Consider the following 288,358-nt stretch of genomic DNA (forward strand, 5'->3'; position numbering starts at 1 on the left):
AATTCGTAATTAACTCGTTCTTTCGAATAAGTTATATTACCACTACTAACAAGGAGGCTGCGTCGCTAGCCTCGGCTGTAATAGCAGCAGATAAACGACAACCGCAGTTACTCCGATTTTTGCTTTCCTCAACGGGTGTACTCCTAATTAGTGTGACCTTCAGCTTGGTGGGACATCACTGATTAGGACACTTTACTTACTACATAAGGTAGTGTGCAACTCGTCGCCTTTCACAGTTGTCTTCACCATATACGTATACGGAGACTGGCCAGTGACAGCAATGAGCAGCAACTTGGTAATGGTTCTGTTTGGAGCGTGCTTGCTCGTGCTACACGCACCTTACGCTGCTGCTCAAGAGATAGGTATTCCCGGATTCTCTTCTGGGCCATTGGGTGGTGACGATGGTGGTCAAGAGAGAGGCATCCCCGAATCCCTTCCAGAGACAGTGGATGGCGACGATGGTGCTCTGGAGATAGGTATTCCCGACGATGGTGACTTGGGAGGCGACCTGCCTACTGGAATCGGGCCAGTCGTCGAAACGAGCAGCGAGAGCAGCAATTCTACAGAACAGCCGACAACCGAGACCGAGGCCGAGACGGAGGCCTCTACCACCGAACAAGGTACGTCGACTCAGTTACAGCTGTATGTTGGATAGCACTGGCAAACAAGGCGGACGTAGGGCAAGAAGGCGCATACACCAATGGCTGAATTTTTACTGCCCATTCTGACAAATTCTGACATCTTCCTTTCCTGTGGTGGTTAGCGGAGGGGGTTTGGCATTGATTTGCTTACACCGGTGGAAAATTTGTTATATGTGTATGCAAGTTACGGGAATGATTGTGTAGAATGCTTGTTCATAGTGATGCTGGTTTCTTCTGTCGTGGATGAATATCTGAATGAAGCGGCAGTGAGAAATGCCGAAACTTACCCTGGTATTATTGAATGGCAATGAATGGTGTGCCAAGTTAAATAGTTCAAGCCGACGGACTGATCAACATCAACTGTATTTTATGATTTCATCCGATGAACCGAGAACGAGAGGCACTAGTCAAGACTCGGAAGACCCATAAGTAGGAACACCGGGGCTCTGCTATGTTTTCTCTGCTAACTCTAAAAATCACTAAAGAAAAATTCGGGAATGGTTCCGCCAAGGAGTCCGCAATTCATTTCCGTCGTTCTTGCACGCAACGTGCGTGTTGGTTCAAATATATGAGTTCCATATACCTGTATACTTTGTCCAATTTGCAGATTCAAATGCCGTGATCATGACTGTTTTTAACTTCTGTGATACTTACGTTACTGAACATAGGGGCTCTTGTATGAAAGGATTACATGCCGATTAATACAATATTTTCTAAAGTGCAGAAGAAGTAATAGTAAAAACTAGAGTGGTCAAAGTTATCATGGATCTGGGGATGCACTGACTGGCCTCTATTTTCACTACTGTCACTACCATTCCACTGATGGTTCTCACTTCAAAAACACAATGAAACTTTGACCACCCATAAATAAAAACATTGATCTTAAGTTTTTTAAGTGTTTTATTACGCCTTAAATAAGAACAAACCTAGTATGGTATATAAATCAAACAGTGTGCTCCATTTTCAAAATTATGAATATAACTATAGGTATTGGGTTGGAGTATCACATTCATAGCTTCAATTTTAGTTGAGTGTAATTCCTTCGCTTTCATCCCTCTTACACGTAAATCCTTATCTCAAAACATCCGTTGCAATTAGAGTTAAGTTTACCTGTTCTTCATTTATCGAGTCATTATCTGACACTTGTGGCAAAACAAACATCATTGCTTGTTTCTGAATATATTTGACATTACTTGCTGCATCTGTATCACACCCTGAACCACAATAAATTGTAATTTGAGCAATATAAGACTGACATGTATTTTTCTTACTTGTGGGCACATTAACAGTTACAGATCAGCCTTCATCTGAATACTGATGGTTAATGTTCGTATTCCTTAGTCCCATACTGCCATTGGCGGCAATACTGTTTAACAAATCGTATATACGTAGAAATAATGCGCATAACCACAGACGTCGTAATATGCAGGCAGATATATAAAACTGAACAAAAAGCAAATCCGTAGTCTACTTCTAGAATTAACCCAGTAACATACATGATATAGATAAAAACACCGATAGCTTTGCAGTTAAATGATATCGGTGTATTCTACACAGCCAGATTTTAACACCTTTTTTCCTATACAGTTGTAAGTATCAATAGGTTCGCCAACTATTGCGCAAGAAAATCGGGTGTACATGGTGCCATCTAGCGTATAGTGATGGGACTTCACCAACAAACACTATACGGTGAACACGCAACTGACAGCCAGCAGATTGTAATACTTTTGGTGTATGAGTGGTCGAAGCAACCACGGCGATCAAAGTATAGACAGTTTACGGGATTGTAATACCGCATTACAACTGCTTTGCACAGAACATTCGTGATACCTTTTGTATACTGCTTATTGTCAGACTGCACATATGACCTCGGCGCAGATCACGTTTACTCATACTTGGTGCAACACTCAACAACTTCTGTCTACACAAATGCAAATGAAATCGTCCACGCTGCGGAACAGTGTCAACTGAAATGAACGTCTATCTGGAATTTGTGCTTCTCAAACTCTGAATAAAACGCTGAGATCTTGCTTTATTGGTAAGATGTCAAGCTAGAGACTCTGACGTCCATCTTTTTATACCTAAGTGTATACTGCCATCTTATGTCCCCTTACAGAAAAGACAGCAGTTTCGAAAAATTTCTTCTGTAACGGGATTCGATCCGACTACCTCCAGGTCTAGCGCTTCCGTACTAAAGCGACCTCGGTTACGGAGGTGGCAATCAATACTAAACAGCCGCAGAGCACAAGAATACTTTCTAGTGTATGTCGTGAACACCAAAAGTGCAACACCAGAATATTCACAATAAAATCTGTAAGGGAATGTATGAGGAAGTATTAGATTCTTTAGACATCCACAAATATAGTAAACCAAATTATTGTGACTATGAAGAAATGCATTTACACATGCACGACGGCAGTCATATCTCAAGCATCACGAACAGAAATAAAAACCGCAGAGTCCAGTAACGTTACGAGAATGTCTTTTGTTTACTTTCGAAAACTTGTAATCATGCATTATTTTAAATGTTCATTTTAAAACATCTTCAGTCTTAAATTACGCTTCCCTTGAGTTTAGCTTATTAATGTTAGTTCTCATTATCTTTTGAGCTAGGGATTTTTTGTCATGTCGTCATTGCACAATATCCTGCAGCACGGCTTCCCCTATACAGAACAGATTGCTGTGGTAAGTTCTTTGTATATCGGCTCAAGTATTAGCAATGGAGCTTAGCCACTAAAAAGAGTGATGAGAGCCAACAGGGCTTTTAAGCTGTGAACTGAGGCTAATGATTAAAATTTGTGTTCAGCTATCATATTGGTTCACTACCAGAAATGTTTTTCGAAGTCGAAGGCATTGCAAAGAACTAGGAAAGTCTACAATGAATCAGAGACTGTGCATAGTTTCCGACGGTGAAGGAAGCAAGAAAAGAAATGCCCACACACTTTTCAAGGAGTCGTCACAGCATTTCTCTGTACGCTTGAGCGAAACCTGTTGAATATGAATCCTTCGTATTTCGGTTCATGAATTGAGAGTTTGGTACACTGTTGAAGGTGGTCTTTCTGGGACATTAGGTACTACAGCCTCAAAAACGAGACTCTATATACCGCGTCTGCACCTCATAAGAAAAGTGCTACTAGAACTCTAAAAAACTACTTGTTGCGTTTGTTTCTTCTAAAACGAGGTCAGTCCAACATGTCACATACATTATCGGCTATAATTGGAAACAGTTTCTCACTAAGACAGTAACAATCACAGATTGCAGTGTTGCAACATGCCAACGAAAATAGCTTGTTTATACCCTTATTTCCACTAAGTACTGCACTCTAAAAATTACAAATATTGTAAAAGAAATTTAAAGTTTTTGACCTCATTTTCAGAATCCCGTGTTGGCAAAGGCAACTCGAGGCACATTGCAAACTCAAGGACTGCATCTCACGCCAAAGCCAGGACAGCTGCTAAAGCCAGGACAATAGCCAAAGCCAGGACAGCTGCCAAAGCCAGAACAGCTGCCAAGAAGGCAGGCAGAGCAGTGCACAAGGCGTGATCACAGCTTCAACCTGGATTCTGCGTCTCCATGTTATCAACTAATAAATGATTAACTTGTGTTGTGTATCCTGATTTGGGAAGCTTATTTCTCCAAGTGATTTTGAAGTAAAAATCTTGTTCAACGGAAGAAACAGTGTCGCTACATTTCTTATAAATTTGTACCCCAGAAAGAGATATCAACCAAGATACATAGCCACAGATTGTAAATGAGTTAGCCCACTCGAGCATTGAACGAGAACATTAACACTTCGATTTCATTAACGAAGGAAGACGAAGAGAGGTTGAGTCACTTTTTAGTTTTATTCGTATTACCAGTTTCGACTTTTGTTACAGGTCACTTTCAAATCCAGTACCTAATTATTGCGAGACCAATTTCGTCAGCAGTGCGCAGATTCAAAGTATGTCTACCTTCTTTCGTTATATTAAAAGCGTTCTCAGTGTCCTCAGACGTCATTTCTTCAACTTTGGCTTTCTTTTATCACGAGAATAAGCGCCATTATGTTCTCTAGTAGGCATGCGACACGCTACGAAAGTGTACAGAATGTACTAGGAGGAAACGTCAATATTCAGAAATATGAGGGGATCGATCATTCGAAGCCAAAAGGCTAGTAAACATGGGCTCTAAGATCTAGGAGTATTTGTTCTTTTTCATTACCATGCAACTCACTTCTTTTGCAGAACGAGTGCCCACAGCACTTAATTTACGCGCTTTAGAGAACATGTTTACTAGACTTTATTTCTTGTTTTGTGGCCGAGCGGCTCTAGGCGTTTCATTCCGGAACCGCGCGACTGCTAAGGTCGCGGGTTCGAATCCTGCTTCGGGCATGGATGTGTGTGATGTCCTTAGGTTAGTTTGGTTTAAGTAGTTCTAATTTTTGGGGACTGATGACCTCAGATGTTAAGTCCCATAGTGCTCAGAGCCATTTGAAAGATTTCGTGTTTTGTTCCACATTACCTCCACCCGAAGTATGGAAATCAAAGAGCTTGAGCAGAAGAGATTTGTTTCAAAGTACTGACAATGAGGAAATGCTCGAGGCTCTCACCGTATGCATTTTAGAACCCATGTTTACTGGACGTTTTTGCTCTTCGTGTCCTAGACTGTGATCACTCAATATGTGTTACTCTTCCCGCTCCTTACATACGCTACCAGACCTGGTAACAACACCAAAAACGAACAACAAGAAAGCAATCTGGAGGCCGTCCTACGTCTCACAGAGAATTGCAATTGCGATCATTTACATACTCTCTGATTGTGTGCACATTAGGAAGCCACATTGACATTCTGTAGCCTTTCTCGTCAAGCAGTGTATCACATCCAACATCGTCCCTAATATGTTTTAGCTAGTCAAGTCTTGATGTGCCATTTGCAATTTCCGCATCGAATGCACTTTCTAGCGCCAGGTTTACTACTCCATATACCGCAAAAGATCACATTAAGAGCCCCCGCTTCTTCTTGAGACTCTTCTACAGACGTGGCTCTGAGCACTATGGGACTTAACTTCTGAGGTCATCAGTCCCCTAGAACTTTATCGCAAACCATAATAATTATACAATATTAACCCACTTTATTATCTGATTAGTGGGTCATAATAATTATACAACTGGTAATTATGTTGCAGCTAATTACAGTTTTCACGTGAGCTACAATTAGTCTTAAATACAATGGACATTTAATATCTAGTACCTAGGACTTATATCTATTTCTTATAACTAGTTTCTATCACCTGCAGCGTCACATGTGTGCCAGTGAGATATAAACCTACTTTGATAGCCTTGCTCATCGAGCTAAACCCGAATAGCGTGCCCCGGGCACTGGGCAGTCCACAATGTTGATTCGCTGCAGTTCCCTACCATAATTTTCCTAAACTAAGTCCTGCAAACTAACTTATCCTACGGCATATCCGGTGCATGTCCTTATCGGTAGCATTGACCCCTACTCCCCCTAATCCTGCACGTGGCGGATTCCAATTATGATGGAAAGTCGGCCAGTCCACGCACAGGCGGTATGGGAATAGGGCTCTGGACGCAATCAATGTTTGGTGTCTCAGTTATTTAGTTCATGTCCCCCAAGTATTCTGTTAAAACTTTCCGTGATACCTCGTTGGCCAATGTATTTAGCAGTTGGAAAGTGTCCTCACGTCTAAGCAGTTGATATGTGTCTTGATTTGGAAGTCTGTCTCGAAATGTAGTCGCAACATGATTGATGACGAGGTACTCGTGAACCACATGCTCGGGAGTACCCTCTGATACGCCACAGTCACTCGCGGGTGTAGTCCTCTTCCAAAATCGACATAAGTATGTCGGATAGGGTCCATGGCCAGTGAGAAAATGGATCAGTCCTCGTGTTGGCTCAAAGTATTTCATGTCCAAACGCTCCGTCAAATCTGGTATGAACTAGAAAGATATACGTCCAGCTTCTTCTACCTCCCAAGACCCCTGCCAAAGTTCCTCCCCTCTTTTCCGTATTTCCCTTTTGTCCTCCACACTCACACCCATGATGTCTACAATTTCCTCATAATTCCCCTTGTTTGCCCAGTAACAAGCCGCTTGTTCCCTTATTTTGATGTACAGAGGGCAGAGCCCCATTATGACTAATAGGGCCCCCCTGGTGATGTTCTGTAGGCCCCCACAGATCTCAATATCATACTTCTGTGCACCCTTCTCACTGTCATGGCGGGCACAACCCTCGTGGGGTCCCGTAGACCTTAGAACTACTTAAAGCTAACTAACCTAAGGACACCACACACATCCATGCCCGAGGCAGGATTCGAACCTGCGACCGTAGCGGTCGCGCGGTTCCAGACTGTAGCGCCTAGAACCGCTCGGCCACCCCAGCCGGCTCTACAGACGTGTTTTGCCATCTATTCCTTTCCACAGTACATCTGCACACATAATTCTTAGCATCCTTTGCTACACCACACTTCAGATGCTCACAGTTTCTCTTCTTCCGGATTTAAAAAGCAGTGCATGTGTTGACTATTTTATGGAGCTGCCACCGCGATGCGATGCTCTCACACCGCAAACTGTCCAGCTAGAGCGGCCGCCCTTTCGCCTCACTCACTCAACCATCACTCGGGGTGTCTCTTCTCTGATGTACGAGACGCTCGTTAAGTATTCAGGCTAGTATATATGACTAACGAGCTTGCAAAATTCTGCTACACACCCAATCTCCGTACTCCGCTCGCTTGACTGAGGCGTAAACAGCGTCACTTGACCGTACTGCAACCGAAATGCTTTCGACGCTCTTTCTGAAGATGGCTGCCTAGTGCGCTCGCACACCCGCCCGAACTCGCTGAATTACTTGCAGCACTGCAGCACTGTCTGTACTTTACATTGTCTTTTCAGACTCAATACGTTAGACAATTATGCAGTGGGCAGCTAAACGAAAAACTATAATGAAACTGAAATTAATTAAAATACTATCTGCGTGGTACAAATATTCTGGTAGTTGTTCTGAAACGGCCTGAGGGAAACGTGTTAGCAAACTCCAAGCCAGTGTGTACAATTATTACGTCCAGTAAAGGTATAGTATAGCAGGGATATAAAAAATCCCTCTTTTACCAACACACTAGTAAAAGACAAATGTATTCGTGATGTTTTTGAAGGTACTTCCCCCCCCCCCCTGTCTGCCCAAAAAGTTTCGAGCCTGGATTAGTAAAAAATACATGGTGTTTCAGGAGGAATCGTAAATATTTTAGAAGGTGACAGCATACGCGAATTGCGATAAAAATGTCATATAACATCTGTCCAATTTTCATTGCGTACAAAAATACAGCTGAATTCAATGCTTTTTCCTTGCGTGTGTTGGTACAACGGTTGCTATGTGTTTTTACGGGCGTATTTCTCGAATGTCAGTAGTAGACTGTTAATGTTCACGCTGTGAAGTTGTGCTTTACTTTAAGTTGAAGTTTGCAGTCCACAGTATCGTAGCGTGTAAACATGCCGCAGGTATTCACATATGCTGAATGTGTTGATATGCTATCTGTGTATGGGTTTTGTAATGGAAACGCTGTTGCTGCTTGTTGAGAGTACGGCATACGATTTCCTAACCGCAGACTAACAGATTCAAGAGATTTTACTCGTGTATTCGATATACTGCATGACACTGGTACAGTCCCAGCATTCATATTGCATCTGGACGTGTAAATGAACAGATTGTGGATGAAGAAGAAGACATTATTCGGTCTGTAGAACGTAGCCCTTCAACAAGCACACGTAGAATTTTTTGCAAGTGTCGGTGTTCCACATACAAGAGTATGGTGGACATTACTGATGCTCTGGTTGCAACCGTATGATTCACAGCTCATTTAATACCTTCGAGCAGGAGATAGATGATTGGAATTTTGTCAATTGATACTTGAAAATCGCTCGGTAATCCCATTTTTACTCTTCACTGATGAAGTCATTTTCACTTTTGACGGCATCAATAACACTCGTTTTTCACATCAGTGGTCTGAAGAAAACCGACAAGCCATTGTGGAGACAGATTTTCAAGAAAGCTTCTCTGCAAGTGTGTGCTGTGGTTTGACACGCAATCAGTTGATTGGGCCTGTTGTGTTACCGCATCGTCTTACAGCGTCCCCTTACCTACACTTACTTGAAAATGAGCATTACTGGAATGGATTCCTTTGGCTACAAGAATGCGTATGTTCATCCAGCATGATGGGACTTCTACACACTGTAGTCGTCAGGTGACACAACATCTAAGCCTAACATTCGCCGCCGGCCGGAGTGGCCGAGCGTTTCTAGGCGCTACAGTCTGGAACTGCGCGTCCGCTACGGTCGCAGGTTCGAATCCTGCCTCGGGCATGGATGTGTGTGATGTCCTTAGGTTAGTTAGGTTTAAGTAGTTCTAAGTTCTAGGGGACTTATGACCTCAGATGTTAAGTCCCATAGTGCTCAGAGCCATTTGAACCATTTTTGAACCTAACATTCGGCGGAAGATTGATCGGTGGATATGTGCGAGCTGTTCTGTGACTCGCGTTGGTGCCGTTGCTAGGTTGGTATCCTTTAGTTGGCGTAGTTACGGTTGTCGTCTTCTTCTTGTGTTCATTGGCGCCACTCCGTTTGCAAGCGTTGTCTGCCCGCTAGTGGCAGCAGCAGCGGTTATCGATATCTAGTAACGGTGATACTGTCTTTGGGGCGACGTTGTGGTTTTTCTGTGTCATGTGAGTCGGCAGTTCGGTTGGGGACGGACGAGCAACCAGGTCCGCGCAGCGCAAACACGCCGGGACCACTGGCGGCACGCATATACTGTCGGATGGAAGGGCTGTAGTCGCGAGGTGAACAACCTGGTTGTCAACTGGATCCAGGAAGTTTAAGTTGAGTGGATCTTAATTCAAGTAGTGAATCCTCCACCATTGTGAGATCTCGCAATTTGCTTGTGTGTTGCGGCTCGCAGTGTCGCCGAGATGAAGAGCAGCAAGTGGAGCGTTTGGGAAAGGAGAACCTAATTAGCCTTCCTCCACTTCTTATTATCAATTGTTGCATGCTATATGTTATTATTTATGATGTTCAAACAGTGATATTTTTCCTGCTTAGTGGCCGCTTACACCCCAGTTTCCTGCCCTGGAGTTTAGTATATATTACGACAGTGTACTTCTCCCATTGCCGCTGCTGTCCGGTAAGGCGTGTAGTTCGACAGCTTCCTTGATTTGTGCGCCGGGTGGTGTTTTTTTTTTTTTCCTACTCTGGTACTAGTGATTCCTTTCTGCTTCTGGATACTCTAAACAGTGGAGTCTGAAGACATAGTGCTGACCACCGGTTCGGGCTTGGATGTGTTATTCCATCGTTGCATTGGTCGTCGCACGTTAGGTACATTCAGCAAATGATTATTGGTCTTAGTTTAAACTTCGACTTGTCTGCGTTACCACCTCGTGAAGTGAATGCAACTCTTGGCTGCCTGTCTCATCGCTTGCAAAGTTTCGAGGGACTTCCCAGGTCGATCCTTGGAGCAACGTCAGCCCCCCCTCCCCCCCCCCCCCCCACCCTCTTGGTTTGGTCATAGTTGATGATTTGTTTTTTCAAAACTAAAAATATTTTAATAACTGTTATTGCAAGTTGAAGAAGTAACTGGTTCTTAAAAGATTGCTATTCAGGCCTTCAGCCGTGAAACAGTTTTTAAATCAATATTATTGGGGCCTTAACCCGAGAAATAGTTGACTTTGTTGTCATTAAGGCCTTCAGCCCTGAGTGTCCCTTGTCTTAAAATTTTGATTAGACAATTGTATTCTAACAATGAGATTTTGATGATTGTTCTTAAAAAAATATTTTAATAACTGTAATTTCAAACTGAAGAAGTTAACCGGTTCTTAAAAGATTGCTATTCAGGCCTTAAGCTGTGAAACAGTTTTAAATTATCACTATTTGGGCCTTCAGCTGAGAAATAGTTGAATCTGTTGTCATTAAGGCCGTCAGCCGTGGAACACTTATTAATTTATTGTCACCTTTTATATGGTGTTGTTTCAAATAAAGTGTACCTGATTGAAAAAATTAAACTAATTATGGCCCGTCCACAATCGCAACCCAATCCTACCTTCCTTGGTACCAGGTCTAAATGGGCGCGTTACGTGGCCAACAAGGTCAGTGGACCTTACTCCTTTGGATTTTTGCCTGTGAGGATGGTTGAAATGCGAATCGGATTTGATCGTTCGGATTGAGAGTAGTGCAGACCTCATAAAAGAACGTAAAGACGACCTCGGAAGAGCTACACGTGGTCTTGTCAAGAGAAGTCAGAAGTGTATTGAAGTTGGCGGTGGAATTTTTGTAAATCAACTGTGAAAGTCTTCCTTTGCCTTTGCTTTAAGTTTGTTCAGGTTACATACTAGCAGCTGTAGCTCTGTACTTAATACAAATTGGACACATGTAATCTGGCTGTTTTATAGCAATTCGTCTGTACTACCACCTTCTACATAGTCTCTTCCCCCCACCCTTCCCCTCCACCCCACCTCACCCACTTGAGTACAACATGGAGAACGTTCATAGAACCAAGTGAAAATGTCTAATTTGAGGGGAGGGGTCCGGCACCATCGGGTTAGGGAGAGATAGGTAAGGAAGTAGGCTGTGCCCTTCCAAAGGAACCATCCCAGCTTTTTTCCGAAGTGATTTGGGGAAATCACGAAAAATCTAAATCAGGATGGCCGGATGAGGGTTTGAAACAACGTCCTCGCTTGGTGAAAATGCCTGAAAAGGCCTTGTTTGGGATGCTGTCGAATTCGAGCCTCGTATTGTCTTGAATATCGATTCTGTCAACAAAGCGTTGACCCTTCATGTGAGTTTCTGGACTTTTCCATTTTGTGGTACATTCGTACTGATAGCACTAGGTCTCGCCATCCGAGATATTTTTTCCAGAAATGAATTGCTTATATTTTTTTGCACTTCAATCATGTCGTGGCAGGCGTCCACGCACCGTTGCTTTTGTTTAGGAGTCAATGTGCGCAGGACAAACTTGACACACATTTTTCTCTTCCTTAAAATAAACTGAACTACGTCTCCAACACTTTATTTAGAGAGTAATTGCGATCTGTAACACGCCAACACTGACTCACTACGTTCGTACCTCCACTACTTACCTCTGTCAGCTCAAAATATGCTGGTCGAATGAGCATTTGTTGTCTACAGCTGTCAGCGTAGTTATTGCGCTGGTGTCGCTTATGCGCCAGGAATAAAATCAGTCTCGTAAGTTTTTGAACTGGTAGCGTATGGCCTCCACCAGCAGCAGCTGCTGCGATCTCACATTCACTGTGAATAAACACCTTCTTTGGGTTCTGCAACACATTACCTTTCTTGGTCCACGTACCATTTTTCCATATAGCTATATGCCTTTCGCAGTTCCATTTCATTATAGTCGTAGTATAAATAGCAAATACACTGCGATGACGGAAGTCATGGGATAGTGATTTGCAGATATACGCATGGCGGTAGCATCGGATACACAAGATATAAAGGGGCACTATAACAGGTAAGGCGACGAAGTACTACCAACATACTATGCACAGGCATGAAATTGAAAAACTATCCGAACTTTGTCAGACTGTTTTCAGTCATGTGTAATGCTGATTAGTGTGTTAAACACAGCACATAAATATAAGATATAAATAAAAGAAGCTCACTTTTTTACACCACCAAGGGACCGTATACCGCAGGAAGTGCGACACATTTCCGTTTATTATGTCTACTCGAGGTAAACAGGTTTTAAGGTTTGGGTAGACAGATAGACGGTCAAGAAGGTGAGACTAGTAGGGTTCCATTTTTACCGATTTAGGTGACGAAATCCTAACAACTAAAATAGTTACGACCATTACTGAAGATGAGAACCACATAAATAATTCCCCCTACTCGTTATTCGAAATGTTCTAATTGCAGTCGATACATCAGCATATTAATCGTACCTAAGCTTTCGATCCAAATCACGTTTACATGAATGCAAATAAAATCCATTTGCCTATACACGTGGTAATTCAGATACCAGTATTAATGCCACCGTGTTTTAGAAGTGAGAGCATTCCCATTGCTAGCCAGCTTAAGAAACACTTCGGCTAATGAACGTTTTCTGGCTGTGGCGAGTCTAATGCAGAATTCGAAACATTGTAGAATACGTTTGGCAGCTATGTAGCCGTTTATTTCCTGGAGTGGTGCAGAATTATCCTACTAAATTTACTCGCTAGTAACAGTATTTCGTTATTTCGATAAACATCCCGAATTATTGTCACATGAGCGGTGACAATAAGGTAGAAAATTCATGTTTTTGAGTCCACAAAGCTCTACGCAACAGAAACTGCATATCATTTTGCCAGTTTATTTGCGAAATTGCCGGCTTATTCATGTCTGGGGTAGTAATAGAGGGCTGTTTGCCCGAGTTGTCTGCTGGCGTAGTGAAATGAGTTTGCTACTGCAAGGGAAGTCTGGTTTGTTTTCGGTTCTAATCTCGATGGAGGTAGGTAGACGATCAGTAAAGCAATTTTAAGAAATTCTCGCGCCCCACTACGTTTTATTGCTACCTTTATTCTGTACCGGCGGCCTGTGGATGTACATATGAAACACTTGTAAATTTTATACTTGTTACTGCCTACTTTTTCCGCTTCTGTCAATAATTGAATTGACTTGAGTGTGGCACTGAATGATATTTAACTGAATTCCGTTATGAATCTTCACGTATTGCTAAATTGGCACACTTTCACGGTAGGCCAGCAACGGTAATCCAGCATGACTGGTCTCAACGTTGACACAGACAGTTTCGCGGCCGAATGCACATAATATTTTGCTAATTCGTAACGATATAGGGTACTTTGTCTTACTAAAACAGTTATTTTATTTCGATAAGCTGAATTTCATTTTTATTAGTACAGCTCATAGTAATTAGCGTTTCTTCTTTCATTTATATCTTATATTTACGTGTTGTGTTTAACACACTAATCAGAATTAATATAGTCTTACACATGATTGAAAACAGTCTGACAAAGTTCAGATAGTTTGACAATTTCACGCCTGTGCATAGTATGTTGGTAGCACTTCGTCGCCTTGCCTGTTATGCTGTGTAGCAGACTTTAAAACTGTGCGGATCAGCATAACGAAAAGGCGAGGGGTCTCGCTCGTTTTGTCCACTACTGTACATAGATACTCCGTACGGTGCGTGGCCGGGGGTACTCTGTGCCACTACTTGTCTTTTCCTTTTCTGTTCCACTCGCAAATAGAGAGAGGGAGAAACGACTGTCTGTGTGCCTCCGTATGAGCCCTAATTTATCGTACCTTATCTTCGTGGACCTTAGGCGTAATGTATCTTAGAGGCAGTAGAATCATTACGCTGTCAGCTTCAAATGCCAGTTCTCTAACTTTTCTCAATAATGCTTCTCGAAAGGAACATCGCCTTCCCTTCAGGGATTCCTATTCGAATTCCCGAAGCATCTCAGTTAGCACTTACGTGTTGTTCGAACCTACTGGTGACAAATCTTACCTGTGCAAGCTCTTTGGGGCTCCACAGTGTTGTAGGCTGCGTTTACATGAAATGGACTGTGTCCGCTGGATGTTCGTCTATTTGGAGAGCATTTACAGCCATGTTCCCAAATAATGATGGACGCTTTCGACATTCCATTTCGTAAATCAATAGGGAGTTAAGTATTTCGAGATCCACAGTGTGAAGACTGTGCCGAGGATACCACAGTCTGGCATTACTTCTCACCACGGACAACGCAGTGACCGAGGGCCTTCACTTAACGACCGAGAGCAGTAATGTATGCGTAGAGTTGTCAGTGTTAATAGACAAGCAACACTGCTTGAAAAACTGCAGAAATTAATATGGGATGTTCGACCAATACGTCCGTTTCGAAAGTGCGGCGAAGTTTGGCGTATTGGGTTTCGCCAGCATACAACCAACGCGCGTGCCTTTGCTAACAACACATCGCCTGCAGCGCCTCTTCTCGGCTCATGACCATATCAGTTAGACCCTAGACAACTGCAAAACCATAGCTAGGTCAGTTGAGTCACGATTTCAGGTGATAAGAGCCGATGGTAGGAACTGAGGGTGGAAAAAGGAGATCCTACAAATTCTGAGGAGGAATCCCATGAATTTAGTAACCTCTGTATAATTAAAGTTTTGCTGCTTGAGCAAGTGTAGACGAAAAACGATTTACCACATGGGTACCCGGTTTTATAGGAATGATATTCACGGTGAGTACTGCAGGATTTGCATTGTAAGTAGTGTTAATGTCATGACATCCTGTTAGGCGCCGGTAACGGTACTGAGACGCTGTGTGCATTACAATTGCAGTCAACATGGGTATGAACAAGGTGAGTTGGGCTTTATTCGTAAAGCTCTTTTATCAAAACAACAATAACAGTACTGTTGCCCTCCGGGAGTATCGTCTCTTTAAAGCAATACGGGAAGGTCCTCTTTCCGCACCAGTGTTGAAGAACATGATTCGAAAGTTCTCTTCCACAAGTCCTTAGAAATGTTTCAACAAAGTTTCATTGTCCTACGATCACTCGTTTTTCATGGGGTCAGCCCATCATCTAGCGAAAGATTGATTATAACGACCCTCTATTCTACGATAATGCAGTGCTTGTATTGTTCAGAAGCACGATTCAGTATTCATTCGGACATGTATCCATCTCCGAAGGGACATTGCATCGCTCTCAGTGGATGCATAATGAATTTTACTTTTGATAATAATGATGCCAATCAATATTTGTAATGGCTGGGTTACTGGGACTATAGTACGTTGTCCTGATGTAACCATCGTAGGAGGCCTTGACTCTCTCAATAGTTGAGAAATTATTGCTTATCGGATCTTTCAGATTAGTGAGGCGTACAACAGAGACATGGGGAGATCGCTTTTCACGTCTACAATGCCGTTGATCGTGAGGACCAGGAATCATCGCAAAATAAATGAGTCAGTGTGGCTCAAAACTGCTTTTAATTGTAGCAAGTTTAAACTTGTTGGTGATGTGATGCATTATTACAGAAATTGATTAAAATATCATTACAACTACGTTTCCTTATTCCTCGCCTATTTTAAATAAACAAAAACTACACATTGATCTTGCCGAAAATCAAGAAAATTTTGGAGTTGTAGCTCTCAGGGACACTCTGGGATGCTCTCTGTGTGAGGCATCGCTGGGCCTGTCTGCGTCCACATGTGACTCATCTGCGCATTGCGCTATGTTACGAAGAAATCCACCTGGGAGAGCGCGACGGCAAATTGCGATATAAACTGTTGAATGAGTTTCTGTTGCCGTGGCTGAGAATCCTGGAAGCATTGTGCAGTTTTACGCAGTGCACAGGCTGTGTCACGAAAGCAGAACGTTCCGTAGTCCACCGTTCGAAAAGATCTGCGAACAATAATTGTGAATGGTATTCTACACCGTTTCTGGCTGTCGTGGATGTAGATGGTCGCCATACTGAGCAAGGTTTGTAACCTGGAACGTAAACGTACGTAATTAAAATAAAACGTTAACCTCTCATGTGGAAAATAACATGTGTTCCTTTTAGTGATTTATTCGTTCTTCTAATCAACACGGGTGCTGCAGTATCGTATTTATCCACCGATACGAGGCAGCGACTTTCAATTAAAAATGTTGTCCCCTGTGCGGGAATTACACAATGTGCGCTCTTAAGTACAGGCTGTGACGCAGTGAGGACGACATATGGAAGATTCCATTGGCCGTGAAGCGAGAAATCTACGTTCGAGACCCGGTCAGTTACAAATTTTCATTTTCATCATTCCATTATACAACTAATGATTCCCACATTCGCAACTGCGAATACATTTGATGTACTCTGTAATGTGGACTCAGGATGCTAGTCTTTTCTTCCAGTTTCAAATTCCCCGCTATCTTCGTGCCTACTGATGGAGATGCGGTCATGTCTTGTTTCCCAAGTGCTGTTACTGCAGATCTCGTACATCCTGAGTAAATGTGACCTTTTGATCTTTTTATATGTGAATCCCAGACAGAGTGATGAATTACGATTTTAAGATATATTTATACTATTAATTACTTACAGAGCGTTTCAAGGCACTGACATTAGCGGACAGCGGAATACTACTCTGACCATACGTCCATCAATATTAGTGCTTTATGCTGAAGATGAAACAGCGATGTTTCAAAAGGATTAAAATAAAATAATAACAACATGGAAATGGAGAGAGAGAAAAAAAATGGCGGTCCTCGTTACATTTCTTACAAGGTTAATCACAGACAAGAGCTGCAACGCTCCTACAATTTTTCGAAAATATTTCTTTTCTCTGAGGCTGTTTATGACTTTGATTATCGACCGCGGTTGGGCGATTTCGATTTTAATTCATTTAAATATGGACATGGAGATAAACAACAGATCCTAACAGACATTTGTACGACTAATAGTCTTGTCCAGTGTACACGGATGCTCCAGAATTAACAGCTATCACTCCTACAGGAAACCATACTATGCAATCATTATGATCTGATAATATTTTGTGCAAACATATCTTGTGCACGTCAACAGTTTGAATAATTAAAGACAACGTTGTTCAAAAATGAGTTATAATCGCAAGTTTTGGTTAACACATGCAGTTTGATGGAAAATGATCGTTAATTTAAATACGCTTCTGATTGTAGTACCTACATGAAGAACCTATTAACCTAACCTAGAGTAAAATTAAATGTTGTAAAGTTTTGAAATGCTTGCCTCATTTTGTATTCTGCATATCATTTCAAATCATTTTTACTGCACATCCCGTTTTATAACAGTGGAATTTCGTACAAAAATTTTGCTTTTAAACCTGTCTAGTACAGTGCCAATTTCCGTTGTTCGTAATCAAGCTGTTCTACCAGACAGGTTACATTTTCTCATTAAAAGAAGGTGAGTCGCTAGACTCGGCTGCAATAGCAGTAGATAAACGACAATTGCAGCTAGGCAGATGTGTGCTTTCCACAAACACGAAACTGCTAATTATTCTCAGTTTTAGCTTGATGACTACCTCTCTAAACAGGAACATTTACTTCCTATACAACCGAGTGGCCATTCCTTCGTCTTCACTATCACAGTTGTCTTCCAGAGATACGTATACTGAGTCTGACTCTTGACAGCAATGAACAGCATCCTGGTAACGTTTATGATTGGCGCATGTCTGGTAGTCTTACAGGCACGGTAATCTGTCACTCAGGAGGAAGATATCACTGTGCTTTCCTCACCACGAGTGTCGTACGAAGATCACGGCTTGATTCAGACGGTACCAACTGGAGGAGGACCAGCAATCGAAACTACTTTCGAGGGTAATGGTTAGAGGCTAGATTATATGCATTTGCGTGTTGCATATGCATTTACATATTTGGATGCCTTTCACCGGTTATTGCATATTTTAACTAAATTAATGAAGATGCGTATTTTCGCTCTATTTTGACAATATTTTAGGAATTTAGATGATTTAGATGAAGTAATTTAGGTGCCCGCGCCCCCGGTAAATCCCCTCCGCTGTCGTACCGAACCCGTCGGCAACAATTAAATTAAACTACGCAAGCTTGTAGCCGCACGTCCACTGTTTCAGTTTAGCCTTCTATTTACTAGTACACAGTTGAACGAGTTTACGACATGCAGTGTGCTACGTGTTGTGCGCCTTTCCGCCCGAAAAAGGAAACGTTGTTTCGTGCATAGCTGACCATCCTGGAACATTTAATATGACTGAATTGTTTTATATTGTCGAGTTTGCGAGAAAAACGTTTCGAGCAAAAAAGTTTCAAATAGACCAGCATGTCAAGACAAGTCTTTATAATGCAGGACTACAGAAGAAAAGACCACGACAACAACTTCTGACAACAGCAAGTTGCAATAGCAAGGATTTGTCCAAAGGCAACGAAAAAAGTAGGTTTAACATGGATTTATGTGCAGCTATCATTGCAAGCAATATTCTTCTTCACAAACTTACAAACCTTACCCTCAAAGGCTTCCCTCACAAATATTGCTTGAATCAAAATATACCAGATGAATCAACATTGCGTAAAAATTACACACCGACAATTTACGTAAATGTTCTGGAAGAAGTACGCAATGAACTCATGGACAGCATTACCTGGGACGAAACTACAGACACTTGTGGCCGTTACATTGCAAATTTAATTGTTAGTGCTTTAAAAGAAGAGCCTTATTCTTCTTATTTAGCGGCTTGCAAAGAACTTGAAAAAGTAAATCAGTCTGCGATCGCCAGATGTTTGAATGAGGATATTGGAAAAATATTTCCAGAATCTTTTGTAGATGAAAATGTTTTTGTTTATTTCAGATGCTGCTCCCTATATGATCAAAAAACAGCCGAAAGCCCGCTCGTGTACCCTTGATGAATGCACGACACAAAACTTTACGCCTCGCTTGGGCCCGTCAACACCGACATTAGACTCTTGATGACTGAAAACATGTTGTCCGGTCGGACGAGTCTCGTTTCAGATTGTATCGAGCGAATGAACGCGTACGGGTATGGTGACAACCTGTTGAATTCATGGACGCTGCATGTCAGCAGGGGACTGTTCAAGCTATTGGAGACTCTTTACTGGTGTGGGGCGTGTGCAGTTGGTGTGGTATGGGACCCCTGATACATCTAGATACGACTCTGATCGATGACACGTACGTAAGCATCCTCTCATGTCCATTGTGCATTCCGACAGACTTGGGCAATTCCAGTAGGACAATGTGACACCCCACACGTCCAGAACTGTTACAGAGTGGCTCCAGGAACACTCTTCTAAGTTCATTACTGAGCATATCTGGGATGCCTTGTAACGTGCTGTTCAGAAGTGATCTCCGTCCCCTCGTACTCTTTCGGATTTATGAACAGCCCTGCACGATACATGGTGTCACTTCCCTCCACCACTACCTCAGGCGTTAGTCGAGTCCATGCCACATCGTGTTACGGCACTTCTGTGTGTGCACGGGGGCCCTACACGATATTAGGCAGGTTACGTTTCTTTAGCTCTTCAGTGAGGGTAAAGAGGATTTCACTTTATTCAGAATACAAGAACCCTAGGCGAAGAGGGCTGTTGGAGAAAGAATGTTCTTAAGCGATATAAGAAGGAAGAGTTGGAGACGACGACCCCGAACCGAGCATTAGGAAATGGGGAAGGAAAGTGATGAAGGATTACTGCGAAAAGGTTCCCTGACGTGGAAAGGAGTGTAATTTATCTGTCAAATACGAAAGTTCTATTTTCCTGGAAGTCGATAAAGGGTGCATTCAACAAATTTAGATGGCTGAAAGAAGTACGCAATCCTTTATTTAAATATCGTAAGCAAAAGTGTGAACGTGGTTACATTGAGCCATCTTCCAGACCATTTCGCTAGACCAGTTGCTTCCAATGCAGTGCAGTGGCTCACCCTCTGCGCCCCCTGGCGCGCCTGACGGACTTCCGGCCTTTGGCTGCTCTGCCGTGGGCCGCTGTCGGAGAGCTCTCCCTGTGTCTGGAGCCAGCATGTCGAGTTTCGCCTGTTCGGGAGCCTGGAACAAGTTGACGGACAAGTAAATTTACTATAGGACGTAAGCATTTCCCTCTGCAGTAACTTCCTGATCACTAAGATTATATCGTGAAACACAGGGAAGTCCCGTAGCGCAGATATATGACATACAAGGCATATTCATATGGAGTGAAGTTTTCACTCTGAAGCGGGCTGTGCGATATTTTGAACCTTTCTGAGAAATTAATGTTGTATGCTGCACCGGGACATGAAGGTGGGAAGTTTGCCATTTTTGGGTGAGTGCTGTACCAGTGAGCTCTAACTCGAGAACGACTCAAGACCCACCCACGCAGCTTTACATCCGCAGTATCTGTCTCCTACATTCCAAACTTCACAGAAGTTCATCTGCATACCTTGCGGCACCAGCACTCCTGACACAAAGGATGCTGTGCAGAAATGTCTTCGCCACAGACTAGCTGACTGTTTCTAGAATGAAACTTTTACTCTGGGACTAAATGGGCACTGTTTTGAACGACTTAACAACCTTCGTACTTCTGTAGAGCGAATTCGTTCTGGAAACAATCCCGTAGACTGTGATTAAGTCGTTTCTAAGCAACACCCCTTTTTCCAGGAGTGCTTGCCCGACGAGGTATGGAGGAGAACTTCTGTAAAATTTGGTGTGTAAGAGACACTTACTGCTGAAATAAGGCTGCGAGTACGGACTCCGACACAGTCGTGCGTGGGTGCTTAGAAGGTAAGAATATTACCCGTGAAAGGCAATGTTCCCGATCCGAGTCCCGGAAAGGCGCACAATTTAAGTCTGTCAGGATGTTTTATATATAAATCTGAATTCGGTATGATCAAAGTTCACATCTCCAGTCATACATCCTGATTCAGGTTCCATATCACTTGCAGTTATTCTGATATTGTTTATACAGCAAGGCCTCATTCAATCATTCCGTCGAAAAATGTCAGGTAATGTTACATCTCTAATAGCCTTCACTTTGACACGTTTCCAAACGATGATGACTAAACGTCAAAATTGTTTTGCTGCAAACCCGCCTCATCCGTCCTTCGGCGTACCTAAAAAAGCCAAGGCCCTTTCGACCCCTTCAATGCCGACCGACTGCCGTGTCATCGTCTGCCAGTGTCATCATTCGGATGCGGTACAGATTGGTATAAGATCAGCACACACCTATGCAAACCACAGTCAACTTCCCAGACTTTCTAGCCGCTCTCACTTAAACAGCTCCTCAATTGGCATCACACAGATGAGTGCACCCTCTTCCATTTTTCCCACCAAAGAAAAATCCCTGACAGCCACTATCTGTCCTGGGGATATTCCCTGATGTTTTAACCCATGTCCCATCATCCTGCCCCTTCTTCTTGTCAGTGATCTTCATATACTCCTTCCTTCGCCGATTCTGCGAAAAAACAGGTATTTTCTGTCAGTCCGAGATTCACTACCATACAATGTTGCAATGCAAGTGCTCATTCTCAGAAATTTCCTTCTCAAATTAAGATCTACCTTTGATACTTGACACTTCTCTTTGCTAGTCTGCATTTTAGATTCTCCTTGCTCCGTCCGTTCATGGGATATTTTGCTTCTATGGTAGCAGAATCCTTAATTTCGTCTACTTCGAGATTACCAATTTTGATATTAAGTTTCTCGCTATTCTCATTTGTGCTACTTCTCATTACCATCGTCTTTCTTCGGTTTACTTTCAGTCCATACTCTGTACTCATTAGACGGTTCATTCCATTCAATATATCTTATAATTTTTCTTTACCTTCGCCGACGCTAGGAAAGCAATCAGCGAATCTTATCATTGAAATCCTTTCACCCTGAATTTCAATCCCACCTTGAATCTTTCTTTTATTTCCGTCATTGGTTCTTTGATGTATAGATTCAACAGTAGGGGTGAAAGACTGTCCCTCTCTTATCCTTTGTTTAATCTGAACATTTCTTTCTTGATTTTGGAGTCTTATTTTTCTCTCTTACTTCTTGTACGCATTGTATATTATCGTCTTCTCCAGTATTTTACATGTATCTTTGTCAGAATTTAGAGCATCTTGCACTGTTTAACATTGTCGAAGGCTTTTTTTCCATGTCTACGAATCCTAAGAACGTGTCTTTATTTTTCTCCAGTCTGCTTCCATTATCGAACTTACCGTCACAACAGCTTCTCTGGTGTCTTCACCTTTCCTAAGGCCAAATCATTTGGTATATCTTCAGTTTTACAGCCTTCTGTATATTCTCCTTGTCAGCAGCTTGGATGCATGAGCTGTTAAGCTGATTATGCGGTAGTTCTCGCATTTACCTGCCATTGCTATCTTCGGAATTGTGTGGATAATATTTTTACGGAAGTCCGACGGTACGTCGCCAGTTCCATAGTTTCTATACACCAACATGAATAATCGTTTGGTTGTCAAATGGCTCGGATCACTATGGGACTTAACATCTGAGGTTATCAGTCCCCTAGAACTTAGAACTACTTAAACCTAAATAACCTAAGGACATCACACACAACCTTGCCCGAGGCAGGATTCGAACCTGCGACCTTAGCGGTCTCGCGGTTCCAGAATGAAGCGGTTTGGTTGTCACTTACCCCCATGATTTTAGAAATGTCATCTGTTATCTATCCATTCTGCCTTTTTTGAGTGTGTCTTCAAAAGCTCTATTAAATTCTGATTTCTTGCCCTCATGCAGGTTTTATTTGCACGCTTTCCACCTATCTGCTCTCTCCTCTGCATTTAACAGTTGAACTCTCATTTCTCTTTTAACGGTGCCGTTCTTGATTTTAAGTTCACATGAGGTTTTTTGACTTTTTTGCGTGCTAAGTCAGTCCTTCCGATGATCATTTCTTTTACTGTTTCTTCAGATCTTTCCTGCAGCCATTTCGCCTTCGCCTCCCTGTGCTTCCTTTTTATTTCATTCCTTAACGATTTATACTGCTGTATGGTCTTTTCCTATCCCTGTATTGTCTTCCATCTTTCGTCCATCCATTGAGTATTTCTTCTGTTACCCAAAGTTTCTTCTCAGTCACCTACCTAGTACCTATGTTTGTTTCTCCAATTCCCGTGATTGGTCTGATTAGGAATGTTCACTTCTCTTCAACCGAACTGTCGAGCTTGGAACTCCTTCCCGCAGTATCTACATCGTTACCGAGCTTCAATTGCGTCTCATACTTGCCCAATACTTCAGTAACCAATTTTCTTCCACACCTATTTTACTGTACGATTCTCTTAAAGTTCAGTCTGCTCATCATCATTACTAAATTGTGATCAGAGTCTACATCTGCTCCTGGGTGCATCTTAAAATCCAGTATCCAATTTCTGAATCTATGTCTGACCAAGCTAGCTAGCAAATCGTAGGACTTATTATGGGGAGTCTGACGAACGAAGAATTTGGTCGATAACTAATTCTGTGTGATGTTCTGTTTTCCTGATCGTGATGCATGGCGAAAATTGGTATTCGCTATTTTTGATAATGGGATCTAAACCTACTTTTACAACTGTCTTCATCAAGCCGCATTGTGGAGTGTGGCGGGGCGTACTTTTTGCACCACCGTCACTTCCCTGCATTACTGTTCCAGTCACGAGTGGTTCGTGACGAGAACGATTGTTGGAAAGCCTCTGTATGAGCTCGAATCTCTCTGATCTTACTTCAGTCATCATTCGCGAGGTGTACGTAGGAAGACGCATTATGTTGGCTGACTCTTTCAGTAATCTACTGTCTTTTAATAATAAACCATCCGATCATGCAGAACGCCTCCTCTGCAGCGTCTACCACCGGCGTTTGCCAAGTATCTCCTTAACGCTTCCGCACTTACAAAATAAGCCTGTAATGAAGCACGCCGCTCTTCTTTGGATCTTGTCTATTTCCTGCATCAATCCTATCTAGCACTGATTCCAGATTGGCGAGCAATATTCAAGTACTGGTCGACTAGGATTGTGGGCGGGCTATGTCTAATGGGGATTCTTGCAAGAATCTGTCAGGCGCCTACCTTATCTGCGACTAGTTTTATGTAATCGTTTCGCTGTAAGTCATTCTTTACGCATGCTCCCAGAATTTAATGGATATGGTAGCTGCCAGCTACAATTTTGCAATCGTTTAGTCATACATTTCTCTCTACTTAAGCGCGCTACGTTGTTATATGTCAGTCGTGAAACCTTTGGAGTAATGTTGGCCGGGAAGCCACATACGGGGAACTTCGGCCACCGAGTGTCTTATTTCAGTCGACGCCACATTGGTCAACTTGTGGACCGCTAATAATAATGGCGTGTGTCGAGGGCCTCCCTTCGGGTAGACCGCTCGCCTGGTGCAAGTCTTTAGATTTGAAGCCACTTCGGCGACTTGCGCGTCGATGGGGATGAAATAATGATGAGTAGGACAACACATTTGCAAAGCTGATACTAGAGCAATATTGTCTGGGTTTGCGTTACGGAGAAAGTGTCACGATATGTACGTAATGTTGTTACGCCTCATGTATCACACAAAGGTAAGAGTTAAAATACGTATTACTCTGGATCAGAGACTACAAGTCAACAGACTGTATATGTTGATAGATGAAGGAAATTGTTATCTGTTGTTTCATGCATTGCGAAGCACTAAGTTGTAATTACGATGTTCATCCTTTTTACTTTCGTAAAAATGCGTAAAAAGTTATAACGCGATATTCGTGAAAAATAAGTACAGTTCACTACCGTTTCCTTATAACAGATAAAGTTTCTGAATCTAGTAATTCTGAAAGTATCTTAAATTAGTTGCATGTAATTATGCTGTATTACAGAAAATTTCTTGACCAGACGTAGATATACCATTCACAAAAATGAAGTTTTGCTTCTGTTACGTTGGACCAATTTAGATAATTTCTTGCGCGTGGAGTTGGAGTTTGCCGTGGTAAATGTAGGAACTGGCTCGTCGAAGTACTGTGGAGTTTCCACTAAAGAAGAAAACACTACTTCCGAGAAAGCCTAAAAACAGCACATGTCTACACATTTTGTACAGAAACCAAACCAAAGCCTTATGTCACTTGGACGTTGAGAATTTTTTAATAATTTTGCAGATAAAGTTATGTTACGTATGTTTTATTTAAATGGATAAAGGAAAATACCCTCCAATCATAAAATATTTTGTAGTGGATGCTTCATTCCCTCGGAATTCGTCCAAAGTTGACAACGGAATACAAGGTCCCAAAGAGCTTGCTGCACCATTTTCAACAGTTACGATATGGGAAGCTCGAATCAAGAGTGGTCATACTTCTTTCGAAGGTGATCCATGTGAAAGAACATCCCAAACCAGCAACCACAGACGAAAGCGGACCATGTGTTCATCTACATCAGTAATCTGGAAGCCACTTGACTGTGGCTGTCGAAGGGCACTTCTGGTACCACTAACTGACCCTCCTTTCCCAGTTCCATTCACAAATGGTTCGTGGGAACAAAAAATTTCTGTATTGTAATGTCTCGAATTTTCCTCTTTGTAGTCATTTAGAGAGAAGTATGTGGGTGGAAGTAATACGCCGATCTCTGTAGCCGAACGGTTCTAGGCGCTTCAGTCCGGAACCGCGCTGCTGCTACGGTCGCAGGTTCGAATCCTGCCTCCGACATGGACGTGTGTGATGTCCTTAGGTTAGTTAGGTTTAAGTATTTCTAAGTCTAGGGATGACCTCAGAGGTCCCATAGTGCTTTAGAGTCATGGCCATGGAAGTAATATGCTGTCCGAATCTTTTTGGACAGTACTCTCTAAATTTCAACGCTAAACCGCTCCGTGATGTAAAACGCCCTCTTTTCGTATCTCCTAAAGGAGTTTGTTGAGCACATCTGTAACGCTCTCGCCTGGACTAGACGATCCCCTGCCAAAACGCGCCGGGCTTCGTTGGATCTTCTCTATTTCAACCATCAGTCCTGCCTGGTTGACAAACAATACACAAGAATCGGAGGAACTAGCGCCTGGTAAATCATTACTTTCGTGGATGAGCTACATTTCCTTAAGATTTTCCCAATGAATCTCTGTCTCTCATCTGCCTTTCCTAATAGTTGTTTTATGTGGTCATTCAACTTAAGGCCGATCTGGGGAGATACTCCTAGATAGTTTACAATACTTACAATAGTTACTGTTTCCTGCAATTTGTCATCAATAGTATAGCTATACGGTAGTCGATTTCTATTCCTGTGTATGCGCAATATGTTACATTTATTTAAGTTTAGGGCCAGCTGCCAGTCCCCGACCCGCTAATCAATTCTCAGTGGGTCCTTTTTTTTTTTTGTGGTTTTAGGGCGCACAACTTCAATGGTCATTAGCGCCCTACAGTGGGTCCTTCTGCAAATCTTTACTGTCTTCTGGCGTTGCTGCCTTCTTACAGATAAGCGCATCGTCTGTGAATAGCCTTAGCTTCCGAAGCATTCTTCTAGATCATTTAAATACACGGTAAATAGTAACAGTCTCATTACACTTCCTGGTAGTGCTCCCGAAATTACATCTGTCGATCTTGGGGCGTTAAGAGTGACATGTTGAGTCAGGAAGTCTTGAATCCAGTCGTAAATCACGTCCAATAGTCGGTAAGGTCGTATATTCTTCACTAATCGACAGTGCAGGATGATAAATGCCTTCCTGAAGTCGAGGACAATGCATCAACCTGGTAGCGACGATTACAGCGCTGCGGATCTCATGGAAGAACAGAGCGAACTGTTTCGCATGACCTTTGTTTGCGGAATCCATGTTGGTATTTACAGAGGAGATTCTCGTCTTCCAAAAAACGTCATAATACGTGAGCACAGAACACGTTCCATAATTATACAACAGATTAACGTCAACGAAACAGGTCCATAACTATGTTCATCTGTCCTACGACTCTTCTTAGAAATGGGAATGGCCTGCGGTTTTTTGCAGTGTCTAGGTACCCTTTCTTGCTCCAACGACGTACGATAAACTGCTGGCAGCAGAGGAGCAACTTCTTTCGTATCATCTCAGTGAAATCTTCCGGGTATCTCATTTAGTCCTGATGTCTTTTCACTACAGAGCGATCGTAGTCGTTTTTCTATGATCAGTTATCGCCAATCTGCCATTTCGAAGTTTTTACGATGGTTGAAATGAGTGATCGAATTACTACTTTCCGCGGTCAAACCATTTCGGAAGACGTAATTCCGTCTTTCTGTCATTTCCCTTTTCGTTGGCATTATGGTCACCAAGTGACTGAATGGATTATTTCGAACCGATTACTGATTTTTCGTAAGAGAAAAACCTCTGAGGGTGTTTAGTAAGATCCTTTGACAAAATTTTGCTTTCAGACTCATGGAACGCTTCTCTCATCACTCTCCAAAAATGGTTCAAATGGCTCTGAGCACTATGGGACTTAACTTCTGAGACTAAAACTTGAACCTAACTAACCTAAGGACATCACACACATCCGTGCCCGAGGCAGGATTCGAACCTGCGACCGCAGCGGTCGTGCGGTTCCAGACTGTAGCGCCTAGAACCGCTCGGCCACTTCGGCCGGCTTCGCTCTCCTTACGTTCACTTGCACTTCGTTCAGTTTTTGTTTCTAAATAGGTATTGACTTCTCTTAAATCTGCGATGAAGCTGTCTTTGTTTACGTAGCAGTTTCTGACACGGCTATTAAGCCACAGTGAGTTTTTCTTATCCCTTAAGATCTTGCGCGGGAAATACTTGTCTAAAGGTTGAAACTTGATTTTTAATTTTTTCCATTTGTGCTCCACATATTCACCCTCAATGCTGAATATTTCACGTTAATCACTCAGATACTCTTCAATTTCTCACCTTTCACACTTGCTATGCAAAAATAGTTTCTTGCCTGTCTTAACACTTCTTGAAATACCCGTTATCATAGTATGCTACACACAGCCGAAAGATCGCTCATACTATCTTCTTCGTTAACTGATTCGAGGAGGACAGATGTGTGTTTTGCTAGGAGGCCACAGACGCTACCTTCATAAGTAAGTTATCTGCTGGGAAACGAACATCATATTCAGAATAATGCACATTAATCCCTGACACAAGTTTTGATAGCATGACTCTCCCAATCTATACCTGGCAAGTTGAAGCCACCCCCATTACAACAGCGGGATCAGAGAACTTACTGACGAGATTCTGCAAGTTTTTTATGAAGCACCCTCCCGCTACAGCTCCTGGCGCAGGTGACTTATAAAAGCATCCGATTGCCAATTTTTGACTGACTTTTGATTCTTACCTTCGCCCACATTATTTCACATTCTGATCCGTGCTATCCTCGCTAGGCATTATCCAGTTCTCTAGTACATAAATAAGACACCACCATTGACGACTAACCTATTCTTGCGACCAATTTTCTACGCAGAATATAAGATACCGTCGTTATTCACTACCAGTTTCAGCTTTGCTGTTCACTTTCAACCAACTGTCTATTCCTAATACTATCTGAGCATTATAATTATCAGTAAGCGATACTAATAATTAGTATTCTCGGACCTTACATACGTAGTTGATATTATACAGATAGGAACAAAAAGAGTCCTACATTAAATAAATAAAACGTACTGCAAGATGAATGACGCATTTCTTATGTTGAACGGAAGCAAATGCAGAAACGAATTTCTGTGTTATACAGGATGCCCCAAAAGTCACGACGGGTTATAACTGTGATTAACTATATCTATTGTTAGTTACCGCTGATATTTCACATACTTGAAGACCAAAGATGAGGGGCTGTTTACACTTATGTGTGGAATGTAATCTCAGGGAACAAAGGAGGAAAAAATATATGCGTCAATTAGTAACTATGGATGAAATATGAGGACACCAGTTAACGACAAAACTGGTTGAAATTCTTGTAGCGTGATCCAAAGTAACGCGGAGTCCGCTACAAACGCTAACGTTTTCTGAGGCCATGGGTGAAACAGTGACCAGCAAACAGACTAAATGAAAAAAATGGATTGCAAAGGAGAAAAAATAATTTGTCATCATGACATTAGGAGGTCCTTTCATTATCTGAAAACTGTGGGAACTAAATTGCGAATTGTTGGAACAATCATTTTTTGTTTACTTGACTTAGCATCCTCCGACATCCTGCATTTAGTTATACGTAGAAAGAAAGGACCGACCCAGCGTATACAGAAATCAAAACAGCCCTCAGTGCAATTAAAACCAAAGGATGTAACATTAAGACTGCAATGGGAATTCCTATGTTAAATACAGCGGAGCGAGTTGATGCTTGGAAAGAGTACATTGAAGTCCTATATGAAGGAGAGGACACATCTGATGACATGATAGAGGAAGAAGCAGCAGTCGATAGGGAAAAGACAGGGAATGCAGTATTAGAATCAGGATTTAACAGAGCTTTGGAAGACTTAAAATCAAATAAGACAGAAGCAATAGGTAACATCCAATCGGAATATCTAAAATTAGTAAGAGACGTGGCAACAGAACGACTATTCACGTTTGTACGTAGAATGCGCGAGACTGACGATATACCATCTGACTTTCGTAAAAATATCATCATTTCGAAAACTGCAAGAAGCGAGAAGTGCGAGAATTATAGCGCAGTCAACATCCCAAGCATCCATCTTGCTGACAAGACTAATATAAGTGTCACGAAACCGGCAATGATCCAAGTAGTAAGAAGTAAATACAGCTGAAGCGTTTTATTACTACCCAACATAACTACTCAGCTATGATTGCCGTACCTACAAGTTACTCAAGGTGCTCAAGAGCTCAATACAGCTGAAGGAGTTTATCAACACCAAAGTATATACAGAAGAATGGAAAATAAAATTGAGAATCTGTTAGATGACCATCATTTGGGCTTTAGAAAAGATAAAGACACCAGACAGGCAGTTCTGACGTTGCGGTCGGTAATGGAAGCAAGATTGGAGAAAAATCAAGACACGTTTATAGGATTTGTCGAGCCGGAAATAGCGATCAACACTGTAATATAGTACAACATGTTCGAAAATCGAAGAAAATAGGCAAAGACGTGTGAAACACAATTCATACAAGGAACAAGCGAAAATAATAAAAATGGAAGATGAAGTACGAAGTGTTCGGATTAAAAGCGGTATAAGACAGAAATGTACTCTTTTACCCCTACCATTCAATCTCTACACCGAAGAAACAATAACGGAAATGAAAGATATGTTCAGGACTGGAATTAATATTCGAGACGAAAGAATATCAGTGATAAGATTTTCTGACGACATAGCTATCCTCGGTGAGGGTGAGGATCTGTCGAATGGAATGAACAGCCTAATGAGCACAGAAAATGGACTGACAGTAAATCGAAGAAACATTTGGTTGATCACAAAGTAGAGGAATTCTGCCACCTAGGCAACAAAATAACCCATGACAGAAGGCGGACATAAAAAGCAGACTAGCACTGCAAAAAGGGCCTTCTTGGCTATGAAACGTAGGCCTTAATTTGAGGAAGAAATTTCTAAGAAAAAAATGGCTCTGAGCACTATGCGACTTAACTTCTGAGGTCATCGGTCGCCTACAACTTAGAACTAATTGAAGCTAACTAACCTAAGGACATCACACACATCCATGCCCGAGGCAGGATTCGAACCTGCCACCGTAGCGGTCGCTCGGTTCCAGACTGTATCGCCTAGAACCGCACGGCCACTCCGGCCGGCAAATTTCTAAGAAAATACGTCTGGCGTACAGCATTGTATGGAAGTAATACATGGACTGTGGGAAAACCGAAACTGAAGGAAATCGAAGCATTCGAGAATTGGTGATACAGAAGAATGTTGAAAATTAAGTGAACTAATAAGATAAGGAATGAGGTTCTCCGCGGAATCGGCGAGGACACGAATATGTGGTAAACACGGTAAAGAAGAAGAGACACGAAAATAGAGTGTTTGTTACGAATAATTTCCATGGCAGGGAATAAATTCCATGGCACGGGAGGCAGCTGTGAAGGATATAAATGTCGAACGTACTCAACGAAAAAACGTTGGACGACTTATTGTCTGAAAATGACTGTCCATTATTGTCCCATTCACTGCCAGACAGAGAAGGTTTATCGTTATCCACGGTCAGATTACTTAATGAGAAGAGAACTGCTATTGTGAAAACATACTTGACGCTGTCGCTGCTTCCGCAGTATCTGCGCCGCTGGTGGTTTCGCTTGTTGGCCATCCTGGAAGAACACCGCCTCCGTTCATTGACCCGCCTATTGGCATCCATGGCCTCATGCCGCCACCTACAGGTCTCAACGGTCCAAAGCCGCCTCCAAATATATGCAAGCCCGACAGAAGACCGCCAAAATCTATTGGCCTTCCTGGAATGCTGCCCTCCAGTGGTGATGTCTGATCTTGGTCACCAGTCATAGTCGTTGTCTCTGTTTCAGCGTCCTGTCTGTCTTGAGCAGTAGCATTAGTTGAGCATAAAATCAGCAGACAGGCACCTGCGATCAGAGTTGAAAAGTATGCCATCTCGGCAGTATTTGGTTGAGACCGATGCTACTGGAACCTATAGAACTAAAGCCAGTGGAACACCAGTTCCTTTTGTAGTAAGGAAAACATTGCAATCAGCAACGTTATCACGAGGACAACTTCGGCGGTGACACAGAAATTCCTAAGCTAAGTGGTAAGCAAGCTTTTTCCTCTATCTCGTATTGTCACCGCTGACGGGAATTGTTCTTTCTTACAAAGCAACCACCTGATGTGAGTCACAGTGAACTCTGTGTTCAAGGTTAGAAGCAGTTTTTCGCGGAAGTCATCGTCACAGATAAATATAACCATTACACTATTCAGAAGTCATTTTGTGATAAGGACAGTTGTGTGATACTTTCAGAATGCAATTGCCGTCAACCAAAATATAAGAAGCATTTCGTCATCGTTGTTTATTACTTGCTTCCAAGTACGCATCATTTCCGTATTTTTTGCCAAGTTTTTATCTTACGAACATTGTTTTGTATGGCTATACAGTCTGATGAGGCAACATACCGTCCACCAATTGGCAGAAGATGTTCGTGGCAGTGTTTACTAATTGGTTATTAAATTAAATTAAATTCCATTTCGTCTTTCCAGTGCGACGTTTCTCCGCAAAGCGTATAATCAACGAAAGAACAACTCAGCACCAAACATGACGAACTTTTGCAAGTTTTTATCAGATAGATGGGCTAATATTGCTCATATTCATTCCGTGCCTAAGTTGGTCCATGTAACGTAATATTTTGTTACAGTGAATAGGCTATCTAGGCAGGCTTCATTGGAATCAATTAGTGTAATGAGAGACTGAAAAAAATGAAATTAGAAATATATATTAATACCTTCAGCCGCTGACAAGCGCTGATAAATATCAACGGGGACAGGTGAAAATGTATGCCTCGACCGGGAGTCGAACCCGGGATCTCCTGCTTACGTGGCAGACGATCTATCCATCTTTTTCTTTTTATTCGGTAGTGTTCGTTGCATTTGATCTGGGCGGACATCACAAGACATCCGCTGAAGTTGATCGTTGATTCCTTTACTCAGTTTTTTTTATTACAGAGGGCGAGCAACCCTCTGACCGAACACGCTGAGCTACCGTGCCGGCTATCCATCTGAGCCACCGAGTGCACATACGATAGCGCGATGCAGGGACTATCTCGCGCACGCCTCCCGCGAGACCCAAATTCTGATCTTATATGTCCACACACTACATTCGTAATGTCCCTACCCAACACACTCATTACTCGTGGAAGACATTCTTACCAAGTTCCGTAAGAGTTCGGGTAATAGGTGTGCATCCGCACAGAAGAGGAAGGTCATGGCCGGTATTGCCAGAACTATATACTTATATGGATATGGTGTCTGTTCTTCCGGACATGTCCGTATAAGACAAAAAAGAGGTTTGTTTACTTGTTAACACACACATAATTTTGTGAATGCAGAGATTGTGCAATCTCCATTCAAACTAGAATGAACAGTGAAAACGTAACTGCGAATTGTTCGTCTAGGTGAATGGGCACTTGTGAAGCCCATAACAGTTTCCACGATTATGCCTTATACAAAGGCATCTCTGGAGATCCTAATACGAAATCGGGAAATGAATCAAAACGGTTCTTCCAAACCCATAAGAATTACACTGTTATCTGAACAAATGAAGTACTAGTATGGAAAGATGACTTTAAAAAGCATTCAAAGCTACTCCTGCCGTGCCGCCGTCTGACTGCTACGGAACATAGGAGATTGAAGATGCACTATCTGACCGAAAGCATCCGGATATCTATCAGTCGACGGTTGGAACTGGGCTGGGGACACTTTAAACGAGGTGTCTGAATGTCTGTGGACGAATGGCAGTCCATTCTTCCTCCAGAGCCAAAACTGGAGAAGGCAGCACTGTTGGACGATGGGGTCTGGAGCAAAGTGGACGTTCTGACTCATCCTAAAGGCGTTCTGTAGGGCTCAGGTCGGGACTCTGAACTGGCCGGTACATTTCCTTCTCGTAGTCAAAACAAATGGCATGCTTGGAACAAGAGTACCATAAGGCTGTTTAGCCAACAGTCCTGTAGTCTCAGCAATACTCCATGTCAACGAAGCCAAAATATTGCCCCATACAACAGCAAGTGTCAACCAGGTACTACCTCCAAACACTGCTTGAACATCACAGGTAAAGTTCAGATGGAGTCCACGAAAAACATTTGGACCTCCAATAGATTGCTGTTTATTAAACCGCCCAGCCAATTCAATATCAATCGCCTTCAGGTACACAGGTACACTGCGCCGCCAGCGACGACGGTAACCACGTCGCAGAGGCATTGCTGTGGCACGTTAACAACATATTGACTCACAGCTGCTCACTTATGAAAGAGTGAATTGTCATTCTGACACAGTCATCGACTTCGAATTGTTCCTCTACTGTACGCAGTATACATTGTTGTAAAATGTGTTCATATCTTTCTGAATTTAGCATCGTCTTCAGAGCACAGTAAAGGAATAACACCCTCACCACGGAAGACACCCCAATATCGTAACACCGCCCCCTCAACATTTGACTGTTGGCACTACACATGACGGAAAGTAACTGTCTCCAGGCATTCGCCAAACCCAGACTCTTCCATCAGAATGTCAAAGGGTAAAGCGTGATTCATCGCCACAAATCACTCGCCTCAAAGTTATGCACTGTCCAGTGCCGTCGCTCTTTACTCCCCCTAGCTAATACTGACTACAGACACGTGTGGCTTGTGAGGAACTCTCGACCATGATACGCCATTCTTTTTAACACACTACGCACGGTCGTTGTGCTAGCTGGTCTACTGGTACCACGTTATAACTCCCGAATGATTCCTTCCTCTGATTTCACGCTATTTTTTACAATCACTCATCGCAGTGCTTGACGGTCCCTGTCTGTCAGTACAGTATTTTTTATATTTATTTTTATTATTTTTTTAGCTGTGGTTGTTCCTTCGCGTTTCCACTTCATACCCACATCACCAACAACCAACTTGTGCAGCTTTAGAAGGGTTGAGGTGACCTTGATGGACTTGTTACTTCACTGACATCCAATGATTAGTCTACGCTCGAAGTCACTGAACTTGCCTGAACGATGCTTTCTGCTGTTAATGCTTCTCTACCGACAACAACGGTCCCCTTTTATACTGTCAGGTCCACCTCTCGTCTTATCTAATGGCCAGATTCGCATTACATAGAGGTTCGAGAATGCTTTTCATCATATAGTGAATTAAATAAGTGGTACAATAAGTTACCGAAAGTACTCAGAGCGAAGAAAGCGCAGTGCCCCGCCATTGAATGTTCTGTGGCGACAGATTCTTTCCTAGCTCACATTCATCAAGAACTTGTCTGTCAGCGAACAGAACCACGTGACTGGAAAAGAGTGAACCGTCTAGCATCTGAATCCTGCAAAGTTCCGAAACATAACTTAAGTTCGGAACTTTAGAGACTCTGAAGAGTAACAGCTTCTCTCGAACAGTGAACCCAGATTCAGGAAACACTCCTCTCATGAAACGCTTCTCCCTTTTCTCTCTCTCTCTTTATCCGGCAAACAACAAACACAGGTGAACAGAAGAGTGCCAAAAAAGCTTTTGGTACTGAACGTGCTGTCAAAGAATACAGAACACGTGATTGTCATGACTATCTGCTCCAACTGATAACAAAGAATTTTAGACTAGTTAGCGAACGCTCAAGAGAAGCGAAGGTAATACGGTTGCCAACGACTCATAATTGCCGGCCGGGGTGGCCGAGAGGTTCTAGGCGCTACAGTCTGGAACTGCGCGACCGCTACGGTCGCAGGTTCGAATCCTGCTTCGGGTATGGATCTGTGTGATGTCGTTAGGTTAGTTAGATTTAAGCAGTTATAGGTTCTAGGGGAATGATGACCTCAGAAGTTAAGTCCCATTATGTGATCGAAAGTATCCGGACACCACCAAAAACATACGTTTCTCATATTAGGTGCATTGTGCTGCCTCATACTGCCAGGTACTCCATATCAGCGACCTCAGTAGTCATTAGACATCGTAAGAGAGCAGAATGCGGCGCTCCGCGGAACTCACGGAGTTCAAACGTGGTTAGGTGATTGCGTGTCACTTGTGTCATACGTCTGTACGCGAGATTGCCACACTCCTAAACATCCCTAGGTCCACTGTTTCCGATGTGATCCGGAAGTGGAAACGTGAAGGGACACGTACAGCACAAAAGCGTACAGGCCGACCTCGTCTCTTGACTGACAGAAACCGCGGACAGTTGAAGAGGGTCCTAGTGTGGAACAGGCAGATATCTATCCAGACCGTCACACAGGAATTACAAACTGCATCAGGATCCACTGCAAGTACTACGACAGTTAGGCGGGAGGAAAGAAAACTTGGATTTCAAGGTCGAGCGGCTGCTCATAAGCCACACATAACGCCGGTAAATGCCAAACGACGCTTCGCTTAGTATAAGGAGCGTAAAAAGTGGACGATTGAACAGTGGAAAAACGTTGTATGGAGTGAAGAATTACAGTGTACACATTGTGGCGATCCGATGGCAGGGTGTGGGTATGGCAAATACCCGATGAACGTCATCTGCCATCGTGTTTAGTGCCAACAGTAAAATTCGGAGGTGGTGTGTTATGGTGTGGTCGTATTTTTTATGGAGAAGGCTTACATCCCTCGTTGTTTAGCGTGCCATTATCACAGCACAGGCCCACATTTTGTTTTAAGCACCTTCTTGCTTCTCACTCTTGAAGAGCAATTCAGGGTCGGCGATTGCATCTTTCAACACGATGGAGCACCTGTTCATAATGCACGGCCTGTGGCGGAGTGGTTACACCACAATAATATCACTGTAATGGACTGGCCTGCACAGAGTCCTGACCTGAATCCTACAGAACACCTTTGGGATGTTTTGGAACGCCGACTTCGTTCCAGGCCTCACCTACCGACATCGATATCTCTCCTCAGTGCCGCACTCCGTGGAGAATGGGCTGCCATTCCCCTAGAAACCTTCCAGCACATGATTGAACGTATCCCTGTGAGAGTGGAAGCTGTCATCAAGGCTAACGGTGGGCCAACACCGTATTGACTTCCAGCATTACCGATGGAGGGCGGCACGAACTTTAAGTCATTTGTAGCCTGGTGTTCGGATACTTTTGAGCACATAGTGTAGGTAAATAATTTATCAGAGAAGGTAATCAGTTGTTTGAGATTATATCTTGATGACTCACTTGTATACAAGAAAGGAGCGTCACTGAGTGATTGTTAGCAAATGCATAACGAGTTGGATAATATGTAAATGATGATAAATGTAAGACAGTGCCCATGAACAATGGAAACAACCTGATTAAGAGATTACTGGATAATTTCTGCAGTCGTTTAAATAGCCAGAGGCAATACAACAACGAAATAGGAGGAGCAAGCGAAATGAATATGAAAGTCTAATGGAAGACTTAAATTCATTGGAAATATTATGTGAAAGCGGTCTGTTAATAAAAGGACCAGAACAATCTCCCTGTCGCCTTCTTTGTAATGTCAGTCGGTGTACGTAACTGCAAGCACAAAGTGGCAACACGTTTTCTGACATTGCGACTGTACATGGAGGAGTGAGCCGCTTTGAATAGAATATGATTATAGGGACGCAAAAGTTCTAGCGTTTCGTCCCTGGCACTGTTTGGATCATCTCGATTCATAGAAGAAAGCTTTGAAAGGCTACAGAAGGTCGTTGGCTCAGAAGAACGAATGGATGACATCAATGAAACTGGTGGAAACAACCCATTGGAGTCTGTAACAGTGGAAGAAAGTTTTATAAATGTACGGTACCTGATCAGGCACTCTGAGTGATATGTGTTGACATGGTGAGTTCCTTGCGAACGGTTTCTACCTTTATGACAATTCAGAATTTCTCTACGAATTTCACTTACGAAATCTTCTCTGGGTGCCAGTCAAGTAACAACATCATCTTAAAGCAATGCTTCGAGAAATTCTTTCGTCGTTATTTTTGACTAAGTCGCCGAATCTAAGGACGACGAATACAAATCTTGTGGAAACGTTGCTTCAAGGTGACGCTATTACTAGGCTTATAACCGGAGAAAATGAAGTGCCAGCAGCTATTTACTCTTATCTCGGTGACAGTAAAATTAATGGAGACAGTATAATAGAATGTTTTTTATTTTGTAATCAGAGCTGGAAGTTGTCGTTAACTGACACCAAAAGATGGCGCCGAAGAAAACATTTTAGACGTTAACTTACTACCCTCACTATGACAGTAATTTGGAATTGTATCTTCCTTCAAAAGCTGGATAATATCAAACAAATAGAATACGGTCCTTAGATTAATGTTAGTCTAAGATTCTTCCGAAAGAGTAGCCGTGTACATTGATCTAAACAGAAATGCTCTGGGTGAATGGGTTACGGTTCAGACCTACATGCAGGGCCGGATAATAATGTTACTGTGGATCAACTTTATGTGCAGATGGGTAGAGGTAACAAAACACAAGCTATTATTTGGACTGGTCATGCAAAAGGATTTATAAACACAGCAATCCTGGTAAAAATGCAGTACTAGGGCTGTCGATAAACAGCGATATATCGATATCTCTCTCATTAAGTGTCGATATACAACGGCGACATTATGCATCCACATATATAGATATCAGTACGGCGTATCGAGTGCTGATAATTTTGTTTTATATTATATCTGTTTTTCAGAAAATATTTGAAGTTGTTGTTTTGAAATTATAGGACTAGTTTTACTTTCACTGTGTGAAGAAGTCTTACCACTTTTTTACCTTTTATCATACCCAATCTTTCTCTTGGACTGTGTGAAGCAAGTATGTGTGGCACTAAAGAAGAACTTCGATTGCAGTGAGGGTGGCGGTGTGAATGGAATAACAGGATATCCGATTTTAGGAAACAGCATAACAGTTGCGTTGAAAAGAAAAACAAGTTTTTAACACAACTAGTGTGCTATTTCTTCACATCGACATTCTTCAAATACAGTTGCTGAAAATGATGAAGAGAAATCTAATTGACAAGATTGGTCGTTGCGGTGGATGCAGATGTATGAGTGAAAATGTTGACGCAAGCAGCGCTGGGCGCTACCAACAGAAACTGTAGCGTTTAACTTCGCCACGCAGTTTTGGCACTACAACTGCTAGGTCGCTGGGGTTTGCAGAAATGAAAAAACAGGGAGGTCGACATGAAGTGTTCAGGACAAATCGATATGTAACGAAACCGAAAGATGGACCCATCGGACACCGTTTAGTGTACCGCTTGCATGCAATTGAAACGTGGTTAACGCCAAGCGTGAATGTCCATCGTTTTCCTTTCAATCCATGCTCTGACGGGGATAGGCAGGCTGCTAGCTTGTTGATTTACAGAACATCTAGTAATAAATTAATACTTAAATACACAGGCCTAAAACCGGAAGTGTATTTACAATGTGGATCCGATACTTTTATAGGCAGGTACGTCGATACTTTTTCTGCCGACGTAACGATATGTGGACACTTTACTCGATACATCGAGAGCCCGTGATATTTTTTTTAAATGTCGATGTATGGTATTCCTGATATTTTTAAAAATGTCAACAGTCCTATTCAGCACAGCTGTAGTCTGTTAAATGCTCCAACGTGAACAACAGTGAACATCTTTGGTATCAACTAGATATTCGGTTACATGCGACATAAATGTATCCATAAGTACAGCAGTTCTTGAAGGCTGAAGAAGAATGGAAAAAAATTAATCTTCACTATCAGAAATCTGTGAAAAGACTACTCTGACGATTTAACCCAGTAACTGCAGCAAAAAGACGTCCCACTCGTTTACCTTATGCCGACGACGCCTTTGGAACGATAAGTAAGATGTAGTGGAGAAACAACATGGGTTTTCCAAACAGTTATCTACATGCTGTTGTATATACTATCTTACCATTCAATTTTTCTCATTTGGCGTGAACCTTAAAATTTTTGTCATCTCTACTGTACAAATTACATTTAACATTTTAAAAGAGTAAGAAATATAGTAAAAATCTCTTATAATTCATATTTGTCGGAGTTTATATAGTATTTTACAATCATATAGACTGAAATATTTATAATTTTTCAGGGGATTATAGGAATGATCTTTTGCGATAACCATGTCCTCTCTTCCTAGTGTACTGCTACTGGGACAAGTCGTACGTTTTTGTCGTTATTACTTTAAGGTCTTCAGCTCGAAGACTGGCTTGATGCAGCTCCCCACGCTGCTCTATCCTGTACAAGCCTCTTAATCTCCTGTAACTGCTGGAACTTCAATACATTTTAAACTGCTTATTGTAATAATACCCAGATCTCCCTCTACGATGTCGATCCCTACCCTCCTCCATTACTTGATTCAGTCCAAAACTAAAGTGATGATTCGGTGATATCTCAGAATGTGTCCCAACAATTATCCCTTCTCTTAGTCAAGTTATGCCGCACATTTCTTTTCCCCTAATTGTATTCAGCATTTCCTCTTTAACTATGCGACCTATATGTAGCTAACTAGCTAACTCTACCCATGTAAAGTTTAGCATTATTCTGTAGCACCATAACTCTTCTTTCGTCCACGCTTCATTTCCGTAGAAGGGTAAGCCCCAGACAAAATGCCTTCATAAAAGATCTCCCAACACTTAAATTTATATCCGATGTTAACAAAATTTCTCTTCTTTAGGGATACTTTCTTGCTGTTTCCAGTCTACATTTTATATTCTCTCTTCTCCGGCCATCATCAGTTATTTTACAGCCTAAACAGCAAAACTCATCTACTACTTATAACGTCTCATTTCCTAGTTCAATTCCCTCAGCATACCCTGACTTAATTCCCATTACCCTTGTTTCACTATTGTTAATTTTCGTCTTACATCATCCTTTCAAGATACTATCCATTTCCTTCAACTACTCTTCCAAGTCCTTCGTCGTCGGAAAAATCCGAACTTTTTATTTATTCTCCCCGAATTTGAACTTCTTTTTCAATTTTTCCTTGGTTTCCTTTACCGCTTGCTCAGTGTACAAATTAACATCGTGGATAGGCTACAACCCTCTCTCCCTCCTTTCTGAACCACTGCTTACCTTTTACGTCCATCGATGCTTATAACTGCCGTCTGGTTTCTGTAAAAACTGTATACAACTTTCCGCTCCCTGTATTTTACTCCTGCTACCTTCATATTTCCAAATAGTGGATTCCAGTCATCAACGTCAAAAGCTTTCTCCAATCAACCTAGGTTTCCCTTTCTTTAACCTTTCTTCTAAGATAAGTCGTAGGATCAGTACTGCCTACATATGCCTACAATTCTCCGGATTCCAAACTGATCTTCCCCGACGTCGGCTTCTGCCAGTTTTCACATCCTTCTGTAAATAATTCTTGTCAGCCTTTTGTAATTATGCTTTTTTAAACTAGTGTTACGTGACATGATGATTCAATACAGGAGAAGGTCTGTGCATTTGTACTATAGTCTTCTTGTGAACACGTATTTACCAAGATCGCTATGTTAACACAATTACTGGATTACTAGTTATGGCAATATGATTGCCACCTTCAGATCCGTAAAATTAGGCAGATGCAGTTACATCATAACGTGCTTAAACCACTCTGTCATTTGTCTACACACCATGTATAAGAATGTAGAGGCAATACAATGATATGGCAGGTGTGCTATCATAATGTATAGGGTGTACATAAAGTCCGGAACACTTTTAATTATTCATTGCACAAGACACAAACATTGAACAGATATCATACATATGTCATTCTGAAGAGAAATCCTGAAAGTTTTTTTCACGTATACCACCACAGAGTAATTCGGTAATTTGCCGATAGTCAGCGCTATCGCAAACATGGCAAGTTCAGGTGCAGAGGGTGCTTTCTGTGTGTTGGAGTTAGACAAAAACAAGTGTGCTACAGTTGTTCAACGGATGTTTGGAACCAAGTACGGTAAGAAGCCACCAACAAGGAAGGCCACTTACCACTGGCACAACAAATTCGTTACGACGGGTTGCTTGTGCCTGGCAAAGAGAAGCGGACGACCCAGTGTGAGTGGAGTGAATGTGGAGCGCGTACGAGAGGCATTCATAGGGAGTCCAAAGAAATCGGTGTGTCGCCCGTATCGAATGTTTGTACAAAAAACTTAAAGCGTTTTTCTTCAAAATGCAATATGTGACATCTGTACAATGTTTATCTCTTGTGCAATACAGAATTTAAAGTGTTCAAAAAATGTTTCAAATGGCTCTGAGCACTATGGAACTCAACTGCTGTGGTCATAAGCCCCTTAGAACTACTTAAACCTAACTAACCTAAGGACATCACACACATCCATGCCCGAGGCAGGATTCGAATCTGCGACCGTAGTGGTCGTGCGGTTCCAGACTGTAGCGCCTTTAACCGCTCGGCCACTCCGGCCGGCTTAAAGTGTTCCCGGACTTTATGTACACCCCGTAGGTACAAACTGAAGTAGGAATGAAACCAACAAGTTAGAGGGATACAACGTCTGGCCTTTTCATGGTGTAATACCATGTGGGCTACGGCAGAATAACTGCATGTAACTGACTTGTTCAAGACATTCGTGCTTCAAGCTATATGTACGTTACGGCATGTAATTGTAATACCGTGACTTTCCTAGTCCTGGTGTGATAAAGTAGATGTAATTACCACTTTCTGGTGGATGGGAACGTGGCAATACATACTGCCGAAACTAGTAATCCAGTAACTGTGTTAACGTAGATCATGGAAAGTAAATTAATTCTGTCAAGAAGACTACAGCACAAGCCTATTAAACTGATAGTTCAGTAATATACACACATGTCAGCACCCGCTTTCTTTGGAACTGGGCTTACTACATTCTTCTTGAAATCTGAGGGAACTTCCTCTGTCTCGTTCATCTAGAACACATTGATGGTTCTCCGAAGGATATCAGTAGATCTGACTGAATGTCTTCTACAGGGATCTTGGTTCGACTTATCATTCCATTACTTTGAAAAATTCTTCTCGTAGTATATCTCCAGCCATCTTCATTTAGGTCCTGTTTCCTTTCTGTAATACTCCCTTTGGCTCACTTCTCTCCTATATTCACTCTTATACATACACTGAGTCACGAAAGTCGGCAAGATATAAAAGACTAGTGCACTGGCGGAGCTGTCATTTGCACTCAGATAATTCGTGTCAAAATGTTTCCGATTTGATTACGGCCACACGACGGGAATCAACAGACTTTGAACACGGAATGGTCTACATCTACATCTACATTTATACTCCGCAAGCCACCCAACGGTGTGTGGCGGAGGGCATTCTACGTGCCACTGTCATTACCTCCCTTTCGCGGGAAGAACGACTGTCGGAAAGCCTCCGTGCGCGCTCGAATCACGCTAATTTTACATTCGTGATCTCTTCGGGAGGTATAATTAGGGGGAAACAATATATTCGATACCTCATCCAGAAACATACCCTCTCGAAACCTGGACAGCAAGCTACACCGCGATGCAGAGCGCCTCTCTTGAAGAGTCTGCCACTTGAGTTTGCTAAACATCTCCGTAACGCTATCACCCTTACGAAATAACCCTGTGACGAAACGCGCCGCTCTTCTATGGATCTTCTCTATTTCCTCCGTCACCCGATCTGATACGGATCCCACACTGATGAGCAATACTCAAGTATAGGTAGAACGCGTGTTTTGTAAGCCACCTCCTTTGTTGATGGACTACATTTTCTAAGGACTCTCCCAATGAATCTCAACCTGGTACCCGCCTTACCAAAAATTAATTTTATGTGATCATTTCACTTCAAATCGTTCCGCACGCATACTCCCTGATACTTTACAGAAGTAGCTGCTATCAGTGTTTGTTCCGCTGTCATATAATCATACAATAAAGGATCCTTCTTTCTATGTATTCGCAATACATTACATTACATTTGTCTATGTTAAGGGTCAGTTGCCACTCCATGCACCAAGTGCCTATCCGCTGCAGATCTTCCTGCATTTCGCTTCAGATCTTCCTGCATTTCCCTGCAATTTTCTAATGCTGCAACTTCTCTGTATACTACAGCATCATCCGCGAAAAGCCGCATCGAACTTCCGACACTATCTACTTGGTCATTCATATATATTGTGAAAAGCAATGGTCCCACAACACTCACCTGTGGCACGCCAGAAGTTACTTTGACGTCTGTAGACGTCTCTCCATTGAGTACAACATACTGTGTTCTGTTTGCTAAAAACTCTTCAATCCAGCCACACAGCTAGTCTGATATTCCGTAGGCTCTTACTTACTGTATCGAACGCCTTCCGGAAGTCAAGGAAAATGGCATCTACCTGTAAGCCTGTATCTAATATTTTCTGGGTCTCATGAACAAATAAAGCGAGTTGGGTCTCACACGATCGCTGTTTCCGGAATCCATGTTGATTCCTACATAGTGGATTCTGGGTTTTCAGAAATGACATGATACGCGAGCAAAAAACATGTTATAAAATTCTACGACAGATCGATGTCAGAGGTATAGGTCTATAGTTTTGCGCATCTGCTCGACGACCCTTCTTGAAAACTGGAACTAACTACCTGTGCTCTTTTCCAATCATTTGGAACCTTCCGTTCCTCTAGAGACTTGTGGTACACGGCTGTTAGGAGGGGGGCAAGTTCTTTCGCGTACTCTGTGTAGAATCGAATTGGTATCCCGTCAGGTCCAGTGGACTTTCCTCTGTTGAGTGATTTCAGTTGCTTTTCTATTCCTTGGACACTTATTTTGATGTCAGCGATTTTTTCGTTCGTGCGAGGATTTAGAGAAGGAACTGCAGTGCCGTCTTCCTCTGTGAAACACCTTTGGAAAAAGGTGTTTAATATTTCAGCTTCACGCGTGTCATCCTCCGTTTCAATGCCATTATCATCCCAGAGTGTCTGGGTATGCTGTTTCGATCCACTAACTGATTTAATGTAAGACCAGAACTTCCTAGGTTTATCTGTCAAGTCGGTACATAGAATTTTACTTTCGAATTCACTGAACGTTTCGCGCATAGCCCTCCTTACGCTAACTTTGATCATTTAGCTTCTGTTTGTCTGAGAGGTTTTGGCTGCGTTTAAATTTGCAGTGAAGCTCTCTTTGCTTTAGCAGTAATTTCCTAACTTTGGTGTTGAACCACGATGGGTTTTTCCCGTCCCTCACAGTTTTACTCGGCACGTACCTGTCTAAAACTCATTTTACGATTACCTTGAACTTTTTCCATAAACACTCAATATTGTCGGTGTCGGAAAAAAAATTTCCGTTTTGATCTGTTAGGTAGTCTGAAAACTGCCTTCTATTACTCTTGCTAAACAGATAAACCTTCCTTCCTTTTTTTATATTCCTATTTACTTCCATATTCAGGGATGTTGCAACGGCCTTATGATCACTGATTCCCTGTTCCGTGCTTACAGAGTCGGAAAGTTCGGGCCTGTTTGTTATCAGCAGGTAGTTGAAGCTAGAGGCACAGGACATTCCAATTCGGAAATCGTTAGTGAATTCAATATTCCGTGATCCACAGTGCCAAGAGTGTGCCGAGAATAACAAATTTCAGGTTTTACATCTCACCATGGACAACACAGAGTTCGACAACCTTCACTTAACGACAGAGGCCAACTGCGTTTCAATAGAGTTGTCAGTGCTAACAGACAAACAACACTGCGTGAAATAACCGCAGAAATCAATCTAGAATACGTACGAACGTATTCCTTAGGCAGGGCGGCGAAATGTGGCGTTAATGAGCTATGACAGCAGACGACCGACGCTAGTGCTTTTGTTAACAGCACAACATCGTCTGCAGCGCCTCTCCTGGCATCGTGACCACGTCGGTTGGAACGTAGACGACTGGTCTGGTTAGACGAGTCCCGATTTCAGTTGGTAACAGCTGGTGGGAGGATTCGAGTGTAGTGCATACTCCTCGAAGCCATGCACCCAGTTTGTCACCAAGGCACTATGGAAACTAGAGGTAGCTCCATAATGGTGTGGGCTGTGTGTACGTGGAATAGACTAGGTCCTCGGTTATTTTCGGCTTCTTTCAAACCATTTGGAGCACTTCATGGACTTCATTTTTCCAAACAAGGACGATATTTTAATGGTGGACAATGCGCCGTATCATCGGGCCACACTTGTTCGTGGTTGTTCTGAAGAACATTCTGGACAATTCGAGCGAATGATTTGGTCACCCAGGTCGCCCGGCGTGAAACCCATCGAGCAGTTGTTGGACACAATGGAGAGGTCAGTTCGTAGAAAACCCTGCACCGGCAACACTTTCGCAATTACGGACGGCTATAGAGGAAGCGTGGCTCATTATTTCTGCAGGCGACTTCCAACGACTTGTTGTGTCCACGACACTTTGAATTACTGTACTACGCCGGGAAGAAGGAGGTCCGGCATGATATTAGAAGGTATACCTTGACTTACGCCAGCTCAGACTGGGCAATCTGCAAAATGCTGAATAAGTCGCCGACGAAAAAATTATTGACTGGATGCAAGCTGACTTCATTATTCAAATATTAAGCGTTTCGGACATTGTCATCATCAGATGTAGGAAACAAGTTAAGTTCCATAGCTATATATAACAAAAAATGAGTTACGCAGCCGAGATAATCGGACACACAAAAAATTTATACGCCATTAGAAGACACATAACCTGAAACATCATGCTGCACATAAATACAAAAGTTGCATGTTATAGTAGTAACAATCACAGGTGGACTGATTGAAGATGGATGGTTGCCATATTAAGATACAAAGTTTCAACACCAGATGGCGTTTATGAGGCCTAGTATAGTACTAAAGTACAAGCTACATATATTTCATAAAAAGCAATAAAAAGAAAACGATACATTCAATCGAATATAAATGGCAGCAAAAGCGATCAAGCGTACAGACAAAAAGAGTAATACAGAGTAACTAGAAAAGTGCAATTCTTAACATACTACAGGTACCGTTGCGGCGGCATTGACTAACAGGCAGAAAATAATGACAGTATTTAGCTCCATAATAACGTAATTATTACATATGGACACTATGGGCATTGCAGCGCTGTGTCAGTGCAAATCGGTAATGACATGCACACATGCAAAAGATACAGAAAAGTTGAGGATTTAGAATGGAAAACAGGAGCATCATAAAGGGAAAAATTTTATTTCGTGAAAGTAATATACATGTATTACCTAGATATTTAGACATTATAGTAAAATGAAAGCAGTAAGCGCTGCAGCGCTGCCCGGTAGACTTAACCAATGTATATCATAAAAAGATGTGTACAACGTGAGTGGCGCTAAAAGTCAGAAACGAGTCCCGATACAATCAAGCGAGTTATATGGTATGGTAGCCCTCCAACCCACATCCATGAAAAAGGTTCCCGTTTTTACCTGAAAGGCGTGCTTTTGAAGAAATTAGTGCTAGGAAGTTTCGTCGTCTAGAAATTTCTAGAAAATTCCAGAAAGTCCGAGAGTATTCGAGAACATTCCAGAATGTTCGAGAATATTCGAGAGCATTTCACAACATTCCAGAATGTTCCACCATGATCCGGGATGTTCTAGAATGTACGGAAATAGTTCAGAACATTCGGGAAGATTCTAGAATGTTCGGAAACATTCCGGAACATCCCGGATCATTGTGAACATTACAGGACACTCTCGAATGTTATGGAATGTTCTGGAACATTGTAGACCATTCGAAGCCTTTTTGGTATGTTCTGGAATTCGCCACTGATTGGACTACCCATTGGTAGGGATATATAAAGTAAGACCCGTCGTAAGTTCGAACGTTACTTTCTTATCAGCGACGAAAGGAGGTGCCGGAAAAGTAGTGCAGTGAGTGAATAAAAACAAACAGTGATACAGAGACAGAATATAAATCGGATATAAATTGTGAAAGTGTGTAAAATGTGCTTAGTGTATTTGTTAATTAAAAATTGATTTGATTCATATTTTAGACAATCACCAAACGTAAAAGAGGAGGAGATCTTGCCAGTTCTGAAGCAAAACGGCGAAAATTAAAAGAACAGCGAAACAGATGAGCGCGAAAGATGCTTAAGTTCGCAACGAATGACAACGAACACAGTGAGAAGCAGAACAACCGAAGAACAACGAAATGAATGGATTGAAGAATCAAGAATAGCGACACAATCTTGTAATAAAAGACTGCGAACTCAAGCCAGCCATGAAAATATCACCCTACAAGAAGCGCGGACGAGGTCCATTAACATACAGCCTAACGAATGAAGCATTCCACTACGATACAACGAAAGAATGTGACAAACACAAACACTTCGTAATCGGAAAAATGGCTAACATCTGTCAATTTTGAAACGCAAAAAATACAGTAGAGAGACACCAGGATTCTCTTCCATTATGGAAAAATTCGATTACCACCGCTGGAAGCACCCTGCAGGAATGTTTACATTACATGACCGGGGAAGCTCCAGAATCAAAACTCTTTAATTGAAATATAAAAGCATACAAAGCTTCCAAATGATTTCTTTCGGTGTCACTTCGCTCAATACTAATACAGATGAAATCGATCATGTTTTTTCCATCCGAGGTCAAATGTATCAACATGGGATCACTACGTAGCACTACCTAACGAAGACCATAAATTTCTGCAAATATATGTCATCGAAAATTAAAAAAAAAATTATTAACGATGCACAAATATCAGTGTATTGAAACGAGAGGTAGTCCAAGATTTACAGAGAATCTTCCACAAATCAACTGATTCACATAATCAAAAGAGCATTAGACCGAATGATTTCTCATAAATATAACGTTATAATCCGAGTCGACAAAGACAACCTGGACAACACGAACGTCGATTTAATGCACCTCAGATAGACGAGGTCTTCATCGTAACTGTGGACAATGAAAACATAAGCCATTATATAACTGTACAACGAAGAAGAGAAGGAGTACAACGCATTGCAAAGAAACGCCGATAATATGACGCCCTCCAATACCCATTAGTATTTCTGCACGGAGAGGACGGATATCATCTTAATGTAAAACAAATCCAACCTGAAACAGGCGCAGAAACAAACAGAAAAGTCATTTCCAAGGAGTTCTATGCTTACCGCTTAATGGTCAGAGACAGTGAAACATACACTCACATTCTCAACCCTCACCGTTTATTCCAACAATTCCTGGTAGATATGTATGCAAAAACGAAAGCGGAACGGATGCTTTACATAAGATTGAATCAGAAGAAACTACGCACTGAAGGATACATCCACCTTCGAGTCACACTATAAATAACGGAAATTCTGACGACATTGGAACAATGATAATCTTACCCTCATCATATGTAAGAAGTCCAAGCCACATGCACGAACAGATGCCATGACCAACATACGAAAATATGGACGAAATTACCTCTTCATAACATTCACATTCAACATGTTTAGAAATCAAAGAGCAAGATACGGACAATCCCCCATGCACTGATACGAGATAATAGCTCAAGTTTTTCGACAAAAGCAAATGAGATTTATTGAAGTCATCACAAAAGACACATGTTTGAAACCATTACACTCTGGAGTACACAATCGAATGGCAAAAACGAGGACTGCCTGACTCACATAATCTCATATGTCTACACGGCAGAATTCATTCCACAGATATCGACAAAATCATCCAAGCTGAATTTCCCAATCCACAAGATGATCCGCAACTGTATTACACAGTAATGAAAAACATGAGTCACAGAAAATGACGAGCATTAAACCCCAACTCCTCACTTATAAGTGATGGAAAATGTACAAGGAATACCCAAAACCATAACTGGACGACACACAAACCGGAGATGATTACCATCTCAAATACAGAATACGATCACCCCAAAACGGTGGTTTCAGAGCAAATACGGATACGAGAATTCGGCGAAATGGCAATAGTTAAGAAATAAATACTGCAATTCAGTAAAATCCGTCTCTGTAAGTATGTAACAGAGGCAGTATTTCAAATAGCCAAAGACAGCGAACAACAAAACAGACGGGATCCTCATATGCCAAATGGGAAGATACAACAACAGTAACGATGCAGCGTGCCCGATTTTCTGTTTTCCCCATACGCGCAACGTAACCAACTATACAACATCTAGCAATACGTTTGGCGAGTGGCCAGACAGATTACATCACAAAACACACCGCCAGAAAATCGCAAGCGGACCACTTCAGAACATAACATTGTGCCAAGCGGATCCATTCGCGAAAACATTACTATATGTCGACGTCCCTACCTATTACACAACAACAAAAACGTTTCAACGACGAAAACAAGGAATTCCAGTAGAAGATCATCCAGGAATCATGAAAACGGCACATTATGTCGAATATACACCGTACATCCGAACTACGCCGAATGTTTCTATCTCTGGTTGTTGCTACACGAAATACGGAGCCAACAAGTTTCAAAGATCTGAAGAATGTTGACGGTTACCTACGCCAGACGTACAGAGAAGCATGCCAATGCTTACCATAACTGGAAAACGACAATCACTGGAAGTTAAAACTACAAGAGGCCTCATTTACAGCTTCAGATGAGAAAATGACTCATTCGCCGTAATTCCATCAACATGTAGCGAATGGTATCCGAAACAGCTATGGGACTCCAAACAGAGTATGAGTGGTGACATACTGTACTAAACCGACAAGCGCATCCTGAACTAACCATCGAATTCAGTGACAACAACTTCAATGAAACACTCATTCACCTATTAGATAAATGTTTAGCAATAAACAACCAGACCTTCCTACACCAGAGTGACAGTTGCAATATGCGGCTGATAGTAAAAGCAAGACTAAAGAAAATCAGGAGACGTCCATAGAATTTGTCGACCTGGAAAAGTGTTCGACAATGTAAAATGGTGCATGTTGTTCACAATTCTAAGGACAATATTGGTAAGCTGTAGGGAAATAGAGGTAGCATAAATATGTACAACAACCAAGAAGGAATAATAAGACTGGAAGGCAAAGATTAAAAGTTCTAGGATTAAAAAGGGCGTAAAGAAGGAATGTAGTCTTTCATCGCTACTATTCAATCTACACGTCTTTAAAGCAATGAGGGAAATGAAACGAAGTTTCAACAGCGGGATTAAAATTCGGGGTGAAAGGATATCAATGATACGATTCGCTAACAACATTGCTACCCTCAGTGAAAGCAAAGAAGAATTACATGATATGTTGAATGGAATGAACAATCTAAGGAGTATAGAACATGGACTGAGAGTAAATCGAAAACAGACGAAAGTAGTGAGAAGCTGCGGAAATGATAAGAGCGAGAAACTTAACATCAGAATTGGGGATCGCGAAGTAGACGAAGTTAAGGGAATCTGGTACCTAGGCAGCAAAATAACTCATGACAGGCGGAGCAAGGAGGTGTTACGACTTCTGCACCACTTGTGAGCAGCAGACACTGAGGCTTCGCCAAAGGCTGAGACGGCGTGGAGTTTTACAATTATTTATTGAACTTTCTTTACAATTTCTCGCTCGTCGTCGCTGCCCAACCCTGCGGATCCCTCCGCCTGGCTGCTGCTGTGCAGATTCTCCGACAATGCGCGCAACGCTCGCTGCTGATCGCACTCGGAAGTCTCAGGCCACCAGTGCTCCGCTGAAGCCAGGATGCTCTGTGGTTGAGATAAACTCGTCGCCGTGAGGTCAGCTGCCGACGCCTGCTGCACCGGCGGCTGGGAAGCCGTCAGTCGCGATGTCCGTCATCGACGGACCATACACCTTGGGGCCGGGTTGCCACGAAGTCCGGGCGTCCGTTCCCGGCGGCGCCTGTGACCAAGACCGCGCTGTGGCCGGTCCTGCTGGAAGTTCTCGCTGTAGTTAGTCAGCCATGGTGCTGACCGAACTCGGACCAACCTCCAGACCTGAAGTTGACATCTGGCGAGCTGGAACAGACTTCTGGAATCGTCACCTATGAAGATTGAACATCCGGACACGGACCACGTCCGTCCTCAGACCCGAACTGCTTTCTAATGGCTTCTGTCCGTTGCTGCCTGCGCCCCGCTATATATATCTGGCAGGAGGACGTTTTTTACTCTCGGTGGTAGCTTTTTGTTATTACTCCCGCAGTACATTGCAGAGTAACTTAGGGTGCTGGCCTGACTTCCCCTTTCTCAGCACTCTCCAGGCTTCGCTCGGTCTGTGTGCGTCGTTGCGTCAGTTTGTTGGTAGACTGCTGCTGTCAGGAAGGCTATCTGTGCTTGCCTACTTCGTAATCCCTCGGTCGCTGGCGTGCCTTTGTTTTGCCATTCTCCACTGCGTGAAGGTACGCTTACTACACTACTGGCCATTAAAATTGCTACACCAAGAAGAAATGCAGATGATAAAGAGGTATTCATTGGACAAATATATTATACTAGAACTGACATATGATTACATTTTCACGCAATTTGGGTGCATAGATCCTGAGAAATCAGTACCCAGAACAACCACCTCTGTCCGTAATAACGGCCTTGATACGCCTGGGCATTGAGTCAAACAGAGCTTGCATGGCGCGTACAGGTACAGCAGCCCATGCAGCTTCAACACGACACCACAGTTCATCGAGAGTAGTGATTAGCGTATTGTGGCGAGCCAGTTGCTCGGTCACCATTGACCAGACGTTTTCAATTGGTGAAAGATCTGGAGAATGTGCTGGCCAGGGCAGCAGTCGAACATTTTGTGTATCTAGAAAGGCCCGTACAGGACCTGCAACATGCGGTCGTGCATTATCCTGCTGAAATGGTGGGTTTCGGAGGGATCGAATGGAGGGTAGAGCCACGGGTCGTAACACATCTGAAATGTAACGTCCACTGTTCAAAGCGCCGTCAATGCGAACAAGAGGTGACCGAGACGTGAAACCAATGGCTCCCCATACCATCACGCCGGGTCATACACCAGTATGGCGATGACGAATACATGCTTCCAATGTGCGTTCACTGCGATGTCGCCAAACAAGCATGCGACCATCATGAAGCTGTAAACACAACCTGAATTCATCCGAAAAAATGACGTTTTGCCATTCGTGCACCCAGGTTCGGCGTTGAGTACACCATCGCAGGCGCTCCTGTCTGTGATGCAGCGTCAAGGGTAACCGCAGCCACGGTCTCCGAGCTGATAGTCCATGCTGCTGCTAACGTCGTCTAACTGTTCGTGCAGATGGTTGTTGTCTTGCAAACGTCCCCATCAGTTGACTCGGGGATCGAGACGTGGGTGCACGATCCGTTACAGCCATGCGGATAAGATGCCTGTCATCTCGACTGCTAGTGATACGATGCCGTTGGGATCCAGCACGGCGTTCCGTATTACCCTCCTGAACCCACCGATTGCATATTCTGCTTACAGTCATTGGATCTCGACCAACGCGAGCAGCAATGTCGCGATACGATAAACCGCAATCGCGATAGGCTACAATCTGACCTTTATAAAAGTCGGAAACGTGATGGTACGCATTTCTCCTCCTTACACGAGGCATCACAACAACATTTCAGCAGGCAACGCCTGTCAGCTGCTGTTTGTGTATGAGAAATTGGTTGGAAACTTTCCTCATGTCAGCACGTTGTAGGTGTCGCCACCGGCGTCAACCTTGTGTGAATGCTCTGAAAAGCTAATCATTTGCATATCACAGCATCGTCTTCCTGTCTGTTAAATTTCGCGTCTATAGCACGTCATCTTCGTGGTGTAGCAATTTTGATGGCCAGTAGTGTACATGTGGCCGCAACACAGGACACAAAAAGCAGACTAACACTGGCAATAAGGGCCTTCTGTATAAAACATAGGTCTTCATTTGAGGAAGGAAGTTCTGAGAATGTACGTCTGGAGCACAGCATTCTATAGGAACACCGGAACGGAAGAGAATCGAAGCGTTTGAGATGTGATGTTACAGAATAATGTTGGAAAGCATGTGGATTGATAAGGCAATGAATGAGGAGGTTCTGCGCAGAATATGCGAGAAAAAGAATATAGGGAAAACACTGGGAACGAAAAGGGATAGGATGGTAGGACGTCTGTTAAGACATCAGGGAATAACATTCGTGGTACTAGAAGGAGCTGTAGAGAGCAAAAATTGTAGAGAAAGACAGAGATTAGAATATATCCAACAAATAATTGAGGGGTCGTAGGGTGCAAATGCCTCACTGAGACGAAAAGGTCGGCTGAGGAGTGGAATTCGAGGGGGGAGGGGCAGGGTATCCAATCAGAAGACTGAAGACTCAGACGAGAGAGAGAGAGACAGACAGACAGATGTTCCAGCACGGAGAAAAAAAGAGGGAGAGAGAGAGAGAGATAGAGAGAGAGAGGGAGAGAGAGAGAGATGGAATCTCTTGTTACATTTCTTGCAACACTCTTACAGCCACTTGCTGTTCCTTAGCAGCCGTCTTACTTTGTTTCCATTTAGATGATGCTGTTGTTCACCGACTACTGAAGTCATCACAAGATCAAAACAAATTGGAAAACGATTTAGAAAAGATGTCTGTGTTTTGCAAAATGTTCAAATGTGAGTGAATTCGTAAGGGACCAAACTACTGAGGTCATCGGTCCATAGACGTACACACTACTTAAACTAACTTATGCTAAGAACAAAACAAACACCCATGCCGAGGGAGGACTCGAACCTCGAACCCCCGGCGGGAGGGGCCGCGCAGTCCGTGACTCGGCGCCTCTAACCACGCGGCCACTCCGAGCGGCTTCAGTGTGATGGAAAAATTGGCAATTGACGTAACAAACGAAAAGTGTGAGGTCGTCCACATGAGCGTTAAAAGGAATCAAATACACTTCGATTATACGATGATACAGTCAAATCTAAAAGCCGATTTCAACTAAATACATAGGAATTACAGTTAGGAGCAACTTAAATTGGAAAGAACACTCAGAAAATGTTGTGGGGAAGGCTAACCGAAGAATGCGTCTTTGCCGACCGGGATGGCCGAGCGGTTCTAGGCGCTACAGTCTGAAACCGCGCGACCGCTGCGGTCGCAGGTTCGAATGTTGCCTCGGCCATGGATGTGATTGATGTCCTTAGGTTAGTTAGTTATAAGTAGTTCTAAGTTATAGGAGACTGATAACCTCAGCAGTTAAGTCCCATAGTGCTCAGAGCCATTTGAAGCAATGCGTCTCCGTTTCATTGGCGGGGCACTTAGAGACAGTGCGCTTGTCCGTCCTCTTTTACAAAACTGAAGCGCGGTGCGGGATTCTTACCAGATAGGATTGACGGACTACATCAGGAAAGTTCTAAGAAGGGCAGCACGTTTTGTATTATCGCGAAATAGGGGAGAGAGTGTCACTGAAATGATATCGCATACATCATTGAAATCAAAGCCGTTTTTCGTTGCGGCGGAATCTTCTCCAGAAATTTCAATGACCAGTTTTCTCCTCCGAATGCGAAAATATTTCGTTGACGCCCACTTACATAGGGAGAAACGATCGTCATAATAAACTAAGGTAAATCAGAACCTGCACGGAAAGGCGTAGGTTCGTTTTTCCGCGCACTGTGCGAGGTTGGAATAATAGAGAAATATTGCGAAGGTGGTTCGATGAACCCTTTGCCAGGCACTTAAATATGATTTGCAGAATATCCATGTTGATGTAGATGCACAATTTTTTGAATACTATCATTTTCCGGCAGGGTTATGTATGTTTATGATTACTTTCTGCGACCGAGCAATTTCGATCTTAATTCATTCAAATGTGGACATAGGCACAGAAACCTACAACAATCAATTCTAGCACAAATAGTCTTTAAAAAAGCACACCATGTAAAAATTTCAGTCTGATATTACTTAGTGCATGTGAGCAAATAAAATAATGGATACCGACGTTGTTCAAAAATGAATAAGGAAGCCGAGTTTTGGCTAATATGTATACAGCTAGGAACAAAATGAATATGGATTTAAAAAACTTTCTATGGTCGGTGCATTCACTCGAAGAAACTCTTAATCTAATCAGGTTACCTTCCATTAGGAAAGTGGGTGCACTCAGCGACTGTTACGTGATTTATAAATTATAGAGCGCAGCAATCAGTCGTCTTTTTCTTTAGGTTTTATTAGAAGCTACAAAAACTCACAAAAAAGGACGAGTGATTTCTGTGCTCTATAATTTATAAATCTTAATGTTACTTGCACCAAAATGGGAGATCATACCATTTTGCACTCTTTATCTCATTTTGTTGTGTGTCCTGTCTCACATCGTTTTGAACTGCTCATCACGCTTTGTAACAGAGGAGTTACGTGCAAATATTGTACGGAACAGTGCAAATTTCAGGAATTCGTAATTAACTCGTTCTTTCGAATAAGCTATGTTACAAGTATTAGTAAGAATGTTGAGTCGCTAGCCTCGGCTGTAATAGCAGCAGATAAACGACAATCGCACTTGCTCCGATTTTTCTTTTCCTCAACGAGTGTACTGCTAATTAGTGAGACCTTCAGCTTGGTGAGATATCTTTTATTAGGAAACTTTACGTACTATATAAGATAGGGTGCAACTCGTCGCCTTTCACAGTTGTCTTCACAATATACGTACACGGAAACTGACTCGCGACAGCAATGAGCAGCAACTTGGTAATGGTTCTGTTTGGCGCGTGTCTGCTCGTGCTACACGTACCTTACGCTGCTGCTCAAGGTATTCCCGCAATCTTTTTTAGGCCAGTGGGTGGTGACGATGGTGCTCAAGAGATAGATATCCCCGAATTCTCTTTTGGGTCAGTGGGTGGCGGCGATGGTGCTCAAGACATAGATATCCCCGAATTCTCTTTTGGGTCAGTGGGTGGCAACGATGGTGAGATAGTTATCCCCGAATTCATTCCTGGGACAGTGGATGGCGACGATGTTGAGTTGGGAGGCGACCTGCCTATTGGAATCGGGCCAGTCGTCGAAACGAGCAGCGAGAGCAGCAATTCTACAGAACAGCCGACAACCGAAACCGAGGCCGAGACGGAGGCCTCTACCACCGAACAAGGTACGTCGACTCAGTTACAGCTGTATGTAGGACAGCACTGTCAAACAAGGCGGACGTAGAGCAAGAAGGCGCATACACCAATGGCTGAATTTATACTGCCCATTCTGACAAATTCTGACATCTTCTTTTCCTGTTGTGGTTAGCCGAGGGGGTTTGGCATTGATTTGCTTACACCGGTGGAAAATTTGTTGTATGTGTATGCAAGTTACGGGGCTTACTGTGCTGAGTGCTTTCTCGTCGTGGTGCTGGTTTCTTACGTCATGGATGGATATCTGAATGAAGCGGCAATGAGAAATGCCGAAACATACCTTGGTATTATGGAACGGCAAAGAATGGGGTGCCAAGTTAAATAGTTCATGCCGACGGACAGATCAGAATCAGCTGTATCTCATGATTTCGTCCGATGAACCGAGAACGTGAGGCACTAGACATGACTCGGAAGACCCGTAAGTAGGAACACCGGGACTCTGCTATGTTTTCTCTGCTAACCATAACTCACTGAAGGAAAATTCTGGAATGGTTCCTCCAAGAAGTCCGCTGTTGATTTACTACCTCATTCTTGCACGTAACGTGCTTGTCGATTCAAATATGTGAGTTCCGTAAACCTTTGGCGTATTTGCAGATTCAAATGTGATTACCATGATTGTTTTCATAACTTCTGTGATTTTATGTTAGTGAACATAGGGACTCTTGTGTGAAAGGCTTACGTGCCGATTAATACAATATTTTCTAAAGTGCAGAAGAAGTAATAGCAACAGTTAGAGTGATCAAAGTTAGCATGTATCTGGGGATACATTGGTCACCCTCTACGTTCACTACTGTTAACTAATATTTCACTCATGGTCCTCACTTCAAAAATACGATTCAACTTTGACAACCCACAAATAAAAACATTGATCTGAACTTTTTAAAGTTCTTTATTAAACCTCCAACAGGAACAAACCTAGTACAGTACCTAAATCAAACAGTGTGATCCATAATCAACATTATAAATATAATGAAAGGTATTAGGTTGGAGGATCGCACTCATAGATTCAAAGTTAGTTGAGTGTGCTACCTTCAGTTTCATCCGTCTTAAACGTAAATCCTTATTTCAAAATTGCAACTAAAACTAAGTTTACCTGTTCTTCATGTATCGAGTCATTATCTTACACTTGTGACAAAACAAACTTCACTGCTTGTTTCTGCGGATATATGGCATTAAATGTTGTTCCTGAATCACAGCCTGAACCACAATAGATTGTAATTTGGGCAATATATGACTGACATGTATTTTTCTTTGTTGTAAGCACATTAACAATTGCAGATGAGCCTTCGTCTTAATACTAATGGGTAATGTTTGTATTCCTTAGTCCCATACTGTAATTGGCGGCAATACTGTTTAGTAAATTGTATATATGTAATACAGTGGCAACAATGACCAGTGGTCAAAGTAACACATAAACAGGGAAATGATGCACATGATGTGATGCTGGTAGATATATACAAATGGACAAAAAGGAAATCAGTGCTCCACTTTCAGAATTAATCCAGTAACATACATGATATAGTTAAAAACACAGATAGCTTTGCAGTTAAATGATATCGGTGGATTCTGCACAACCAGATTTTAACAACCTTTTTCCTATGCAATTGTAAGTCGCAATAGGTTCGAAAACTACTGCGCAAGAAAATCGGCTCTACATGGTGCCGTCTAGCGTATAGTGATGAAACTTCACCAACAAACACTATACACTGAACACCCAACTGACAGCCAGCAGATTGTAATACTTTTGGTGTATGAGTGATCGAAGCAACCACAGCGATCAAAATATAGATGGTTTACGGGCTTGTAATATCGCATTACAACTGCTTTGCGCAGAACATTCGTGATACCATTTGTATACTGCTTATTCTCAGACCCCACATATGATCTCGGTGCAGATCACGTTTACTCACACTTAGTGCAACACTCAACAACTTCTGTCTCTACTCAAATGCAAATGAATTCGTCTACACTGCAGAGCAGTGGCAACTTAAATGAACGTCTATCTGAAATTTGTGCTTCTCAGACTCTGAATAAAACGCTGAGATCTTGCTTTATTAGTAAGATGTCTAGCTAGAGACACTGACGTCTTTCTGGTTATACCTAAGTGTATACTGCCATCTCATGTCCCCTTACAGAAAAGACAGTAGTTTCGAAAAAATTCTCCTGTAACGGGATTCGATCCGACTACCTCCATGTCTAGCGCTTCCGTACTAAAGCGATCTCGGTTATGGAGTTAGCAGTGAGTCCTAAACAACCGCAGAGCACAAGAATACTTCCTAGTGTGTGTCGCGAACACCAAAAGTGCAACACCAAAACTATCACAATAATATCTGTGAGGGAACGTATGAGAAAATATTAGATTCTGCAGACATCCACAAATATAGTAAACCAAATTATTATGATTATGAAGAAATGGATTTACACGTACACGACGGCAGTCACATCTCAAGCATCACGAACAGAAATAAAAACCGCAGAGTGCAATAACTTCACGAGAATGTCTTTTGTTTGTTTTCGAAAACTTGTATTAATGTTTTATTTTAACTGTTCATTTTAAAACATCTTCAGTCTTAAATTACGCTTCCCTTGATTTTAATTAATTAATGTTAGTTCTTATTATTTTTTGAGCTAGGAATTTTTTGTCATGTTGTCATTTAACAATATCCTGCAGCGCGGCTTCCCCTATATGTAACAGATTGTTGTGGTGAGTAAGTCCTTCGTATATTGGTTCACCTATTAACCATGGATATTAGCCACTACAGAGAGTGATGAGAACCAACGGGGTTTTTAAGCTATGAACTGAGGGTAATGATTAAAACTTGTGTTCCTATATCACACTGCGTCATTGCCAGAAATGTTTTCCGATGTCGAAAATATTGAAAAGGATTAGGAAAGCCTACTATGAATCAGAGACTGAGTACTTTTTCAGACTGTTAAGGAAGGAGTAAAGAGCTGCCAACAGTCTTTTCAAGGAATCATCACAACATTTCTCTGTAAAGTTTGAGTGAAACCAAAAGAGACCTAATCTGGATCCCATAACACAGTCTGAATGCATCACATGTAGAATATGAATGTAGTTCCCTGACCACTGCACATCCTATTTCGGTTCATGAATTGAGAGTCTGGTACCCTGCTGAAGGTGGTCTGTCTGTAAGAACTTTGACACTAGGTACTACAGCCTCAAAACCGAGACTCTACATGCTGAGTTTCACCTACTAACAAAAGATAAGTGCTCCTAGAACTCTAAAAATCTACTTGTTACGTTTGTTACGTCTAAAATTGAGTCACAGTCCAACATGTCACAGACATTATAGGCTATAAAAGGAGGCAGTGCCTCACTAAGACAGTAAGAATCACAGATCGCATTGTTGCAACATGTAGACGAATGTATCTTGTTCATACCTTAGTATCCTCTAAGTGCTGCACTCTAAAGAGTATAAATATTGCAAAAGAAATTTAAAGTTTTGGACCTCATTTTCAGAATCCCGTGTGGGCAAAGGCAACTCGAGGCACATCGCAAACTCAAGGACTGCATCTCACGCCAAAGCCAGGACAGCTGCTAAAGCCAGGACAATAGCCAAAGCCAGGACAGCTGCCAAAGCCAGAACAGCTGCCAAGAAGGCAGGCAGAGCAGTGCACAAGGCGTGATCACAACTTCAACCTGGATTCTGCGACTCTATGAAAGCAACTAATAAATGATTAACTTGTGTTGTGTATTCTGATTTGGCTTTTGAAGTAAAAATCTTGTTCAACGGAAGAAAGAGTGTCGCTACATTTCTTATAAATTTGTACCCCTGAAAGAGATCTCAACCAAGATACATATCCATAACTTGTTAATGAGTTACCCAAAACGAGAGCTGAACGGGAACATTAACACTTCGATTTCAGTAACGGAGGAAGACGAAGACAGGTTGAGGCACTTTTTAGTTTTATTTGGATTCCAGGTTTCGACTTTAGTTACAGGCCACTTTCAAATCCAGTACCTAATTACTGCGAGTCCAATTTCGTCAGCAGTGCACAGATTCAGAGTATGTCTAGCTTCCTCCGTTATATTAAAAGCGTTCTCAGTGCCCTCAGACGTCATATCTTCAACTGTGGCCTTCTTTTATCATGAGAACAAGCGCCTATATGTTCTCTATAGTATACAGGATGTCCTAGGTGGATACGTCAATATCCAGGAATGTGCAGGGAACGATCATTCGAAGGAAAAATCTAGGAAACTCGGGCTCTACAACACATATCTTAAGATCTAGGAGTACTCTTTCGTCTTCGTTAATATGAAACTCATCTCTTCTTCTGAACGAGTACCCACAGCTCTTAATGTAAGTGTGTCAGGCAACATGTTTACTAAACAGTTATTTCTAGTTTTGTTCTATACTATCTCCAATGGAAATAAGGAAATCGCAGCATGAGCAGAAGAGATTTGTTTCACAGTACCGACAATGAATAAGTGCTCGTAACTCTTACGGTATGCATTTTAGAGCCCACGTTTACTGGACTGATTTGCTTCGAATGATCATTCCTGTCATATGACTCCTAGCACATCCCGTACTATCTATAACAAGGATTATGATATCACTACCAATTCCATGTGATGTAAATTTCAAAAATCTCTTCAGCTGAATTATAGTCGACACATACTGCAGGGTCATGGTCAAGGAAATAAACTGAACGAGAGGTGCCTTATTGACTGAATGCATTAGTATTAATTATGGAGTGTCTTACTGACTGTTCATTACATACCAAGATTAGCAACTATTGAAAGCAGGTGTTATCTACTGTTTGATCCAGGATCAGCTGCAGGGCGTTTATTCTTCATCTTGCAAAAAAAAAAAAAAAAAAAAAAATGGTTCAAATGGCTCTGAGCACTACGGGACTCAACTTCGGAGGTCATTAGTCCTCTAGAACTTAGAACTAGTTAAACGTAACTAACCTAAGGACATCACACACATCCATGCCCGAGGCAGGATTCGAACCTGCGACCGTAGCGGTCTCGCGGTTCTAGACTGCAGCGCCTATAACCGCACGGCCACTTCGCCCGGCTCTTCATCTTGCAGTATGCAAGTATATATGAGATTTGTCTATTCTGTAAAACAAATTAGGCAGTAATCTGTGGTCCAAATAAAAGCCAGTAAAGGTGTTTATGTTGGTGAAAATGTTCTGTACCGCATCATTCATCACACATCTGTAGAGTAGATGACCCATACATTTTTCCCTTTTCATTGGTTCAAATGGCTATGAGCACTATGGGACTTAACATCTATGGTCATGAGTCCCCTAGAACTTAGAACTACTTAAACCTAACCAACCCAAGGACATCACACAACACCCAGTCATCACGAGGCAGAGAAAATCCCTGACCCCGCCGGGAATCGAACCCGGGAACCCGTGCGCGGAAAGCGAGAACGCTACCGCACGACCACGAGCTGCGGACCCCTTTTCATTCAAGGCATTGTCAGTGAAAGGCGCAGTGAAAACTGGAGTTTGATTATTGCATCCTGAAAAATTAATTGGGCTGCCTATGAGGGTGAACGATACTTGCTTTTATGCAATGTTCCTTGGTTGGGTCACGAATGGCAGGAAGGTAAGTAATATCATTAGCCAGCCTGAGCTGTTCCGGAAAGAACTCAGAACTTTGCAGGGAAGGTGAAAATGTGATCGATGTTGTTAAATGAGCATACTAGAGCAGTAAGTGATTCCAAAAAGGAGTCGTTAGAGCGAATGATATGCAGACGTTGTTTATTGAGGATGCAGTGAAAATTTGTTCTGCGAAGGATTTAATTAATACAGTTGACGGTTTCGCTATGAAGATAGCATGGAATCCGGCGACATCTTTGGTCAGCTAAAAAGACGTCGTTAAAGAGCAGCTGCCATTGATGCATCTGTATGTGGACACGGATCGAGCATCTAACCACTGATACACTGTATACAAGTTTCCTTGCCTCAGAGCAACATTTCTATCGTTGTGTATTCTGTGGTCAAGACAAAGAGACGCTGCTCTCTTGTATATAGAAACAAAAAAAGTGCTCCACCGGCTGCGAGCCATCTCACTCAGAATATGGCCGAAATGTATACGGCCAGAAGTGTAAAGCATCGGTCAATATTTCGCAGATATACGAAGTCGTGTGTCGGTATATTGTCCCCAGTGTCGCCACTAACGCTTACTATCCGACACAGCAATAATTCTGTTGATTCCGTGGTTCATTAATGTTTTTTTCCGATCAACCGATTGATATAGCCAACTGTCCTCTAGTGTTAGGAGCGAATACAAAGGTTATTAGGGACATAGGTAATGTGATAACTGGTATCTTAATATGTACCCACATCAGTGTATTAGGTGTTTGTCCTCAGTGTGTAACAGTCCATCCATGTGACCACACTTCAATACCTGACTTGCTGCCCAGGGGAAAGCAAAAATCTGTGGCTTGCTTGCGCGTCATGTACTTCTGAGGTACTAATCAACTAAAAAGACTCTAATAGCTAAATGATTAGTCCGAAAATGAAGTAAATTGTGCCGACCGGAGTGGCCGTGCGGTTATAGGCGCTACAGTCTGGAACCGCGCGACCGCTACGGTCGCAGGTTCGAATCCTGCCTTGGGCATGGATGTGTGTGATTTTTTTTTAGGTTAGTTAGGTTTAAATAGTTCTAAGTTCTAGGGGACTGATGACCACAGTAGTTAAGTCCCATAGTGCTCAGAGCCATTTGAACCATTTTTGAAGTAAATTGTGATGTAGTGTTATTCAATGGACTGTTCTCCGTCATGAATAGAGATAGATCCTGTATATTTATAAAGCCAGTAACCATCTCCGCAAACCATTTACTCAACTTAGATCCGTACGATGCCCGTTTAACTAATAAATTTTTACTCATCAGCCTTTCGACTTGTTTGATGCAGTCTCCTATTTCATTGTACAACACGCAAATCTGTTCACATCTTTGTAACTTTTACCTGAGAAAAGGATTGAAGCACACAGAATGGGGAGGAGAAGCAATGAAACTTAATGGTTGACAGACTATGTGAAGTTATTGTAGTGATTACAAAAATTGTGGAGAACGTGGCAGCATGAGCCCACTTACCAGTTTGACATTGCAGTCACTAATTCAGCTGAGAAGTGTGGCACTGCCGTGTTGGAAAACTGCACAACGATACTTCCGTATGAGAGGTGACACATGAGAACGCACGGTGACCATTACGTACTATTGTACGGTCAGTGTTCTGTGAATCATCCGGGGTAAGTCAAAACGGCGATCCCTCGCTAAATAGAATGCGACGCCATTGATCAGAAGTCCATACTTTCCCTTGCGTTCTGATGTTAACGGCATGGGAAGGAAAATCCCTCATCGAGGTGCTGCTGGTCTGAAACAAGTGATGCGAGATGACACAGAATGTTGAAGAGAGTCCATTACTTGAAGGTTTTCGGACAGCAGGTGCAGGTGTGAAGGCGTTACAACGTGCTTTGAGCATAATGTGGGGATTGCCATCCGTTGGTCAGACTTGGCAGGCTGGAAGCTTGACATCGTCACGTTCCGATGCAGTCCAACACTGGACCGTTGCCATATATGAATGGTTAAAGAAACATCTCGATATTGCACGATTAGATCATCCACCAAGAAAAGAAATGGATTCCTTTGACGATAAGTATGTACACTCCTGGAAATGGAAAAAAGAACACATTGACACCGGTGTGTCAGACCCACCATACTTGCTCCGGACACTGCGAGAGGGCTGTACAAGCAATGATCACACGCACGGCACAGCGGACACACCAGGAACCGCGGTGTTGGCCGTCGAATGGCGCTAGCTGCGCAGCATTTGTGCACCGCCGCCGTCAGTGTCAGCCAGTTTGCCGTGGCATACGGAGCTCCATCGCAGTCTTTAACACTGGTAGCATGCCGCGACAGCGTAGACGTGAACCGTATGTGCAGTTGACGGACTTTGAGCGAGGGCGTATAGTGGGCATGCGGGAGGCCGGGTGGACGTACCGCCGAATTGCTCAACACGTGGGGCGTGAGGTCTCCACAGTACATCGATGTTGTCGCCAGTGGTCGGCGGAAGGTGCACGTGCCCGTCGACCTGGGACCGGACCGCAGCGACGCACGGATGCACGCCAAGACCGTAGGATCCTACGCAGTGCCGTAGGGGACCGCACCGCCACTTCCCAGCAAATTAGGGACACTGTTGCTCCTGGGGTATCGGCGAGGACCATTCGCAACCGTCTCCATGAAGCTGGGCTACGGTCCCGCACACTGTTAGGCCGTCTTCCGCTCACGCCCCAACATCGTGCAGCCCGCCTCCAGTGGTGTCGCGACAGGCGTGAATGGAGGGACGAATGGAGACGTGTCGTCTTCAGCGATGAGAGTCGCTTCTGCCTTGGTGCCAATGATGGTCGTATGCGTGTTTGGCGCCGTGCAGGTGAGCGCCACAATCAGGACTGCATACGACCGAGGCACACAGGGCCAACACCCGGCATCATGGTGTGGGGAGCGATCTCCTACACTGGCCGTACACCACTGGTGATCGTCGAGGGGACACTGAATAGTGCACGGTACATCCAAACCGTCATCGAACCCATCGTTCTACCATTCCTAGACCGGCAAAGGAACTTGCTGTTCCAACAGGACAATGCACGTCCGCATGTATCCCGTGCCACCCAACGTCTAGAAGGTGTAAGTCAACTACCCTGGCCAGCAAGATCTCCGGATCTGTCCCCCATTGAGCATGTTTGGGACTGGATGAAGCGTCGTCTCACGTGGTCTGCACGTCCAGCACGAACGCTGGTCCAACTGAGGCGCCAGGTGGAAATGGCATGGCAAGCCGTTCCACAGGACTACATCCAGCATCTCTACGATCGTCTCCATGGGAGAATAGCAGCCTGCATTGCTGCGAAAGGTGGATATACACTGTACTAGTGCCGACATTGTGCATGCTCTGCTGCCTGTGTCTATGTGCCTGTGGTTCTGTCAGTGTGATCATGTGATGTATCTGACCCCAGGAATGTGTCAATAAAGTTTCCCCTTCCTGGGACAATGAATTCACGGTGTTCTTATTTCAATTTTCAGGAGTGTATGTCACCACGTTCCCATGCAGTCCAACAACGGGCCACTGTCACCTCAAAAATCTGTATGTTGCACGTTTTGATCTGTCGGCTAAATCATAGGATTGAGCGTCCTCCCCTACACAGTGATCACTCAATATGTGATGCTCTTCATGCTCTTTATATACGCTATCAGGCCTCGTAACAACATCAAACACGAACAACACGAAAGCAATCTGGTGGCCGTCCTATGTGTCACAGAGAATTGCAATTCGAACCGTTTACATACTCGTAGATGGTGTGCACATTTACGAAGCTACGTCAGCACTGGCGCAGACTGCAAACGCTTGAATTTTAAGCTCGTGAAGGTAAGTAATTAATTCTATAATAACTCACAATTAAGTTAATATTACACCGTAACGAAGTTAATTAGTGTCTGTTTTATATTATTTATTGAAGTTTTCACTTGATTTAAAGTATTTCTCGAAGGAAAACGAAAACATAACCTAAGGGCCGGTTTCCGCGTACTTTAGGATTAGGTTTACATACAAATTTAAGACATTTCTTCAAGTGTTAAGTGAAGAATTTAGGTTGTTTTAATTACACATACACTATGTGATCAAAAGTATCCGGACACCCCCAAAACCATAAGTTTTTCGTATTAGGTACATTGTGCTGCCACCTACTGCCAGGTACTCCATATCAGTGGCCTCAGTAGTCACTAGACATCGTGAGAGAGGAGAATGGGCCGCTCCGCGGAACTCACAGACTTCTAACGTGGTCGGGTGACTGGGTATCACTTGTGTCATACGTCTGTACGAGAGATTTCCACACTCCTAAAGATCCCTAGGTCCCCTGTTTCTGATGTGATAGTAAAGTGGAAACGTGAAGGGAAACGTACAGCACAAAAGCGTACAGGCCGACCTCGTCTGTTGACTGACAGAGGTCACCGACAGTTGAAGAGGGTCATAATGAGTAATAGGCAGAAATCTATCCACACCATCACACAGGAATTCCAAAATACATCAGGATCCACTGCAACTACTATGACAGTTAGGCGGGAGGTGAGAAAACTTGGATTTCGTGGTCGAGTGGCTACTCATAAGACACACATCACGCCGGCAAATGCCAAACGACGCCTCACTTGGTGTAATGAGCGTAAACGTTGGACGACTGAACAATGGAAAAACGTTGTTTGGTGTGACGAATCACGGTACACAATGTGGCGATCTGATGGCAGGGTGTGGATATGGCGAATGCCCGGTGAACGTCATCTGCCAGCACGTGTAGTGCCCACAGGAAAATTCGGAGGCGGTGGTGTTATGGTGTGATCATGTTTTTCAAGGAGGGGGCTTGCACCCCTTGTTGTTTTGCGTGGAGCTATCACAGCACAAGCCTACATTGATGTTTTAAGCACCTTCTTGCTTCCCACCGTTGAAGAGCAATTCGGGGATGGAGACTGCATCTTTCAACACGATCGAGCAGCTGTTCATAACACACGGCCTGTGGCGGTGTGGTTACACGACAATAACATACCTGTAATGGACTGGCCTGCACAGAGTCCTGACCTGAATCATATAAGACACCTTTGGGATGTTTTGGAATACCTACTTCCAGCCAGGCCTCACCGACCGACATCGATACTTCTCCTGAGGGCAGCACTCCGTGAAGGATGGGCTGTCATTCCCCAAGTAACCTTCCAGCACCTGACTGATCGTATGCCTGCGAGAGTGGAAGCTGTCATCAAGGCTAAGGGTGGGCCAACACCATATTTAATTCCAGCATTACCGATGGAGGGCGCCAAGAACTTGTAAGTCATTTTCTGCCTGTTGTCCGGATACTTTTGGTTACATAGTGTACATTTAGTATTGCCGTATCTACTCGGGGAATTAAAGGTTTTAAGTTCTATATTTTATTTCCTTTCAAAACGCGTAATGTGCGTATCGCGCATACACGATCTAGTCCTAATTTTTCGGGTATACAAGTTTTGATTTTTGACGTTATATTAACTACATTACGTTACTATATTAATAGTATACACTTATATTAGTGTTCCACATAACTTTAGTGACTCTTGTGATCTGTAGGCAATAGAATATTAGTTATTGCCTAGATAAATTTCGTAAAAATATTGTAAACAATTGACGAGAAGTGTTTGAGCTGCTGTAGGAAAGTCAGTTCTGGAGTTCTGTGCAGGTATTGTGGCTGATGGTTACGATGGGGTGAATGTAGTGGCATGGGAATTGCGGAAGTAATTAGGTCCCTTCCCTGGTACTGCAGATTATGTTCAAGGGATAGGAAAATAGCGGAACAGAAAGGGAAGATTAGAGCGCTTCAGGCTGAACTGGATAGCGCTAGGGAGAAACCGATGAGGTTAAGGGGGAGAAGGGTGAAGACAGGTGGGAAGTGATAGCAAGGAACAGGGGGCCACAAAAAGAGAACAGTATCTTACAGTTTCAGCATTGGCACAAGCAATAGATTTTCCTTGCTACCTCAGTCAGTTAAGGAAGTGGCTCAAGTAAATGTAAGTGTAGTGAGCACACAACAGACTTTCACTAGGAAACCAACTGTTGCAAAAAAAAGTAGAAAGTAGGAGGAAAGTTCTGTTGTTAGGTAGTAGCAATGGAAGAGGAGTGGGCCAGATCCTGCAGGAACAGTTAGGTGACAGGTACCAGGTCACAACTATTTTCAAGCCCAATGCATATCTTATCCAAGTGACAGAGGATGTAGGATCATTGTGCAAGGGTTTTACAAAGATACATCATGTTGTTTATTTATTTATTGATTTATTTAACCTGGCAAGATTAGGGCCATCAGGCCCTCTCTTACATCTAACCAGGCATTCTACTTATTTTACATTCATACGTTTTAGTAGGCATGTTAAACTACATCTAGTACAAAAAGTGAAATAAACAATTAGAAATACGTACATATAGAATTTATATTCGTAGATCATAAGTACTGTTATAATTAGACATTATTGAAGAGACAAATTTTAGATAGGAGTGCTGGCAGCAGGGAGTATGAGGGAGACTCATGGTGAAGGGAGGAGAAGAATAGAGAGACATGATGAAACATAATTAAGGAAATATAAAGGAAAAGAAGATTGCGTGGCTAATAGAGATAGATGAAGAGGAAGGCATCTCAGGAGCACGGTAGGAGACGCTAGCTTTGCTATTTGACAGATGAGAGGATTGGCCTGGTACATTAATTTTGTGGAGAACTTTATGAAGATGATAGTAGGAAATGCTTCAACTTCTTCTTAAAATCAGCAGGATATTGAATTTTGCGCAAGGTAAGGGGCAGTTTGTTCCAGAGGCGGACAGCGGCAACTGAGAAGGAGTTTGCAAAAGTTTTTGTTTTGTGAGTGGGCACAGTTAGGATACCAAATAAGAGTGACCTCGTGTTTCGATTATGATGGCATGACAGGTTTTTAATCTCTGAGGCAAGGTACTGGGGTGCTTGCGCGACGAGGAGTCTGTGAAGTAGACATAGAGTGTGGTAGTCACGCAATTTGTCCGGCCGCAGCCACCCTAGCTCGGAGTATGAAGCACTAACATGATCATATCGGCGAATGTTGCAGGTGTAACGCACACAGGCATTCATGGTTAGCTCTAGCCGTCTTTTGTTTTCACTACTCGTGCCTTGCTGAATCACATCACAGTAGTGGAGGTTCGGTAGAACGAGTGCTTGCACGAGCTGGCGTTTCAAGTCCTGTGGAAATATGTTCCGAAACTTTTTGAGAGCATAGAGACAAGCAGACGTCTTTCGGCACACTGCGACTGTATTCTCCGCCCAGTTGAGATGCTCATCCAAAGTTACACCCAAGTTCTTCACTGTTTTCTGATATGGTATTGGAGTACCGTCGAGCAGAATAGGAGGTAGCCGTTCGCGGAAATCTGAACTTATTAATTTATGATGGGCTATTAATATTACTTGCGTCTTTTTTGCATTTAGTTTAAGCCCCAGGTTTTTCGCCCATGTCACTACTGAAGACAGATCATCATTCATCTGAGCGATTGCAGTGTTTACGTCTTCAGGTCTGACGCTTAGGTAGAGTTGGAGGTCGTCGGCATAGAAATGATATTTACAGGAGGACAGAACCGACGAAATATCGTTGACATATAAAGAAAACAAAAGTGGTCCTAAGACTGATCCTTGTGGCACTCCTGAGGAAACATGTTTCCAGGAAGATTTTTCATTTACGCAGACAACACATTGCTGTCTGTCTTTTAAGTAGCTTTCAAACCATCTCATTGCACTATCAGAGAAATTAAGCTGTTGCATTTTTCTGAGCAATATGTCAAAGTTAACAGTGTCAAAAGCTTTGCTGAAGTCCAGTAGCGTCAATACTGTTGCCTTTCGATTGTCGATGGCACGTTTCAGGTCATCAGTTACTTTAATTAGAGCAGTGTTTGTGCTGTGATGTTTACGGAAACCGGATTGAAATTTGTCATATAGGCTGAATTCATGCAAGTGTTCAGTGATTTGGTCATGAACAATATATTCAAGTGCTTTGGAAACAGCAGGCAGTATGCTAATTGGCTGGTAATCACTAGGCAGTTGCGGGTTTTCGATCTTAGGGATGGGTCGAATTATGCTTCTTTTCCATGCAGTGGGGTATATTCCGTTCACGAGGGAAAAATTAAATATGTCAGTTATGACAGGTACTAAGATATCGGCAACATTCTTAATCATGATTATACCGATACTGTCGTTGCCTATTGCATCAGAAGAGATTCTAATTATTGCTTTTCTTGCCGTATTTGTTGTTACATGTTTTAGATGGAAGGTATCGTTGTTAGTTATCCTGTTTGGGGATTCTTGTGGACGGTAATTATCAGCCGTGCTGATATTCAGAGGTGCAGAGAAGAATTCATTTAATTCGTTAGCTGACACATGAAAAGTAGTTTCCGATTTTGCCTTTCCGACCCCCAAGCTACGGAGATTCTTCCATAGAGTCATGGGCGTCAGATCGCTGCATACAAGGGAGCGAGCGTGCCTGATTTTAGCATTGCGAATGCATTGTTTCACTCTGTTCCGTAGCTTTCTGTATTCTTCGAAATGCTCGGGTTTCGGATCTGCCTTGAAACGCCTGTGGGCAGCATCCCTATTAGTCATCATTTGACGTAATTCAGCTGTCAGCCACGGAGCAGGAGATTTTCTTACACGGATTGTGCGCACAGGTGCATGTTTGTCATAGAGGGCAGTGAGTTTATCACCAAGTTCATTAATTTTGCCGTCGATTGTAGGTTCTCTGATTATTTGATGCCACGAGATTTCTGAGCAATCGGCTGTTAGAGCGTCAAGGTCAATACGTTTCATGTTCCTACAAGTTATGTAACGCGATTTGATCCTTGGGGGCTGCACAGAGTAGGCCAGGAATATTACATCATGTGCTGAGAGGCCAGGGGCCGATGTTTGACCAACATCTCTTACTTTGTCAGTATGTTTCGTTGCGATTACGTCTATAAGAGTATGACTGTGCGCCGTATGGTGTGTAGGTTGTAATGGAAGAATGTTCATGCTATTGCAACTAAACGGTCTTCTTAGGTTTATTGCGGAGGGAGTGTCTCTTAGCAGGTCTATGTTCAAGTCACCCATTACGATGACATGTTCATATTGACACTGAAGTGAATGTAATTCCGACTGGAAGGAACTCATTGAGTTTATTTTTGGCGGCTTGTACACGACGCCAGTCAAGAATTTCCGACTTTGTATATTTATTTCAATGAACATGAATTCAGCCTCTTTTTCTTCAGCAGGATTTGACGTATATAAGACTTTCGCTTTGAGATCTGTTCGTATATACGCGCCGACCCCGCCACCTCGCTTTTTTGATCTGTCTGCCCTACGAAATGTGTACCCTGGGAGATGAATAGATGCAGAGGATATGTGTGGTTTCAACCACGTTTCGGATAAGAGGATTACGTGGTAGTTTAGTTGGTTAAAGAGGAGGCTAAGTTCTTCGTAATTAGATTAGATTAGATTTACTTTCATTCCAATTGATCCGTAGTGAGGAGGTCCTCCAGGATGTGGAACATGTCAGAAAAACAACAATACATGACAAATATTTACAACTAAAACAAATAAGATAATGTACCATTCCACAGGTCCCAAGTGGAATGATCGTCATTTTTTAATGAACACTAAGAGTCATTTTACAAATACTAATGCACTGAATTTAAAATAAAAAAGGTTTTTATTTATTTGTAAGGTAATAAACATGTAATACAACTACTGTAATACTTATTTACAATGAACACATTACTGCACTGAAATGGTGCAGAAGTTAGATTATACTTACACACACACACACACACACACACACACACACAAATTTTCAGTGAACACATTACTGCACTGAAATTGTGCAGAAGTTATGTTGTACCAACAAATCAGTTGGTTTTACTAAGAAATTCATCAATGGAGTAGAAGGAGTTTGCCACCAATAAATCCTTTAGGCTTCTCTTAAACTGAATTTCATTGGTTGTTAAGCTTTTTATGGCTGCTGGCAAGTTATTGAAAATGTGTGACTTTAAATCCTTGTGAAGATTATTCTTATTTCTAGTATTGATTCCATGAATTGACCTGTTGGTTTGAAAAAGTGATATATTTTTAATGACAAATTTCACTAAGGAATAAATATATTGGGAAGCTGTAGTTAGTATCCCTAGTTCCCTAAACAGGCTTCTGCAGGATGTTCTTGAGTTCACACCACATATAATTCTTACTGCACGTTTTTGTGCCCGGAAAACTTTAGCTTGGCTTGATGAATTACCCCAAAAAATAATCCCATATGACATTATGGAATGAAAGTAAGCATAGTATGCCAGCTTTTTCATTTTTATATCCCCTATGTCTGACAAAATTCGCATTGCAAACAGAGATTTGTTAAGACGCTTCAGCAGTTCTGTGGTGTGCTCCTCCCAGTTGAATTTATTATCAAGCTGTAATCCCAAGAATTTAACACTGTCCATTTCTTCTATCTTCTTGTCATCGTATGTTAGACATATACTCTTGGGACACCCCTTACAAGTTCTGAACTGCATGTAGTGTGTTTTTTCAAAGTTTAGTGACAAAGAATTGGCTAGGAACCAGTGATTAATGTCCACAAATATTTTATTGGCTGATCTTTCTAAGACTACACTTGATTTGCTATTTATTGCAATGTTTGTATCATCGGCAAACAAAACAAACTTGGCATCTGGTAATGTTACTGATGAAAGGTCATTGATATACACAAGGAAAAGTAAGGGCCCCAAAATGGAACCTTGTGGGACCCCACATGTAATTAGTTCCCAGTTGGATGATGCCTGATAGCTTGATACATGTCTCTTTCCTAATAACACCCTTTGTTTCCTGCCAGAGATATAAGATTTGAACCATTTTGCAGCATTTCCTGTTACACTATAATATTCTAGTTTACTTAAAAGGATATTGTGATTTACACAGTCAAATGCCTTTGACAGATCACAAAATATACCAGTTGCCTGCAATTTTTTGTCTAATGAATTAAGCACATTTTCACTGTAAGTGAAGATAGCCTTCTCAATATCAGAACCTTTTAGAAATCCAAACTGTGACTTTGACAGTATGTTATTTGAGATAAGATGGTTATAAAGACGACTGTACATTACTTTTTCGAAAATTTTTGAGAATGCTGGCAACAGTGAAATTGGACGGAAATTTGATGCTATTTCTTTATCTCCCTTCTTAAACAGTGGCTTAACTTCAGCATATTTCAGCCATTCAGGAAATATTCCACTGATAAACGACTGGTTACACAGATAGCTTAATATGTTACTTAGCTCAGAATCACATTCTTTAATTAACTTTGTTGATATTTCATCATACCCACTAGATGTTTTTGATTTTAAAGATTTTATGATGGACATTATTTCTGTTGGGGTAGTGAGGGTCAAATTCATATTATGGAAGTTACTTGAAATGTCTGGTCTAAGGTAATCCATAGCAGCATCTACTGAACCTGACAACCCCATCTTTTCAGTAACAGTTATAAAATGTTTGTTAAAAAGTTCTGCAACACTATACACATCTGTCACCAATGTATCATTTACTCTTAATGCTATTTGTTCCTCTTCATGTCTGGTTCTACCGGTCTCCTCCTTCACTATATCCCATATTGTCTTTATTTTGTTATCTGATATGACTATCTTTTCCTTGTAATATATTTGCTTTGACATCCGTATTACAGTCTTTAATATTTTGCAGTATTTCTTATAATGTGCTATAGCATCAACATGGGAAATGTGCAGGTAAAGACTGGATGTTGCAGTGAGCTGCTAAAAGCTCTGACGCGTTCCGCTGGGCGGCCTGGAGTAGGGTGGCAGACTGGTTTGTCCCTTTGTTGGCACTACCTGCCGCGAGGGGCACTGGCCGGTGCTTCCGCCAAGTGACATAACACAGGGGTGTCCAAGATTTTGCGCGCCCTGTTTGTGTCTCCGCGAGTGCCGAAAGAAAGGCGACTGCAAGAGATTTCCTGGAGTTGCGGGAGTATAGAAAATGGATTAGTGGTATTCGGTGCAAGGAGAAAATGACCAAAATAGTGACGGCTGTGTGTCACTGTGTATCCTATGTCGTAAGAGGAGAAATGTAATTAACGTATTTGAAACAGGTTAGGGTGGAAATAAGGGAAAGGGGAGTGATTTAAGAGGCCGATGCTGCCAGCAGAGAGAAGTAAGCTTAATAATTAATAGATTATCGTAGGAAGCTAGAATTAAATTGAAATTTACTAAAGTGATACTGGTAGTGATTATCGTAGGAAGCTACAATTAGATTGAAATTTGCTAAAGTGATACTGATGGTGATTTTTGTTATGAACAATTTAAACCGAAGAGATGGGTGATTACTGAACTAAAGGAGAGAGTAGTAATTGCAATAGAACTATTACAGAATGGAAGAGAATAAACTGAGAAAATGAAAAAAAGTGTCAGCAGTAACTAAAATTAAGTAATGGTTAGAGCTACAGACACAAAAAAATAGTGAAAAGTTAATACAGTTACAAAAACAATTAGTTGAAGGTACAAATATGGGTATAATTGAAAAGTTAATACAATTACAAGACTATATCTGAGTATAGGGCTGTTACAATTTGCAAATGGTGTTAAGTTTGCACTTTTGGCTCCAGTAGCTTCACTTAATACTATTCAGTTCTGTCATGTTTGTGACTGTCTTCTTTCCAGCTGCTGTCTTAATAATTACTCTGCCATTCTGAAGACCGAAATGGGATATGGCAATGTTTAAAATCTTTAGCCGTTCGTGTGTCAGATCTTCCCTTATTGTAAGCCCTGTCCTTGCTAACTTCTTCTTCTGGGTAAAGATCTCTGCCCTTTTTCGGTACGAGAGAAATTTAATTATTATTGGACGAGGTTTGGTAGCACCTGGTAGTTTTCGTCCCACCCGATGGCTCCTGTCAATGTCTGCCTTGGTCACTTCAACACCTAATTTTTCACGCACAACCTCTATAAGCAGGTTGTCTGTGTCTTCTTCCTTATTTTCTGCTACTCCAAACAGTCGTAGACTATTTCGCCTTTGGTACTGTTCTAGCTCGTCTGTTGCGGCAGATAGTTTCACTTCCAACTCTCGTGCCATTTTCTCGTATTCAGACACAGACTTTTTTAGTGCTGTAATTTCGGCAGTATTGGCCTCAACAGTTTCACGCATTTTGGCCAATACTGCTGCCGTTACAGTATCTGATATAGTGCCTGCTATCAGATCGAGATTGTTTTTATCGCGAAGCGCAGCGTTTACCTCAGAGCGGACCAGCTCCGCTATACCGGGAGCCGCGGCCGCACCTTCCGCCAAGAGCGAGCCTGCTGCATTTGCTGCTTCCCCGCTGCTGGGCGCGCTGCTGTTGACTCTTCTGTTTACCATTTTCTCGAAGATATTGGCGGAGCACAGAAAAAAAATAGCACTACTGCACAGAACACTGTTGTTTACACGATTTCCACTTGTACTAGACAACACCACCTGCGAGAACACCTTCGAAATCAAACTAAATTTCGCGAGCCGAACTTAACACGTGTTACACTGCAGCCGCCATGACACAAAAATGTTGTGGTAATGGGTGGAGTGGGAGACATTATTGATAGGGATCTGGGCTACAATATTAAGTGTGACCTGCTAAAAACAGCATCTGCAACGAACCTTACAAATGTTGGCTTGGTTCCTGCTTTCATGCGGTATGATCGGCCCCAATTGAACAGCTCTATCAGGAGGGTCAATATGGAGCTAGATCAGCTGCTTTGGGCGGATATTTTGTCAGGCATAGGTTTGGTTCCTGTTGATGGTATTGGTAGGTGGGACTTTGCAAGATATGGCCTGCATCTCAATAGAAAAGGGAAGGGTAAACTGGCTGGGATGATAGGAAAATCTTTAACGGTGCTGGGGGGGGGGGGGTCACTGAAACTCATGGGAGTACTTTTTAAGCTAAAATCAGTGTCCAGTCATCCTACATTGATTGAAATTAAGCTTCATGAGAAGCGCAGACAGGCAAATACTAGAGATGTCGAAATATCACAAGATTCTCATAACAGTACAGTGAAAAATAATGTTAGTATACCACAAGATTCACATAAAAGCCGAGTGAAAAATAATGTTTATATGTTGCATCAGAACATCAGCAGATTAAAAAACAAAGTAGGTGAGCTTCTTGTTTGTTTATAAGATTTAGAAACTAAGGGTGGAATAGATGTACTATGCCTGTCTGAAAATCGTATAATCAGAGGCATGGAAATAGTAAATGTAGGTGGATATAAGCTTTCAGCACATGTAAGTAGAGATACTATGGAGAGAGTAGGAGTTGCCATATATGTTAAAATCTGAAATATTTTGCATAGAGCAACATATAGAAGCATGCGCATGTGAGCTTAAACTAAATAATGGCATTTTTATAATTTCCACACTGGGAAATTTTCAACTATTTTTGAAAAACTTGGTTTCTTTGTTGTGCTATCTGTCAGTCAGAGGAAAGCAAATAATTGTTTGTGGGGATTTCAAGGTAGATTTTCCGAAATAGTCTTATAGAAAGCTTGACCTCGAAGTATGACTTGGTTCTTTCAATTTGACAACACTCATTGATTTTCCTACTCGGCTGGTACAGGAAGCCAGCACACTGATAGATAATGTTTTCATAGACCAAGATAAATTCAATGAAATAAAAACATTTCCTGTTAAAAATGGTCTGTCTGATCAAGATGCACACATAGTTGCAGTATATGGTATAGCTCCACACAGTAATGCAAAACAGTCCTCCAAAATAGGGCATTCATTTAACGATTTAACAAATCAAAATGTTAGGGAAAGCTTGCAACAGTTAGACTGGAATGAGGTGTACAGGGAACATGATGCTAATTTAAAATTTAACTTACTCCATGATACTTTTGTGAGTATATTTGAAAACAGTTTCCCTAAGAGAACAATGAAAAATAATTGTAAGAAACCATGTAAAAAGCCATGGCTTACTACAGGGATAAAATATCTTGTAAAGAGATAAGGGAAATGTATCGTATAGCTAGGAGGAGAAATGAACCCAAAACTCTGAATCATTATAAAAACTACTGCACTGTATCAAGAAAAGTCATTAAAAAGTCCCGAAGTATGTGCTTTGTTTCTGAGATTAGCACATCTGATAATAAAATTAAAATTATTTGGAATATTGTTAAAAGGGAAACAGGGCAACTGAGAGCACAGGAAGACTGTATTTCTATCAAACACAATGAATAGTTTGATTACAAGAAGTCAGAAGTAGAAAACATTTTAATAATCATTTTTAAGTGTTGTAGAGAAAGTAGGATCCAGCTAGCATTAAAAAGTGCTAGGCAGGATATGGAAGAGGCAGTACCTATCCAATTTGATAAAACTGAAGGTCAATCCACCTATCCTACTGAAATTACGAAAATAATCAATTCACTCAAAAGTAAAAGCTTTCCTGGAATTGATGGCATTTCCAACAGAGTACTAAAAGCTTGTTCCCAACAAAGAGGTAGGCTTCTTAGCCACATATGTAGTAGCTCACTGAAACAGGGCATTTTTCCACACAGACTGAAATATGCTATTGTTTAACTATTGCATAAAAAAGGGGATCCGTCTGATGCTAACAACTACCACCCAGTCTCACTGCTGACATCTTTATCCAAAATTCTTGAAAAAAGCAATGTATTCAAGAGTAGCATCACATATTTGTAAAAATGAAGGACCAACAAAATGTCAGTTTGGTTTTAAGAAAGGCTTTTCAACAGAAAATGTTATATATGCTTTCACTGATTAAATATTAAATGCATTGAATAACCAAACATCACCCATTGGGCTATTCTGTGATCTCTTAAAGGCTTTTGATTGTGTGAATCTTGATATTCTTCCAGATAAGCTTAAGTAGTGTGTATGAGTGGGACAGTTAACAAATGGCTTAATTCATACCTAACTGGAAGAATACAGAAGGTTGAAATTAACGGTACAGATAGTCTGCAAAAATCAACAGAGTCCTCTAACTGGGGAGGTATCAAAAATGGTGTCCCACAGGGTTCAGTCTTGGGTTCCTTATTGTTCTTAATATATATTAACGACTTGCTACTCTGTATTCATGAAGAAGCAAAGCTAGTTCTTTTTGCTGATGATACAAGTATAAAAAGCAGGAATCAGCTGAGGAAATTTTAAATAATATCTGTCAAAAAGAAAGTTATCAAGTGGTTCTCTGCAAATGTACTCACTAAATTTTGAGAAAACACAGTTTACGCAATTCTGTACAGTAAATGGCGTAACACGATTGATAAATATAGACTATGAACAGAAGTCTGTTGCAAAGACAGAATACTTAAAATTTCTTGATGTGTGCATTGATAAGAAATTGAATTGGAAGAAACACATCGATGATCTGCTGAAACAGTTGGATTCATCTACTTATGCTATTAGGGTTATTGCAAATTTTGGAGATAAACATATCATTAAATTACCATATTATGACTATTTTCATTCAGTGATTTTATTTGGCATCGTATTTTCGGGCAATTCGTAAATACGAGAGAAAGTATTCATTGCACAAAAATGTGTAATCAGAATAATGGCTGGAGCCCACCCAAGATCACATTGCAGACATTTATTTATGGAACTCGGGATATTCACAGTACCTTTGCAATAAATTTATTCACTTATGAAATTTTTCATTAATAACCCATCCCAATTCAAAAACAACAATGAAGTCTATAGCTACAACACTAGATGAAAGAATGCTCTTCACTATTATGGATTAAATCTCACTTTGGCACAAAAAGGGTTGAATTATGCTGCCACAAAAATCTCTGATCATTTGTCAAATAGAATTAAAAGTCTGACAGATAGCCAACCAACATTTAAAAGCAAATTAAGAGAATTTCTGAATGACAACTCCTTCTACTCAATTGATCAATTCTTGGATATGACGTAGTAACTGTAAAAAAAATCATTAATTATTTTATGTAAAGAAACTTACGTTAAAGTGATACTTTCCACATCATTACAAAATGTCGTATTCATGTGCTACTGAACAAGGATTAATGTATGTATGTGTGTATGTATGCTACATTGACGGTCTTCTGCAGGCTTTGCTTTTTTAGTCAGGCAGTGTATTACACCCAACATCAACCATACAATGCTTTAGACAATCAAGTCTTGATCTGCCATTTGCATTTTTCGCACCAACTGTTCCTTCTAGCCTCATGTTTACTACTTCAGATACCGTAAAAGATCATATTAACAGATCTCACCTCCTGTCGAAACTCTTCTACAGATGTGTATCGTCACCTATTCCTTTTCGTACTATATCTGCCCACTTAATTCCTAGCATTCTTTGTTAACACCACGCTTCAGCTCCTCGCAGGTGCTCTTCTTCTGGATTTAAAAAGCTGTGCATGTATGGAATATTTGATGGTACTGCCAATGCGACGCTTGCATCGCTGTCGTCGGCTCTCACACCGCGAACTGTCTACCTAGAGCTCCCGCGCTTTCGCCTCACTCACTCAACCATCACCCGGAGTCTCTCTTCTCTGATGTATGGGACCCTCTTTTAGTATTCAGGCATGCATGGTAAAGGTATCATATGGTAGGTGCATTAAAAATCTCTCATCTGCCTACACGCTAGCAAAAGACAAAATTAATTCGTGTCGCTCTTGAAGATTTCCACACCCTCCCCTCCCCCCAGCCCCCCGCCCTCTTTCCAAAACGTTTCGAGACTGGAGGAACCGTAAATGCTTTAGCTTGGTAGCTTAGACGAATTGCAATTTAATACCATATATCATCTGTCCAATTTCTGTTGAGAACAGAGATATATTTTCGTTTCGTTTGTTGGTACTCTTGTTGCTATGGGATACTATCCGCAGTAGAGCGTTAATGTTCACGTTGCGAAGTTGTGCTTTAATTTACGTTGTAGTTTTCGTTACGATTTTTTGGCAAAATCCAGTGTACTGTAGAGTGTAAACATGCCGCACCTATTTACATATGCTTATCATTCTGGTATGGTATTTGTGCATGGCTTTTGTGATGGAAACGCTGTTGCTGTTTGTAGAGAATACGGTAAATGATTTTCTAACCGCAAATTATCACATTCAAGAGTGTATTCTCGTGAGTTCAATACACTGCGTGACACTGGTACAAACCCAGCCGTCTTAATGCATCTGGACGTATAAATGAACAGGCTGTGGCTGAAGTAGAAGACATTCAGTCAGTAGAACGTAGTCTTTCAACAAGCACAGGTAGAATTTCTGCACACATCGGTGTTCCACATACAAAGAAAGTGGCGCACATTACGTAAGCACGGGTTCCATCCGTATCATTTACAGCTAATTCAGTACCTTCGAGCAGAACGTCAAGATAGACGATTGGATGCTTGAAAATCGGCAGGTAATCCCATCATTACTCTTCACTGATGGAGCCACTTTCAATAACTCTCGAATTCACATCAGTGGTCTGAAGAAAGCCCACATACCGTTGTGGAGATATATTTCCAAGAAAGCTTCTCTGTAAATATGTGGTCTGGTTTGACAAATAATCATTTGATTGGGTTTGTTGAGTCACCGCATGATCTTACAGGACCCCGTTATCTACACTTTCTTGAAAATGAGCATTATTGGAGTAGATTCCTTTGGCTACAAGAATGAGTATGTTCATCCAGCATGGCGGGGCTCCTGCACTTTGCAGCCGTCAGGTGACACACCATCTAAGCCTAACATTCGCCAGTGGATGGAGCGGTAGACATGAGCACATTTCCTGGTCACCAAAGTCCCCCAACGTTACCCCTTTGGATTTTTGCCTCTGGGGATACTTGAAAGGCGCAATCTACAAAGAAAAAGTAACCACAAGAGCCGATTTGATCGTTCGGATTAAGAGTAGTGCAGTCCTCATTCAAGAACGCAAAGACGACCTCAGAAGAGCTACACGCGGTGTTATCAAGAGAAGTCAAAACTGTATTGAAGTTGGTATTGGAATTTTTTGTAAGTCAACTGTAAACGACTTCATTTGCCTTTGCTTTGGGTTGGTTTGGGTTGCATACTAGGAGCTGTATCTCTGTTTTCAACAAAAATTGGACACTGGCATTTTTATTGCAATTCGTCTATACCACTATCTCCTAAAATATTTATTGTTCCTCGTGAAACACCCTGTAGAGAAAAGTTAAGATGCCGATTCTAATGCTTGAGCTGTTATACCTGTTCCCTCAACCCCCTCATCCACATAGTCTCAACAAGGCCATTGGTCCCATCGAGTTAGCGAAGGTTCGGGAAGGAAGTCGGCCATGACCTTTCAAAGCATTTGCCTGAAACTATTTGGGGAAACCACGGATGGCCGGATGGGCTCCACCTCGCTTGGTGAAAATGCCTGAAAAGGCGTTCTTTGAGATGTCGTTCAGTTCGAGCGTCACATTGTCCTTATTTCGTCAAAGTGTTGACTCTTCTCGTGAATTTCTGGACCTTGCCGTTTTGTTGTACGTACGTATTGAGAACTCCTAGTCTCGTCATCCGAGATGATTTTTTTTAGAAAGAACTGTTTGCAGTTTTTGTATATCAATCAAGTCTTGGCAGGCTTTGACGCACCACGTTGCTTTAGTTTAGATGTCAGTGTGTGCAGGACAAATTTTACACACATTTTTCTCTTCTTTAAGGTAATCCGTACTACCTCTTGAACACTTTATTAAGAGATAGAGCTCACTTGTATTCTGTGACAAAACAACACTGACACACTACGCTCGTACGTCAACTACTTACCATTGTCTGCTCACAACATGCTGGTCAAATGCACATTTGTTGCTTACAGCTGTCACGGCAGTTATTTTGCTGGTGTCGCTTATGCGCCAAGAATATAATCAGTCTCGGAATGTTTTGAACTGATAGTGTATCGCCACCACCACCAGCAGCTGCTGCGATCTCACATCCACAGTGAATAAATGCCCTCTCTGGGTTCTGCCGTACATCACCTTTGTTGCTCCATGTACCATTTTATCATTTAGCTATATGCCCTTCGCACTCACATTTCATTGCAGTCGTAGTACAAATAGCAAATACACTGCGATGACGAAAGTCATGGGATAACGATGTGCAGATATACACGTGGCGGCAGTATCTCGTATACACGTGAAGGGGCAGTGTATTGGCGAAGCTGTCATTTGTACTCAGGTGATTGACGTGAAAAGGTTTCCGAAGTGACAATGGCCGCACGACGGATATTAACAGACTTTGAACGCGGAATGTTAGTTTTAGCTACATCTACATCTACATAGATACTCCTTACTCCTTAAGTCACCGTACGGTGCGTGGCGGAGAGTAGGAGAGTACCCTGTACCAATACTTGCCATTTCCCTCTTTTTTTTTTTTTTCTTTTTCATCTGTCTTCTGACTGATTTGACGCGTCCAGCCACAACTTCCACTGCTGCACCTATAGCACTTGCAACCAACGTCGTTAATTATTTGCTGGATGTATTCCAATCTCTGTCTTTGCGCTCTACAGTTCACTCTGGTACTATGGAAATCATTCCTTCATGTCTTAACACATCTCTTATCATCCTCTCCCTTCTTCTTTTCAGTGTTTTCCACATACTGTTTTCCCCTCAGATTCTACTCAAAACGTCCTCGTTCCTTACTTTATCAATCCATCTAATTTTCAACATTCGTCCGTATCATCACATCTCAAACACATCGATTCTCTTCTGTTCCAATTTTCCCACAGGCCATGTTTTACTACCATACAATGCTCTACCCAAGATATACATTCACAGAAATTTCTTCCACAAAGTAAGGCCGATACTTGATACTAGTACACTTCTCTTGGTCAGGAATGCTTCTTTTGTCACTGCCAGTCTGCTTTTGATCTCCTTCTTGCTCCGTTCGTCAATGGTTACTTTACTGCCTATGTAGTAGAATTCCTTAACTTCGTGACCATCTACTTCGTGACCATCACTCCTGATGTTAAGTCTCTCACTGTTTTCATTATTGCTGCTTCTCATTACTTTCTTCTTTCTTCGATTTTCTCTTAATCAATTTTTTTTACTCATGAGAGTGTTCATTCCATTGAGCAGATCATGTAATTCTTCTTCACTTTCACTCAGGAGAGCAATGTCATCAGCGAATCGTATCATTGATATCCTTTCATCTTGAATATTTGGTCCACCCTTGAACCTTCCTTTTATTTCCACCATTGCCTCTTCGCTGTACATGTTGAACATTAGGGGCGAAATACTACATCCCTGTATTATGCCCTCTTTAATCCGAGCATTTCGTTCTTGGTTGTCCACTCTTATTATTCCTTCTTGGCTCTTGTACATATTATTTTACCCGTCTGTCGTCATAGCTTACCCCCATTTTTCTCAGTATTTCCAACAATGTGAACCGTTTTACATTTTCGAACGCCTTTTCTAGGTCGGTAAATCCTATGAACGTGTCCTGGTTTTTCTTTAGCTTAGCTTCCATTGTCAACCGCAACGTCAAAATTGTCTCTCTCGTGCCTTATCATTTCTGAAGCCAAACTGATCGTCATCTAGTATATCCTCAATTTTCTTTTCTATTGTTCTGTATATTATTCAATTTGGATGCATGAGCTGTTAAGCTGATTGTACGATAATTCTCGCACTTGTCAGCTCTTGCAGTCTTCGGAATTGTGTGGATGATATTTTTCTGAAGTCAGGTAGTATGTCCACAGACTCATACATTCTACATACCAACGTGAATAGTCGTTTTGCTGCCATTTCCACCAATGATTTTAGAAATTCTGATGGAATTTTATCCCTTCAGCCTTATTTGATCTTAAGTCCTCCAGTGCTCTTTTAAATTCTGATTTCTAATGCTGGATCCCCTATCTCATCTAAATCGACTCCTGTTTCTTCTTCTATAACTTCAGACAAATCTCCCTCCTCATACAGGCTTTCAATGTATTCCTTCCATCTATCCGCTCTCTCCTCCGCATTTAACAGTGGAATACTGTTGCCCTCTTAATATTACCACCCTTGATTTTATTGTCATCGAAGGTTGTTTGACTTTCTTGTATGCTGAGTCTATCCTTCCGACAATCATTTCGTTTTCGGTTTCTTCATATTTTTCAAGCAACTGTTTCGTCTTAGCTTTCCTGCACTTCCTACTTATTTCATTCTTAGCGAGTTGTATTTCTGTGGCCGCCCGGAGTGGCCAAGCGGTTCTAGGCACTACAGTCTGGAACCTCGCGACCGCTACTGTCGCAGGTTCGAATCTTGCCTCGGGCATGGATGTGTGTGATGTCCTTAGGTTAGTTAGGTTTAAGTAGTTCTAAGTTCTGGGGGACTGATGACCTCAGAAGTTAAGTCCCATAGTGCTCAGAGCCATTCGAACAATTTTTTTTTATTTCTGTATTCCTGAGTTCCCTGGAACATTTTTGTACTTCCTCCTTTCATCGATCAATTGAAGTATTTCTTCTGTTACCCGTGTTTCCTTCGCAGTTACCTTCTTTGTACCTATGTTTCCCTTCCCAACTTCGGTGATGGACCTTTTAGAGACTTCCATTCCCCTACAACTGTACTGCCTACTGAGCCATTCCTTACTGCTGTATCTATAGCCTTATCGAACTTCAAGCGTATCCCGTCATTCCTTAGTACTTCTGAATCCAACTTCATTCCGTATTGATTCTTCCTGACTAATGTCTTAAACATCAGACTACTCTTCATCACTACTGTACTGTGATCTGAGTCGATATCAGCTCCTGGGCACTGATTTCGGAGTCGCTGTCGAACCATGATCTAATCTCATTGAAATCTTCCCGTATCACCCGGTCTTTTCAAAGTGTACCTCCTTCTCTTGTGGTTCTCTTATTCCTTGTCCCAAGACCTATTCTCCTGAAACTCTTCTTCTACTCCTTCCCCAACAACTGCATTCCAGTCCCCCATGATTATTAAATTTTCTTCTTCCTTTACGCACTGTATTACCCTCATATACTTTCTCTAGCCCTTCATCTTCAGCTTGCCACGTTAGCATGTATACCTCAACTATCGTTGGTTTGCTGTCGAATCCGATAAGAAAAATCTTATCACTGAACTATTCACAGTAACACACTATCTTCCTTTCCTTCCTATTATTAACGAATTCTACTCCCGTTATACAATTTTCTGCTGCCGTTGATACTATCCTATACTCACCAGATATCCATGTCTTGTTTCCATTTCACTTCACTGGCCTGTCCTATATTTAGATTGGGCCTTTGAATTTCCCTTTTAGGTTTTCTAGCCAAGTTGTCAACAAGACACTTTGCATGCTACTTGGGGCTACATAGGCTGCGTCTACATGGAATCTCCTGGCACCACTGGATGTTCACTTGCTTGGAGAGCATTTACAGCCATTCATGGACTTCACATTCCCAAACGGTGATGGAATTTTTATGGGTTACAATGCCAATTGTCACTGCGAGATGTCGCAATTTGTTTGAAGAACTTCCTGAGAAGTTCGAGAGAATGATTTGGCAGCCCAGATCGCCCGAAATGTGACATAGTCGAGAGGTCAGTTCGTGCACAAAATCCTGCGACAGAAAATAACGGAAAACATAATTAAAAATACCCACATGCGGCAACAGAAATTAACGGAAAACGTAATTAAGAATACCCACATGCGGGTCTCAACGCAGATTCACCCGAATACGAGTCCATTGTCTTCTGCTACCCGAAAGGGGCAGGTTATGTGTTGACACTTCAGTTATGTCTCTTCTTACATACCTACACAAACCAATACCATGCTGTACATTACACTATCCTTAAGATTTGGCTAGATATCTTACATAACTTGCACTGGTGGGAAGAATGAGTGGTAAACGTCCTTCATTACGTAACACAATAACGCGAGGCCTCAGACACTGCTGATATGCACAGTGAGGGTTAAGACTGAGAATAATTGGAATAGTTAGCAGTACGTGTTTGAGGAAAGCATATCTGCCTAGCTGCAATTGTCGTTTATCTTCTGCTATTACAGCCTAGACTAGCGACTCGACTCTTTTCCTAACGATGGAAATGCAACTTATTTGGTAGAACAACTTCATTACGAACGACAGAAATTGGCACTGTACTTGGGAGATTTAAAAGCAAAATATTTTATACGAAACTCCACTGTTGTAAAATGGGATGATCGTGATAAAATGATATGAAATAATATACAGAATACAAAATGAGACAAGCATTTCAAAATGTTACATTTAATTTTGCTGCAGCTAGGTTAACAGTTTCTTCGTGTAGGTATAATCTGAAATTTATTTAAATTAACAACAATTGTTCATGAAGCTGTATATGTTAGCTAAAACGTGCGATTATCATTCATTTTTGGGCAACGTCGTCTTTGAATATTGTCTCGCGGTGTAGCCGAACGGTCAGGGGCGTCTTGCCACGGACCGCGCGGATTCCCCCGTCGGAGGTTCGAGTCCTACCTCGGGCATGGGTGTGCGTTTCGTCCGTATCGTAAATTATTTTAAGTTAGATTAAGTAGTATATAAGCTTAGGGACCGATGACCTGTGAAGTTTTTTTCCCATAAGACCTTACCACAAATTTTCAATAAAATTTCTTTGATTATTCGAATTGCAAAAAATATTTTTGCAAAAAATATTGTCAGATCATAAGGATAATATAGTATGGTTTCTGGAGCATCTGCGTACACTGGACACGACTATTAGTCGTTCGAATGACTGCTGATGTTTGTTATTTACGTTCATGTCCCTATTTATATGAATTAAAATCGAAATTGCCCATACGCGGTAAATAATCATAGCCAAAAACAGCCTTGGAAAAAAATATCTTCAAAAAATTGTATGAGTATTGCAGCTCCAATCTTTGACTAATCTTGCAAGAAATTTAACGGTAAATGACAATTTCTTCTATCTCTTTTTTTCTGCGTTGTTATTGTTTTATTTTAATCCTTTTGAAACACCGCTGTTTCATCTTCTGCACAAAGCACTACTACGGATGCGACGTATGGTCAAAATGGTATTCTGCTGTCCGCTAATGTCAATGTTTTGAAACATTCTAGAAATAATTCATAGTGTAAATATATCTTAATGTGGTCATTCAGTAGTCTGCCTAGAATTGAAATATAAAAACATAAAAGGAACACTTTGTACTCAGCATGCACTAACAGCACTTGGAACACAAGACATGACCGAATCTCCATAAGAAGACACGAAAAGAATGGGGAATTCCGAACTGGAAGAAAGATGTTGCACCACGAGCCTAAGTACAGAGTACATAAAATGTATTCTCTGTTGCGAATATGGGAACCTTCAGTTATGTAATGGAGTGAAGACACTGAAAATTTGTACCAGAGCGGGTTTCGAACCTAGATATCCCGCTTATCGTGAGCGGTCGTCCTACCATTAGGTTATCCGAGCACGCTTCAAGGCAAGACGGCGTACAGGGGAGAACATTTTTAATTGAAAGTCGCTGCCTGGTTTCGGCGGATACATACGATACTTTAGTACCTGTCTTGCTAAGCCGAACGGTGGAACGTCTCTTCGGAGGTTTGTACATCCGAAAGAACACTGAATCGTACTTCTGAACAATACAAGCACTGCATTATCGTACAATGGAGGATAATTATAATTACTCTTAATTACACTTAAGAGTTCCCTCATGAGAAACGAGGGATCTTAGGACAATGAAACTTTGTGGTAACATTTAAAAGGTTATGTGGAAGAGAAAAAAATGAATAGACCACAGAAAGAAACAAATGTTGTGTTTCACATGAGAGGGTGACGTTTTATTTTTTAATTGCGTACATTTACGTTCCGTGTTACAAAACTAGCTCATTATGACGACCACGTACAACCAGACAGCCCCAAAAGCACTAGAATACCATTCACAATTATTATTCGCTGCACTTTTCGACCGGTCGACCACGGAATGTACTGCTTTCGTGAGACAGCTCGTGTACTGCGTAAAATTGCACAATGCGTCCAGTTTTCTCAGACATGGTAACAGAAACTTCTTCAACAGTTTGTGGCGCAGCTTGCCGTCGGCCTCTCCCAGGCGCTATTCCTAAACCGCCAGTTGATTCGAACTTCCGAATCACTTTCTTCAACACCGCTGCGGAAAGAGGACCTCACCGTGCTCCTTTAATGATACGCTACTTGTGGAGGGCAACAAAACTGTTGCTGTTGTTTTGATAAAACAGCTTTACGAGTAAAGCCTTGCTCGCCTCGTCCAGACCCATACTGACTTTCTGGAACTATAATGCACACTCATGCCTGTCTTTCAACCCTGCGTCTCAGTACCGTTACCAGCGGCAAGTCGTGACACTAACTCTATGCAAATCCTACAGTACGCAATGTGAATATCATTCCTATAAAACGGGGTACCCATATGGTAAATAGTTTTCGTTAAATGGTTTTCGTCTATGGCCGGCCGGTGTGGCCGAGCGGTTCTAGGCGCCTGAATCTGGAACCGCGCGACCGCTACGGTCGCAGGTTCGAATCCTGTCCCGGGTATGGATGTGTGTGATGTCCTTAAGTTAGTTAGGTTTAAGTAGTTGTAAGTTCTAGGGGACTGATGATCTCAGCAGTTAAGTCCCGTACTGCTCAGAGCCATTTGAACCATTTTTTTTTCGTCTACACGCTCAAGCAGCGAAACTGTAATTACACTGAGGTGACTAAATTCATTGGATTCCTCCTAAGAACTTGTAGGATCTCATTTTTCCCCACATAGTCCAGCAGTTAGACGTGGAATGAACACAACAACGTGTTGGAAGTCGAGTGCAGAAATACTCAGCCATGTTTCCTGTACCTGTCTATTACCTTATATCGCTCCTCAACTGTTTTACTTAATGCTGCCATGGTAATCTAATGCACCCCCCTTATCGTCACGCTCCAGGTGACACCCATTTACCGCCGTCGATTGGATGCACACGTCCCACTAAAGTAATACATAGATTTGAGCGTTGGAATATCTACAGCCCGTATCTGTCTAGTGTTAGCACGTAGCGAATGCTTTCGGAACTTAGAGAAAAATACTATCGACCGTGCGGTGCATATACACGGTGAACATTAATAAAACCTAAAAACTGCAGGGTGGGGTTTCTGACTGGAAACAGTGGCAAAGAGATCCTGTAAAAATGTGTCCACACACGGCCGGTGAGCGTGCAAGGACAGTAAATCGTCCCAGAACACAGTACAAAGTTGCATCGCATCCACACTCTTTCGCATACTCCAGGCTCCCCCCCCCCTCCCCCCCCCCCACCTCACCCCCCCCCACCAGACCCCCCCCCCAACCGAACAGCGTCACAGGCGTCGTGAACTCGCTGTTGAAGCTTCTGCGGGTGAGGAATCGGTTCAGCACATACAATGCTTTTCAGATGCATCAGAGGTAAAAATCTATGGGTTTTGAGCTCGGTGATCTAGGAGGCCATCCTACAGGGCCTCTGAGTCCTATCCGTCTGGGCAAGATTATGTTTAGATGTCGATGAACTGCAATTGGGAAGTGAGGTGGCGCTCCAGCAAGGAGAAACCACATAATCCGTCCTATTGCCAAAGGTACATTCTCAAGCAGCTCAGGCAGGATATTCCGCAGGACGTCCAGGTACGTTCCTGCGTCTAGTCGTTGTGGAATAAATGCTCAATCGTCTGTAAATTCCTAAGGGACAAAACTGCTGATGTCGTCGGTCAACAGACTTACATACTACTTAAACTAACTTAATCTAACTTATGCTAAGAACAACATACACACACCCATGCCCGAGTGAGGATTCGAACCTCTGGCGGGAGGGGCAGCGCAATCCGTGACATGGCACCTCAAATGGCACGGCTACTCCGCGCGGATTGTGGAATAATAACCGGTCCAAGTGTGTGGCCTCCAAGAATCCCTGCTCACACATTGATGCTGAACCGACGATGATGAGACACCTCTACCTTTCCCCGAGGATTTTCTGTAGCTCACATATGCCGATTATGCAGATTTATGATGTCAGTTCTGTTAAAGATAGCTTCGTCTGTCTGAAAGGACTCATGATCAAACAAACGCCCAAAAAGGGATTGAAGTGCTGTGGCTGGTGTCTGTGAGGGTAGTAGCTTTGGTGTAGCCGTGTTGCCTCTCGACAATTTCAATCTGCTTGCCCAAACACAAACACCATCTCGGCTTGTTCGCAACATGAAAACCAGCCCATACTGCTGCTTACAGTAGGCTGCATAAATTACACAGCCTGGAACACACAAGGAGCACACGGCACTTGGTCAGAGGAACTGTCATTCGTCAGCGCCATACCGTGGCAATTATGCTTTTGCGGACACATCTTCATAGGACCTTTGTGCCCCCACTTCCAGTCAAGGATACGTCCCTGCAGTTTGGCGCTTTTTTTAATGTTCACCCCACATAGAAGAGTGAGCGATAAAATCAGGCGCTGTATGTTTATAGTGGCCTATTTCACGGAAAACAGCTCCAATCACCATCTTCTCCATTCCAAGTACGTCTGATGTAACTAATTGCGTTTTCTTTTACACCACAGACATTGCTTTCAAACATTGGTACACACTTCAATAATTCTGCTGAATAGAATGTAGGGAACATAGGTGTGTATTTCTTAAGTCACCTTCAAATTTAATGTTCAAAACTTGTGTGTGGTATTTCACGTTCTTCATCCCCAGAAGAATAACTTTACTTGGCACTGAATTGTTATTTTTTACTGGGAATTTCCACCCAAAATGAAACTCCGAAAATCCTATGTTTACATGAAAATCTGCACATGGTTAGGTTTGTGCGACGCACCCGTTGCACTTCACCTATTTTCACAATTGGCCAGCTTATAATTTTTCTGATTGTGAAAGTGTGTTATTTATCATACAGGAAGACACTTTTTGGCCTTTATTTTTCAAATATGTGCTGAATAAAGTTTAACCATGAAAGAATGAATTATAACGTTCACTAACCTCGGTCCACTGAAATACAAATGAATTTGACCACAAGGCAGAACACTGGCCGTCGAAATGAATTTCTCAATCTAATCTGTGATTCTCAAGGAGAGAATATAACGATAAATTCTTGCTTCCGTTCGTCAGAGCACTGAAGTATCCTCTGGTGATCAGTAACTGTAAATCAACATCTTCTCTTCCATTATGAGAATAAACTGATTACAATAATTTCATCGATAGCTGTTATTCCAACCGTCTACCGCCGAGTTCAGTTCCTGGCTAGAAACGTCACCTTCGGTTAGAGTGGCGTTCATACAATACTAAGCAGCCACAAAAGATTAGAATACGTTATACTTTAAAAGGGAAACAGCAGCAATACAACACCGCAGATACGAGAAACCAAACTCACGTGGTCGTGAAGTTGCTGAGAGAAACGTAAACTATGGTAGATGTGAGTTAACGAGCATTGCGCTCTCATTTAAATATATGGCCAAGAGAGTCAGCTTACAGGAATTGTGAAACGAATTGTCGTCGAGGACTGTGTGCCATAAAGGGCGCAGATTTCCAGTAGGATCTAGTGCACAGACCTAGCAACTTAATAGACGAATTTTTGGACTTTGCAGAAAAATTAGAACGGGCGTTGAAATTTAAACCGCAAAGTAAGCAGACAAATAGTTTTCAGAGTGGAAATCTTAACTACAGTCCGAGTGATTACAATTAAAGACATCCGGGAAGTTATCAACGGAACGCAAACAGCAGTTTTGGTAAGGGAAACGGTAGCAAAAAAATGGTTCAAATGGCTCTGAGCACTATGGGACTTAACAGCTATGGTCATCTGTCCCCTAGAACTTAGAACTACTTAAACCTAACTAACCTAAGGACAGCACACAACACCCAGTCATCACGAGGCAGAGAAGAAACGGTAACAGGAACACATTAATTTCAAAGGGGTAATGGGAACGGATACTGTCGTGACAGGAACCGACACCAAGAACGTAGATCTGAGGGACCAGCACCTGGCGAATTGAACCAGCGTAATGGGAGACCGAGAAACTAAGTTTCGCCGTATCTCAGGGTCGGAGATGGCAAAATAAACTGGCGATGAATAGGACGCGAGAAAACAGAAATATGATAGGTGTTAATAAATCGGCAGAAAGGGGTCAGAATATTGAAATGAAATTAGTAAGAGATGAGGATCAAATAGGCATAATCCTAAGATAATGAAAGATAACGATAAAAGATGATGACGACGATTTAGGGCTAAATAGTTTGTTTTATGAATGTGAGACGAAATAGTGTATGAACATTAATACAGTGAAAGATGCTATGTGCCTAAAAGAGGCTGAAGTGGAGCTAAATTTGGTGGAATTAGGTGGTATGGAAAATTCTAAAGAGGTACTAACCAGCAGTAACGGTTATAATAATGAAGGTGATGATGTTTCAGGTGATATTGTGACAACGAAAGTTGTTAAGGAGGTTAATAAGGGCGGCGTAGCATTAGTCTCGTCAGCTGATGATGAATTTCTGTGTGTATCGCCGGATATTGGTGAATTACTTTTGAAGAAAGGTAGTAACGATGTATTATGTGCAGAAGTTACGAAACTTGAAGCTGCTGGTATTGATACTTCAGAGGAAGGAATCTGTGCGTATCTTTCTACTAATGGAGATGGATCTGTGGATCTTGAATGTTTGTTTGAGAATGAATGTTGTTCCGAATCTGATGCGCAATCTGAAATTAATGTGGCACAGGAGCGTGCAAGAGAGGAAAATATATTATGCTCAGGTTGAAATCAAAATGCAGCAGAATTTAACGGTACTGTTGATTCTGAAATTGCACGACGCTGTAGCTACAATTTATGTGATGTAAAGGCAGAGGTTGGCGAAACTATGAACGGTTGTTATATTGGTGATTTGCTGACGGAAGTAAATGAGGTTTTATGTAGCGAGTTGTATGATGTATCAGCGGCTGTTGAAAGTGCTGTTTGTGAAGGTGTTTGTAATGACGTGGAAGTAAAAAGGAATGCTTTATTTCAGGATAGTGATGTTGCAGCTACTAACGTCGATAATTTTATGGGAGAATACAGTGAGTTTGATTCTAATATAAAAAGTGATATTTGGACAGAATGGTATCTTAAGGAGGAATGTGATTCTACTGTACCTGATTGGCGATAGTACGGTAGAACATTACGATCATTATTTCCTCATTTGTGGTCTCGAGAGAAGTTTAAGATAGCGAGAGGTCTAGAAGGGAGAAAAAAATGAAATTGGTGCAAAAGAAACATTTAATGAATTATTTTTGGACGAGTACGAAATTGAGCGGTGGCTCGAACAGGATAAGTGTACTCTAGAGATGGAAGAGAAGGGGAAAGTAGGTTAAGCAAAAACTGTATCTGTGTTTAGTTTATATGATTATTTGGAGGGGTAATTTGTAATGTTTTATTTCAGGATTTATTGTAGCTTGTTTATTGTTTCGTCGCATAAGGATTTTTTTTTGGCACAAGGTATGTGCAATTATAAAGAAATAGTTTAGACACATATTTGGGTGCGAGGAGGTCAGAGGAATTAATTATTTTGTGAACGCTGAGTCGAAACAAGGCCCCTGGAGTAGACAACATTCCATTAGATCTACTGACAGCCTTGGGAGAGCCAGTCCTGACAAAACTCTACCATCTGGTGAGCAAGACGTATGAGACAGACGAAATACCCTCAGACTTCAAGAAGAATATAATAATTCCAATCCCAAAGAAAGCAGGTGTTGACAGATGTGAAGATTACCGAACTATCAGTTTAATAAGTCACGGCTGCAAAATACTAACACGAATTCTTTACAGACGAATGGAAAAAGTGGTAGAAGCCGACCTCGGGGAAGATCAGTTTGGATTGCATAGAAATGTTGGAACACGTGAGACAATACTGACTTTACGTCTTATCTTAGAAGAAAGATTAAGGAAAGGCAAACCTACGTTTCTAGCATTTGTAGACTTAGAAAAAAGCTTTTGACAATGTTGACTGGAATACTTTCTTTCAAATTCAGATGGTGACAGGGGTAAAATGCAGGGAGCGAAAGGCTATTAACACTTTGTACACAAACCAGATGGCAGTTATAAGAGTCGAGGGGCACGAAAGGGAAGCAGTGGTTGGGAAGTGAGTTAGACAGGGTTGTAGCCTCTCCCTGATGTTATTCAATCTCTATATTGAGCAAGCAGTGAAGGAAACAAAAGAAAAATTCGGAGTAGGTATTAAAATCCATGGAGAAGAATTAAAAACTTTGAAGTTCGCTGATGACATTGTAATTCTGTCAGAGACAGCAAAGGACCTGGAAGAGCAGCTGAATGGAACAGATAGTGTCTTGAAAGGAGGATATAAGATGAACATCAACAAAAGCAAAACGAGGATAATGGAATGTAGTCGAATTAAGTCAGGTGATGGTGAGGGAATTAGTCAAGGAAGTGAGACACTTAAAGTAGTAAAGGAGTTTTGCAATTTGGGGAGCAAAATAACTGATGATGGTCGAAGTAGATAGGATATAAAATGTAGACAGGCAATGGCAAGGAAAGCGTTTCTGAAGAAGAGAAATTTGTTAACATCGATTATAGATTTAAGTACCAGGAAGTCGTTTCTGAAAGTATTTGTATGGAATGTAGCCATGCATGAAAGTGAAACATGGACGATAAATAGTTTGGACAAGAAGAGAATAGAAAACGTGGTGCTACAGAAGAATGCTGAAGATTAGATGGGTAGATCACATTACTAATGAGGAAGTATTGAATAGGATTGGGGAGAAGAGAATTTTGTGGCACAACTTGACTAGAAGAAGGGATCGGTTGGTAGGACATATTCTGAGACATCAAGGGATCACCAATTTAGTATTGGAGGGCAGCGTGGAGGGCAAAAACCGTAGAGGGAGACCAAGAGATGAATACACTAAGCAGATTCAGAAGGATGTAGGTTGCTGTAGTTACTGTGAGATGAAGAAGCTAGCACAGGATAGAGTAGCATGGAGAGCTCCATCAAACCAGTCTCAGGACTGAAGACCACAACAACAACAACAACAACAACAATCAAGTAAAAAATCAATGTACATTATTCATATAAATTAGGTTTTTGGGGGTATATAAGGGATTTATTTATGTGTATGCATGTGTCAGACTTAAGTTTTTGGATGGTTTTATGATATTTAAAAAAAAATCCCAAATTGTAAGTTTTGGTCACGCCAGTTTGGGTGCTTGGAGGTCGGAGAAATTTGGAAAATGGCAATTCATAATGCTTACCTAGGAAGACAGATGTATGTTTATCTATTTATCTGAGATTATTTTGGGGGAATAATTTATTGTTATATGGAGTAACGTTTTGTTTACGCAGTTTCGCTGCATGGAATTAAACGAATGGGATATTTGTTCACATTTGTTGTTAGTTTTGAGTCTAAGGGAGTTATTTAAATTAAAAGAAAATATTAATTTGCCGATGAAGTCGATTGGGAATCTTTCACGAGATGCATGTCTCTAATGGGACTTGAATAACGTGCCAGAATCATTGAAGAATTTACAAGCATCTTGCAAACGCTGTAAATCGTTGTTTTCTGTGTAGTTTAGATGTGTTTCTATCGATTCCACTGGGGGAAGCGTTCATTGCAGATCCTGGGTGGTTTTGGAAAGTGTTTGTTTTCTGGCATCTACACCCGATTACAATTTCAACAGATTTGTTCCCGAAAAACGTTGGCGATGGAATGCAGAGCCATACAGAATTTCGGTGGGGTACTCGGCTCCGAATCTGTGGAGCGCCGCTGGAGACTTCGTTCTGACAAAAAGGTTCTGTCAAAGTGAGAGCAGTGGCGCTGATATTTCTGCGACATTTCAACTAGACAGTCGATTCTGATAAATGTAATGTTTTATTTGGCATTTAATTAACATGCCACAATTAATAATTTATGTGAGATATGTCTGCTTAAATTTAAAGCGTGCTGCACCAAAACAATTACAAATAATTACACTATTGATCTGGCGCTTAGAATATTTATGTTATTATTTTATGAATTTGTGTCTTGTAAATTTGGGGCTACTTCATAACATAAACGGCGCGCCAACATGTTATGAAGAGGAGAGGTGTGAGTTAACGGGCATTGCGCTCTCACTTAAATACAAGGTGTACAACATTGCTTCCGCCGTTTTTTTCCCCAACACTTGAGGCTTTAATGAAACAGATTGGTTACACATGTATCATTCAAAGTATTTTCCATCGCTGTCCACTACTTTCTCCCATACTTCAGGCAGTGTACGAATCCCGCGTCGAAAAAACTGTTCACCTTTTGAAGCTATTCACGAGTCGATCCAATTTGTGACTTCTCCATGAGATCGGAACTGTTGGTCAGCCAGTCCATGCGCCATTGATCTAAACAGGTGACAGTCAGAGGGAGCAATGTCTGGAGAATACACCGGGTGGCGTAGGACTTCCCATTTTAACGTTTCCAAGTACGTTTTGACCTCTTTTGCAACGTGGGGTCGTGTGTTGTCGTGCTGCAAAATCACTTTATCGTGCCTCTCGTTGTACGGCGGCCGTTTGTCTTTTAATGCTCTGCTCAAACACTTTAAGTGCTTCGGTAACGAGCATCTTTGATTGTTTCACTTGGTTTTAACACCTCATGGTACACGACGCCGAGCGGCTCCCACCAAATGCAGAGCATGATCCGGCAGCCGTGAATATCCGGTTTGGCCGTCGACGTGGAAGCATGGTAGGGATATCCTCATGATTTTTAGCCTTTAGCACTGTTCGTCCTCGGTCATAATGCGATGCAGAAATCCCTTCAGTTTTTGCCTCTGAAGCAACTAATCACAAACACACAAACGCCGTTCAACGTTTCCTGGTTTCAGCTCATACTGGACCCAAGATCCTTCTTTCTGAATCATGCCCATAGCCTTGAGACGTTTTGAAATGGCTTGCTGTGTCACTCCCACTAATCATGACAATTCTTGTTGAGTCTGACGCGAGTCTTTACTCAGCAATGTCTCCAACTCTGCATCTTCGAAAACATTCTTCTACGATTATGCCGGTCTACGACGTTAAAATCACCGTTCTTGAAGCGTTGAATCCACTCACGACACGTTCTTTCCCTAATAGCGTCCTTACCACATGTAGCGTTCGATGAGACTCAGCCGCTGTTTTCTTCATACTGAAACAAAACAGTAACACCTCCCACAAATGACGAGAATTGGGCTCGTAAACAGACATTTTCAATCAAGAACAACTTTATAATGCAGACACAAATCGACTACTATTTGAATGAGGTTATGTTCACCGTGGTCCAAGCTAACTGCCTGACGTCTGCGATCTGTTTCTTTCAACCGCTACTTACCGTTGTCGCCACCTATCGGCAAACGACGGACGCAAAGTTGTACACCTTATATGTTGCAGAAAGAGTCAGCCTACAGGAATTATGAAACGAATCCTGTCGTCGAGGACCGTGTGCCACAAAGGGTGCCGACTCACCAAGAGATGGGGAAATTGTCTATTGTCTATTGAGGCCTAAGCGCTGTAGTATGTGAGTGAGACAGACGAGAACCTATATCATAGGAAAACCCGGTAGAAGCCTTTTCTGGCCAAGGAGACGTAGCGGAGTTAAATATGTCAGACCTAAGATCGACCATAAAGGGTAACATTTAGAAAAACCATTTAATTCTGTAATAATACAGGGAATGAAGCCACAGTAATTATAATCTGCCATCTCTCCATCAGTTTTCATGGTGATCCCAATAGAACTTCAATATTGATAATATCTATGATAGTTTAGGATTTAGTATTAAAGTGAAATTAACAATTTTGTAACAAAGACCTGACTGCTAAAATGTGAAGGCTTTGGTCGACCTTGAAGATCGACATTTCGTATAGAAGCACATCATTAAAATGACAAACGTTGTAAATATCAACTCTGTAACTCTATTTGTTGAAAAGATATACTAAATTTAAATTATCAGTATTTTCAGTTAAGCATCAGATCATCATTTCCTCCACACATTGAACGACTACAGCATGACATCTTATTGAATCATTAGGTAATAGAATATTTGTTGTAAGGTTTGGTGCATAATAGTTACTTTTGTTCTTTGCGGCTGGTCCCGACGGAGGTTCGAGTCCTCCCTCGGGCATGGGTGTGTGTATTTGTCCTCAGGATAATGTAGGTTGAGTAGTGTGTAAGCTTAGGGACTGATGACCTTAGCAGTTACGTCAGATAAGATTTCATACAAATTTGAACTCTTTTTTTTGTTCTTTATTTATTTATCAGAAAGCACAATGGTGCAAGGCTACTGGCCGTGACATTAAAAATTAAGAAGGAAATTGTATTGGTTTTATGTAAAAGGAATTAACGTTTATTATGTAATGGATATTATTGTTACTTTATTTAGAACGTGAAAGTGGTCTAACATTTCGTATAGTTAACGAGGTGAAGTATCGAACTTGTAATTCGCGATGAGATTGTGAATGATCGAACTCTGTCAAATGGATATGCACTCGAGTGTAACGGTAACTCTAAATACGACCACTTTCTCAATTACTTTGCTTTCTGAATAAACACTATTCTAACAAAATCGTAACTGTGTGGCCTATATCATTTATGGGTTGTTAATTTAGTTCCCGATATTATTATTACTGTTATTATATGTTATGTTAACTTTGTATTTCGCAAACATGCCATCAGCCAGGCAATTTAACCAAAGGGTCGTAAGTGTCTAATTTAGGGCGTCTAATGTGACACGTGTGGTTTAACTCCCTAGACGAGTTTGAGCCAAGACATTTCGACGAAGAGGAACTGCAGGTGTGCCAGAACGTCTTTGGAATGTTAGCTCGTCAAGAGTCTAGTGTCACTGTGAAAAATAAGAAACGCAAACTAAGGCTACAATAGACAAACATCCTTTGCTGACTTCTAAAATTTGAAATTTTGTTTTATTTGCTATGTTTTCGGGTTGTCTCTATGTTTTTCATTCCTCTCACGCTCTATCGCAGTTTTACGAGTAATGAGTGATCTATTCCATATTTTGCGAATGTAATGAAGTCTTATTTGGGCCAGAAGCTTTTCGCTTTATATAAAGTATTTTGAGAGATCAATGTAACAAATGCAGCTTTCCTTACAGTTCGGGTTAGCTAGATTACAGACAGTTCTAAAGTTTGAAACCGCCGTTACTACTTACGTTGTTTGGCACTGCTTTATCTTCATGCGTTCTTCTACAAACATCTCTTCGATTTTTAACACGCTCCACTACACTGACACACAATATTTACCCGTAAGTATTTTTTATACGGCCTGTTTCATAGTTCCTGATAAAGGTTTAAAAGTTCTTTCGATAAAATTTGGATACGGAATCCCTATTCGAAAAGGTACGGCTCGGGTATAAAATACGTTTGAAGATCGGATCGCTCTCTAATCTCCCTCATTATAGTAGGCACACAAACTGAGAAAAGGGCGCCATCATCAGTCCCTGTTGTATCATGACATCACACACCATTATCGTCCGACTACTGTGAGTAACTGGTACGTTCGCAGCTAAGATGGTGATCCACGGACGCGCCGCAATCTCGTCTTTGAAGAGAAGGCTACGTATTTCGTCACGTAGAAGAGAAGCCGGTGGCGAGTACTCTAAACATTGTCCAGGCCACGGGCTCTAGCAGACAACACTAGTAAAAACTTATTGTTTCCGCCGCGTGCGTATCGTGAAGCGAGAGATGTGAAAGCGATCCGATCTGCAAACTTATCTCTCATAGAAACGGTACATTTTCAGACATGGGTTCCCTATCAAAACATTATCAGCCAATGTCCGCTCTACAACTAGACGCCTGTAACAGGAACTGTGAAACTCCGTATATTTCCATAGTCATCTCGTGTACCTTGCATTCACCGAGTATAACGCGATATCCTTTTGTTGTTCCTCTGTTTATGTTTTTAAGGAAATCACAATTATTACAATGACCAGAGAGGGTGCTTCAAATAAAGTGAAACACCTCTGATACAAATAAGACATCGTTACAGCCGCAAAACACGACACAACTACCATATAATTCGCAATATGTGTAGCTTTGGCTCTTAAATTATGCACTGGAGGCAGCCAGTACCATACTAACACCGTAACAAGCCCTAATTCGTATAACTGCTACATTTAAATTATACTGCTCGTTCCTTTCTGTGCATCTTCTACTGCAGTCTGCAAAATATAATTTTTGCAAACTACTTCTAACTGTTTAGTCTCATTTTCAGAGTCCGATGCAGGCAAAGGTAATTGAAGGCACAGGGGAAGTTCTAGGACTTATTCTCACTTCAAAGTCAGGATAGCTGCTAAAGCCAGGACGGCTCTGAAGAAGGCAGGTAGAAAAGCAAAGTGGGCACTCTAGGAGTGACCGCATTCTTCAGTACAAGCGATTTCTGGCCTGGAAAACTTAACTCATGGCTGGGCTTACACATATTTTCTCTATGACCGCAATAAACAACATTAAACTAGTAAATTGTGTGTAGACATTTGGTGTTTGAATGTTATCCTTTTTTGGGCTACTTCCTTCGACAAGTGTTTTTGATTTTTCATTAAAGTGTTGTACAACAGAAAAATCTGTTCAGCCGAAGGAGGTGACAACTGAAGTGCATAGAAAAATAAGAAGTTCAAATGGTTCAAATGGCTCTGAGCACTATGGGACTTAACTTCTGAGGTCATCAGTCCCCTAGAACTTAGAACTACTTAAACCTAACTATCCTAAGGACATCACACACATCCATGCCCGAGGCAGGATTCGAACCTCCGACCGTAGCGGTCGCGCGGTTCCAGACTGTAGCGCCTAGAACCGCTTGGCCACTCCGGCCGGCAAAGAAGAAGTACACACGCCCTCAACTAATGTTCCAAAATTCAATAAAACCATATATTTGAAGCTGAATACACAAATAATTGTTTGAGATAGGTAAAACATTCGCGGACTTCTTGCCGCGTCAGTTCAAGGTAAAACCTCAAGCTTTCGACGATTACCTCCATCGTCTTCGTCAGGAGCCACTGACTGACAAAACAGCTGCTATGGTGGCCTTATATAGGCCATAGACGCCTTCTGATTGGTCAGTAATTTGCTAATGCTGTTGCAGATGGTGTCAGTGTCTTACGCTGGTGGCACCACTGCTCCCGCACTGGCGTAAACATTGCATCGAATATCTCTACCTCCATCAGCAACAGGAGGTATTGACTTATTTGTAGCGTTCATATATTTTACGTACGATCAAAATTTTTTGGGGTTATTTTTAGAATCTGCAGATAAAATATTGCTTTCAAATTCGGTAAAGGAATCTCTCATTGTCCTGACAGCTGCTTTCATTTCGCATAATTTCTGTTTGTCAGCGGGGCAGTGACTACGTTTAAAACGACTGGGCAGAATTCTCTGCTTTCTCAGGAACTTCCTAATATGTTTGTTGTACCAAGGTGGGTCCTTACCCTCACCTAATGATCAACAGTATGTCAAAAAGCTGCGAATAGCAGTTTGAAGCCGTTAAAGAAATTCTTATTTCGCAACTGTAACTGTTCTTTGAGAACGACACCATCATTAACAGAAATATGCTAAAACCTTCCGGTTCTTGCAGAATACCAAGCCCATAAACTTTCATTTCTTTATGAAGGATAATATTTTAACCGAGACCCTTCGGTTTGTGGCCTGTGATCAGCAAATTTGCTGCAAATAACGAATTATGCACATTAGTGCTCATCCTTCCTAATAAATGTTCTTTATAGCCGGTACCGATGGTTCTTCTGGTCTTCCTTTTCCTACAGAATTCGTCGTTTACAAGATGTGGATGCAAAGTTGTCATTTCCATTAATAACTGTTTGCAGAAAAATCTAATTCACAATTTAAACTCGATCACTCGTTCGCGTAATTCAAAGGTTAAGATAAACACCTGTTATATTTAGCTAATTTATTACTTAGGTCATACCAAAAACAGCGACATGCTATGCTCGTGGTTTTAATGTTGGATTTACAAGAAAACCTTTACTTATTTAACTTGGGCACTTCGGCTCATATGTATTTATTAACTCTTCATGCAATGTGAACAGTCGCAGGTTCGAATCCTGCCTCGGGCATGGATGTGTGTGATGTCCTTAGGTTAGTTAGGTTTAAGTAGTTCTAAGTTCTAGGCGACTAATGACCTCAGAAATTAAGTCCCATAGTGCTCAGTGCCATTTGAACCATTTTTTTGCAATGTGAACCTATGTAAGTAGTTGTTTTTCTGTTTTTAGTACTTCTAGTGCTATTTAAAATTCTTCATTTGGTTTCTGTTCCCCTATGTTGATTAAAATAATGTTATAGGTAACAGTCACTTATTCTAATGACGATCCCATTCGTTTGTATCCAAACCAAGGCAACACAATGATATTTATGACACCGGTTGGCTGTTTTTATCCTTCATTAACAAAACTGATAACTACAATATAGTGAGCATTATTTTGTAGTGTAAGTAACGTAAAAGTTTAAAATATATAAAAAATGTTTCCGCATAAGAAATCGACCCCAGGACCCTCGTATTACCGCTCTGTACTCTTTCCTCTCAAACAGAACCAATTGCCAATAGCAGTTTTTAATTCTTTCTCCGTCTCAGTGGTGAACTTGATATTAGGGTGCGTACTATTCATTTGATCAATGAAGCCGGCCGTGGTGGCTGAGAGGTTCTAGGCGCTTCAGTCGGGAACCACTCGACTGCTACGGTCGCAGGTTCGAATCCTGCCTCGGGCATGGATGTGTGTGATGTCCTTAATTAGTTAGGTTTAAGTATTTCTAAGTTCTAGGGGACTAATGACCTCAGATGTTATGTCCCATAGTGCTCAGAGCCATTTGAACCATTTGATGAATGAACAAGAAAGGAGCTTTGATCCCATTTGGCCAGATCGTAAATGTGTCTTCAACATAGCGAAAAAAGTAATACGCACAAAGAGGATTTGGAAATAAAGGTTTTTCATCGAAATGCTCTACAAAGAAATTAGCCACTCCAAAGAGGCACTTTAAAACCAATGGATATTCCGTCATTCATTTCATAAAATTTACCACTAAACAAGAAGTAGGTCACCGTCAAAATAACTCAAACTACTCCATTAATAACTTTTTATTGCATCTTCCTCTCCGACTTATTTTAACAAATCGACCACATCCAAACTGGCCATAATGTCCACGAAGTTTCTCATATCATAGTCGCAGCGAACAGCTATTGGCTTTAAGTAACTTGGTTAGATATTTCGCTAGCCTCTCGGCTGGAAAAACTATAGCATTAACGTTAGCTCGTAGTGGAGCACCTTCTTTGCAGATTTTGAGCAATTCGTACAGCATTTCTGCATCTACATGTATATGGTTACTGTGGAAATCACACTTAAGTGCCTTGCAGAGGGTTCATAGAACCACCTTTACACTAGATCTCTATATTCCGCTTTCGAACAGCGCGCGAAAAAACGACACTTGTATTTATCCGTGCGAGCTCTGGTTTCTCTTACTTTATTATGATGATCGTTTCTCTTTGTGTAGATCAGCGCCAACAAGATATTTTCACTTCCACAGAGGAAAATTTCTTGAGAAATTCCCGCTATGTTTAAATAATTTCCACTCCAAATCCTGTAACATGTCCGTGACACTCTCTCCCCAGTATCTCTATAATACAGAACGTGTTGCCATTCTTTATACTTTCTCAGTTTATTCCGTTTATCCTATCTGATAAGAACCCCACAACGCGGTGCAGTACTCCAAAAGAGCACGGACAAGCGTAGTGTAGGCAGTGTATAGGAAATCAGTTGCATCTTTCAAAGTGTTCTGCCAATAAAAAGCAGTCTTTGGTTTCTCTTGACCGCAATATTTCTTATGTTCTTTTCATTTTAAGTTGTTCGTAATTGTAAGTCCTAGACATTTAGTTGAATTTACAGCCTTTAGATTTGATTTATTTATCGTGTAACCGAAGTTTACCGGATTCTTTTAGCACTCACGCGGATGACTTCACAGTCTTCATTATATAGGATCAAATGCCAATTTCGGCGTCATGCAGGTACCTTATATAAAACGTTTTGCAATTGGTTTTGATCTTCTAATTACTCTACTGGACTATAAACGACTGCATCGTCTGAAAGCAACCTGACGGATGCTCGGATTGTCTCCTACATCGTTTATATACACTCCTGGAAATGGAAAAAAGAACACATTGACACCGGTGTGTCAGACCCACCATACTTGCTCCGGACACTGCGAGAGGGCTGTACAAGCAATGATCACATGCACGGCACAGCGGACACACCAGGAACCGCGGTGTTGGCCGTCGAATGGCGCTAGCTGCGCAGCATTTGTGCACCGCCGGCGTCAGTGTCAGCCAGTTTGCCGTGGCATACGGATCTCCATCGCAGTCTTTAACACTGGTAGCATGCCGCGACAGCGTGGACGTGAACCGTATGTGCAGTTGACGGACATTGAGCGAGGGCGTATAGTGGGCATGCGGGAGGCCGGGTGGACGTACCGCCGAATTGCTCAACACGTGGGGCGTCCACAGTACATCGATCCACAGCAAGATCTCCGGATCTGTCCCCCATTGAGCATGTTTGGGACTGGATGAAGCGTCGTCTCACGCGGTCTGCACGTCCAGCACGAACGCTGGTCCAACTGAGCACCAGGTGGAAATGGCATGGCAAGCCGTTCCACAGGACTACATCCACCATCTCTACGATCGTCTTCATGGGAGAATAGCAGCCTGCATTGCTGTGAAAGGTGGATATACACTGTACTAGTGCCGACATTGTGCATGCTCTGTTGCCTGTGTCTATGTGCCTGTGGTTCTGTCAGTGTGATCATGTGATGTATCTGATCCCAGGAATGTGTCAATGAAGTTTCCCCTTCCTGGGACAATGAAGTCACGGTGTTCTTATTTCAATTTCCAGGAGTGTAGATAATGAACAGCAGAGGGCCTAACACAGTACATTGCAACCGCTAGAAATCACTTCTGTTTTACTCGATGACTTTCCGTCAATTACTGCGAATTGTGACCTCTCTGAACGGAAATCACGAATCCAGTCCCATAACTGAGACAACATTCCGTAAGCACGGAATTTGATAAGAATGCCTGACGATAGCACTCAACACTTCGTGTTAGTAAAGAGCTAGTTATGTTTCATAGGAATGATGTGTTCTAAATCTGTGCGTGTTGACTATGCGTCAATAGACCATTCTCTTCGAGTTAATTCATAATGTTCGAGCGTAATAATAGCCCCAAAATCCTGCTGCATATCGACGTTAATTATATGTGCTATTAATTTAGTGGATTATTCCGACTGCCTTTCGTGAATATTGGTGTGGCCTGTGTAAATTTCCAGTCTTCGTGTAAGAATCTATCGACGACCTTTAAATACGGAGCTATTACATCAGCCCACCCGTGAAAGGATCCTAACTGGTATACAATCTGGACCGGAAGACCTGCTTTTATTAAGTGTTTAAGACACTACACTACTCTGAGGATATATACTTCTAAATGACTCATAATGACAGCTGGTTTTCATTATTATTCTGGTATATTTACTTAGGCTACATTGGTAAGGGAATTTCTGAAACCAGTGTTTAGCAACTCTTCAAGTGCAGCGCTGTCATTGATAGTATTTCCATTGCTATCGCGAAGAAAACGCATTGATTGTGTCTTGCCGCTAGCTTAGTTTACATACGACCAGAGTCTCTTTAGATTATCTGTCAGGTTTCGAGACAACGTTTCGTGGTGAGAACCATTATAAGCACCTCGCACTGAAGTCCACGATAAACTTCGAACTTCTGTAAAGATCGCCAGCTTTGGGTATCTCGAGTTCCTTTAAATTTGGCATGCTTTTTTCGTTGATTCTGCAACTGTGCTCTGACCTGTTTTGTGTCTCATTGGTGTCAGCTCCGTTTTTTGTTAATTTATTTGGTATAAATCTCTCAATTGCTGTCGACACTTTTACTCTAAATTCCAGCCACATCTGGTTTACATTTGCACTGTTAATTTCGAAGGAGCGGAGATTGCCTCAAGGATATCTGGATATTTTTAATATAAATGTTTAATATAAATGTTTTCAGAATTAAAAAATTAATATACAAATCCATATTAGAGAGTGTGGTTCTGTATGGAACGGAGACCTGGACAATTAACATGAAGCACATTGAAAAATTACAAGCTCTAGAGATGGACTTTTGGAGAAGATCGGCAAGAATCTCCAGGAAAGAAAAGATAAGGAACGCCGAAATAATAAGGAGAATGGAAATAAAAGAAAGAATATATGACGTAATGGATAGGAAGAAATTACAGTGGTACGGGCATGTACGACGAATGGAGTAAACCAGAATACCAAAATTGATACTGGAGTGGGAGCCGGAGGGGAGAAGAAGAAGAGGACCTATGACCACCTGGCTCCAAAGTGTACAGCACACAATGAGGAGAACGGGCGCAAGATCGAAACACCTGGAGGAATATTTTGAGAATATAGTTTAAGAACGTTTATTGTTTGTATTGTAATTTCCAAGTAAATTATTATGTTGGAGATAAGCCTCTGTAATGAGGAAAAGCTCAAAATAATAAAAGAATTTATTTTTGCTGAGTTTGGGAGTTACGGTATTCAGTCTCGCTTCTACAGCCTTTCACTAATCCCTGTATCCGTTTTGATGTTCGTTATTAGCTCAGAATTATTTTCGCTAAGAGGACAAGTGTGTTTTCACAACCGTTTTCTACTCGAGTGGGTTCATCAACTACTTACTCGAAATAATTTATATTGAGGATAAATTGAAGACATCACCAACTACACGTATAATTGTATGAGTCTGGTACGGGATTGAAATTAAACTCTTTTTCTTTGAACCATTCGGCAACACTGTCACCTGAAGTGGGAGGTCAGTAAAAAGATCCAATTATTCCCGTTGTCGAGAATGACATCTAACCATACTGATTACAAGAACTGTGTACTTCATTTTCACTAGAAGATAAACTACTTTTAACAGCAACAAACACGACACCGTTAGGTTCCTCGCAAAAATTTCGGCTGAACTTATTTCCTGCCTGAGCCATCTTTCGGTGGCTATAACGATTTGAGCATCAGTGCTTTCTATCAGCGCTTGGAGTTCTGGTTCTATCTCAACTCGCCTACGGCAATTTACATCTGTTATCGTGATGATTCTTCGTCCTTCCTGTGTTCGACATGCACCCTTTTACACAGTAGCCCTTTTGGTGTTTCCTCCAGACCCTCTAAACTAAAACACTGCCCAGTCCATGACATATAGTCCTCGCTACCTGCAGACCATAGTGGACTTCTAACCTATTCAGCGGAACCCGAAGCCCCACCACCATATGACGCATGCGATGAGTTTACAGTTTACATGGTCACAGAACCGTATCAGCATCTGATTCAGTGCCTCCACTCATCTGTATACCAGAGGTTCTCAATCGGGCCTGTCGAGGAGGCTGCCAATGGTGAGCTCTGCTTTCATCTCATAAGCATGACTGCCAGCTGTGCCATTTCTTTGGCGCGTTGCGTATCCGGCACTATCGATAGCGACTTGTATTTCTGTTTCCGTCTGGTTCGGCCTGCGCAGGTGCTGAGGCGGCTGTTGCCCTCTGGAGAGTCTTCCGCGGGGGGCAGCGTGCGCTCCGCTCGGCAGTTGGATTCGCACCGAACTGGTGGTATTTGGCCTTCCGCCTCGGCACGGAGGTGTGGTCTCGTTGTTGGCGGGCCTCGTGGATTTGGCCGTTGGGCGGTGTGGCGTGCTGATGATGTGCTGTAGTGGACAACTGATGGATCCCCGCACGAGATCGCTCGAGGTTCTCCGCCTCTGAGAAGGGTGCCATGATATCGCTTGGGTTTCCGCACTCAGGAGTTGTAAGGACTGCAGGGCAGTTTTCGTGTGTGTTTGCTCTGTCCGGTCTGCGTGGCGGGGTTCGTTTCACCTTACTTCAGCTGTTGTTTATATTTTATGCGTGATTCCGTTTCGGTCGGAGTCTAGGTGTCGAGTTTTCTGCTGGTGTGTACCCGGTCGTCGCCCTCGTTTTCCCGTCCGGGGGGCAGCCGTATCTGTCGGTGGGAATTATTTGGCAGTGTGTGTTTTGCGTGGACCCGGTGTGCTCACGCGCCCTGATTCTGAGTTGAAATTACTGTGGTCAGGCTGGCTCGGTTGCTGGAGTGTTATTGGTTTTCTGGCTTGCTGGGGACTGCGCGCGCACCTGTTCCGTTTTGTGATGTGGCAGCAGTCTGATATTTTTATGTGTGCTTGTTAAGTTGCTAGCAATTGCTTTTAGCCTTGTGCTTAATTATTTATATTTAAATTTCTGGGCATAGTCATTTGCCTGTTCTTTTACCTCTATTTATTTGCCTAAGACGATGTCCAAGGTGCTAGCAATTGATTTTAGCCTCGTGTGTACTTAATCCTATTTAAATTCTTGGGCATTGCCTTTTGATTGTTCTTTTACTCTTATTTATTTGTTGTGATAGTTAGCCCTAAGATGATGTCAGACTTTCGTATCTGTCAACCTTATTTTGGCTACTAGCGCGCAGGTGCAATATTGCCGGGCCTATCCCTGATTTTGTCATTAATTGAGATCCTTTTATACTGTATTTTTAGTAGTAGGTTTGGCAAGTGCACTTGCGTATGGTATTTATTATGTCCCCCCCCCCCTTCTTCCTCCTTCGTGTAAACTGATTTTGGTAAGACTGCTAGGTGGCCTGTGTTCTTTTATTACCTATGTAAGTTTGCCCGCTGCCGCAGTCGTAACATGTTTTGACCGGCAAGCGGATCATGTTGGCTAGAGTTTGAATGTGGTCTGCGCTGTTGCAATTAACAAACTTTCTGTAAGGAAGCAAATGTTGGGCTTTGCCGTACATATATTTTTTATTTGTGCTAGTCATGTACGTGTTGTTGTGTTAAGGGTTTTAGGGCATTTTTAATTGAGACACCTTTTGGAAATTTTATCACTCTTTTAAAGACGGCATAGGAAGGAGTAACTTCGACTGAACATTTAATTGTAAATTATACATTTGTGCTTCACATTATAAAATTTAACCGTATTAGGTGAAAGTATGTAGTTTAATGCGCAATGATTGTTTGTTAATGTATCAAATTGTAAACAGTTTTGTTTTGCAGTGATTCAAAAGACACAAATAAGTTTCTCTGTTCACCTGTGGCATATAACATTTTTATTACCTCATATTGTAAGCAGCTTGATTTGTTTGTGTCACTGTAACTTGTAAGCGACGGCGTAATTTATTACAATTAATTAATTGTTTTGTGGAAATAAACCTTTAATTGTATGTCCCCTTTTCATTAATCGAATCCCATCGAAATCGTCCGCTCACCAGCCTTTACCACTTCAGATAGCCGCTCGTAAGCAGAAAGAATCTCTTTCAGTTGGTTGAACCATTCGAGCAGCTATCAGTAATTCTATCCTCTGTGACTGCCGGGATCTTGCAGACACAGAAGCTTCTTCTGACGCAGGACAAGTGACTGCATTTGGTTGAGGGAATTGTCAGCCACAGACAGCACCTGCACTCTGTAAGATTACTCGGGGAGGCCTTACTTTCGGCCCTCCTGGACGTGTTTCGCAGCCTGGCACAACCAGAGCCCCTCCCCCCCCCCCCCCTAGTCGACTGCGGTTGAGAGGTCCACCTCAGTGCGGGCAGTAATTGGGCTCGCCACTGGTGTGGATGAATCGGTGAACTCGCTATCAATTCTAGGACTTAGGAACGGTTTGAAATACTATGATCCACTGACGGATACCTACTACCAGCAGAGGCCTACGTTTCAAAATAAAATTGTTCTGAGTTCCAACACAGGCGCTTTGCGCAAAGGTACTCGTATAACACATTGTCTAGTGATAGAGTCTTTGATTAGTAATCAGTACATAATTGGTACCAGGTTTGAACCTCGCCAGGGTATAAATATTAAAAAGAAAGAGTACCAATGGCGCTCACGACTTCCGGCATAAGAAGTGACGTTCATTCTGTTAACGGCCGACGGCCGCAGTGGCCGAGTGGTTCTAGGTTCTTCAATCTGGAACCGCGGGACCGCTACTTTACCAGGTTCGAATCCTGCTTCGGGCATCAATGTGTGTGATGTCCTTAGGTTAGTTAGGTTTAAATTGTTCTAAGTTCTAAGGGACTGATGACCTCAGATCTTAAGTCCCATAGTGCTCAGAGCCATTTGAACCATTTGTTAATAGCCTTTGCAAAGAGGCCGGAGGAGCGGACGTTGTTTCAGGGCACCCTCTTTCCCTTGGGGTGGGAAACTGCCCTTAAAGGCGAAAGAATCAGCAATGATAAAAGGCATGCGGTTGCATTAAAGACAATTTGTATCCACAGGAAGTGTAGCTCGTATTTGACAAATAGTCATTAGAACCTCATCATCACCAAAAGATTCCGGACTAGCCCGCCATTCAGGTCTCTGGGAAGGGACTGCCAAGAGGAGGTGCTCATGAGAAAAAGACTGAGTAAGTAACGACGTGTAGCTCATTAAGAGTGGGGGGAGGGAGGGGGGGCGGGAATGTCAGAAGTACACTCCTGGAAATTGAAATAAGAACACCGTGAATTCATTGTCCCAGGAAGGGGAAACTTTATTGACACATTCCTGTGGTCAGATACATCACATGATCACACTGACAGAACCACAGGCACATAGACACAGGCAACAGAGCATGCACAATGTCGGCACTAGTACAGTGTATATCCACCTTTCGCAGCAATGCAGGCTGCTATTCTCCCATGGAGACGATCGTAGAGATGCTGGATGTAGTCCTGTGGAACGGCTTGCCATGCCATTTCCACCTGGCGCCTCAGTTGGACCAGCGTTGGTGCTGGACGTGCAGACCGCGTGAGACGACGCTTCATCCAGTCCCAAACATGCTCAATGGGGGACAGATCCGGAGATCTTGCTGGCCAGGGTAGTTGACTTACACCTTCTAGAGCACGTTGGGTGGCACGGGATACATGCGGACGTGCATTGTCCTGTTGGAACAGCAAGTTCCCTTGCCGGTCTAGGAATGGTAGAACGATGGGTTCGATGACGGTTTGGATGTACCGTGCACTATTCAGTGTCCCCTCGACGATCACCAGTGGTGTACGGCCAGTGTAGGAGATCGCTCCCCACACCATGATGCCGGGTGTTGGCCCTGTGTGCCTCGGTCGTATGCAGTCCTGATTGTGGCGCTCACCTGCACGGCGCCAAACACGCATACGACCATCATTGGCACCAAGGCAGGAGCGACTCTCATCGCTGAAGACGACACGTCTCCATTCGTCCCTCCATTCACGCCTGTCGCGACACCACTGGAGGCGGGCTGCACGATGTTTGGGCGTGAGCGGAAGACGGCCTAACGGTGTGCGGGACCGTAGCCCAGCTTTATGGAGACGGTTGCGAATGGTCCTCGCCGATACCCCAGGAGCAACAGTGTCCCTAATTTGCTGGGAAGTGGCGGTGCGGTCCCCTACGGCACTGCGTAGGATCCTACGGTCTTGGCGTGCATCCGTGCGTCGCTGCGGTCCGGTCCCAGGTCGACGGGCACGTGCACCTTCCGCCGACCACTGGCGACAACATCGATGTACTGTGGAGACCTCACGCCCCACGTGTTGAGCAATTCGGCGGTACGTCCACCCGGCCTCCCGCATGCCCACTATACGCCCTCGCTCAAAGTCCGTCAACTGCACATACGGTTCACGTCCACGCTGTCGCGGCATGCTACCAGTGTTAAAGACTGCGATGGAGCTCCGTATGCCACGGCAAACTGGCTGACACTGACGGCGGCGGTGCACAAATGCTGCGCAGCTAGCGCCATTCGACGGCCAACACCGCGGTTCCTGGTGTGTCCGCTGTGCCGTGCGTGTGATCATTGCTTGTACAGCCCTCTCGCAGTGTCCGGAGCAAGTATGGTGGGTCTGACACACCGGTGTCAATGTGTTCTTTTTTCCATTTCCAGGAGTGTATTAACGTGGTGTGGGAGATAGAAACTCTGAAGAGGAAATCCTAAGACTCAATCTACATGTAGTTGGGGGTTAGTGAAGCGAAATGGAAAGAAGACAAGATATCTGAGCCAAAGAGTACAGGATAATGTAAACAGCATCGGAGAATGGCATAACGGGAATAGGATTCGTTACAAATAGGAAAGTAAGACACAATGAGTTACCGTGAACAGTTCGGTGATATGACTGTTCTCTTCAGAATCGATAGCAAATCAACACCTACAACATGCCGAGGTCGCAAGGCGAGGATGAAGAGACATAGAAAGTATATGAGGATATTCAGCGGGTAATTCAGTACGTAAAGGGAGGTGGAAATCTAATAGTGATTGGGGGTTGGAACGTGGTTGTAGGGGAAGGAAAAAAAGAAAGGGTTGCGGAAGAATATGAGCTTGGTAGTAGGAATGAGAGAACAGAAGGACTAATTGAATTCTGCAACAAATTTCAGCTAATAATGGCGAATACTCTGTTCAAGAACAACTAGCGAGTAGGCCATACTTGGAAGATTTCAGATTACATCATGGTCAAGCAGAGATTCCGAAATTGAATAGTGGATTTAATGCTTACGCAGGAGCAGATATAGACGCAGATAACAATTTAGTAATGATGAAGAGTAGAAGTTCGAGAGACTAGTCAGGAAAAATCAGAGAGAAAGAAAGTGGAATATTGAAGTACTAAGGAATGAGGAAACACGAGTTAAGTTCTCTAAGGCTATAGATACTGCGATAATGAATAGGTCAGTGGGCAGTTCAGTTGGAAAGAAAATTGTAGGTACAAAGAAGGTAACTATGATGGAACAATGGATAACAGAAGATATTCTTCAGTTTGTAGAGAAGCAGCCTACTCACGCTGTAGTAAATTCACATCAGTTTCCATTGTGTGCCAGCCAGTCTGCTGTAACTAGCTCTGACGTCATAAATGTTGCGCAATACCTTAAAATTCAAGCAAATGATCTGAAACTTTTCCAGCATGTAAGGAATAATACTAAATTAATGTGTATTAAATATCAGTTCGATAACTTTAGCCATTTTTGTAATTTGGACGTTTTTCTAAAAAAATAATTGGCGCAACAGAAAGGAGCTAGAGACTTCAAAATTTATATTTAGACTCATCTTTCATAATGATTTAATAAAAACAGTACTTTGGATTTCACAGGTTAAGACTTTAGTGGAAATTCATGATTTTCTGGTTTTCATCTCAAAACTGAAGGAAGCAAGATAGATTAAGTAGGCTAATGAATAAGACTAGGATGTTTAGATTTAAATAGGTTGGAGGTCCGCTATGACTATGAAGATGTGAAAAGTTTCTTTTGAATACCTATAAAATTATAGCGATAGCGGATCTCAAAAGGACCAGTTCAGAGCTCATCTGCTGCGTGCAGCGTAACTTAATTAATTCTCTCGCCCAAGATATTTAACTTAGCCACGTCATAATTTTATTATAAATACTTACCTGCGTGCTAAATGCACGATTAAATTAACAGCTTCATAAGCCATCAGCAAAAGAAGCTATAAATTATTATGTAACTTGAAGTGGTGCGTTACTAGCCCAGCGGCCAGTCGTGAGAGCCAAGTTAGAGCCGGCGTTCTCTTAGCCGTCCGCACCGAGGCTATATATATAAGAGCACTGCGCGAGTAAGGAAGGCCCCAGTTCTCTCCAGACGCTGAATAGCACGTCAGCTGTGTCGGGAGTCGCTTCGCTACGGTAGCGCTGCTACAAACTGCCTCGGGTGCCGTATTGAGTTACGATGTATACGCGTAACTGTGAAAACATTTCAAATGAAGGATTATTTTTGGAATGATTTTCATTATCTAGCTTCAGTTTGCGTGTTGTTGTATTTTCACGTGCCGTCGCGGTACAGACATTCTACCAATCATTTTAGCGTGGCGTTTGATGAGATTTTCTCATCAAATTTTGGCGAGCATTCTTTTGACATTCAATTCGGACATTTATAGTTGCATCGGCGAATTAGACTCTGAACTGCTCTGTTTGTTAGGATGTTGGGATAATTGTAATGTTATCAGTGAATTTCAGAATATACTCAACTATTTTGGAAAATTGTTTTTGATTAGAAATCCCGAACAATCTCCTACTTCTTCAGAGCTATAAGCTGCAGCTATAATAATATTCTCAGGTTAAGTGGGCACTAGGAACTCTCATTACAGGCTCCACGTTTCGTTAAATCACTTTCTGGATGCCAAAAAGCAAAGAGAGAGCCAGTGTTGAGAACGGCGAAAGACAGCATTATACAACATTCCAAAAGCCGGGAAGTGCAGTGTTTTTCCCACGTTTAAATAACAAACTTTATTTCACAAGCAATTTGCTTATCCACTCGCCGCCCCACATATGGTGCATCGGCCGGGAAATCAACTAAGTGAAAGTGATTTTTAACTATTCGGATTCGCGAGTGAAATGCGACACGCAACTGAGTATAGAACAGTGAAAGTGTTACATAGGCAGGTGGACAACGCAGTTGAATCAACAACGCATCTAGATTGACGGAGCTGGCACTGAGTCTAGCGGTGCTGCCGGCATCGCGAGAAGCCAGTTTCGCCGTACCGCAGTCGTCCGCCGCAGCAGCCGGGGGCCGCGCCTGCAGTTACGGGCCACGTAAACACACCACAGCCGTCGGAGTGCCGTCTGCAGTTCAACGTGCCACGTCGCATCAGGAATCCTGGTACGCCGCGCCGGCTACGGCAACGTCGTGCAGAAGGAACTAAGTTAAGTGGAAAACTGTTAAAAATTTTACTATCCTGCACTAAGAGACTGTCAGCGATGGAACCGCCAAAAGAAACTGAGGTTAAACTTATATCAGAACCTATGTCTGAGGAAGGAACTGTAAATCCAGACAACGGTTCAAGTGTAAATATGCATAAAAGTGGTAATGTTAAAGTAAAATATGAAGTATTATCTCCTGACAGTAGTGTGGGAAGGGGTAATGATTCAATAATAGAGACCCCTGTAGTAAACCAGAAAGTAGAAATTGTAAATTTATTGGATGATAGTTTCTCTGATGAATTAAAAATGAAACAGTCATCAGAGATGGTAGAGTTTAAGAAGGAGAAGTTAGATAGGACTAATCAATCAGAAGTTTCATTTAATATTGATGATTCTGGTGTTGGAGCTAGTTTTTCGTCACCTGAGTGTGATAAAAAGCCAGCTAGTGAGCAACCCAAAAATGCTGGGGCTGTTGATCTAAATGTTATATTACAAGCAATCGCTGCCAGTAATGCACAAATGACAGCTGAATTAAAATCTGAAATAAGTGAACAGGTCAAAAACAGTAATGCTGAATTAAAATCTGATATAATTGAGGTAAATAACAGGATTGTGGCCAGTCAAACTAATTTTAATAAACGATTGGAGGTAATGGACGATACCTTCAAGGCTGGTTGCAATAAGTTGAAAGAGGATCTAGACAGTTTGAATTATAAAATTGATTACAACCATGAGGATATTAAGAAAAAGGTTGCTCAACAATTTTCTGAAATGTATAAAACAGTTAAATCTGAAGTTGCTGAGGTTCGCAAAGACTTCCAAATGGAAGATGCGAAGCTGGAGCACAAATTAACAGAAAAGATCGAGTCGGAATCTGAACTGTGCTCAGATAGATTTAAAGATGTTAATAATAAAGTAAACATATGTCAAGCAGACGTAGATGCAATCAAAAGTGATACTACTCATATTGTACAAAGAGTAGATAATGTTGAATTGAGAGTAGAAAATATCAGTACTAACATTGCTAACATTGAGAGTAAAGTAGCTTCAGTAACTTCTGGTAATGGTAGTGTACAACAAGTTGTAGCTGCAAACGCCGCATTTATCGGGTGTCGGCAGTTCTTGCGGTTTGATCCAGATAAAAATATCCACCCGCTAGATTTCTGGAACGATTTTGAAGATGTAATTCCACCAAATTGGTCTGAACGAGAGAAAATCTCATTTATTAAAAGCCATTTAGCAGGTGACGCCTTGCGTTGGTCCGCTGATGTTATGTTGAAGTGTAAAACTTTAGCGGAGTTTAAAACAGCTTTCATTAATGAATATTGGTCTAGTAATAAGCAAAATGAAGTGTTAAGAGAATTTTGGAGTGGGAAACGCTTCAGTGCAGGCAAGGAATCAATTAAAGAATTTGCTAGGTCATGGATTTCACGTTTGTCACATTTGGCGGAAAAGCTAAAGCCAGAAATGGTTATATTAGGTCTTGAAGCCAAACTGCCATGGTATTGGCAAACCAGAATTATATCGGCCCCTAGAGACAATCTTGATCGTTTCATTGAATATTTGGAACGTGTAGAACGTGTTGCTGCCAATGAGGAGCAGGCACGTAATAACAGAAATACCACTAACAATAATAGTAATTTTAGGAATGAGCAAAATGGTAATGTAAACATCAGAACAGTAGGTATTCGCCATCCTAAGAGAGGTAGGAATTGGGGAAATAATTATCAGAACCAACAATGGCGTCCAAGAGATAATAATTTTGTTCCAAACAGGAATATGCATGTAAACAACAGTACGGAAAGCAATGCTGTACCAGTCAATTATAATGAAACTAAAGAAAACAGCAATAGGCCGAGGCAGGAAAACTAGTTCCCGTCTATGAGGACACTGGCGATCACCAGGCGGTTACTTTTCCTAAGCCAGTAGTTAAGGGAATTGGTAAGACAGATCAGAATACTCAAACTGAACATGTGGATGAAGAGTCGGTAGCATCTAAAGATACAACAGAAATATTAGATCACTCACAGTATTTGATAGATACCGTGTTAGAAACGCTTTCTAAGTGGGAAGAGAAAGAGAAGGCGCAGCAGTGTAACAATAGGGAAGAGCTACAAAATATTGAATTGACAGGTGAAGAAGCAGAAGAAATTCATGCTTATATTTACGATGAGGATGATGTGCTCTTATCTAAAGTGCCTGTGCAGGATGTTGATAATGTACTAATAGACTTAGGACAGGAGATAAGTGAGAATGTAGAGGGTAGGCTGTTGAGGGTCGATGAACCCAGTAGCTGTGACCAGTTGTCACTTGAGAAGGAAACCGACGATAATGGTGAAAGTGGTTTAGCTGTAACTAGTGCTATGCCCGGTCTGGAGACGCAGAATCGCTCAGACTACAGTAATTTGGGTTATGTTCAGCAAACGAAATGTAATGAAGTCGTGCGGTGTTTCGATTTAAAATTAATAGACCGACTGGAAAAGGCAGCTGAAAATATAATTCCGGAAACCCCTACACACTGTGACCTAAATGTAATGAAGACAGATGTCAATCACTTTAGTTGGAGACAAATCCAAAAGGAACTACTAGATGAATTTGAGGAACCACCTGTACAACCTAGAATAAGCCACCCTATAATAATAGTGAATATGTTGGGCATCAATGTACGTTGTCTCTTAGACAGTGGAAGTGAGGTGAGTGCAATATCTCAGTCCTTCTTTGATGCATTACCTGGTAAAGACAAGCTTACGGTAATGAGGGTATCAGGACTAAGAATAATTGGTGCTACTGGCAAGGTATCAAAAACGGTAAAGCAAGAAGCTTTACTACCCTTTAACATTAATGGTAATTTAATTGATCATCCATGTTTAATTGTAAACAATCTCAGTATTGAGGTTTTAATTGGCATAGATTTCTTGTCAAAATATCAGAGTGTTGTTGACTTTGAAAGAAGCCAGTTAAAAATGGTCTTGCCAATAACCGGAGTAATTATAGTACCTTTTAGTGATAAACATGTAGTAACTGATCATGAAACTTGGGAGTTGCCTATAAGAATTTTGAAAAATAGGAGGTATTGGGACGAGGGTGTTAATCTTAGTAACAATAAGCTAAACACAGAAGAAGAAGAAGCAATTATTTTGGACAAAATAGAAGCTAAATTACAGGAAATAGATAAGATTTCAGACAATCAAAAGGACGAACTGAGACAGGTTCTAAAGAGGCATCATAAGATATTTTCAGATCGAGGTGGCAGATTCATAGGCAGCCAATGAAGGCTGTAGGGAGGAGGTTGTTCTGTAACCTCTACACAGTGTGGCAGCTGTGCAGTCCCAGCTGTGTGAGATCTTCTTTCCCTTTCAGGTCTCACTCATTCTTCATCTTTCCTATCCACCAAAATTTAGATCTCTTCTTTCAGACATGAAATTTTTCTGTCATGACTATCAGGCCATGAGTTATGTTACCATTCTATCTACCGATCAGTGAAGAAAGATACCTAATGTGATAAACTGAATAGTGACAAACAATAGAGAAGTATGACGTAATTAAGATACAAATGTATTTGAGTAACAATTATGTGTAGTACCCTGGTAATATAGTAAGTACAAAGTGTTGTTGGGTTGGAAATGGTCCATCAACAGTAATTTAAAAAGATGTATGAATTCGTGTACAAGCAGAATCTGAAGTGGTAATGAAACCTAGTGGATACATTAGAGCTAACTAATAAATAATAAGAAAGAGATTGCTAAGTGTTATGAAAAATATGCAGATAAGTTGTAAGTTTAAACTCACCTGATGAAGCAAGGAAAGGCAGTGTAATAGAAGTGAGCAGTGTTTGTGGTTGAGTCGTGAAGGACACGTCCCTGAAGTATTTATAAGGTTGGAGCTGGCCATTATTTTAGTGTAGTGTGTGACAGGATACACCTACGCGTATTGAGGTTATGAGTTGGAAGCGTGAATGCGACCATAGGTACCCTTATGTTAGATGAGACAGAGCAGCTCATGGTGTCCTATAGGTTTAAGGAATTTAGCATTACGCTCGTCCATAATTATTTGATGCACTTTAGTGGTAGGTCCGAGAGAGACTACCTGAGGTTTCAGCATCCGATCGAGTGGAAATGGATTGCCACGTGAGCAAACTAATCAGCCGCAATACACTATGAATATGAAATAAATGTGCTATCCTATGCTTTAAATATTAATAGAGTGAGTGGTAAATAAGTACATACACTAGCAATATAAATAAGAAACATAATAGCAGACGTGAAACAGTAATTTTAGCTCAGCATAAATACACTTCAAAGTAAGTAAGACCCTAATTGCAGATGTGGAACTGACAACAGCAGAGGACCAATAAGTGGATTTTGTAGGCAACTAAACGTAGTGTGTTTTGAACACTCAGGACTGTACTATTACCAAAAGTTACTCACATATACAAAGAAGCTGAGAAAACAACCACTAATCATACTCATACTATCTCTAAGAATAAGCTAATCAAAGATGATTCAGTTAGGTGCTTAATATACAAATGTCAGGAATGTACCGAGCATTGGTTCAGTGTTCCGGCCCAGAAATAATAAATTGACGTTAAATAGGATTCATGATTGTATGCCATGAGCATAGATTTTCTCTAGTACGTGACTAACGGCGTTTTGAGCCATTTATTTACCGATTTTATGACATTTAAGTAACCGCAAGAGTAATGTTGAAAAAAAGTTCTGTTAACTTTGTTCCAGTAATATATTGGAAGTTAAAATGTATATATCCCCATTTCATTGTGACCCACCCTTAGATATTAAGTGAACAGAGTCTGAGGCACTCTTTTGTTTGTTCTACAGGACAAACCAGATAATGGCAGCCTGGTAGCTGCGTGAAAGCGTGGAGTGACTTGGACACAACTCACAGTGACCCTCCCCTTTCCCCCATGTAAGTTAGAGAGAACGTGAAGGACGCACACCATAGCAACTTCCCCTCCTCTACCCTTGTGAATGGAAGTGTAGGACGCCAGCCAAAGCGGCTACAACCACGTGTGTAAAAATTATTTGTGAACTTTCTTTCAGGTTTAGAAAAGACTGCTAAGAGATAATCATCTGTTTATGTATCATGTTATTTTCTTTGAATTTGTGTATGTAAAAGTGTATTTAATGTATTTAATGGGTCTAAGATTTTCATAATTTTTCAATTATTATGTGGTTGTTGGTCTAAGGCAATATGTATGCCGAAATATTTCAGTGACTTCGCTTAAAATTTTGAGTACTGACATTGTTTAAAAGGCAGTGAACATGCCCACAATTTAAATAATTAATGTAGATAATCAGTTTTCTTTAATGTTTCTACATGTTTATATTTCAATTTTGATTTTTATAGGGAGTTAAATTGTACTCTTGCTTCCCTTTTTGTAATTAAATTTTTTTTCTCATTCATTAACATTCATAAACAAAAAATTTAAGTAGAGGGTGATGTAGGGAAGCAGCCTACTCACGCTGTAGTAAATTCACATCAGTTTCCATTGTGTGCCAGCCAGTCTGCTGTAACTAGCTCTGACGTCATAAATGTTGCGTAATACCTTAAAATTCAAGCAAATGATCTGAAACTTTTCCAGCATGTAAGGAATAATACTAAATTAATGTGTATTAAATATCAGTTCGATAACTTTAGCCATTTTTGTAATTTGGACGTTTTTCTAAAAAAATAATTGGCGCAACAGAAAGGAGCTAGAGACTTCAAAATTTATATTTAGACTCATCTTTCATAATGATTTAATAAAAACAGTACTTTGGATTTCACAGGTTAAGACTTTAGTGGAAATTCATGATTTTCTGGTTTTCATCTCAAAACTGAAGGAAGCAAGATAGATTAAGTAGGCTAATGAATAAGACTAGGATGTTTAGATTTAAATAGGTTGGAGGTCCGCTATGACTATGAAGATGTGAAAAGTTTCTTTTGAATACCTATAAAATTATAGCGATAGCGGATCTCAAAAGGACCAGTTCAGAGCTCATCTGCTGCGTGCAGCGTAACTTAATTAATTCTCTCGCCCAAGATATTTAACTTAGCCACGTCATAATTTTATTATAAATACTTACCTGCGTGCTAAATGCACGATTAAATTAACAGCTTCATAAGCCATCAGCAAAAGAAGCTATAAATTATTATGTAACTTGAAGTGGTGCGGTACTAGCCCAGCGGCCAGTCGTGAGAGCCAAGTTAGAGCCGGCGTTCTCTTAGCCGTCCGCACCGAGGCTATATATATAAGAGCACTGCGCGAGTAAGGAAGGCCCCAGTTCTCTCCAGACGCTGAATAGCACGTCAGCTGTGTCGGGAGTCGCTTCGCTACGGTAGCGCTGCTACAAACTGCCTCGGGTGCCGTATTGAGTTACGATGTATACGCGTAACTGTGAAAACATTTCAAATGAAGGATTATTTTTGGAATGATTTTCATTATCTAGCTTCAGTTTGCGTGTTGTTGTATTTTCACGTGCCGTCGCGGTACAGACATTCTACCAATCATTTTAGCGTGGCGTTTGATGAGATTTTCTCATCAAATTTTGGCGAGCATTCTTTTGACATTCAATTCGGACATTTATAGTTGCATCAGCGAATTAGACTCTGAACTGCTCTGTTTGTTAGGATGTTGGGATAATTGTAATGTTATCAGTGAATTTCAGAATATACTCAACTATTTTGGAAAATTGTTTTTGATTAGAAATCCCGAACAATCTCCTACTTCTTCAGAGCTATAAGCTGCAGCTATAATAATATTCTCAGGTTAAGTGGGCACTAGGAACTCTCATTACAGGCTCCACGTTTCGTTAAATCACTTTCTGGGTGCCAAAAAGCAAAGAGAGAGCCAGTGTTGAGAACGGCGAAAGACAGCATTATACAACATTCCAAAAGCCGGGAAGCGCAGTGTTTTTCCCACGTTTAAATAACAAACTTTATTTAACAAGCAATTTGCTTACTCACTCGCCGCCCCACAAGTTGACAGATCAAAGAATGAAGTACAAAAATATCCATAGAAATTCAAGAATACGAAAATTCAAGTCACTTGGGAACGAAATAAATAGGAAGTGCATGGAAGCTAAAGCAAAACAGCTGCACGAACAAATATGAAGGAATCGAAAAACAAATGATTATCGAAAGAACAGACTCACTGAATAAAGAAGTCAAGACAACTTTCTGTGAAATCAAAAGCAAAGTCGGCAACATTAGGAGCTCAATGCAAATTCCGCTGTTAAACGCAGAAGAGAGAGAGGGTAGGTGGACAGAGTACAATGAAGACTTCTACGAGGAAGAAAACCTATCTGATGACATGACAGAAGAAGAATTGGTCGACGGGAAAAAAATAGGGAATCCAGTATTAGAATCAGAATTTAAAAGAAATTGGGACGATTTAAGATCAAACAGGACAGAAGAGATTTCTGAAATCATTGGGGAATATAGCAACAAAACTACCATTGACACTGGTGTGTGACATACCATCAGAATTTCTAAAAAACGTCAGACGCACTATTCCGAAGGGTGCAAGAGCCAACAGGTGCGAGAATTATCTCACAATCAACATAACAGCTCATGCATCCAAGCCAAAGATATTACACAGAAGAATGGGAAAGAAAACTGATGATCTGTTAGATGGCCACCAATTTGGCTTTAGGAAATTCAAAGACACCAGAGAAGTAGTTGTGACATGCGGCTAATAATGAAAGCAAGACTAAACAAAAATCCGATAACATTCACTGGATTTGTCGACCTGGGAAAACCGTTCGTAAACGTAAAATGGTGCATGTTGTTCACAATTCTGAGAATAATATTGGTAAACTGTAGCGAAAGAGAGGTAATGTACAATATGTACAACAACCAAGAGGGAATAATAAGAATAGAAGGGAAAGATCGAAGGGCTCGGATTAAAAAGGGTGTAGAGAAGGGGTGCAGTCTTTCGTCCCTACTGTTCAGTCCGTACATCGAAGAAATAATGACGAAAACAATCGAAGGTTCAAGAGCGGGACTAAAATACGGGGTGAAAGTATATGAATGATGCAGTTCGCTGACAACATTGCTACCCTTAGTGAAAGTGAAGAACAATTAAATGAGCTACAGGATGGAATGAACAATCTCATGAGTACAGAACATGGACTGAGAGTAAATCGAAGACATACGAGAATAATGAGAAGCAGCAGAAATGATTACAGTAAGAAACGTAACATCAGAAGTGGGGATCACGAAGTAGACGAAATTAAGGAAATCTGCTACCTAGGCAGCAAAATAACTCATGCCGGGGGTAGCAAGAAGGATACAAAATACAGACCAACACTTGCGGAAAGTGCATTCTAAAATGAAACATAAGAGACTTCCTGGCAGATTTAAACTGTGTGCCGGAACAAGATTCGAACTCAGGACCTCTGCCTTTCGCAGGCAAGTGCTCTACCAACTGAGCTACCCAAGCACGACTCACGACCAGTCCTCACAGCTGCACTTCAGCCAGTACCTCGTCTCCTATCTTCCAAACTTCACAGAAACTTCCGGCACACAGTTTTAATCTGCCAGGAAGTTTCATATCAACGCACACTCCACTGCAGAGTAAAATCGCATTCTAGAAACATCACACAGGCTGTGGCTATGCCTTCTCTCCGTAATATCCTTTCTTCCAGGAGTGCTAGTTCTGCAAGGTTTGCAGAAGAGCTTCTGCGAAGTTTGGAAGGTAGGAGACGAGGTACTGGCTGAAGTGAAGTTGCGAGGACGGTCCGTGAGTCTTGCTTGGGTAGCTCAGATGGTAGAGCTCTTGCCCGCGAAAAGCAAAGGTCCCGCGTTCGAGTGTCGGTCCGGCACACAGTTTTAATCTGCCAGGAAGTTTCATATCAGCGCACACTCCGCTCCAGAGAGAAAACCTCATTCATAAAACATAAGTCTTAATTTGAGGAAGAAAGTTCTGAAACTGTTTCATGGTACTACAGTGATCTCTAGAGAGTAAAAATTTTAGAAAAAGACTGAGACTGGAATATATCAAGCAAATAATTTGAAAGGATGTAGGGTCGGCTTAGGAAACGAATTCGCGGGGCGCTGCATTAAACCAGTCAGAAGACTGACGACTGAAACGAGAGTGAGAGAGAGAGAGAGGCAGTACCATCACAGAGAAAGAGAGAGAGAGAGAAATAGAATTTCTCGTTACATTTCTTGTAAGATTAGTGTCATATTGGAGCTGCAACACTCTTACAGCTCTTTGCTGTTCTTAATCTATGTAAACGATTTAGGTGACAGACTGAGCAGCCGTCTTACGTTGTTTATATTTAGATGATGCTGTCGTTTACCGACTTGTAAAGTCATCAGAAAATCAAAACAAATTTCAAAACGATCTAGAAAAGATATCTGTATGGTGGAAAAATTGGTAATTGACCCTAAATAATGACAAGTGTGAGGTCTTTCATTGCGGCGGACCCTTCTCCCGAAATTCCAGCAATCAATTTCCTTCTCCGAATGCGAAAATATTTTGTTGGCACTGTCCTACATAGGGAGAAACGATCATCATAATAAAACAAGGGAAATCAGAGCGCGGAAAGGTATAGGTGTTCGTTTTTTCCACAAGCTGTACAACATCGGAGTAGTAGAGAATCGTTGTGACGGTGGTTCGATGAACACTCTGCCAGGCACTTAAATTTGATTTGCAGAGTATCCATGTAGATGTAGACGTAGATGTACGGTTTTCGAATACTATCATTTCCTGGCGGGGCTTTGTATGTTTATGATTACTAACCGCGATTGGGCAATTTCGATTTTAATTGATTTAAATGTGGTCATAGGCATAACAAACCTACATCAACAATCACTTGTTGCGCAAAAAGTGTTTAAAAAAGCACACCATATAAACATTGTAGTCGTGCATGTCAGCAAATAAAATAATCGAAATCGACGTTGTTAAAAAATAAAAAATGGAGGCAAGTTTTGGCTAATATATACAGCTTGGTGGAAAATGAACATAAGTTTAAACAACTTACTGAGATTGGTGCATTAACGAAGAAACTCTTTATCTTACTTGCACCAAAATGTAAGATTATAGTATTTTGTCCTCTTTACCTCATTTTGTTGTGCGTACTGTTTCAGATAGTTTTGAACTGCTCAACACGGTTTCTAACAGCGGAGGTTTGCGCAAATCTTGTACAGAACAGTGGAAATTTTCGTAATTCGTAATTAACTCGTTCTTTCGAATAAGTTATATTACCACTACTAACAAGGAGGCTGAGTCGCTAGCCTCGGCTGTAATAGCAGCAGATAAACGACAATCGCAGTTACTCCGATTTTTGCTTTCCTCAACGGGTGTACTGCTAATTAGTGTGACCTTCAGCTTGGTGGGACATCACTGATTAGGACCCTTTACTTACTATATAAGGTAGTGTGCAACTCGTCGCCTTTCACAGTTGTCTTCACCATATACGTATACGGAGACTGGCCAGTGACAGCAATGAGCAGCAACTTGGTAATGGTTCTGTTTGGAGCGTGCTTGCTCGTGCTACATGCACCTTACGCTGCTGCTCAGGAGATAGGTATTCCCGGATTCTCTTCTGGGCCATTGGGTGGTGACGATGGTGCTCAAGAGATAGGTATTCCCGACGATGGTGACTTGGGAGGCGACCTGCCTATTGGAATCGGGCCAGTCGTCGAAACGAGCAGCGAGAGCAGCAATTCTACCGAACAGCCGACAACCGACACCGAGGCCGAGACGGAGGCCTCTACCACCGAACAAGGTACGTCGACTCAGTTACAGCTGTATGTTGGATAGCACTGGCAAACAAGGCGGACGTAGGGCAAGAAGGCGCATACACCAATGACTGAATTTTTACTGCCCATTCTGACAAATTCTGACATGTTCCTTTCCTGTGGTGGTTAGCGGAGGGGGTTTGGCATTGATTTGCTTAAACCGGTGGAAAATTTGTTATATGTGTATGCAAGTTACGGGAATGATTGTGTAGAATGCTTGTTCATAGTGATGCTGGTTTCTTCTGTCGTGGATGAATAGCTGAATGAAGCGACAGTGAGAAATGCCGAAACTTACCCTTGTATTATTGAATGGCAATGAATCGGATGCCAAGTTAAATAGTTCAAGCCGACGGACGGATCAACTGTATCTCATGATTTCACCCGATGAACCGAGAACGAGAGGCACTAGTCAAGACTCGGAAGACCCATAAGTAGGAACTCCGGGGCTCTGCTATGTTTTCTCTGCTAACTCTAAATCACTAAAGAAAAATTCGGGAATGGTTCCGCCAAGGAGTCCGCAATTCATTTCCGTCATTCTTGGACGCAACATGCGTGTTGGGTCAAATATATGAGTACCATAAACCTGTATACTTTGTCCAATTTGCAGATTCAAATGCCATTATCATGACTGTTTTTAACTTCTGTGATACTTATGTTACTGAACATAGGGGCTCTTGTATGAAAGGATTACATGCCGATTAATACAATATTTTCTAAAGTGCAGAAGAAGTAATAGTAAAAACTAGAGTGGTCGGCGTTAGCGTGGATCTGGGGATACACTGACTTTCCTCTACCTTCTCTACTGTCACTACCATTCCACTGGCCGTTCTCACTTCAAAAACACAATGAAACTTCGACCACCCACAAATAAAAACATTGATCTTAAGTTTTTTAAGTGTTTTATTACGCCTTAAATAAGAACAAACCTAGTATGGTATATAAAACAAACAGTGTGCTCCATTTTCAAAATTATAAATATAACGATAGGTATTGAGTTGGAGTATCACATTCATAGCTTCAATTTTAGTTGAGTGTAATTCCTTCGCTTTCATCCCTCTTAAACGTAAATCCTTATTTCAAAACATCCATTGCAATTAGAGTTACGTTTACCTGTTCTTCATTTATCGAGCCATTATCTGACACTTGTGGCAAAACAAACATCATTATAATATATTTGACATTACTTGCTGCATCTGTATCACACCCTGAACCACAATAAATTGTAATTTGAGCAATATATGACTGACATGTATTTTTCTTACTTGTAGGCACATTAACAGTTACAGATCAGCCTTCATCTGAATACTGGTGGTTAATGAGTGATCGAAGCAACCACGGCGATCAAAGTATAGACAGCTTACGGGATTGAAATACCGCATTACAACTGCTTTGCACAGAACATTCGTGATACCATTAGTATACTGCTTATTCTCAGACTCCACATATGACCTCGGCGCAGATCACGTTTACTTATACTTAGTACAACACTCAACAACTTCTGTCTACACAAATGCAAATGAAATCGTCCACGCTGCGGAACAGTGCCAACTGAAATGAACGTCTATCTGGAATTTGTGCTTCTCAAACCCTGAATAAAACGCTGAGATCTTGCTTTATTAGTAAGATGTCAAGCTAGAGACACTGACATCTTTCTGGTTATACCTAAGTGTATACTGCCATCTCATGTCCCCTTACAGAAAAGACAGTAGTTTCGAAAAATTTCTTCTGTAACGGGATTCGATCCGACTATCTCCATGTCTAGCGCTTCCGTACTAAAGCGATCTCGGTTACGGAGGTGACAGTGAATCCTAAACAACCGCAGAGCACAAGAATACTTTCTAGTGTGTGTCGCGAACACCAAAAGTGCAACACCAAAAGTGCAACACCAAAACTATCACAATAATATCTGTAAGGGAATGTATGAGGAAGTATTAGATTCTGCAGACATCCACAAATATAGTAAACCAAATTATTATGACTATGAAGAAATGGATTTACACATGCATGACGGCAGTCATATCTCAAGCAACACGAACAGAAATAAAAACCGCAGAGTGCAGTAACGTTACGAGAATGTCTTTTGTTTACTATCGAAAGCTTGTAATCATGCATTATTTTAAATGTTCATTTTAAAACATCTTCAGTCTTAAATTACGTTTCCCTTGAGTTTAGATTATTAATGTTAGTTCAAAAAATGGTTCAAATGGCTCTGAGCACTATGGGACCTAACATCTGTGGTCATCAGTCCCCTAGAACTTAGAACTACTTAAAACTAACTAACGTAAGGACATCACACACATCCATGCCTGAGGCAGGATTCGAACCTGCGACCGTAGCAGTCGCGCGGCTCCGGACTGCGCGCCTAGAACCGCTAGACCACCACGGCCGGGTATTAATGTTAGTTCTCATTATCTTTTGAGCTAGGGATTTTTTGTCATGTCGTCATTGCACAATATCCTGCAGCACGGCTTCCCCTATACAGAACAGATTGCTGTGGTGAGTAAGTTCTTTGTACACTCCTGGAAATTGAAATAAGAACACCATTAATTCATTGTCCCAGGAAGGGGAAACTTTATTGACACATTCCTGGGGTCAGATACATCACATGATCACACTGACAGAACCACAGGCACATAGACACAGGCAACAGAGCATGCACAATGTCGGCACTAGTACAGTGTATATCCACCTTTCGCAACAATGCAGGCTGCTATTCTCCCATGGAGACGATCGTAGAGATGCTGGATGTAGTCCTGTGGAACGGCTTGCCATGCCATTTCCACCTGGCGCCTCAGTTGGACCAGCGTTCGTGCTGGACGTGCAGACCGCGTGAGACGACGCTTCATCCAGTCCCAAACATGCTCAATGGGGGACAGATCCGGAGATCTTGCTGGCCAGGGTAATTGACTTACACCTTCTAGAGCACGTTGGGTGGCAGGGGATACATGCGGACGTGCATTGTCCTGTTGGAACAGCAAGTTCCCTTGCCGGTCTAGGAATGGTAGAACGATGGGTTCGATGACGGTTTGGATGTACCGTGCACTATTCAGTGTCCCCTCGACGATCACCAGTGGTGTACGGCCAGTGTAGGAGATCGCTCCCCACACCATGATGCCGGGTGTTGGCCCTGTTTGCCTCGGTCGTATGCAGTCCTGATTGTGGCGCTCACCTGCACGGCGCCAAACACGCATACGACCATCATTGGCACCAAGGCAGGAGCGACTCTCATCGCTGAAGACGACACGTCCCTCCATTCACGCCTGTAGCGACACCACTGGAGGCGGGCTGCACGATGTTGGGGCGTGAGCGGAAGACGGCCTAACGGTGTGCGGGACCGTAGCCCAGCTTCATGGAGACGGTTGCGAATGGTCCTCGCCGATACCCCAGGAGCAACAGTGTCCCTAATTTGCTGGGAAGTGACGATGCGGTCCCCTACGGCACTGCGTAGGATCCTACGGTCTTGGCGTGCATCCGTGCGTCGCTGCGGTCCGGTCCCAGGTCGACGGGCACGTGCACCTTCCGCCGACCACTGGCGACAACATCGATGTACTGTGGAGACCTCACGCCCCACGTGTTGAGCAATTCGGCGGTACGTCCACCTGGCCTCCCGCATGCCCACTATACGCCCTCGCTCAAAGTCCGTCAGCTGCACATACGGTTCACGTCCACGCTGTCGCGGCATGCTACCAGTGTTAAAGACTGCGATGGAGCTCCGTCTGCCACGGCAAACTGGCTGACACTGACGGCGGCGGTGCACAAATGCTGCGCAGCTAGCGCCATTCGACGGCCAACACCGCGGTTCCTGGTGTGTCCGCTGTGCCGTGCGTGTGATCATTGCTTGTACAGCCCTCTCGCAGTGTCCGGAGCAAGTATGGTGGGTCTGACACACCTGTGTCAATGTGTACTTTTTCCATTTCCAGGAGTGTATATCGGTTCAAGTATTAGCAATGGAGCTTCGCCACTAAAAAGAGTGATGAGAGCCAACAGGGCTTTTAAGCTGTGAACTGAGGCTAATGATTAAAACTTGTGTTCAGTTATCATATTGGTTCACTACCAGAAATGTTTTTCGAAGTCGAAAGTATTGCAAAGAACTAGGAAAGTCTACAATGAATCAGAGACTGTGCATAGTTTCAGACGGTGAAGGAAGCAAGAAAAGAAATGCCAACACATTTTTCAAGGAGTCGTCACAGCATTTCTCTGTACGCTTGAGCGAAACCTGTTGAATATGAATTCTTCGTATTTCGGTTCATGAATTGAGAGTTTGGTACACTGTTGAAGGTGGTCTTTCTGGGACATCAGGTACTACAGGCTCAAAAACGAGACTCTATATGCCGCGTCTGCACCTAATAAGAAAAGTGCTACTAGAACTCTAAAAAACTACTTGTTGTGTTAGTTTCTTCTAAAATGAGGTCAGTACAACATGTCACATACATTATCGGCTATAACTGGAGGCAGTTTCTCACTAAGACAGTAACTATCACAGATTGCAGTGTTGCAACATGCCAACGAATATAGCTTGTTTATACCCTTTTATCCACTAAGTACTGCACTCTAAAAATTATAAATATTGTAAAAGAAATTTAAAGCTTTTGATCTCATTTTCAGAATCCCGTGTTGGCAAAGGCAACTCGAGGCACATTGCAAACTCAAGGACTGCATCTCACGCGAAAGCCAGGACAGCTGCTAAAGCCAGGACAATAGCCAAAGCCAGGACAGCTGCCAAAGCCAGAACTGCTGCCAAGAAGGCAGGCAGAGCAGTGCACAAGGCGTGATCACAGCTTCAACCTGGATTCTGCGTCTCCATGTTATCAACTAATAAATGATTAACTTGTGTTGTGTATCCTGATTTGGGCAGCTTATTTATCCAAGTGATTTTGAAGTAAAAATCTTGTTCACCGGAAGAAACAGTGTCGCTACATTTCTTATAAATTTGTACCCCTGAAAGAGATGTCAACCAAGATACATATCCACAGATTGTAAATGAGTTACCCCACTCGAGCATTGAACGAGAACATTAACACTTCGATTTCAGTAACGAAAGAAGACGAAGAGAGGTTGAGTCACTTTTTAGTTTTATTCTTATTACCAGTTTCGACTTTTGTTACAGGTCACTTTCAAATCCAGTACCTAATTATTGCGAGACCAATTTCGTCAGCAGTGCGCAGATTCAGAGTATGTCTACCTTCTTTAGTTATATTAAAAGCGTTCTCAGTGTGCTCAGACGTCATTTCTTCAACTTTAGCTTTCTTTTATCACGAGAATGAGCGCCATTATGTTCTCTAGTAGGCATGCGACACGCTACGAAAGTGTACAGAATGTACTAGGAGGAAACTTCAATATTCAGAAATATGAGGGGAACGATCATTCGAAGCCAAAAGGCTAGTAAACATGGGCTCTAAGACACATGCCTTAAGATCTAGGAGTATTTGTTCGTTTTCATTACCATGCAACTCACTTCATTTGCAGAACGAGTGCCCACAGCACTTAATGCACGCGCTTTAGAGAACATGTTTACTAGACATTATTTCTTGTTTTGCGGCCGAGCGGCTCTAGGCGTTTCATTCCGGAACCGCGCGACTGCTAAGGTCGCAGGTTCGAATCCTGCGTCGGGCATGGATGTGTGTGATGTCCTTAGGTTAGTTTGGTTTAAGTAGTTCTAAGTTCTAGGGGACTGATGACCACAGATGTTAAATCAAATAGTGCTCAGAGCCATTTGAAAGATTTCGTATTTTGTTCCACATTACCTCCACCCGAAGTGTGGAAATGAAAAGAGCTTGAGCAGAAGAGATTTCTTTCAAAGTACTGACAATGAGGAAATGCTCGAGGCTCTCAGCGTATGCATTTTAGAACCCATGTTTACTAGACTTTTTTTGCTCTTCGTGTCCTAGACAGTGATCACTCAATATGTGTTGCTCTTCCCGCTCCTTACATACGCTACCAGGCCTGGTAAAAACACCAAAAACGAACAACACGAAAGCACTCTGGAGGCCGTCCTACGTCTCAGAGAGAATTGCAATGCGATCATTTACATACTCTCTGATTGTGTGTACATTAGGAAGCCACATTGACATTCTGTAGCCTTTCTCGTCAAGCAGTGTATCACACCCAACATTGTTCCTAATATGTTTTCGCTAGTCAAGTCTTGATGTGCCATTTGCAATTTCCGCATCGAATGCTCTTTCTAGCGCCAGGTTTACTACTCCAGATACCGTAAAAGATCACATTAATAGCCCCCGCTTCCTCTTGAGACTCTTCTACAAACGTGGCTCTGAGCACTATGGGACTTAACTTCTGAGGTCATCAGTCCCCTATAACTTTATCACAAACCATAACAATTATACAATATTAACCCACTTCCTTATCTGATTAGTGGGTCATAATAATTATACAACTGGTAATTATGTTGCAGCTAATTACAGTTTTCACGTGAGCTACAGTTAGTATTACATACAATGGGCATTTAATATCTAGAACCTAGGACTTATATCTATTTCTTATAACTAGTTCCTATCACCTGCAGCGTCACATGTGTGCCAGTGAGATATAAACCCACTTTGGTAGCCTTGCTCATCGAGCTAAACCCGAATAGCGTGCCCCTGGCACTGGGCAGCCCACGATGTTGATTCGCTGCAGTTCCCTACCATAATTGTCCTAAACTAAGTCCTGCAAACTAACTTATCCTACGGCATATCCGGTGCATGTCCTTATCGGTAGCATTGACCCCCACTCCCCCTAATCCTGCACGTGGCGGATTCCAATTATGATGGAAAGTCGGCCAGTCCACGCACAGGCGGTATGGGAATAGGGCTCTGGACGCAATCAGTGTTGGGTGTCTCAGTTATTTAGTTCATGTCCCTCAAGTATTCTGTTAAAACTTTTCGTGATACCTCGTTGGCCAATGTATTTAGCAGTTGGAAAGTTTCCTCACGTCTAAGCAGTTGATATGTGTCTTGATTTGGAAGTCTGTCTCGAAATGTAGTCGCAACATGATTGAAGACGAGGTACTCGTGAACCACATGCTCGGGAGTACCCTCTGATACGCCACAGTCACTCGCGGGTGTAGCCCTCTTCCAAAATCGACATAAGTATGTCGGATAGGGTCCATGGCCAGTGAGAAAATGGATCAGTCCTCGTGTTGGCACAAAGTATTTCATGTCCAAACGCTCCGTCAAATCTGGTATGAACTAGAAAGTTCTACGTCCAGTTTCTCCTACCTCCCACGACCCCTGCCAAAGTTCCTCCCCTCTTTTCCGTATTTCCCTTTTGTCCTCCACCCTCACACCCATGATGTCTACAATTTCCTCATAATTCCCCTTTTTTGCCCAGTAACAAGCCGCTTGTTCCCTTATTTTGAAGTACAGAGGGCAGAGCCCCATTATGACTAATAGGGCCCCCCCCCCCCCTGGACATGTTCTGTAGGCCCACACAGATCTCAATATCATACTTCTGTGTACCCGTCTCACTGTCATGGCGGGCACAACCCTCGCGGGGTCCCCTAGAACTTAGAACTACTTAAATCTAACTAACCTAAGGACACCACACACATCCATGCCCGAGGCAGGATTCGAACCTGCGACGGTAGCGGTCCCGCGGTTCCAGACTGTAGCGCCTAGAACCGCTCGGCCACCCCAGCCGGCTCTACAGACGTGTTTTGCCATCTATTCCTTTCCACAGTACATCTGCACACTTAATTCTTAGCATCCTTTGCTACACCACGCTTCAGATGCTCACAGTTTCTCTTCTTCCGGATTTAAAAAGCAGTGCATGTGTTGACTATTTTATGGTGCTGCCACCGCGATGCGATGCTCTCACACCGCAAACTGTCCAGCTAGAGCGGCCGCCCTTTCGCCTCACTCACTCAACCATCACCCGGGGTGTCTCTTCTCTGATGTACGAGACGCTCGTTTAGTATTCAGGCTAGTATATATGACTAACGAGCTTGCAAAATTCTGCTACACACCCAATGTCCGTACTCCGCTCGCTTGACTGAGCCGTAAACAGCGTCACTTGAACGTACTGCAACCGAAATGCTTTCGACGCTCTTTCGGAAGATGGCTGCCTAGTGCGCTCGCACACCCGCCCGAACTCGCTGAATTGCTTACAGCACTGCAGCACTGTCTGCACTTTACATTGTCTTTTCAGACTCAATACGTTAGACAATTATGCAGTGGGCAGCTAATCGAAAAACTATAATGAAACTGAAATTAATTAAAATCCTATCTGCGTGGTATAAATATATTGTTCTGAAACGGCCTGAGGGAAACGTGTTAGCAAACTCCAAGCCAGTGTGTACAATTATTACGTCCAGCTACAAAATTTCAGCCCCAAAAGTGGAATAGCAGTAAAGGTATCGTATAGCAGGGATATCAAAAATCCCTCTTTTACCTACACACTAGTAAAAGACAAATGTATTCGTGATGTTTTTGAAGGTATCTCCCCCCCCTCCCCCGTCTGTCCAAAAAGTTTCGAGCCTGGATTAGTAAAAAATACATAGTGTTTCAGGAGTAATCGTAAATATTTTAGAAGGTGACAGCATACGCGAATTGCAATAAAAATGTCATATACCATCTGTCCAATTTTCATTGCGTACAAAAATACAGCTGAATTGAATGCTTTTTCCTTTCGTGTGTTGGTACAACGGTTGCTATGTGTTTTTACGGGCGTATTTCTCGAATGTCAGTAGTAGACTTTTAATGTTCACGCTGTGAAGTTGTGCTTTACTTTAAGTTGAAGTTTTCAGTCTGGTTTGTTGACGTAGTCCACAGTATCGTAGCGTGTAAACATGCCGTAGGTATTTACGTATGCTGAATGTGCTGATATGGTATCTGTGTATGGGTTTTGTAATGGAAACGCTGTTGCTGCTTGTTGAGACTACGGCATACGATTTCCTTACCGCAGACTAACAGATTCAAGAGATTTTACTCGTGTGTTCGATATACTGCATGACACTGGTACAGTCCCAGCATTCATATTGCATCTGGACGTGTAAATGAACAGATTGTGGATGAAGAAGAAGACATTATTCGGTCTGTAGAACGTAGCCCTTCAACAAGCACACGTAGAATTTTTTGCACGTGTCGGTGTTCCACATACGAGAGTATGGCGGACATTACTAATGCTCTGGTTGCAACCTTATCATTCACAGCTCATTTAATATCTTCGAGCAGGAGATAGATGATTGGAATATTGTCAATTGATGCTTGAAAATCGCCAGGTAATCCCGTTTTTACTCTTCACTGATGAAGTCATTTTCACTCTTGACGCCATTAATAACACTCGTTTTTCACATCAGTGGTCTGAAGAAAATCCACAAGGCACTGTGGAGACACATTTTCAAGAAGTGTGTGGTGTGGTTTGACAGACAATCAGTTGATTGGGCCTGTTGTGTTACCGCATCGTCTTATAGCATTCCCTTACCTACACTTACTTGGAAATGAGCATTATTGGAATGGATTCCTTTGGGTGCAAGAATGCGTATGTGCATCCAGCTTCATGAGGTTCATACACATTGTAGTCTTCAGGTGACACAACATCTAAGCCTAACATTCGCCGGAAGATCGATCGGTAGATATGTGCGAGCTGTGCTGCGGCTCGCGTTGGTGCCGTTGCTAGGTTGGCATCGTTTAGTTGGTGTAGTTACGGCTGTTCTTCTTGTGTTCATTGGCGCCACTCCGTTTGGAAGTGTTGTCTGTCCGCTAGTGGCAGCAGGGGCGGTTATCGATATCTAGTAACGGTGGCACTATCTTTGAGGCGACGCTGTGGTTTTTCTCTGTCATGTGAGTCGGCAGTTCGGTTGGGGACGGACGAGCAACCAGGTCCGCGCAGCGCAAACCCGCCGAGACCTCTGGCGGCACGCATCTACTGCCGGATGGAAGGGCTGTAGTCGCGAGCGGTACAACCTGGTTGTCAACTGGATCCAGGAAGTTTAAGTTGAGTGGATCTTAATTCAAGTAGTGAATACTCCACCGTTGTGAGATCTCGCAATTTGCTTGTGTGTTGCGGCTCGCAGTGTCGCCGAGACGAAGAGCAGCAAGTGGACTGTTTGGGAAAGGCGAACCTAATTAGCCTTCCTCCCCTTTTTATTATTAATTGGTGCATGCTATATGTTATTATTTATGAAGTTCAACCAGTGGTATTTTTACTGCTCAGTGGCCGCTAACGCCCCAGTTACCTGCCCCAGAGCTTAGTGTATGTTCGGCAGTGTACTATTCCTCCCGTTGCCGCTGCTGTCCGATAAGGCATGTAGTTCGACAGCTTCCTTGATTTGTGGGCCGGGTGATGTCTTTTTTTATTCCTACTCTGGTAATAGTGGTTCCTATCTGCTTCTGGATGCTCTAAACACCGGAGACTGAAGACATCGTGCTGACCACCGGTTCGGGCTTGGATGTGTTATTCCATCGTTGCATTGGTCATCGCACGTTAGGTACATTTGGCAAATGACTATTGGTCTTAGTTTAAACTTCTACTAGTCTGAGTTACCACCTCGTGAATTGAATGCAACTCTTCACTGCCTGTCTCATCGCTTGCGAAGTTTCGAGAGACTTCCCAGGTCGATCCTTGGAGCAACGTCAGCCCCCCCCCCCCCCAACCCTCCCTCTTGGTTTGGTCATATTTGATGATTGTTTTTTTTGTCAAAACTGAAAATATTTCAATAACTGTAATTGAAAATTGAAGAAGTAACTGGTTCCTAAAAGATTGTTGTTCAGGCCTTCAGCCGTGAAACAGTTTTTCAATTATTACTATTCTTGCCTTCAGCCGAGAAATAGTTGACTTTGTTGTCATTAAGGCCTTCAGCGTGAGTGTTCCTCGTCTTAAAATTTTGATTAGTCAATTGTATTCTAGCAGTGAGATTTTGATGACTGTTCTTAAAAAAATATTTTAGTAACTATAATTGCAAATCGAAGAAGTTAACTGTTTCTTAAATGGTTGCTATTCAGGCCTCCAACTGTAAAACAGTTTTTAAATCATCGATATTGCGCCCTTCAGCCGAGAAATAGTTGAATCTGTTGTCATTAGGCCTTCAGCCGTGGAACACTTATTAATTTATTGTTACCTTTTATTTGGTGTTGTTTCCAAATAAAGTGTACCTGATTGAAAAAAATAAACTAGTTATGGCCCGTCCACAATAGCAACCCAGTCCTGCCTTCCTTGGTACCAGGTCTGAAAGGGCGCGTTTCTTGGCCACCAAGGTCACTGGATCTTACTCCTTTGGATTTTTGCCTGTGAGGATGGTTGAAATGCGAATCGGATTTGATGGTTCGAATTGAGAGTAGTGCAGACCTCACAAAAGAGCGCAAAGACGACCTCGGAAGAGCTACACGTGGTCTTGTCAAGAGAAGTCAGAAGTGTATTGAAGTTGGCGGTGGAATTTTTGTAAATCATTTGCCTTTGCTTTAAGTTTGTTCAGGGTGCATACTATTTGCTGTAGCTCTATACTCAATAAAAATTGGACACATGTAATGTGGCAATTTATAGCAATTCGTCTTCACTCCCACCTTCTACATAGTCTTTTCGCCCCACCCTACTCCTCCACCTCACCTCACCCACTTGAGTACAACATGGAGAACGTTCATAGAACCAAGTGAAAATGCCTAATTTGAGGGGAGGGATCCGGTACCATCGGCTTAGGGAAAGATTGGTTAGGAAGTAGGCCGTGCCCTTCCAAAGGAACCATCCCAGCATTTTCCCGAAGCGATTTGAGGAAATCACGAAAAATCTAAATCAGGATGGCCGGATGAGGGTTTGAAACAACGTCGTGGCTTGGTAAAAATGCCTGAAAAGGCCTTCATTGGGATGTTGTCGAACTCGAGCTTCATATTGTCTTGAATATCGATTCTGTCAACAAAGCGTTGACCCTTCATGTGAGTTTCTGGACATTGCCATTTTGTGGTATATTTGTTTTGATAACACTAGCTCTCGTCATCCGAGATATTTTTTCCAGAAGAGAACTGCTTATATTTTTTGCATTTCACTCATGTCGTGACAGGCGTCCACGCACCGTTGCTTTTGTTTAGGAGTCAGTGTGTGCAGGACAAACTTTACACACATTTTTCTCTTCCTTAAAATAATCTGGACAACGTCTTGAACACTTTATTTAGAGATATTGCTCAATTGCGATCTGTGACACAACAACACTGACACACTACATTCGTACGTCCACTACATACCTCTGTCAGCTCTCAATATACTGGTCGAATGAGCATTTGTTGTTTACAGCTCTCAGAGTAGTTATTGCGCCGGTGTTGCTTATGCACCAGGAATAAAATCGGTCTTGGAATTTTTTGAACTGATTTTGTATCTGCACCACCACCAGTAGCTGCTGCGATCTCACATCCACTGTGAATAAACGCCTTCTCTGGATTCTGTCATACATTACCTTTCTCGGTCCATGTACCATTTTTCCATTTTGCTACATGCCCTTCACACTTACGTTTCATTACAGTCGTAGTAAAAAATGGCAAATAAGCTGTAATGCGAAAAGTCGTGGGACAGCGACATGCGCCTATACGCATGGCGGTAGCATCGGATACACAACATACACTCCTGGAAATTGAAATAAGAACACCGTGAATTCATTGTCCCAGGAAGGGGAAACTTTATTGACACATTCTTGGGGTCAGATACATCACATGATCACACTGACAGAACCACAGGCACCTAGACACAGGCAACAGAGCATGCACAATGTCGGCACTAGTACAGTGTATATCCACCTTTCGCAGCAATGCAGGCTGCTATTCTCCCATGGAGACGATCGTAGAGATGCTGGATGTAGTCCTGTGGAACGGCTTGCCATGCCATTTCCACCTGGCGCCTCAGTTGGACCAGCGTTCGTGCTGGACGTGCAGACCGCGTGAGACGACGCTTCATCCAGTCCCAAACATGCTCAATGGGGGACAGATCCGGAGATCTTGCTGGCCAGGGTGGTTGACTTACACCTTCTAGAGCACGTTGGGTGGCACGGGATACATGCGGACGCGCATTGTCCTGTTGGAACAGCAAGTTCCTTTGCCGGTCTAGGAATGGTAGAACGATGGGTTCGATGACGGTTTGGATGTACCGTGCACTATTCAGTGTCCCCTCGACGATCACCAGTGGTGTACGGCCAGTGTAGGAGATCGCTCCCCACACCATGATGCCGGGTGTTGGCCCTGTGTGCCTCGGTCGTATGCAGTCCTGATTGTGGCGCTCACCTGCACGGTGCCAAACACGCATACGACCATCATTGGCACCAAGGCAGGAGCGACTCTCATCGCTGAAGACGACACGTCTCCATTCGTCCCTCCATTCACGCCTGTCGCGACACCACTGGAGGCGGGCTGCACGATGTTTGGGCGTGAGCGGAAGACGGCCTAACGGTGTGCGGGACCGTAGCCCAGCTTTATGGAGACGGTTGCGAATGGTCCTCGCCGATACCCCAGGAGCAACAGTGTCCCTAATTTGCTGGGAAGTGGCGGTGCGGTCCCCTACGGCACTGCGTAGGATCCTACGGTCTTGGCGTACATCCGTGCGTCGCTGCGGTCCGGTCCCAGGTCGACGGGCACGTGCACGTTCCGCCGACCACTGGCGACAACATCGATGTACTGTGGAGACCTCACACCCCACGTGTTGAGCAATTCGGCGGTACGTCCACCCGGCCTCCCGCATGCCCACTATACGCCCTCGCTCAAAGTCCGTCAACTGCACATACGGTTCACCTCCACGCTGTCGCGGCATGCTACCAGTGTTAAAGACTGCGATGGAGCTCCGTATGCCACGGCAAACTGGCTGACACTGACGGCGGCGGTGCACAAATGCTGCGCAGCTAGCGCCATTCGACGGCCAACACCGTGGTTCCTGGTGTGTCCGCTGTGCCGTGCGTGTGATCATTGCTTGTACAGCCCTCTCGCAGTGTCCGGAGCAAGTATGGTGGGTCTGACACACCGGTGTCAATGTGTTCTGTTTTCCATTTCCAGGAGTGTATAAAGCGGCACTATACTGGCGGAGCCGTCATTTGCACTCAGGTGATTCATGTGAAAAGGTTTCCGAAGTGACGATGTGACTATGGCCGCACGACTGGAATTAACAGACTTTGAACGCAGAATGGTAGTTGGAACTACATCTACATCTACATACGAGGTGTGGCTAGAAAAAAACCGGACTAGTACTGGTGAAACAATAAAACGAATGCAATAAGGCTGAAAGTCGTGTGGTCTGTCACGTGACTCTCGCTCCGCCTACTGCTCGAGTAGTAGATCGCCGTTTAACAATCAGAGCAGAGCAGCGATCTTGTCGAACAAGTTTACCGATTTTTTCAATGTTTGCATCAGTTTTTGCTGACAATGGTCTGCCAGTGCGAGTGTCATCACTGGTGTCTTCGCGGCCATCTTTAAATCGTTTAAACCACTCGAACACTTGTGTTCGCGATAAACAATCATCGCCGTACACTTGTTGTAACATTACAAACGTTTCACTTGCAGATTTTCCTAGTTTGAAACAAAATTTGATGTTAACACGCTGTTCTTTCTGTACACTCAACATTTTCCGACGCACAGACAAAACGTCAACTACTTAAAACTGACGCCACGGGCAGACTGAGTGCAGGAGGCAGATGAAACTCGAGCAGTAGGCGGAGCGAGAGTCACGTGACAGGCCACGCGTCTTTCAGCCTTATTGCATTCGTTTTATTGTTTCACCAGTACTAGTCCGGTTTTTTTCTAGCCACACCTCCTATACTCCTTGCAGTGAGTGGCACGGTGTACCCTGTGCCACTACTTGTCTATTCCCTTTCCGTTCCACTCGGAAATAGTGCGAGGAAGAAACGACTGTCTGTGTGCCTCCGTATGAGCCCTAATTTATCGTACCTTATCTTCGTGGTCCTTAGGCGCAATGTATGTTGGCGGCGGTAGAATCATTAGGCAGTCAGCTTGAAATGCCAGTTCTCTAAATTTTCTCAATAATGCTTCTCGAAAGGAACGTCGCCTTCCCTCCAGGGATTCCCATTTGAGTTCCCGAAGCATCTCCGTTAACACTTACGTGTGGTTCGAACCTACTAGTAACAAATATTACCTGTGTAAGCTATTTGGGGCTCCATAGTGGTTTAGGCTGCGTTTACATGAAATGGACTGGATCCACTGGATGTTCTGCAATTTGGAGAGCATTTACACCCATTCATGGACTTCATGTTCGCAAACAATGATGGACGCATCGGAAATTCCATTTCGTAAATCATTGGGGAATTTAATATTCCGAGATCCACAGTGTCAGGATTGTGCAGAGGATACCACAGTCTGGCACTACAACGCAGTGACCGACGGCCTTCACGTAATGACCGAGAGCAGTGATGGATGCGCAGAGTTGTCAGTGTTAATAGGCAAGCAACACTGCTTGAAAAACTGCAGAAATTAATGTGAGACTTACGACCAATATGCCCGTTTGGACGGTGCGGCGAAGTTTGGCGTATTGGGCTTCGCCAGCATACAACCAACGCGTGTGCCTTTGTTAACAAACATCGTTTGCAGGGCCTCTTCTCGGCTCATGACCATATCAGTTAGACCCTAGACAACTGCAAAACCGTGTCCAGGTCACTTGAGTCCCGATTTCAGTTGATAAGAACCGATGGTGGGAATTGAGGGTGGTGCAGACTGTGGAGCCAAGTTGTCAACAAGGCGCTTTGCAAGCAACTTGGTGCTGCATAGTGGTTTAGGCTGTGTTTACATGGAATGGACTGGTCTACTGAATGTTCGGCTGCTTGGAGATCATTTGCACCCATTCATGAACTTCATGTTCCCAAACGATGATGGAATTTTTATGGGCAAAATGCGAGATGTCACGGGGCCACAATTGTACACGACTGGTTTGAAAATTTTTTGACCGTTCGAGTGAATGATTTGGACACCCAGATCGGCCGAAATGTGACATAATCGAGAGGTCAGTTCGTGTACAAAATCCTGCACCAGCAACACTTTCACATTTATGGATAGCTGTAGAGGCAACGTGGCTCAGTATTTCTGCACTGGACTTCCAGCACGTTGTTGAGTTCATTCCACATCGAACTAATGCACTACATAGGGAAATAGGAGATCCTACAAGTTCTTAGGAGGAATTCCATGAATTTAGTCACCTCAGTATAATTAAACCTTCGCTGTTTGAGTCAGTGCAGACGAAGAATTATTTACCACATGGGTTCCCGGTTCTATAGGAACGATATTCACACTGGGCATTTCAGCATTTGCGTTGTTAGTAGTGTTAGTGTTACAACATGGCCTTAGGTGCCGGTAACGGTGCTGAGACGCACGGCTGAAAACAAGCATCATTGTACATTACAGTTGCAGACAGTTAATATGGGCCTGAACAAGCTGAGCAGGACTTTACTCTTAAGGATGTTTTATCAAAACAACAGCAACAGTACTGTTGCCCTCCCCGAGTATCGTCTCATTACAGGAATACGGAGAGGTCCTATTCCCGCATCGGTGTTGAACAAAGTGATTCGGAAGTTCGCATCACCTGGCGATATGGGAATTGCTCCCGGGAGAGGCTGAGGCAAATTGCGCCACAAACTGTTAAAGTAGTTTCTGTTGACATGGATGAGAATACTGGACGCATTATGCAATTTTAGACAGTGCACGAGCTGTGTCACGAAAGCAGAAAGTTCCGTGGTCCACCGTTCAAAAAGTGCTGCGAACAATAATTGCGAATGGTATTCTAGTGCGTTTTGGTCTGTAGTGGATGTAGATGGTCGTCATAATGACCAAGGTTTGTAACCTGGAACGTAAACGTACGCAATTCGAAAACTTTACCCTCTCATGAGGAAAGCAACATTTGTTTCTTTCACTTATTTATTCGTTTTTTCTCCTCCACATGTCCTTTTAAATGTTACCACAAAGTTTCATTGTCCTACGTTCACTCGTTTTTCATAAGGAAACTCTTAAGTGGCGACGGAGTATTTACAACTACCCTCCAGTGTACGCTAATGCAGTGCTTGTATTGTTCAGAAGCACGATTCAATGTTCTTTCGGACATGTATCCATCTCCGAAGGGACATTGCATCGCTCTCAGTGGATGCATAATGAATTTTACTCTTGATAATAATGGTGCCAATCAATATTTGTTGAGCTACTGTGACTATAGTACGTTGTCCTAATGTAACCATTGTAGGAGGCCTTGAGTCTGTCAATAGTTGAGAAATTATTGCTTATCGGACCTTTCAGATTTGTGAGGTGTACAACAAAGACATGGAGGGATCGTATTTCACGTCTATAATGCCGTTGGTCGTGAGGACCAGGAGTAATCGCAAAATAAATGAGTCAGTGTGGCTCAAAAGTGCTCTTAATTATAGCAAGTTTAAATTTGTTGGTGATGTGATGCAGTATTACAGAAACTGAATAAAATTTCATTACGTTTCCTTATTCCTCGCCTATTTTAAATAAACAAAAACTACACATTGATCTTGCCGAAAACCAAGAAAATTTTTGAGCTGTAGCTCTGAGGGACACTCTGGGATGCTCTCTGTGTGAGGCACGCTGCGCCTGTCTGTGTCAAATGGTTCAAATGGCTCTGAGCACTATGGGACTTCATATCTGAGGTCATCAGTCCCCTAGAACTTAGGACTACTTGAACCTAACCAACCTAAGGACATCACACACATCCATGCCCGAGGCAGGATTCGAACCTGCGACCGTAGCGGCGCGCGGTTCCAGACAAGTTAATCTTTCTCCAATTTTTCGTAAACGCAAAATTATTAAAGATTTTATTACAACCTGGCGCACCTTGAGCGAGACACTAGGAAATTAACGGCCTGAGCAGTCTTTGATGGAGCCTGGCAGGGCGCTAAAAGATCTATAAAAACGGCATGTTTGGAGTTGAAAGCAATTGATGGTGAGCCCATCCATTAGTAAATATTGTCGGACAGGTCCACAGCCGTACAGGGCAGACAGAGCAGCCCCTCATTGAGACAGGTCTCCAGCAGAATAATGCTGCGATACCTGCATTGGCCCACGCCCGGGTTCCCGGGTTCGATTCCCGGCGGGGTCAGGGACTTTCTCTGCCTCGTGATGGCTGGGTGTTGTGTGCTGTACTTAGGTTAGTTAGGTTTAAGTAGTTCTAAGTTCTAGGGGACTGATGCCCATAGATGTTAAGTCCCATAGTGCTCAGAGCCATTTGAACCATTTTTGAACCTGCATTGGCGCCAGCCGAAGGCTGGGCTGGGGGTGGCGGACTGAAGGGACACGTCTACACAGTGGAGAAGTAAACTGGGCATTGTGTGCAGAGCCACCCACAATAAAAATTCGTAAGTTTCTGTGTTCACCAATACTGCAAATAGGCTTGTGACCCACTTCCATCGGTCGCCTCAGTTGTGTAAGAAATTCCGGCGTCTGAGAAACGTTTAGAGACAGCATCTTTATTACACTTCATAGCTGGGACTAAAAAGCTCCAAAGCACAGGCGATTTTGATAAAGATCTTTAAAATTGTTTCTGTTCAGTTATTGAGTTGAGAAGTGACACGACTTTGTAGATAAACATCTACCCCTTCCACGAAATCTTAAAAAAGCTTGTAGTTGGCGGTTTCTTTTTTTTTTCCAGTGATGCAGGTTTCTTCACTCTTGCTCTGGTTTGACAGGAGTTTGTGCTATCGTCTGGGAGGGGAGATTTAGCCCCTCTAGAGCCCCATGATTGATGCAAGATGGCGTGAAGGCGGTGTCTATGCACTTTCAGGGAAAACGGATTTTTTTCTGAAGAAGTGCAAGGCACTCAGGTGGTGGACTTTGGTCTGGTGAGGGGACTTCTGGTCGATGCTCTGGCATGTGTCGTTGGTGCTTGGGACCTGTCCTGAGACTGACTTCACTTGCGAGTAGTTTAGACTGGGGACCCTGTGGTGAAGTTCTTACTGTACCAGCAGTGTGACTTCAAACGTCTCTGTAGCGCCACAACCGTTTAAGATGGGAAAACGTTAGCTTTGGTCTAATATTTCTGAGCACACAAGTTACAGCCAGGTGCGGGCCTGTTGACAGTAAGTAACGCTACCAACGGTTGCGAAGTGGAGTGGAGGCCATAGGGCCGTAGACCCACTGAAAAGAGCAATCGCAGCAGTTTGCATGGCGCAAGTTACAGCCAGAACTGACCTATTGGTCCAACATAGGTGTTATGAGTATATGATTCGGAGTGGTGCATTAGCAAAACAGAGGCGTCCAGCCACATATAAATAAGCGCCAGTTCACTAACAATGCATTCAAGTGCGACAGATCTCCTGGGCAGCAGGGCGTGTCACACCATCGGCTACAAGCAGCAGCAGATAGGGCACCAGCATTCCAGTCCATGGCAGGTCGCTGGTTCGACCCTCTGAAGCCTACGTGGGGTCTGCAGCCAGCCAGCAGCAGCCCACCCACGCCATGGCTCGCTACTGCAGGCAGTCTTGTTAGCTCCCAACACACGCTGGACACATCCCAAGGCGAGGGCCGCTGATTCAGACGCCGGATCGTGGGCACTTGGTGTCGCGACAATCTTAGTCATGCCGGGGAGGAAGAATGCAGCAGGCCACCTTGCAGCTACCAGCGGGTGGCGCTGAGGCGACAGGGACTGACACTGCTGAGTTGACTGCCGGCGCATCCTGACATCGTCACAAATCCGCAGCCGTAGAAGGCCGACGCACTGCAGGTCGCTGCACGGGTCGCCGAGGCAGCCTTTCCGCACCAAGCCATTTCGCAGACAGCGAAGTGGTGTCCTGAGCATTGTGGATCCCAGTGACACAGACCAAGAGGAACGGGGGCACTGTAGATGGAAATAATAAATCACTTGGGAAACTTGGACGAGTTTTAATACGGCGCATCCTGACAGCTACCACCTCATCCAACATTCCTCTACATTTGGTGTTAGAATAGGCAGGCGTCGTCTGTATGGTACAACGCTCGAACCCACTGCCTGCAATACAGTCACAAAATGTGCTGAGTGTTGACCACCTTTTTGTTTCTTTGAGTGCTGGACGTTTCCTCTCTTTTTTTTATTGTTTGTGCTTTGAGTACGGCTCCTGTGAGGCCATTTCAGGCATTTGATTACTTTTGTATTGGTTTATGATGATAGTGAGTATGATATGGTGCTGTAGAAAGTCAGGTTATTCTTGTACTTAAATGTTTTGTTTCAGGACTAACTGGGAACGAAAGCAACACAATGGCAGAGTGAGGGATGCAAGGTGTGTAGAACCAGGACCGGTATGGATTTGTTGGGAAAGGTAGCACAATTGACAGTGGACAATATGCAGTTGAGAAGTGAATTAACATCTAGAAGTGAGCGGGAAACCGCATCAGATCAGTCGTTTTTGCCTAGGGTGCCGCAGCAGGAGATTGATCCAGCCGCCGCGTGTTTGATTATTCCTTTTTCTGGCAAAGCATCTTAGGATGTGCATTCGTTTGTGGAGGACTTGGAAACTTCAGCTGTGTTGAATGGTTGATCTGATAAATAGTTGTTACATGTACCCAAGATTAGCTTAATAGGCGAAGGAAGACATATATAAGATGTTCTGAGGCCTTAAGGAAGGCGGGACAGTTTAAGCAGTTGAAGAAGGGGATTTTACAGAGGTACAAGAAACAGATTAGCCCTCAGTACTTCTGGGAGAGGTTGAGTACAATGACGAAGAGTCAGGGGGAGACGGTAGAGAAATTTACTGACAGAATAAGAGAAATTAACGAGTACACTTAAGAGTTGGGTCAGAGCGATGAGGTGAATGGTGTTCTGTTGCAGGAGGCCGCGCAAAGGACCCTTGATGTATTTTTGAGGGGGTTACCGGCGCATATGTCGCGGAAAGTGCGTGAAGGGACTCTGAAAAATTTGGCAATTCAGCGTGAGGAAATATATATGGCAATGGGGGTATGTGATAGACAAGCAGTGTTTACAACGGGTATATAACGTTATAAGTGTGGTCGTATGGGACACGTGCAGAAACAATGTACCCAATCACCGAGGAATAGAGGAAAGGTTGGAAATCAGCAGCATGGAGGACGGAGATGTGGAGTTAATAGAGGTGGACAATCGTTAAATGGCAGAGGGGGCCCAAGACCCACCTAAGGAAGCTCCCGTTTAATTTCAATGCTACAAATACGTATGCAGCGGTGGAATGTTCAGTGGTAGGATCCATAGGAACTAAAACGTTTAAGATTTTGTTGGACACGGGGGCGCAAGTGTCAGTGGCTATCAAGAGTTTAACGGGACAAAGGAAGTTAGACCCACCACGTTATAGGTTGCGTGGAGTGGGGGATAAGGAGGTCGCACCTTTGGGGTCAGTAACAGTTGACTTTCGCAGAGGAAAAATCCGATTTGATGCATGCACGGAGGTAGTACCATGGGTAAGCGAGGGCTACGACATGATCCTATTAGTAGATTTCTTGCATCAACATCATGCCAAAATTGGCCTTGGACAACGAACTGTGGAATTTGGAGGAAAGTTATTTCAGCTAAGGGAAACTGTTGTCGATGCAGAGCTGTCACGAGGGGCGTTCAACGTAATGAACAAACCAATTGAACAACGTGCATTAGCATTAAGGCTTAATTCGCTTGAGTGTGTGTCTAGTGGCACCAGGAAGTCGTTTTGGGTAAGTGTAGAGTCAAACCTACCTGTGGGTACGATATGTGTTATTGAACCATTGGATGATAATGGATTTTTGGATCCATTAGGTTTTTTGTGAAGTGTAGTATTGTACGCGTACAAGAGGGAAACGACGGTCGAGTAGTCCCCGTGAACGTGGATACTTTTAGGGCTGTAGACGCAAATTAGAGAAAAGGAGTTTTTGTAGCGAATTTGGATGTACCAGACGACGAAGACTAGTGTTCGAGGGGTAGGCGTGGCGGTCAACCATTAACTGCCGATAGAACTGCATTGCGTAACAAAGTTAAGTATTTGAAAGGAGGAGAAAAAGAGCATATGGAAGAATTGTTGTAGCAATTTAAGAATTTGTTTTTTCCACGAGGACCGTTACCAGCAACTCCATTAGTTCAACATAGGATACCAACAGGGAACGAAGCACCTGTTCACCGTAAACCATACAGAATACCGAGGTATTTGCAGCCGATTATGGAGAATTTCATTGATCATCAGCTTGCGTACGGTATTATAAAGCATAGTAATAGTTGCTGGGGAGTGGGCATTGTAGAGCTTCAAAAATCTATGGATGGAACTAAGAAATACAACTTCTGTTGTAACTACCGATACCTCAATAATAAGACAGTAACGGACGCATACCCCATTCCAGACACATCGGAGACTTTGGATCACTCAGGACAGTGCCAGTACTTTTCTGTGATGGATTTGACAAGTGGTTATCATCAGTTATAGGTGGCTCCAGAGGATCGTCCAAAAACTGCTTTCTCTGCTCCGGGAGGCCATTACCAGTACAACAGAATGCCAATCGTTTCAGAGGTTGCTAGACAGTGTGTTAAGGGGTTTGAAACCACGGAAGTGTCTTGTCTATTTGGATGACGTTTAAGTGTTTTCAAGTAGTGTGGAGCATCATAGACAGCGGTTAAGGGAAGTCTTTTTGAGGTTAAGAGCAGCTTGTTTAACCTTGAACCTGCAGAAGTGTCATTTTACACTGGAAGAAGTGAAATATTTATGCATATCATCAGTAAGGACGGAGTACGAACAGATCCGAGGTTGGTACAGGCTGTAAGGAATTTTCGGGAGCCGAAAACAATTCAGGAAGTGCAATCAATCGTCGGAATTTGCAATTTGTATTGAAAGTTCGTGAAGGGTTTTGCAGATTTAGCACAGCCATTCACGCGATTGTTACGAAATGGTGTGAAATTTGAGTGGACAGAAGGGTGTCAGAAAGCATTTGGCAAATTGAAAGAAGTGTTAACATCAAGTCCGGTTTTTGTGGTTCCAGATTTTAAAAGAAATTTATTGTAGCATGCAATGCAACGACTCAAGCATTATGGTGTGTTTTTAGTTAAGAAATTGATGGGAAAGAACATCCTGTAGCCTATCCGTCTAGGCGGTTGAATGCAACAGAGAGGAATTACTCAACAACAGAACAATCGGGAAGATGCTGAGTTTGTATGGATTCTCATCACCGTCAGTGGGACGAGTATTAGAAGCATATTGTATGCGCATACAATGCAAAACACATACCAATACTTGTTTGTCTCTGTATGTACAGGCGAAAAATGCCGTCACCGTTTGATTTAGTGAAGCTACAGAAAGGAAGAACCGGTGAATCGAGTACGTCAATCCGCGAGAACAATTCGGGATGTTTGGAAATGGGTACAAAAGGCGAATACGAAGGCTTTGTAAAGGCAGGAAGACGCAGCGAAGCGGAAAGGAAGTTTACCACAGTATAGAGTAGGGCAATGGGTAATAGTGTCCAACCCCTATACAGGAAAACGAAGAAGTTCGTCACGAGGTATCAAGGGCCATACCAAGTAGTTGAAACGACATTCCCCGTTAATGTTAAGCTTCAGCTGCCATCTAGTACAACGATAGTACACATTGGGCGTTTGCGGCCATTTAAAGATTGCCCGAATGTGATTCCAGGCATGTCACACAAAGGGAAGGGGAAGAAAGAGAGAGTGAAGAGAGGTGTTCAGTGCAGAGAAAACCAGGAAGATAGAGTACAATATGATGTACCGTATGCTTTTCTATCCAGAAAGTAGTGGTGTATTTGTAGATTTTTATTTCCTTCTTATGTATCATTGAGATTGCGTGGATTAATTAGGCATTGTATTTTCATATGTTGTATGTGTTTTCGAGTATTGTGAGCCTGATAGGAACAGCAGTCTTTTTGAAGAGGGAAGAAGAGCGATGGTGATCATCGTCCTCAAGTCACTGAAAGGGGGAGCGTTGAGCAAGTTGGTAAAGTAAAAAACTGAGGAGGTATTGGTGGTCTCGGCAGTTAACAGCCAGTAGGCCGAGATGACAAGGGAGGAATTATGGAGCTGCCAGGGTGATAAGCACCTATCTGGACACGTGCACAGTGCAGTTACTTTTAGCCAGGAGGGAAGAAATAGACTGTCCAAGGGACATCATGGAGCCAAAATTGAGCTTGCAACGCGTCAGGATGCATTGGATCTTCTCCACCTACCAAAAATTAATAGTAGTAGAAAGTTCTTTTGAGCAGGGAGTATTTGCCGAAGCGAAACGTATAGAGCTCGAGGGGAGGAGAATTTTAATCAGTGGAGCTGCGTGTACCATAATAGGACCAACCTTCCATCTGCCAGGAGTCACGCAACTGAATGTTACACAGCTACAGCTGTGCTGGCCAGAAGCAACTTTAGAGTTTTTGCCAAGGCGGAATCTGATCTTGTTAAATCAAACCTTGGAGTCAGGTCTGTTGAGATCCATAAACCAGTTCTTTCAGAGTAGGAGTTGCGCGTATGAATCAAACAGCTTGTGCAGCATGTCGCTCAATATAGGGAACGGCAACGACAAGTAACTATCATTTATGCCAAGGACCATTGTAGTCTTAACTTTGTTGTGTGTTGTTTTCATTCTGATCAGGCGGAGAGCCAATTCCAAGAGGGAACTGATGGTAGTCCAAATCCCAGTACACTGGATACCAAGGGCATGAGACGGGTAGGTAAGGGGTTGATTGAGCGTTAAGTGGAGTGGTCATCCAGTAAGGAATTTTTACATTTTGTCTCATGTCATGTGTTTTAAGAGGGCTAGACCACAACTAAGCTTTATACTAGTAGTAGTAAATATATCAGAAGTAAATGCCGACCTAAACAAGTTTAAGAGTAGTTAGAGGTCGACCCGGTGACCGGGTCTCACCAAAGGGGGGAACAATGTAGCGGCACCACCGTTTAAGATGGGAAAAGGTTAGCTTAGGTGCAATATTTCTGAGCACAGAAGTTACAGCCAGGTGCAGGCTTGTCAGTAAGTTATGCTACCAGCAGTTGCGAAGTAGAATGAAGGCCACAGGGCCATAGACCCACTGAAAAGAGTAAGCGCAGCAGTTTGCATGGCGCATGTTACAGGCAAAAAGGGCCCACTGGCCTAACTGGCCCAACCGAGGTCTTATGAGTACATGCCTGGGAGCTGCGTATTAGCAAAACAGAGGCACCCAGCCGCCTATAAATAGGCGCCAGTTCACTAACTAGGCATTCAAGTGTGACAGTTCTCCTAGACAACTGGGCATGTCACACCACCAGCTACATGCAGCAGCAGACGGGGCGCCATCGTTCCAGCCCACGGCAGGTCACTGGTTCGACCCTCTGAGGCCAAAGCAGGGTCCGCAGCCAGGCAGCAGCAGGCTACGCCATGGCTCACTACTGCGGGCAGTCTTGTTGGCTCCCAGCATATGCTGGAAGCATCCTGAGGTGAGGGCCACAGATTCGAACACAGCATCGAGGCACTTGTTGTTGCCATGATCTTGGTCATGACAGGTAGGAAGCACCCTGTGGGCTCCGTTGCAGCTGCCAGTGGGCGGCGCTGAGGCAGCAGGGGCGAAGTCAGTTGAGTTGACTGCCGGCGCATCCTGACATTTTCACAACTCTGTGGCCATATAAGGCTGTCACACTGCAGAGCGTTGCACAGGTCGCCGTGGCAGCCATTCTACACCAAGCCATTTCGCAGACAACCAAGTTGTGTCCTCAGCATTGCGGGACCCGGTGACGCAGACCGAGAGGAACGGGGGCACTGTAGCGGGAAATAATAAATCACTTGGGAAACTCGGACGAGTTTTAGTACGGCGCATGCTGACAGTTAACATCTTCGTCCAACATTCCTCTACATCTTCGGACTACTCGTTTGCCGAGGGCACACTTATTCGTTTTTGGTTTACCAGTCTTGACGTTTGCTATCCTTGTGAGCTATTTCATATAAGTGAGTAAAATTGTTCCTTGGTACGATCAGTGAACAGATGTGTCACACACAGAAATCTACTGTGATATCAGGGTTCTGGTAGATAGTAAATTGCGAACCGTCTGTCTGATCATTAGACAGTGAGATTTTTGCATTTCTTTCATGGCAGCGATCGATTCACAGGTCCGCCTCATGTCTCATCTCTGCTGCACCCATCTCAACAGCTGCAAGTTACATCGCCGCACGAAGCAAACAGGGTAATGTACTGCTGGTCCGGTATTGTCAGGGTGTACAGATCACAATCGCCATTTGCTCTCAGCTGCACTATGTAGTGAAACCACAGCTCAGCGTCAGATTAATTCAGACTGTGTTATCCACAATTTTAGGGCCAGAAAACTTGACTCGCTTCTGCCATCCAGTATCCTTGTCCATTGTGGTCTTAAACCACCTGTTAGTTGTTTACAGTATTCAATTAGTAACTTGTTTAGCATTATTTATGCCTGTCTTTGTTTTGGGAAAATAAATGTTGTTAGTAAACTAAATTTTGCATACATTCTCAGTCATTTTATAACAGCCCCACAGGGTTAACTTTCAGTGTTTTTTGATAAGTCTTTTTTTTCTTTAGCAGATAATATTTCTGCCTTTATTTGTCAGAGATTGCATTTCTAATATATTCTTACTTAGGAAACCGACAACATTTTCATCATGTCTGACGATAGATCTACTATACATTAGAGTCTTATTTAGATCTTCTTTGAATATATTCAGTAGTAATCCTTGTACTAAAAGCCTCGTGCAGCATATGACTGTCTGTGCTTGTTGCTGCTTGTCTTAAAGCAGAGCTTCAATGCTTTCACAAGGTAGCATTTTGTAGACAATGTAATCCCACAATTAGGATCATAACATCCCGATCTCAGAGACTTTCTGTGTCTTATTTACGATACTATTTTTTTATGAAAAATGTTGATATCTCAGTACTGTCTTGTACTCTTTCTCTCTTCTGTCATAGCCATCTCAGTGAATGTATGGAAAAGAAGATAGTGTCTTACGACGTTAATGTAGATAAGCTGTACTGGAATGATAAGAACATTTATTTTATTCATTTGTATTATTTAATTTACTCATTGTCCTCATTCAATAATTTTTAATGTTTTCCAGCAAATATTCGTTGTTGGTCGTTTTAATACGATGATGCAGTAGATTGACTGCCATTGCTGCAGTCTTTAAGTGCTCACAGCACATTCCAGAAAACGAACCTATCTCCATTTAAATACATGAGAACGCAGTCCGATGCCTATTTATAAGCGTCAATTTACTGTCAAGTTAAGTCTTACGCACAAAACTGATTACTCATCTTTCAACGGTCACGTACCATCGTGTTGAAAACAAGCCTCCAACACAGGCTTCGTCGATTTTCGTTATTCGTTATTATAATCACCCTTTGGTCTCTTCTGACAACAAATGTTAACACCTGACTAAACGGAATTAGCGATCATAATTGACGAGACCGCGACATGACTTATAAATCATCTGAAGTTGTCAGTTTTTCTACTATTTTGCGTGTACCACATCTCAATGGATAACAGACATTTAAAAAGAAAAACAGAGATAAAAATGGAGGAAAAATCATCAGAGAATTTCATTCATCAAATCCAGGAAACATTTTCAGAACGTCAATGCATCGCTATATTGGGTGAGAGCAATCTGCAGTTTTAGCCTCTCCCGCTGCGTAAAACATCTATTATTGAAACTTTCATCCATGTCACTCAATAACAACATTTTCTGTGTTAAATTTTGGCATTGTGAATGTAAATCACAAGATAGCTAACTCCATAACGTTTTATCAGTAACGACGTGTGCCGCAAGACATTGTTCTATCAGCATTCCTCGGTAGGATATTGTTATCTAATAATTGTATTTTTCAGATCTCATTCATTCAAAACTGTTGCAAGAATAAATTTTTAATTGATATTAATGTTATGGTAAAAATTGACAGGATTTCCAAAATGACTATGAAGGAAGATAATGACGTAGAACCTAACGCTGAACAGAACGAGTATGCCCAATATGCAGGTTGAAAATACGCCAGTTTCAGAGCCCGATCTGGAATGCGCTCTGAAACTGAAGCAGATATTATGATGGATAACTTATTGTGTGAAAATGATGCTAAATTAGGAGATCTTGCACTTAGTGTAATTCATCAATCTGTTATCAATGTTTCACGAGGAATAAATGTTCCAATGGGAGATATTCCGAGTGAAATGAACATATAAATAGCCGGTAGACCAAATGACCTCATGGTCAATTGTTACAAAATCTTAAGGCAATTATGGACGACATGATCACGCAATTTGAGAACCAATCCAAAAAATTACGGAGCGTATCCAAAGGCTTAAGAAACCAATCTAGTAACATAGAGAAATTGACTGCTAACTTCTACACCCTGTCATTACAATATGATACTCTAGAAAGTGATGTTTCACAATTAAAAGATGGAAATACTAGCACTCATGGTAGCAGTCAAGTCATTTCATTTGTGCCTGCAGTGCCTGTAGAACAGTGAAAGGAACATCCGTACTATTCTCTCTTCTTCCTCAAATGTCTTCATTTATAAGTTTTTGTAAGCCATGTTCTTTTCCAAGATCACTCAAGAAATAAGATGTGAGAATAACTTACGTGCGTGCGCAACGAATACCTTGTTTAAAGATCAAAAAAACAATTAAGAGATACCTTTGTGTTGTTAGAAAACAATATAGATATTTTCGTAGAGGAACAAGGTTTGAAAATATAAAAACATTTCAGTGATCAGTGCAAGCACGTTGTTGATTATTTTCCTCAGTGGCTTACACACAAAGACGTAGAAATTAACGATAAATTAAATTCCGAGATAGAGCACGTCAGTGGTGAAACGGGCACAACCGTTATGTCCGAGCGAGACAATGGTGGCAAATCGGTAACATCCGAATTAGAACAAATAAAAGTTACTTCACGTAAAGTTTTCCAGAATGGCGTGACAAAGTGACTGCCCAAATCACAACCATTAAAACAGGAATTGTCAGGAGCATGGTTCGAGGCACCCCACGCTGTTGATAAAGTATCTGATTATTGCGCCTGTCATACTGCAGCAAATCATACAGCATACGGTAACGACAAAAATTCTAGTAACCTATCGCCAGCTCGTATACCATATGAAGTAGCATCACTCTCTCCTGTTTTGCTCGAGAAAAGTCTGCTCAAGCCTATACAACTCCAAGTTTTTATACCAGAGAAAAATAACCCACATCCAGTAGTAGCATTCAGAGGTGTATTACCATAGTCTTGGACTGAGCAGCAAAAGATCCGTTTCATCACAGAGCACACAGAAAGGGATGGAGCCGTTTGGGCCACAGACGCACTGAACTCTGTCAAACTTATGAGCAGATTGAAAGAGCATTTCTGACTGGGTATTGAGAGAGACTGCGGAAACATGTTATCAACCCAGAGCCTTTCCACACTGCACAAGGTAATCTCGGAGGTACTTTGAGGAATACTGTATTTACACAAAACTCGTTACTGGGAGTAGCCAATGTCTCGGGTACCGTTCCGCTCTTGCGTTGTCACGCTTTACTTCATCCGAATATGATGCGCGTTGCACAGACGCACGTGCACAGAATTCGGATAATAGTAATCGAAAAAGGTTTAACAATAACTGATATCACTTTGGGTACCAGGGAAACGGGGGCGGTCAAAGTTTCGGAGGTAATAATAACGGTTAGTGGAATCCAAATAATGGAACCCAGAATCCACAGACAATACTTATCCACAAAATAGCTGAATAGACCATGGTGCGCCTGCCAGTAGTTGGCAAATTCAAGGTCATTCAGTAAGCAATGTGAAGTCACTAAGGAAACTTAATCAAACTAATTTCGACCTGATTGGGCCCCCCGATGACTGTCGTAAAATGGGGTGTGGGCAGTCAACGCAATCACGTCAGTCTTTCAAGATACAATGACGGAACTGATATCAGAGATGAGTCGACTACGGATCAGCCTTTGCACACTAAACATAACGGGTTTTAGTGCAGGCATCTGTTCATGCCATTGTGGGAAAAATTTATACCAAAATAGCTTTGAGCGGGGTGCCTCTATTATGTTTTATCGCAGGATATGTTTAAAAGGATTAAAGAACAGGATTAAAGAAAAGGATTAAAGAAGTAAACAAAATACCTACCTACCCAGTACAAAATTATCATATTATTGGAGCCTTAGATAATAAGTAAACATTATCATTGGCAATGGAGTGGCATCTGAGTTAAAGGATCACGACGCAGTTAGCAGAGAGATCGTCGAGTGGCAGAAGACAGTCTCCATCGACCTGCGTAATTAATTACATTATTTTACACACAAATTACCTGTGCCATTTAGTGAGTGCACCGTAGACTTCCACAGTTCTAAACCAAAAGCGTTTTAGATTTGTTTTTCAAAGTTAACTAAAATCATTTCAAGAAATTTAATTATAAGACTGAGTTTTACTATTCAATTTGATTTCAGAGATGTATGTACTTCATTTCAAACAGATTAACTTCCCTTTCAAAGGATACCTTTTTCAAAAGCTGAATTACGTGCTGCTATTAAAAGAGCCTTCAGCTTAATTTCTCGTTATAGCTTTTTAGTGTTACTAAACGACTGCATATGAAGAAAGACCCTTTGTTCTTCATAAAGTTGCAAAAGTTTATTGTTCTTCCGAAAGTATTCTTGAATGAATTGTAATTGCTTCATTTTGAATTTTCTTCTCGCATTTCCATATATTTTGGCTGTTTACTTTCTTTGGAGTTTTGCTGATTTTATTTGGCTGTATTACTGTGCCACGTTTTCCACGCCGTCACATGCAACCCCCATTGAAGCAATGCTCCTCATTGTAGGTTCGCATGCCGGCGTATTTCGGTAGCCAGCGATTTTAAGGGGCTAAATCTACAAATAAGCCTTTTGGAAGAGAAGGATTCTTTAGGGGCGGGGGACCTACAGAATAAGGCTAAAAATGTTTGCTCTTAACTGAACATCCCTTTTATTAGTACCTTAAGCGTTTGCTAAACTTCTACGTTTTCGCGCCCCACTTATGGATATGGCTGAGAATAATTACTCGGTGCATATTTTGCACATGAAGGGGAAGCAGCACGAACACAGATAAGAGCTAGCAACAAAGGCATGTGAAGACTGACTGACGTTTGACGCAATACTCTCGAACGGAGGTGTGCGCAATTTGCACAGCGTACGTCACCAGTGGCGATAACATACCTCCTTGAAATATTTTCTTTACTACAAAGGAGAATGCCAGTTGCTGCAGAGTGGCTTGTATGTTTGCTATAGCAAAACCTGAGCCAAGTACTAACAGAAACACATCACATCTACATATACCGCAGATAATGAATATTCTGTGGTGTTCAAAGGATGCAAGTACTTCGACCTGTGCGTCCCTAACCTACTGCTGGCATGTGAAACACGTGTCCTTCCTCGAAAATCCGCAAATAGCTTCAACGGTCTCCATAAGAGCTCCTTCATAGTGTTTAAATCAAATTTAACGTAATTTCACATGTACTTTAGTACGTATATTTTCGTAGCATTCAATAAACATGCTGGGAGAAAGAGTCGGCAACCGAGTCTGTTCCTGTGAGCCAAAACTGTATACATTCACTGGGTTCATACTTATTCCATGACTATTTTATGTCTTTATATTGATTTATTGTGTATTGTGTTTCCTGTACCTTCGCCACACTTAATTATAGCGTATTTATGCTGTGACGCTATCCTTCCTACCTAGTCCTACAATTTTAAAATGACAGAGTGAGTGAATGCGATGTATATTGAGTTTTTATTGTGTCTGATGGCAGGTAAACTCTTTGTCTGCTACTGTAGCAGTTTAGTCAACTTTGGTTAAGGTTAGAGAATGCCCAATAGGTTTCGTTTCCTGATGGGCGACTAGCTATTGTGCTTAAGTTAACAGGATGCTGTAAGGGTGTTCTCTGACAACTTACGTGTGTGGACTCCGATTTGGTCAGGATGTTGGTCGCTCGCTCCTGGAAATTTGGTGATTGAGATTGCTGTTAAGATCTGGTTTGTAATAGCTGAATATAGTAGTTGAAATTGTGTAAGTTTCAATCTAGTTGAAGTCTTAACCGATTTCTCTAGCAGTTTCAGGCATTAATAGTAGTTCAGAGTATTGTACCCGGAATAGTGAACAATACTTTTTATAACAGTTCAATTTCATGAACAGTGACTGTTCACTCAGGAGTGTGGGAGCTTGGTGTGAGGACTATGTCTGATTACAGTTAGGGCTCGTGTATATCCGTTCGAAAGTGTGTGTCTTTGCGTTCCTTGTGTTGGTTTGTTCTTCCGTTCGTTAATTTTCATCTGAGTTCAGCATTTTCAGTCAGTTTAGTGCTCTTCTTTCAGTTCCACGCGTTCAATATCAGCTATAGCTTGCAAGGATTTAATGATAATTTACTTGAGAATGTAGTTCCTTTCGGTAATTAACCGACTTCCGGGGGAATTTTGTGGCTCGGGTCACGTGGTTCCGTTGCTGATCAGTGTTAGCTTCATCCGTATTCCTGTAAGTAATCGAATCTCTATTGTCGACCGGAATTACGTTTCGGATCGTACCTTCCATTTAATTCCGCTACTGAATTTTCAGAGTGGTGATAGGCTGGTGGAATGAACCTCTGCCGTCTCTCTGTTTGTTGTATTCTTGAAGATGGTTTTCTTCCTACTGTGTCGTGTTAGTGTGGATGTGGAGAGTGCGGGTGTTACCTTTAATACGCTGATCCCGTTCCTTGCTCATATTCAGTGATTTAGAAGCCCACCACGCGAGAAATTTAAGTAACTTTTCTGCTTCCTTAAGCGTTCAAGCCAGGCACCAGCAATCTTTATCTTTCATGTAAATGTGTTAAGTTTCCTTTTAATTTGATTACGTGAATTAGATTTCACTGTTAGGGCTTTATCCCACACATGGCAATCTTTGCTTCGTAAGATACATCCTAGAGCGTTTGACCCTTGTGCAATTCGTGCAAGCCTATTTATTTAATCTCCTGTTAAGTAAAGTTTCAATTTTAGAAAGTTCAGTATCTCTGAAAAGACCGATTGTCTGACTGAGAACAGAATGCAAACTCCCGTTTGCCAAAAGCGGGTTTTCCTCCGTGTGCTAAATTAAAATCATTTTTTAATCACTTATCTTATTATTATTTCAAAAGTTCGTTTGATCAGTCTACTATGCGATTGATGTTATACGCGACAACGATCAGATTTTAATGGCGATCCAACTGCTTGCTAATAGAGGCAAAATTTAATTTTAACAGATAGCATTCGCAGAATTTTAGTAGATACCGTTCACACTGGGAGGTAAAGGCTAGTTTAAAAGCCGACTGCAATATTCTGTAATCCGACCGGGATTCTATCTTTCAACATTTCGGTTTTCAGGCACGCGCCTTATCACTAGATCACTAGGTCTGACAAATAACAATTCCAAATACCTGATAGATGGCGTTCTGTAAGCTTACTCTGTGAATGTTGTTAATACAGGCACTGAAGCAGCAGGAAGACGTATAGGAATCACGCTACCGTAGAGTAATTACAGATCTCTTTGAGACTAGTGAGAGGCGCTGTCGCATTGACATGCGTGCAGTAATTGTCACAAGTGTCCAAGCTGGAAGAGGGAGAACTGTGGCCTGAGGAATGTTTTCGTGGCTTTCCCTGGGCATCTTGTCGTTCTGTAAGGTGCAATAGATCAACATAAGTATGCATCTATCCTTGGGGACCATCACCACCGCTAAACGCAGTTTGTTTTTTCCTTGGCATCTACCAACAGGACAATACAACGTGTCACACAGATTACTGTGTAAGTGTGTGGTTCGAAGAGCACCAGAGTGGGTTTACCGTAATCCCCTGCCTACCGAACTCCACGGATTTAAACACAGTCAAGAAACAAATTTAGTATTGGAGGGCAGCGTGGAGGGTAAAAATCGTAGAGGGAGACCAAGAGATAAATACACTAAGCAGATTCAGAAAGATGTAGGTTGCAGTAAGTACTGGGAGATGAAGAAGCTTGCACAGGATAGAGTAGCATGGAGAGCTGCATCAAACCAGTCTCAGGACTGAAGACCACAACAAAGAACAACAACAAGAAGAATCTATGGGACCACCTCGATCGGACTGTTTGCGCCATGGATCCTCAACCGAGGAACATAGCGCAGCTGGCCAAGTTTTGGGGTTGGCAGGGATCCACATCCCTGTCGATCCCTTCCAGAACCTCAGTGACTCTTCCTCCATGTCCCGCAGCGGCTCGCTCTGCAAAAGGCGGCTATGCAGGTGTTCGACACGTTGTCACATTAAGGTGACTGGACTGTGTAGAATCGCGTTTCAGTGACGATATTCAGTTACTAGAAGAATGCTGGACAGAACGCAGTGGCACAAAAGGTAAATACATTGAAAAATGTTATTGATTTTGACGCAAAGTCTGTTATTATTATACGGAGAGCTTTTCTCCCCTTTTTCTTCTTTATTGTTGTTTCACTCACATGTCAGCCAGCTGGTAGCGATACATTGTTGCTGCTCTTCAGCCGAGAGCGGTAACAATATTATTAAAACAGGCGGTTATTAGTTGAAGATTTCAAGTAGAATATTGATTCTTTCATTATAAACTGAAGCGCCAATGGAACTGGTATAGACAGGCGTATTCAGATACAGAGGTAGAATACGGCGCTGTGGTCGGCAACACCAATGTAAGGCAACAAGCATCCAGTGCAGTTGTTAGATCGGCTACCGCTGCTACAGTGGCAGAAAATCAAGATGTAAGTAAGCTTGAACGTAGCTATGAAATGGGAATTTTCCCTTACGACCATTTCATGAGTGTACAGTGAAAATCAGGATTCCGGTAAAACGTCAAATCTCCGACATCGCCGTGGCAGGAAAAAGAACTGGACCGCCGGCCGAAGTGGCCGTGCGGTTCTAGGCGCTGCAGTCTGGAACCGCGAGACCGCTACGGTCGCAGGTTCGAATCCAGCCTCGGGCATGGATGTGTGTGATGTCCTTAGGTTAGTTAGGTTTAACTAGTTCTAAGTTCTAGGGGACTAATGACCTCAGAAGTTGAGTCCCGTAGTGCTCAGAGCACTACTGAACTGAACAGAATTGTTCAACGTACGGGAAGTGCAGCCCTTCCTGTAATTGCTGCAGATTTCAACAATGGGCCAATAGCAAGTGTTAGTGGGCGAACCATTCAACGGAACATCATCGATATGGCCTTTTGAGGCGAAGGCCCACTCGTGTACTCTTGATGACTGCTCGACATAAAGCTTTACGTCTCGCCTGGGCCCGTCAACAACGACATTGGATTGTTGATGACTGGAAATATGTTGTCTGGTCGGACGAGTCTCGTTTCAAATTGCATCGAGCGAATGAGCACGGGGTCCCGGGTTCGATTCCCGGCGGGGTCAGGGATTTTCACCTGCCTCGAGATGACTGGGTGTTTGTGTTGTCCTCATCATTTCATCATCATCCAGGAAAGTGGCGAAATTGGACTGAGCAAAGATTGGGTAATTGTACGGGCGCTGATAACCACGTAGTTGAGCGCCCCACAAACCAAACATCATCATCATCATCATCATCGAGCGAATGGACGTGTACGGCTATGGAGACAGCAGCGGGCTGGTCAATACTCTGTATTGGTGTGGGGCGTGTGATATGGAACCCCTGATAAATCTAAATACGACTCTGACAGATGACACGTACGTAAGCATTATCTCTGATCACCAGCATCCACTCATGTCCATTGTGCATTCCGACAGACTCGGGCATTTCCAGCGGGACAATGCGACACCCCACACGTTCAGAATTGCTACAGAATGGCGCCAGGAACACCCTTCTAAGTTTAAACACTTCCACTGGCCACCGGTCATGAACATTACTAAGCATATCTGGGATGCCTTGCAACGTGCTGTTCAGAAGTGATCTCCATCCCCTCGTACTATTTTGGATTTATGAACAGCACTGCAGGATTCATGGTGTCAATTCCCTCCAACACTACCTCAGACGTTAGTCGAGTCCATACCACGTCGTGTTACGACACTTCTGAGTGCACGCGTGGGCCCTACACGATATTGGGCAGATTACGTTTCTTTGGCTCTTCATTGTACATAATGAGGATTTCACTTTATTCAGAACACAGAAATGCTAGGCGAAGAGGGCTGTTGGAGAAAGAATGTTCTTAAGCGATATAAGAAGGAAGAGTTGGAGACGACGACCCCGAACCGAGCATTAAGAAATGGGGGAGGAAAGTGATGAAGGATGATTGCGAAAAGGTCCCCTGACATGGAAGGAAGTAAAATTTATCTTTCAAATATGAAAGTTTTTTTTGCCTAGAAATCAATAAAGGGTGCATTCAACAAATTTTGATTGCTGAAAGACGTAAGCAATCCTTTATTTAAATATTGTAGGCAAGGGTGTGAACGTGGTTACATTGAGCCATCTTCCAGTCCATTTCACTCGAGCACTTGCTCCCAATGCAGTGGAGTGGCTCATCCTCTGCGCCCCCTGGCGCGCTTGACGGACTTCCTGCCTTTGGCTGCTCTGCCGTGGGCCGCTGTGGGAGAGCTGCCCATGTGTCTGGAGTCAGCATGTGGAGTTTCGCCTGCTCGGGAGCCTGGAACAAGTTGACGGACAAGTAAATTTACTATAGGACCTGCGCATTTCTCTCTGCAGTAACTTCCTAATCACCAAAATTATTTCCATAGGTATAAGGAAGTCCCTTAGTGCAGATATATGACATACGACATATACTCATATGGAGTGAAATATTTACTCTGAAGCTTGAACCTTTCTGAGATATTAAAACTGTATGCTGGACCGGGACGTGAATCTAGGACGTTTTCCATTCTTGGGCGAGTGCTGTACTAAGTGAGCTATCCCGAACACGACTGTCGAGCCACCCTCTCAGCTTTAAAACCGCACTATCTGTCTCCTACATTCCAAATTTCACAGAAGTTCTCCTGCATACCTTGCGGCACCAGCACTCCTGGCAGAAAGGATACTGTGGAGAAATGCCTTCGCCACAGACTAGCTGACTGTTTCCAGAATGAATCTTTCACTCTGGTACTGAGTGGGCACTGTTTTGAACGACTTTACAACCTTCATAGTTCTGCAGAGCGAATTCATTCTGGAAACAGTCCGGTAGACTGTGGGTAGGTCGTTTCTAAGCAACATCCCTTCTCCGAGGAGTGCTAGCCCCACGAGGCATTGAGGAGCACTTCTGTAAATTTTGGTGTGTAAGAGACACGTACTACTGAAGTAGGCTGCCGACAGAGTCGCGCATGGTGTGCTCAGACGGTAAGAACATTACCCCTGAAAGGTAAGGTTATCGATTTGAGTCCCGAAAAGGCGCACAATTTAATTCTATCTGGAAGTTTCATACTCATATAAATCTGAATTCAGTAGATGATACATTTACAGTCATACATCCTGATTCAGGTTCCATATCACTTGCAGTTATGCTGAAATGATTTATCCAGCAAGGCCTAGTTCAGTCATTCCGGTCAGCTAATGTTGCTTCTTTAATGGCCTCCATTTAGAGGAAAAAGTAAGATCCAACATATATCTCTGACGCTTTCCTCACTATAGCGGAAGTTTGAGGGGTCTATTCGATATGGTCGCTGACGATTCCTCCCTCCAACCCCGTTTCCAAACGATGATGACTACACGCCAAAATTGTCTTGCTGCAAACCCGCCTCATCCGTCCATCGGCGTACCTAAAAAATCAAAGCACCGTCTGCTGGTCCTTTAGAACCATTCAGTGCCGACCGACCGCCGTGTCATCCTCTGACAGGGTCATCATTCGGATGCGGTGTAGATAGGCGTAAGATCAGCACACTCCTGTGCAGACCACAGCTAGCTTCTCGGACCTTCTAGCCGCTCTCGCTTAACCAGCTCCTCGATTGGCATCACAAGGATGAGGGCACCCTCTTCTATTCTTTCTACCAAAGAAAAATTCCTCACAGCCACTATCTGTCTCGGTGTACAGGTTTTACTCTCTATCGCTCCCTGTAGCACCATCGAGATGATGTTTTAACACATGTCCCGTCATCCTGCCCCCTTCTTCTTGTCAGTGTTCTCCACATATTCCTTTCTTCGCCGATTCTGCGGAGAACACATTCCTTATCTTATCAGTTTATCTGATTTCCAACATTCTTCTGTTGACACACCTCAAATGCTGCGATTCTTTTCCAGTTTTCTCAGTCCAAGATTCACTACAATACAATGTTGTAATCCAAGAGCACATTCTCAGAAATTTCTTTCTCGAATTAAGATCTATATTTGATACTAGTACACTTCTCTTTGCCAGGAATGCCCTCTTTGTCTACTACGCTCGTCTGCATTTTAGGTCCTCCTTGCTAGATCCGTTCATGGGGCATTTTGCTTCTGTGGTAGCAGAATTCCTTAATTTCGTCTACTTCGAGGTTGATATTAAGTTTCTCGCTAGTCTCATTTCTGCTACTTCTCATTAGCGTCCTCTTTCTTCGGTTTACTCTCAGTCCATATCCTGTACTCATTAGACTGTTCATTCCATTCAGTATATCTTACAGTTTTTCTTCATCTTCATCGACTGTAGGAAAGTAATCAGCGAATCTATCATTGACATCTTTTCACCTTAATTTCAGTCCCACCCTTGAAACTGTCGTTTATTTCCGTCATTGGTTCTTTGATGTATGGATTGAACAGTAGGGGTGAACGACTGTCCCTCTCTTATCCTCTTTTTAATCTAACACTTCGTTCTTCGTTTTACAGTCTTACTCTCCTCTCTTCGTTCTTGTATGCACTGTATACTATTCGTCTTTTCCAGCATCTTACATCTAACTTTCTCAAAATTTAGAACATCCTGCACTGTTTAACATTGTCGAAGATTTTTTGCACGTCTACAAATCCTATGAACGTGTCTTTATCTTTCTTCAGTCTGCTTTCATTATCAAACTTACCGTCACAATAGCCCCTCTGGTGCCTTTACCTTTCCTAAAAACTAAGTCATTTGGTATATTTTCAGTTCTCTTTTCCAGTCTTCTGTATATTATCCTCCTCAGCAGCTTGGTTGCATGAGATGTTAAGCTGATTGTGCGATAGTTCTCGCACTTACCTGCCATTGCTGTCTTCGGAATGGTGTGGATGATATTTTTACTAAAGTCTGATGGTACTTCACCAGTCCCATATAGTCTACACACCAACTTGAATAGTCGTTTGGTTGCCACTTCCTCCTATGATTTAAGAAATTTCATCGGAATGTTATCTCTCTCTTCTGCCTTATTTGAGCGTAAGTCTTCGAAAGCTCTTTTAAATTCTGATTCCTTGCCCTCACGCAGGTTTTATATGAACGCTTTCCATTCATCTGCTCTCTCCTCTGTATTTAACAGTTGAACTCTCATTTTTCTTTTAACGGTGCCGTTCTTGATTTTAAGTTCACACAATGTTGTTTTGACTTTTCTGTATGCTAAGTCAGTCCGTACGACGATTGTTTCTTTTACTATTTCTTCACATCTTTTCTGCAACCATTTCGCTTTCGCCTCCCTGTGCTTCCATGATTTATACTGCTGTATTGTCTTTCCCTGAACATATTTTTACTTCCTTCTTTCGTCCATTGATTGAAGTATTTCTTCTGTTACCGAACGTTCTACTCAGTCACCTACCTAATACCTATATTTGTTTTTCCAATTCCCGTGATTGGTCTGATTAGGGATGTTCACTTCCCTTCAACCGAACTGCCGAGCGTGGTACTCTTTACCGCAGTATCTACATCTTTACCGAGCTTCAGTCGCGTCTCATTCTTGCCCAATACTTCACTATCCAATTTTCTTCCACACCTATTCTACTGTACGATTCTCTTAAAAATCAGTCTGCTCTTCATCATTATTTAATTGTGATCTGAGTCTACATCTGCTTCTGGGTACGCATTAAAATCCAATATCCGATTTCGTAATCTATGTTGACCAAGCTAGGTAGCAAATCGTACAACTTATTCATGGAGTGTTTGACGAACGAAGAATTTGCTCGATAACTAATTCTTTGTGTTGTTCTGTCATAGTGATAATTGTTATTAACTATTTTTGATAATCGGATCTAAAACTGATTTTACATCTGTCTAGATCAAGCCGCCTTGTGGAGTGTGGCGGAGCGTACTTTTTGCACCACCGTCACTTCTCTGCTTTACTGTTCCAGTCACGAGTGGTTCGTGAGGAGAACGATTGTTGGAAAGCCTCTGTATGAGCTCGAATCTCTCTTATTTGACTTTAATCATCATTTCGCGAGACATACGTAGGAAGACGCAGTATGTTGGCTGACCCTTCCACAATCTACTGTCTTTTAACAATAAACCACACAATGATGCAGAACGCCTCCTCTGCAGCGTCTACCACTGGCGTTCGCCAAGCATCTCCTGTAACGAAACACGATGCTCTTCTTTGAATCTTCTCTATTTCCTCCATCAATCCTATCTTGAACGGATCCCAAATTGACGAGCAATATTCATGTACTGGTCGGTCTAGGACTGTGGGCGAACTAAGATTCCTAAGGATTCCTGCAAGAATCTGTCTGGCACCTGCCTTATCTGCGATTAGTTTTATGTAATCGTTCCGCTGTAAGGCATTATTTGCGCATGCTCCCAGAAGTGGTAGCTGCCAGCTACAATTCTGCAATCGTGTAATCGTACATTTCTCTCTACTTAAGCACAATACCTTGTAATTTGTTAGTCGTGAATCCATTGGAGTGATGAAAAAAATGAAAAGAGCATGTGGCATTGTCGGCCGGCAGGCCTCATAGGGGGAAGTTCGGCCGCCGAGTGCAAGTCCTGTTTCAGGCGACGGTACTTTGCGGACCGGTGATGAGGACAACACAACACCCAGCCCACGAGCAGAGAAAATCTCCAACCCAGCTTGGAATCGAACCCGGGCCCACTGCATGGGAAGCAAGCAAGTTAGCACTCAGCTAGGCAGGCGGACCCTTTTCAGTAATGACGGCTTGTTATTGTTGACTGGATTGTTTCCCACATCTTACACAGCAAAACAGTAGTAGTTGTAGTTCCTCTAACACGCTCTCATCACAATTCCCGAAATGTGTACAGGGCAATAAGCGAACGACACCCCTTGTCAGAACATTTGCAAAGGTGATACTGGAGCAATACTGTCTTGGTTTACGTTAAGGAGAAAGTGTAGCTTAAGTTACGACATGTACGTAATGTCGTTACGCCTCATGTATCACACAAACTTGAGAGTTAAAATATGGATAACTTTGGAGCAGAGACTACAATTCAAGAGACTATATATGTTGAGAGATGAAGGAAAGTGTTATCTGTTGTTTCATGCATTGCGAAGCACTAAGTTGTAATTACGATGTCCATCCTTTTTACTTTCGGAAAAATGCGTAAAAAGTTATAACGCGATATTCTTGAAAAATAAATAGCGTTCACTACCGTTTCCTTATAATTGATAAAGTTTCTGAATCTAGTAATCCTCAAACTATCTTAAATTAGTTGCTTTTGATTATGCTGTATTACAGAAAATTTCTTGGCCAGACGTAGATATACCATTCACATAAATAAAGTTTTGCTTCTGTTACGTTGGAACAGTTTAGATATTTTTTGTGTGTGGAGCTGGAGCTTGTCGCGGTAAATGTAGGAACTGACTCGTTGAAGTACTGTGGAGTTTCCACTAAACAAGTCAACACTACTTCCGAGAAAATCTAAAAACAGCACATGTTTACACATTTTGTACAGAAACCAAACCAAAGCGTTACGTCACTTGGACGCTGAGAATTTTTAAATAATTTTGCAGGTAGTCACGTTATGTATGTTTTACTTAAATGAACAAAGGAAAATACGCTCCCATCATAAAATATTTTGTACTGGATGCTTCACTCCCTCGGAATTCGTCCAAAGTTGACAATGGAATATAAGGAGCCAAAGATCCTGCTCCACCATTTTCAACAGTTAGGATATGGGAAGCTCGAATCAAGAGTGGTAATACTTCTTTCGAAGATGACCCATGTGAAAGAACATCCCAAAACAGCAACCACAGACGAAAGCGGACCATGTGTTCATCTACATCTACATCAGTAATCTGCAAACCACTTGACTGTGGCTGTCGAATGGGAACTCTCTCAAAATTTCAACGCTAAACCGCTCCGTGATGCAAAACGCCTCTCTTTTAGTATCTCCTTATGGAGTTTCTTGAGCACATCTGTTACGCTGTCTCCTGGATTATACGATTCCCTGCCGAAACGCACTGGTCTTCGTTGGATCTTCTCCATCTCTCCATCAGTCCTGCCTAGTAACGGTGCCTGACTGACAAGCAGTACACAAGAATCGGTCGAACAAGCACCTAGTAAACCATTACTTCCGTGGATGAGCTACATTTCCTTAAGATTTTCCCTATGAATCTCCGTGTCGCATCTGCCTTTCCTAATATTTGTTTTATGTGGTCATTCAACTTAAGGTCGATCCGGATAGATACTCCTACATAGTTTACAATAGTTACTGTTCCCAGCAATTTATCATCAATAGTATAGCAATACAGTAGGGTATATCTTTTCCTATGTATGCGCAATATGTTACATTTATTTAAGTTCAGGGCCAGCTGCCAGTCTTCGACCCGTTAATCAATCCTCTGTGGGTCCTTCTGCAAATCTTTACTGTCTTCTGGCGTTACTGCCTTCTTACAGATAACCGCATCGTCCGTGAATAGCCTTAGCTTCGGAAGCATTCTTCTACATCATTTATATACACTGTAAACAGTAACAGTCTCAAAGCACTTACTGGTAGTGCTCCCGAAATTACATCTGTCGATCTTGTGCCGTTAGGAGCGACATGTTGAGTTCTTTTTCAAGGTCGTCTTGAATACAGTCGCAAACCACGTCCAATAGTCGGTAAGGTCGTATTATTTTGACTAATCGGCGGTACGGGATGATTTTACACTACTGGCCATTAAAATTGCTACACCACGAAGATGACGTGCTACAGGCGCGAAATTTAACCGACAGGAAGAAGATGCTGTGATATGCTAATGATTAGCTTTTCAGAGCATTCGCACAAGGTTGGCGCCGGTGGCGACACATACAACTTGCTGTCATGAGGAAAGTTTCAAACCGAATTCTCATACACAAACAGCAGTTGACCGGCGTTGCCTGGTGAAACGTTGTTGTGATGCCTCGTGTAAGGAGGAGAAATGCGTACCTTCAGGCTTCCGACTTTGATAAAGGTCGGATTGTAGCCTATCGCGATTACGGTTTATTGTATCGCGACATTGCTGCTCCCGTTGGTCGAGATCCAATGACTGTTAGCAGAATATGGAATCGGTGGGTTCAGGAGGGTAATACGGAACGCCGTGATGGAACCCAGTGGCCTCGTATCACTAGCAGTCAAGATGACAGGCATCTTATCCGCATGACTGTAACGGATCGTGCACCCACGTCTCAATCCCTGAGTCAACAGATGGGAACGTTTGCAAGACAACGTTCATCTCCACGAACAGTTCGACGACGTTTGCAGCAGCATGGACTATCAGCTCGGTGACCGTGGCTGCGGTTACCCTTGACGCTGTATCACAGACAGGAGCGCCTACGGTGGTGTACTCAACGACTAATCTAGGTGCACGAATGGCAAAACGTCATTTTTTTCGGATGAATCCAGGTTCTGTTTACAACATCATGATGGTCGCATCCGTGTTTGGCGACATCGCGGTGAACTCACATTGAAAGCGTGTATTCGTCATCGCCATGCTGGCGTATCACTCAGCGTGATGGTATGGGGTGCTATTGGTTACACGTCTCGGTCACCTCTTGTTCACATTGACGGCAATTTGAACTGTGGACGTTACATTTCAGATGTTTTACGACCCGTGGCGCAACCCTTCATTCGATTCCTGCAAAACCCTACATTTCAGCAGGATAATGCACGCCTGCATGGTGCATGACCTGTACTGGCCTTTCTGGATACAGAAAATGTTCGACTGCTGCCCTGGCCAGCACATTCTCCAGGTCTCTCACCAATTGAAAACGTCTAGTCAATGGTGGCCGAGCAACTGGCTCGTCACAATACGCCAGTCACTACTCTTGATGAACTGTGGTATCGTGTTGAAACTGCATGGGCAGCAGTACGTGTACACGCCATCCAAGCTCTGTTTGACTCAATGCCCAGGCGTATCAGGGCCATTATTACGGCCAGAGGTGGTTGTTCCGGGTACTGCTTTCTCAGGAAGTATACACCCAAATCGCGTGAAAATGTAATCACATGTCAGTTCTTATTATAATGTATTTGTCCAATGAATACCCGTTTCTCATCTGAATTTCTTCTTGCTGTAGCAATTTTAAAGGCCAGCAGTGTAAATGCCTTCCTAAAGTCGAGGACATTGCAACAATCTGGTGGCCGATGATTACAGCGCTGTGGATCTCATGGAAGAACAGAGCGAACTGTTTCGCATTACCCCTGTTTGCGGAATCCATGTTGGTATTTACAGAGGAGATTCTCGTTTTCCAAAAACGTCGTCATACGTGAGCATAGAACATGTTCCATAATTCTACAACAGATTAACGTCAACGAAACAGGTCTATAACTATGTTCATCTGTCCTACTATTCTTCTTAGAAATGGGAAATGCCCGCAGTTTTTTGCAGTGGCTAGGTACCCTTTCTTGCTCCAACGACATACGATAAACTGCTGGCAGCAGAGGAGTAACTTCTTTCGTATAATCTCAGTGAAATCTTCCGGGTATCTCATTTAGTCCTAATGCCTTTTCACTAAAAATCGATCGTAGTCGTTTTTCTGTGATCAGTTATCGCCATATCTCCATTTCAAAGTTTGTACGATGGTTGAAAGGAGTGATCGAATTACTACTTTCCGCGGTCAAGCCATTTCGGAAGACGCAGCTCGGTCTGTCTGTCATTTTTCCGTTTCGTTGCCATTATGGTCACCAAATGACTGAATAGATTATTTCGAACCGATTACTGATTTTTCGTAAGACAAAAACCTCTGAGGGTTTTTAGTCAGATCCTTTGACAAAATTTTACTTTCAGACTCATGGAACGCTTCTCTCATTGCTCTCCTTACGTTCATTTTCACTTCGTTCAGTTTTTGTTTGTAGCTAGGTTTGGACTTTTCTTGAATCTGCGATGAAGCTATCTTTGTTTACGTAGCAGTTTCTGACACGGCTATTAAACCACGGTGAGTTTTTCTTATCCCTTAAGATCTTACGCGGAAAATAGTTGTCTAAGGCTTGAACGATGATTTTTAATTTTTTTCTATTCGTGCTCCACATCTTCACCCTCAGTGCTGAATATTTCACGTTAACCACTCAGATACTCTTCCATTTCTCACCCTTCACACTTGCTAAGCAAAAATAGTTTCTTGCCTGTCTTAACATTACTTCAAATACCCGTTATCATAGTATGCTACACACAGCCATAAGATCGCTCATACTATCTTCTTCGTTAACTGATTCGAGGAGGACAGGTGTGTGTTTTGCTTGTAGGCCTCAGACGTTACCTTCATAAGTAAGGTATCTGCTGGATAACGGACAAGATATTCAGAACAATGCCACATGAATTCCTATCTCTGGCACCAGTTTTTATAGCATGACTCTCCCAATCCATACCTGGCAAGTTGAAGCCACCCCCATTATTACAGCGGGATCAGGGAACGTATTGACGAAATTCTGCAAGCTTTTTGTGAAGCCCTCTGCCACTACAGCTCCTGGCGTAGTTGACTTATAAAAGCATCCGATTGCCAATTTTTGACTGACTTTTGATTCTTAACTTCACCCATATTAATTCACATTCTGATCCTTGCTATCCTCGCTACATATTATCCAGTTCTCTAGCACATAAATAAGCCACGACCATTGACGACTAACCTATCCTTGCGACAAATTTTCGACTCATAACTTAAGATAGCGTTGTTATTCACTTCCAGTTTCAGCTTTGCTGTTCACTTTCAACCAGCTGTCTGTTCCTAACACTACCTGGGCGTTATAATCTTCAATAAGCGATACTAATTATTAGTATTCTGGGACCTTAACACACGTTGTTGATATTATACAGATAGGAACTAAAAGAGTGCTACATTAAATAAATAAAACGTACTGCAAGATGAATGACGCATTTCTTATGTTGAAAGGAAGCAAATGCAGAAACGAATTTCTGTGTTATACAGGATGCCACAAAAGTCACGACGGGTTATAACTGTGATTAATTATATCTATTGTTAGTTACCGCTGATATTTCACATACTTGAAGACCAAAGATGAGGGGCTGTTTGCACTTATGTGTGGAATGTAATCTCAGGGAACAAAGGAGGAAAAAATATATGCATCAATTAGTAACTATGGATGAAATATGGGGACACCAGTTAACGACAAAACTGGTTGAAATTCTTGTAGCGTGATCCAAAATAACGCGGAGTCCGCTACAAACGCTAACGTTTTCTGAGGCCATGGGTGAAACAGTGACCGGCAAACAGACTAAATGAAAAAAATGGATTGCAAAGGAAAAAAAAATAATTTGTCATCATGACATTAGGAGGTCCTTTCATTATCTGAAAACTGAGGGAACTAAAGTACGAATTGTTGGAACAATCATTTTTCGTTTACTTGACTTAGCATCCTCCGACATCCTGCATTTAGTTATACGTAGAAAGAAAGGACCGACTCAGCGTATACAGAAATCAAAACAGCCCTCAGTGCAATTAAAACCAAAGGATGTAACATTTATAAGAGTGCAATGGGAATTCCTATGTTAAAAACAGCGGAGCGAGTTGATGTGTGGAAAGAGTACATTGAAGTCCTATATGAAGGAGAGGACACATCTGATGACATGATAGAGGAAGAAGCAGCAGTCGATAGGGAAAAGACAGGGAATGCAGTATTAGAATTAGGATTTAACAGAGCTTTGGAAGACTTAAAATCAAATAAGAAAGAATCAATAGGTAACATCCAATCGGAATATCTAAAATTAGAAAGAGACGTGGCAACAGAACGACTATTCACGTTTGTACGTAGAATGCGCGAGACTGACGATATACCATCTGACTTTCGTAAAAACGCCATCATTTCGAAAACTGCAAGAAGCGAGAAGTGCGAGAATTATAGCGCAGTCAACATCCCAAACATCCATCTTGCTGACAAGACTAATATAAGTGTCACGAAACCGGCAGTGATCCAAGTAGTAAGAAGTAAATACAGCTGAAGCGTTTCATTAATACCCAACGTAACTACTCAGCTGTGATTGCCGTACCTACAAGGTACTCAAGGTGCTCAAGAGCTCAATACAGCTGAAGGAGTTTATTAACACCCAAGAATATACAGAAGAATGGAAAATAAAATTGAGAATCTGTTAGATGACCATCATTTGGGCTTTAGAAAAGGTAAAGACACCAGATAGGCAGTTCTGGCGTTGCGGTCGGTAATGGAAGCAAGATTGGAGAAAAATCAAGACACGTTTATAGGATTTGTCGAGCCGAAAATAGCATTCAACACTGTAAAATAGTACAACATGTTCGAAATTCCGAGGAAAATGGGTGATATACAATCCATACAAGAAACAAGCGGAAATAATAAGAGTGGAAGATGAAGTACGAAGTGTTCGGATTAAAAAGGGTATAAGACAGAAATGTCCTCCTTTACCCCTATCATTCAGTTTCTACACCGAAGAAACAATAAAGGAAATAAAAGATATGTTCAGGACTGGAATTAATATTCGAGACGAAAGGATGTCAGTGATAAGATTTGCTGACGACATAGCTATCCTCAGTGAGAGTGACGATCTGTCGAATGGAATGAACAGCATAATGAACACAGAAAATTGGCTGAGAGTAAATTGAAGAAACATTTGGTTGATCACGAAGTAGAGGAATTCTGCCACCTAGGCAACAAAATAACCCATGACAGAATGAGGGCACAAAAAGCACACTAGCACTGCAAGAACGGCATTCTTGGCCAAGATCAGTCTGCTGCTGTGAAACGTAGCCCTTAATTTGAGGAAGAAATTTCTAAGAAAATACCTCTGGTGCACAGCATTGTACGGTAGTAAAACATGGACTGTGGGAAAACCGAAACTGAAGGAAATCGAAGCGTTCGAGAATTGGCGATGCAGAAGAATGTTGAAAATTAAGTGAACTAATAAGATAAGGAATAAGGCTCTCCGCGGAATCGGCGAGGACACGAACATGTGGTAAACACGGTAAAGAAGAAGAGACACGAAAATAGAGTGTTTGTTACGAATAATTTCCATGGCAGAGAATAAATTCTATGGCACGGGAGGCAACTGTGAAGGATATAAATGTCGAACGTACTCAACGAAAAAACGTTGGACGACTTATTGTCCGAAAATGACTGTCCATTATTGTCCCATTCACTGCCAGTCAGAGATTTATCGCTATCCACGGTCAGATTACTTAATGAGAAGAGAACTGCTATTGTGAAAACATACTTGACGCTGTCGCTGCTTCCGCAGTATCTGCGCCGCTGGTGGTTTCGCTTGTTGGCCATCCTGGAAGAACACCGCCTCCGTTCATTGACCCGCCTATTGGCATCCATGGCCTCATGCCGCCACCTACAGGTCTCAACGGTCCAAAGCCGCCTCCAAATATAGGCAAGCCCGACAGAAGACCGCCAAAATCTATTGGCCTTCCTGGAATGCTGCCCTCCAGTGGTGATGTCTGATCTTGGTCACCAGTCATAGTCGTTGTCTCTGTTTCAGCGTCCTGTCTGTCTTGAGCAGTAGCATTAGTTGGGCATAAAATCAGCAGACAGGCACCTGCGATCAGAGTTGAAAAGTATGCCATCTCGGCAGTATTTGGTTGAGACCGATACTACTGGAACCTATAGAACTAAGGCCAGTGGAACACCAGTTCCTTTTGTAGTAAGGAGGGCACTGCAATCAGCAACGTTATCACGAGGACAACTTCGGCGGTGACATAGAAATTCCTAAGCTAAGTGGTAAGCAAGCTTTTCCCTCTATCTCGTATTGTCACCGCTGAAGGGAATTGTTCTATCTTACAAGGCAACCACCTGATGTCAGTCACCGTCAACTCTGTGTTCAAGGTTAGAAGCAGTTTTTCGCGAAAGTCATCGTCACAGATAAATATAACTATTACACTATTCAGAAGTCATTTTGTGATAAGGTCAGTTGTGTGATATTTTCAGAATGCAACTGTCGTCAGCCAAAATATAGGAAGCATTTCGTCATCGTTGGTCATTACTCGCTTCCAAGTACACATCATTTCCGTATTTTTTGCCAAATTTTTATCTTACGAACATTGTTTTGTATGGCTATACAGTCTGATGAGGCAACATACCGTCCACCGATTGGCAGAAGATGTTCGCGACAGTGTTTACTAATTGGTTATTAAATGAAATTAAATTGAATTTCGTCTTTCCAGTGCGACGTTTCTCCGCAAAGCGTATAACCAACGAAAGAACAACTGAGCCCCAAACATGACAATCTTTTACAAGTTCCTTCCAGCTAGATGGGTTGATATTGCTCATCTTCATTCCGTGCCTAAGTTGGTCCATGTAACGTAATATTTTGTTACAGTGAATAGGCTATCTAGTCAGGCTTCATTGGAATCAATTAGTGTAATGAGAGACTGAAAAAAAAAATGAAATTAGAAGTATATATTAATACCATCAGCTGCTGACAGGCGCTGATAAATATCAACGGGGACAGATGAAAATGTGTGCCTCGACCGGGACTCGAACCCGGGATCTCCTGCTTACGTGGCAGACGATCTATCCATCATTTTCTGTTTTTTCGGTATTGTTCGTTGCGTTTGGTTTGGGCGGACGTCACAAGACATCCGCTGAAGTTGATCGTTGATTCCTTTACTCAGTTTTTTTTTATTACAGAGGGCGAGCAACCCTCTGACCGAACACGCTGAGCTACCGTGCCGGCTATCCATCTGAGCCACCGAGTGCACATACGATAGCGCGACTGCAGGGACTATCTCGCGCACGCATCCCGCGAGACCCACATTCTCACCTTGGATGTCCACACTCTACATTCGTAGTGTCCCTACCCAACACACTCATTACTCGTGGAAGACATTCTTTCGAAGTCCCGTAAGAGTTCTGGCAATATGTGTGCATCCGCACAGAAGAGGAAGGTCATGGCCGGTATTGCCAGAACTATATACTTAAATGGATATGGTGTCTGTTCTTTCGGACATGTCCATATACATAAAATGAGGTTTGTTTACTTGTTAACACACACAAAATGTTGTGAATGCAGAGATTGTGCAATATCCATTCAAACTAGAATGAACAGTGAAAGCGTAGCTACGAATTGTTCGTCTACGTGAATGGGTACTTGTGAAGCTCATAACAGTCTCCACGATTATGCCTTTAACAAAGGCATCTCTGGAGATCCTAATACGAAATCGGGAAATGAATCAAAACGGTTCTTCCAAACCCATAAGAATCGCACTATTATCTGAACAAAAGAAGTACTAGTATAGAAAACTGCTTTTAAAAAGCATTACAAGCTACTCCCGCCGTGCAGCCGACTGACCCTTAACATAGACTAATGTAATGTATTGCGAATACATAGAAAAAAGGATCCTTTATCGTATGATTACATGATAGCGGAACAAACACTGGTAGCAGTTACTTTTGCAAAATATCTGGGAGTATGCGTACGGAACGATTTGAAGTTGAATGATCATATAAAATTAATTGTTGGTAAGGCGGATACCAGTTTGAGATTCATTGGGAGAGTCCTTAGAAAATGTAGTCCACCAACAAACAAGGTAGCTTACAAAGCACTCGTTCGACCTACACTTGAGTTTTGCTCATCAGTGAGGGATCAGTACCAGGTCGGGTTGACAGAGGGGAAAGAGAAGATCCAAAGAAGAACGGCGCGTTTCGTCACAGGGTTATTTCGTAAGGGTGATAGCGTTACGGATATGATTAGCAAACTCAAGTGGCAGACTCTGCAAGAGAGGCGCTCTGCATCGCGGTGTAGCTTGCTGTCCAGGTTTCGAGAGGGTGTGTTTCTGGATGAGGTATCGAATATATTGCTTCCCCCTACTTATACCTCCAAAGGATATCACGAATGTAAAATTAGAGAGATTCGAGCGCGCACGTAGGCTTTCCGGCAGTCACTCTTCCCGCGAACGATACGTGACTGGAACAGGAAAGGGAGGTAATGCCAGTGGCACGTAAAGTGCCCTCCTCCACACACCATTGGGTGGCTTGCGGAATAAAAATGTAGATGTAGATGTAGATGCAGATGACTGCTGCGGAACATAGAAGATTGAAGATGCACTATCTGACCGAAAGTATCAGGACATCTATCAGTCGACGGTTGGAACTGGGCTGGGGACACTTTAAACGAGGTGTGTGAATGTCTGGACGAATGGCAGTCCATTCTTCCTCCAGATCCGAAACTGGAGAAGGAAGTGCTGCTGGACGCTGGGGTCTGAAGCGAAGTGGACGTTCTGACTCATCCTGAAGGCGTTCCGTAGGGCTCAGGTCGGGACTCTGAACTGGCCGATCCATTTCAGGAATGTTATTCTTCACAATCTATTGACTCACAGTTGCTCATTTATGAAAGAGTGAATTGTCATTCTGACACAGTCATCGACTTCGAACTGTTCCTCTACTGCACGCAGTATACAATGTTGTAAGATGTGTTCGTATCCTTCCGAATTTAGCGTTGTCTTCAGAGCACAATAAGGGAATAACACCCTCACCACGGAAGACACCCCAATATCGAATCACCGTCCCTTCAACATTTGACTGTTGGCACTACAAGTAACTTTCTCCAGGCATTTGCCAAACCCAGACTCTTCCATCAGAATGCCAAAGGGTAAAGCGTGATTCATCTCCGCAAATCACTCGCCTCAAGTCATTCACCGTCCAGTGCCGTCGCTCTTTACTCCACCTGGGCTAATACTGACTACAGACAGGTGTGGCTTATGGAGAACTCTCGACCATGGTACGCCATTTTTTTAAACACACGACGCACGGTCGTTGTGCTAGCTGGTCTACTGGTACCATGTTATAACTCCCGAGTGATTCCTTCCTCTGATTTCACGCGATTTTTTACAATCACCCACCGCAGTGCTTGATGGTCCCTGTCTGTCAGTACAGTAGTTTTTATTTTTTTATTTTTTATTTTTTTAGCTGTAGTTGTTCCTTCGCGTTACCATTTCATACCCACATCACCAACAACCAACTTGTGCAGCTTTGGAAGGGTTGAGATGTCCTTGATGGACTTGTTACTTCACTGACATTCAATGATTAGTCCACGTTCGAAGTCACTGAACTTGCTTGAACGATCCTTTCTGCTAATACTGCTTCTCTACCGCCAACAACGGTCTCATTTTATACTGGCAGGTTCACCTCTCGTCTTATCTAATGGCCAGATTCGCATTACTTATGGGTGTGTGGATGCTTTTCATCGGATAGTGTATTTAAATAAGCGGTACCATATTAAGAAGTTACCGAAAGTACCCAGAGCGAAGAAAGCGCCGTGCCCCACTCCTGAATGTGCTGTGGAGACGGCTTCTTTCCTAGCTCACATTCATCAAGAAATTGTCTGGCAGCGAACAGTCCCAAGTGACTGGAAAAGAGTGTAACACACTCTTGTTTCTAGAATGAGATTTTCACTATGCAGCGGAGTGTGCGCTGATATGAAACTTCCTGGAAGATTGAAACTGTGTGCCGGACCGAGACTCGAACTCGGGACCTTTGCCTTTCGCGGGCAATTGCTCTGCCAACTGAGCTACCGAAGCACGACTCACGCTCCGTCCTCACAGTTTTATTTCGGCCAGTACTTCGTCTTCTACCTTCCAAACTTTACAGAAGCTGTGAGGAAGGGGCGTGAGTCGTGCTTGGGTAGCTCAGTTGGCAGAGCACTTGCACGCGAAAGGCAAAGGTCCCAAGTTCGAGTCTCGGTCGGGCACACAGTTTTAATCTGCCAGGAAGTTTCGACACTCCTGTTGTTTCTAACGTCTAGCATCTGAATCCTGAAAAGTTTCGAAACATAATTTAAGTTCGGATATTTTGAGACTGAGAAGAAACAGCTTCTCTCGAACAGTTAGCCCAGACTCAGGAAACACTCCTCTCATGAAACGCTGCTCGTCTTTCTCTCTCTCGTTATCCGGAAAACAACAAACATAGACGAACAGAAGATGCTGTCTTCCTAGAGTGCCAAATAAGCTTTCGGTACTGAACGTGCTGTCAAAGAATTCAGGACACGTGACAGTCATGGCTATCTGCTCCAACTGACAACTGAGTATGAATTTTAGACTAGTTAGCGAACGCTCAAGAGGAGCGAAGGTAGTACGGTTGCCAAAGACCCATAATTGAACCACTAACAAACACAATTTACACTCTGTGTTCGAAAGTATCCGGACATCCACAAAAACATACGTTTCTCATATTAGGTGCATTGTGCTGCCATCTGCTGGCAGGTACTCCATACCAGCGACCTCAGCAGTCTTTAGACATCGTGAGAGAGCAAAATGGGTCGCTCCTCGGAACTCACGGACTTCGAACGTGGTCAGATGATTGGGTGTCACTTGTGTCATATGTCTATACGCGAGATTTACACACTACTAAACATCCCTAGGTCCACTGTTTCCGATGTGATAGTGAAGTGGATAGTGAAGGGACACGTAAAGCACAAAAGCGTACAGACCGAGCTCGTCTGTTGGCTTACAGAGATCGCCGACATTTGAAGAGGGTCATAATGAGTAATAGGCAGACATCTATCCAGACGATCTCAAAGGAATTCCAGACTGCATCGGGATCCACTGTAAGTACTATGACAGTTAGGTGAGAGGTGAAAAAACTTGGATTTCATGGTCGAGTGGCTGCTGATAAGCCACACATCACGCCGGTAAATGCTGAACGACGTCTTTCTTGGAATAAGGAGCGGAAACATTGGACGATTGAACAGTGGAAAAGCGTTGTGTGGGGTGACGAATCACGGTACACCATGTGGCGATCCGTTGGTAGGGTGCCGGTATGGTGAATTCCCGGTGAACGTCATCTGCTAACATGTGTAGTGCCAACATCATAATTCGGAAGCTGTGGTGTTATGGTGTGGTCATGTTTTTCATGGAGGGGCTTTCACCCCTTGTTTTGCGTGGCACTATCACATCACAGGCCTACATTGATGTTTTAAGCACCTTATTGCTTCCCACTGTTGAAGAGCAATTCGGGGATAGCGATTGCATCTTTCAACACGATCAAGCACCTGTTCATAATGCACGGCCTGGGGCGGAGTGGTTACGACAATAACATCCCTGTAATGGACTGGCCTGCACAGAGTCCTGACCTGAATCCTATAGAACACCTTTTGGATGTTTTGGAACGCCGACTTCGTGCCAGGCCTCACCGACCGACATCGATACCTCTCCTCAGTGCGGCACACCGTGAAAATGGTCTGCCATTCCCCAAGAAACCTTCCAGCACCTGATTGAACGTATGCTTGCGAGAGTGGAAGCTGTCGTCAAAGTTAAGTGTGGGCCAACACCATATTGAATTCTAGCATTACCGATGGAGGGCGCCATTAACTTGTAAGTCATTTTCAGGCAGGTAACAGGATACTTTTGTTCACATAGTGTATATCACTTCAGAGGACCGATAAGTCAGCCGAGCCTTCTGATGTGGTACAATTAATGACACAGATTCCGACAAGAAAATTAAGTCAGTCTCATTCTTCTACGGAATGATAACAAATGTCTGAGTCTCTTCCTAAAATATTGGGAAGGAGATGTGTATATATTTCAGCGTGGCTCTTTTTTCTTGTCGGACCGAAACATACATGTTTAACTCTCGCAACAGTGAGTATAATCATTCCGCAATACTTTAGAGCACATAGCGTAGGTAAATAATTTATCAGAGAAGGTAATCAGTTGTCCGAGATTATATGTTGATGACTCACTTGTATACAAGAGAGAAACGTCACTGAGTGATTGTTAGCAAATGCATAAAGAGTTGGATAGTATGTAAATGTAGATAAATGCACTACAGTACCCATGAACAATGGAAACAACCTGATTAAGAGTTTACTGGATAATTTCTGCAGTCGTTTAAATAGCCAGATTCAATACAACAACGAAATAAGAGGAGCAAGCGAAATGAATAGGAAAGTCTAATGGAAGACTTAAATTATTTGGTAATATTATGTGAAAGTGATCTGTTAATAAAAGGACCAGGACAATCTCCTTGTCGCCTTGTTTGTGACGTCAGTCGGTGTACGTAACTGCAAGCCCAAAGTGGCAACACGTTGTCTGACATTGCGACTATCCATTGAGGAGTGAGCCACTTTGAACAGAACATGATTACAGGGACACACAAGTTCTAGTATTTCGTCCCTGCCACTGTATGGATCATCTCAATTGATAGAAGAAAGCTTTGAAAGGCTACAGAAGGTCGTTGGCCCAGAAGAACGAATGAATGACATCGACGCAACTGGTGGAAACAACCCATTGGTGTCTGTAATAATGGAAGAAAGTTTTATAAATGTACGGTACCTGGTCAGGCACTCTGAGCGATATGTGTTGACATGGTGAGTTCCTTGCTAACGGTTTCTACCTTTATGACAATTCAGAATTTCTCTACGAATTTCACTTACGAAATCTTCTCTGGGTACCAGTGGAGTAACAAGATTGTCTTAAAGCAACGTTTCGTGAAATTCTTTCGTCGTTATTTTCGACTAAGCCGCCGAATCTGAGGACGACGAATACAAAACTTGTGGAAACGTTCTTCAAGGTGGCGCTATTACTAGGTTTATAACCGGAGGAAATGAAGTGCGATCAACTATTTACCCTTATCTCGGTGACAGTCAAATTAATGGAGATAGTATAATAGAATGTTTTTTATTTCGTAATCAGAGCTGGAAGTTCTCGTTAACTGACAGCAAACGATGGCGTTAAAGAAAATATTTTAGACGTTAACTTACTACCCTCAGTATGACAGTAATTTGGAATTAGATGTTCCTTCAAAAGCTGTATAATATCAAACAAAGGACAATAAAATACGGTCCTCAGATTAATGTTAGTCTACGATTCTTCCGAAAGAATAACCGTGCACATTGATCGAAACAGAAATGCTCCGGGTCAAAGGGCTACGGTTCAGACCTACATGCAGGGCTGGATAATAATGTGACTGTGGATCAGAGTTATGTGCAGATGGGTAGAGGTAACAACACACAACCAATTATTTGGAGTGGTCATGAAAAAGGATTTATAAACAGCAATCCTGGTAAATACGTCGTATATTGACTTTCAGCGGACAAGCTATGGTGAGAATAAAGTACATTACTTCGCTGAGTTGGGGAGCAATGAGAAGAACAGTTGTGCTGAGGTGTTGCTACACACGGTGAGTTTAGCTCCAAACTGCAGCATGGCTTTTTTTGCAGGCACAGTGACCTCAATGGCACAAGGACATGGCGTCAGAAGCAGACGCTCATCAGAAGCAGAGGTTCATGCCTTACGGAGGTGGACGCACGACGCGTCTCTGTCTTAACATTGCCCGTCTAGAAGTGCTCTCTTGTTCGTCCACGAAAACCGTTGGCCTTTCTTCGGGGGGTGGCTGCAGAAAGTATTCTTCACTGGCTCGTCAAGTGTTGTCAAACCAACTGGTATCGTAGGTACGCTTCTTCCAGAAAAACGAAAGAAGAATTTGTCCCTCTTGAATTTCTTAGCAAGATGGATTTTTCACAAAGTCCTGAGACTGATATCTCCGTTACTTATAATCCGTATTGATTGAAAAAATGTTTATTCACATGACCGGTTTCGATTCCTCTAGAACCATCTTCAGATCTGCAATGTTGGTTACAGGAGTAACCCTTCCACACACTCCTGTAACCGAAATTGCAGATCAGAAGATGGTTCTAGAGGAACCGAAACTGGTCATGTGAATAAACATTTTTTCAATCAAGGCGGATTATAAATAACGTTGTATAACCAGTGATTGCGGTATCCCATTAGACATTATGTCTCTTTTTGCAAACTGATATCTCCGTCTCCTTCGCCGAGTTAGAAATTAACGACCTCGTTCTAACTTCCTGTCTCACGAAGCGGCTATTGTGCAAAATTCCTCCCAAAACGCAACAATGAACCATCCACCGACAAATGTGTGTTGCGCTGTTCCTCACCTCCCTCGCTCATAATATTGACAGCTTTAAAAAAATGCATCTCATTATAGGTCCAGATTTTTGGTGACGATCGTAGCAGTACTAGGGCTGTTGATAAACAACTATATACCGTAGTTTTTATCAGTAAGTGTCGATATATATCGGCGACATTTTCCCCACGATATATCGATATCAAAATGGCATATCGGGTGCCGATATTTTTGTTTTATATTATATATGTTTCACAATTTTCGGAAAGTATTTAAAGTTGTTGTTTTGAAATTATGGAAGGGCATAATTTTACTTTCACTCCTGTCTAAATTACCTCTGCTTGATGTTAAAGCAGCTCACTAATCAGCAGATGACAGGGAATTTAAAATGGTATTAATGCAAAGAGGAATGGATGAAAAAATTCATAAGAGCATTATAATTTCAATATCAATTACTTATTATTGAAACAAAATCAATCGCAACACTGAGTAACAGTCTCTCTGACTTCAAACTAACTTGATACCATGCAAATTCTATTTTTTATTCATAATGCATGTATAACAACAACAGCACACCATTGCTGAGGTACCATAAAATACTTCCTAACGTCTATTTAAGGAATCATGTAGGAACTCCATATTTAAAATATTGAAACGAACTGATTTCATCACACTACATTTTGCTGCCATGTAGTGTCTATAAGAACTAGAGACATTAATAGGATAATAAATTTCGTGAGGGGCCTAATCATTCAGATAACTCCAAAATTGTATCATATCTTAACAAAGAAAGTTGTGATGCAACATTAAAATTCAATTAAATGACCGTTTTGAAAACTAACGTTCATTTAAGTGGTTCTGGAGGACGAAAAATAATTTTTTGCACATTCAACTCTTAGCTAATGGCATCAGTTGAATTAATATTATAGAAATATGAATCATAATATAACTATCCCCATAACTACAAAAATATTGCAGGCTTGTAAGATCTAAGACCAGTTTTGAATAATAAAGGTAAGCCCTCCAACCTTGATTGTATATCAGTCAGGTTTCTCTCAGAGTATGCTGATACATAGCGCCAAATTTAGGAATTATACACAATCGATCGCTCGTTGAAGAATCCATACCTAAAAACTGGAAAGGAAATAGGAATAATCCATTATATTACAGACACATATAGCAAACGTCGATTTATTTATATTTTTTTCTTTACACGTCAAGTTCCGTATGACCAAATAGCGGAGCTCATCACCAAGGTCATGGAACGTGTCAGTACATGAAATTACAACATAAAAGTAATAACCGATAAAAATAAAATGTTTATGAACCCAGAAAAAATCAAGCCATAAGTTTGAGTACACTCAATCAGCAATGTAACATAAGAATCAGCTTAATCTTTCAAGGAATTCCTCAACAGAATAGAAGGATTTACTCATGAGGAAACTCTTCAGTTTCGATTTGAAGGCTTGTCGATTACTGCTAACATTTTCGAATTCTTGTGTTAGCTTATTGTCAATGGTTGCACCAGTATACTGCACACCTTTCTGCACAAGAGTTAAGGAAGTCCGATCCAAATGCTGGATGGATTTCTGCCGACTATTAACTTAATTACAACTGATTATTCTTGGGAATAAGATACGACAGTAAAGAATATATATTGAGAGGTCTTTGTCAAAATACACAGACTCGTGAACAGTAGTCGACAAGAGGTTCGCGAACTTACACCACTTATTGCCCGAACCGCCCGTTTCTCAGTCAAAAATATTCTTTTAGAATGGGAAGAGTTACCCCAAATATAATACCACACGACATAAGCAAAGTAGACTAATTTTCGTGTCAAACAATCACATACTGTAAGTAGGCTGTTTATGTTTTCTTTATGTAAGTAGGCTGTTTAGGTTCTTATATTGGTAACGCCGCCGCCACGTAGCCCTCTCTGTATGAAAATCACTGGCTGTGCTGTGTGCAGTCTGTGGCTAGTTTGCATTGTTGTCTGCCATTCTAGAGGGGCAGCTGGATGTTAACAGCGCATAGCGTTGGGCAGTTGGAGGTGAGCCGCCAGCAGTGGTGGATGTGGGGAGAGAGATGGCGGAGTTTTGATAATTTGTAATACTGGATGTCAATTATGAATATTAAGGTAAATACATTGTTTGTTCTCTATTAATATCTTTCATTTGCTAACTATCCCTATCAGTAGTTAGTGCCTTCAGTAGTTTGAATCTTTTATTTAGCTGGCAGTAGTGGCGCTCGCTGTATTGCAGTAGTTCGAGTAATGAAGATTTTTGTGAGGTAAGTGATTTCTGAAAGGTATAGTTTAATGTTACTCAGGGCCATTCTTTTGCAGGGATCTTTGATAGTCAGATTGCGTTGCGCTAAATAACATTGTGTGTCAGGTTAAGCACAGTCGTGTATAAATTGTTCTTAGGGGACGTTTCATATGTCGACCCTTAGCCTAGGATACCTCACTGGAATCTTCTGATTTTTTCTTGTAGTTTGTGTATTTAGTGTAGCTTTTGTTTATTTCTAGCGCGTAATTGTAGAGAGAATCTCCTTTGTAGTTGCAGTCTTTCATGGTTGTACTGGAAAACAGTCGTGGCATGCATGTAGATTTGCACCAAGTATTTCGCAGCTGCGCTTGTAATTAACTACATATTATTTTCAGTGCTATGTTAATGTGTTCTCTTATTTTTGCTATTCAAATTGTGCTTTTCTGTGTTATCGTGTGAAATATTGTGACAATAATGGCGTGTGAAAAACGTAACACTCGGCTCCAAAGTAAACTGAGAAATGACAGTGAAGACGAAAGCAGTGTGTTGGCCCCACCATGTAATGAATTAACTAATATTCAAAGTAGTAATTTGGTAACTGTGCATAGGGAAATGGAGCGGGCGTCAAACAATGGCGTAGGCAGTGAAACAGGTAGTGAACAGGGAAGCATTATCGATCGATCGGTCGGCAACAGCTCGCCTCAGGAATCCGAAATGATAGGACACAATTTTGCAAATACTGTAGATTCAGGTTTTGCGTCCTCACCGTTTTCTCAAATGAGTCAAGACACATTTTCCGCTTGTCAAAATGTGAATGTTGCCGGTGCAAATTCACTGCCGAAAAGCACTGAGGAACATGTTTCAGACACCAGTGCATTGTTATTACAGTTAATGCAACAAATGGGACAAAGGCTACAAAAGTTAGACACAACGCTTGAACAAAATCAGAAACAAATGGGACAGAATCTTCAAAAGTTAGACACAATGGAACAAAATCAGAGACAAACACAGCAAAAGCTTCAAAAGTTAGACTCATTGGAACAAACTCTCGAACAAACACGTGAAGATTTAACTGCTGAGTTACATAACATTGAATCGAAATGTCAGAAAGTGTGTAATGACGTAAAAACACAAATTTGTGAGCATTTTCAACCTATTTTTTCGCGGCATGAAAATGCGTTACAGAATCACGAAGCAGCCATAAAAGAGCTGCAAACCATTGTTCATGAAAATCATGAGACCTTGTGGGCTAAAATTGACACAGTTGCATCTACCGATTCGGTTACGCAACTTGCAAAAACTCAGGAAAACTTAAAGGACACAGTAGATTCGATTTCAACACATTTTGTAAAATTTTTTGTGGGGAGCATGGGGGCTATGTAAGTAGGCTGTTTATGTTTTCTTTATGTAAGTAGGCTGTTTAGGTTCTTATATTGGTAACGCCGCCGCCACGTAGCGCTCTCTGTATGAAAATCACTGGCTGTGCTGTGTGCAGTCTGTGGCTAGTTTGCATTGTTGTCTGCCATTCTAGAGGGGCAGCTGGATGTTAACAGCGCATAGCGTTGGGCAGTTGGAGGTGAGCCGCCAGCAGTGGTGGATGTGGGGAGAGAGATGGCGGAGTTTTGATAATTTGTAATACTGGATGTCAATTATGAATATTAAGGTAAATACATTGTTCGTTCTTTATTAATATCTTTCATTTGCTAACTATCCCTATCAGTAGTTAGTGCCTTCAGTAGTTTGAATCTTTTATTTAGCTGGCAGTAGTGGCGCTCGCTGTATTGCAGTAGTTCGAGTAATGAAGATTTTTGTGAGGTAAGTGATTTCTGAAAGGTATAGTTTAATGTTACTCAGGGCCATTCTTTTGCAGGGATCTTTGATAGTCAGATTGCGTTGCGCTAAATAACATTGTGTGTCAGGTTAAGCACAGTCGTGTATAAATTGTTTCTAAGGGGACGTTTCAATACTTCAGGTACCATTCGAACAGTAAAAATGGCAGCATCAAGTCTTTGAACAAGGTCCTGAACGTGGGCTTTAAAAACAGTTTACTATCTATCTGAACACCTAGAAATTTGAACTGTTCAGTTTCACTAATCATATGCCGATTCTGTAAATTAAAACGTCTGGTTTTGTTGAATTGTGTGTTAGAAATTGTAAAAACTGTGTCTTACTTTGATTTAGCGTTAGTTTATTTTCTACAAGCCATGAACTTACACCATGAACTGCACTATTTGAAACGGAGCCAATGTTACACACAATATCCTTTACTACCAACATAGTGTCATCAGCAAACAGAAATATTTTACGATTAGCTATAATACAGCAAACAGAAATATTTTACGATTACCTATAATACTAGAGGGCATATCATTTATATAAATAAGGAACAGGAGTGGCCTCCACACTGATCCCTAGGGCACCCCCCATTAAACCATACCCACTTAGACCCTATATTACAGCCATTCTGAACACTGTGAATAACGACCTTTTGCTGTCTCTTGTTAAAGTAAGAGGTGGACCAATTGCGAGCTAATCGCCACATTCCATAATGGTCCAACTTTTGGAGCAATATTTTGTGATCAACAGAATCAAACGCCTTAGTCAAATGAAAAAATATGCTTATCGTTCGAAACCTTTTGCCTCACAAAGAAAAGAGAATATAGCATTTTCAGTTTTTAAACGACTTCTAAGGCCGAACTGTACATTTGATAGTAAATTATGTGATATAAAATGATCAATTGTCCTTACATACAGAGCCTTTTCATTAACTTTAGCAAACACTGATGGCATAGAAATAGGACTAAAATTGTCTACTTTATCCCTTTCTCCCTTTTTATAAAGCGGCTTTACTACTGTGTACTTTAATGGTTCAGGAAACTGATCATTCCTAAAGGAGTATGGCTAAGTACAGAGCTAACATGTGCAGCACAGTACTTAAATGTTCTGCTAGCTACTCCATCATATCCATGAGAGTCCTAAGTCTTCAGTGATTTAATTATTGCCTCAATCTCCCCCTTGTCTGTGTCACAGAGGAGTATTTCGGACATCAGTCTCGGAAAGGCATTTGCCAAGACAATTATATGATTCCCTGTAGAAACTAAACTTTTATTTAATTCACCAACAATGCTCAGAAAATGATCTTTAAATGCTGTACATATATCTGATTTACCAGCAACGGAAATATTTTTACTGTGATATGACTTTACATCGTCGACCTTGTGCTTGTGACCATACACTTCCTTCACAACTGACCACATGGTTTTAATTTTATCCTGTGAATTACCTATTCTATTTGCATACCACATCCTCTATGCCCTCCTAACAACATCTTTAAGCACCTTACCGTACTGTTTGTGATGGGTTACTGTAGCTTTATTGTGACTACTTCTACTGATGTGATTCCCGCTTTATTTTACCTAGTCAGCCACCTAGGCTGCTTTTTACTGGTACTACACCGTTTAGAACTTTCTTATGAAAATCAGCTCTCAAAGAGCATGATAAATGTGTCAACGAAAGCATTATATTTGTCATCTGTGTTATCGGCACTATAAACATCCTGCCACTCTTGTTCCTCGACGAGTTTTAAAATACTCTCTATTGCCGTTGGATTAATTTTCCTACGTAGTTTGTAATTATATATGACTTTGTTTGAGTGCAAAAGCCTTTCAGTGTTAAAATTTGTGCATCATGGTCTGAAAGGCCATTCACCCTTTGACTAACAGTAACGAAGAATGAATGAAAATGTTGTCTGTGGCTGTGCTACTGTTCCCCCTTACTCTAGTTGGAAAAAACACAGTCTGCATCAGATCATACTAATTTGGGAGATTTACCAATATCCTTTTTCTCGCACAATCATATACAAAATTAATATTGAAGTGACCACATGTAATTTATTTCCGGTTCTTCCTATAAAGTGAATCAAGAACCCTCTCTAGCTTGAGCGGAAATTAACTGAAGTCCGATTTAGGGGACCTATAAACAACAAACATTACAAGTTTAGTTTCACTAAATTCAACTACCTTGCACGACGTTCAAATATCTGTTCAGTGCAGTGTCGCGATACGTCTATGGACTCAAATGGTATACTGTTTTTTACGTACATGGCCACACCCCCACACTGCAAGCAACTCCTTGAAAGCAGCCAGCTAATCTGTATCCTGGTAAAAGAAGCCTCTGAATTGTCAAATTATTTAAGTGGTGCTCCGAAATACTAATAATTTCACAGTCAACATCTGTAAGCAGTTCACTAACTTTACTCTAATATCTCTTATATTTTGATGAAATGTGCTAATTCCTTCTCTACTTGGAAACATGATGTTCTCTGAAGGTGATTCCTTCATTAAAAGGTCTTTCTTTAAGCAGGTATACCTATCAGCTAAAAAAGGTGCAGCTCTAACACCAAGTACTACAGGAATTTTTCCATGAGTGATCCCAGCACCACCCACTACACTATCACCTAAAATCTTCTCCATCCTCCCCTTCCCATACCTATTGAAGTGCAGGCCATGCCTATTGAAACCCGATCTACTGATAGACTAACTGCACAACTACCATGCCCCCTGCCATCAGTGCCTTCTCCAGCCCCATGTTGTAGCACCTAACATCCGCATTAAGATGAAGCTGATCATGACGCTGGAACAGTTGCACAAAATGCACAGTAGTGCCACCAGTTTGAGTAGCCATCTTTACCAGTCACAACCTGCATCATATTCCCCGTCCCTATCAAGACTATTCCCTGCTCCAGTCACCATCACTATCCGATCCTCCTTCGTAAAATTCCTACATAACTCCCCTATGCTGTCAGTCACGTGAGCCAACCCTGCACTAGGCTTCACAAAGCTGGTGACCTGGTACTCCTCAACACTTCCTGCAACTGCTGTCCTACACTTCTATCATGTGAACTACCTAGCTGCAGAACCTCCACTTTTTTGTTAGACTTTGCAACTGACTTAGGTCTCCTAACTGCAGTAGGATTTTGGACATACACTGTGTTCAAACATTATGAATTATCACGAAGGAAACGATATGTTGACAAACAGCCAACACGCATTCTGAAAATATTGTTACTGTGAAACACAATTAGCTCTTTATTCTCACGAAGTAAAGAGTGCTATTGACAGACGTCCTGAAGGTTTTTGCCACCGTACCTCTCGAGCGACTTCTAATCAAATTGCGTGGCTATGTAGTATCGTCTCAGTTGTGCGACTGGATTCACAATTTCCTGTAAGAAAGGGCACAGTTCGTGGTAATTGACGGAAACTCCTCGAGCTAAAGAGAAGTAAAATCTGGCGTTCCCCAAGGAAGTGTTATAGGCCCCATGCTTTTCCTGATCTACGTGTAGTTTTTAGAGGACAATATGACTAGCCGTAATAGATTGTATGCAGATGATGCAGTCCTTTAACGTTTTATAAAGTCATCAGATGAGTAAAACAAATCGCAAAATGATATAGACAAGGTAGCTGTACGGTGCGAAAAGTGCCAGTTGAGGCTAAATAATGAAAAGTGTGAAGTCGTCCATATGAGTACCAAAGGAATCTGCTCAATTTCGGTTACACGTTACATCACACTAATCTAAAGGTTGTAAATTCAACTGGATACTTAGGGATTATATTTACGAATAACTTAAGCTGGAACGATCACACAGATAATGCTGTGGGTAAATCAAACCAAAGACTACGATTATTGGCAGAACATTAATAAATGTAACAGGCCTACTAAGGAGACTGCCTATATTTTGTTTGTACGTCCTCTTCTGGGCTGCCGGCCGCGGTGTTCTAGCGGTTCTAGGCGCTCAGTCCGGAACCGCGCGACTGCTACGGTCGCAGGTTCGAATCCTGCCTCGGGCATGGATGTTTGTGATGTGCTTAGGTTAGTTAGGTTCAAGTAGTTCTAAGTTCTAGGGGACTGATGACCACAGATGTTAAGTCCCATAGTGCTCAGAGCCATTTGAACCATTTTTTTTCTGGAGTATTGCTGTGAGGCGTTGGATCCGCACCAGATAGGATCGATGGAGGACATCGAAAAAGTTCAAAGAAGGGCATTTCGTTTTGTAGGGGATAGAGCGTCACGGACATGATACGTGAACTGAGGTGGCAACCATTAAAACGAAGGCGTTTTTAGTTACGACAGGACCTTCTCATGAAATTTCAATTACCGGCTTTCTCCTCAGAGGGAGAAAACATTTTGTTAGCGCCTATTTACTTAGGTAGGAATGTTCATCATAATAAAGTAAGGGAAAACAGATCTCACACAGAAAAATTAAAGGGTTCATTTTTCCCGCGTACTGTTCGAGAGTAAAACGGTAGAGAAATAGTTTGAAGGTGGTTCGATGAACCCTGTGCCAGGCACTTAATTGTGAATTGCAGAGTAATGATGTAGTTGTAGATATAGATGAATCAGCACAAAATTTTCTTTAAGATGAGACACTTTACACTTCATTTCTCAGTCATACGAACTTCCGCTTAAAGTACATTTATTTTGCTAAAATGGCAGATCTCGTTGTAGAAAGATTAGTGGACTGAAGTGAGCTTACTCCCGTATTACTACGAATTTCGACAAAGCAAAGAATTTTTTTTTTAATTTAGTATTAATATAAATTAAAGTAGCACTGATCCCCAGGCAGTAGAATTCTACTATAATGTACGGGGAAGCATATCTTTAAACAGATTTTAGAGAGACGCCATAAGAAAGTTCAGAGTGATCTGATGTAGTGGAAGGACTTGCAGACTTGCAGTACTTTTATTTCTGTGAATGGAATGCAAATGTAGGTTGGCAACAGTGCAAAAACGTTGTTGCTATGCGTTGTTACTGTGCTTGTTTATAGTGTTTAAATAATAAATCAGTCATCAATCCGAAGGTTCTTTAGAACACCGCAGAGCTTTATTAGACACGGTCCTGTTGGAGGTGGTACGCCGTTGCCTTCCTCCTACATCTGAACTGACTCACCCAGCCAGTCGTAGGGGCACCTGTAGTCTAGCGTGGATTCCGAACTACGTCGCAGATCGGTATTTTTGACATCAACAAACACTGCCAGAGGTGAAACAAGTGGTAAGTGACGGAATAAAATCTCAGGACTGAGTAGGGATCGAATCAAAGACCTTTGGATCTGTAGTCTGGAATTCTACTTTTCCTAATGTGTTTACGAAACAAATCTTGCCCTAACCGTTCATATTTTTCACTTATTAGTATTTACATATAGCACATAGCACAAGTGAACTCCAGGACCAGAGTCTTGGAATGGCCTGCATCGCATGTTGTCGATAAAATCCACAAGTTGGTTTTGTAACATGATTCAATGTGTGTTCAGACTAATTTTTCATCGACCCAAAGCATAGGAAACGTCGCTATTTGTAGAAACGGTCATCCTTTCGCCACAGTAATACGAATTTACAGAATAACAGCTTGTGTGCCACAAAACATGACATCTTAAGTTTTACTTATTTGTTACCTGTGGCAATTCTGGTAGTGGATAATTTATTCACACCCACTTCGTTTTATCCAAGGGTCAAACTGATTATACTCATCTAGGTGCGATTTGTCAAATTAATTAATTTCATTTACCGATGTCAATCAGATTTACCAATGTAGTCAACCACTCCTCTTGGTAAGGATGTAAGGAATGACGTGTAGTTATTGATCATGGGAAAATAAAAGGAAAATAATCCACATAAGGTTAGAAATGTCATGGGGTGAAGTTTCTAATAATTTCAGTACTAATCACAGAAGAATATCTCCCCAAAAATTTGAAACTGAGTTTGCCTGCCTGATTAGGAAATACACTAATGGCTATTAAAATTGCTACACCACGAACAAATCTAGATGATAAACGGGTATTCATTGGACAAATATATTATACTAGAACTGACATGTGATTACATTTTCACGCAATTTGGGTGCATAGATCCTGAGAAATCAGTACCCAGAACAACCACCTCCGGCATTGAGTCAGAGCTTGGATGGTGTCTACAGGTACAGCTGCCCATGCATCTACAACATGATACCACAGTTCATCAAGAGTAGTGACTGGCGTATTGTGACGAGCCAGTTGCACGGCCACCATTGAACAGACGTTTTCAATTGGGGAGAGATCTGGAGAATGTGATGACCAGGGCAGCAGTCGAACATTTTCTGTATCCAGAAAGACCCGTACAGGACCTGCAACATGCGATCGTGCATTATCCTACTGGAATGTAGGGTTTCGCTGTGATCGAATGAAGGGTAGAGTCACGAGTCGTAACAAATCTGAAATGTAACGTCCATTGTTCAAAGTGCCGTCAATGCGAACAAGAGGTGACCGAGACGTTTAACCAGTGTCACCCCATACCATCACGCCGGCTGATACTCCAGTATGGCGACGACGAATACAGGCTTGCAATGTGCGTTCACCGCGATGTCGCGAAACACAGATGCGACCATCATGATGCTGTACACAGAACTGGGATTGATCCGAAACAATGAAGTTTTGCCGTTCGTGCACCCGGTTCGTCGTTGAGTACATCATCGCAGGCGCTCCTGTCTGTGATGTAGCGTCAAGGGTAACCGCAGCCATGGTCTCCGAGCTGGTAGTCCATGCAGCTGCAAACGTCGTCCAACTGTCCGTGCAGCTTTCAAACGTCCCCATCTGTTGACTCAGGGAGCGAGCCGTGGCTGAACGATCCGTTACAGCCATGCGCATTAGATGCCTGTCATCTCGACTGCTTGCGACACGAGGCCGTTGGGCGTCCCGTATTACCCTCATGAACCCCCCGATTCCACATTCTGCTAACAGTCATTGCATCTCGACCAGCGCAAGCAGCAATGTTACGATACGATAAACCGTAACCGTGATAGGCTACAATCCGACCTTTATCAAAGTCGGAAATGTGATGGTACGCATTTCTCTTCCTTACACGAGGCATCACAAAAACGTTTCACCAGGCAACGCAGGTCAACTGCTGTTTGTGTGTGAGAAATCGGTTGGAAACTTTCCTCATGCCCACCGGCACCAGGCTTGTGTGAATGCTCTGAAAAGCTAATTATTTGCATATCACAACATCTTCTTCCTGTCGGTTAAATTTCGCGTCTGTAGCACGTCATCTTCGTGGTATAGCAATTTTAATGGCCAGTAGTGTACTTTTTCCTACTAACTCATAATAAAGATTACTTCTCTTTCTTGTAGACTGTTGTTTGGGTTGAATGTGAGCATTCTATGGTGGTGCACATCATATTGATAGCCTTATTGCGAATTAATTTCTGAAAAAAATAATAACAAATCAAATTGGAATATGCAATAAACATGATTTATTTACTTCTTACAATGATAGTATAGACGGTGCTAGATTAATCGCTGTGCTGCACTGTGTCCACTGGTTGTGTACCGACGCAGCAGCTGTCACTTGCTGTGCGCCCTGGCAGCCTTCGCCACTGCTCTGCCGGCCTCCTTGCCAGCTGTCCGGGCTCTGGCCGCAGTCCGCGATCTGCCTGCCCTGCTGGCGTTGGAAGCCGTCCTGGACTTGGCGGTTCTGGCGTGAGCTGTCGTCCTGGCAAGGGTTCTGTGCCTGGAGCCTGCATGTGCAGCTGTTCCTTTCCGGGATGCTAAAAAGGGCAAATGAAGTTCTGTAATTTCACTCAGCACAAAATTAGAACAATGACCAATGGAAATTAATACTTCATTGAATAATGTTTTGAACAATTCAACAATTCATCCTTGCAGAGTATATAACTAGGTAATTTATATGTGATTTTATGGCTAGCATATGAAGGGTGACTGGAATTCGAGAAAAGGAGAAGGGAGAGAAGGAAACATACTAGGTGAATATGGATTGGGGGTAAGAAATGAAAGAGGAAGCCGCCTGTTAGAATTTTGCACAGAGCATAACTTAATCATAGCCAACACTTGGTTCAAGAATCATAAAAGGAGGTTGTATACATGGATGAATCCAGGAGATACTAGAAGGTATCAGATTGATTATAGAATGGCAAGACAGAGATTTAGGAACCAGGTTCTAAATTGTGACATTTCCAGGGGCAGATGTGGACTGTGCCCACAACCTATTGGTTACGAACTGTGGATTAAAACTGAAGAAACTGCAAAAAGGTGGGAATCTAAGGTCATGGGACCTGGATAAACTGACTAAACCAGAGGTTGTATAGACTTTCAGAGAGAGCATAAGGGAACAATTGACAAGAATGGGAAAAAGAAGTACAGTAGAAGAAGAATGAGTAGCTTTGAGAGATGAAGTAGTGAAGGCAGCAGAGGGTCTAGTAGGTAAAAAGACGAGAGCTAGTAGAAATCCTTGGGTAACAGAAGAAATATTGAATTTAATTGATGAAAGGAGAAAATAAGAAAAGGTAGTAAATGAAGCAGGCAAAAAGGAATACAAACGTCTCAAAAATGAGATCGACAGGAAGTGCAAAATGGCTAAGCAGGGATGGCTAGAGGACAAATGTAAGTATGAAGAGGCTTATCTCACTAGGGGTAAGATAGATACTGCCTACAGGAAAATTAAAGAGACTTTTGGAGAAAAGAGAACCACTTGTATGAATATCAAGAGCTCAGATGGAAACCCAGTTCTAAGAAAACAAGGGAAAGCAGAAAGGTGGAAGGAGTATATATAGGGACTATACAAGGGCGATGTACTTGAGGACAATATTATTCAAATGGAAGAGGATCTAGACGAAGATGAAATGGGAGATACGATACTGCGTGAAGAGTTTGACAGAGCACTGAAAGTCCTGTGTCGAAACAAGGCCCCGGGAGTAGACAACATTCCATTGGAACTACTGATGGCCTTGGGAGAGCCAGTCATGACAAAACTTTACCATCTGGTGAGGAAGATGTATGAGGCAGGCGAAATACCCTCACACTTCAAGAAGAATATAATATTACAATCTCAAAGAAAGCAGGTGTTGACAGATGTGAAAATTACCGAACTATCACTTTAATAAGTCACAGCTGCAAAATATTAACGCGAATTCTTTACAGACGAATAGAAAAACTGGTAGAAGCCGACCTCGTGGAAGATCAGTTTGGATTCCGTAGAAATGTTGGAACACGTGAGGCAATACTGACCCTACGACTTATCTTAGAACAAAGATTAAGGAAAGGCAAACCTACGTTTCTAGCATTTGTAGACTTAGAGACAGCTTTTGACAATGCTGTCTGGAACACTCTCTTTCAAAATCTGAAGGTGGCAGGGCTAAAATACAGGGAGCGAAAGGCTATTTACAATTTGTGCAGAAAGCAGATGGCAATCATTAAAGTTGAGGGACATGAGAGGAAGCAGTGGTTGGGAAGGGAGTGAGACAGGATTGTAGCCTCTCCCCGATGTTATTCAATCTGCATATTGAGCAAGCAGTAAAGGAAACAAAAGAAAAATTCGGAGTAGGTATTAAAATCCATGGAGAAGAAATAAAAACGTCGAGGTTCGCCGATGACATTGTAATTCTGTCAGAGACAGCAAAGGACTTGGAAGAGTAGTTGAACGGAATGGACAGTGTCTTGAAAGGAGGGTATAAGGTGAACATCAACAAAAGTAAAACGAGGATAATGGAATGTAGTCGAATTAAGCCGAGTGATGCTGCGTGAATTAGATTAGGAAATGAGACACTTAAACTAGTAAATGAGTTTTGCTATTTGGGGAGCAAAATAGATTATGATTGTCGAAGTAGACAGGATATAAAATGTAGACTGGCAATGGCAAGGAAAGCGTTTCTGAAGAAGAGGAGTTTGTTAACATGGAGTGTAAATTTAAGTGTCAGGAAGTCATTCCTGAAAGTATTTGTATGGAGTGTAGCCATGTATGGAAGTGAAACATGTACGATAAATAGTTTGGACAAGAAGAGAATAGAAGCTCTCGAAATGTGGTGCTACAGGAGAATGCTGAAGATTAGATGAGTAGATCACATAACTAATGAGGAGGTATTGAATAGAATTGAGGAGAAGAGGAGTTTGTGGCACAACTTTACAAGAAGAAGGGACCAGTTGGTAGGACATGTTCTGAGGCATAAAGGGATCACAAATTTAGCACTGGAGGGCAGCGTGGAGGGTAAAAATCGTAGATGGAGAGCAAGAGATGAATACACTAAGCAGATTCAGAAGGATGTAGGTTGCAGTAAGTACTGGGAGATGAAGAAACTTGCACAGGATAGAGTAACATGGAGAGCTGCATCAAACCAGTCTCAGGACTGAAGACCACAACAACAACAACACATATGAAGGGATAATACACATCGTTGTAAGACCTGTTGGACGTCATAGAGCACATGGTGAGAACGAATTTGATCATACAAACATTGAATCAATGATTTTGGACGTACAGGGTGTTCACTGTAAGGTACTAGGATGTGTAGAGTGCTTTGGCAAGAAAACGATTTGTATAGGAATCCATACCTGGATATGAATCAGTTCATCGCTATAGAAAGTTTAACATAAAAGTGATGATATCAACTCTACAACTGCTTGTATATAAAAGAGTATAGTAGTTTAATATGAATCAGTTAATTAGCACACTTAAATCAATTGTTCAGGGGCATAATAATTCCCAGTAGTAAACACGAAATGTACAATATTTTTGTGTCACAGTCAACACCTGGTGACTCTTTTTCCATTAATACCCTGTGATATGTTACACATATTGAGAACTGATATCGTATTAGTTGCTTCTTTTACACATGTTATAATCACTGCAATGATAGTAAGAATCATATCTCTTTCGTTCAGTACATGTCGAAGAGTTTAAATCCTTGTTTCAGATTATTGTTCTTATAGAACAAAAATTATGAGTTTCTCGACCTGTGTTCCTATGGTATCAACATATCTTAGGTTCCATATCAATAGTGACACTTATGATAATGACTGGGTGTTGTGTGATGTCCTTAGGTTAGTTAGGTTTAAGTAGTTCTAAGTTCTAGGGGACCGATGACCATAGATGTTAAGTCCCATAGTGCTCAGAGCCATTTGAACCATTTGAACACTTATGATATGTCTATGGCTATTGATCAGTTCTGGAAAGAGCTTCCGCACTGTTATCGTCAGCAGCACTGGAACAACCTTTGGTGTGGCTTCTTGGTCATGCACCTGAGAACTTATTATCCTAAAAAGAAGACACAATATAAACTGACCAGTCGCTTGTGTGTTACATATGCTGTAAATTGACCTTGCTCTAAATAAGCTAAATGTACAGGTATTTTCAGAAGGGTAGTACACTTCATGTTTTATGCGATATTAGTTGACTGTCTCCTGGCACCACTTCATTCAGGGTTTGTAATGTAATAAAATATATTTTTTATTTGTTTTGTTACTGTTAGTGTGATGTATTAAAATAAAATATGAGCCGTGAATTATATAAAAAAGAAACACACGTTAACGCAATGGCTTAGCATAAAAGAGAAATAACTAATGTAGGCATATTATTAACAGTGTAATATATTGTTTAATTTAGACTGACGTGTATAAGCACTCATTAAACTAGCTCAGTTCTCAGGGTGGTCACGTAATCGTCGATACATCGTGGCTTCGTCTCGATTCCCCAATATAAGATAACAAGAGTAGCATCTACAAATGAAATCCTATAATGGAACTGGAATCCTGTGACCAGACCTTTTCTGCCTGGGATGTTATCTCGTGATACACATAGAAAATCTGTTAGTAAAATTGTTAAGTTATTAGTAGCTGCATCTGGTCTCGTGGGATCTGAAATAAAGTTAATTGTCCTAACTGACGGCACGTCTCGTAGATGAGCTAAAAAGAAATGTTAAAGATTTTTCTAAGATGGCGCCTAACAATGAAAATTCTTTGTTAAAGCCTAAACCTACTTAAGACAATAAAGGTATCAGATTTACAATAGATTGATCACATAAACAAATTCTTTTGACAAAATAACCATTATATTTTTCGGGTTTTAAGTACAACTTACATTATCAGCTGGTACAGCAAGATGAGCTTTACACAAGAACGTCCCCTTACGTCCGAGTCCAAGCAGATAAGATAAGCGAATGACAAAGGAAAGATAGCTCATGCATAGAAGCGCAAGAGTCCATTGAATAATATGTCCGTTGTAGTTCTATGTCTTCTTCTTTGCCGTACTTTTCGATTTTTTATCAAATTTGTCGTAATATTTAGTTTACATTTTTTTTGAAACCCAAGTCCGACCAGGAGAAACAGTACACGTTCCACGCCACTGTATAACCGTTACATGACTCCTCAAGTTTTTTAATTCAGTTAGAGATTCACAATGACAGAACAGACCAGATCATTATCAGCTGAATCCATCATTCGTTTCACCAATTAACGAACTTAATGTCAGGCTGTTTCATTAAGTTTCATTTTCAGCCTGAGCGTAGATTTTAATGCGTCTAATTCTTGTAATATTGTGCCTTTGATTATGAGTGTGCTTACATGCCTTGTTATAAAACATCTATACTTGTGCTTTATGTGTTTGTTGTATGTGATACAGGTATGTATGACAGTTTATATATAGACAAAGAGTTGTGCAGTACCCTTATTTTCTTTCGTTTTTCGAAAAATAGACTATACTATCCTTTAGCCAGCAGCTTTTAGACCAATTCCTCAGCCATGGTATGTGAAAATTACAAATGACTTATTAGTTTAATTTTCATCAGTTGTAGACAGAGTTGAGTCTAGTGGTAGATGTGACCATCCGTGTTGTTTTTTCATATCTTACGAAATGAAGCGCAATTGTAAAAAAATATATTATCTTTAAGAATAGTATAAGCTTTCAAATTACGAGGCTCATATACAGATGAGAATCTTTAGAAATATCCGTTAGCAGTTAAAAGATTTGAGAATGTACCTCCTAAATCTAGGAGCTCTTTGGGGTGTAGTTGTGAAAGAACTATTGGATCTTCAGGTGAAGAGGAGTTAAATTCAGAATAAAAAACTGGCAGGAATTTTCCTCTGATTCTACATTTGTTCTAACCGAACTTTTCATTACCTCACAAGCTTGTCTAAGAGTCCACATCCAAGGTCTCTTTGCCATTGGGCAAAATTACTGCATTGGAATACCAGATTCACGTATGAGAATGTTTTGAGTCTTGCACATGAACTGTACTTGGTACACAGATGTTTGATTAAAAGTGAAGAAAAAATACTTCATTATGGAAACCCAATCAAATGTGAGGATATGTTCATTAAGTTCATGGATACACAGTAGTAAGATTGATAACACTTGTAAAGTACTTGTTTTAATGGTTATGGCATTAAATACAAACAAAACATATTTATTGGTTATTATCTGATGCAAATATATGCTCGTTCTTTCGGTACCTATTTAATTCGATAGTTTTGGAGAAAATTTGAAAAAAATGGTCTTAATGTTGTGGTTCTGATGTATGTTGGGACAAAGATCAATAAAAAAAATACTAGTTGTTAGATTTATTAGATGAAATAAACAGTGTTAGTTTGCTCATACTTCAGACGAAAATAAGAGAACTTGCAGCTTTTGTGATGCTGCTGATATTCACAAACCAAATACTAGTCTAGTTCCTGAACAACTGATGAAATTCACAACTAAACGAGTATTCGAGTACCTAAACAGAAATAACAATAACGCTGTTACTTTTTTTACGGAACATTAAATTTATAGGAGATGTTTATTGGAGTTGCAGAAAGTTCAAAAAATTAAGGGACCAGTGTATACTGTAGGAAAATCAACAACAGAAAGATGCTGCAGCAACAATAGCAGCATGGCATTCAGTTATCGACCCAGTATTAGTTGGTAAGGATAAGAGATCTGAGGGATGAGTTGAACTGAAAATATCCTAAAGTGTATTGAATTATGTTTTGATCTACCGAATTCGTGTCACACACCAGGAAGGATTCACTTGTGGTCTAGGAGATGCTGGCATAGTAGCTCAGCGTGTTTGGTCTGAGAGCTGTCTGCTCTTTGTAACAAAAAAATTGAGCGAAGTATTCAACCATGAACTTGAAGGGGTGTTATGTGACGTGTACCCAGACCAAACGACGAGAGCCATGATGACAAAAATGAAGTAGCGTCTTTGACTAGTTATCAGAACGTCCTGGGTCCCATTTTAGAACCTCGCCACTGATTAAATTTTGAGTAAAAATTATCAGCAATGGCGACCGAAGACTTCCGGCATAAAAATTCACCCTCGTTCTGCCAATAATCTTGTCAAAGAAGGCGGAGGAGCATACAGAGGTTCGAGGCATTCTCTTCTCCTTGGGATGAGAAATTTCCCCAAAAAGGCGGAATAATTAGCAGCGATCAATGACATAACGATGTAGAAGCCAATGCATTAAAGGCACATAATGTGTATCCACAAGATGTGTGGCCTGTAACTGAAAAATGTCATGATGCTCTCTTCATTACCAAAAGTTTCCGGACATGTCCACCATTAGGATCTCCAGGAGAGGACTGCCAAGGGAGGTGACCATGGGAAAATATTGAATACGCAACAAAAAGGTAACAGTCTACAAATCGGGGCGTGGAATGTCAGAAGTCTGAACGTGGCAGGGAATCTAAAAAAATCTGAAAACGGAAACACAAAGGCTCACTATAGATACAAATAAAGTTCAGTGAAGTGAAATGCGGAGAATACAAAGTTTGCTACTCAGTTGAGTATAGGGTAAAATCAACAGCATCAGAAACAGGTATAAAGGGAGTAGGATTCTCTATGAATAAGAAGGCAGTAAAGAGACTGAGTTAGTATGAACATTCATCAGAATTTAGAGAAAACCAACATTCGACATCATTAGTTCAGGTACACATGCCGTCGTCGCAAGCAGAAGATGAAGAGATAGAGAAAGTGTATGACGATATTGACGGGTGAAGGAAGATGAAAATCTAATAGTCATGGGCGATTGCAGTGTGGTTGTGGGGGAGGGAGTAATGAAAGGGCTATGGAAGAATATGGGCTTGGTAGTAAGAATAAGAGAGGAGAAAGAGACTGAGTTCTTCAGCTAGCAACAGCGAATTCTCTGTTCAAGAATCACAAGAGGAGGAAGTATACTTGGAAAAGGCCAGGAGATACGAGATACGGGAAGCTCAGGCAGAGATTCAGAAATCAGATATTGCTTTGAAAGGCATACCCGGGAGCAAATCGACTGCAGTTTAAGAGACTGGCCAGAACGTATCAATGCGAAAAGAAGGGGGATACGGAATTATTAACAAAGGAAGAAATACGCTTCAAGTTCTCTGGCATATACACTCCTGGAAATGGAAAAAAGAACACATTGACACAGGTGTGTCAGACCCACCATACTTGCTCCGGACACTGCGAGAGGGCTGTAAAGGCAATGATCACACGCTCGGCACAGCGGACACACCAGGAACCGCGGTGTTGGCCGTCGAATGGCGCTAGCTGCGCAGCATTTGTGCACCGCCGCCGTGAGTGTCAGCCAGTTTGCCGTGGCATACGGAGCTCCATCGCAGTCTTTAACACTGGTAGCATGCCGCGACAGCGTGGACGTGAACCATATGTGCAGTTGACGGACTTTGAGCGAGGGCGTATAGTGGGCATGCGGGAGGCCGGGTGGACGTACCGCCGAATTGCTCAACACGTGGGGCGTGAGGTCTCCACAGTACATCGATGTTGTCGCCAGTGGTCGGCGGAATGTGCACGTGCCCGTCGACCTGGGACCGGACGGCAGCGACGCACGGATGCACGCCAAGACCGTAGGATCCTACGAAGTGCCGTAGGGGACCGCACCGTCACTTCCCAGCAACTTAGGGACACTGTTGCTCCTGGGGTATCGGCGAGGACCATTCGCAACCGTCTCCATGAAGCTGGGCTACGGTCCCGCACACCGTTAGGCCGTCTTCCGCTCACGCCCCAACATCGTGCAGCCCGCCTCCAGTGGTGTCGCGTCAGGCGTGAATGGAGGGACGAATGGAGACGTGTCATCTTCAGCGATGAGAGTCACTTCTGCCTTGGTGCCAATGACGGTCGTATGCGTGTTTGGCGCCGTGCAGGTGAGCGCCACAATCAGGATTGCATACGACCGAGGCACACAGGGCCAACACCCGGCATCATGGTGTGGGGAGCGATCTCCTACACTGGCCGTACACCACTGGTGATCGTCGAGGGGACACTGAATAGTGCACGGTACATCCAAACCGTCATCGAACCCATCGTTCTACCATTCCTAGACCGGCAAGGGAACTTGCTGTTCCAACAGGACAATGCACGTCCGCATGTATCCCGTGACACCCAACGTGCTCTAGAAGGTGTAAGTCAACTACCCTGGCCAGCAAGATCTCCGGATCTGTCCCCCATTGAGCATGTTTGGGACTGGATGAAGCGTCGTCTCACGCAGTCTGCACGTCCAGCACGAACGCTGGTCCAACTGAGGCGCCAGGTGGAAATGGCATGGCAAGCCGTTCCACAGGACTACATCCAGCATCTCTACGATCGTCTCCATGGGAGAATAGCAGCCTGCATTGCTGCGAAAGGTGGATATACACTGTACTAGTGCCGACATTGTGCATGCTCTGTTGCCTGTGTCTATGTGCCTGTGGTTCTGTCAGTGTGATCATGTGATGTATCTGACCCCAGGAATGTGTCAATAAAGTTTCCCCTTCCTGGGACAATGAATTCACGGTGTTCTTATTTCAATTTCCAGGAGTGTAGATACTTCGATAATGAATAGCTAAGTAGGCAGTTCAGTTCAAGAGGACTGAACACCTCTAAAAATGTCAACCACAGAAGTTCTCAAGAAGAACATAGGTAAAAAGAAGGTATTTGCCAAGAAATCATGCCTAACAAAGAACTATTTCAGTTGATCGAAGAAGAAAGAAAGTACAATAATGCGCAGGGAAATTCAGTAACGCAGAAATATAAGTCAATTAGGAATGAAATAAACAGGAAGTGCAGGGAAGCTAAGGAGAAACGATTGCATGAAAAATGTGAATAAATAGCAAAAGAAAGGACTGATGGACTGACTCAGAAAAGTCAAAAAGACCTTCGGCGAAATTAAAAGAAAGGGCAGTAACATTAAGAGTACAATGACAGTCCCTGTGCTAAATGTAGAGGAGAAAGCGAATAAGAGGAAAGAGTACACTGAAGACCTATATGAGTGGTAGGAATTCTATTACGACGTGATCGATATAGAGGAGGTAGGGGATCCAGTGTTAGAGTTATAACTTAAAAGAGACTTAGGAGACTTAAGATAAAATAAGGCTGAAGGGCCAGATAATATATAGATAACGTTCCACCAGGATTTTAGTTGGTGTGTAGAATGTATGAGACTGGCAGAATACTATTAGGCTTACTGAAAAACATCATCCACACAGTTAAGAGGGTAGCAAGAGCCGAATAGTGCGAGATTATTAGCACAATCATCTGCATGCACCCAAGTTGCTGATAAGAATAATATAAAGAAGAATGGAAAAGAGAGCTGGTGCTCTGTTAGATGACGACCAGTTCAGCTTTAAGAAAGATGAAGGCACCAGAGGGACAGTTCTGATGTTGCGGTTGATAACAGAAGCAGGACTGAGGAAAAGTCAAGACTCGTTCACAGGATTTGTCGACCCGGAAAAAGACGTTCAATATTGTTGGAATAGAGTAACTAAGTTCGAAATTCTGAGATAAATACGTATAAGCTACAAGACAATGAACGAAGTAAAAGAAAGGTTAAAGAGTAGGATTAAAATTCAAGATGAAAGGCTGTCAATGATAAGATTCACTGATGACACTTGCTGTCCTCTGTGAAAGTGAAGACGAATTACAGAACCTGTTGAATGGAAGAACAGAACATGGACTATGAGTAAATCGAAGAAAGACGAAAATAATGAGAAGTAGCAGAAATGAGAAGACCAGAAGTGAGGACCATTTGAACTGGGGAGCACGAAGGAATCGAAGTTAAGGAATTCTACTACCCTGACAACAAAGTAACTCATGAAGGACAAAGCAGACGAGCACTGGTAAAAAGGGTATTGCCGGGCAACAGAAGTCTGCTGGTATCAAATACTGCCGTTAATTTGAGGAAGAACGTACTGAGAACGTAGGTATGTAGCACATAATTTTATGGTAGTGAAAACTGGAAGAGAAGAGAAAAGAAGGATTTGAGATGTAGTGCTACAGAAGAATGCTGAAAATTAGGTTGACTGATAAGGTAACAGAGGTTCGCCACAGGAGGAAAGGAATTCAGGGAAAGACATTAAGAAGTGACAGAATGATGGGACATCTGTTATGATAAAAGGAAACAACCTCCATGGTATTAAAAGGAGGATTAGCGGGTAAAAACTGCAGAGGAAGACAGAGATTGGGATACATCCAGCAAATAATTGAGGGGCCGTAGAGTGGAAGTGCTACTTTGGGATGAAAAGGTTGGCGCAGGAGAAGAACTCGTTACAGCTCCCACCAAACCAGTTAGAAGGCTGATGACACAGAAAAATTAGTCCTAGAAAAGGGATAGGTTTTCCACTGCCGCCAGCGAAATCATTACAATGAATTTTCATTCACATCTCGGTTAGCAATGACGCAACATCCAAATAACAAAAGTGAGTAATTATGGTTGTAGTGACTTAACGATTTTAGCATACTGTCGCTGCCCACCAAAACTATTGTAGAGAAATTGATATCTAAGAAAATAATCTACAAATGTACAAAAGGCTTTGAGCATATCTGCAGTTTCAGAGGAAAGTGGACTCACAATGTGAAAGACAAAGCTGTTCACTCAAATTGTGAGTGTATGCTGTTAAGTGCTGTAGACTAGGGGAGTAGACTTTCCGGAATAACTGGAGTTTACTCGAGTAGCTCAGGTAAAAATTTATGCTTAAATTGCAAGTAGAAAAGTTGTTAATAGACATCCTGTTCAGTTTCATATTTTTACAGTTGTAGAACTAGATGTAGAATCACATTATGTGTCGCTGATGAAATATTTTGAAGCAACATTTAATGACACAACATCCAAATAACAAAAGTGAGTAATTATGGTTGTAGTGACTTAACGATTTTAGCATACTGTCGCTGCCCACCAAAACTATTGTAGAGAAATTGATATCTAAGAAAATAATCTACAAATGTACAAAAGGCTTTGAGCACACTGCAGTTTCAGAGGAAAGTAATTACTTATACTTATTTTTTTAATTACTTATACACAATTACTTAATTATGTTATAATTACTTTAATTACTTAAATTTTAATTACTTATACACTTAATTACTTTAATTTTAATTACTTTAAAGAGAAGAAGCAGAAATGAGAAGACCAGAAGTGAGAACCATTTGAACTGGGGAGCACGAAGGAATCGAAGTTAAGGAATTCTACTACCCTGGCAACAAAGTAACTCATGACAGACAAAGCAGACGAGCACTGGTAAAAAGGGTACTGCCGGGCAACAGAAGTCTGCTGGTATCAAATACTGGCGTTAATTAATTTTAATTACTTATACACAATTACTTATACACAATTACTTATACACAATGTAAGCTGCAACTGAGAGAACAAAGCAAATGAGGCATTTGTTTTCAAAGCTTGTTCTTTTCAAAGAGTTAAAATTGTATAAACAGTAATTATTCCTCTAGGATGAATCTTTTACGGTGGGAGAATTGCACTCTGTTTTGAATCATTCTGACAGATTAAAACTGTGTGCCAGGTGGGGTCTCGAACGTGGAGCCTTAACGTTCGAGCCTTACCTTTTGTGGACAGTGCTCATAATGGCTGAACTATTCAGGCACGACTCGCGATTCGGCCTTACTACTTAAATTCCGCCGATCTGTATCCTACCTTCCGATTCGGAACTCAGTTTTAATCCGCTGGAAGTTTCAAAACAGTGTACACATTGCTGCAGACAGAAAAATTTAATCTGGAAATAATGCCCTAAGCTGTAGCTAGGCCATTTGATCGTACTATCTTTTCTTTGAGGAGTGCTAGACTAGCGAGATATGCAAGAGGGTTTCTGTGAAATATGGAAGTGAAGCTGCGAGTTTGAGATGGGAGTCGTGCATGGATAGCTTTTTTAAGGTAAGGTTCCAGGTTCGCCTCTTGGTCCAAAACACAATTTAAATCTGCCATGAGTTTTAAATAATTTAAATTATATACGAAAACTAGATATTTCATTTGTTCTATAAATTTGACTGAGGACGTCCAACAGTATTAGTCACTGAAATTACTTCTTAACGGATTTGGATGAATGTTCTCACAAACAGGTGCTGAACAGTACTATATTTTGTGTACGTGGCTGTTCCCATTGACTTCTCTAACAAACCTTATTTTATTCAAGTTCTTCACGTTATGCATCTTGTGCCTCATGAGACTTCCAGAATTTTGTTACGAAGGAATTCAAAATTCAGATGGTAAAAAAGGTGGTCATGTAGAATTGTTGAAAAGTTTCTGGTAACCATTCCAGTATCTCTAAATCATAGGTTTCTGTACTTTTTTAGAACTGAGGTTTTTTTGCTAAAATGAATCGTTTCATGTACGAATGTTCTAATGTAATTATTCTAGTTGTCTGCAGTTGCAGTAATGCATACATTTTCGTTAAAAACGCAGTATAACTTTTTTTGCACCAGATAAATGGAAACTGTAGAGATTGATTCCAATTTTACTCTTGCTATTGCAGGTAAACTGAATCCGTTTATTTTGTTTTAAAGAGTGTGAATTCCAGAAGTAAGGACTGTATTTTTAGACGTTTTTCTAATTGATATTCGGCTCATGTGGTTCTTTGTAGTATTGTAGAGAGCCGGAGCTCTAGCCTCCATGTTACCAGGACAGTGTGAAAGAAAGTGCAGTGGTGACGGTCCTAAGAATGCAGAAACGCGCTGATGAGACGGTGTTATGAAAATAGGTATTTATTACGTTCGTGATACACAGTTGTCTTCCTTCACAGTTGCCAGCAACTGGGTGAGCTGAGGGGCGCTGATTTCAGTCCGTCTCACAGTCTTGGCTGCCATGGCGAGGGCGATGCATGCTCAGCTGCAGCAGCTTGGTCAGTGTTCCCCGCACTGGCTCTGGCGTCCAGCACGTTATCAGGGTATTCTCGTTGATGACGTAGACCGTGCACCAGAAAGGCAGTCAACTCCTCTGCACGAGGTGACCACAGTTGTGGACCCTCAGCGTGAGAATGGCCAGTCCTGCCGATATCGCACCACATATAGGCCCGGAGCGCCAACTACCGCGTCCCCCCCCCCCCCCCCCCCGGTTTGATGGTAGCTTAATCACTCACCACTTACTATCACCTAGGCACCTAAGGAGCCTGGTGATGGACGCAGCCGAATGATCTCATCAACGGAGGTGGAAGCGAGGAGGAAACAGCCCACCGCAGTGATGCCCATCAGCTCAGGGGAGCCATTGCATCATAGAACGTAGTCATCTAGGCAGGCCACGAATGAGCGTCACAGGTCCCACTTTGGGATTGGTTAGCTGAGAGCTAACTGTGGAGGGCATGGTATTTGTACCAGTCGGTCTAAACCGATGTCATAATCGTGTGGCAAGAACGACGGAATATGCCCCAGTTCACTGAGCCTGTCAGTTATCTACTTTTCGGGTTTTCAGCTCAGTTACACTATTGGCCATTGCTACACCAAGAAGAAATGCAGATGATAAACGGGTATTCATTGGACAAATATATTATACTAGAACTGACATGTGATTACATTTTCACGCAGTTCGGGATGCATAGATCCTGAGAAATCAGTACCCAGAACAACCACCTCTGGCCGTAATAAAGGCCTTGATACGCCTGGGCATTGAGTCAACCAGAGCTTGGATGGCGTGTACATGTACAGCTGCCCATGCAGCTTCAACACGATACCACAGTTCATCAAGAGTAGTGACTGGCGTATTGTGACGAGCCAGTTGCTCGGCCACCATTGGCCAGACGTTTTCAATTGGGGAGAAATCTGGAGAGTGTGCTGGCCAGGGCAGCAGTCGAACATCTTCTGTATCCAGAAAGGCCCGTACAGGACCTGCAACATGCGGTCGAGTTTTATCCTGCTGAAATGTAGGGTTTCGCAGGGGTCGAATGAAGGGTAGAGCCACCAGTCGTAACACATCTGAAATGTAACGTCCACTGTTCAAAGTGGACGTTAAAGTTCTGAAGCGCCTTTGTGCTGAAGGCCATTCTCGCAAGGTATTTTCGCATTGTTGCATCACTGCAGGTAATCAACGGCAATGACATTATGCTCCCTTCTCTGCTGCATTGACACCTTGGTCCTACAGCTCAGTTGGATGTGGCAATTAGTTCGGTCGTGTGCCCACGCCGCATACAGTACTGGCTGTTCATCCGTGTTGTCATTCCAGTCAACATATTGCATACTAACCTGCCTTGTCTTCTGCTCTGGCTTCACCACTTGCTGGGGGAAACTAAAAATTTTTGCATTCACCCAGAATACCATTCTGGGGCTTGGCACTACTTTTACTCTATTGCTGAAAGAGCTGGCTGCTTACAGCCACCCAACCCTGTTAGTTTCATTGTGTGTCTTGCTGCTGCTTTGTGCTGTGTTCCTTAGTTTACGAATATTGACACCATTTGGGAAAAAGCCAATAGAAGTTAGATCTACAATCACACATTCATTAAATATTATTTGCTTTTGACTAATAATATGACTTTAATACTAGAACACCTTTTTCACCATTGTTATTTAGAAGCTATGAGTTTTTACTATAATCACAAGACATAAGTACTGTATTGGAGTAGAGCCATCTTCCTTACGGCAATATCCTGGCTTTCTTTAGTGACACTTGTTTGCTAGCACTTCAGTTCTTTGTTGTTGTGAGGAAATTTTCTACTTATCCATTTTTCATTTTCTCTTACAAGTTTCCTATTTCTTATTCATATACTAGGTTGTGTTTACTACATCTTACTCCCTACTGGATCTGTGAACTGTCAGTAGGATTCTCTACCATTTATGCAACACTGTTTCACGCTAGTAATTGTCAGTCGACGGTTGCCGCTTTCTGCCGGTTAAAAGTTTTAAACGTTAGCTGAAACATTAACAGAAATTCAAATCTAAATGTCCACAGGAAGTTATCTGTCGAAATTAGAACATATACACTCTGCAGATGAATAACTAATCAAGGAAAAAGGCGCTTTAACTAGATGCTCAAGGTAGTTCTTCAATACTCATTTCATAAAATTACGATCAACCAAATACATCACTGCACATATGTCTCGTCGAGTGGTTTCGTTCATACTATAGTGAACCCAAAGTCTTAGGTTCTGAGATAAAGTATCATGCAGGCATATTTCATCATTTCAAAATTGACTGGATGCTATGCACATAATACTTAGGATCTTATGAGAAAATTAACGAAAACGTTTGTATCTGAACTCTATATTCTAGGCGCTCAGACCGGGACCGCGAGGCTCCTACGGTCGCAGGTTCGAATCCTGCCTCGAGCATGGATGTGTGTGATGTCCTTAGGTTAGTTAGGTTTAAGTAGTTCAAAGTTCTAGGGGACTGATGACCACAGATGTTAAGTCCCATAGTGCTCAGAGCCATTTGAACCATTTGAACTCTATATTCATTGCCGAAAGTTCTAGTTTATGCATGTCACTAAAACAACACACTTTTCTATATTGTATTGGATACACAACTCCCATAGAAGTAGGATACTAAGTTATAAGGAGACTAATCCTAAACAGCACACTCCATTCGATATACTGTGCCTATGAAAGTCACATAAATGATGGCCTTGAACTACGGTATTTATATACACTGAAGAGCCAAAGAAACTGGTACACGTGCTTAGTATATCGTGTAGGGCTCCCGCGAGCACGCAGAAGTGCCGCAACACGACGTGGCATGGACTCGACTTGTTTGAAGTAGTGCTGGAGGGAACAGACACCATGAATCTTGCAGGGCTGTCCATAAATGCGTAAGTGTAGGGAGGGGGTGCAGATCTCTTCTGAACAGGACGTTGCAAGGCATCCCAGATATGCTCAATAATGTTCATGTCTGGGGATTTTTGTGTCCATTGGAAGTGTTTAAACTCGGAAGAGTGTTCCTGGAGCCACTCTAGCAATTCTAGACGAGTGGGGAGTCTAATTGCTCTTCCGGAATTGCTCAACTCCGTCGGAATGCACAACCGATATGAGTGGATGCAGGTGACCAGACAGGATGTTTACGCACGTATCAGAGTCGTATCTAGACGTATCAGGGGTCTCTTATGCTCCACCTACACACACCCCACACTATTACAGAGCCTCCACCAGCTTGAAAAGTCCTCTGTTGACATGAGGGTCCATGGATTCATGAGCTTGTCTCCACACACTCACACCCCATTCGCTCGAAACAATTTGAAATGAGATTCGTCCGGCCAGGCAATATGTTTCCAGTCATCGACAGTCTAATGCCGGTGTTGACGGGTCCAGGCGAGACGAAAACCTTTGTGTCGTGCAGTCATCAAGGGCACACTAGTTGGTCTTCGGCTCCGAAAGCCCACATCATGATGTTTCGTTGAATGGTTCTCCCACTGACACTTGATGGCCCAGCATTGAAATTTGCACCAACATGCGGAAGGGTCGCACTGCTGTTACGTTGAGTGATTCTCTTCAGTCGTCGTTGGTCCCGTTCTAGCAGGATTTTTTTCCGGCCACAGTGATGTCGGAGATTTGACGTTTTACCAGATTCCTGGTATTCACGGTACACGCGTGAAATGGTCGTACGGGAAAATCTCCACTTCATCGCTGCCTCGAATATGCTGTGTTCCATCGCTCCTGCGCCGACTATAACACCACGTTCAAACTCACTTAAATCTTGATAACCTGTAATTGTAGCACCGGTAACGGATCTAACAACTGCGCCAGACACTTGTAGTGTTATATAGGCGTTGCCGACCGTAGCGCCGTATTCTGCCTGTTACATGCATCTGTATTTGAATATGCATGCCTACACCAGTTTATTTGGCGCTCCAGTGTACCTTGATTAGGCAAAACTGGCCACTGAGAAATTGATTGCTGTCTGATGACACCGTACCTACATTTTCTGTAAAAAAAAATTTATACTTTTCCGTAAGAAAAGTATGTAATCGGAGCAGGGGTGAACAGGGAAGCATTGTAGCCACGAAGCGAGACGCAGATTGCGATATGCACTGACAGAAGCAACTTTAGAGCACGCGCCAGCCCGCCAGGCGCCAGGAACGAGAATCTCGGAAATCGAGTAGCTGGTCGGCTGTCTGTGTGCTACTGTCGTGAACATATAATAAAGTGGTTAAAGGACGGTGAAACTACGAGTCGCTGACGAGGTGTTGTACGTCCGCACCGCATCACAAAACGTGGAGGTGGGAGGCTTGCTCGCTCGGAAGTGCTGACTACAGACAGTGCTAGGCCAGGAACGAATGTTTTGGAACATGGCATACAGTTCACGTTGTTGGAAAAGAGGCTCCGCAACAGACCACCCTTAGGTGTTTCCATGTTGGCGTAATGACATCTTCGATCTCGATAACAGTTGGTACGGGATCATCGACGTTACGCCGTTAATCAATGGAAACGTGTCGCCTGGTCAGATGATTACGTTTCTTGTTACACCAGTTCGATGTTCTTGTCCAGATACGCCGTCATTCAGGTGAACAACTACTTGAAACAGGCTCTGACAGGCTAGTTGGGGCATTTTGTGCTATGGAAGACTATCGCATTGGCTTCCATGAGACCTGTGGTAGTACCTGACGTCATAGTGACAGCTGTGGACTAGTGAACATTACTGCGAACCACCTGCATCCCTTCGCGCTCGAAGTCTTCCATAAATGCGATTACATCTTCCAGCTGTAAGCGAGAAGGCTTACGATGGTTTGTGGAACATGGCAGTGAAGTCCGTTCGACGTGTTAGCCACCAAATTTAGCTGGTATGAAACCGGTAGGACACATCTGGAACACTACGGGGTGCCAGCTACACGCCTATAAAATACCTTCCGTAATCCACAGGTATTGCGTAAATGGGGGTAGACATCTGATGGCCATAACTCTGAAAATCTACCGAGGACCTGCCGAATCCATAGCACGCAGGATACCTGCTGTAGTGCTTTCCAAGAATAGCCCAACATACACTGCCGGGAAAAGCATTCCACACCCTCAAAGACTGTGCTCAGTGTCACCAGGGTATAAAATGTGCATACTGAGGGGATGTACTGTTAGCGACCCATTCGCCATGGTCATCGGCGTTCAGATGGCGATCTGGAGGCCGGTCCTTGCACCCTTTGTTTCGATTCTGCAAGCGGTAACTGTTCTGAGTTTAGAGGTGAACAGTGTGCACAACAATCATTCTAGGGTACAACCATGCCCCGCCGATGAGTATGCACTACTGTCGCACAACTTCAGACATTTGAACACGATTGCATTGTTGGCGTGCGGGAAGCTGGATGGACGTATCGACGGGTTGCTGTACATGCTGGGTGCAGTGTTTCGTTAGTGAGCCACTGCTTTCTGGCAAATATTTCCAGACCTGTAGATCAGGTTCCGGACGTCTTCATAGTATGGACGCATATCAAAGTCGACACGTTGTGAGAGCAACAATGGCCGAGCATATATCATCCAGGGAAGAAATGAGGGCACATGTTGAAAGTGACGTGTCACCTAGGACCATTTGGAACTATCCGCTTGCAGCAAGACTACGAATGCTTATGACTCTGCCAGGCTACCACTGCCATCACGACATGGCCAAGCAGGGCTACTCTGACGTCGTGAAAGAATCAAGTGGAGAGTGTAATGGCGCCCAGTTGTTTCAGTGATGAGAGTAGGTTCTGTCTGTTTGTGAGTGATTGACGCATGCGTGTACTGTGAAAAACTGTTACGAAGTTCATTTGCCCGTTGTACTCAGGTCCCTTCCCAGGCTTCAGCGTATGGGATTCCATCAGTTACTACTCACGGTCGCATTTGGTGCATCCATAGAGTGAAGCAACCAGTGCCCGCTAATTTTTATTGGCTGTTATCCCTGTGCACTGTCATCTCTTCGGGAGGAAGGTGATGTGCTTTTTCAGCAGGACAGTGCAACTCCACAGACGGCTGCTGGGACGTAAAGTACTCTTCACCAAGTACAATAACTGCCCTGGTCGGCAAGATCACATCTTTCGCAAATTGGACGTGTATGGGACATGGTGAAGCCTGCAAGAATCCTTCCAAATTACAACAAAAGATACAGGGTACCTGGGACAATCTATCACAATATGCCATTTGGCACATTTACGATTGTTTTCATGCGAAAATACTCGCCTGCGTTACCGTCTGAAAGGGGTGGACGGGTGGGGGGAGGAGACTGTGTATTGACGTGATTGTTTGGGCTCTGAGGACTATGGGACTTAACTGTTGAGGTCATCAGTCCCCTAGAACTTAGAACTACTTAAACCTAACCAACCTAAGGACATCACACACATCCATACCCAAGGCAGGGTTCGAACCTCGACCGTAACGGTCGCGCGGTTCCAGACTGTAGCTACGGTCGCAGGTTCGAATCCTGCCTCAGGTATGGATGTGTGTGATGTCCTTAGGTTAGTTAGGTTTAAGTAGTTCTAAGTTCTAGGGGATTGATGACCTCAGAAGTTAAGTCCCATCGTGCTCAGAGCCATTTGAACCATTTGAATCAACCACACTGTAGCGCCTAGAACCCCTCGGCCACCCTGGCCGGGTGACGCTATTGTTTGGGCACCTTTACGGTGAGACGTGTTTCATTTGGTCTGAATTAGCTATCATTGTTTCCTACAATGATCAGCCTCCTTGAGGCTGTTACATTTTTTCCGGCACTGTACAAGATATTGTAACAGTGGCTCATCCATTATAATCATGGATTTCTGCTTGTGACAAATTATATGTTGGAATCATTTCAGTTGGTCTCATTATCGACTACTATCCTATAGCAAACTCATGTGTTCCGATTAAATGAAACGTGGTATAGGATTGTTCGATTTGTGTCACTGCCATGGCAGTGTAGAATCGTAGTCTCTTTGGTCGAGCCCAGAAAATGTACGAAGTCCACTTCCTTTAAAAACGCCGCTGTGGTCACAATGCCTAATGTGCCCTAGGAAGGATGCATCCCTACCGAGTGCGCCTATTGATGCGTGAAGAAAATTTGGTACTGATTGTGAAATTACTATGTTATGGTTTAAATACCTCTGCGCTTGTGGTTACGAGGACACTGGACCGAAAAATCAGAGTATGCTAATCTTTGTGTCCAGTGGGTTCGCATGGACGTGGAACGATTTATAGACATTTCTCTCGGGCTGGGCACCAATATTTGTCCATCAAGAGGTGGAGAGAAACAAAGAACACTTCAGGTGATTCAGAATTTTTGGAAACAAGAATACGCAGGTGTATCCATGCTATGTACTTCTACGATACGATTCGCATGCCACTTTACTATATGTTTCAGAGAGTATTTCTGGTATCATTATCTATGCCATTCCATTCGCAATGCTTGAAGATTCGCACGCCACCTTACTACATGTTTCAGAGAGTATTTCTGGTATCATTATCTATGCCATTCCATTCGCAATGCTTGAAGATTCGCACGCCACCTTACTACATGTTTCAGAGAGTATTTCTGGTATCATTATCTATGCCATTCCATTCGCAATGCTTGAAAATTCGCACGCCACCTTACTAGAAGTTTCAGAGAGTATTTCTGGTATCATTATCTATGCCATTCCATTCGCAATGCTTGAAGATTCGCACGCCACCTTACTACATGTTTCAGAGAGTATTTCCGGTATCATTATCTATGCCATTCCATTCGCAGTGCTTGAAAATTCTCACGCCACCTTACTACATGTTTCAGAGAGTATTTCTGGTATCATTATCTATGCCATTCCATTCGCAATGCTTGAAGATTCGCACGCCACCTTACTACATGTTTCAGAGAGTGTTTCTGGTATCGTTATCTATGCCATTCCATTTGCAATGCTTGAAGATTCGCATGCCACCTTACTACACGTTTCAGAGAGTGTTTCTGGTATCATTATCTATGCCATTCCATTCGCAATGCTTGAAGATTCGCACGCCACCTTACTACAAGTTTCAGAGAGTATTTCCGGTATCATTATCTATGCCATTCCATTTGCAATGCTTGAAGATTCGCACGCCACCTTACTACATGTTTCAGAGAGTATTTCTGGTATCATTATCTATGCCATTCCATTCGCAATGCTTGAAATGAATGGTCTCTATGACATCTAGCATCTATGATTTTCTCGTCGTGGTCACTTCGCGAGACGTGTGTGGGAGGAACTAATAGGGTGCTCGGCGTTTGCCGAAACATTAGTTCCTTTATTTCCAGTTGTGATTCTGCGTAAAGTGTGATGTAATTAACAAATATTTTTTAAAAAAAAGGTTCATTAGAGGCGAAACCGGTTAACTGTTCGACTTTCATGAAACTACCAAATGCGGTCAAGACGTTTGTGAACTAAAGAAGCTCAGTCCTTACAGTGACTTTTAAATTATTTACACAAACATATGACGTGTATAAGAGGCTGGAGATGCATTTTGATCATAATATTTTATGAGGAATAAGTGTTAAAATAAGGCATCGTACCCTCTTCAGTTTGCGTGCAGTTCGATTCGTCGGTTCTCGAGCCGTCTGCGCTGTCCTCGCTTACAGGGCCGGAGGTGTCGTTGGCGTTGTACACCTCCGGGCCTCCGCCGGGAGCCGCCCCCGGCAAGTCGTCATCCCAGCCGTACTCGCGCTCGCCCGGTAGGGGCGAGTCGGGCCCCTCCTGAGCGGCGACGCTATGCGCGCACAGCAACAGCAGGCAGGCGCCTGCGAGGAGCAGCAGCGGGCGCGGCATCTTCTGCGTTGCTGATAATGCACACTGTCTGTTCTCGAAGGCTGAGCGACTGTGTAGTAAAGCTAAACCTATACGCGGGGCTCTTATAGCAGCACTGCAGTGCTAACCGGACGCGTTATCGCTACCGGGAAGTACATGCTGTTCGCGAGTTCGCTTCAAGGCTGCACAAGTGGAATACAATAGACAGTAATTAGCTCTTACCAGCTTCTTGTTGTCAAAGTTTTAAAATTGCTGTAATTTTCCCCTTTCTTGAAACAGGACATCCACGTGACTTCCAGGTAGAAATAATTTTTAATCGACGCATACCTGTATGCTACATCGAGGGAGAGCAAAAAGTGATAACACAATGGACAAGATTTGGGGAGGACGGTTTGAGGTTTCCGTTCAGCCACCCAGATATCCCGTTTTCTTCTTCCGTCACAGTTTCGCATATCTGGTGATAAATAAAAATTTTTGCAGTCAAGATCGAGCGTTGAAACATGTTTATTTACACAATGACCGGTTTCGACAGTGTAGCTGACATCTTCAGACCTTCTGCAAATAATATTACTGTGCCTGAATCGTACAACCATAAAGAGACCACATCCCATTTATAAGACAAGGGTGCCACATTGGTATGCCAAATACGTGAATGGAGTGCACTCTTCTTATCGTTATGCGATTCATGCATAGTAATATTATTTCCAGAAGATATGAAGGCGACAGCCAGACTGTGTAGAAACCGGTCACTGAGGAAATAAAAATATTTCAGTAGGCGATCTTGGCTAAAGAATTCTTATTTATCACCAAATATCAGTTCGCCCCCAGCAACATGTGCAACTTATATACCGCGTATTTGTTGTGGTTCATCTCTCTATAAAACGCTTTTCTTATTGGTCCACGTGATATTAGCCTGTGTACGGCGCAGTGATTGCCTCGCAGTTGTCAGTAGAATTTGTCCCCAATTAGCAGCATGAAGACCATATAAAGCAGACACCCCCCCCCAGCTCACCCCCCCCCCCCCCAACGACACGATCGACGGTTCTCATACTAGGGATAGAAAGTGATGATTTTCTTTACGAGAACGATGAAGAAAAGGTTCTCAAATGAGAAAATTACGTCTGTAGAGCTTCCTCCACTTCAGAGTTAGTTTTGTCATCAGAGTTTGGTTTGATTTGGTCCACTTCGATGTCTTTTCCCGTGCCAGCCTGTTCACCTCAGAGTTGCACCCCGCGCCCTCAGTTACCGTGCCTGACAAATAAAGTGATGTACAAAAAAGGGGAGTGGGATACCTCAGCATCACGTTGTCGGTTGATAGATATATGCACGATGTGTGGACTAGCATTGTTGTGTTGATAAGCCTCACCACAGTACCAACGCATGAGAGGTGAAACATTACGCCGCATAGTGTTCGTGAGGTACTGTAGTGCTGTCAGAGTTCCCTCAGTCACTAATAACAGTGACCTGAAGTCATACCCCATTGCTTTTGCCTCCACGACGCCAGGACTAACACGGTTGTGCCCCTTCAAAACATGGGGGCTCTCTCCAGGTCACCACCATACTCCTAGGCTAGTGCAGAACAGTGAACATCGCTGAAAACAGTACGATGTCATTCATCAGCAGTCCATACTTCCTGGTCACGGCACCAATCTAAACGCAGCCGCCTGTCATATGGTGTCAATAGCAGCCTACGTGTTGGATCGTAATATCCTAGACCACTACTGCATCTCCAACGAATTGTGCGCGATGACTCAGAATGCTGCAGAGAGTCCATTACTTGTTCTCGGTTGGCAGCCGCAGATGTGACGGAGTTCCGATGTTCCTGGTGCACAACACGGCGACCCTCACTTGTGCTGGTGAGACCTGGTCGATCAGAACCTTCAAGACGGGTATGCCTGTCCATACTTTCCTACGCTGTTCAACATCGGAAAACTGTCACATCTGAATGGACTACAGACCTGGATATTGCACAGGTCGGCCATTCGACCAAATGAATATCCATGGAGATGCTCCTTTCACACACTGTCAGGTGCTCATAAGGCTGTCTCACACGAGTGTGTAGCATCTCCGCATTCTTCATAGGGGTCACTCAAAACGTACGCTGTTCACGATCCTTGTATACCCTACCAGGCTTGGTCACAAAACAAAACACGAACAACATTAACGCTCTCTTATGGTCGTTCTGCTTGTCACAGAGAAATGCAACTCTGACCATTTACATACCCACTAATGACGTGTGTACATGAACTAACTTACACTGACATCCGACAGTGTTCTGGATGCTTCACTTCTTTGTCTGGCAGTTTATTTAGTGGATATATTCCTGTATCTGTTTTCTTCTACAGGTCTGGCCCTTTGTGGCTCTCTCTAGTATCGCCGATACTATTCTGTGACACGTCCTACCATTCTGCTCCGTCTAGTCTCTGTTTCCTATCGTGCTCTATTCTCTGAACGAAGTGGCGCAGTGATTAGAACACAGGACTCGAATTTTGGACGCAACTGTTCAAACCCACTTCCAGCCATCCTGATTTAGGATTTCCATGATTTCCCTAAACCACTTCGGGAAAATCTACTTTGAAAGAGCAGGGCCGATTTCCTGCCCTATCCTCCCATAACCCGACCTTCTGCTCTGTCTCGAATGAATTCCCTGCTGTTGGCACATTAAACACTCATCCCCTACTCCTCGCTCATCTCCTCCTCCTCCTCTCATCGATTCTGCGCAGAACCACGTTCCTTGTCTCACCAGTGCCCCTAATTTTCAGATTCATTCTCTAACATCCATCTCAAACCTTTATTTTCATATTGTAACAAATAAGCCCTTGGGCACAAATGTTAAGTCAAATTGACCTGGTTTCGACGCTACTATGAGCGTCGTCTTCAGAATTAGACTAACTGTACTAAAACATTAGGTATATAGTACATTAATAAAATTAAAGTTTGTACTGACTCTAAACGATGCAGTACTTACAAGTCACATATCGTTTCGAGTCAGTACAAACTTTAGTTTTATTAGTGTACTATATACCTAATGTTTTAGTACAGTTAGTCTAATTCTGAAGACGACGCTCATAGTAGCGTCGAAACCAGGTGAATTTTGACTTAATATTTGTGACCGAGGGCTTATTTGTTACAATATAATTCTGACACGGTCACTGAACCTTAGCAGCTATGTTCAAAGTTTTACGTTTATTTTCAGTTCTTTACTGGTTTTTCCACAGTCAGATTTCAGAACTTTCTTCCTCAAATTATGCCCTATGTTTACTGTTGTAGAAATATTTTAGCGACAGATTTTCTCTTTGCCTGCACTAGGCTGCTTCTTATATCCTCCCTGTTTCCGCTTTCGTGATTCATTTGGCCTCGTATGTAGCTGAAATTTGTCTGCTACGTCTTCCCCATTGACAGTGTTATATTACTCGCATTGTTTAGAAACATAGCAGCAGCGGAGGCTATCATATCTACATCTTACACGTTGCCAGATGTCGTATCCTAACACTAAACTAGTTACGTATCTATTGCACACCACAAACTGTTCGTAAACCATCAGCTACTCTAAATCCGAACGCTGAAAGGGAAGCGGAGAGCGAACGTCATAGTTACAATAAACCAGAACCCGAACCGGTATTAAATAACTAGAAGCCACAATCGGTTTGCCCAATAACACGTACACATACCACATACACCTACACGCACAGAGAAACGTCTTCGGTCTGGAATCCCATGTACAGGAATAGAATAGTCTTCAGTGATGAGTCCTGCTTCGAACCGAGCCCTGATGATCAGCGAACACGTGTCTGAAGGCTCTCCGGACGGCGATGGAACGCCAGCCTGACTGTTGCCCGCCATATGGCATGACAACCAGGAGTGATGGTCTGTCCTACCATTTCTTTGCTTAGCAGGACCTCTTTGGTTATCATCTGCGGCATTCTTACAGCACAACGGTAGGTCAACGACATTTTGTGCCCAGATCTGTTGCCCTTCATGCCAAGCCATCCTCGTCTTACATTTCAGCAAGATAATGTCCAACCACATACGGCCAGAGTTGTCTCTACTGCTTTTCTTAGTGCCTTCGTCAGCAGGGTCACTGGATCTCTGCCAACTGAGAAAGAATTATGGTCAGGGGCCTCCAACCTCTTCAAAATTTTGAAGATCTATCGCAGCAGTCGGAGAGAATTTGGCACGATATCAAGAGAACATCCAACAACTCAATCAACCAATGTCAAGCCGAGTAACTGCTTGCATAGGGACCCGAGGTACACTAAAGCGTTATTCATTTGTAGAGCACTTTTTCTTGAATAAATCACTCAATTTTTCTGAAATTCTAGTAATTTGTTTGTCTGCTGAGGTACATCATACCTACCGATTTGCGTGCCACACGGAAATTCCTAGGTGATATGTCCTATTGTGTCAGTGTGTATTTGCGATAGAGTGCTAAAAGCCCCCTCAATGGGGATGCGTCTACCGCACTATACGGCACAATCACAAGATTGCTACGCTATCTCCATTCAATTTCAGCTGCATATTCTTGTCCATCTGAAAATAGCGTCCCCCCATTGCCGAATATCGAGTCTGGAACGAGGAGGTAAAAAGAAATGAAACTGTGCTGCCAACAGCATGTTAGCTGAAAAACGCCTTTACTTTTTTGAATTAAAGGAATTTGGGCTCGATTGTATCTATGTTCTCTAATACCCGCCACACCAATTAAGTGATACTATACTATTGCCACCAAGAATAACTCCGAAATTTTGATATGAGCTGAAAAGTTTGTGGGACAAAAGTTGCATAGGACAACGGGGGCCATATATGGCGTTAGTTTTTGGTAGCTAGATGGGGTGGCTTCAGAGAAATGAAGGTCAACTTTGTTTTATTTCTTTTAATGGTCTTCTATAGTTTGGCACTTATTTTCTGATAGCGGCTATCGAGACGAATCCAATGATGTGTAACAGAAAGGTCTTTGAAGGTCAACGCAACCAAGGTTACGAAGGCGGCATGAACGTTCATTTACAGAAGGTATTCGAAGTGATGACCATTGGTATCAATGCAGTGCTGCAATCTTCTTACCATGTATGGAGTAGTATTCCTTATCGCTTCGGCAATTATCGAAGCACGTGCTCTGACAATTCTCTCTCGTATATCTTTAGGTGTAGTTGGAACGTCTTTATAAACAATGCCGTTTACGAAGCCCCACAAGAAAAAATCCAGAGACGTCAAGTCTGGCGAACAAGCCGCCCACGACACATCTCCTCCGCGTCCAATCCAACGATTTGGAAATTATATCTGCAAATAATTTTTATCCATCAGTGAAAAATGTGGCGGACACCCATCTTGTCGATACCACATTCCTTGTTCCCAAGGTATTTATGCCAACAACAGACCTAATGTTTCTTGCATGAATGTAGTGTGCTTCCTTCCATTAAGATTTCCTTTCATGAAATATCGGCCTATAATTCTGTCCTCCAGAATCTTACATAATACATTCACCGATCACGGTTATTGGTGTGCAATTTGTCTCAGCCAACATGGATTTTCAGTTGCTCAATAATGCATGTCATGCAAATTAAGATTTCCATGGTTCGTGAATGTAGCCTCGTCGGTAAATAAAATCAAATTAATAAATGTGTCATCCCTCTGAATCTGAAGTTGATCCCATCGGCAGAGTTCAATGCGACGCATACAATCTGTACCAGTTAATTATTGGTGGTCACTGATACTACTCTGGCTCATGCCAGATTCCCTTGCGATTTGACGCGTACTAACACAAGGATCTCGAACCACAGTGGCAAGACTACCAATTTCTGTTTCCTCTTTAGTAACTTTCTTTTGTCGGACACGATTCCAATGCGTTGAAGATCCAGTTGTTCTCAGTTTATCATACACATATTTAAATGTACGACATATAGGGTGAGTACGCTGAGGATATCTTTAAGCGTATAAATCTCTAGCTCTCACGGAATTTCGTTGGCATTCTCCGAAAATGAGAAGCATATCGACTTATTCTTCGAAGGAATACATCATTCACATTCGCTTGATTCGACGATACCAGTCTTACCGTTCCTATTAGTGTTGCATTGTGAAGCCGTCGAATGGTGTTTACATGTCAATGACACGTTAGATGGATACGCCGTATTAGGCGGATATTTACTGTTTGCACGATATCCCAGAGAGAATTGTCAGAACATGTGCTTCGATATGTGCTGAAGTGATAAGGAATACCACTCAACCCATGATAAGAAGATTTCAGCACTGCACTGATACCGATGGTCCTCACTTCGAACACCTTTTCTAAATGGACGTTCATGCCATCTTTTTGACCTTCGTTGGCCTTCAAAGACCTTAGTGTTATACATCATTGGACTTGTTACGATAGCCGCTATCAGAAAATAAGTACCAAATTATAGCATCCCATTTAAAAAAAAACAAAGTTGACCTTCATATCTCTGAAGCGATCCCACTTAGCGACAAAACACCAACGTCATATTATGGCCCCCATTGTCCCATGCACCATTTGTCCCACAAACTTTTCAGCTACTATCATAGTTTTCGGCCGGCCGCGGTGGTCTAGCGGTTCTAGGCGCGCAGTCCGGAACCGCGCGACTGCTACGGTCGCAGGTTCGAATCCTGCCTCGGGCATGGATGTGTGTGATGTCCTTAGGTTAGTTAGGTTTAAGTAGTTCTAAGTTCTAGAGGACTGATGACCACAGATGTTAAGTCCCATAGTGCTCAGAGCCATTTGAACCATTTGAATTTCATAGTTTCGGAATTATTCTAGGTGGCAACAGTCAGTGAGTGACTCACCATGTATGTACGGCACTTAGCATCCACAAGCATAAGGGTTGCGGCAGGCGCAATGCCATACTATCATTTCATTGTTGGGTTTTATGAGAACATTCTGTGAGGAGATGATTTATTGCAACGTATATTCGGAATCATTTCTCTGGAGACAACAGAAAAAAGGTAAATATAAAATGCAACAATCGTCCTTTAATAACTTATTACAATTGTGATACATAAGTTACTAGTTTCACCGCAGTGATGGATTGCATTCACTGGTTGTTTACAGAAGGGACATATTGTAGATCACTGGTGGTGGGTGCCGGCAGCTTTCACCACTGTTCTGCCGGCTTTCTTGGCAACTGTCCTGGCTTTGGCGGCGGTCCTGGCTTTGCCTGCTGTCCTGGCTTTGGCGGCTTTGGCATGGGCGGCTGTCCTCGCAAGGGCCCTGTGCCTCGAAGCGGCCCTATCAGCTAAAAAAGACAAATGAAATTGTGTAATAGAAGCTCACAACAAAACTTCCAGTCATGCTAATGGCCTACTAATTAGCACAAACACGCTTATGACGACCAATTGGATTTAATTTTACATTCAATAAATACTTACATATTATGAACAATTCAAATCTATCACTTTCTTAATCTTGAGAGTATATCAGTAGGTAACGCGTGTGTGATTCAATAGCTAGCATATGAAGACACAATACGCGTCATTTTAATATCTATTATACATCAGCAGAGTTCACGAAGAGAATTTACAGGGTGTATAGCGAAGTAGTTCCTGATATCAAAATTAAATATCCTGAAAACTCAGATCGATAAAGGAGACCAACATACGTTACGTTTACTGTGGAACCTGTGAGAATTTTATAGAGAAAATATACAGGTTTCGAAATAGTTCGAAAAGCCTATAAATAGTGTGCCTCAGCTGAGAGCAATTAAGTCCCGTCGTTGAAACGTGAAAGGAGGTTAGCGTACTGAAGGCAGGAACTAAATCATGTATTCCACTGAACAACGTGTTATCTGCTACTGGAATACCACAGGTTGGAATACAGTCCTAGGGCAACAAGGGCAGCTTTCAAACACTATTTTTTGTTCCAGAAGGACACGATGCGAAAACCATTTGCAAGCTCTTCGCTTTAGGTGTCTTTGAGATTGCACAGTGTGAGTTGATGGTAGTCAAGAATGCCTTTAAGGCAACAAAAAACGCTATTATCAACTACTCACTGAGTTTGAACGAGATCGTATAATAAGGTTACCAGGAACGGAATGTTCCTTCTGCAATACTGCAGAAGGACTTGGCAGGAAAGTAGCCACTGTACATGAATACTGTTAGCAGTGATCGCGGGAATGTACGGTCGCAAAAAGACCGGGCTCCAGCTTGCCACTTGGCACTACTGAGAGGGAAGACCATCGTGTTCTGTGTGGGGCTGTAGCGCATCGTACTGCATCCGCAGCAGCAGTCTGAGCAGCTGTTGTCACCACAGTGACACAACGAACTGTTAGAAATCAGCTACTTCAGAGACAGCTAAGAGCCAGACAACCTGTAGCTTGCCTTCCACGGAAGCCCAAGCAGTGCCAATTTCGACTTCTGTGGTGTCCAGCGAGAGATCATTGGGGGGCAGGATGGAGGTCTGTTGTGTTTTCTGATGAAAGCTGTTTCTTCCTCTGTGCCAGTGGTGGCCGTGTGTTGGTTAGAAGAAGGCCAGTTGAGAGCTTGCAACCAACGTGTCTGCGTGCTAGACACACTGGAGCTACACCTGAAACTACGAGCTGGGTTGCGATTTCGTATGACAGCAGGAGCACTCTCGTGGTTATCCCACGCTCGCTGACTGCAAATTTGTACATCAGTCTGGTGATTCAACCTGCCATTCATGAACAGCATTCTAGGAGGGGGGGTGGGGGGGGGGTTTCCAGCAGGATAATTCTCGCCCAAATATCGCTGTTGTAACCCAACGCGCTCTAAGACTGTCGACCTGTCGCTTAGCCTGCACGATCGCCAGATGTGTCTCCAATCGAGCATTTTTGCATGCATGCATTCAACATTCTCGGGGTTACACCGGTTGATAATGTACCAGCATTTCACATTTGCAATGGCTTATCTCGCGCTTACATTAAACTGTGATCTTTCAACGTTAATTACTTAAATACGTTACCTACATTGCTCTACATTAATTATTTTGTGGTGTTATGATATTTTCCGTCAGTGTATATTCTTGTTGCAAGCTCTCACATGGAGTGAACAGTACTTCTGACCCCTTAAATGATCAACTGGTTTTCGATGAGACATGAAGGAAAAGATTGTTAAGGCTTTCGTGGCCACTTGTTGACAAACTGCCTATTGGCTTCTGTATCGGGTTCTTCGGCCGACGTTCATCTAATGATTTTTCTGACGTTTCGCCAGCACGAGTGACTGTCATTGTCAAAGCTTCACCCTCCATTGCCGGTGGTGAACTGGAGCCGAGCTCGCGGCCGCAGACTATATGTACCTGGCGCGCCAACGTCAGAGGGCTTCTCCGCGGTCATTTCCGGTGCGGTTCTCCTCTTGCTACCTACGACGGTCGTTCGCTGCAGTACGGGAAGCCAGGATCCGTTTACCTTAAGGCTTTCCTCTTTCTTGTTGAAACTGTTCGCGTGTTTTTGTATTTCTACAGCTTCTCTGAACAAGCGCGTGTGATAGTGCTTCTCTACAGCCAGAACATCCGTGTCGGCGAATTTCATAGTCTGCGGCCGCGAACTCGGCTCCAGTTCACTACCAGCAATGGAGGGTGAAGCTTTGAGAATGCCACTCGTGCTGGCGAAACGTCAGAAAAATCATTAGATGAACGTCGGCCGAAGAACCCGAGACAGAAGCCAATAGGCAGTTTGTCATGTAGAAAAAGACTCTAACATGGAATACCATACAGGTTTGAAGACATATTCAATTTTGTAATGGATAATTAGTGGTAACTGTGAATTTATTAGTAACATAATTACTTTCATAGTTACAGCATTAAGTAGAGATCGAATGTTTATAGTGGTTGTTGTTTGATGTTGCAATCGCTGGGAGTTAGATGTAATGAGTTAAACAGACAGCCTTGGGTCGTCCACCTTTCAGACAAAAGTAAACAAGCTGATAGGGCTACTGATGTAATTTGTATAGTAAATCTGTTATATTGACACGTTCCGCATCTTAACATTCATCATTAATGTGATCTATTGGACAAGTAATTTAAAAACTGTGACTAAATACATTTGGATAAACATTCTTCCATATATACAACTACCACTGCTTTGTATTTTGTGTACATTAATGGATTTCTTGACAAATCTTTTTCGTTTGTTTCATCTAAGTTCTCGTTGACATGTATCTTTGAGAATTTTATTATTAGGATTAGAACTTTAACAACCCCGTAGTCTAGGGATGCCGGCACGGTAGCTCAGCGTGTTCGGTCAGAGGGTTAGCTACCCTCTGTAATAAAAAAACTGAGTGAATGGATCAATAACGAACTTCAACGAGCGTCAGGGGACGTCCGCCACGAACAACTGCAACGAACTATAACGAACAAAATGAACTAAAAAAAAGGGGGTAGCGTCTTTGATTCATAATCAAAACGTCTTCGGTCCCGGGTTCGATCCCCGCCACTGCCTAAATTTTGATAAATAATCATCATTGGCGGCCGAAGACTTCCGGCATAAGAAGTCAGCCTCATTCTGCCAACGGCCTTGTCAAAGAGGGCGGAGGAGCGGATAGAGGTTCATGGCAATCTCTTGTCCTAGCAGTGGGAAATTGCCCCTAAAGGCGGAAGAATCAGCAATGATCAACGACATCAGGATTCAGAAGGCAATGGAAACCACTGCATTAAAGACACGTAACGTGTATCCACAGGACATGTGGCCTGTAATTGAAGAAGTGTCATGATGATCTCTCCATTGGAAAAAGATTCCGGAATAGTCCCCCATTCGGATCTCCGGGAGGGGACTGCCAAGGGGGAGGTTACCACGAGAAATGGATTGAATAATCTACGAAAGGATAACGTTCTACGAGTCGCGGCGTGGAATGTCAGAAGCTTGAACGTGGTAGGGAAACTAGAAAATCTGAAAAGGGAAATGCAAAGGCTCAATCGAGCTATAGTAGGGGTCAGTGAAGTGAAGTGGAAGGAAGACAAGGATTTCTGGTCAGATGAGTATCGGGTAATATCAACAGCAACAGAAAATGGTATAACAGGTGTAGGATTCGTTATGAATAGGAAGGTAGGGCAAAGGGTGTGTTACTGTGAACAGTTCAGTGACCGGGTTGTTCTAATCAGAATCGACAGCAGACCAACACCGACAACGATAGTTCAGGTATACATGCCGACCTCGCAAGCTGAAGATGAACAGATACAGGAAGTGTATGAGGATATTGAAAGGGTAATGCAGTATGTAAAGGGGGACGAGAATCTAATAGTCATGGGCGACTGGAATGCAGTTGTAGGGGAAGGAGTAGAAGAAAAGGTTACAGGAGAATATGGGCTTGGGACAAGGAATGAAAGAGGAGAAAGACTAATTGAGTTCTGTAACAAGTTTCAGCTAGTAATAGCGAATACCCTGTTCAAGAATCACAAGAGGAGGAGGTATACCTGGAAAAGGCCGGGAGATACGGGAAGATTTCAATTAGATTACATCATGGTCAGACAGAGATTCCGAAATCAGATACTGGATTGTAAGGCGTACCCAGGAGCAGATATAGACTCAGATCACAATATAGTAGTGATGAAGAGTAGGCTGAAGTTCAAGACATTAGTAAGGAAGAATCAATACGCAAAGAAGTGGGATACGGAAGTACTAAGGAATGACGAGATACGTTTGAAGGTCTCTAACGCTATAGATACAGCAGTAAGGAATAGCGCAGTAGGCAGTACAGTTGAAGAGGAATGGACATCTCCAAAAAGGGCCATCACAGAAGTTGGGAAGGAAAACATAAATACAAAGAATGTAGCTGCGAAGAAACCATGGGTAACAGAAGAATTACTTCAGTTGATTGATGAAAGGAGGAAGTACAAACATGTTCCGGGAAAATCAGGAATACAGAAATACAGGTCGCTGAGAAATGAAATAAATAGGAAGTGCAGGGAAGCTAAGACGAAATGGCTGCAGGAAAAATGTGAAGACATCGAAAAAGATATGATTGTCGGAAGGACAGACTCAGCATACAGAAAAGTCAAAACAACCTTTGGTGACATTAAAAGCAACGGTGGTAACATCAAGAGTGCAACGGGAATTCCACTGTTAAATGCAGAGGAGAGAGCAGATAGCTGGAAGGAATACATTGAAAGCCTCTATGAGGGTGAAGATTTGTCTGATGTGATAGAAGAATTAACAGGAGTCGATTTAGAAGAGATAGGGGATCCAGTATTAGAATCGGAATTTAAAAGAGCTTTGGAGGACTTACGGTCAAATAAGGCAGAAGGGATAGATAACATTCCATCAGAATTTCTAAAATCATTCCCTCATAATATCGACCAGTGAAATTGTAATTCAAACGCTACTTTGTAACAATGACAACACATGAGCTATTTAGGTAACTTATCAGAACCACCTGCGGATTCCACATGACCGAAACCCTTGGTCCCAAGCCTTTCGTTTGGTGTCGATGAGAAGCCAAATGCCAACGCAATGGCGACTAACATTCAGCCGCATCCATACTCTGTCGTTCAGTGGCCTTCGTTGGCTTAGTGTGTATGCGTCTTAAGACACAAGCCTCACATGTGGGAGAACGGCGGTTTAAATCCACTTCCGGCCATCTACACTACTGGCCATAAAAATTGCTACACCACGAAGATGACGTGCTACAGACGCGAAATTTACCCGACAGGAAGAAGATGCTGTGATATGCAAATGATTAGCTTTTCAGAGCATTCGCACAAGGTTGGCGCCGGTGGCGACACCTACAACGTGCTGACATGAGGAAAGTTTCCAACCGATTTCTCATACACAAACAACAGTTGACCGGCGTTGCCTGGTGAAACGTTGTTGTGATGCCTCGTGTAAGGAGGAGAAATGCGTACCATCACGTTTCCGACTTTGCTAAAGGTCGGACTGTAGCCTATCGCGAACGCGGTTTATCGTATCGCGACATTGCTGCTCGTGCTGGTCGAGATCCAATGACTGTTAGCAGAATTTGGAATCGGTGGGTTCAGGAGGGTAATGCGGAAAGCCGTGCTGGATCCCAACGGCCTCGTATCACTAGCAGTCGAGATGACAGGCATCTTATCCGCATGACTGTAACGGATCGTGCAGCCACGTCTCGATCTCTGTGTCAACAGATGGGGACGTTTGCAAGACAACAACCATCTGCACGAACAGTTCGACGACGTTTGCAGCAGCATGGACTATCAGCTCAGAGACCATGGCTGCGGTTACCCTTGACGCTGCATCACAGACAGGAGCGCCTGCGACGGTGTACTCAACACCGAACCTGGGTGCACGAATGGCAAAACGTCATCTTTCGGATGATTCCAGGTTCTGTTTACAGCATCATGATGGTCGCATCCGTTTTTGGCGACATCGCGGTGAACGCACATTGGAAGTGTGTATTTGTCATCGCCATACTGGCGTATCACCAGGCGTGATGGTATGGGGAGCCATTGGTTTCACGTCTCGGTCACCTCTTGTTCGCATTGACGGCGCTTTGAACAGTGGACGTTACATTTCAGATGTGTTACGACCCGTGGCTCTACCCTTCATTCGATCCCTCCGAAACCCTACATTTCAGCAGGATAATGCACGACCGCATGTTGCAGGTCCTGTACGGGCCTTTCTGGATACAGAAAATGTTCGACTGCTGTCCTGGCCAGCACATTCTCCAGATCTTTCACCAATTGAAAACGTCTGGTCAATAGTGACCGAGCAACTGGCTCGTCACAATACGCCAGTCGCTACTCTTGATGAACTGTGGTATCGTGTTGAAGCTGCATCGGCAGCTATACCTGTATACGCCATCCAAGCTCTGTTTGACTCAATGCCGAAGCGTATCAAGGCCGTTATTAGCCCAGAGGTGGTTGTCTTGGGTACTGATTTCTCAGGATCTATGCACCTAAATTGCGTGAAATTGTAATCACATGTGAGTTCTAGTATATTTCTCCAATGAGTACCCGCTTATCATCTACATTTCTTCTTGGTGTGGCAATTTTAATGGCCAATAGTGTAGATTGAGTTACCTGTGACTTCTCTAAATCGCTAAAGTCAAAAGACGTGAGGGTTCCTTTACAAAGATCACAGGCGATTTTCTTCCCAGTAATAAACTATCTCGCCATTGATAGGTCGTTAAAAATAATCTTCCTTTCCGTATCATGATACTCATTTTAGAACCCTCTACCATACGATTAATTAGAACCATACGGCTGGAGAACTTATGCGTATCGTATTTTATAACGAGTGAGTATTAAAGCTGGTAACTCTACCCTGGCTAGGAGGTGCGTCCTCGGTTTCTTGCGACGTTAAGTTGATACCGCTGATCCCTTCAGGCTCCTCCCCTCCCTCAGGACCCTCGGGCTGCCATTCTGGACACGGCCTTCCGTCATCGGAGTCGTCGTCATCGTCCGGGTTGGAGTCGTCTTCGGCGGCGACTTGTTGCGCGCAGAACACGAGCAGATAGGACCCTACGAGCAGCAGCAAAAGGCGCGACATCTCTCTGTTCGGCTGATACTGCAGACGGTCTCCGGCTGGACGAGGTACTGTAAAGCAGCAGGAAAACGTAGGGTCTTTTATAGGAACACGGCGTTGCGAACCGGATACGTTATCGTTACTGGAAGAAGAATGTTGTTTGCGAGTACACTTCAAGAATGTGCTAATGGAGTACAGTGAACACTAATTAGCTCACACCAATTCACAGTAATCGTTATTTCACAACGTCTTAGTTTTTTTCTTTTTCTTGAAACACGATCTTATCTAATCTGTCGTACAGGGTGAAAAAAATTCATTTACACTTACAGTATAAAAAGTGTCATGTGCATAGTTTCGGTGGAAAATGACCGCTAAAAAAGGCAGTTTGGCAACTCTGTGGTCAACAAGTATAAACATTTAGTACGGCACCATCAGTGCAGTGGGAAGAGCTTTGCGTCGGAACACTCCATCTACGGAGTTATGCTGAGGGTCTGGGCGGAACTTTTGTTATTTCACTTTTCTCATTTTCTGATTCTGATCTGCGCAATAAATCTGTAGACATATAGTAGAGCTGCAGTTTTTCCAACGTTGGATACAACGGCTACCGACAGACATGTCAAAAGGATTTATGACGAGCAATGATGAGTTAACTATAATTTACGTTTCACAGGACAGAGATAAGTACAAAACTCATGAATGTGCAGCAGAGTCTAGTTGCAATGACTTCTATACACTAGCAGCCGTATTTCATTGTATTCTCACTCCTGTGCTTTTTTTTTTTTTGTCATCAGTCTACTGACTGGTTTGATGCGGCCCGCCACGAATTCCTTTCCTGTGCTAACCTCTTCATATCGGAGTAGCACTTGCAACCTACGTCCTCAATTATTTGCTTGACGTATTCCAATCTCTGTCTTCCTCTACAGTTTTTGCCCTCTACAGCTCCCTCTAGTACCATGGAAGCCATTCCCTCATGTCTTAGCAGATGTCCTATCATCCTGTCCCTTCTCCTTATCAGTGTTTTCCACATATTCCTTTCCTCTCCGATTCTGCGTAGAACCTCCTCATTCCTTACCTTATCAGTCCACCTAATTTTCAACATTCGTCTATAGCACCACATGTCAAATGCTTCGATTCTCTTCTGTTCCGGTTTTCCCACAGTCCATGTTTCACTACCATACAATGCTGTGCTCCAGACGTACATGCTCAGAGATTTCTTCCTCAAATTAAGGCCGGTATTTGATATTAGTAGACTTCTCTTGGCCAGAAATGCCTTTTTTGCCATAGCGAGTCTGCTTTTGATGTCCTCCTTGCTCCGTCCGTCATTGGTTATTTTACTGCCTAGATAGCAGAATTCCTTAATTTCATTGACTTCGTGACCATCAATCCTGATGTTAAGTTTCTCGCTGCTCTCTTTTCTACTACTTCTCATTACCTTCGTCTTTCTCCAATTTACTCTCAAACCATACTGTGTACTCATTAGACTGTTCATTCCGTTCAGCAGATCAGTTAATTTTTCTTCACTTTCACTCAGGATAGCAATATCATCAGCAAATCGTATCATTGATATCCTTTCACCTTGTATTTTAATTCCACTCCTGAATCTTTCTTTTATTTTCATCATTGCTTCCTCGATGTACAGATTGAAGAGTAGGGGCGAAAGGCTACAGCCTTGTCTTACACCCTTCTTAATACGAGCACTTCGTTCTTGATCGTCCACTCTAATTATTCCCTCTTGGTTGTTGTACACATTGTATATGACCCGTCTCTCCGTATAGCTTACCCCTACTTTTTTCAGAATCTCGAACAGCTTGCACCATTTTATATTGTCGAACGCTTTTTCCAGGTCGACAAATCCTATGAAAGTGTCTTGGTTTTTCTTTAGCCTTGCTTCCATTATTAGCCGTAACGTCAGAATTGCCTCTCTCGTCCCTTTACTTTTCCTAAAGCCAAACTGATCGTCACCTAGCGCATTCTCAATTTTCTTTTCCATTCTTCTGTATATTATTCTTGGAAGCAGCTTCGATGCATGAGCTGTTAAGCTGATTGTGCGATAATTCTCGCACTTGTCAGCTCTTGCCGTCTTCGGAATTGTGTGGATGATGCTTTTCCGAAAGTCAGATGGTATATCGCCAGACTCATATATTCTACACACCAACGTGATTAGTCGTTTTGTTGCGACTTCCCCCAATGATTTTAGAAATTCTGATGGAATGTTATCTATCCCTTATGCCTTATTTGACCGTAAGTCCTCCAAAGCTCTTTTAAATTCCGATTCTAATACTGGATCCCCTATCTCTTCTAAATCGACTCCTGTTTCTTCTTCTATCACATCAGACAAATCTTCACCCTCATAGAGGCTTTCAATGTATTCTTTCCATCTATCTGCTCTCTCCTCTGCATTTAACAGTGGAATTCCCGTTGCACTCTTAATGTTACCACCGTTGCTTTTAATGTCACCAAAGGTTGTTTTGACTTTCCTGTATGCTGAGTCTGTCCTTCCGACAGTCATATCTTTTTCGATGTCTTCACATTTTTCCTGCAGCCATTTCGTCTTAGCTTCCCTGCACTTCCTATTTATTTCATTCCTCAGCGACTTGTATTTTTGTATTCCTGATTTTCCCGGAACATGTTTGTATTTCCTCCCTTCATCAATCAACTGAAGTATTTCTTCTGTTACCCATGGTTTCTTCGCAGTTACCTTCTTTGTACCTATGTTTTCCTTCCCAACTTCTGAGATGGTCCTTTTTAGAGATGTCCATTCCTCTTCAACTGTACTGCCTACTGCGCTATTCCTTACTGCTGTATCTATAGCGTTAGAGAACTTCAAACGTATCTCGTCATTCCTTAGTACTTCCGTATCCCACTTCTTTGTGTATTACCGAGCGAGGTGGCGCAGTGGTTAGACACTGGACTCGCATTCGGGAGGACGACGGTTCAATCCCCCGTCCGGCCATCCTGATTTAGGTTTTCCGTGATTCCCCTAAATCGCTCCAGGCAAATGCCGGGATGGTTCCTTTCAAAGGGCACGGCCGACTTCCTTCCCAGTCCTTCCCTAATCCGATGAGACCGATGACCTCGCTGTCTGGTCTCCTTCCCCAAACAACCAACCAACCATCTTTGCGTATTGATTCTTCCTGACTAATGTCTTGAACTTCAGCCTACTCTTCATCACTACTATATTGTGATCTGAGTCTATATCTGCTCCTGGGTACGCCTTACAATCCAGTATCTGATTTCGGAATCTCTGACTGACCATGATGTAATCTAATTGAAATCTTCCCGTATCTCCCGGCCTTTTCCAAGTATACCTCCTCCTCCTGTGATTCTTGAACAGGGTATTCGCTATTACTAGCTGAAACTTGTTACAGAACTCAATTAGTCTTTCTCCTCTTTCATTCCTTGTCCCAAGCCCATATTCTCCTGTAACCTTTTCTTCTACTCCTTCCCCTACAACTGCATTCCTTGTCGCCCATGACTATTAGATTTTCGTCCCCCTTTACATATTGTATTACCCTTTCAATATCCTCATACACTTTCTCTATATGTTCATCTTCAGCTTGCGACGTCGCCATGTATACCTGAACTATCGTTGTCGGTGTTGGTCTGCTGTCGATTCTGATTAGAACAACCCGGTCACTGAACTGTTCACACACCCTCTGCCCTACCTTCCTATTCATAACGAATCCTACAACTGTTATACCATTTTCTGCTGCTGTTGATATTACCCGATACTCATCTGACCAGAAATCCTTGTCTTCCTTTCACTTCACTTCACTGACCCCTACTATATCTAGATTGAGCCTTTGCATTTCCCTTTTCAGATTTTCTAGTTTCCCTACCACGTTCAAGCTTCTGACATTCCACGCCCCACTCGTAGAACGTTATCCTTTCGTTGATTATTCAATCTTTTTCTCGTGGTAACCTCCCCCTTGGCAGTCCCCTCCTGGAGATCCGAATGGGGGACTATTCCGGAATCTTTTTCCAATGGAGAGATCATCATGACACTTCTTCAATTACAGGCCACATGTCCTGCGGATACACGTTACGTGTCTTTAATGCAGTGGTTTCCATTGCCTTCTGCATCCTCATGTCGTTATCATTGCTGATTCTTCCGCCTTTAGGGGCAATTTCCCACCCCTAGGACAAGAGAGTGCCCGGAACCTCCATCCGCTCCACCACCCTCTTTCACAAGGCCGTTGGCAGAATGAGGCTGACTTCTTATGCCGGAAGTCTTCGGCCGCCAATGCTGATTATTTATCAAAATTTGAGCAGTGGTGAGGATCGAACCCGGGACCGAAGAAGTTTTGATTATTAATCAAAGACGCTACCCCTAGACCACGGGTACGTGACCCGTGTGTTAGAATTAAATAATTGCACGTGATTTATATAAGACCAACTGTAATTATACATCTACATTTATACTCCGCAAGCCACCCAACGGTATGTGGCGGAGGGCACTTTACATGCCACTGTCATTACCTCCCTTTTCTGTTTCACTCGCGTATGGTTCTCGGGGAGAACGACTGTCTGCAAGCCTCCGAGTACGCTCGAATCTCTCTAATTTTACATTCGTGATCTCCTCGGGAGGTATAAGTAGGGGGAAGCAATATATTCGATACCTCTTCCAGAAACACACCCTCTCGAAACCTAGCGAGCAAGCTACACCGCGATGCAGAGCATCTCTCTTCCAGAGTCTGCCACTTGAGTTTGCTAAACATCTCCGTAACGATATCACGGTTACCAAATAACCCTGTGACGACGCGCGCCGCTCTTCTATGGATCTTCTCTATCTCCTCCGTCACCCGATCTGATACGGATCCCACACTGATGAGCAATGCTCAAGTATAGGTCGAACGCGTGTTTTGTAAGCCACCTCCTTTGTTGATGGACTACATTTTCTAAGGACTCTCCCAATGAATCTCAACGTGGTACCCGCCTTACCAACATTTAATTTTATATGATCATTCCACTTCAAATCGTTCCGCACGCATACTCCCAGATATTTTACAGAAGTAACTGCTACCAGTGTTTGTTCCGCTACCATATAATCATACAATAAAGATTCCTTCTTTCTATGTATTCGAAATACATTACATTTGTCTATGTTAAGGGTCAGTTGCCACTCCCTGCACCAAGTGCCTATCCGTTGCAGATCTTCCTGCATTTCGCTACAATTTTCTAATGCTGCAACTTTTCTGTATACTACAGCATCATCCGCGAAAAGCCGCATGGAACTTCCGACACTATCTACTAGGTCATTTATATATATTGTGAAAAGCAATGGTCCCATAACATTCCCCTGTGGCACGCCAGAGGTTACTTTAACGTCTGTAGACGTCTATCCATTGATAACAACACGCTGTGTTCTGTTTGCTAAAAACTCTTCAATCCAGCCACACAGCAAGTCTGATATTCCGTAGGCTCTTACTTTGTTTAACAGGCGACAGTGCGGAACTTATCGAACGCGTTCCGGAAGCCAAGGAAAATAGCATCTACCTGGGAGCCTGTATCTAATATTTTCTGGGTCTCATGAACAAATAAAGCGAGTTGGGTCTCACACGATCGCTGTTTCCGGAATCCATGTTGGTTCCAACAGTGTCGACTCTGGGTTTCCAAAAACGACATGATACGCGAGCAAAAAACATGTTCTAAAATTCTACAACATATTGACGTCAGAGATATAGGTCTATAGTTTTGCGCATCTGCTCGACGACCCTTCTTGAAGACTGGGACTACCTGTGCTCTTTTCCAATCATTTGGAACCTTCCGTTACTCTAGAGACTTGCGGTACACGGCTGTTAGAAGGGGAGTAAGTTCTTTCGCGTACTCTGTGTAGAATCGAATTTGTATCCCGTCAGGTCCAGTGGACTTTCCTCTGTTGAGTGATTCCAGATGCTTTTCTATTCCTTGGACACTTATTTCGATGTCAGCCATTTTTTCGTTTGTGCGAGGATTTAGAGAAGGAACTGCAGTGCGGTCTTCCTCTGTAAACAGCTTTGGAAAAAGGTGTTTAGTATTTCAGCTTTACGCGTGTCATCCTCTGTTTCAATGCCATCATCATCCCGGAGTCTCTGGATATGCTGTTTCGAGCCACTTACTGATTTAACGTAAGACCAGAACTTCCTAGGATTTTCTGTCAAGTCGGTACATAGAATTTTACTTTCGAATTCACTGAACGCTTCACGCATAGCCCTCCTTACGCTAACTTTGACATCGTTTAGCTTCTGTTTGTCTGAGAGGTTTTGGCTGCGTTTACACTTGGAGTGAAGCTCTCTTTGCTTTCGCAGTAGTTTCCTAACTTTGTTGTTGAACCACGGTGGGTTTTTCCCGTCCCTCACAGTTTTACTCGGCACGTACCTGTGTAAAACGCATTTTACGATTGCCTTGAACTTTTTCCATAAACACTCAACATTGTTAGTGTCGAAACATAAATTTTCGTTTTGATCTGTTAGGTAGTCTGAAATCTGCCTTCTATTACTCTTGCTAAACAGATAAATCTTCCTCCCTTTTTTATATTCCTATTAACTTCCATATTCAGGGATGCTGCAACGGCCTTATGATCACTGATTCCCTATTCAGCACTTACAGAGTCGAAAATTTCGGGTCTGTTTGTTATCAGTAGGTCCAAGATGTTATCTCCACGAGTCGGTTCTCTGTTTAATTGCTCGAGGTAATTTTCGGATAGTGCACTCAGTATAATGTCACTCGATGCTCTGTCCCTACCACCCATCCTAAACATCTGAGTGTCCCAGTCTATATCTGGTAAATTGAGATCTCCACCTAAGACTATAACATACTGAGAAAATTTATGTGAAATGTATTCCAAATTTTCTCTCAGTTGTTCCGCCACTAATGCTGCTGAATCGGGAGGTCGGTAAAAGGAGCCAACTATTAACCTAGCTCGGTTGTTGAGTGTAACCTGCACCCATAATAATTCACAGGAACTATCCACTTCTACTTCACTACAGGATAAACTACTACTAACAGCGACAAACACGCCACCACCGGTTGCATGCAATCTATCCTTTCTAAACACTGTCGGTGCCTTTGTAAAAATTTCGGCAGAATTTATCTCTAGCTTCAGCCTGCTTTCTACACCTATAACGATTTCTACTTCGGTGCTTTCTATCTGCGCTTGAAGTTCCGGTACTTTACCTTTGCAACTTCGACAGTTTACAATTACAATACAATTGCTGTATAACCAACGAAAACCAAATACCGTATCAAACAATGTAAAGATGGAAAATGGAAAACAATTACACCTAGCCTCGGAATCCAACTCTTGAACTCTGGTATGCTCTTCTACACAGTATTGAATGAAGAACCTTGTCAGACATGCGATTACAGAGTTCCCGAATTGTCTTTCCTTGACGTTCATTTTCTACTGAAGATGTACACAGAAAGAAATATCACTACAGACAGTTTTAATTTATACTATTAGAAGCCAAGATCGCTTGATGTAAACAGTCTATTTCACGACCAGTTTCGACAGTAACTAGGTGCTACCTTCAGATTCTCAGATCTCCTAGAAATACAAGTATTCATCAGTTATATCGAAATACTGAGAACATGCTACAGTTACAATAATACAATTCCATACTGGTTTGCCAAATATATAATACGTGCTGAATAAAACAGCCAAAGCGCCAATAAGATGTACAGGCGCAGAAACAGATACACGAGTAAAGATTATATGTCGACACATCATCTTATTGGTGCTATGGATGTTTTGTTTAGCAAGTTTTATGTATTTGACAAACCAGTGTGGAGTTGTATTATTGTAATTGGAGAATGTTCTCCGCATGTCAACGAGACTGATGTGAAGTTATACTTCTGGGAGATCTGAGACTCTGATGATTAGAGCTAGTTTCTATCGAAATTGGTCATGAAATAAATTGTTTCGCTTCAAGCGATGTTGGCTTCGAATTTGCTCTATTTTACAACATTAGATCGCCCTCAACAACCCGCGGAAATTATGAAGAGAGTTCTGTTTGTGGGCAACGAATGGCGCTCTGGCGTTCATGTGCCCTAATTTTGGTACACCCTTTAGATATGTGTACCTCCGGTCGGTGAGACACATGGGTACTGACGAATAGAAAGCATTTTTTAAAGGCCGATCGCCGTTCGCCCTACCGAGCGAGGAGGCTCCGTAGCAACGTAATGGACTCCCAGTCGGGAATAAAGTGGTTTTAAACGTCCTTCCGGATTTTTGAAGGTTTGCGGGCTCAACTATTAAAATCTGAATATCTGGTACGTTTTCCCTACATATCTTTTGCTTGTTCTCATTTAAAAGATTTTCTTTGCGGTGATCCGACAGACCGAATACCTTTCGTACGAAACCTGACCATATTGTCTAAGTGAGAACGTGTATTTACTTTATGAGTATTAAATTCATTTCTTCTTCAATTCAACAGAGAGGGTTGCTTCCCAGGATAACAGTTCATGCCAGCCACTTCTTTTACTGAGTTCAGAAGTAGCGCCCTTATTAACGATTGGTATACCCCACCATGCCCATAACAACAGTTACATCTGTGCCGTAGTAACACTGAAGTTTGCATCTGCTACACTGCTTTAACAAGTTAAACTATCGCGTTATAAGGCTGCAGTCGCCTTAATAATTCTTCAGGTAATACTAAAGCGGTGCGACGGATGCTGCTGGCTGAGAATGACGATAGTAATTTGTCCACTGATTTCATGGGTAATTGCGTGCATCCTCAGCGAATAAATCGATTAGTGACTCACTTTTCCAAACTCTAATTCCCATTTACATCTCCAATCTATCCATAGGATGCGATACGGTAGCTTACGAACGTCCCACACGAAACCTGAACCTCTCTTTCGCTTCATGTAACCCCGCGCGAATGGTAGGGCTTGCGCACTACTGAACAAAACATCTGGTGCCGGAAAAAAAACACACCTATCTCCAAATGTCCATAGAACCAATTACGCCTAACGGATACGATAACTACGTCATACCACTATATATTGTGTTACCCCATACGAACTGTATTCAGACTGAATTCGTTCGAATCACACTTACTCCCTAAAGTAAACAAAATGGGTTATATAATTTATAAAAGACAGCTACCAGCCACATGTAGGGTTTAAAAAGGTTTATTATCTTCAGACCATGACCGGTTTCGGATTTTTCTTTACAAATCCATCTTCAGATGGCAGTTACAGGCATTCTAAGTTGGACCTAGTTTTGTTTTTGTTATTCGTTTGCTGCACTGGGAAAGAAAAGAAATATTTTTTTGTTTTTACAAAAGATTTACTTCTTTTACAAAAACTAATTGCTCATGAGATAATAAACCTTTTTAAACCATACATGTGGCTGGTAGCTGGTTTTTATAAATTATAAACCTTAGTACAACAGCCACGTTTCTCAACATGTCGACTATCGACAAAATAGCGTTAAGCTTACCTAGCCAGGTATTGAGAATGTTACATGCGTTCAAAAAATGTAAAACAGAAAACTATCTCATGAGCAATTAGTTTTTGTAAAAGAAGTAAATCTTTTGTAAAAATACCATTACCGATATGACAACAAAAATATTTCTTTTCTTTCCCAGTGCAGCAAACGAATAACAAAAACATAACTAGGTCCAACTTAGAATGCCTGTAACTGCCATCTGAAGATGGATTTGTAAAGAAAAATCCGAAACCGGTCATGGTCTGAAGATAATAAACCTTTTTAAACCATACATGTGTCTGGTAGCTGTTTTTTATAAATTATAAACCTTAGTACAACAGCCACGTTTCTCAACATGTCGACTTTCGACAAAATAGCGTTAAAATGGGTTATTTTTATGTTGTAGAAAAAGGCATCACTCTTTCCATTGTTAGTTAAAGACGCTACACTAGTCCTTTTTTCTCTCATTAGAAGTTTATGATCGGTACATTTTATTAACCAGTAATTTGTGAAAAATCGTTGCTACCTGAAGAATAGAAGCTTCATTCATTCCTGCGCGTCGAGCCTCATCTGCTGCATGAAAAACACCGAACTGAGCCGGGCTAGCTTTTGTAGTGGTCATTGTGTGGGTCACGCCAAAACTGAAGTTCCCTGTGTGCTCTACGAAGGACAACGTAAACGCATCTTAAAGCGTTACACTGAAGTAGTTTGCTGATCCTGTTGGAATAGCCAGCTCCTGTATCTACATGACCCTTCTGAAACATACTTTCTTGAACGAAAAACATAAAATATATGGGAGATTTGGTCTGTCTATTATAAACGATACAATGGTAGCTCTGCGAGCAGTGCGAAAGGGTTGCGTCTACCATATATGGTCCTCGGGCCATGCGTTGCCTAATACTGAATTAAGGTAAATGTTGGGTGGTTCCTGTGAGAAAGACATTACAGATATCCCTTCCTATCCTTTCCCAATCTGTTCTTGCGCTATATCAGCAATTATGCGATGTTAAGGAAAATCTTTCTTTCTTCCTTGCAATAGGCTATATCGGATGCTTTTTTTTTCTTCTTTTTTTGCTGAAGTAAATACTACAAAGTTTGATGCATGACATGTTAGAAGAAAGTTGAGCCAGAGATAAAATGCTACCATATGGATATTAGTCTACTCCGAGGGCTGACGAATGCTCATGACAAAGCGTTGTTCACAATGAGGAGATAATGTTGGACTGTACTGAGGATGATTAATCAATGATGGCCGGCCGCGGTGGCCGAGTGATTCTAGGCGCTTCAGTCCGGAACCGCGCGACTGCTACGGTCCCAGGTTCGAATCCTGCCTAGGGCATGGATGTGTGTGATGTCCTTAGGTTGGTTAGGTTTAAGTAGTTCTATGTTCTAGGGGACTTACGACCTCAGCAGTTGAGTCCCATAGTGCTCAGAGCCATTTGTGGAAGAAGAGGCCGTTGCGGCGGAATGATCGTGGAAGCGGTAGCACTTTAGTAACATTGCTTGGTGCAATATATACTCACAATTGTGTACGACCTTCTCCTTTCCACTGGTTCTGCACATCCGTCAACGATCGTACCAGTACGCTCTACAGTGATTATGCTAAAGAACTTGCCCCCTTTCTATCAGCAATTTATCGTAGATCGCTGGAAGAACGTAAAGTACCTAGCGACTGGAAGAAAGCGCAGGTCGTTCCCATTTTCAAGAAGGGTCATAAATCAGATGCGAATAATTATAGGCCTATTTCGCTTACGTCAATCTGTTGTAGAATAATGGAACATGTTTTGTGTTCTCGTATTATGACGTTCTTAGATAATACAAATCTCCTTCATCATAACCAACATGGATTCCGCAAACAGAGATCATGTGAAACACAGCTCGCCCTATTTGCCCAAGAAATTCACAGTGCCGTAGACACTGGCGAGCAGATTGATGCCGTATTCCTGGACTTCAGGAAGGCATTTGATACGGTTCCGCACTTACGTTTAATGAAAAAAATACGAGCTTACGGAATATCGGACCAGGTTTGTGATTGGATTCAGGATTTCCTAGAAGAAAGAACTCAACATGTCATTCTTAACGGTTCAAAATCTGCAGATGTAGAGGTAATTTCGGGAGTACCGCAAGGAAGCGTGATAGGACCTTTATTGTTTACAATATACATAAATGACTTAGTTGACAACATCGGTAGCTCCGTGAGGCTATTTGCAGATGACACGGTTGTCTACAAGAAAGTAGCAACATCAGAAGACTCGTACGTACTCCAGGAAGACCTGCAGAGGATTAATGCATGGTGCGACAGCTGGCAGCTTTCCCTAAACGTAGATAAATGTAATATAATGCGCATACATAGGGGCAGAAATCCATTCCAGTACGATTATGCCATAGGTGGTAAATCATTGGAAGCGGTAACGACCGTAAAATACTTAGGAGTTACTATCCGGAGCGATCTGAAGTGGAATGATCACATAAAACAAATAGTGGGAAAAGCAGGCGCCAGGTTGAGATTCATAGGAAGAATTCTAAGAAAATGTGACTCATCGACGAAAGAAGTAGCTTACAAAACGCTTGTTCGTCCGATTCTTGAGTATTGCTCATCAGTATGGGACCCTTACCAGGTTGGATTAATAGAAGAGATAGACATGATCCAGCGAAAAGCAGCGCGATTCGTCATGGGGACATTTAGTCAGCGCGAGAGCGTTACGGAGATGCTGAACAAGCTCCAGTGGCGGACACTTCAAGAAAGGCGTTACGCAATACGGAGAGGTTTATTATCGAAATTACGAGAGAGCACATTCCGGGAAGAGATGGGCAAAATATTACTACCGCCCACATATATCTCGCGTAATGATCACAACGAAAAGATCCGAGAAATTAGAGCAAATACGGAGACTTACAAGCAGTCGTTCTTCCCACGCACAATTCGTGAATGGAACAGGGAAGGGGGGATCAGATAGTGGTACAATAAGTACCCTCCGCCACACACCGTAAGGTGGCTCGCGGAGTATAGATGTAGATGTAGATGTAGACACGTCAAACGTATAAAAAACTCATTCCACGTAGACAGGCCATTCAGCCTCGTTTGCATTAGCCTATGCGCTGAAATTGTCGCCATTGTCGATGAGCCATACCGAAAGTTTCTTTCAGTTCTTGACTTGGTGAGATTGTTATAACAATTATCCCCCATAGCAGACAAAGAGTGCTACTGGCCCTAGGTGTACGCCATACCTGTGCAACTTTAATCACTTTTCTGGAACACTGTTCATAGGCTCTTCCGGTTTTAGATTGTTTCGGACCACTCTTTCTTGATGTTGACAGCTGTGGGGCAGTGGAACACACTGAATTCTGGAAGAAGGATAGTTCAAATTCTCCTCCGGCAATTCACACTTATGATTTTCCGTGGTTTCCCTAAACCACCGAAGGTGAATGTCCGAATGGTCTCTTTGAAAGGGAACGGTAGATATCCCCAATCGGAACATATGCTCTGCCTCCAAGACCTCATTATAGATAATCTTCTATCCCCCCCAAATGTAAAATACTGTATATCATTGCGCTATAGACAAAAAGAAGCTAAGGAAAACGCGCTTCAGTGTCAAAGGGCAATGCATTAACTTTTTAATGACTACCGTAGCAGGATATTTCGAAGCACCTCTAAGAAAACCCGAAGAAATGGCTGTCTTTGGAAGCAATGAACTGAAACTGATGCTAGCTAAGCAAAAGCAGAAAACTTGCAATATTGTTTTAAGTTTTCGACTGAGTTTGACTTACCCCGTGTCAACCTCATAATCTCAGAGTAGCACTTGCAGTCAACGTCCTCAATTATTTGTGGGATATATTCCTATCTGTTTCCTGTGCTGTTTTTACTTACTACGTCCCCCTCTAGCACCATAGAAACTATTCCCTAATATCTTAACATAAGTCGTATCATCCGGCCCCTTCTCCTTGATAATGTTTTATACTTATTCTCTTTTTTTCACTGATAAGCATATCATGTTAGTAAAATTCAATCCGTCTATAACGGAGTTTTCTTGCAAATAACTCGTGCGACCCATCCTACAATGTTACTGAACTGTGTGGCACTCTTACGAAATGGGACTAAACTGTATATTGAAAATATACAAAGAACGGCAGCACGAGTGGTCACTGTTGATGCCACGAGGGAGCGTCACATAACGACTGAGAGACTTACTTGAAGATATGCGCCAACTATGACAAGTTTCAGTAACGGCTATTAAGAGAGCAAACGAGGAATCTGCTTCAACCCCCTATGTACCGCTCCGTATTGCTTCCGTAGAGACCACAAAGAAGTTTATCAGACTGATTTCAACGGTCACAGAGGCATTTAAGCAATCACTTTTCCAGCGCTCCATACGCGAATTGAAGGGGAAGACATCTTAATTCGTAGTGCCATGAGATCATGGGATGGTTTGCAGCGTACAAGTGTAGATTTAAAGTAAATGTGTGGATTTTCGCCAACGTTAATATGAGTAACTATTTAGAAAATACCGTTAACATCTGTCTCCGATTATTGGCTGACGGTACTTTGTGATACAGGTAAGAATATTTTTGTTATTGCAAATTGGTCGTTACGAGAAGTGCAAAGTGGATTTAGAATTTTGATAAGGCATTTGACAGGATAAATCGAATAAAATTATAGCAAATATTAGAAAATGTGTACTATCCACCACACCTAATTTTGGCTATAAGGAGTCTGAAAAGAAATACAGATTTTATCATAGACAGGGAAATTAAAAGAAGTATGGTCTCTAGGTCTTCCTTGTTGACAGAAGATTGTCAGTGAATGTCATTGGGCCGGCCGGAGTGGCCGTGCGGTTCTAGGCGCTGCAGTCTGGAGGCGATCGGCCGCTACGGTCGCAGGTTCGAATCCTGCCACGGGCATGGATGTGTGTGATGTCCTTAGATTAGTTAGGTTTAATTAGTTCTACGTTCTAGGCGACTGATGACCTCAGAAGTTAAGTCGCATAGTGCTCAGAGCCATTTGAACCATTTGAATCTCTTTGGTCGGGGGGAATGTTCCTTGGGAGTTGACCAGATTTCACAGAAGTAAGGCTGTGGCCCGTTTCGCTCTTTTGTCTGCAGAAACAGCGCCTGTCCTAGCCCTGAGCAGAAGGCGCCTCACCGTGCCATTCCACAAGGGATAACAGAGCACGGTACTTTCACCTAATCTGTTCTGACATCAAAGGACGAGACACCGAGATGCCACCCCAGCAGTGCTGGAAAGTCCATTGCTTTTGATCCAGAATTTGGTGGTTGAAACGGGCAACGATGAAGAAGCATTGAGTCCCGTCATATCTGTTTATTTATTTATTTAATCGTATGGTGATTTTATACAATGTACAGTTGATATAGGCAAATGATTTTATACAATATACATATGATATTAGAAAAGATTTAACCATAAAGTCCGTGTTTTTCAACCAGTTAATTCAGCTGGGTGTGAGAGTGAACAAGTCATCGGGAATTCCAGGGTATGATTGAAGTGGATAGCGTTGGACTAAATCTTCAACTGTCTGCTCTTCTTGATTACATTCACACATTGGTGAACTGATCCAGCCCCATTTGTACCTGAAGTAGCTACAACAGCCATGTCCAGTCCTTAACCTGTTGAGGCGGCACCAAAGGTTCCTCGGTAGATCAAAACCTTTTGGATTCTTTGTGGGATCAAGGTGATGGGCTCTTGTTCCCAATGTTTTTGTTGACCATTCGTGCTTCCAGCTTTCATTTAGATCAAAACCATCCGTGATAAGTTGTTCTGCAGTAACACTTGCTGGTTTTCTTGATCGCGATCGTTGCTGTGGCGGATGACAGAATTCCTGGTGCAGTGGTATAGAGGGTGTTGCATAGATTTTCTTGGCCTCCCTCATTAGAGCTTGTTTCCGCCTTTTTCTTGATCATATCTGTTGAAATTGGTACACAATAACTTCCTGCTTACGCTAAATTCAGAGGCCTTAGCCATTGTCCCTGTGTTTCAGATATTCCATTTGAATGAACCCGACGCCCTGGAACTTACGATATCTGTAAAACTTAGCCGGCCGGAGTGGCCGTGCGGCTCTGGGCGCTACAGTCTGGAACCGAGCGACCGCTACGGTCGCAGGTTCGAATCCTGTCTCGGGCATGGATGTGTGTGGTGTCCTTAGGTTAGTTAGGTTTAAGTAGTTCTAAGTTCTAGGGGACTGATGACCTCATAAGTTAAGTCCCATAGTGCTCAGAGCCATTTTGTAAAACTTACGCATGGACGGCTATCTCATTGGGCGCTTACCTACCGGATTTTTCGTTTAAAATTAAGCGCATTCCTGGCTAAGACAACGTAGTTCGCCATGCACTATTGCACTCGCCAGTCGTGTTCATTCTTGGCACAGAAGCAGAAATCAATGCGGGAAGGTGTGACATTCTGTTCTTGAAAGGTGTGCGGTATGAGAACTTTGAAGCCCTGCGAAATATAAGGAAAGAACAAGATAGAGATCTAATGCTACGTAAAGTACAAGAGAAGATGAATGATAAGCATCTCCTGGCGCTGAGGCAGTATTATCCGCTAAGAAACAATATATCATTCTGCTGTAAAAATCTAAACTGATCGGCAAGGGCGATATGAGTGCAAGAGAAGCAGATAAATAAGCTTATCTGGTACACCGATTTGAGCTACACACATTTTGGTCCAGGGAGGTACGCTAGCAAACTGAAATAAATAATGTATTTTAACCCAGTAGACTGCTGAGTGAGACAAATAGTGGAAATCTGTATGAAGTACCAGACGACAAAACCTCGTTCCACAAAGCAACCATTCCCTTTTCCCCTATAATCCATAGGAAATTACGTGACTGTTGAGCCATCAACATGTGGGGTCCGATTGTGAGGACAAAAGATGGTCACCGCTTCAACCCTAGCTGTCGGGTTAGCGTCGAAATACGTCACACTTACGCTACTGCAAAGGGCTACCAGCAGATCTGCCGTGATGGCCCTCAGGTATGACTGCCTAGGTGTGGCTGGGAATTTGAAACACTTGCTTTCTGACAACAGTTCGTTTTGAAGACGCGAAAGGAAGCGCTATGGAGAAGGAAGATGAAGGCAATTTACGCTGCCTCGTACCAAACCAAAGGAAACCGAGCAGGTGAAGTGCGAAAAAGTTGGGAAATCTTTGCCGGATCTACTGCAAAAAAAGGCGTGACACTTTGGAAGGCTACATCATTGGTTTTGGGTTAGTATGATTCAGCTCCTTCATGACACAACCAAGATGGCACAAGCCAAAATGTTCGTGAATCAGAAACAAAGAAATGGTTGCATTTTGTGAGACAGCAAACGGACAACATGTGATTGTGGAAGCAATTGCAAGTAATCGTAAAGCGGCCTTGCAACGACAGAAGAGGAATGCAAAGGATGAATCAATTTTTTTTCTGTGGAGAAGCTGCTCTTGAGAAACCACTGCCTCTCCTGTAAGGCGAAGAAAATTACAGAAACTGTTCTTCCTGTACATTGGGTCATTCCAGATAAAACGCTTGGTCTTCGTAAATGTAACTGACTTAGAGATGTTAGGGCAAAAAAGGTAATTGTACATATTTATCAAATCTGAAGGCATTCATACATTAGGGTTGGTTTAGTTAATGTTGTGTAACTTGTATTAATTAGGTAGTTTGCTTTATTCGTTAGATGCTCCCTACCCCTAAGTTCTGTTTGATTCCACCACTCTTTATCGCCTCTTTATAAACACTGTTCCAAAAACTGGAAATGTTGGCAACTACCACAGTTTCATCGTATTTGATACTGTCTCCCTAATTTAAGCAGTGTATTGTTACTGACGGTTTTCCGGCTGTTGTAGCCTCGTATGACGGCGATGTTCCACACACCTGTCATGAACTGTGCGAATCGAACGGCCAGTGTAAGCCTTCCCACATTGACACGGAATTTTGTATACACCGGGTTTCCTAAGCCCCAATCATCTTTCACGGAGCCGAGCAGTGCCCTAATCTTGGGAGGTGGACGGAACACACTCTTAATGTTAAACTTCCTTAAAATTCGTCCAATCTTAAACGATATGCCTCCAGCATGAGGAAGAAAGGCCACTGATCTATGTTCCTCTTCATGCACCTCCAGAGATGGTCCAAACTTCATAGCCCGACGAATCTGCTTCTCGGAGAATCCATTTTCCTTAAAAACAGCCATCAAATGCGCAAGTTCTTGGGTTAAGCTGTCCGCTTCGGAAATGGCGTATGCTATCCGTACCAAAGTCCTAAGGACGCCACTGCGTTGTGGATGACAACTCTAAGAATGCAGATACCGATCTGTGTGGGCCGGCTTTCGATGAACGCTGTGTCCCAAAATACCATCTGGTTTTTTATAAGCCATAACGTCTAAAAATGGAAGCATCCCATCATTTTCAACCTCCATAGTAAATTTGATGCACGGATGAAGATAGTTGAAGTGGTCCAAAAATCTATTAAGAGTATCACGTCCATGCGGCCAGACGAAAAATGTATCATCTACATATCTCCAGAAGCACATTGGTTGCAAAGCTGAAGTCCTCAGTGCCATATCCTCGAAGTCCTCCATAAATAAATTGGCGACTATTGGTGATAAACGACTACCCATAGCCACTCCGTCAGTCTCTTCAAAAATGTTACCGTTAAATAAAAAATACGTGGATGTCAGCACACGACGAAAAAGCTTCACCAGCTCTTCATCCAGGTTTTCACTGATCAAACTAAGGGACTCTTCCAGAGGAGCTCGTGTAAAAAGGTATACCACATCAGAACTCACTAATAGAGCTGAAGGACTCAACTTCAGAGATCTCAATCGTCGAATAAAATCCACCGAATTGGAGATATGGTGTTCACACTGCCAACATATGGACTGAGAACAGATGATAACTACTTTGCCAGGTTATAAGTGGGTGCAAATTACTAACAATAGGGCGTAGAGGTACCCCTTCCTTATGCAACTTAGGCAGATCATACATCCTAGGCGGAACGGCAGCAACTGGATGAAGTTTCTTACGTAAATCTTCCGACTACGAACTCTTTTGTAACAATGAAAGTGTCTTGCGCTTGATCCTTTCTGTAGGGTCACTAGATAGTCTTCTGTACGCCGGGTCGTTGAGTAGAAACCCATTTTTAGGACATAATCATCCCGCTTCATTACAACCGTGGCATTCCCCTTGTCAGCTGGTAAAACCCGAAGAGACTTTCAAGACTTATTACACCGGGAAAGCCTACGTATGTCCTGAATTATTTGCTAGATTTATTCCAATCTCTCCAATCATTTACATTTAGCGACTACAGTTCCCACAACTGCCATGCAACATATTCCTTGATGTTTTAACAGACGTCTTTTCAATTTGTCCCTTCTTCTTCTCAGTGCTTTCCATTTGCACATTTCCTTGCCAGTTATGCGGGGAACCTCTTCATTCCTTTCCTCACCAGTCCAACTACTTTTCAACAATCTTCTACAGTACCACATCTCAAATGCTTCCATTGTCCATTTTTCTGGTTTTCCCACAGTCCATATTTCAATGCCATCCAATACTATGCTCCAAACATACGTTATCAGAAATTTATTCCTCAAGTTAAGGCCTATGTCTGATAAAAGCAGACTTTCTTTGGCCTCGAATGCCCTTTATGTCAGTGCTAGTCTGCTTTTTATGTCCTTGCTCCGTCCAATATTATTTTGCGCCTATGTAACAGAATTCCTTAACTTCTCCTCCTTCGTATTCCCCAGCCCTGATGTTAAGTTTCTCGTTGTTCATATTTCTGCTATTTCTCGTTGTGTTCTTTCTTCATTTTACTTTCAGTCCATATTCCGTACACATTAGTCTGTCCATCCTTCCAACATATCCAGTAGTTGTTCCCGTTTTGATTTATGAGAGCAAATCATCAGCGAACCTTATCCTTGATATCCTTTCACCCTGAATTTATACACACTCGTGAACCTTTATTTCCTTCGTTGCTTCTTTGAGGTATGGACTGGACAGCTTTATCACAAGATTACATCTCTATCTCACACCATTTTTAATGCGAGCTCTTCGCTCATGGTCTTCAGCTCCCATTATTTCGTCTTGATCTTTGTTCATATTGTATATTAAATCTCTATCCCAAGAGTATATACACTACTGGCCATTAAAATTGCTACGCCACGAAGATGACGTGCTACAGATGCTAAATTTAACCGACAGGAAGAAGATTCTGTGATATGCAAATGATTAGTTTTTCAGAGCATTCACACAAGGTTGGCGCCGGTGGCGACACCAACAACGTGCTGACATGAGGAAAGTTTCCAACCGATTTCTCATACACAAACAGCAGTTGACCGGCGTTGCCTGGTGAAACGTTGTTGTGATGCCTCGTGTAAGGAGGAGAAAGGCGTACCATCACGTTTCCGACTTTGATAAAGGTCGGATTGTAGTCAATCGCGATTGCGGTTTATCATATCGCGACATTGCTGCTCGCGTTGGTCGAGATCCAATAACTGTTAACAGAATATGGAATCGGTGGGTTCAGGAGGGTAATACGGAACGCCGTGCTGGATCCCAACGGCCTCGTATCACTAGCAGTCGAGATGACAGGCATCTTATCCGCATGGTTGTAACGGATCGTGCAGCCACGTCTCGATCCCTGAGTCAGCACATGGGGACCCTTGAAAGACAACAATCATCTGCACTAACAGTTCGACGAAGTTTTCAGTAGCATGGACTATCAGCTCGGAGACCATGGGTGCGGTTACCCCTGACGCTGTATTACAGACAGGAGCGCTTGCGTTGGTGTACTCAACGACGAACCTGGGTGGACGAATGGTAAAACGTCATTTTTTCGGATGAATCCAGGTTCTGTTTACAGCTTCATGATGGTCGCATCCGTGTTTGGCGACATCGCGGTGAACGCACATTGGAAGTGTGTATTCGTCATGGCCATACTGGCGTATCACCCGGCGTGATGGTATGGGGAGCCATTGGTTTCACGTCTCGGTCACCTCTTGCTCGGCTCCAGACTGTAGCGCCTAGAACCGCACGGCCACTCCGGCCGGCCGCTGGTCCTGTACGGGCCTTTCTTGATGGGCAGCTGTACCTGCACACGCCATCTAAGCTCTGCTTGACTCAATGCCCAGGTGTATCAAGGCCGTTATTACGGCCAGAGGTGGTTGTTCTGGGTACTGATTTCTCAGGATATATGCACCCAAACTGCGTGAAAATGTAATCACATGTCAGTTCTAGTATAATATATTTTCCCAATGAATACCCGTTTATTATCTGTATTTTGTTCTTGGTGTAGCAATTTTAATGGCCAGTAGTGTATTAATTTTTCTAGTAATGTTGAACCATTTTACATTGTACAACGTTTTCTCTAGGTCGATAAATCCTATGAACTTTTCTTGATTTTTCTGCAGTCTCGCTTCCATCATCAACTCCAAAGCAAAACAGCCTCTCTGTCACCTGTAACTTTCCATCTAACGCATCCTCAATTTTCTTCCCTATTACTCTGTATATTATTCTTGGATACATGAACTGTTAAGCTGATTGTGCGGTAATTCTCGCACTTGTCGGCTCTTGCTATCTTCGGAACCGTGTGCTTGATATTTTTACCGAAAGCCTAATAGTTTAACGACAGTCTCACACATTCTACACACCAACGTGAACAGTCAGTTTGTTGCCACTTCACCCAATGATTTTACAAATTCGGATAGAAATTTACCCATCCCATATTATTTGATCTTAAGTCGTCCAAAGCTCTTTCAAATTCTTATCCCAATACTGGATACCCTATCTCTTCCCTGACGACTCCTGTTTCAACTTCTATCACGTCATTGGACATGTCCCCCCCCCCCCCCCTCATAGAGGCCTCTGATGTACTCTTCCCATCCATCCGCTCTCTACTGTGCATTTTTCAGCGGAATTCCCACTGCACTCTTAATGTTACTACCGTTGCTTATAACTTCACCAATGGTTGTTTTCTATGTGCTGAACCAGTCCTTCTTACAATAATTTCTTTTTAGATTTCTTCACATTCCTCAAGCAACGAGTACGTCTTAGCGTCCCCGAACTTCCTATCTCTTCCCTTAGTGATTTGTATGTCTGTATTCGTGAGCCCGCATCTCGTGGTCGTGCGGTAGCGTTCTCGCTTCCCACGCCCGGGTTCGATTCCCGGCGGGGTCAGGGATTTTCTCTGCCTCGTGATGGCTGGGTGTTGTGTGCTGTCCTTAGGTTAGTTAGGTTTAAGTAGTTCTAAGTTCTAGGGGACTGATGACCATAGATGTTAAGTCCCATAGTGCTCAGAGCCATTTTGTATTCGTGAGTTTCCTTGCACACTTCTGTTCTTCCTTCTTCCGTCAATGGCCGAAGTCTTTCTTCTGTTACCCATGGTTTCTTCGCAGATACGTCTCTCCTTGTTCCTACATCTTTGTTTCGAGCTTCTGTGATTGCCCCATTTAGAGATGTCCTTTCGTCTTCAGCCTAATTGGATACTTAGGTACTCATATGCTCGAACTTCTCTGAGACTATATATACTCAGTGTCGCAGTACTTATAGCCTCAGAGATCTTCAAGTGCGTCTTTTCATTCCTTAGTACTTCCGCATTCTTTGTGCATTGATTCTTTCTGACTGGTCTCTTAAACGTCAGCCTACTCTTCATCATTACTAAACTGTGATCTGAGTCTATATCGGCTCCTGGGCACGCCTTACAACCGAATATCTGATTTCAGAATCTCTGCTGGCCATGGCGTAATCAAACATAAATTTTTCTGTAACTACTAGCCTTTTCCAAGTATACCTCTCCCTCTTGTGATTCCTGAACAGAGTATTTGCTATTATTAACTAATATTTGTTGCGTAGCTCAAATAAACTTTCTCCTCTCTCGTGCCTACTACCAATCCCATATTTTCCGCAGACATTTTATTCCTTCACTTCAACCACTTTCCAATCCCCCATGACTATTAAATGTTCATCTCTCTTGACGTACTGAATTACCCTTGCAGTATCCTCATATTGTGTTGTATAGCATTGAACTGGGGACCTAAAAACGACCTCAGTGGTATAAAACACCACAACAGGCTGCAGCAGTTCACTACCCCCAGCGCCGCCCCAAACCGAACCCAGGGTTATTGTACGGTTCGGCCCCCAGTGGACTTTTCATTAGTTCTTCCTTTCTACGATTTATTATCGACCCACGTTCTCCATTCCTTAGACTGTTCATTCCTTTCAACAGATCGTATAATTCTTCTTCATTTTCCCTGAGGGTAGCAAAGTCATTAGCGAATCTTATCATTGATATCTTTTCACCATGAATTTCAATCCCACTCTTGAATCCTTCTTTTATTACCGTCATTGCTTTTTCGATTCACAGATTCAACAGCAGGGGCGAAAGACAACATCTTTGTCTTACGGTCTTTTTAATCCTAGCACTTCGTTCTTGGTCGTCCACCCTTATTACATCTTCTTGGCTCTTGTACATATTGTACATTATCCTTCTTTCCCTATAGCTTACCCATATTTCCTTCAAAATTCCGAACGTCTTGCATCATTTTACATGGTCGAACGGTTTTTCCAGGTCGACAAATCCTACAAAAGTCTCTTGATTTTTCTTAGTCCTTCCTCCATTATCAACCACAACATGACAGCTGCCTGTCTGGCGCATTCATCTTTTCTAAAGCCAAGCTGATCATCATCTAACACATCCTCAGCTTCCTTTTCTATTCTTCTATAAATTACTCTTGAAAGCAACGTGGATGGTTGACCTGTTAAGCTGACTGTTAATTCTCGCACTTGTCAGCTCTCGCAGTTTTCGGAATTGTGTGGGTGACATTCCAAAAGTCAGATGGTATACCGTCAGATTCATATTTTCTACACACTAACGTGAATAGTATTATTGTTGCGATATCTCCAATGATTTTAGAAATTTTGTGGAATGTTGTTTATTCATTGTGCCTTATTTGATCTTAAGTCTTCCAAAGCTCTTTTAAATTCTGATTCTAATACTTCTCATTGTGACAAATTTTACATTGGTCAGTCAGGCAGAGATATATCAACTACATCTACATCTACATCCATACTCCGCAAGCCACCTGACGGTGTGTGGCGGAGGGTACCTTCAGTACCTCTATCGGTTCTCCCTTCTATTCCAGTCTCGTATTGTTCGTGGAAAGAAGGATTGTCGGTATGCCTCTGTGTGGGCTCTAATCTATCTGATTTTATCCTCATGGTCTCTTCGCGAGATATACGTAGGAGGGAGCAATATACTGCTTGACTCTTCGGTGAAGGTATGTTCTCGAAACTTTGACAAAAGCCCGTACCGAGCTACTGAGCGTCTCTGTTGCAGAGTCTTCCACTGGAGTTTATCTATCATCTCCGTAACGCTTTCGCCTTCACTAAATGATCCTGTAACGAAGCGCGCTGCTCTCCGTTGGATCTTCTCTATGTCTTGTATCAACCCTATCTGGTACGGATCCCACACTGCTGAGCAGTATTCGAGCAGTGGGCGAACAAGCGTACTGTAACCTACTTCCTTTGTTTCCGGATTGCATTTCCTTAGGATTCTTCCAATGAATCTCAGTGTGGCATCTGCTTTACCGGTGATCAACATTATATGATCATTCCATTTTAAATCACTCCTAATGCGTACTCCCAGATAATTTATGGTATTAACTGCTTCCAGTTGCTGACCTGCTATTTTGTAGCTAAATGATAAAGGATCTATCTTTCTGTGTATTCGCAGCACATTACACTTGTCTACATTGAGATTCAATTGCCATTCCCTGCACCATGCGTCAATTCGCTGGAGATCCTCCTGCATTTCAGTACAATTTTCCATTGTTACAACCTCTCGATACACCACAGCATCATCTGCAAAAAGCCTCAGTGAACTTCCGATGTCATCCACCAGGTCATTTATGTATATTGTGAATAGCAACGGTCCTATGACACTTCCCTGCGGCACACCTGAAATCACTGTTACTTCGGAAGACTTCTCTCCATTGAGAATAACATGCTGCGTCCTGTTATCTAGGAACTCCTCAATCCAATCACACAATTGGTCTGATAGTCCATATGCTCTTACTTTGTTCATTAAACGACTGTGGGAAACTGTATCGAACGCCTTGCGGAAGTCAAGAAACACGGCATCTACCTGTGAACCCGTGTCTGTGGCCCTCTGAGTCTCGTGGACGAATAGCGCGAGCTGGGTTTCACATGACCGTCTTTTTCGAAACCCGTGCTGATTACTACAGAGTAGATTTCTAGTCTCCAGAAAAGTCATTATACTCGAACACAATACGTGTTCCTAAATTCTACAACTGATCGACGTTAGAGATATAGGTCTATAGTTCTGCACATCTGTTCGACGTCCCTTCTTGAAAACGGGAATGACCTGTGCCCTTTTCCAATCCTTTGGAACGCTACGCTCTTCTAGAGACCTACGGTATACCGCTGCAAGAAGGGGGGCAAGTTCCTTCGCGTACTCTGTGTAAAATTGAACTGGTATCCCATCAGGCCCAGAGGCCTTTCCTCTTTTGAGCGATTTTAATTGTTTCTCTATCCCTCTGTCGTCTATTTCGATATCTACCATTTTGTCATCTGTGCGACAATCTAGAGAAGGAACTACAGTGCAATCTTCCTCTGTGAAACAACTTTGGAAAAAGACATTTAGTATTTCGGCCTTTAGTCTGTCATCCTCTGTTTCAGTACCATTTTGGTCACAGAGTGTCTGGACATTTTGTTTTGATCCATCTACCGCTTTGACATAAGACCAAAATTTCTTAGGATTTTCTGCCAAGTCAGTACATAGAACTTTACTTTCGAATTCATTGAACGCCTCTCGCATAGCCCTCCTCACACTACATTTCGCTTCGCATAGTTTTTGTTTGTCTGCAAGGCTTTGGCTATGTTTATGTTTGCTGTGAAGTTCCCTTTGCTTCTGCAGCAGTTTTCTAACTCGGTTGTTGTACCACGGTGGCTCTTTTCCATCTCTTACGATCTTGCTTGGCACATACTCATCTATCGCATAATGTACGACGGTTTTGAACTTTGTCCACTGATCCTCAACACTATCTGTACTTGAGACAAAACTTTTGTGTTGAGCCAACAGGTACTCTGAAATCTGCTTTTTGTCACTTTTTCTAAACAGAAAAATCTTCCTACCCTTTTTAATATTCCTATTTACGGCTGAAATCATCGATGCCGTAACCGCTTTATGATCACTGATTCCCTGTTCTGCGTTAACTTTTTCAAATAGTTCGGGTCTGTTTGTCACCAGAAGGTCTAATATGTTATCGCCACGAGTCGGTTCTCTGTTTAACTGCTCAAGGTAGTTTTCAGATAAAGCACTTAAAAAAATTTCACTGGATTCTTTGTCCCTGCCACCCGTTATGAACGTCTGAGTCTCCCAGTCTATATCCGGCAAATTAAAATCTCCACCCAGAACTATAACATGGTGGGGAAATCTACTCGAAATATTTTCCAAATTATCCTTCAGGTGCTCAGCCACAACAGCTGCTGAGCCAGGGGGCCTATAGAGACATCCAATTACCATGTCTGAGCCTGCTTTAACCGTGACCTTCACCCAAATCATTTCACATTTCGGATCTCCGTCAATTTCCTTCGATACTATTGCACTTCTTATCGCTATAAACAAGCCCCCCCCTTCACTGTTCAGCCTGTCTCCGCGGTATACATTCCAATCTGAGTTTAGGATTTCATTACTGTTTACGTCTGGTTTCAGCCAACTTTCTGTCCCTAGTACTATATGGGCGTTGTGACCGTTTATTAATGAGAGCAGTTCTGGGACCTTTCTATAGACGCTCCTGCAGTTTACTATTAGCACATTAATATTGTTATTCCCTGTTGCATTTTGCCTACTCCTACCTTGCCGCGTCTCAGGAGGCGTCTTGTCGGGCCTAGGGAGGGGATTCTATAACCTAAAAAACCCCCATGTGCACTCCACACGTACTCCGCTACCCTTGTAGCCGCTTCCGGCGTGTAGTGCACGCCTGACCTATTCAGGGGGACCCTACATTTCTCCACCCGATCGCGGAGGTCGAGAAATTTGCACCCCAGATCTCCGCAGAATCGCCTGAGCCTCTGGTTTAAGCCTTCCACTCGGCTCCAAACCAGAGGACCGCGATCGGTTCTGGGAACGATACTACAAATAGTTAGCTCTGATTCCACCCCGCGAGCGAGGCTTTCCGCCTTCACCAATTCCGCCAACCGCCTGTACGAATTGAGGATGACCTCTGAACCCAGACGGCAGGAATCATTGGTGCCGACATGAGCAACAATTTGCAGTCGGGTGCACCCAGTGCTCTCTATCGCCGCCGGTAGGGCCTCCTCCACATCTCGGATGAGACCCCCCGGCAAGCAGACAGAGTGAACACTAGCCTTCTTCCCCGACCTTCCTGCTATTTCCCTAAGGGGCTCCATCACCCGTCTAACGTTGGAGCTCCCAATAACTAATAAACCCCTCCCCCCGTGTGCCTGCTCGGACCTTGCTGAAGGAGCAGCCACATGTCCACTCACAGGCAGAGCGGGCGATGCCACACGGCCAGCCTCCACATTGACCCTCCGCCTCGTGCGCCGCGAACGCCGCTGAACCCGCCACTCCCCTTGGGGAGAGGGTGGCCCAACCGCGCCCGGTACCCGCGAAGATGTCTCGACAGCAGGGACAGTGGGTGAAGCATGTAACACCTGGGGTGTACCTTGCGACGCACCAGACTCCCCACTGCCGCTACACTCCGAGGCAGCTGCCTGAAGACGGCTGACCGCGGCCATCAACACGCTCAGCTGTTCGCGAACAGTGGCCAGCTCCTCCTGCGTCCGTACACAGCAGTCACACATCCTATCCATCCTAAGGAATCAATTTACTGAAGAGAGTTAATCAACCTTTAACTAGACTGCTAATTCACTAAAGGCGGCTGTTTATTCACTAAACTGTGGTTGCTAGCCACTTCTTGTAGAAAACAATGAAAATAGCACTACCTGTCTCTGGACTGTATTGAAAACAAACACTAGCACTAATGGCACTATGGTTGACTAAAGGGACTCTCTCTGTTTTCAAAACAAACACGAAATCTATGGAACACTATTAATAGCACCCGACAATTAAAGCTTCCTAAAAGCAAATACACACGGAAGAAGAAGTGACAAGTAAGAAAAATACAGTTCATACTTAAATTAAGGTAGCTCGCTGCACAGCAGACGAAGCAGACGGCAGTTACGACGACACTGACTCTACTGGCACTATGGCTGACTAAAGGGACTCTCTCTGACTGTATTCAAAACAAACACGAAATCTAAGGAACACTATTAATAGCACCCGACAATTAAAGCTTCCTAAAAGCAAATACACACGGAAGAAGAAGTGACAAGTAAGAAAAATACAGTTAATACTTAAATTAAGGTAGCTCGCTGCACAGCAGACGTGAAGCAGACGGCAGTTACGACGACACTGATTCTTCTGGCACTATGGCTGACTAAAGGGACTCTCTCTGACTGAACATGAACGCAGCTGGAGGTTGCAGAATTCAGACTCTGCATTTGCTGAGCATGTACTGAGTGAGGGTCACAACTACCAGCCAGTGTCCCATGTACTTCACTTAGCAAACAAAGGCCATAAACTCAACCTGCTGGAAGCCCTGGAAATTAACAAACAACTTGCTCACAGTCCAGATCTCATCCTAAATGACCAGACACAACTCAACACGTCCCCTCTCCTAAACTTCATATAATCATCTTTGTTGTTCATTACTTCCCACACTCTCTCTTCCTACATATTCCCATTTTCCTGTAGTTATTAAGCTGTTTTATTTGTTGCAGTTGTCTTTGTATTCCACATTTGCTATAGTTTCAATAGTTAAGGGTTTGCTTTTAACTTGTACTTGTATTACTGTCCATGTTTAACTCCCCTTGTAGTTGTCTCATCAAATACTGTGCATATTTTAATTTGCTCATTTATTTAATGTAAACTGGTATACAGCCACTGCTTTGATTATAATGTTAATGTTAAAATACAGTACCACCACACTCTCAAACTGTAGGTTCCCTCAAACACCTCAATTTTCCTGCATTTATTAATTTCTGTTTATCGTATTGATATGGCTTAAGTTCCTCGTGTATTCTGTATTTACATTGACAACTGTCTCTTCTTTTTTAATTGGTTGTGTATCACTCTCCATGTTTCATACCTCTTGATGCAGCCTTGCCTAGTACTAATTTTATCTTATTTCAATAGTTTTGTTTGTCAATAGAAACTGTTATGTAGGCATGCTATTCTTATTTTGTGCTAAAGGTTTTCCTGTCAACTCCATTGTTATTTATGTACTGTTCAGTTTTTACTATTTCATTGCAAAGATGTTACTCACTGTATGTTTCTACTTCACTCTAGATGTGTTACTTCTCTTCCAATGTTGTCTGCTAACATTTAACTTCTTTGGTGATAATACTCAGTAAATGCCTGAAGATGGCCTTGTAAGCCGAAAACCGGTTAGCAATAAAAATAATATTGTAGAACAAAAGCAAACTGGTGCTTTTCATGTATTATTATAATTTTGTTCTACCAAGAACCGACGGAAGATTCTGTTAATAAAATACTTGATTCCCTATCTCTTCACAATCAATTCCTTTTTCTGCTTCCATCACATTCGACAAGTCTTTCCCCTCATAGAATGCTTCAATGTACTCTTTCTTCCTATCCACCCTATCCTCAGTATTTAACAGTGGAATCTCCATTGCACTCTTAATGGTACCATCCTTGCTTATAACTTCACCAATGGTTGTTTTTAGTTTTCTATGTGCTGAGCCAGTCCTTCTTACAATAATTTCTTTTTAGATTTCTTCACATTTGCACAACTTGTAAACAAGAAAAAAATTTTACAACATTCAAAATTTAAATTTTACTTTTAAAGAAACTGACAATTTCAACAATTTCTTTCACTGGTAGACTATAATAAGAGACACGTCAAGAACATGATAAGTTTTATTATGAAGCACACATCGATGTACCTCGTGGACGTGGAAGAAGATAAAACTATCCAGGATCCAGGTTAAATACAGGTTACTTTTATAGTTAACTAAACGTAGTTGCTTTACTTCTCTCACAAAAATTAATCGCAGATATAAAAGTCTTACATTATCTGGTTTTACAGTGTTGGGCCTATGAGTGATGTAGGAATCAACATGGATTCCAGAAACAGCGATCGTGTGAGACCCAACTCGCTTTATTTGTTCATGAGACCCAGAAAATATTAGATACAGGCTCCCAGGTAGATGCTATTTTCCTTGACTTCCGGAAGGCATTCGATACAGTTCCGCACTGTCGCCTGATAAACAAAGTAAGAGCCTACGGAATATCAGAGCAGCTGTGTGGCTGGATTGAAGAGTTTTTAGCAAACAGAACACAGCATGTTGTTCTCAATGGAGAGACGTCTACAGACGTCAAGGTAACCTCTGGCGTGCCACAGGGGAGTGTTATGGGACCATTGCTTTTCACAAAATATATAAATGACCTAGTAGATAGTGTCGGAAGTTCCATGCGGCTTTTCGCGGATGATGCTGTAGTATACAGAGAAGTTGCAGCATTAGAAAATTGTAGCGAAATGCAGGAAGATCTGCAGCGGATAGGCACTTGGTGCATGGAGTGGCAACTGACCCTTAACATACACTCCTGGAAATTGAAATAAGAACACCGTGAATTCATTGTCCCAGGAAGGGGAAACTTTATTGACACATTCCTGGGGTCAGATACATCACATGATCACACTGACAGAACCACAGGCACATAGACACAGGCAACAGAGTATGCACAATGTCGGCACTAGTACAGTGTATATCCACCTTTCGCAGCAATGCAGGCTGCTATTCTCCCATGGAGACGATCGTAGAGATGCTGGATGTAGTCCTGTGGAACGGCTTGCCATGCCATTTCCACCTGGCGCCTCAGTTGGACCAGCGTTCGTGCTGGACGTGCAGACCGCGTGAGACGACGCTTCATCCAGTCCCAAACATGCTCAATGGGGGACAGATCCGGAGATCTTGCTGGCCAGAGTAGTTGACTTACACCTTCTAGAGCACGTTGGGTGGCACGGGATACATGCGGACGTGCATTGTCCTGTTGGAACAGCAAGTTCCCTTGCCGGTCTAGGAATGGTAGAACAATGGGTTCGATGACGGTTTGGATGTACCGTGCAGTATTCAGTGTCCCCTCGACGATCACCAGTGGTGTACGGCCAGTGTAGGAGATCGCTCCCCACACCATGATGCCGGGTGTTGGCCCTGTGTGCCTCGGTCGTATGCAGTCCTGATTGTGGCGCTCACCTGCACGGCGCCAAACACGCATACGACCATCATTGGCACCAAGGCAGAAGCGACTCTCATCGCTGAAGACGACACGTCTCCATTCGTCCCTCCATTCACGCCTGTCGCGACACCACTGGAGGCGGGCTGCACGATGTTGGGGCGTGAGCGGAAGACGGCCTAACGGTGTGCGGGACCGTAGCCCAGCTTCATGGAGACGGTTGCGAATGGTCCTCGCCGATACCCCAGGAGCAACAGTGTCCCTAATTTGCTGGGAAGTGGCGGTGCGGTCCCCTACGGCACTGCGTAGGATCCTACGGTCTTGGCGTGCATCCGTGCGTCGCTGCGGTCCGGTCCCAGGTCGACGGGCACGTGCACCTTCCGCCGACCACTGGCGACAACATCGATGTACTGTGGAGACCTCACGCCCCACGTGTTGAGCAATTCGGCGGTACGTCCACCCGGCCTCCCGCATGCCCGCTATACGCCCTCGCTCAAAGTCCGTCAACTGCACATACGGTTCACGTCCACGCTGTCGCGGCATGCTACCAGTGTTAAAGACTGCGATGGAGCTCCGTACGCCACGGCAAACTGGCTGACACTGACGGCGGCGGTGCACAAATGCTGCGCAGCTAGCGCCATTCGACGGCCAACACCGCGGTTCCTGGTGTGTCCGCTGTGCCGTGCGTGTGATCATTGCTTGTACAGCCCTCTCGCAGTGTCCGGAGCAAGTATGGTGGGTCTGACACACCGGTGTCAATGTGTTCTTTTTTCCATTTCCAGGAGTGTAGATAAATGTAATGTATTGCGAATACAAAGAAAGAAGGATCCTTTATTGTATGATTATATGATAGCGGAACAAAGACTGGTAGCAGTTACTTCTGTAAAATATCTGGGAGTATGCGTGCGGAACGATTTGAAGTGGAATGATCACATAGAATTAATTGTTGGTAAGGCGGGTACCAGGTTGAGATTCATTGGGAGAGTCCTTAGAAAATGTAGTCCATCAACAAAGGAGGTGGCTTACAAAACACTCGTTCGACCTATACTTGAGCATTGCTCATCAGTGTGGGATCCGTACCAGATCGGGTTGACGGAGGAGATAGAGAAGATCCAAAGAAGAGCGGCGCGTTTCGTCACAGGGTTATTTGGTAACCGTGATAGCGTTACGGAGATGTTTAGCAAACTCATGTGGCAGACTCTGCAAGAGAGGCGCTCTGCATCGCGGTGTAGCTTGCTGTCCGGGTTTCGTGAGGGTGCGTTTCTGGATGAGGTATCGAATATTTTGCTTCCCCCTACTTATACCTTCCGAGGAGATCACGAATGTAAAATTAGAGAGATTCGAGCGCGCACGGAGGCTTTCAGACAGTCGTTCTTCCCGCGAACCATACGCGACTGGAACAGAAAAGGGAGGTAATGACAGTGGCACGTAAAGTGCCCTCCGCCACACACCGTTGGGTGGCTTGCGGAGTATAAATGTAGATTTAGATGTAGAACAAAGCGAGACCGAGACACTATTGTCTCTGTCATTAATATTTTAATACGAATTCTATATTAAAACGAATTCTAATCTATGGTATACTTTTTTCCTTTACTCTCATATGATTATATTGTATTCCTTTTTTATAACTAAAATATTTCAGTTAAACTAATTAAAGTTTATTTTTTATTAAAATTACTGCTTAAGGCCGTCAGAGCGTGGATACATTGGTTCCCGGACTGGGGGCAGTAAATAATTGTATCACAGGCCTCAATCTCGAAGGCACCGTGACAAGATCATATTTTCAAAGGTCAGTTTATTATTCATACTTAAATATCTTGCACATACTTGACCCTTCTGATGATCGATCAATATATAAAGTCCTGTAAAATGACTTGAAATACTTGGCATATTATATAGTTCACAATTTCGTTTATTCACTGTGTCTTGAGCTTTTTTCTGGTTGGCTGGAGACTGATTATCTGGAACAGTGCACTTTATGAGACCACAGTCAATGCTAATATTAACACCTGGAAACACGTAAATTTATACATTTGATTGTATTATTCTAGGTATACACTTCACGGTATACACAGTATCTCATACTTCGTCATATCATCTACGCAGTCCATATACTGCTTTCCTTTTTTTGTAGACGTAAGTCTCGTACATTTATCGCGAACACTGATCACATTTCCCTCACGTTTGTTACCAATATTTGCTCTGTTTGTCCCGTGTGCAACCGTGAGTTAAAAAATTCGTGCCTTGTTGTGATGACTGTAAAAACTGTTTCTTTCACAATTTATGCTTTGGCGCGTATCAACAAGTCCTTTCACAGTTTCACAGTAGACTTAGGCACAGTTAATTACACTCATTTAAAGTTACCAGATTCTGTATACAAAAAGTCAGGTACACATAAGCAACGACAGGTTAACATGTTTAAAAGAGAGCTTAAGAGACGCTGGTATTCGCAGTTAGTCTTTGTAAGAACATATACCGCGAGAAAAACAACTAGTCTCGAGATAATTTAGTGGAAATATTCAACACGCTTTAGTTCCAGACGACCTCCATTGTTTTTAAATCGGACTCAGATCTTGAGGAACAAATAGTCGGTTTACATTTAACTCGTCAACAGACTTCAATCTTATCTGCGCAACACGTGTGGACGTTGAGTATCATTGAAGCGAATGGCAGTTCATAAGCATTAAAACTTTAACTAAGGTCTGAGAACTCAAAATCTTTTGAACATTTCACATGAAAAACAATTTCTTTAGAGTTTTTACTGCCCTAGAACATCAAAACCAATTTTCTTAGGAGAAGAAAAACTTCTTAGCTACGATCGCAATAAAACACTGTAGTGTGGATTGCCGGTTTCGGTAAACTATCTTACCATTATCGAATCTTCGTACAGGTTATTATAAACGTCTTGTCCCAGATACATCCAAAGCCTTTCCATTAAATCTCCAGATGCACAACATATGACATGAGTGATGTGTTGGTACGTCAAACGTAAAAATTAAAATGACTTTGTACACAAATCGCCACAACATTGCATCCATATAATCAGACGTAAACCTGCTAGGGCGCCACCGCTTAAATTTTGATTAACAATCGGCATTAGCGGCCAAATACTTCCGGCATAAGAAGTCATCCTCATTCTGCCAACGGCCTTGTCAAATAGTTCTGTAATAAGATTCAGCAAGTAATAGCAAATACTCTGTTCAAGAATCACAGGAGGGGGAAGTACACTTGGCAAAGGCCGGGAAAAGAGGAAGATTCCAGTTAGATCACATCATGATCAGGAGAGATTCAGAAATCAGACACTCCACTGTAAGGCGTACCCAGGAGCAGATATAGACTCAGATCACAATGTAGTAGTGACAAAGAGTGGACTGAAGTTTAAGAGATTAGTCAGGAAGAAACAAAGCCACAAAGAAGTCGGATAAGGAAATACCAAGGAATGGCGACATACGTTTAAAGTTCTCTAAGGCTATAGATACTGCAATAAAGATTAGCTTAATAGGCAGTACAAATGGAGAGGAATGGCCAACTCTAAAAAGGGCAATCATAGAAGCTGGAATGAAAAACATAGGTACAAAGTTTATCAATGAAAGAAGGAAGTATAAAAATGTTCAGGGAAATTCGAAAATAAAGAAATACAAGTCACTTAGGAACTGAATGGGAACTGTAGAGAAGCTGAGGGAAAATGATTGCATGGTAAATGTGAATAAATCGAAAAAGAAATGATTGTCGGCAGTAGTGACTCAGCATATAGGAAAGTCAAAACAACCTTTGGTGAAATTAAAAGCAAAGGTGGTAACGTTAAGAGTGCAGTGGTAATTCCACTATTACAAGCAGAGGAGAGAGCAGATAGGAGGAAAGAGTAAATTGAAGGCATCTATGATGGGGAAAATTTGTCTGAAGTGATAGAAGAAACCAGGCGTCGAATTAGAGGAGATAGGGGCTTCAGTATCAGAATCAGAATTTAAGAGAGCTTTGGAGGACTTACGTTCAAATAAGGTAGAAGGGATAGTTAATATTCCATCAGAATTTCTAAAATCATTGGGGGAAGTGGCAACAAAAGGATTATTCAAGTTTGTGTGTAGAATGAATGTATCTGGCGACATATCATCTGACTTTCAGAAAAATATCATCCACACAATTCCGAAGACAGCAAGGGCCGACAGGTGCGAGAATTATCGCACAATCAGCTTAACAGCTCATGCATCCAAGATGTTTACAAGAATAATATACAGAAAAATTGAAAAGAAAATTAAGGGTGTGTATATGACGATCAGTTTAGCTTTAGGAGGCAATTCTGTCGTTGCGTTTGATGATGGAAGCAAGACGTTCATAGGATTTGTCGACCTGGGAAAAGCGTTCGACAATGTAAAATGCCGCAAGATGTTCGAAATTCTGAGAAAAACAGGGGTAAGCTATATGGAGAGACGTGTAATATACAATGTGTACAAGACCCTAGAGGGAATAACAAGAGTGGACGACCAACAACGAAGAGCTCGGATTAAAAAGGGTATAAGAGAGGGATGATGTCTTTCGCCCCTACTGTCCAATCTGTACGTCGAAGAAGCAATGATGGAAATAAAAGAAAGGTTCAGGAGTGGAATTAAAATTCAAGGTGAAAGCACACCTATGATACGATTCGCTGATGACATTGATACGCTCAGTGAAAGCGAAGAAGAATTAAAGGATCTGCTGAATGGAATGAACAGTCTAATGAGTACAGAATATGGATTGAGGGTAAATCCAAGAAAGACAAAAGTACTGAGAAGTAGCAGAAACAAGAACAGCGAAAAACTTAACATCAGAATTGATGGTTACGAAGTAGATGAAGGTAAGGAATTCTGCTATCTAAGCAGCAAAATAACTAATGACAGACGGAGCGAAGAGGATATAAAAGCCGAGTAGCACCGGCAAAAAGGGCGTTCCGTGCCAAGAAAAACTTACTAGTACCAAACATGGGCCTTTTCTGAGAATGTACGTTTGGGGTACAGCATTGTATGGTAGTGAAACGTGGACTGTGGGGGAACCGGAACAGAAGAGAATCGAAGCATTTTAGATGTGGTGTTACAGACGAATGTTGAAAATTAGGTGAACGGATAAGGAACGAGGAGTTCTGCGCAGAATCGGAGAGGAAAGGAATAAAAATTCAAATGGCTCCAAACACTATGGTACTTATGTTGAGGTCATCAGTCGCCTAGACTTAGAACTACTTAAACCTAACTAACTTAAGGACATCACACACACCCATCCTCGAGGCAGGATTCGAACCAGCGACCGCAGCAGCAGCAGCGTAGTTCCCGACTGAAGTGCCTAGAACCGCTAGGCCACAGAGGTCGGCGGAAAGGAATATGTGGAAAACACTGACAAGGAGAAGGGACAGGATGATAGAACAGCTGTTAAGGACATGACTTCAATGGCACTAGAGGGAGCTGTACAGGGCAAAAACAGTCAAGGAAGACAGAGATTGGAAACTGAGGACGTTGGTTGCAAGTGCTACTCTGAGATGAAGAGGTTGGCACAGGATAGGATTTGGTGGCAGGCTGCATCAAATCAGTCAGACTACTGATGACTCAAAAAATAGAAAGGAACGACTTTCAAACTGGATGTCTGCTCTGATATTTTACGCAGTTTAGGTAGTCTCCAAAGAGCATCTGCCACGCTTTTTCCTTTCCTTTTACATGGATTACTTCTAAGTCGTAATTTCGTAATACCAGCGCCCAACTGGCAAGCCTCGCATGAAGTAGTCGTCACGATAATAAGATGCTTACTGATTGGTGGCCACAGTACACTTTAATTCGTTTGTCATACACGAAATTGTTAAATTTTTCCAGAGCCCATTTTATGACAAATGCTTTCAATTCTGTTACGGTATAACCTCTCTCGCAATCGGAGAACATCCAGCTGGCAAAACCTATCTTTCTAATTTCGTGTCGATCGTCATTCTTAGATGCTCGAAATAAGCAAGCACCTACGCCTGTTGCTGATGTATCAGCAGCCAAGCAAACATCCTCATTCATATTTGGATGATACAAAATACCTGTTTCTAATAATTAAGTTTTTATTTGTTCATATGTTTCTCCATGTTGCTGTGACCAATATTCTTCTGTAAGAAACACATAAATGGTGACTGTACAATAACTGATTGGGCACGAATTTAAAGAAAATGGAAACGAGGCTGCCGCTCGGGATAGCCGCGCTGTCTAGGGCGCCTTGTTACGGTCCGTGCGGCTACCCCCGTTGTAGATTAGATTAAGTAGTGTGTAGGGTTAGGGACCGACGACCTCTGCATTTTGATCCCAAACACAGTTTAAGAAGCGAGGCTCAGAAACGATTTCAGTTTTTTCTTGTTAGTAGAATGGGGGAAATGCCTGATAACATCCAGCGTCTTAGGGTCTAATTTTATTCCTAATGGTATTATGATATGGCCTAAAAGCTTAATCTCAGTCTCACTCAATTTAGATTTCATCAGGTTCACAGTAACCACGTAGTCTGTGAATTTTCAAACACTCTTTTTAGTAACTGAATGTGTTCTTCCCACGTCTCTGTGGCGATTAACAGGTAATTTACATGGAGAGTAACTTTATGAAGCAGCTCTGGTCCCAATATAGTATACGGTACAGCGATAAAAACCCCTCCACTCGTTTTGACCAAATGGCATTACTCGAAACTAATAGCTCCTACCAGACAAGATGAAGGCTTTGTACTTCCTAGATTCTTTATCTAATTTGACGTGCCACTACAAGGAGTTTAAGTGCACAGATATTAAGTATTTCATTCCGAAGAATTTTTCCGGTCGTATCCAGACAGGTACAGTTATTTTGTTAATGTGCCAAAGCCAAGTAAATACTACGTTCTGACTTGGCATTGGTGTGTAACGGACTTCTGTACGAAGAATCTGACGACTCAGTGATCTGTCAATCTAACATTTTGCGGATGTCTTTGGTCACTGCCTCTTTTTGAAATAAGATACAGGGTAAGAAGAGCGACATAAAGTTCTGTGGGGCTAAACTTCCATATGGTACACGTAACCTGGTACACGTAACCTTTTATAATTCCAAGCTTATCGCCAAATACCTTAGCATAATTATTCAACATGCAGCAAAGTTCCTTTAGTTGTTCCACTGTCAGATATGTGGATTCAGTAACTTTAATACTTATACGTTCTGAAATGTCTACCTGCTTCGCACAGGAAATCCCTTCTCCAGATACAAGAGACCGAAAATTTATTCAATATCGAGAAGATGCTTTTCAGTACTTCCTTCTCAATTACAACATCGATCTGTGACTGCACCTCAAAAGCTCCAGTAACATTACATTTCTGAAGGGGGAAAACCGAAATCTTACTTTTTAAATTGAGTTGCTTGTACAAATTATAGCTCACCACGGAAGTAGTAGCTTCATTATCAATAATTATATCTACATCATTGATAGATGCCTTAATCATACCCTGTACCACATTGTCTTTGCCTGAGTACACTTTCTGGGTTCTTTGCTAAGGTCATCCTGCAACTTTATGCCGTCGTTATATCGTACCTTTAGCACTCGGGTTCATCATTGCCTCCATCATTCTCTGCGACCAGCCTCGGAGACAAAGACTGGTCATTTTTACACTACTGGCCATAAAAATTGCTACACCACGAAGATGACGTGCTACAGACGCGAAATTTAACCGACAGGAAGAATATGCTGTGATATGCAAATGATTAGCTTTTCAGAGCATTCATACATGGCTGGCGCCGGTGGCGACACCTACAACGTGCTGACATTAGGAAAGTTTCCAACCGATTTCTCATACACAAACAGCAGTTGACTGGCGTTGCCTGGTGAAACGTTGTTGTGGTGCCTCGTGTAAGGAGGAGAAATGCGTACCATCACGTTTCCGACTTTGATAAAGGTCGGACTGTAGCCTATCGCGAACGCGGTTTATCGTATCGCGACATTGCTGCTCGCGTTGGTCGAGATCCAATGACTGTTGCAGTATATGGAATCGGTGGGTTCAGGAGAGTAATACGGAACGCCGTGCTGGATCCCAACGGCCTCGTATCACTGGCAGTCGAGATGACAGACATCTTATCCGCATGGCTGTAACGGATCGTGCAGCCACGTCTCGATCCCTGAGTCAAAAAATGGGGACGTTTGCAAGACAACAACCATCTGCACGAACAGTTCGACGACGTTTGCAGCAGCATGGACTATCAGCTCGGAGACCATGGCTGTGGTTACCTTTGACGCTGAATCACAGGCAGGGGCGTCTGTGACGGTGTACTCAACCACGAAAATGGCACAACGTCATTTTTTCGGATGAATCCAAGTTCTGTTTACAGCATCATGATGGCCGCGTCAGTGTTTGGCGACATCGCACTGAACGAACATTGGAAGCGCGTATTCGTCATCGCCGTACTGGTGTATCACCCGGCGTGATGGTATGGGTGCCATTCGTTTCACGTCTCGGTCACCTCTTGTTCGCATTGACGGCACTTTGAACACTGGACGTTACATTTCAGATGTGTTACGACCTGTGGCTCTACCCTTCATTCGATCCCTGCGAAACCCTACATTTCAGCGGGATAATGCACGACCGCATGTTGCAGTTCATGTGCGGGCCTTACTGGATACAGAAAGTGTTTGACTGCTGGCCTGGCCAGCACATTCTCAAGATCTCTCACCTACTGAAAACGTCTGGTCAATGGTGGCCGAGCAACTGGCTCGTCACAATACGCCAGTCACTGCTCTTGCTGAACAGTGGTATCGTGTTGAAGCTGCATGGGCAGCTGTAACTATACACGCCATCCAATCTCTGTTTGACCCATTGCCCAGGCGTATCAAGGCCGTTAATACGGCCAGAGGTAGTTGTTCTAGGTACTGATTTCTCAGGATCTATGCACCCAAATTGCTTGAAAATGTAATCACATGTCAGTTCTAGTATAATATATTTGTCCAATGAATACTTGTTTATCATCTGCATTTCTTCTTGGTGTAGCAATTTTAATGGCCAGTAGTGTAGTTTATCTAATGGGTCTGTCCGTTACAGGACTCTTCCGTAACATCTACTACGCGTACATTGCGACTGGTCTGCGGCCACGATGTTGAGGTAGTTGGGATCGGTGGCGTGTTATTACTCTGGCTATTTAATTGTTGTTGCATCTGTAAATGCTGCTCAGTAGCGACAGCATCAGCACCAGCACCAGCAAAAGGCTGCCCTTGATTGCAATTTTGGCGCTACTGGTTCCCCATGTTTTGATTATTAGGGTGATAATTTTCATTATCATAGTTACCGTAATATCTTGTTTCTGCGGCTGTTATGGTTTGATTGTTGGTATTGGTCTGAATGCCGGTTGTTATAGGACTGCAAGTTCGATTAAAATTAGAGGGTGGTGCTGGCTTAGAGGGAAGGTTTCCATTTCCGTTCCCACTTCCATTTCCATGGTCTTTTCTGTTTCGGTTATAGTTATTACTGTTCCGATTATGGATATGTCCATTATTGTGGTTGTGGTTATTTTCCCTAGAATTCCCACCAAAATTTTGATTATTCACGTTTGCTTTCATTTGTCTGAGGTTCTCTTGAATCAAATCAAGAGAATCAGTTATTGACAAAATGTATTCAAGATCGGTACCTGGTACTTTAATCAATTTTTTTTTCAAATATTGACAGGTAATTTGGCTTTCGATGTTCGCAGTATTTCGCGAGGTGAGATAGGTTCGTCCCAGTATCGAGTTTCATTAATGTAGCGCTCGAAATACTTCCGTAAGCTACCTTTTTTTGGGATTGTAGTATTCAGGACTATAAACCACTTTTCTCAACTCTTCTTGTTTTCTAGCAGACCAAATTAGGAAGTTCAAGTACTACATTGTCTTTAATTTGCCGAAATTCTGCTTTGAAATCTTCGAATATGGTTTTTGTGTATCCTTGTCTGAACATTTATTAGCTGACTGAATATCAGAATCTATTTAAGAATTTACTTTTGTGTTAATTTCAGCATTTTTGTTCTTGATACATTTAGAGATATCATCTTTCACCTTTCGACATTGTTTCACGAGATATTAGTCTACGTTTTTCTCTGTTTCTACTTCAAGGTGCGATAATTTATCAGTCACTGACTCTACAGTCTTTTCAGTCTCTGTTTGTCTCTCTAGGAATCATTCTACCTCTATTTTTAACTGAGCAAGTAAGGCCAATAACTTTCGTACGTCCTATTTATTTCAGCCAACTCATTAAGGACCTAATGTAAGTGGTCAAACATCTTTTTATCCCTTTACGCGAGTTTTGTACCTCGTTCTGCTTCCCATTTCTCTGTCCATCTCTTCCTGATTCTTTTCCCTTTCTTTATCGTTCTATGCTAGTTCGGCGAGTAGCTGCTTATCCCTTTATTCCTGCTTTTCGTCTAATCTAATTAGAAGAGCCATAAACGGATCAGAAACCATCTGTCAGATAGGTACTTCGTCTGATTTTGCAACTGGTTGTGTGTGTTGCTCAATCTTATCGGGTAAAACTGTTTTCGAATTAGGTTCACAATGTTGAATAATCAAGCAGAGGGACCTGGCTTCGATGATTCAAGATTATCGACTCTGTTAACTTTTGGGATAGGTAAGCTTCCTGTTTCATTATCATCAAAATCTGCTAAATTTTCTCGCGATCCGAGATCTATAAGCCTTTTCGCTCCATCCTTCCTCTTCTAACAATTACCACATGAATACGATAGCTTTAGATGCTATCCTGGTAATTATAAGGTACTATCGCCAAAAATCCCAATACACCTCTCCACAAATCTATTCCCTATCGATGTTAACTCATACGTAACTGGGGAAATTAACACTGTTCTAGCTAGTTAACACTAACTACAGAATATGTTGCCTTGAATTAATTACTAGTCTAAATATCTGTACTACCACACATCAAAATGAAGATGCTACTCAAAAGGCAAATTTTCAATTACCTGCGTATTTACCTTCCGTAGTCGTGGTCAATTTCACCAGCAATACTTCAGTATTCAGATAAACCTTCACTGATAAAATATTCTCTCAGTGAAATTATGTTGAAATCTTGAGTTAACAGAAGACAGGGGCATGAAACAAAGGGAATCACAGATTAGTTAGAATAAAATTTATAATACACACAATTAAATAATTACGCTTCACTAATTGTTCGTGATTTTACAACTAATAAAGTCTTCAAATAAACTATAATTACGAATTATGTGGTTTGCTTTTTAGTCCTGGATGTTTTATATTAACTGTAGATTCCAGACGTCTCACAGTCCTGTCTGAACACCGGATTCCTCCCCTCATTTTGTTGAATGTTTCCTTCTCTCTGATAGTGGGTCGAATTCCGTTTCTTCTGCGTTGGTAAAATTTGGATAAAAGTCCCCTGCGTCGAATTGGTTCAAATGGTTCAAATGGCTCTGAGCATTATGGGACTTAACTGCTGTGGTCATCAGTCCCCTAGAACTTAGAACTACGTAAACCTAACTAACCTAAGGACATCACACACATCCATGCCCGAGGCAGGATTCGAACCTGCGACCGTAGCGGTTGCGCGGTTCCAGACTGTAGCGCATAGAACCGCTCGGCCACTCCGGCCGGCTCCGTCGAATTACTGGATTTTCAAAATCTTTTCTATATTTTCGAGCTGGGCTCCAAATACTCTTGATGTCGAAGCCCCACGGTGGCATGCGTCGGTGTAGTTTATCTGGTATTCTCCTGGTTATTTTTTTATTGATGGTCGTATATTAAAAGTTCGATGTGCTTACGTGGCTTCTTTCTTGTTAAGTTCTTGTAGCAGATTTTGTTATGAAGCACACATCGATGTATCTCAGGGACGTGGAAGAAGATAAAACTATCCCGGATCCAGGTGAAATACAGTTTAATTTTATAGTTAACTAAACGTTGTTGATTTATTTCGCTGACAAATATTAATCACAGATAAAAAACGTCTTGCATTATCTGATTTTATAGTCTTGGGCCTAGCAAATGTACTTTGGTTATGTTTTGAAACTACTTTTTCGTAGCAAAAATGATTTCAGTATTTGCTTTCTACAGCGACTAGAGATCCTAGGCTGATAGTTAATATTGGCAGGTCACTGAACAATGGACTATGGCTGCACTGCACTACGAAGCAATTTAACAGTTATCTTTTCCAAATACAGTCCCAAAATGAATCATTGAAAGTTATTTAAACTGATTTTTCACAAAACTAGTCTTCAGTTACACTTTAAATAAAACTGAAACTCTTTCTTCGCTAACTTTTCGTCATATTAAGTCTTCATACCACAGGTATGGTATTTTTCGCAAATTATAGTTTGTCAGTCCTTTTGATCTCATGTATTTTCACAACCGGCTCACACGATCTAACAATGAACGAAAATGAGCACTCATTGAGGAAACAAGGTGACCGAACCACAATGAACTAACAGAATGATCTGAACAAAGCGAGAGCGAGACACCATTGTCTCTATAATTTGTAGATTAATACAAACAAATGAATTTTGATTTAGGATATTCTTACTCCTTTACCCTTCATGGATTGTATTGTATTCCTTTTTTATAATTAATATTAAAATATTTCAATTAAATTCACTATAGTTTTTTTTTAAATTACAGCTTAAGATCATCAAAGCTTGGCTATAGTGTACACAATAATTTTTGACAATAAACTTAATTTGTCTACGGGATCTGCACATTGAGGAAGGCGGCACTATGTACAGACTGAGAATCCCTTGCCACCGGCTAGCATTTCCGATGTGTATGTTGCCTTTGAGAAAACCATGAAGCCGGTGGAACCGACCAAACATTCCTAAGGGGCCCGGGCTTGTTCCCGCTACTGGAAGGACCCAGCCAAACTTAAACAACAAATATGATAGGCGCACCTGAGACCGAGAAAAGCTTATTACTTAAGATACAGATACCAGATCTTGAGATGACATGCCTACAGCGGAAAAACAGGTTACTAAAATATAGTGGGGATACAATAATTCCAAGCGAGTCTTCGTGGTTAGTACTTAAGATTGAGAATGTAAATTATCGATCGAAATACAAGGGCGCCTCCAATTCAGTCACCTTAGTAGCAACTGCCGACTAAGAAGTGTGATGCAAGACGAGCCATTTAAATAATATTCGCTCTAGGCGGCACAGCAAATATGAATAAATACAATAAATTCAATAAAACGTTAAGTCATCTTCATTAAATTCAAAACTAAAAACAATTCAAGAAAGTGGGAGAAATGAAAACCTCGTGTCTCTCCCGCCAGCAACGATGCGTATAATTAACACCTTATGGTGCCGTAGGACACACCTCAAACCCAGCGAACTCTGTGGACAACACTAAGACATACTAAAATACTCGTATATATCAATTCCTTATGCAAGAAAAGCACTCAAATGATTAAAATGCACTTCTCACAAGCGGTCTTAAGATATGTAAATATTACAGGCGAGGGAGCGAGGCTCTGATCGTAACTGAGAGGCCGTCTTTCTCTCACAACACCAACAAGTGGAACATCAGGACAAGGCGGTCACAAAGCATGGATCGAGATTACAAGAACATGTAGTACCTCAACTTCCAAAATAAAAATCATCATTCCTTTCAAGTTCAGCTGACAAGGATAAGGCCTCAGACACGGCCAACCGATTCGGCTCAAATTTAGCAGGTCTCTTGTGTACAACCTAAAAACGGACTCTAAGATATTTTGGCTCAATATCCCCTCCCCGATTTGTGAAAATCGCCCCTAAAGGTTATGATGAGCAATCGACTCAAAATTGTCCGGATCGAAAGATAACTGTAAATAGGGCATTTTTCATCAACAGGTACGGGGTCGGCAAACGCATACTTTTCCAGAAGTCGAGGAAAGAAACTTTTACAGCTGCCGCCGTTTAACGCATGGTAAACGCTTTTCGTCGGGGGCGCCGACAGTTGCCGGCATGGTAGCTCAGCGTATTCGGTCAGAGGGTTAGCTGCTCTCTGTAATAAAAACTGAGTGAACGGATCAAGTGTCACAGGACGTCCGCCTCGAACAAATACAACGAACACAATGAGATTAAAAAAAAATAGCACAACGCCCAAGGTAACTGACGGGAAAACGGAGAACCCGGGTTCGAATCTCTTGGAAACTGCACTGTTCTAATTTTTTTTAATTGCAGTTTTTCGTATCAGTAGTCGTAGGAGTAGGAGGATTAATAAGGTAAGCAACTCAACACGGAATACTAATAGTAATAAGATAGGCAAACTAATTTCCCAAACGACGTGAATTAGTAAAGAATTAAACTTTTAAGCCTTGTCACGTTAAAATAACTCCGAGTAAGAGTGCTGCAAATGCTTCATGAGGGACCCCAGATAGCCAACCGCGCGATGCTTGTTTGCAGCGAGGCACTGGACATGAGCAGGCGGAGAGAGTTACGTTGTCCCGGTTGCCTCTTCGTTATACATTCATGCTCATAAATTAAGGATAATTGCAGAATGTGGTGCCACACAACGTGGCAGTGAGAGCGTCCAGCACTACACAAAACTGGTGCTAATAGCGTAGGCACAAAGGGAAAACACACGACACAGATCTGGAAGTCCACGGTATTGGTGATAAGTTGAGAAAACCGTCCCGAAACACATGTGCTACAAAACGCCACTATTTCCTACGCATGGGATATGATCAATATGGGATATGATCACCATGCACACGTACACAGGCCGCACTTCGGGTCTGCATACTCTGGATCAGGTTGTGGAGCAGCTGCTGGGGTATAGCCTCCCATTCTTGCACCAGTGCCTGTCGGAGCTCCTGAAGTGTCCTACGGCTTTGAAGACGTGCAGCGATACGTCGACCGAGAGCATCCCAGAAGTGCTCGATGGGGTTTAGGTCTGGAGATCAGGCAGGCCATTTGCCTGATATCTTCTGTTTGAAGGTAGTCCTCCACGATGGCAGCTCGTTGGAGCCGTGCGTTAACATCCATCAGGAGGAAGGTGGGACCCACTGCACCCCTGAAAAGACGGACACACTGGTGCCAAATGAGGTCCCGATACACCTGACCTGTTTCAGTACTTCTGTCAAAGACATGCAGGGGTGTACGTGCACCAATCATAATCCCACCCCACACCATCAAACCACGACCTCTATACAGGTCCCTTTCAAGGACATTAAGGGGTTGGTATCTGGTTTCTGGTTCACGCCAGATGAAAACCCGGCGGGAATCACTGTTAAGACTATACCAGGACTCGTCCGTCAACATAACCTGGGGCCACTGTTCCAAAGATCACGTACTGTCTTCTTGACACCAGGCTTTACGGGCTTTCCTGTGACCAGGGGTTAGTGGCATGTACCTTGCAGGTCTCTGGGCAAATAAACCACGTCTGTTCAGTCAACTGTGTGTCTGGAGACAACTGTCCCAGTGCCTGCGGTAACGTCCTGAGCAAGGCTACCTGCAGTACTCCGTGGCCGTCTGCGGGCACTGATGGTGAGATATCGGTCTTCTTGTGGTGTTTCACACTGTGGACGTCCCGTACTGTAGCGCCTGGACACGTTTACTGTTTGCTGGAGTCGTTGCCATAATCTTGAGATCACGCTTTGTGGCACACAGAGGGCTCGTGCTACGACCTGCTGTGTTTGACCAGCCTCCAGTCGCACTAGTGTTCTACCCCTCATAACGTCATCAATATGTACTCTTTGAGCCATTTTCAACACACTGTCACCATTAGCACATCTGAAAACGTCTGCACACTTACTCGCTTCACCGTACTCTGACAAGCACCCACACACCTCTGCGTATGTGGACTGCTGCCAGCGTCACTGTGCGACGACCGCAGGTCAAATGCACCGCATGGTGATTTAAACCCGCAAACCGCCCACCACAGCGTTGTTTCAACATGTATCAGCATTATCCTTAATTTATGAGCATAAGTGTAGTTGTGAACCTCGACCAGTGCGGGCGTCCAGCACGAACCTTATAAAAGTCAATCGGAAAGAGTTTTTTTTCCGTCATTAGGCTGCCCCGAACCTCGATGATACATGTAATGATTTTTCATCGTTAATCCGCCGAATAAAATATGTTTTGTGAATGAATACAGTGACCTTCCCTAAGTAACAGAAGTAAATGTCGTGTGACTAGGGCCTCCCGTCGGGTAGACCGTTCGCCGGGTGCAAGTCTTTCGATTTGACGCCACTTCGGCGACTTAAGCGTCGATGGGGATGAAATGATGATGATTAGGACAACACAACACCAGAGCGGATAAAATCTCCGACCCAGTCGGGAATCAAACCCGGGCCCTTAAGATTGACATTCTGCGGACGTCACATGACATCCATTCAAGTTCGTTGTTGATCCTTTCACTCAGTTTTTTTACTACAGAGGCCAACCAGCTCTCTGACCGAACACGCTGAGCTACCGTGCCGGCTACCACTCAGCTACCGGCGGCGGACAGCGCACAGTAACAGATGACTTGTACTGTATGTGATTTGTAGTAATTAGCTTTTCTGTTTATGCCGTAGTAACTAGTTATTATTTGTTGTGTCGTATCTTTCAGTTGCATAATCTGAATAATGGAGGACGTACACCCTTCGACTAGCGCTGAAATATATAGTTGGGAGCCTGTCACAGACGATGGCAAGCGGGAAGTTACCGACGCTGTGTTTTGGTTTGTAAAAGTGTTGCAAGACAGACGTATTGTCAATGCACTACCAGAAGCAGGCAGTTCTGTTTCTCGGCGTTCCAGATTGATAGAAGCGGCTATCGTTGATCGAGTTTTGGAGCTGACGAACGAAACGATTTTTGTTGATACTGAAGAACTATACCATGAAGGCGAAGCAAAAGGTGATTCAGTGGAACATATCACAACTAATGAATCGCAAAATGCTCATAACACTTTGGAAATGCCCATGTCGCAGGCAATTGTGTTTTATCCCCAATGAGTGTTACGAACTGGTTGCTAAACAATTGAACTACGGCGCTATACCCCTTGAAATAAAAGTAAAGGCGGTAGCGCTAGCCAGGAATCGTACAAATTCCAACCTACAAGTACTGCAAAAGACTGGAGCAACAACAGCTCTGAAAAGGAAGAAGTACCTAAAATTGGGGGAAAATGATCCCGTTAAAGGAGGGACAAGATACGACAAATACCAGGCGATAAGTAAGTGAACATACGACCGAATTGTCGAATCTCGTCGTCGTAACGAGAATGTAACAACGAGAATACTCCAGGAGAGGGCTGCTGGTGCAGCGCTTCAATTACGACCAACAAGGATTTTACGTTTGCTGCATCATCATTATCTTGGGCAAGGAATTTCAAATCGGAATATAAAAGTCGTCAGCTGCACGTTACAAAATATGTCTCCCACAAGGAGGTATAACATATAAAAGATATACGGAAAGTGGCGGCTCTTTTCAGCACACAAACGGCACATATTTCGAGGCTTCAGAATTGTAATGTGCTTCTGGAAAGCCAGCAGGAATTGCACAACAGCACCGATACAGTAACTATTCACAGTATAATTCGTAACCAACTTCAGGCAAATATATCTTATGCGTGGTTCGCATCAAAATTAATTTCCGAAAATGACATACACTACTGGAAATGGAAAAAAGAACACATTGACACCGGTGTGTCAGACCCACCATACTTGCTCCGGACACTGCGAGAGGGCTGTACAAGCAATGATCACACGCACGGCACAGCGGACACACCAGGAACCGCGGTGTTGGCCGTCGAATGGCGCTAGCTGCGCAGCATTTGTGCACCGCCGCCGTCAGTGTCAGCCAGTTTGCCGTGGCATACGGAGCTCCATCGCAGTCTTTAACACTGGTAGCATGCCGCGACAGCGTGGACGTGAACCGTATGTGCAGTTAACGGACTTTGAGCGAGGGCGTATAGTGGACATGAGGGAGGCCGGGTGGACGTACCGCCGAATTGCTCAACACGTGGGGCGTGAGGTCTCCACAGTAAATCGATGTTGTCGCCAGTGGTCGGCGGAAGGTGCACGTGCCCGTCGACCTGGGACCGGACCGCAGCGACGCACGGATGCACGCCAAGACCGTAGGATCCTACGCAGTGCCGTAGGGGACCGCACCGCCACTTCCCAGCAAATTAGGGACACTGTTGCTCCTGGGGTATCGGCGAGGACCATTCGCAACCGTCTCCATGAAGCTGGGCTACTGTCCCGCACACCGTTAGGCCGTCTTCCGCTCACGCCCCAACATCGTGCAGCCCGCCTCCAGTGGTGTCGCGACAGGCGTGAATGGAGGGACGAATGGAGACGTGTCGTTTTCAGCGATGAGAGTCGCTTCTGCCTTGGTGCCAATGATGGTCGTATGCGTGTTTGGCGCCGTGCAGGTGAGCGCCACAATCAGGACACACAGGGCCAACACCCGGCATCATGGTGTGGGGAGCGATACCCTACACTGGCCGTACACCACTGGTGATCGTCGAGGGGACACTGAATAGTGCACGGTACATCCAAACCGTCATCGAACCCATCGTTCTACCATTCCTAGACCGGCAAGGGAACTTGCTGTTCCAACAGGATAATGCACGTCCGCATGTATCCCGTGCCACCCAACGTGCTCTAGAAGGTGTAAGTCAACTACCCTGGCCAGCAAGATCTCCGGATCTGTCCCCCATTGAGCATGTTTGGGACTGGATGAAGCGTCGTCTCACGCGGTCTGCACGTCCAGCACGAACGCTGGTCCAACTGAGGCGCCAGGTGGAAATGGCATGGCAAGCCGTTCCACAGGACTACATCCAGCATCTCTACGATCGTCTCCATGGGAGAATAGCAGCCTGCATTGCTGCGAAAGGGGATATACACTGTACTAGTGCCGACATTGTGCATGCTCTGTTGCTTGTGTATATTTGCCTGTGGTTCTGTCAGTGTGATCATGTGATGTATCTGACCCCAGGAATGTGTCAATAAAGTTTCCCCTTCCCGGGACAATGAATTCACGGTGTTCTTATTTCAATTTCCAGGAGTGTATTTTTAAATGTAAACCAAGTTCTTTTCCGCTGACTCTTCGGAAGGAATAGTGTAGCTGTCGAAATATTGCATTAATTAGACGTTCTAGGTGCCGCGAGTATATTTGTTTTGAAAGTTTATGTGACAAATACCATCCATCTAGTTGTTCGAAAAACGTGAGTATACGTAACAGTAACTTGAACAGCTATTGTAAAGTGACCAGGAGTGATATTTTAGTTGTTTACTATCCCAAGAGGTTTGAGAAATTTATTTGCCTACTTTTCTATCATTCCTTATTGATTTAATTACCTTATTAACCTCCTATCCCTATCATTTGAGAGATGGAAAAATACAAACGATAAGAATGATATCTATTACGTTTCCTCGAGATTCGAACCCGGGTTTTTCGTTTCCCAGCCGGTTATCTTGGCCGTTTCTTTCTACGGCAGTTTTTTCTTACTTTTTTAATATTTTTTGTTTTATTTTTAATTATATTTTTTAAGGAAGGTAGGAGAAACAGAAACTTTTATTATTCACAAAATCACAGCACGTCCTTATACATTATAGCTCTTCTGGAAGGAACCTCGCTGCCGTCCTACCATGCAGCATGAAATAACAAGAAAGGCAAAGTGGGGCCACCTCCGGCACCCTTAAAAAAAGTGTTTATAGAAACTAAAACAAAATTCAAAGAACCATTGTAATGTTAACTGTGCAAGTGTTAGTTGTTGCTGGGTCGCATACTCGCGTAGTTTTCCTTAGCTGATCACTTTACTTGGTCGGTTCCACAACGACAGCACCGCCACTCATCTTTACGCACCTGGCACAACCCCAAGTATATGGCGGGTCCGCAAAAACCGTTTCTAGGAAATTTGCGTACCAGTCCTTGTACTTTCGTAGCCGTAACAGTTTTGTGGGGCCATCTTGCAAGTATTGCGAGTAATACAGTACGTTCAATACGTTCAGATGTGTGTCTCTATATTCGTAATGGACTGTCATATATGTGATCCACGCCACTGCGTTCGTCTTATGACTCGGATAATACGTTTCCTCTGAAAAAAATACTATGTCAGAAGATACTGCTGTATATACTGTATATATAGTGGCCGCATGAACGACAATATCTTCCTTGCTGGAATCCAGACAGCCAACGCCTCGACGCACGCCAGTCGGTGGTCGTCCCTATCCAGCATGCCGCGTTGCTGATACATGAGCGATTCCGCCAAATGTATTGCGTAATTTTTGTCATTAGTTGGGTATTTCCGGTTCACTACAATGTACCATGTTGACCTGACTGTTGTAGGTAGGTGAGGGTGGTGTACCGTGCGCCACACCACTTGCCAGTTAACGGCAGGTTGCTTCCGTTTGATCCTGTTCCGGGCGAACCGTTGCGCTATCGGCGCTCTCTGCCAAATGCGGTTACCATGTGGGTACATAAGCGGCAGTTGTGAAAGTTTCTTTCCTCGATTTCTGGAATAGCATGCATTTGTGAGCCCAATACCTGATGATGAAAAATGCTATATTTTTCAAATATCTGCGGATTCCACTAATTTTGAGTTGATTGCTCGTCATAACCTGTAGGGATGATTCTCTCAAAAATGGGTGTTGAGTCAAAATATCTTAGAGTCCTTCGTTTTAGGTTGTACACAAGCGACCTGCCAAATCTGAGCCGAATCTGTTGGCCGTGTCTCAGGCCGTCTCCTTGTGAGACACCAAGAAGAAAGGCCGAAAGAAATAAAATCTTGCAGGTAAGGCAACACACGGCGAATCCCCGGCTCCAGTTTAAGGACGATGACGACAGCAAATGCGCTGCCAGGCTCATAACAAACTCGAGCCCTCCACGAACTCTCACGGCAGACCCCGACACCACTCTACCGACCGCTATCCAACTTGCTTCTCGCGATGCATCTCACCTCGGTCCCCGAGCGCCACCTGTCTTCGTCGTACGGCGGTCGACCCAAGATCCTGCTTTGGGTGGAAGATCGACTCTAAGCGAGCAGCCGCGGCTCAGCCGTCACACCGACAGATCTAAGGCAGAGCACCGGTAGTGGGGTAAAGAGCCGTGAGTAAGATAATGAGCAACTAATTTGACCATGTCAGTATTTGCACGTAACTTTTACTGGAGAAACCATGTTTTGATCTGCTTGGATTTTGAGTTAATATACGGAGCAAAAGTACGTTTATACTAAATTTTCCTTGGCTGCACAGTCACATCCGTTCTAAAGTTCAGCCATTGCGGCAAATTAACACAGGAGTACCATGTGCTGACGTAATGTTGTGAACAGATGCAAAACTTGCTGAGTTGTATGACTGTTTCAGGAGCAGACGAGCTATGGAGAGATGCAAGGAGAGTCCCAGGCAGCAGGTACGGAGAAAGTCGGCGATCGACCCGAGCATTATGTCAAGGCCATGGCAGCCAACACAACATGAGCGTCGACGTAACCCTGCCATCGGGGAGCTCTAAGTCCCAGAGGTAACCGTCATTTTAAACGAGGATGACCTTTCGTAATCTGAGCTATGTGTCAGGAGAAGCAAATTTTTAAAAATCTCTGCGGAATACTGTAGCGAGCACTGTCCATTTGCAGCAATATGTACACTGTAATCCTGTGAAGGCGATTTTTCTTCCTAAGTGACAATAATCGTCCTGCGTGAGATAAAAGAATCACGGCGCTGCAACTAACTGCCTTCAAGTATCGTCAACCTGCTGTAAGTAGGCTGTTTAGGTTTTTATGTTGGTTACGTCACGTAGCACTCTTATGTAAGTAGGCTGTTTAGGTTTTTTGTGGGTAACACCACGTAGCGCTCTGTATGAAAATCACTGACTGTGCTGTGTGCAGTCTGTGGCTGGTTTGCATTGTTGGAATATTTGCTATTGTAGTGTTGGGCAGTTGGATGTGAACAGCGCGTAGCGTTGAGCAGTTGGAGGTGAGCCGCCAGCAGTGGTGGATGTGGGGAGAGAGATGGTAGAATTTTGAGAGCGGACGATCTGGGCGTGTTTCCATAAGAAAGAGGAAATTTCTAATACTGATATCATGAACCGATATATATATATATATATATATATATATATATATATATATATATATATGTGTGTGTGTATATATATATAATATGATGACTTTTGAACATTATTAAGGTAAAAAAAAATTGTTTGTTCTCTATCAAAATCTTTCATTTCCTATGCCTGTCATTAGTTAGTGCCTTCAGTAATTAGAATCTTTTATTCAGCTGGCAGTATTGGCGCACGCTGTTTTGCAGTAGTTTGAGTAACGAAGATTTTTATGAGGTAAGTGATTCATGAAAGGTATAGGTAATTGTTAGTCAGGGCCATTCTTTTGTAGGGATTATTGAAAGTCAGATTGCGTTGCGCTAAAAATACTGTGTGTCAGTTTAGTGTTGATCAGAATAAGTAAAGAGAGAAATGTGTGAGTACGTTCAGTTCTGTTCAGCTGTTTGAAAATCAAATAACGTAAGAGGTTTATCAGCACAGTAAGTCATACATTTTTCTAAGGGTAGGTTTCATTGCTATTAACAGAGTTACGGAATAGTGCTGGAAGATAGGTTTAGACAACGATATAGCATGCTAGCAACGACTGGTGGGCGACCTTGGCTGCTTTGACACTGATGATCATGATGCTCAGCAAAGGTTACCATTTTTCATATTTCACTTTCGTCTTCACTACTGCGGGGTGTTTCAGTTTCATCTTACACACTTCTAGAGACTGTAGAAGAGACTGTGTAGATCAAGTTTTGCATATGAACACATGCTACCTCTTGTCGATGCTGGTGCCGCATAGTATTCTGCACTTTGTGGTGTAATTATATTGAACTCTCGGCTCTTTTTGCAGATCTAAGATCCATTGCAACCATCCTGTCTCCTCCAAACTGATTCCTTCAGATGAAAACTGCTTTGTTCGTCGTAACCCAAATTCTGTGAAATAAAAGTAAGTTCTGATGTAACGTAACAGACACTTAACGTCATTGCTCAGAATTGTTTGAAATCATCCGCCCCTTTTCAAGTCGATCTTTTTACTTCTATTTGCTTGATCAGTAGTCAGGACCATTTCGTATTCGCAATAACACAATAGATTTCGTGAAACATACCTTCCATGAACTAACCCTGCAACGCCTGAAATAAGAGCATTGCATATCTTAATTTTAATGTATTCTTGAAGACGACTTTGCAAGCAGTTGGTGTATCTCAGTCGAAGTAAGAGATCATAATATCTCGATTCAATTACTAATTTCACTTGAAAGATAAATTTTTAATTACTATTAACTAATTAAACCGTCGATACCTTTTTTAATGCATTGACTAAATAAAATGCAGTTTCCGTCCCGTAATCTTCTGATCAGGCGGATTCGTTTGACATATCTCACAATAACATTGAAAATGATCGTGTTTGAACTTCCAACATACAGGGTGTTATGAGTATAGATACAGGTGATAACTGGTATCTTAACATGTACCTACTTCATGGTGTTAGTTGTTTTTGTTTCTGTATATCTAGCAGTCTTCCAGCAAAAACATAATTTACTGGCTGATGTTTTCTGCACCGTGAAGTGAACTAAGTCCGTCAGTACAGACTATCCGTTCTGCGTCCACCCATCCACACTTCAATATTTGACCTGCTGCCCAGGGGAAAATAAACATTAATGGCTTGCTTATGCCACACGTACTTGGAGGTTCCAAGCAACCTAAAACCGCACTACTCGTAATAGCTATAATCACCGACCTGTAAATGAAGTAAATAATATTGTAAAATTGTTCTGTCATCAACAGAAATAACTGCGCTTATAACCGATCCATAACACCATCTATATGCATGAGTCTTAAGCTTAAACTTCTAATTATGTGCATCTCATTGTAACACTAATTAGGTATATGCAAATGGACATTTGTGTTTGTGTTCTTCAATGGGCTCATGCAATTTAATTAAAACTGTGCACAACAGCGAAAATTAATTAGAAATGAGTTGTCCTGATGAAACATGAAACACAGATCAACCACATAGCAATATACCAAAAAAGAGGGCATCTGGCTACGAGATGAAATAGGATTTCAAATCAAACCAATTTATTGCAATAGTTCTGCTATTTAAATGCATGAATATAATCTGATCACAAGATATAACTGAAGTTCAGAAACGCCTGGAACATGGAATGATTAATCAATTAACATAGATTCAAATGCCTTGACAAGGGAAGGTAATGCGAACAGGGAATAAATCAGTTGTGAAAGTGCAAACTCACATTGCATGTTCAGCGACTGCATGATTACGCCGAAAGATTGGTTAAATAAACGTGTCTACTACGTCCATGAAATTATAAGCTTCAAAACAGTTACCAAGGTATTAAGTGACGTCCTAATCTCCACAAACCACTGAAGTTCCTTGCTATAAACATGAACATTCATCAACTGTCATCAACCGAATTCAAACTAAATGAATTAAAATAAAATATGAAAATGAAAATAAGAGATGTCAGTCCAGCAATAGACTGACACATACCACTTTGACACAAACATTACTGTACAACTTTCTAAATATGAAACGTGACGGTGCGATACTGTGAAGGTAGAATGGTAAGGAATTTTCTAAAGCAATGTTCTGAATCTAACAGAAAATGTCCCCTAACATCTGTGACTAATACCATTTCAACAATCGAGATTTTGACACTGAATTACGTATAGGACAACCACGTGCAGTTCCTGATACTCATCTGGATCTGTACAGAGGCTTGTTCATGCAACTGTCCAATGTGTGCGTATGAACATCCCAGTGCTCAGTAGGTTTTCAGTAATCAAACGGAAGAACGAAGGTCCAGGATTAAGTAACTCAAAAGCCTGTTTCAGTTTAGTTCCTGTGTGAACTGGGATAGCAGGGGGGATGAAAAGATGAGTATTTGGAAGTATGAAGAAATCTTAGTTACATAGCCATGACATGAAGTCATCAAGGAGGTCTATGACTATATTAAAAAATATGGTCAGTCTGCAAAATACCGAATTGGTCGCTGAGGAAAAAGTTATTGACTGCATCAAAAATGACTTTATTAGTCTAAAATTGGACAGTAAAACATAGCTACAAAATGGCAATATTTGTCATGAACACTACCGTTCCTCAGAAGCCCATTATTGCCTCTTTAGAAACCATCAACCTTTGTACTAATATTCCGATCCACGAGACAGTAAAAGTTGTACGTACAAACTTTCTGATGCATAGGAAGATGAGCACTGGCCAAATACTTGAGCTACTAGAACTAATACGTTTATCTCTTTCTTTTAATTATTTCATTTTTAACAGTAAACATATTTTCTGAAAGCTGGTCTTGCGAAGGACTTTAGTCTATCAGGCATTTTAGTTGCCATTTTCATAAATGGTTTAGAGAAAATTATTTTTAAGAATAATTATTTTTATTGATGTAGCAAGTTGTAATGTGTGTCTTGGTTATTGTAATGGAGTAATACACATTCATGAACACTTGATTAAACTTACTGATATAACTCTCACAAAACAAGAACAGCAGCTACTTGAGAAAGACCCCAAATACAATTTGAACACCCACATAACACGTAAGACATAGAAAATCTTGTTACTGAGACTGAGTACAGCATAGGCCAACATGAAAAAACTAACACACCAGATTTTAATCCAGGCCTAACAAGAGAACTAATAACAGAGAAAACGAAACAAATCGTCAGAAAGAACAAACATCCATAAATACAAATAAAAAACCTCTGATGAGAAAACAATAAACAGTATACACAAAAACCTAAAACAACATAATGCATATATATGTATCTCTACAAAAACAAGAAACTTCAATCTGAACACAATAAAGCTCCTACATCTTTATGCATTTTCACAGAAAATCCCTTTTCACTGTTCTCCAAATTCCAAATCTCATCATTACCTCAGGTCAAATGTCCAATCTTAGTCAAAAGTACGTAACACTTCATCAGTGGTGCTTTTACTCATTACCCACTCGTCTGTGACATCAAATAACAATCCAAGTTAAAGCTCCATCGACACTATGTCAGATTTCAAATTATCCACTTCAAGCACAAAGATACAGACATATGGAAGTACAGTAACAACTCACAGATAACCAAAATAATTACTAAAATGATACTGTGCAATAATTTTGTAAAGTTGGTGCAAACACAAAATGAAAGAATCAAGTACAAGCTGTGTACTCACTCTCACTTGTTACTAATATTTGATTTCCAGCAGTGCACTTACGCAACTCTCTTCTTTCCTCCTGTTCTAATTTCATAGAAACGTAGATTAGTCCAAATTTGTCGGGACGATGAAAGCAATATCTTAGAGCACACAGTTTTCTAAAACAGTATATAACGATTTTGACAAGAATAACTGGGTCAGTAATCACCAGTGTTAGGAAAGAAAACCATATCATTTATCAAAGGAAAAAATAGTACATTGTGCTCCGTGCACTAATCAAACAGATCTGTTTCAATTGGCCTCAGACACCTGACACTAATAATATGATGGTGTCGCACAACATTATAAATGATACTAAACTTAATGGGGAAGAAAACTCCACATAAATAAAATATCAAATACAGCAAAAATGCAGTGAAGTAAAAATACTGTATACAAAGAAAATTAACAGTGAGGTATCACCACTGTACAAACTTTTCTTCAAACACTTCTGTGGTAAGAATTTTATTTCTGTTTCCACCTGACACTGCTTTTAATTTACTTTCAATGCCCAATTCAATGCATACACTTCTGTCACGCTTTACTGTAAAAAGCTATCTCTGACAAATCTCTAATTCACAACATGTACATGTCCTAACAGTTAGTAATGTTCTAAAGGAAGTCTTCTTCTGCGTGAATACGTGTGTCACAACTTTATTTGCTCTACTAATAATAATTTTCTCATTAAAGCCCATTTTTACATGAATATATGCACACTTATTGTTACTGATCAAGTGACTCGATGACGATAATACAGTCGACGTATGATGGAGACTGTATGATTTAGCACCCGTACTCCTATTCAACAGATTTCGAATGAATAATCTATGGAATATGAAATGGTACATTACACATCAAGAAAAACTTATAGTTGAGTGACTGCCTTTCACTTGTGAAACAGATGGTGAAGTTGAACAATACTTCAGCCACACACGTAACTTCTTTATATTCACTCAAGAACATTGCAAACCACTTACGTTTTT

The 288,358-nt window shown here is 42.5% G+C and overlaps 5 protein-coding genes across 11 annotated transcripts; 1 reads left to right on the top strand and 4 right to left on the bottom strand.

Annotated features, from left to right (window-relative positions):
* The first annotated feature begins 217 nt into the window (after nt 1-217).
* LOC126176341 (uncharacterized) lies at nt 218-130,187 on the top strand. 7 transcript variants are annotated; one of them, XM_049923539.1, is made up of 3 exons: nt 230-362; nt 125,128-125,328; nt 129,947-130,187. In XM_049923539.1, exons 1-3 carry the CDS (start codon nt 281-283, stop codon nt 130,111-130,113), a joined length of 450 nt encoding a protein of 149 aa, XP_049779496.1. In that variant the 5' UTR covers nt 230-280; the 3' UTR covers nt 130,114-130,187. The 7 variants fall into 7 exon arrangements, with proteins under 7 accessions (XP_049779480.1, XP_049779473.1, XP_049779465.1 ...); XM_049923523.1 differs by lacking the exon at nt 125,128-125,328 and having other exon boundaries at nt 218-620; XM_049923516.1 differs by lacking the exons at nt 125,128-125,328; nt 129,947-130,187 and adding an exon at nt 4,019-4,318 and having other exon boundaries at nt 219-620.
* LOC126176399 (uncharacterized) lies at nt 19,898-31,568 on the bottom strand. Its single transcript, XM_049923560.1, has 2 exons — nt 31,176-31,568; nt 19,898-20,140 (listed from the first exon to the last, which is right to left on the bottom strand). The coding sequence occupies exons 1-2, from the start codon at nt 31,528-31,530 to the stop codon at nt 20,016-20,018; spliced, it is 480 nt and encodes a 159-aa protein (XP_049779517.1). The 5' UTR covers nt 31,531-31,568; the 3' UTR covers nt 19,898-20,015.
* Nucleotides 130,188-161,534: 31,347 nt separating the features above from the next.
* LOC126176410 (translation initiation factor IF-2-like) lies at nt 161,535-173,984 on the bottom strand. The gene is made up of 2 exons (XM_049923571.1): nt 173,581-173,984; nt 161,535-161,771 (listed from the first exon to the last, which is right to left on the bottom strand). The coding sequence occupies exons 1-2, from the start codon at nt 173,933-173,935 to the stop codon at nt 161,647-161,649; spliced, it is 480 nt and encodes a 159-aa protein (XP_049779528.1). The 5' UTR covers nt 173,936-173,984; the 3' UTR covers nt 161,535-161,646.
* Nucleotides 173,985-193,754: 19,770 nt separating this feature from the next.
* LOC126161587 (uncharacterized) lies at nt 193,755-216,225 on the bottom strand. The gene is made up of 2 exons (XM_049917536.1): nt 215,918-216,225; nt 193,755-194,071 (listed from the first exon to the last, which is right to left on the bottom strand). The coding sequence occupies exons 1-2, from the start codon at nt 216,168-216,170 to the stop codon at nt 193,869-193,871; spliced, it is 456 nt and encodes a 151-aa protein (XP_049773493.1). The 5' UTR covers nt 216,171-216,225; the 3' UTR covers nt 193,755-193,868.
* A 6,882-nt stretch (nt 216,226-223,107) lies between these two features.
* On the bottom strand, nt 223,108-230,614 carry LOC126161597 (uncharacterized). The gene is made up of 2 exons (XM_049917547.1): nt 230,341-230,614; nt 223,108-223,390 (listed from the first exon to the last, which is right to left on the bottom strand). The coding sequence occupies exons 1-2, from the start codon at nt 230,564-230,566 to the stop codon at nt 223,224-223,226; spliced, it is 393 nt and encodes a 130-aa protein (XP_049773504.1). The 5' UTR covers nt 230,567-230,614; the 3' UTR covers nt 223,108-223,223.
* Nucleotides 230,615-288,358: the final 57,744 nt, after the last annotated feature.

This window comes from Schistocerca cancellata, chromosome 1 (assembly GCF_023864275.1).
Source record: "Schistocerca cancellata isolate TAMUIC-IGC-003103 chromosome 1, iqSchCanc2.1, whole genome shotgun sequence".
Lineage (NCBI taxonomy): Eukaryota > Metazoa > Arthropoda > Insecta > Orthoptera > Acrididae > Schistocerca > Schistocerca cancellata.

What these genes read in the sequence shown, in the direction of transcription:
- LOC126176399 (XM_049923560.1), bottom strand. Translation starts at nt 31,530, where the DNA reads ATGGCATACTTTTCAACTCTGATCGCAGGTGCCTGTCTGCTGATTTTA. An exon ending in GGAAGCAGCGACAGCGTCAA is followed by an intron (nt 20,141 to 31,175) that starts GTATGTTTTCAC and finishes AACTTGTTCCAG; the next exon opens with GCTCCCGAACAGGCGAAACT.
- LOC126176341 (XM_049923500.1), top strand. Translation starts at nt 56,046, where the DNA reads ATGAGCAGCAACTTGGTAATGGTTCTGTTTGGCGCGTGTCTGCTCGTG. An exon ending in GGCCTCTACCACCGAACAAG is followed by an intron (nt 56,458 to 129,946) that starts GTACGTCGACTC and finishes TCTCATTTTCAG; the next exon opens with AATCCCGTGTTGGCAAAGGC.
- LOC126176410 (XM_049923571.1), bottom strand. Translation starts at nt 173,935, where the DNA reads ATGGCATACTTTTCAACTCTGATCGCAGGTGCCTGTCTGCTGATTTTA. An exon ending in GGAAGCAGCGACAGCGTCAA is followed by an intron (nt 161,772 to 173,580) that starts GTATGTTTTCAC and finishes AACTTGTTCCAG; the next exon opens with GCTCCCGAGCAGGCGAAACT.
- LOC126161587 (XM_049917536.1), bottom strand. Translation starts at nt 216,170, where the DNA reads ATGCCGCGCCCGCTGCTGCTCCTCGCAGGCGCCTGCCTGCTGTTGCTG. An exon ending in CTGCACGCAAACTGAAGAGG is followed by an intron (nt 194,072 to 215,917) that starts GTACGATGCCTT and finishes TGCCCTTTTTAG; the next exon opens with CATCCCGGAAAGGAACAGCT.
- LOC126161597 (XM_049917547.1), bottom strand. Translation starts at nt 230,566, where the DNA reads ATGTCGCGCCTTTTGCTGCTGCTCGTAGGGTCCTATCTGCTCGTGTTC. An exon ending in GGACGCACCTCCTAGCCAGG is followed by an intron (nt 223,391 to 230,340) that starts GTAGAGTTACCA and finishes TGTCTTTTTTAG; the next exon opens with CTGATAGGGCCGCTTCGAGG.